General features: G+C 51.9%; 4 protein-coding genes and 1 long non-coding RNA gene across 7 annotated transcripts; 3 read left to right on the top strand and 2 right to left on the bottom strand.

The window, feature by feature from the left end:
• Positions 1–22,261: 22,261 nt before the first annotated feature.
• On the bottom strand, positions 22,262–47,238 carry LBP (lipopolysaccharide binding protein). Its single transcript, XM_086702174.1, has 15 exons — positions 47,061–47,238; positions 45,287–45,401; positions 44,040–44,168; positions 39,863–40,018; positions 38,963–39,026; positions 34,771–34,834; positions 34,045–34,136; positions 33,358–33,534; positions 31,723–31,782; positions 29,596–29,763; positions 28,245–28,312; positions 27,155–27,197; positions 25,096–25,159; positions 24,215–24,291; positions 22,262–22,631 (listed from the first exon to the last, which is right to left on the bottom strand). Exons 1-15 carry the CDS (start codon positions 47,182–47,184, stop codon positions 22,587–22,589), a joined length of 1,446 nt encoding a protein of 481 aa, XP_086558300.1. The 5' UTR covers positions 47,185–47,238; the 3' UTR covers positions 22,262–22,586.
• Positions 47,239–56,420: 9,182 nt separating this feature from the next.
• On the bottom strand, positions 56,421–82,952 carry BPI (bactericidal permeability increasing protein). Its single transcript, XM_086702173.1, has 15 exons — positions 82,785–82,952; positions 80,017–80,131; positions 78,617–78,745; positions 77,071–77,232; positions 75,814–75,877; positions 73,596–73,659; positions 72,102–72,193; positions 68,360–68,536; positions 67,429–67,488; positions 65,192–65,359; positions 64,129–64,196; positions 61,911–61,953; positions 59,421–59,484; positions 58,293–58,369; positions 56,421–56,716 (listed from the first exon to the last, which is right to left on the bottom strand). The coding sequence occupies exons 1-15, from the start codon at positions 82,912–82,914 to the stop codon at positions 56,678–56,680; spliced, it is 1,452 nt and encodes a 483-aa protein (XP_086558299.1). The 5' UTR covers positions 82,915–82,952; the 3' UTR covers positions 56,421–56,677.
• LOC147582725 (uncharacterized) lies at positions 79,532–94,550 on the top strand. 2 transcript variants are annotated; one of them, XR_015249457.1, is made up of 3 exons: positions 79,532–79,686; positions 85,132–85,352; positions 94,434–94,550. It is a non-coding gene; the product is annotated as an uncharacterized LOC147582725 (long non-coding RNA). The 2 variants fall into 2 exon arrangements; XR_015249456.1 differs by lacking the exon at positions 94,434–94,550 and adding an exon at positions 87,418–87,915.
• A 15,326-nt stretch (positions 94,551–109,876) lies between these two features.
• On the top strand, positions 109,877–151,546 carry KIAA1755 (KIAA1755 ortholog). Of its 2 annotated transcripts, XR_015249455.1 has the most exons (15): positions 109,877–110,329; positions 121,418–121,615; positions 126,517–127,846; positions 128,547–128,735; positions 133,670–133,793; positions 136,292–136,385; positions 137,225–137,311; positions 138,856–138,972; positions 140,696–140,794; positions 141,990–142,138; positions 144,132–144,270; positions 145,504–145,626; positions 146,314–146,517; positions 147,872–148,111; positions 150,329–150,427. XR_015249455.1 is itself a non-coding variant. In XM_086702171.1 (14 exons), exons 1-14 carry the CDS (start codon positions 110,327–110,329, stop codon positions 150,914–150,916), a joined length of 3,444 nt encoding a protein of 1,147 aa, XP_086558297.1. In that variant the 5' UTR covers positions 109,883–110,326; the 3' UTR covers positions 150,917–151,546. The 2 variants fall into 2 exon arrangements, 1 of the variants encoding a protein (XP_086558297.1); XM_086702171.1 differs by lacking the exon at positions 147,872–148,111 and having other exon boundaries at positions 109,883–110,329; positions 150,329–151,546.
• Positions 151,547–191,573: 40,027 nt separating this feature from the next.
• Positions 191,574–223,495, top strand: TGM2 (transglutaminase 2). The gene is made up of 13 exons (XM_086702170.1): positions 191,574–191,731; positions 195,217–195,396; positions 199,998–200,240; positions 203,714–203,832; positions 206,325–206,453; positions 207,517–207,694; positions 211,545–211,680; positions 212,377–212,480; positions 214,036–214,278; positions 216,322–216,594; positions 220,060–220,220; positions 220,816–220,952; positions 221,672–223,495. The coding sequence occupies exons 1-13, from the start codon at positions 191,722–191,724 to the stop codon at positions 221,820–221,822; spliced, it is 2,064 nt and encodes a 687-aa protein (XP_086558296.1). The 5' UTR covers positions 191,574–191,721; the 3' UTR covers positions 221,823–223,495.
• Positions 223,496–252,586: the final 29,091 nt, after the last annotated feature.

The raw sequence follows: 252,586 nt of genomic DNA, 5'->3' as shown, positions 1-252,586 counted from the left end.
CAGTAGAGATAGAGAATGAGAGAGATCTTTCCATGCCAATGTGAAAGGTAAGGATGTCCTTCCAGGTGAATGAAGTCAGGAGCAGAGAAGTAGGTAAAACATGATACCATTTTTTTGTTAAAGACTATATACTCAGAATGGGGTAGTAATCTTTTCATTTTGATGTGCTTTTCTCTTTTGCCCTTCCCAGCCATAATCTTTTCTCCATTACACCTCAGATATCTGTGTGGCCAGGGGGAAATACGAATCTGTTGCAGAGAGAAGGCCAAGAAAGACCACAGCCGTCAGTTTTTGCCATTCACACACTGGATTGGACAACAGGACAAACGCCTTGCAAATCGACTTCTCCAAATTCTTGTATCGATAAGCCAACTCGGAGAATCTGTCCCAGTAGAATTTTCAGGGATGTGGAGAGGCACTGCGGTCCACCATGAAGGCTTAGCTGGTGCAGGAAGACAGAAGATAAAATTAGGAGCCACAGAGGAAACGCCTATCGTCTTCTTGAGCTTGGGAGGTTGAGGAAGGAGAAGAACAGAGGAGCAGAGATGAAAGGCTAAGCTGGTGTCCCAGTTTCCCTGCCTGGGACTCAGGTTTGAAGCCGGGGGGAGGGGGTGTGGTGGCGGGATGTTGGTGGTGGATTAGAGAGAACACAGAAGACAAGGAGCAGGTCATTGGCCCTGTTTGCAGTTCAGCAGTCTGCAGGAGGCGTCCCCCGGGATGTTCCCGAGGCGTTCCCAGCGCTAACCTGTAGCACAGCCTGGACAACCGGACAGCTTCGTGTGGCTGGGCAGAGGGGGGTCTGAGTCTGCTTGGGCTGTTGTAATAATATACCATAGACTGGGTGGCTGAAACAACAGAGTTTCCTTTCTTTTCTTTTTAAAGTTTATTTATTTTGAGAGAGAGAGAGAGAGCGAGAGAGAAAGCACACGTGAGAGACAGGGAGGGCTGGAGAGAGAGAATCCCAAGCAGGCTCCACGCTGTCAGCGCAAACCCTGACGCGGGGCTTGATCTCACAAACCGTGAGATCATGATCTGAGCCGAGTCAAGAGTCAGAGGCTTAACGGACTGAGCCACCCAGGTGCCCCAACAGAATTTATTTCCTCGTGGTTCTGGAGACTGGGAAGTCGTGGTCAAGGTGGTAGACAGTTTGGGGTCTGGCAGGGGATCTCTTCCCGGCTGGCAGATGGCTACCTTCTCACTATGTCCTCACCTGGTAGACAGAGAGAGAGAGAGGGAAAGAGATCTTTCTGGGGTCTCTTCTTCTTTTTTTTTTTTTTTATTAATGTTTATTTATTTTTGAGACAGAGAGAGACAGAGTGCAAGCGGGAGAGGGGCAGAGAGAGAGGGAGACACAGAATCTGAAACAGGCTCCAGGCTCCGAGCTGTCAGCACAGAGCCCGACGCGGGGCTCGAACCCACGAACCGCGAGATCATGACCTGAGCCGAAGCCAGACATTCAACCGACTGAGCCACCCAGGCTCCCCTGGGGTCTCTTCTTATAAGGACTCTAATCCTACTGGATCAGGGCTCCACCCTGATGACCTCATTTTTACCTTCGTTACTTCCTTCCTCCAAATACAGTCACATTAGGGGTTAGGTTTCGACATACGAGTTTTGAAGGGACACAGTTAAGTCCACAGCAGGGGGCCTTGGAATTTAATTTCCCTGAGATACCCTGAGATCTTGAGGGGTCTGAGCAGACCCAACCATAGGAGGAGCTGGCTGCAGGGCTTGCCAGAAGGGACCAGATCTGCCCTCTGCATAAAATCCTGCCTGTGCCACGGTGAATTGTTGGCACTGGGCAAATGTTTATTGAAAGAATCCGTTGGAAGGTCTTTTTGCGTGCATGACGGTCTCCAGCTCTCCAGCCTTCAGGAGTCATTCTTTCCTCGAATAATCCACTGAATACCACCCCCCAGCTCTGCAGGAAATCCATTCGAGTCTTTAGAAAATGCTGGTATGTTTCACTAGGTTTGTCCTATAGCTGTGTGTTGGGTTTTTCCCTGAATGGCTCCAGTGCTCCAGGCTTCTCTGTGGTCACCCACGGCTTTCTCTTAACTTCTTCTGTGCTGTTCTTTGCCCAAGCCATTTTGCTCCAAACATCCTTGTGATGCTAAAGCTGACACCAGGACAGCACAGACTCCAGACCCTGGCCTGGTCTTGTTTCTGCCCCAGAAACGCATGGAGCCGTGGCCTCAGGTGGCCATCACAGCGTTTTCTAGGTCACCCGGGCAGGTTTGTTCTCCAACATTCAGCTGGGAGAACGTGAGAGTTTTCTGGGGCTTGGTAACCTTCCGTCTTCCTCGTGATCCGTGGGGTCTCACCGCCCAGATGGAGTGCTTCGATCGACCCCAGGGGCTTCTGAGAAGGTGTTGGTTTAGAGGGGAGGACAGGTGGGTGAAGACAGGAAAGAGGTGTGGGGAGTGGGAAGCGAGTAAAGATGGAAAGAAGAGAAGTCGTCGTAGCTGGACTCCACTCCAACGGGGACACGCAGCCCAGCTTGTTAAGACAGATATCTGGGCCCCACCCCCAGAGTGTTTGATTCGGTAGGTTTGGGGTGGGGAACCAAGAATTCTCCCTTCTAACAAGGTCCCGGTCAGGGGACCACGCTTTGAGGACCACCGACTTCATCCCAGACTAACTTGGAGACACGGCACCCCAGTCAGATAGAGTGCTTTGCTCTTTACAATGGATAGGTGGATCCGCTCCTTCCAAAACATCCTCGCAGCCAGGAGCCAAGTCCATTTGTTCGTTCGTACGGCAGCAAGATGTCCAACAAATCCCCAAAGAAGCTAATGAGCAACTTGGATCCAACTCTTTATTGTCTGTCAGAGGAAAGGCATCCGTGCTTGGTAACTAACGAGCCCTCGGTAGCTCTGTGGCCAGAATAAAGCACCTTGTCAGCTGGCTGGTAAAGGCCTCACCCGACGGTGGTGGACCAGAAAGCCTAACCCCGTCCCACTTTCCTGAACAGCACCTATTTAACACCCCCATTAAATCGGAGGAGCGGTGGGTAGTTTCTACTTGCAGAATCCCGTTTATTTCTACCTTGGTGGCATGGAGGGCAGCAGAGGGTATGCGTGCCACATTGCACGAAGGCCTGGGGCATGATGGCTGCTACCCCCATTCACCCACTCCACTGGCGTTTAGTAGCCGCCTGAACTGTCCGGCCTTGAACTGGGTGGGAGCATGCTCCATGGGCAGGGGGGGCAATGATGGGATGCGTCCAGGATCTGCTAACAGCACCTGCTGGGCCTGGGACGCAGCTCCAGGCTGGGCACATAGTAAGGCCGCAGGAAATGTCAGCCTTGATTATTGCGGGTGTGATTAAGAAGAAGGTGCCCCGTGGGGCGCCTAGGTGGCGCAGTCGGTTAAGCGTCCGACTTCAGCCAGGTCACGCTCTCGCGGTCCGTGAGTTCGAGCCCCGCGTCAGGCTCTGGGCTGATGGCTCAGAGCCTGGAGCCTGTTTCCGATTCTGTGTCTCCCTCTCTCTCTGCCCCTCCCCCGTTCATGCTCTGTCTCTCTCTGTCCCAAAAATAAATAAACGTTGAAAAAAAAATTTTTTTTAATTAAAAAAAAAAAAAAAAAAAAAGAAGAAGGTGCCCCAATCACGGTCTGGTGTAGAATTCTCTCGCTTGATGCAATACACAGTCCTTGTGGGAGGAAATTAGCATTCCTGATAAATGCTTAAGCAATTTTCTGATAAGCTTTAACACGATTAAAACCTCTTTGGGGAAATCGGCTACCCACACATCCAGCTGATTATTAGACATCCTTTGTCTTGTATCCAGTGTAATGGTGATGATCCAGCCACTCTCTTTTCCTGCAAAATGTCCTTAACAAAAGGGAACTGTGACGTGGCTGTGTGGCAAGATTGAAATAAAACTTCGACACGTGCCTATCACGAATTTAACCGAAAAAATGTAAAGCCGTCATGGTGGAGACAGAACACAGGAACAGGAGCTGGCGTCTATTAAGCACTCACTGCTTGCCAGACGTCACATGAAAGGGGCTGTAGGTATGGCTCGGCTGACTTTCTCTTCATAATGAGTTGGGTCACAATAGCTCTGCTCGACTTATAAGATGCTCAGAGAGGTGCAGTGACTTGTTCAAGATCACACAGCCAGGAAGTGGCAGGGTGGGTTTGGAATCCAGGCCTGAGTCCGTAGCCGGAGCGAGCAATACACTCTTCCGCCTCCGCCAAAGGAATGATGGCGGGAGATGGGAGAGTCGGAGAGTCTCGGAGGGAGGGCAGCTAGAGGATCCTAGGAGAGCAGAAGAGGTACAGCGTCCTCCCAGGGAGGGGGCACGGAAGGAACATAGGCGGCTCAGCGCAGAAGAGGAGGGAGGGGAGGGCTACTGGAGGCGGTGAGAAGGGCGGCCAAGGGCAGCGACGAGAGCAGAGACAGAGCCAAGGCCCAGGTGGGTTGGGCCGAGACTGTGGGGTCCAATGTGGCAGCCGCAGGAGCGGGCCCTGGTCCTTTCAATACCGAGGTGGACTGTAGTCGTCCGTGTTGTGGACCCTACCTGCTACTGGGTGGGTCTTGATGACTCCGAATCCCAGTTTCATCACTTACCAGCTGGGTGGCCTTGGCACACAGCTGTCCAAAGTGAAGGTTTCCTCGTCTGACAACTGAGGGGGAATAAGAGCATCTCTCCCATAGGATTGCTGTGAGGACCAACGAGATAAATCTCGAGAAGTACTTAGGACACGCCCGGCCCCACCGAGGGCTTCATAAAAAGGCGCGGTGTTCTTGTTTTATTTATTTGTTTGTTTTTCCACTGTACGGTGTTTTACTTATTTTATTTAATTAATTTATTTTCAAAATGTTTATTTATTTATTTTGAGAAGTGGGGGGAGGGGCACAGAGAGGGAGAGAGACTCTCAAGCCGGCGCTGCACTGTCAGCACGGGGCCCAACGCAGCGCTCCATCTCACAAACTGCAAGGTCATGACCTGAGCCGAAATCACGAGTGGGACGCTTGACCCACTGAGCCACCCAGGCGCCCCTGATTCATTATTATTTTTTTTTCTCAAAAGTATAGTTGACCCACAACATCATATTAGTTGCAGGTGCACAACGTGGTGATTGTGCGAGCCTATATGGGGTGCAACGCTCACCACAAGAGTAGCTACCATCTGTGAGGGGTTCCTGGTGTAATGAATGCGTAACTGAATGTATGCTGGCATTACTTCACTCTGTATTTTCTCAGGAGGGCTGTGAAAAAAAATTTAAACAGATTTCAGTACAATTTCAGACTGTTAGAAAAGTTGCAGCAACGGTGCAAAGAATTCCTGAACACCCTTCACTAAGACTACACGTGTGCATATATTTACCTTCTGAACTGTGGGCAAACTGGATGCAGACCTGGTGACCCTTTACCCCTAATGACCTCTGTGTGTGTTCCCCAAAGGCAAGGATGTTCTCTTGCAAAGTCACAGTACAGTGATCAAAATCGTGAAATTGACATTGATACAATATTGTCAGAAGAGCCGTTCGGATTTTGTCAATTGCCCATGACATCCTATACAGCAAAAGAAAAAAAAAATCTTAGATCGTATCTCGCAATTCAGTTGTCCTGTCTCTTTAGTCGGCTTGAGTTGGAAACAGTTCACTCGTTTTCTTTGTATTTCACGAGCTTGACATTTTTGAAGAGTACAGGCCACTCTATTTAGGTTTGTCTGATATGTCCTCCCAGTTAGTTTCAGGTTAGGTGTTTGGGGGCAGAAGTCCATCTCAGTTCATCACATCATTTTGAACACTTTTGTTCTCAACTTAACGGTGGGGTCCCCTTGTAGGAAGAGGAGGGGAGCACTGGACTGCCCGAAGGACTCAGTATAACATGCAGACACCCCCAGCACCCCGAGTGTGGGGGTCAGAAACCTGCCTGGTTAACCAGCATCCTAGGTGACCAGTTGTCTACGTTCCTTCAAGCCTACCTCTCCAAGACATGGCCAGCAGGTGGCGGTGTAGTCCGCACTTTGAATGCCGTTCTTGGGCTTCTGGAAAGATCTCACAGTACCAGGTTTCCTGCGAATTCAGGCTAACATCCATCCGAAGAGCTTGGTTCCTTAAGCTGCCTGCCTCCTGCTTTCCCTTTTTGTCCCTTCAGAGGGGCCTTTCTTGATGCGCAAGACCTCAAAGCAGCCAGAACTCACCTGGAGGCTCCTCAGCCAGAGATGACCCGCTCTTGGGGGGAGAGACCCCTCTTTCTGATAAGGTAACCAGGAACTCTTAAAAAATAGAAGGAATGATGCCTCTGACTAGCATTTACTGAGAGCTTACTCTGTGCTGGGCACGGTGACGAGCACGTGACTCATTCACTGTCTCCTGTACGCTCACAGCAAGCCCTGAGTAAGGACAGAGGAAATAACCTGCCCGAAGTCACGCAGGAAGCCGCTGTCACCGCCTCCAGTTTCCATGTCAGCTGGAACTTGTACTCGAGTCAGAGGAGCGGATGGAACAGTGTCTGCGCCGCAGGGACGTGCCCTAGAGCCCCGGGAGTGTTCTGAGAAAGGAGATGATACTCATCCCTGTCTGCGGGGGCCAGTGTGACCGGGCCAGGAGCTGCCTTGGACAGACACTGTGTCAGCCCCCCTGTGAAAGGGGCTCAAAGGGTCAGGGAGGCAGAACAACACGGGTCACAGCACACGGAGGGCCGACGGGACTGCTGTGGCTCGCGGACTCTGAAAGGCTGGAAGGGCTGGGGGCTTTCAAAGGCTGGAGGGACATTGTGAGACATTTGGTCTGCGTGATACCCATGACAGTGCAAATCGTACTTGTTACATTTGTTTCTATTTACTTAATCCTTTTCTAATAGACTACATTGAGGGGATCCATAGTGCCTGGGAGCATGAGCCTGGATATGGGGTCGGGGGGAGTTTTTACCTATGGGTGTGGTCAAGAGAAGTGTCCTAGAGAACAGAGAAGTCTGGAGGGGCACCGGGGTGGCCATCTTGGGCTCAGGTTATGACCTCGTGGTACCTGAGTTTTGAGCCCTACGTCAGGCTCTCTGCTGTCAGCGCAGAGCCCGCTTCAGATCCTCTGTCCCCCTCTATCTCTGCCCCTCCCCTGCTCACGTGCATGCACTCTATCTCTCTCTCTCTCAAAAAATAAAAGAAAGAAAGGAAGAAAGAAAGGAAGGAAGGAAGGAAGGAAGGAATTGGAGCTCTGGGCAATATCCTTATCGATATATTGCTATCGAAGCAAACACTGCCAATTGCTTACGCAAGACCTCAGGTCCCCTCTTCCTGATTAGCAGAAGCGGCTGCCTGTCCAGCTAAAGAGCCCTGAGCTAGTCTTGGCCAATGAGATGGGAGCCAGTAATGCTGGGTGGGTGCATTAATCTGAATTCGATCAGGAGAGAAAAAACATACGGTAATTGGAACAGGGAAAGTTTAATATAAAGAATGACAAACTATCACGGGGATTGCAGTCCTGAGGGAGGGGCTAGTGGGAAGTGAAGAGAACACAGGATAAGGAGCAGCCGCTACTCTCAGAGCTGAGCTAGAGCTCCCACCTCCCCCATTTTCTCCCCCTAAAGGTGAGATCTAGACTTTGTTAGTAGGGCACGGTTGTGGGTCACCGGATGGTAGACAAGTCACTGCGGTCTGTGTTAGTGGAACTTGCCAGAAAATTGTCTTCTATGGTGCTGGGGAAAGCTATTCACAGAAGGTATCCCAGTGGAGACACTGGGATATAAAATCGCCCTAGGTGGGGATGCTGGGGGAAGCTGCCGGCCCCTCAGTGCTGCTGGCTGTCACACACTGCAGAACTGGGTGCTGGAAGAGCTGCTCATGTCGTAGGAGGCTGCAGAATGAGTGCACACGAACGAGGAAGGGGTGGGCTCCTGGCAAAAGCCTTTAAAAGGGATTAGATCTGGCTGGCTCATCCCTTTTGCACTTTGATTTTCTCTTTCTTCCTGTAGACCGGATCTAGAAGGAGGAGAACTTGGAGCAGGACTTCAGCTGACATGTGATGTGAGTGAGAGATAAACCAGGGTGGGGATGAGCCACGAAGATCTGGGGATTGTTTGTTCCGCAGCACAACCTGGCGAAAACTGACCGAGACACGTAAAGAATGTTTTACATAATAATGGCCAGTTCGGGTAAATCAAAGATTACTCTGTTTCTTAAAAGACTGTGAGAAGGTAAGAATTATGGTTAAAGGAAGAGCTGATAAGCTCTTATTCAAAGGAAAAAGGAAAGGGTCATAAAAACACCTCCTGGGCATCAGAAATACTGGTGTTTAAAAATTTGTTACAGGATCAGGAGAAGGAATGAAAAGAACAAAATGGAAAGGAGAAAGAGAAAGGTAAAACGTTAAAGGAAAAACAAAGAAAGTTTGAGAGTACCGTGTTTCTATACCACTCAACGAACTCCCTGATGTCACCCAGGAAGATAAAAGGAATATTATTAAACCAGTAAAGCCTGGTTGGCCGCTTTACCTAAAGACCATGTGGAGTGGCCTGCGTGAGACACAATTCAGGGCATCTCCCTGTCCAAGAGACATGATTTGAGGCTACTGCGTTCTCTCCCAACAGCATCTTAACATGCCTCGTCTGTCCTCATCGGCGGGCACAAGGACTTCCCACTGAATTCCAGCTTCAGAGTGACCTTTGAGGTGTCCCCAGGGATCCACAAAGTTAATAGCTTTTATTTTGAGTCAGACACTTCAACACATAGTCTCTCAATTCCGTGAGGATCCAGCTACTGGCTTTCGTAGAATGTGGCAATAGACAGAAGCAATGCACTTGGATGGGTGTGAGGAGGAAAAGAGTGCTGAGTGAAAACCCCCTGGTGACCCTCTCCAGCAGCAGCAGCAGAGACAAAACGGAAGAGGGAGTCACAGAAGAACATGCTGTCTACGGTGAATTTGGCAGATGTGAGCAAATTGGCAAGAGCGTCTTCCAGACACAGGGATATCGGCCACACCTTTAAGGGTGATCTCGAGAGCCCCTGCCTATGTCCCAGATATTAAGGAGGTGCCAGTTTCCCAAAAGTAAGTGAGAGGACCTGGAAAGGTCAGGCCAACATCCTTCCTTGGAAAGATGATGACTCTGGGCACAGGTGGACTGAGTTAGGGAAGGTCACACCTTGGGCCTGTCTTCAAGCCCCAGGGTGGTGGGAACCCAAGCTGTAGGGAGACCCCAGTAACCTTACCAAGAGCAAGGAAAACTGAATCCGGCATTCAACCCAGGAAGATATAAAATGAGCAAGAAAATCGACCCAAGGGAAGAAGGACAGAATGGAGACAAGAAGAAATTACTGAGTCGGAAAACACAACAAAGGTAGACTCGGTAAGTTGAGGAGCTGGTTTGTTGCGGAAAAGAGCCCCACACGGGAAAACAGATAGGCCGCCGGCTAGCCTAATCAAAGGGGAAGACAGACAGAGAAGGCACAATGAGGAATGAGAAATGACAGATAAGCATGATAAGAGGACATTTTAATATGTATCTTTTAATTGCATAAATAATGCATGGATACGTGTGCTTTAGAAACAAGAGTCAAACAAGAAGAAAATATCAAGTCAACAGAGAAAGCCCTGTCTTAGCCCGCCAGGGCTGCCTGACAAAATACTCCGGACTGGGGGGCTTAAACGACAGAAACGTACTTGCTTATCATCATGGAGGCTGGAAGTCCAAGATCAAAGTGCCTGCATGGTTGGTTTCCTTTGAGTCCTCTCTTCCTGGGGTACGGGTGGTGGCCCTCTCACTGTCTCTTCACGTGGTTGTCTGGCTGTGCACGTGCCCCTGGTGTCCCTCTGTGTGTCCTAATGTCCTCTTCTTTGTAAGGTCACCAACCAGGGCACCTGGGTTGCTCAGTCGGGTGAGCGTCTGACTCTTGGTTTTCGCTCAGGTCATGATCTCATGGTTCATGAGTTGGAGTCTCACATCGGCCCCTGCGCTGACATTGCGGGGCCTGCTTGGGACTGTCTCTCTCTCCTCTCTCTGCCCCTCCTCCACTCGCTCTCTCTGTCTTTAAAAATAAATAAATAAACTTAAAAATATATATATAAGGTCACCAGCCAGCTTGGATGAGGGCCCACCCTAACAGCCTCGTTTTAACTTCATCCCTTCCTTAAAGGCCTTATCTCCAAACACAGTTACCTTCTGAGGTGCTGGGGGGTTAGGGCTTGAAAATGAATTTGACGGGGGACAGAATTTAGCCCATAACACCCTCATTCACCTTCTTCCCCGCAAGTCCTACCTCTTTCCCCAGAAGTAACATGACTAGGCCCTCACAGGACATTGGTGGAGCCTAGGACAAAAATTCAGCCAAGGCTCACATAGCAAACGTCTACATATTTTTTGGTAAATCCAGCGAATAAACCCTTAAATAAAAATGTCCTTGGGGCGCCTGGGTGGCGCAGTCGGTTAAGCGTCCGACTTCAGCCAGGTCACGATCTCGCGGTCCGTGAGTTCGAGCCCCGCGTCTGGCTCTGGGGCTGATGGCTCAGAGCCTGGAGCCAGTTTCCGATTCTGTGTCTCCCTCTCTCTCTGCCCCTCCCCCGTTCATGCTCTGTCTCTCTCTGTCCCAAAAATAAATAAACGTTGAAAAAAAAAAATTAAAAAAAAAATGTCCTATCCTCCTACCTCTAAACAAATATACCTTCATATAGACCTGGAAAACCGGGTTCAGATTTAGAATCTCTGGACTCTCCCGAGCTCCTTGCCAGAACGTGGCAGTGAGGCCACCCTGACCTTCCACACATGACTCTGTCTGCACCACGAGGGCCTGTGCATGCCTGTGTGTATGGGGACTCCAACCTGTACATCCGAGCTCCTCCCCCACCTCAATACTGGTTGGACCTGGCAGGGGTCATATCACCCTCAGGAGGAGAGGCCCTCAAGGACCCTGGAATGAATTTGAAGTTCCCAGGAGTAGGAAGCCTGGTCTAGAAGGAAGTCTCAGGCTCTAGAAGGGTGTGTCCCCTGTGGGGTGTGATACATCTGGAGGGAACTTGAGCAGGTGCCTCAAAAGTGGAAGCCCAAGGCAGAAGGTACCTCTCGCTCAGGTCTCAGAGTAATATAATACTGAGTAATATAATACTGAGTCTCGCTCAGGTCTCAGAGTAATATCATACTGTTACAACGAACTTTCATTTTGGCATTAGAGTCTCGTTTCAAAATAAAACATTGTTTTAAAAACTGGATTCTGTATTTTTACATCTTCTAGATTTTTCCTTGTCAACCTATATAGATCTACTTTATTCTCTTTAATTGTTGCATTTAGCAGAATGCAGTGGTAATCTGCTTGAAGATTAGGATGATCTCAAACCAACAGGAGTTAAAAAAAAAAAAAAAAACCCAAAACAAATGACCAAAAATGACTTAAGAAGAAACAGAACGGCTAAACAGACTCATAACTGTGCCAGTGGCTGAGAAAGTTATCCAAGTGAACTGCATAGTCCCTCCCAAATCTGCAAGTGACAGGTGATTCCAGAGCTCATCAAACTCTTCCAGAGCATAAAGAAATAAGGGACACTACCCCGTTATTTTTATGAAGGGTACTGACATTGCTGTGGGTTGTGCCCTCCCCCCACGGTCTTACGTTGAAACCCTGACTCCCAGTGTGATGTATTGGGAGGTGGGACCTTCAGGAGGTGGTTACGTGTGGACGATCTCTCATGACATCTCTCTGCCATATGAAGACACAGCAAGAAAATGGCCATCTGTAAGGCAGGATTTGGACCCTAGCTGGGAACTGAATTGAGCAGCACCTTGATTTCGGACTTCTCAGCCTCCAGAACTGTGAAACATAAATATCTGTGATGTAAGTCACCCAGTCTATGGTATTTTGTTACACAGCCTGAGCTGACTAAGACAAAGCAGCAAACAGAAATTCACAGACTAATTTCATCTGTGGATATTGAAGCAGAATATTTCTATGGAGGATTAAGAAGTAAAATCTAGTAATAAAAGACCTCAATAAATGGAGAGATAGACTGTGTTCATGGATTGGATGATTCAGCATAATGAAAATATTTCTCCCCAGATTTATTTGTAGGCTTAACATAATCTCTATCAAATTTCTAGTAAGAATTATTGTAAATACAGGGGCTCCTGGGTGGCTCAGTCAGTTAAGCGCCAACTTCGGCTCAGGTCATGATCTAGCCGTTGGTGAGTTTGAGCCCCGCTTTGGGCTCTGTGCTGACAGCTCAGAGCCTGGAGCCTGCTTTGGATTCTGTGTCTCCCTCTCTCTCTGCCCCTCCCCTGCTCACACTCTGTCTCTCTTTAAATAAACATTAAAAAAAAGCTTTTGTGAATACAGACAAGCCAATTCCAAAATGCATGCAGAGGCAAAAGAACCAGAATAGTTAAAACACTTAAAATGAAGAATGAAGTTGGGGGAATCACCCTACCTGACTTTACTACTTGTTGTGGAGCTACAGTAATCAAGCAAGTGGTGTTAGTGTAGGGAAAGACACGTAAACCAAGGGGAAAAAAAATAGAGTCCAGAAACAGACCCACACAAGTATGACCAACAGATTCTTGACAAAGGTGTGAAAGCAGTTCAATGGAGAAAGGATAGTCCTTCCAAAAAATAGCGTTGGCACGAATGGACTTACTTACAAAGGGAAACATAATGAGCCTTGACCTAAACTATACACTGTATGCAAAAATTAACTCAGAGTGAATCATAAATCTAAGCATAAAATGCAAAACTACCAAACCTTTAGAAGAAATTATGGGAGAAGATCTTCATGACCCGGGGCTTGGTGAACTCGAGTTCTTAGACGTTAGACCAAAGCACAAGCCATAGAAGAAAAATAATTGATAACTGGGACTTCATCAAAATGAAAACCATTTGATGTGTGGAAGATCCTACTAAAAAAGTGCAGAGACAAGCCACAATTTGGGAGAAAATAGGTACAAATCACATATCTGACAAAAGACTTGTATCCAGAATATGGAAAGAACTCTCTAGACTCAACTTTAAGATAATAATCAAATTCGAAAATATGTTAAAGACTTGAACTGATATTTCACCAAAGAAGATGTAAAGATGGCCGATGAGCACATGAGAAGGTATTCACACAGCTATTAGGAAAATGCAAGTTCAAGCCACAGTGAGATGCCATTACATGCTTCTTAGGATGGCTAAAATTAGAAATACTGACAATACCAAGGGCCGGCGACTACACCCTTCGGTATAGCCTTGACTCTCAGACCCGTATTTAGTGATAATTAGTGAGAGATACTTAGTGCCCAGATAGTGGCTTCTACGTACCATTTTCCTATTAAAAAAACCAAAGTTCTTTGAAGATATGGTTAATTCCGGAGCTTGCATAAAGATGAGCCTGAAACATATTATCGTGCTAGAGAGAAAGGAAGTGCACAGAAAAAGCTGGGGCCGTAGTGAAAAGACAGAAGTGAATTGCTCCGAATGGCTTAAGGCACGGACTATTTGAGCAACGAAGTAAAGACCGGATTATAACCCTGCTCTGTTTTCTCCCATAGCCATTATCATCTCTTAATTAACCACATAATTAACATATTATGTTTTTGTTTATTGCCTCTCTCTCCCCACTAGAATATAAGCTTCACAGAGGTGGGGATTTGGGGGTCTGTTTTGTTTACTGATATATGCCAAGTATCATAACAACACCTGGCGCATAATGCAGACTTAATAAATATTTGTAGAATGAGTAAACTTTCTCTCTTCCCCCATTGGCACGTAGATTGGGTAAACTGAATGTTCTCACGGAAACCAAAACTTTTTTCCCAAATAACTGAGCACCAAACAGCCACCATCATCTGCTTCTCTGCCTCAGTACATGTGCAACTCACTTGGGCAGGCAGCGATGGTCTTGAGGGAGCTGAGCAGACTGGGACACGGCCCTGAGAAAAGAACATGGCCACCTGGGAACCCCTCTCCCAGGGAACGCTTTGGAAGATTTTCCTCTCAAGAGGATCCCTGGGACACCTGTGGTTATTTCAGTGCGAAGACTTTTGTGTGGCGAATTTAAAGCCCATTGGTATGTTTATCTCAGCTGAAACCCTCCCACTCTTGTGAGGTTGACATTAGGAGCCCATTTTATGGATAAGGGAAAGGAAGCATGGAGAAGGTAAGTATATTCGTTTGGGAGGGCTGCTGTGAAAAAGGACCACAAATTGGGTGGCTCAAAGAACAGACATATATTGCCTTTCAGTGCTGGAGGACAGAAATCTGAAATCAAGGTGTCCACAGGGTCGTGCTCCCTCTGAGACTTTAGAGAGAATCCTTCCTTACCTCTTCCTAGCATCTGGGAGCCTCAAGCACTTTTTTTAGCTTGCTACTACATCAGTCCAAGCTCTGTCTCTGTCATCAGATCGCCGTCTTCACATCATCTTGCCTCTGTGTGTGTCTGTGTCTGCGTCCAAATTTCCCCCCCTTTTTTTAAGGACACCAGTCATATTGGATTAGGGCCCATCCTAATGACCCCATTATTGATTACGTCTATCAAGACCCTACTTCCTCATAAGGTCATAAGGTCACATTTTGAGGTTCTGGGGCTAAAGCTTCAGCACATCTTTTTTGGAGGACACGATTCAACCCATAGCAGTAAGGGACTTCAAATCAGGGAAGGTTAGAGCTAAGAGGGACTTTTTCTGTTGGAGCCACCCCACTCTGTACTTCCTCTACACGACTTTAACCATGAATAGGGTCCCCTAAAATGGAAAGTTGTTAAGGAAATTCACCAAAACATTAACTATGGCAAAGGTCATTTCAATCTACCTACCAGGTCTCCCATCCCTGCAGCCTTTGATCAGTCTCCAAAATGTAGGTCCTCTGGGTCCTCTCTTGTTTTCTGACGCCCCGGGTTTCCATCTTCTTAACTTAACATTTCATGGCTCATTCCCCCCACCGCCCAAGTACTCTCCGGAACCCCAACAGAGAGCTTAGGATCATCTGAAAGAGTGAGAAGACGGTGAGGAAATCTTTTGAGGAGCTCTGTGATCTGAACAGCAGTGCCATGAAAGTGAAAGGCAGGGGCAACTGGGCATGTGCAGCACAAGCAGAGGCTTGTGGAGATAATTAACAACGGACTGTAAGTTGGAAGAGCTATGTGGTAAGGGCCTAAGGCAGCCCGTAACTGGGGAAAAGGTTGGAGTATTAGGTTAAGTGATAAGAGACTTCAAATCAAATCACCAGGTACATGTTAAGTGCCCAACTCAGTATCGCAATGAGCCATGGGTGACACAAAGACACATAATATCTGTTTCCTGCCTTCAAGGAAATTATAATTTACTTAGGGAGGTTAGACGTAAAACTCGGGAGAAGTTACGTAACCAAATATTTAAATAGTAATCCACAATACTACAAGATCAGGTGCCAAATGAACTGTGGATCTGATGACAAGCTTTCAGAATTCTGAACAAGGAGATATCATTTGTTTGTTTATGATCTAGCTAGTGCATATTTTCTTGCTGGGGGGAAAGGAGGGGTTAACTGAGCAGGGACAACCAATGAAACTTAAGAGATGTTTTTTTAACAGTGATCAGAAAAATGGGTAAGCCTTTAGTTAGACGAAGAAAAAAAGAAGACTCAAATAGAATCAGAAATGAGAGAGGAGGCATTACAACCGATGACACAAATAAAAAGGATGATAAGTGACCACCATAAACAATTATATGCCAATACATTGGGTAAGCTAGAAGAAAAGGATACATTCCTAGAAACATACAACCGACCAAGATTGAATTAGGAAGAAACAGAAAGTCTGAGCAGACCCATAACTAGTAAGGAGATTAGATCTGTGATCAAAGATCTCCCAACAGAGAAAAGCCCAGGATCAGATAGCTTCACTGAGAATTCTACCACACGTTTAAAGAAGAATTAATACCAATCCTTATCAAATTCTTCCAAAATATTGAAGAGGAGGGAACACTTCTAAACTCAGCTTCTGAGGCCAGTGTTACCCTGATGCCAAAGCCAGACAAAGACAGCACGAGAAAAGAAAGCTGCAGGACCACGGGACGACTCGCTCCAGAGGATGACCACTCTGATGACTATAGATGCAAAAATCCTCAACAAAATAGTAGCAAATAAAATTCAGTCTCATCCTAAAATGACCAGACCCCCTGACCAAATGGGATGTATCCATGGGATGCAAGGATCCCTCAACACACACAAATCACAAGTGGGGGAGGGGCAGAGAGAAGGAGAGAGAATCCAAGCAGGCTCCGTGCTACCAGGGCAGAGTCTGATGCAGGGCTTGAACTCGGGTCGTGGACCCTGAGCCAAGGTCAAGAGTTGGATGCTTAATCAATTGAGCCACCCAGGCGCCCCTTTCATATTTCTCTTGAAATGATTCTCTGCAGGGGCATTTCTTGGAGAGCCGCTCCTTTTTTTTTTTTTCCTAATTTTTTTTTTTTTTTTAATTTTTAAGAGAGAGGGAGAGAGCAGGAGGGGCAGAGAGAGATGGAGACAGAGGATCTGAAGCGGGCTCTGTGCTGACAGCAGAGAGCCAGGTGTGGGGCTTGAACTCGCGAACCATGAGATCACGACCTGAGCCGAAGTCTGACGCTTAACTGACTGAGCCACCCAGGCGCCCCTTGGAGGACCATTCTTGATGGCGTGACAGGTTCTAGAAAGCTAGCTAGCAGCGGAGGGGTGGGGTTGGAGGAGACCCGGGCTTGATCGGGTCTGGGGGCTGAGGTGATGGGCCTACCCCTGTACCCCAACATGACATAGTAATGTCAAGAGCATCCTTTGAAACACAGCCTGCCTGTCCCTGGGATTTTTGCTGATAGGTCTGCTCTTAGGGCCCCACGAGATCACTTGAGGCGGGAGGAAAGCCTTCTCTAAGGGAAGTGGAGAACGGAGCCCTAGATTCTTTAGTGGCCTCGGGTGGGAAATCATTTTCTTCTGGCCCATAAAACAGTTGTCGGTTCTGCTGTGTTTTACTACCAATGTTCCCGTGCGGGCTGGGAGAAGCAGGCCCAGGCGGATGTGCCGGGCCGGGGGGTGGGATTTATGCACCAGACTCCAGTGGAAATCCTCAGGATGCTTTTACAGATCCCTTTGTCACACGGGCCATGTGCACCGCCCCTCCCCCCCCCCCAATTCCAGTTAGCTCAAGGGGGATGTCAAGTCTGTAGTTAGGGGATAGGCCAGAGTCTCAGGAGAGGTCTGGACTCGAGACATATACAGAAGGGTTGTTGCAACAGATGATCTTCAAAGCTCTGGAGGCTGAAACCCCCTTCCTGCCTATACTAACCAGAGTGGATTCTGGAGTTTGTAGTTGGGAAGTCTGACGAATACAGAGTTTGCAGTGGCCACAAGAGCAGAGCTCAGGATGAGTCAGCTGGCAGCGGGAGTGGGGGTCCCCCAGGCCCCTCCAAGCCAGAGAAAACAGATATCAAGTGTCTGAGGCCAGCAATGTGTCTCGTGGCCAAAGGAGCCAGAGAACAGAAGATCCCCTGTGAAGTTAGAGGTAGGCTACAGTCCCCAAGACCACCCTCATTTCTGACACCCATCGCAAGTTTGAGGGTCCCCAAGACCACCCGTAAGTTCCATGATTTGCTAGAAGAACTCCTAGAACTCACAGGAAGCTGTGCATCTCAAGGTGACAGTTTGTTAAAAACAAAAGATACCAGTTACAATCAGCCAAGGCAAGAGGTTCGGAAGGCAGAGCCCAGGAAAGTTCCAAACACAGTGCTTCCGGTCGACCTCTCCTTGCAAATTTGCGAAGGCCTTACTCCCCCTCCCCGCCCTCCCCCCCCAACCCCCGTCAATGTATAACAATGTGCACAGAGTGTTGCCAACCAGGAAGCTCACCCAAGCATTGTTGTCCAGAGCCCTGTTGTCCAGGGTTTCATCTGTGGGCACTGGTTGACCGCCCCGCCCCCCCGCCCCATGTCAATGACTGTAGTCTCCAGCCCCTTGGGGGCTCCAGATGATGCCACGGGACCCAAAGCCCCCAGCATAGATCACACTGGAAGACACGCCCAATGTCCCCAGATGGAGCAAGACTTCTGAAGGGCTTAGAGGTTACCTCTTGGCCTGAGGGCGAATATCAGACCTCCCTCTGAGCAAGGTTGAATCATTTACTACCAACGCCCCCCCCCCCCCCCCCCCCGCCATGATTCCATGGACGCTCAGGCCCCACCTCAGGAGAGGGGGAGAGTGTGTGAGAGGAGAGACCACGAGCAAATACTCAATTGCTGAATCATGGAAGAGTCTCTTCCAATTATCGGATCCCATTTCTGGATATTGATTTCACCGATGTACCTGCACATATACATGAGTGGATGTGTGAAGAGAAGTGATGGATGGCCCGAGCTCTTCACTGAAGCCCTATTTATTGTCAAGAGCTCGGCGGAGCTGGAGAGGGAGCTGGCCTGCCGTGTGCCTGGGTAGTGGATTAAAGCGACAACGAGCCCACATGAAAGTGACGGTGAAGTCTTCAGTCATTCACTCTGATCGTCGAAGCAAGAGGCTCACACCAGAGAAAGCACCGCCACCCGGGGCGCCTGGGTGGCGCAGTCGGTTGAGCGTCTGACTTCAGCCAGGTCACGATCTCGCGGTCCGTGAGTTCGAGCCCCGCGTCGGGCTCTGGGCTGATGGCTCAGAGCCTGGAGCCTGTTTCCGATTCTGTGTCTCCCTCTCTCTCTGCCCCTCCCCCGTTCATGCTCTGTCTCTCTCTGTCCCAAAAATAAATAAAAACGTTGAAAAAAAAAATAAAAAAAAAATAATAAAATAAAATAAAAAGAAAGCACCGCCACCCCCCTGTTCCCTTTCCACCGTGGGTTGGAATGCAGAGGGGTCAGTGTAGACGTGGGGACTGTCTCGCTGGAGAGGAACACCCACACTGAAGCCTCTGGTAGTTTTATGGACCCTGGGGCAGGGGAGAGAGGGCCAGGGGGGTGGGCTGGAGGTAGAAAGTCCTGAGTCCTGAGTCTTTAGTGGCCCCGGGGTTGGGGGGGGGGGAATCTTGTCTGCCAGGCATCCCCCTTCTCTCCCTATGTGGCAGGGGTGCAAAGGAAGAAGAAGGACATCTAGGGAAGCCCTCTGATGAAGGTCTTAGATGAAGACACTTAGGACCGCAGGCGGCTGGGCTAGGAACGCAGGTTATGTTAAGAGCGGGACGGGCTGCCACACGCGGGCTGTTCACCAGGTCTGGTGCGGGGAGGCCAGCCTTCCTCCCTGAGGCCTGTCAGGGAAACGCTTTCTAATTGCCCATGGTCCGGCCTCAGAAAGCACATGTATGTTTTTGGCGAAAATGCCAGAATTTGGTTACAATGAGGAGGTGGACGGACTCCTTACTGATAAAAGCAAAGTATTAGAAACGAACTAAGAACCCGTCAGTAGGGGATTGGTTAAAGATGTTGTGGTAGATCCCCGCCAGGAAATCCTATGTGTGTTTCAGAAACAGGAAGTCGTGGAGCACCTGAGTGTCTCCGTTGGTTAAACGGCCGATCCTTGATTTCAGCTCGGGTCGTGATCTCGCGGTTCATGGGTTCGAGCCCCACGTCAGGCTCCCCCGCCGGTGGCACGGAGCCTGCTCGGGATCTCTCTCTCCCTCTCTCTGTGCTCCTCCCTCCCTTGTGCTGTCTCTGTCTCTCTCACAAATAAAGACATAAACTTAAAAATAGAAAAGAAAGAGGAAGTTGTCTTGTACATTCGCAAGCACAGAACTCTGCGTAGCTGTAAGGAGGGTTGGTGGGGAAGTCAGGGGAGAGCAGAGGAGAAGCAAGAGCTCGTAGCCAAGAGGAGAGTCTCCAGGGTGCATCTTAGGTGTGCGGATGAGGTCCATGGTGCAATGAGACTGTGGTCTCGGGATGGTTCTTTGACAGCTCAGAGTTTTGATCGTTAATAGCACAATGTCCTGTCCCGAAACCAGCTCGTCTATGCAGGTCTGAGTTGAACAGTTATATGTCCACAGTCAGATTTCAGGGTGTTGGAACCCACTACGGGCCAGCTGTGGTTTGCCCTGCACCTATCCCAGCAAGGTGGGATGACACCCTGTTACAAAATGAATGTGTTCAGTCTCACTGGGCAAGAACAGCCTTTCCCTGCTTTGGGAATCACAAATATCTTGTTCTTTTACAAGTAAGTGTTCTTCCCCTGTCTCATAGCAAAACGGTTGCCCCACATTCATCAAGGACTTGCCTGGGCTTCCCTGAGTCTTTTCTTGGAGCCGTCCCCTGGGATGTGCTGGAATGTCCTAGAATGTTCAGAATGCAGGCTTGCTTGCAAACTAGGCTGAGTGTCTTAAACACGTGCATAGGAGAACAACCCACAACTTTTCCAGGCATGGTAGCAAACCGTTTTCTAGCATGTCCAGGATTTTAAAGCTGGTGAGCTCCTACCCCATTGTAGGACCATATCAGTGCCCCAACCCATCTTCCCACAGCCGTGGACACCGACCCCATTTCTGCTTGCTGGCACTTGTATTTCTTTGCCTGAGAGGTTCCTACGGCTGCCAGAACCTTCTCTGCCAAGACTAGAAGAACTAGGGGACTAATGTCCACCAGGAGCTCCCCTCAACCAGCGAGTGACGGGAGATGGTGTATAAATATTCACGCTCCCTTGGCCCTCGGGTGTATACTCTGAGGAGTGTTCTGTGCTGGCTTCCAGAGTTTCCCCGGTGGGATTACGCCGTGGTCACTGTTGGTTTGATCACATACCCTTTCTAGGCTGCTTTCCCTTCCCCATCCCATTTTCTCTCCTCCTGGAACTTCTTCCAAAGAAACTACTCGTACTCACGTGCTTGTGTCAGGGTCTGCTTCTGAGGAGCCCAAAGCAAGATGGCGGATAGTCACATTGGCCAATTACCAGGACCTAGTATGACCCCCGCACCCCCAAGGGCTTGACGTGAACTCATGGAGTCCCTCGTCACCCGGCAAGGAGGGATTCCCAGATGCAGTTGACAGGTGGGGAAACAGAGTCAGACAGGCTTTGCCCGGGGGGCCCAAAGCAAGTCAGGCTTCCACAGAACCCGGGGCAACACTCTTGCAAGTGGGGGCTGGAACTGGGTCAGTTGAGCCTGCGAGGAGGAGATGATTGGTAATCACGTCCAGCCAAGAAACGTCGAATCCCCACTACAGCTAAATAAATCCTTTTACGTGGGTTACCTAATACGACCATTATAACCACCCCAGGAAGTGGCTACTGTTATTATTATCCTTATTTGATTTATTGATTTATTTATTATCAAAAAAATTTTTTTAACATTTATTCATTTTTCAGAGACTTTCTCGAGAGAGACAGAGCATGAGCGGGGAAGGGGCAGAGAGAGAGGGAGACGCAGAATCTGAAACAGGCTCCAGGCTCCGAGCTGTCAGCACAGAGCCTGGCGTGGGGCTCGAACTCACAGACTGCGAGATCCGGACCTGAGCTGAGGTCGGACGCTCAGCCGACTGAGCCATCCAGGCGCCCCAATCCTTATTTTATAGATGAGGATCCCGAGGCAGGGGGAAGGGACCTGACCGAGGCCACGTGGCTAGGAATAGACGAAGCCCAGGTCTGTCACCTGTGCAGCATAGGGATGGGTGATGCAGGCAGACAAGTGAACAAAAGGAAAGAGGAGGGGGCACGTGAGACCATGGCCCACCCTGCCAGCAGCTGGGTGACAGAGCGTTGTCCCATCTCGGAATGCAGCTCTGTCACACACAGGGTAAATGGGTCTATTCCCTGTGAATTATCTCTTAGCCGGCAGCTCCATCCATCTGCTCATTAATCCAATAAAAAAAAAATATCAAACGAGCCTTCTGATTCCCAGTCCCCGGGGGCCCAACTACATAACTTGGAAATGACTCTTTAGTAAGTCTGATCAAGGGCTGGTTGTTCAGTGATTAGAAATCACGGCCTCTTCCTCCAGGCTGGGGGCTCGTAAACAACAGTTGGATGAGCTTTTTATTGGGGTCGGACCGAAAACCTAGAGGGATCCATTTCTTCCTAATTTACACCCATTTCAGTGGGGAGAACAGCGGGGGGCTGAGGGTTTGCTCTGGGAGACCCAGCGGCTCCCTCGGCTGCAGCAGGCAGGAAGTGAGGACGGCAGCACATATTGAGGTGCGCCCATGAGCTGCCCAAGCACGGTGATGGACAAAGTGCCTTACAGACCGGGCATCACTACCAGGTCCAGGGCTGAGTGGGGAGCAGAACCCCTTGTTTCCTCATTGAACTTCCCATAGTAGCAGCCAGTGAGAAAGGGGAATGTGGTCAGGGTTGAGCCTTGGAGAACATGGATGGGGCTGACCATCCAAAGACCCCTCAGTCAAAAGATGGTGGGTGGTAGGGAGGTTCAGCGAGAGTACCAAGTGGTTCCTTCATTGAACCATTCAATAAATATTTCTTGAGGACCTACTACATGCCAGGCACAGGGACCTGATGGTGTCTGCCCTTAAAGATAGTATAGGCCAGTGGGGGAAGATGGTCCAATCTTGGGGGGAAAGTGAAGTCCAGAGTCAGAGAAGGTGTGGGTGCACCTGCTGAAGAGGAGCGGTGTGGGGGCCGGGGCCAGGCAGACCTCTCCCCCCAGATCTGAGAACGGAAAAATCTTCGTCTTCTCAGAATCTCCGGGAATATGCTGCACATCTGGAAAAGCAACTTGCCGATTTAGCTGTGGCCTCCAAGCCCCCGTCTCCTTGCCCTCAAACTCTCATGTACTGGACATTGGCACCTAGGAACAGGAAGTCCTAGGAGAGACAAGACAGGACAAGATGGTAAAAGCCTCCTCTACTCCGAAAAGATGTATCTCCGCTTAAAGGGAGGCCCACGTCTGGGGAAACACAAGCTCTGGCAGAAACAGGTCAGTGCATAAATCGCGAACGTACCTCCATCCCCAAGGTCTCCATAAAGCACAGCTTTTGCCAGCCACCTTCTCTAAGGTGGCAATTTATCTGTCATTTCCCAAGCTGCTGCTTCCTGGCAGGCCTCATAAATGTCCTTTGTGTCACCTAAATTTTCTCTCCTTCGCGAATAACACAAAATTGTGCGCAGCTGGGATTTACTCTCCTACCTCCTGGTAACTTTATCACCCGAAGGGGCGGGAACTCTGAACTCCAGGAGAAGTCCAATTCTCTCCCACAGTGATCCATCCCATGCCTTTGGAGGTCAAACAAATGACCTCAAAATTCTAATGAGCATGATAGTGTAGAATAAATCTTCTGATGATTTCCCACGTGCCATCCTGAGGCCAGCTGTGTGAATTGTCAGTTTTGACTTAAATAACGAGCTGTCTGACTCCTTGTAATCACTCAGCAGGAGTTGGAGGTTGAGCATCTCTCGGCCCAAAAGGACTTTGGATATTGGTTTTTCCAAATATAGCAGTTGGTCAGTGTCTCAGTGTCCCTGACCACTCTGCTGCCCTTCACTCTCTTCAGTGACTGTTATTTGCTGGATATTGACGATGGACCAGATGCGATCTGGCATCTCCTTTGCTGCTCACAGGGCTGCCGACCCAGTCGTCCCACCTTGCAGATGCTATTCTAAAAAGATAGCCTGAACCGTGGGCACAGACAGACCAGAACATGCTTGGACAGCATAGTGAAGAGGAGAGTGAACAATCAAGACGTGTTCGTTGGTATCGAAATCGTTCAGTAGGTTATGGTCTCTGATGGATAGAACGGTATTTAACATGGGAGCGCCGAGGACTAGTTTGCAACAACAACAACAAAAAAGAGAAACAGCAAAGAAAGAAAAAGGGTCTGGGCACCAGGAGTGCAACTATCCCAAACAAACAAACGAACGCATTTTTGAAATACCTAGAGGGGCGCCTGGGTGGCTCAGTCGGTTAAGCGGCCGACTTCGGCTCAGGTCATGATCTCGCGGTCCGCGAGTAACTGTGGGGGGGTGGAGTATGGGGTGATGGTCTATGAGGGGGAGCACATCAAACCTATATTAATAATAACGTCCCTCCGCTTAAGAATTTAGAAGAAATGTTCAAAGCTTACAAATGGCTTTCATAACCTGGGCTGTTGCCATGGCAGTGTTTTCAAAATGAGCCGGTCTTGAAGTTCCCCATGGTGGGAGGGGGTGGGAGGCAGTGGGGACAACAGACCGTGTCAAATGCCTCTTGCCCCGGTAGGGGTACCACCTCTGAAGGACACGTCGATCACTGCACGGCATCTAGCCATGCCCGGGGCATCCCTCCCCAATCCAGGCCTTCTGAGCTGTAAGGCTGGGCTGGCTCCGACCCACTGAGCTATGGCCCCTGAACTTGGAAAACTAATCACCCCCCCTGCCCCAAAACCTCAAAAGCCCACCTGAGCCCACTGACCTTGTGGATCTCGAGAACAGGGTCATAGAGCTGAATGCGCTTCAGCAGAGGGAGGGGGAAGCCTTCTGCCAACTTCTCTGGAGGTTGAGGCATAACATTGAGAGAGATTTGTTAATAAACAACAATTGTAAGGTAAGTTCCTCTCTGCCAACTCTATACACGGTATGTTCCCATTTAATTATCACCAAAGATTATGAGGTAGATAAGACTATTATTTCCATTTCACCGATAAGGAAATTGAGGCACAGAGTGGCCAAGGAACCTGTGCGAGGTCAGAAACTGGCAGAGCTGGAATGTCAACCCAGGCAGGCTGCTATAGGAGCCTGAAATACCAGCCACGGTGCCGTATGGGAGGAGTGGCCGGGATGGGGCAGCACACGCTCATGCGAAGAAGCTAGTGGGCACCTGCTCTCTGCCCTCCGCCCCTGTCCTGCCCTCTGTCGCAGCCAAATGAAGCAGGTCCTTGTGGAAACAGTGTTTAGGGCTTTATGCCTTATTTTCTGATTAGGGAGTTGGCAACCGACTGGAAAATTCAGAGATGGGCCACCTCGTGCCCTCTGTATTAACTTGGTCCTCTGTCTTTTGCCAGCCATTTCGGGGTGTAGGGGGCACTTCTGTGGGCCCCTCCTTCTCTCTCAGGAGGAGGTTTCCTGTGCTCCAAAGAGCTGCCTCAGTGTCCAAATTTCGCTAGAGCCTTGGAGGGAGATGAGGCCACCTCCAATAGGCCCATCTCACAGACGGGCCGCTGAAGCTCAGAGGAGAAATGACTAGTCCAAGGTCACTCAACCTGCAGGAGAGCCCTGTTTCCCATCTCCAAGTCCAGCTCCTTTCCCCCCAAAGAGTATTGTCCTTGATTTGGAAAAATCCATAGTGATTCTTACCGTTGACCCGAGGGTAGAGGGTGTTGAGAATGTGGTAGTTGAGCAGCGCCTCCAACAGCTCCACCTGGTGGAGAACAGGAGAGATACAACTGTGACCACGCGCCATTTTGCCTGGGCTCAGCTAATTCTCTACGTGCTGCCATGGCAAAAAAGACGGAAAAAAAGCAAATTTCAGATAGATGGCTACATCATGCTACTATTTTATGAGATAAAACTATCTTGAGATGCACATTTACGTGCGTGCAGACGGATAGAAACATTTGAAAGATTACACACCCAACTGTCCTTCCTCAGAAAGAACATCAGGGTTTGGCTTAGCCTTATCTTTAGTATTAATTTTCTTTCTTTCTTTTTTTTTACAATTTAATTTTTCCTTCACCGAATGTTTTCCTGAATGAATTTTTTTTTTTTTGGAAAAAATTTCAAAACGAAAGTTATGAAACCCAACTTTTAACATTCACCGTGTGCCCGGTATAGGGCTCAGAGCATGACGTACACATCTGATTCAATCTTCACAATAACCCTTTGGAGTTGATATTACTGCCCCCATTTCACAGACAGGAAAACCGAGACCCACAGAATGAAAGTGACTTTCAGAAACTGAGCAGCAGGGGCCACATTTGAACCTGAATTTATCTGATTCTATCATTCTTGCTTTCTACATCCTCTGTTCTGGTAAGATGACTTTTTGTGAATCTTTACATTTGACGGTTCACTTCATAGAACATTTTTAATTTTTTTAATGTTTATTTATTTTTGAGAGAGAGGGAGAGGGAGAGAGAGAAACAGAGCATGAGCAGGGGAGGAGCAGAGAGTGAGGGAGACAGAATGAGAAGCAGGCTCCGGGCTCTGAGCTGTCAGCACAGAGCCCGACGCGGGGCTCCAACCCATGAACCATGAGATCATGACCTGAGCCAGAGTTGGTCGCTTAACTGACTGAATCACCCAGGCGCCCCACCTCATGGAACACTTTTTCATGCCACGCACAGAAGCAATATTAACATGTCATTATTCCCTTCCTCCTTTGTTATGGAAAGAGGTCATCGTTTGGGATCCTTGGGGGTAGCATCTCTCCCCACGGTTTATGTGCTTGTTTCTACTTGGTAAGTTCGTAAGGGAAGGTCTGGGCAGCAGAAGGCAGGGGGTGGCTGGCCAGAGGGGCCAGTGAGGGCGGGATGGTGTTTGCAAGTTAAAGTCTATCCATCTCCTGCTTGGCCTGAGGAGGAACTGCCGTCATCCTGTCTTCCCTCTTGTCACAGACTTTTCCCTGATTACTTCTTCCCATACTGATGTTCCCACGGTCTTTCTTCCTTCAATATGGGGCCATCTATTTCACTGTTTGTTCCTCCTTGTGGAATCACCTCTTGGGTTAGCCTGCCCCACAATCCATTCCTCTGGTTTTAATAATGGAGCTATTTTCCCCCGGGGACCCCTCCTTTCCAGGCTCAGTCCGTACGGTTTGAGACCCCACATCCTGGCCCCAGGAGTCCAGATGAAACCCCTGTTTGGTCAATCGGCCTTGTCCAGTTTTTAACCACAGTGAGTGTCTAAAGAACGGCCACGTGATTCAGATTAATCCAATGAGAGCTAGCACCCGATATCTTGTATTGGGATGTAACTGCTCCTTGGCCCTATGTTTCAAGTCTTCGAGAACTTCTACCCTTTTCTAGGGCAGAAAGCAGCTCTTCTAATTTTTCTATTTTATTTTTTTTTTATATTGAAAAAATTTTATTTATTTATTTATTTATTTATTTATTTATTTATTTTTGAGACAGAGAGAGACAGAGCATGAGCAGGAGAGGGGCAGAGAGAGAGGGAGACACAGAATCCGAAACAGGCTCCAGGCTCTGAGCCGTCAGCACAGAGCCCGACGCGGGGCTCGAACTCACGGACCGCGAGATCGTGACCTGAGCCGAAGTCGGACGCTCAACCGACTGAGCCCCCCAGGCGCCCCTAATTCTTCTATTTTCTACTAATGGGTGCCATAGCATTGCTTAGTAAATGCACGAAATTAACTGATACCTTAAACATTTCATCAATAAAAACAATAAGAACTTACATTGAATACTCCAACTTTAGATTCTTTCAGTTCCACTTGCACCCTGTAACAAATCCGAGAAGACTCAGAGATGTGGTCATTATGCCCATGGGAATTTCCACTCAAGTGATGTGGGGGTCCCCAGAAAGGAGGCACTAGCTTGAGAAGACAGAGAGCCAAGGATGGGGTAAGAATGGGACTGAAAAAGACAATTAAATAACAAAACCCCCTTATTGTGATACCCCCTTATTGTGAAGGCTTGCAGAGGGGAGATGGGTCGTGTAGAGGAACTCAATCTTCATCTGATATTAGAAAGTCAACAGAGCTGATGTTTAAAATTCACAGGCTAAACAAAAGCAGTATTAGTTAATTCTTTATTTACTATTACTTTTTTAACGTTTATTCAGTTTTGAGAGAGAGAGAGAGAGAGACGGAGTGTGAGCAGGGGAGGGGCGGAGAGAGATACACACAGAATCTGAAGCAGGCTTCCGGCTCTGAGCTGTCAGCACAGAGTTGGACGTGGGGCTCGAATGCACAAACCACAGATCATGACCTGAGTCGAAGCTGGGCACTCAACTGACTGAGCCACCCAGGCGCCCCATTTTTTTTTTTTTTTTTTTTAATTTTTTTTTTTTTCAGCGTTTATTTTTATTTTTGGGACAGAGAGAGACAGAGCATGAACGGGGGAGGGGCAGAGAGAGAGGGAGACACAGAATCGGAAACAGGCTCCAGGCTCTGAGCCATCAGCCCAGAGCCTGACGCGGGGCTCGAACTCCCGGACCACGAGATCGTGACCTGGCTGAAGTCGGACGCTTAACCGACTGCGCCACCCAGGCGCCCCTAGGCGCCCCATTTTTAAAAAAAAAATTTTTTTCAAAAATTGTTTAGAAATTTGGAAGTAATGGGGATTAGGTGGGAAGGAAGTTTATGGAGGCAGGACCCATGGGGCAACAACTCATGTAAAATTTAAGTTTCCTTCCACAGTCGTGGGCCCCAACGTTGAGCGGAGGCTCTGCTCACAGTCCCATCCCCAGCTACAGGGAATCAGCTAGAGGGTCCAGATGGACGAAGCCTAGTTGAGTGTCCCCATGTGGGCGGGAGGCTGACTTACTTTCCTGGCTTCAGGGCCCCAGTGATCTTGCTGGTGTTGAAGGTCAACATGGCAGACACATTGGTAGTCTGGGAATTCCAGTAGAAGAAAACAGGTTTTTATATGAGAAAGGTTGTCCCCTATGGGAAGGATACCTATTAGTACCAACTGTTTCCCATAAACAAACAGCTGAGCAAGTTAAAGCAGGAACTTGTCCACTAGACTGCAGGCTCCTAGAAGGCTCATCACAGGTACTCGATAAATGTTTGAACTTGGACTTGAACATTTTTTACTTGAAATTGCTGACTATGAACGCGTTTAAACTATGAACAGACTACCGCGAGAAGGTGTAGGGTGCCTGTCCCTGGATATCTCTAAAGGGATCGCTTTTAGCTATCTCAGGGCTAAGAATCAGCCCTAGTGGTGACAATAATAAAAAATAATAATGATAAAATTTTGTTTTAGTTTACAATATATACAACATATTAAATGTACAATCCATTAAACAACAAATTTGATAATTGTAACAATAATATCAAACTGCAGATACAGCATCTAGAAGCAATTACCCTTCCAGAAATCTGTGTGGTTGAGTTTCAGATCTAAAACAAGAGAGCAAAGTTCTCCATCCGGTGGGCAGGAACCCAAAAGGATTCAGAATCCCTTCTCTCTTGGACAGGAGAAAGGAGAGACCACTCTCAATATTTAACTCAGAGGGACTTTAATATAGGGAATTGGTTATGCAAGTGATGCAATTGACAAGAAGCCAAAAAAAAAAGTTAGAGGGGTGACTCAGAGACTAGCAAAGGCAGAAAGCTGCTTCTACCCCAGGACTAGAAGAACCGAAGGAGGAATTGGGGTTATGAAAGCCACCGCCAAGGAGAAACAGTCAATGCCTGAGTCTCTGTCCAGAATCAAAAGAGGAAGAAATATTCTGGCTTCTTCCTTCCTCCCACCTGTAGCCTCTTGATGGTACATTCCATTGGCTGACCTCGCCTGAAACCAGGGTTCAAGGGCGCCTGGGAAATGTCATCTTCAGGGGTCAGATATAGATGCAGAGTAAACAGGTCAAAGACCCCCTCCACCTTCCTTCTAACAATAGCCCAGTCTCAGTGGGAGACACATACATTAAACAAATAAACCTGCCAACAACTATATAAGTATCTTTATAATTGCTATGCAATTATAATAATAGGGTGTTTTAAGGAAAAAAAATGACAGGGGGCCTAAGGTGGGTCAAGGGTAAGGGGTAATCAAGAAAGGTCTCTCTGAAGAAGTGAGATTTGAGATCTGAAGGAATTAACCAGGTGGTGAGTAGGGGGAAGAGCATGCAGAAAAAGGGAACAGCATTTGCAAAGGCTTTGAACCTTACCACACCAAGCCTGAACACAGGCTCCCTGACGGAGCTGGGCAGGAGCACAAAGCCTTCAATCTCCATCTGGGGGGTCAAGGACAGATTCCCAGGGCTGAGGTTCAGGAATGGGGCTGAGGCCATTGTTCCCTGGAGCTCCAAGTTCATGTTGGGGTACATTCTGGCTAACTGGGGGGACAGAATGAGGAGATTATGCCAAGAGAAGGAAATATGCAAGTTTGCCAAGGGCGCCCCAAAGGGAGTCAGATAAAGCTGAGAATGCCTTTTGATTGATTTTATTTTCACAAAATAATGCTCTGTTCTTCTTTCTCTTAATGGGTCACCTGGAGATCTTTCCTGTCATCAGACATCTGGAGTCTGCATCATGTATCTTGTGGCTGTACTGGGTCCATTGTGCGTGGGTCTGTAACTGATCTAACCACAGTGAAAAGCAGGTGGTTTCCAAGGTTTCGCCATGATAACGATCACCCCTGTGTGTACCTTTGGCTATTTTGGGGAGGTGGGTGGAAGACGCTTCTAGAAGTGGAATTGCTGAGTCAAAGGGCAGGGATATTCTTCAAGCTCTTGACAAGTATTGTCAAACTGTCCTCCAGAAAGGTCGGGCCAATTTTCTCATGCCCCATCCCTCCTGGGGCGTGAGGTGAGAGACCTATTGCGTCTCGGGCCCTCCCTGCACTCGGGGAAACTGTGCACGCGGAGACCAGACCCCCGCCCCCCCTGCCCTCCGTTTTTGAAATATGACCAGACTAGATGGCACAGTTTCACCAGTGCTCACGGTTTTCTGTTTAACTGGAATTTAATTGGGGGGCAAGACTTGTTCCTTTTTAGGGGAAAGAACAACAGTCCCTGTGAGCCTTTTTTGTTATGCAAATATAAAACCTGCATCCTACAGTAAAAGGGAGATATTTAGAAGGTTGGGGAGGTAAAAGGCTTTACTGAGAAGCTGGGCTGAGTTGTCGAGGCTGATGTAAGCAGGAAGTGGGAGGGGAAGAGTTTGCTCCTCTTTCTAGGGCTAAAAGGATGTTGGAGCCACCGAGGGCTCTCCAAATCTGACAACTTGGTAGCCTGATAAGCGGTTCTGGAGCTCAAGGGAGAGAAGGAGCCTATGGGGGGGCACCTTATGGAAGGATGCGACCCAGGCACTGCAGTACCTTAAGTTTAAAAACTTTCCCATTATAACCCCCTCAGCCACCTGCAAGGCTTCTCCAAGGCCTGTTCAACACTCCTGCCTATCTGAGCTGTGTCTTGCGGGGGGGTTGGGAAGGTGGGGGAGAGGACAGGTGGATTGCTGTCGGGTTAGATGAGACGCCACGCACAGTGAGGTTTAGCCCCACGATGACAGAGTTGCGAGGATAGTCCCTGCAGCACTGATGTAACCATGAGTGCAAACAACCCCCGGGTCCCTCAGGGGAGATGGGTTAAGCTACAGAAGTCCACCGGATGGCAGGCTGGATACCCAATGGAAACAAGAGTGAGGAAGCTCCTTATCTATCTCGACGGAATGATCTCCCAGGCCAGTAAGGCAAAAAAGGAAGGTATAAAATCACGTGTGTGGTACGTTTCTGTTTGTGTAAAAAAATGGAAAAGACTCACGGCATTTGTTTGGATCCACACGGAACATCCCCAGAAGGATATATACTGGGGGTGGGCACGGGGGGGTTCGGGGCCAGGAGCAGATGGGAAAATTTTCCACTCTAGAACCTTTTATGTGTTTTGAATGTGGAGCTATGAGAATTTAGTGTGGTTATAAACAAATTTCTTATTTACTGTTAGGGTGCCTGGTCCCTCACGTGCCCGCTGTAATTATTAATGTTATTAATAATGATGTTATTATTAATGATGTTATTAATCAGGGTGCATTTGGCAGGACGTGTTGGCATTCTTTGGGATTCTCAGATACCATCGGTAAAAGACCGGGCCACCTGTGGCCCCACGAGACATGGGGCTCCGGCGTCTGTCGTTTGGGCTTTGGAGAGAAGCCCCCAAGCCTCCAGAACGAAGCACCGCCCCCGCTGGGGGGCTTCACTGCTGGCCTTGGTCAGCTGAGAGTAGCACCGAGGTTTTAGAGAAACCCCTGGAGGCTAGTGGGCCTGGCCTGCACCTGCCCAGGGCTGAGAGAAGGCTTACCCGGGGCGCGAAGGGGCGGAAGGACTTGGTGGTCAGCCGGATAGTAGAGCCAGAAGGAACCTGCAGCAAAGAGACACGGTTTTAGGGTCCTCCCGCTGGAGCTGAAGGTGTAAGAATAAGGAGGTGTGGCGGGGGGGGGGGAGATGTTCAAGACGGTAGTTTCTTGACTGCCTGTGTTACTATGGCAACAGTCGCCGGGGTCCCCGCTGCTCTCCTTGGGACACAGGTGACATGCGGTGTCCTGAGTGAGGGTGCGATCTGCCGTCACAAAGATGTTATAGGTATGGTTCCCGGCTTTGTTACTGTGTGGTCTCACGCCATTCCCTTCACCTCTCTGAGCCTCAACTTCCTCATCTGTAGCATGGGGATAATAGTAGTCCCTGCTTATCAGGTCATTGTGAGGGCTAAATGGGACAGTGTGAACAACGCACCTAGCCCAAGGCCCAGCATAACTATTATAAAACACAGCTATTCTGGGGCGCCTGGGTGGCGCAGTCGGTTAAGCGTCCGACTTCAGCCAGGTCACGATCTCGCGGTCCCTGAGTTCGAGCCCCGCGTCAGGCTCTGGGCTGATGGCTCGGAGCCTGGAGCCTGTTTCCGATTCTGTGTCTCCCTCTCTCTCCCCTACCTCCCCCGTTCATGCTCTGTCTCTCTCTGTCCCAAAAATAAATAAACGTTGAAAAAAAAAAAAAAACAAACACAGCTATTCTGATCCGATCCACTAAAAAAAAAGGGACCGCACCACAGGCAGGGTGGGTTACTCAAATGTGATAACAGAAGTAAAAGGCCTGTGTGCATGTGTGAGAAATCAATGAAAAGACAAAAAGCCACTCCCCCCACCCGCCACACGGCCCCCATCTACCATCAGAGCCGGCTGGACCTTCCAGGCCGGCCTGCACTCTGTGCTTCCCTCATCATCCCGACGCTGTTCACGAGGCCTCAGCTTTACAAAAAGCGACCAGGAATAATTTTCTGAGACCCAGAAATACTAAAGAAACTTGAGAATTATTAAAGATGTCATCCATGGTAAAATTTAAGATTCTTGACAAAAAGTCCCATTTAAGACAAGTGTTTTAAAGGTAAGTCCTAGGAAGACTTTGCCTTTCTTTCTACCATGAATCACTAGATCACAGACCTTTTTCACTTTGGCTACAAGGAAGCTCCCAGAGAGATTTTTTTATTAAAAAAAAATCAACTTAGGGGCACAGTGTTTTCTTTAATTGTACTTTACTTGTAACTTGGTCTTAATTTCCTATTCCATGTAATTATATGCATTTATCGGGGTATTTATTATCCTGCCTCATTTACAAAATTTTTTTCAGTTTTGTTTTTAAACCTCCGCAACCAAGCATGAGAGAAAATATGAATTAGAACAACAGGTCTAGACTGGGGCAAAAGTAAAACACAGACAAGGAAGCCACAGTCTTTCACAGTTCTAAGGGAGAAAGAATTTTGATTTGAGCTTTCTGGCGGCCAAAGAGAAAAGGGAAATTGTGCCAATTTGTATATTTCCTTGTCTTAATCTTTTTTCACGACAGCTTCCCATTTCACTGATGTAAATAGGGTAGAAAGGAAAGAAGGAAGAAGGACAGGTTACACTGTCACTCGTGAGTGCTATTCTGCCACCACCCTCACCATGTCATCTGTGATGGAGAAGTTCAGGTGCCCTGCCTCGTGATAAACCCGACTGGCTGTGTTGAAGACATAATCAGAGATGGCAAAGTAGACCATTCGGTTGTGGTCCTCAGGAAGACTCATGACAGGAGCAAGGAAGGTGACTGGGGAATAGCGATCGCGGTTAAAAATTTCACCCTGGAAAGAGAAACAGGATGCATTTGAACTTTTCAAAGTCCGTCTCAGAGCTGGACAGCTGAGCTAGGCAATCGCTCGCATAGACTGATGCGGGGGCACTGGCGAGAGTCACTGCCTGAAACTCTACCACGAAAGGCGTTTTCCTAAGGGTCCAGAATCCCTTAATGACAAGCTCCCCAGCTTTGGCATATTAACCCATAGTACCCTCTACGCCACCGTCTACACCACCTAGCCGGGGTCTGATTGACCTCACCTGCATGGTGGTCAAGATGAAGGAAGGGAAGAGCGTGGCTTTCAAGGTCTCAGGGTTGTAAGATGCCTGTTGGAACTCTGGCTCTTGAAACCCTCCCCATCACTCCATATCGCCCTGCCCTCAACACAGTGGGCACCGCTGGGGAGATGGGGCCAGATCCGAAGCCAGAGAGACAGGAGGCCCCGCGTGAGGGCCGGCCCTGAGGGCATGCCACCCTGGGGCCCAGCCCACCCCAGCCCCTCCTCTGGGCCTCTCACCTTAAACATCACGTCCAGCATTTGGGCTGTCGCCCGAGGGGCTTCCGTTAAACTGTAATCGATGCCAGCGAAACTGTCGATCTCTGTTGTGACTGTGAACCGGGAGAGGGGCGGAATCAGGAGCCAGGTGACGGGGGATCTGATTGACCCACACCCTTGTAACTTTCTTCATGGCTCCTTGCCCCTCTGCCCCCAGACCTTCTACCCAGCCCAGCCCCACAGCAAAGAGCTGCTTTTCCAAGAAAGAGATGACATGGTTCTATTGTCCCACTGGTGGATTAGCCATGAAGAGGGTAGTATGCTCAGCCTGGGGCCCGAATGGGTTCCAGGGTTACACACACACACACACACACACACACACACACATGCGCACGGGGGGGGGGGGGGGGGTGGGCAGAAGGAGAGAATCCCAAGCAGGCTCCACCCTCAGCACAGAGCCCGATGCGGGGCTCAATCCCATGGCCCTGAGATCATGACCTAAGCCGAAATCAAGAGTCAGACACTCAACCAACTGAGCCACCCAGGCGCCCCTGCATGTGTATATTTATATTTGCATATACAAAAGAAAATTTGCATATACAAAACCTAAACAGAGGTTACCTCTTGGGAGAAAACTGGGGGAGAAAAGGGGACTTAAAATGATTACTTTCCACGTTTCTGTCCCGTTTAATGTTTTACGAGGTATGTATATGCGCGAGTATCCCAGGGACGGGTGGGACGGCCTACCTGGCAGAGTTTGGAGATACGGCTGTAGGTCAGAGGCCACCGATTTCTGGATCCTTTCGCAAATCTGCAAAACACGGGAGGAGAAGCCTGAGCGGGTCCCCCGGCTTTGGTCTGCCATCGTGCTAATCGCTTTAGTCATGGCCTTTCACGTATTTGCTCATTGACCAACGATTCTACAAAAACGTATCAGTGCTTACCATGTGCCATGCGTCAGGGAACAGCAACGATCAAAAACATGTAGGTCCCATGTGGACCTCAATAGGGTCCAACTGGATCTTTCAAAGTAGTTCCCGGGGTTGGACACCTGAGCTGGGTGGTCCGTGACCCAGCCTGGTGAGGGGACGTCGGCCGGAGGCACTTCCTGAAATACTGCCGCGAAAGATACTTTCCTTTGGGAGGTGTTGGCCTCCCAGAATTTAGAATTGAATAGCAGAACTAGACCGTCGGGAATGTATGTTCCCAAACCAGTTTGCCATACGTGCTCTTGTAATCACTCAAATTATTTATTATGTAAACCCACGAAATGTGGCGGAGAAATCCAAAGATAAATGCCTTGGAAAGGTGAGCTGCTTAAAGAAAATGCTGAGAGAACCAAGACAACCAAGAGAGTTCTTGGTGTGAACAGGAAAAAGCTTAGGAGGAAAAAAAGTCATAAAAATCTAGAAGGATTCTGCACTGGGATTGCTTTGCAAAGGTCTTCGAATTCTCATTGTGGTTAGAGAAATCTGAGCCGGAACTTGGGGCAGATCAATGTTTTATGCAAGAAAGACGAAGTCCATTGTCAATCAGTCAAGAGACTATTTTCATTTTGTTTGTTTGTTTTAATGTTTTACTCAGTGTTTTGAGAGGGAGAAAACGTGAGCGGGGGAGAGGCAGAGAGAGAGGAGGACAGGGGATCTGAAGCGAGCTCTGTGCTGACAGCTCGGAGCCCGGAGCCTGTTTCGGATTCTGTGTCTCCCTCTCTCTGACCCTCCCCCGTTCATGCTCTGTCTCTCTCTGTCTCAAAGATAAATAAACGTTAAAAAAAATTAAAAAAAAAAAAAAAAAAAGAAGGATCCATGCATAGAGGAAGGAGAGGAACATGGCGGGGTGGGCTCTGAGAGCATGGGGTGGGGCCCTGGCCTTGTGTGGGGGTTGCAGGTGCCTTCCTTCAAGAGGTGACATTTTAAGGGCAGGCTAAAGGGTGAGCAGACATAAATCAGGCACAAGGTTGTGGGGAAGGAACTACGCTGGGGGCAGGGCAGGCAAGAGGTGAGATCGTAGCCTCCCTTTGTAGCTGGCTCAGTTTGGGGAGAGGAGCTTGGCATCAGGTTGCTGCTAAAAAGCAAAGAAAGATGTGGTGAACAATAGTCATGGTTGATTTCACGGGAACAAGGAAACACTGCTGGCCTCACTGGAGCCTGTGCCCTTCTTGTTTTTTCTTCAGACAAAGGCCCATCGGACCTTCCTAAAGGCCCCCCTGGATGCCCCACCCCCCGGAGGGGACCTGCACGATGGGGGGAGCAAAGGCCCTTGGGCCCTCAGGCCCAGACCTGTAGTAGGGCCTCCCAGGAAGGCGGGGTAAGGGTGTAGTACGTGAGCTGAGCAAACCTGGGTTCAAATCCTGTTCGGTCCCCCCGCTGGCTGTGTGACCTTTGAAGAATCTTTCCCTGCTTTCGAGTCCTCACACACAGGATCCAGTGACAAGGCCAATCCCTGTTTCCCAGGGATTTTGGGGGGACTAAGGAATGAGACAGTACGTATATACGGCCCAGAGAGCAAACATGTAGAAAGTGCTTATTCTTTGTTGTTGTTGTTGTTAATTTTTTTTTTTAGCGTTTATTTAATTTTGAGACAGAGAGAGACAGAGCATGAGCGGGGGAGGGTCAGAGAGAGGGAGACACAGAATCTGAAACAGGCTCCAGGCTCTGAGCCGTCAGCACAGGGCCCAACGCGGGGCTCGAACTCACGAGATCATGACCTGAGCCGAAGTCGGCCGCCTAACCGATTGAGCCACCCAGGCACCCCAGTAAGTGCTTATTCTTAACCCTGTTGGTCAGATACCATAACCCTTCCTGAGTGAGGAATTTGAAAGGTCCTGTATCAGGCTCTTAGTTTTCCTGGAAGAAGGAGATTTCTGAAGACCCATAAAGGTCAGGGGTCAGGTGAGATCTCCATCTTTCATGAGACACCCAGCCCCTGTGAGGCCTTTGGTACAAGATGCTCCATGTTCTAGGAAGTTCGAAACCCAACCTACCTCCTCACTAGCAAGGTGACCACCGGGCAAGTTATTCCACCTCTCAGAGCCTCTTCTTTTTTTAAAAAAAAAATTTTTTTTTTTCAACGTTTATTTATTTATTTTTGGGACAGAGAGAGACAGAGCATGAACGGGGGAGGGGCAGAGAGAGAGGGAGACACAGAATCGGAAACAGGCTCCAGGTTCTGAGCCATCAGCCCAGAGCCTGACGCGGGGCTCGAACTCACGGACCGCGAGATCGTGACCTGGCTGAAGTCGGACGCTTAACCGACTGCGCCACCCAGGCGCCCCGAGCCTCTTCTATCAAATGTAGAAAACAGCACCTTCTTCAAAGGTTGTGGTTGGGACTCAATGGCATATCAATGGTTCAGTGCTTAGCACACTACTTCTGGCCAAACCACAGGCTCAATAAATAGCTGCATTTGCTATAAATAAGAATAATTAGGGGCGCCTGTGTGGCTCAGTCAGTTAAGCGTCTTCAGCTCAGGTCATGATCTCACAGTTTGTGAGTTCGAGCCCCGCGTCGGGCTCTGTGCTGACAGCTTGGAGCGTGGATCCTGCTTCGGATTCTGTGTCTCCCTCTGTCTCTGCCCCTCCCCCACTCATGCTCTGTCTCTGTCTTTCCCTCTCTCAAAAATGAATAAATGTTTAAAAAAATTTAAAAAAAGAATAATTATACAGTGATATATTCGGTTCACATTATATTAACTGATCAAAACAACAATTAATAAATTACCATGACAATTATTATATCAATGCTACTTGTAATATATTACTATATTATATAATATTACTAGTCATTATTTGCACCCACACTGCGGAAGAATACTGTGTCCTATTCAGAAAGCCATGGCATCGTGGAAATGGGGCGCACAAGAAGGAGGTTAGCATATGTCCCCAGCTCACCTACACCCCAGGACTCCAGAAAAAGGAAAGGAACAGAATCCAGTTTGCCATTCCCATCTGTGGGGTCTGTCTGCTATTCCCGCTTCAACCACCAGGGGGCACTCAAAACAAGACCAGGGGCACCTGGATGGCTCAGTTGGTTAAGTGGCCAACTCTTGATTTCGGCTCAGGGCATGATCTCATAGTTCGTGGGTTCGAGCGTCGCATCGGGCTCCGCAATGACAATGCAGAACCTGCCTAGGATTCTCTCTGTCCCTCTCTCTCTCTGCCCCTCCTGTGCTCTCCTTCTTTCAAAATAAATAAATAAACTTATGAAACAAGACCAGACGTTGGACCAAGTGGAGTGTGAGTGTGTGTGTGTGTGTGTGTGTGTGTGTGTGTGTGTGTGTCTGTGTTTTCCTCTTTCCTCCTTCATTACTTTCTCCCTTCTCAAGCACAATCGTTGCTACAGACACAGCTCCACATTCATAACACCTCAGGAATTTTGGGGATAAATTAGTGTTTAACGTGAAACCTCTTTGTTTTAGCCAGAGGTTTCAAAATTTGGAGATTTCACGTAATTTTTTTTTTTTTTTTTTTTTTTTTTAATGGGAAAAACCGACACTCTGTGGCTGCCTTCCCGTCCAAGGCAGGGGCTCATGAACACCCGGTTCTCACGTTCCCCAAGTTTCCTGCCTGCTGTCTGCAGGCACCTAAATGTTAATTTCCTTTTTGGCCTTATGGAGTGCAGGGCAGTGAGGGTGGGGGGGAGCACGCTCTGAGCAAGGTCAAGCAGAGAGAAGGGGAGGAGTCTCTGTTTGGTCCCTGCTGTTTTACCATTGGCTGAACTTCTTACCATTCTCTGCCTGACCACACCCACTTGGAGTCCAGAGACCCACATTTTGCCCCAGCCTGACTGCACACTGGCTCCAAGTGATTTGTCCTTTCTGGGCCTTGGGCTTAAGTATGTCTGGGCCAGCCCTCCTGACCATCTAGGACCAGAAGTCGGTGAGGAATCACACCTCACCCTTGCATGGCACGGTGGGATACCAGCCGCGTGGACATTCCTACCTTGTTTTCCAACGCTTTGCGTAACTTGGACTCAATCTGGTTGTCGAAGAGATTCAACAGCCACCTGGGGAGAGGAGCACAAAGGATGGTCAGCTGTGTTCCGCCGAATGCAGGGGCAGTGAGGCAGCAGGGGGGCCAGGCCAGTCTCCAACAGAGCCCTCTCAACCCGTCTTGGTGCCCTGCTGTGTGACAGAATTCTGGACAGGATGAAAATCCAGAGTCCCCAGCTCCCAGTACGTTCACTGATTCAGCACATCTGGTCTCCCAGCCCCCTGCTGCACCCCGATCAGGTTCAGTAGATTTGGAGGAGAGGCTTGAGAATCCATATATTTCTTTTTTTTTTAAATTTTTTTTTTCAACGTTTTTTATTTATGTTTGGGACAGAGAGAGACAGAGCATGAACGGGGGAGGGGCAGAGAGAGAGAGGGAGACACAGAATCGGAAACAGGCTCCAGGCTCCGAGCCATCAGCCCAGAGCCTGACGCGGGGCTCGAACTCACGGACCGCGAGATCGTGACCTGGCTGAAGTCGGACACTTAACCGACTGCGCCACCCAGGCGCCCCGAGAATCCATATATTTCTAAACAAGGAAACTGAGACTCAAAGAGATGTACTCAAGCACTTGTATGTTGTCCGCACCCTCTCCTTTGGCCAAAGGCCCTTGTGTTCTTCCAATAATCAGATTTCACTCCCTTGATGGTGGTCCCCACCAGCATTCCTGGCTTGAAACTACCTCTGTTCATCTCAGCAGGGTCCTCCAAGGAATGACCTCTAAGTGCCTGTGATGTGCCCGTGCATGACGCCTGGACACTTATGCTTATCAGAGGCCAGGCTTCGGGCTGGGTGGATCTCGGGCTGCACCCAGGGATCAAGTTGGCCAGGGTCCCCATGGTGACCTACCCCAAATCTCCCGACACGTCCACCTCCACATCTTGAATGTGGCTGCTGCAGCTGGTGGCACTGACGGTGGGCCTCCCAGAGAGCTCTCTGCCCAAGAGAAGGTTGACTGAAATGGTAATGCCCTTGACCTCCACATCAAGGGAGCCGTGTAGTTTCCTGGAGGAAATGAGAGAAGCAGTCATTGATTCCTAGACGAAAATCAGCCACCATCTGGGGGGGAAATAGGAAGCCCAATTCTTTCAACGTTTATTTATTTTTGGGACAGAGAGAGACAGAGCATGAACGGGCGAGGGGCAGAGAGAGAGGGAGACACAGAATCGGAAACAGGCTCCAGGCTCTGAGCCATCAGCCCAGAGCCCGACGCGGGGCTTGAACTCACGGACCGCGAGATCGTGACCTGGCTGAAGCCGGACGCTCAACCGACTGCGCCACCCAGGCGCCCCATGGAAGCCCAATTCTTACCCCAAAATAAATGGAGCTGGATCAAAACTTTAATTACAAAAATTATTACAAAGTAAAGATTTATTACAAATAAGACCACAAATGATCAGGAAGAAAGACTGGGTCTAGTTATTTATGGGAAGGAGTGGGCAAAAGCCTTTCTAGGTAGGATCCAAGTCTCAAAAGCCATAAAGGAAATGGTTAATAAACTGGCCAGCATAGAAAATTAAAACTTCAGTGAACAAAAAAACCTTCCGTGTTCAAAGTAAAAAAAAAAAAAAAAAAAAAAATCGCATGGTGAGCCAGCCGAAGAGCTAATTTCCGTAACATATGAGCTAATTTCCTTAATCCGCAAAGAACAGGCTTATACAAATTAATAAGGAAAGGACAAAACAACCCAAGAGAAGAAAAAAGGGATCAAAGATATCAAACAGGAAGTTCAACTGCAAATAAGCATATGAAAAGTTATTAAAAATGAAAATAAAATGATGCCAGTTTTTACCTATCAGATTGGTGAACGTTTTTGAAGCTTGTGAAGGTAACGGGTAAACAGAAGTCCCAGACACCGTGGTTGGGAGAGCATATCTGGAATATAGACTGGTGGGATCCATCCTAACACACGCAATCTTTGGCCTAGAGATTTTGTTTCTAGAACTTTACTCTGTGGCTCTTCCTGCCAATTTATATGCGTGGGGCAGCTCACAGAAGCATCATGGGTAATAGCAGGAGGTGATGAACAATCTAAATGTCAACTGGTGGGGCACAGGTTCAACAAGCCGTGGGCATCTATGCCATGCGGCCTTTAAAAAGAATGAGGGCTAATGTGGTCTCTCTATACAATGAAATAGTACTCATCAATAAAAAGGAAGAAAGCACTGGGCTGCCTGGGGGGCTCAGTCGGTTGAGCGTCCAACTTCGGCTCAGATCATGATCTCGCGGTCCGTGGGTTGGAGCCCCGTGTCGGGCTCTGTGCTGACAGCTCAGAGCCTGGAGCCTGTTTCGGGTTCTGTGTCTCCCTCTCTCTCTGCCCCTCCACCTCGTGTGCTATCTCTCTCTCTCAAAAGTAAAAAAAACATTAAAAACATTTTAAAAAAGGAATAAAGGACTGACGCATGCTATGTTGTGGACAAACCTCAAAAACATGATGATAATATATGCCAGATACAAAATGTCCCATGTCGATATCATTCCAATTGTATGAAATGTCCCCAGTAGGCAAACCATAGAGATCTAGTTCAGATTGGTGGTTGCCTGGGGCCGGGGGAGGAGGCAATGGGCCGTGATTGCTTAATGGGTCTGGAGTTCATCTCGTGGGGGGATGAAAACGTTCTGGAACTAGATGGAGGTGGTGGTGGCACAACGTTGTGAATGTACCAAATGTCACTGGATTGTTCACTTTAAAATGGTTACTTGTACGCTATGCGAATTTCACCTCAAAAAATAGTACATTAGAAAAGGTAAAAAAAAAAAAAAAAAAAGAATGGGGTAGATTTTCATATGCTCATACAGAAAGATCTTTGAGATCTTTAACTGAACAAAGCCAGGACAGAAGAGCACGGCTCGATTCCTTTCATGGAAGTGAAGAAATGTGACTTGTCGACTGAGCGTCTTTCTAAAGCCCCGCTGCCCAATAGAAATATAATGTGAGTCCCGTAGGTAATTAAAACATTTCTTTTTTTTTTTTTTTTTTTTAATTTTTTTTTTCAACGTTTACTTATTTTTGGGACAGAGAGAGACAGAGCATGAACGGGGGAGGGGCAGAGAGAGAGGGAGACACAGAATCGGAAACAGGCTCCAGGCTCTGAGCCATCAGCCCAGAGCCCGACGCGGGGCTCGAACTCACGGACCGCGAAGATCGTGACCTGGCTGAAGTCGGACGCTCAACCGACTGCGCCACCCAGGCGCCCCTAATTAAAACATTTCTAGTAGCCACATTTAAAAAGGCAAAATGAAAGAGCTAAAATTAATTTTAACAGCATATATTATCATTTCAACATATGACAACATAAAAATCATTCATGGGATTTCTTATGTTCTTTCTTGTACCGAATCCTCAAATCTGGTGTTTCACACTTACAGCAGATCTCAACTGGTACCAGCCGCTTTTCTTTTCTTCTTCTTCTTTTTAAAATTTTTTTTTTCAACATTTATTTATTTTTCGGACAGAGAGAGACAGAGCATGAACGGGGGAGGGGCAGAGAGAGAGGGAGACACAGAATCCGAAACATGCTCCAGGCTCTGAACCATCAGCCCAGAGCCCGACGCGGGGCTCGAACTCACGGACCGCGAGATCGTGACCTGGCTGAAGTCGGACGCTCAACCGACTGCGCCACCCAGGCGCCCCTCTTCTTCTTTTTTAAAAGTTTACTTATTTATTTTGAGAGACAGAGACAGTGCGAGTGGGGGTGGGGCGGAGAGAGAGGGAGACAGAGAATCCCAAGCAGCCTCCTGGCCAGCGCAGAGCCCGGTGCGGGGCTCAAACTCACGAAACTGTGAGATCATGACCTGAGCCCAAACCAAGAGTCAGACGCCCAACCGACAGAACTACCCAGGCGCCCTTGGCTGTTTTTCAGGTACTCTGGAAAGACACGTGGCTAGAAGCTACCATATTGGACAGCGCAGGTCTAAAGTATCAATACAGTCAGGTCATCCAGAAGAGACTGGTCAACCTCCCTGTTATGGGCTGAATTGTGTGTCCCCACCCCAAATTCAAATGTTGAAGGCTTGAATCCCAGGACCTCGGAATGTGACTACATTTGAGACAGAGCCTTTGAAGAGGTGATGATATTAAAATGAAGCCATTAGGGGGATGCTTGACTGATTCAGTCCGTGGAGCGTGCAGCTCTGGATCTAAGGGTTGTGAGTTCCAGCCCCATGTTGGGTGTAGAGATTACTTAAAAAAAAATAAACTTAAAAAAAAAAAAAATGAGGCCATTAGGGTGGGCCCGAATCCGATGTGACTGGTGTGTTCATAGGAAAAGCACACACTGAAAAGAGGACACAGAGGGACACCCGGGGTGCCTGCACACAGAGGGACCACCATGTGAGGACACAGCCAGAGGGTCACCGTCTGCAAGCTAAGGAGAGAGGCCCCGGGAGAAAGTAGGCCTGCTGACACCTTGATCTTGGACTTCCGGCCTCCGGAAGGGTTGTTTAAGCCACCTAGTCTGTGCTATTTCATTACGGCAGCCCAAGTAGACTCATCCACCTTCCATCCAAGGACCTTGGAGGTCAGAGAACAGTTCAAAGAGCCAGAGATTTTGTGCCCCTGGGAGCTGCCCTTGATCAACAGCAAATAAGGAAGAAGGGGTCATAATGGCTGAGTTGGGGAAACTCAGAGGTTTGCTCTGCCTGCATGGCTTCCAGAAGTCCCCAGGAGGGCTGAACTCCCATCAGCTGCCAGGCTGACTTCCTTCCCTCCCTGCCTCCCTTCTCCACCCCCACGGACGGCTTCCTTTGGTCATTTCCCAGGTAAAGTTCTTGCACTTGAATTCTAGCCTTGGGGTCTGCTCCTGGGGAAAGCAAACCGAAAAGAAACAGCATTCTCTCATTCAGCTCGCCCATAACCCCACCAGGAAAGCTTAAGTCTTAACCAAGAGCCAGGGCTCAGGCCCCTGTGGGCTCCTTTCATCTACCGAGTGGCCTTTCTGATGAGCCGGGAATACCTTGGACCCAAGAAGGATGGGAGAAAGACCAAGGCCAAGGTCCCAAGAGCCTGGGAGCAGAGTCTACTTACACGAAAGATTTGCGCAACTTCCATTCGCTCTGGACTCTGATGAAGGAGTCAGAGATGGTGAAACTCAGGCCCTGGCCGGGAAGGGGTGTCAGAGTGGAGCCAGGCAGCTCACAGCTGTGAATCTGCAGGCTGAGGAAAGAGAGGCACGGAGTGCCATGTCAGCCCCAGCTTGGGTCCCTCCTCAGCAGGGCTCTTGCTCCGACCTCCACCACCCCCTACCCCCGCCCCACAGGGACTTGGCGGGCAGAGCCTGCTTCGGGCAGGCGTGTGGCTCCCCCTGACTGTGCGGCCATGCTAAGCGTGTTCCATCCCTTATGTCACTTAGGCCTCTCAAAGGGGACAGCACTGTCCTCGTTCCCTTGTTACAGAGGGGGAAATAGAACCTCTTGAAAGGGCCGCACTTGCCCAAAGTCACGCAGCTGGGATCAGAGCCCATGAATCTCATGGTCCTGGGTAGGATCTGGAATTGGGCCCACAGGCACACCCCTTTGCATTTTGCAGCTCCCTTGACAGATCCGGGTTGAGGGATCAGATCCAGGGAAGGCTGGGGCCAGCCTCAAGAAAAGACACAGAGTGCTGGGAGAAGCAAACCAAGAGGACACATATCGTGGGGCCGTCAGTGGGAAAACAATGGTCGTTTCATTTTATTTGTCCGGCATATAGTAGGTGCTCAATAAATGTTTGCTGATGGACTGAATAAAAGAAAGAAAGAATGAAGCCATCAGTGGTAGCGGGCAGGGAGGGGGTGATGAGCTGTGACTGGATTGCCCTCCTCCATTGGCTGTGCCTCAACAAGCATTTCATGCCCTTTTTTGGCATCAGCTGCTCATGTCTAACGATCCTCTGAAGGCTCAGCTCCAATGCCGGCTCCTCTGGGAAGCCTTCCTTGACTCCCCCGGATGTACAACCCTCAGCTCTAAGAGCTGGGCTAATGTCTTTAAAGTTTAAGGTCTATTTTCCCTTCCAGACTACATCCAGGGGCCAGACTGGAGCCTAGATTATCACAGTGTCATCCCCATTTTATAGATAAGGGAACTGAGGCTCAGGTCACACAGCTGGTGGGTCTTCTTTGATATTTATTGGATGAATGAATGAATGGAGGAACACAACTCCTCCCCAGGACCTCCCTCTGAATGCTGCAATGAACTCTCCCACTGCTGCCCCAGGGAGGTTCTGGGGTTCTCTTTCCCCTGCTGACCCCCACCCCTCCCCACCCTCTCAGGGCCCCTGCAGAAGGAAGGTCCCACCTATGGAACTCGTAGCGCCCACGGCCGAAGGGCTTGATCTTGAAGTCCCCGGTGAAGTCAGGCAGCGTGATTCCGAGCAGTTCCTCCCGCAGGGTCACCAATCCCTCGTGGGCCACTGTGGACAGGAAAAAGCTATGAGTCAGCCTGGCCTGCCTGCCTGCCTCCCCTCTAAACCCTTCAGTGGCTCCCACTTGCTCTAGGGAGACAGGCCGACTTCCTTGTAAGTATTAATGACAGTTACAGAATGTTGAGCCCCTGTTGCGTACCACGTGACTTCAGGAAACAGGAGCATCACCCCGTTTCACGTGGTGCTGTTACGTGGGTGCCCAGCTGATGGGTGAGGAAACAGTGTCTTTGTCAGCAACCCCACCAAGGGAGGAGTGCTGTGGGTGTGGGTGGGTGGTCCTCTGTCCTGTCCTTCCCGGCATCTAGCCTGTGCTAGATGTAAAGACTTAGGGACGGAATCCCGGCATTGATGTCTTTCTACCTGGCTGACCTTGAGCAAGCCTTCAGCCTTCACTTTCTCCACGGCAATGGTAACAGAACTCTCTTCTCGGAGCTGGCATGAGGATTACAGGAGATCCTTGCAGAGCAAAGAGGGGCCGGGGGCAGACAACAAGCACTCCTAGCTTGGGGTGTGGTGCACATAGCAGGTGCTCAGGAAAGGCCCCGGAGCAGCAAAGCAGGGTTTATGTTCTAAAAATATGGAAAGGACCAAAATGTCCAACTCTAGACGATTGGCCTAAGTAAACATGATACATTCACACAGCGGAAAGGAACCAAAGGCAAATTTTGCCTGACTTAGGGTTTCAAAACACACAGCATTTACCAGGCCCCTTTGCTCGGGTACACGAGGGACCCAGGGTTCTGTCCTCAAGGACGGCATGTGTGCACAGAGGACCAGTGGTCTTCCCTTTTTCCAGCTGCACCCCTGTCTCTAGTGAGTGCGTGTGCCGGGCCTTCTGCCAGAATGCTACCCCTCGTCCCTGGTTAATTCCCACTCACCTTTTGTGCCCCCCCCAACCTCCTCCAAGAAGCCTTCCCTGATTTCCTTTTCTCGTCTCCCGACAGCCCTGCCTGAGGGAACATTATCACCCCATTTAACAGAAAAGGCAATTGAGGCTCCATGGATGTGAGGACAGCCGTGCGGTGACTGTGGGGACTGGTGTATAAATACCTCAGCACCCTGGCCCTTGGATGGGTTAATTTTGACGCTTGGCTTCAGCAAAGCAGTCCTACTTCTCATTCTTTTAAGAGTGAGCTATGACATAGATGCAAGGCATTGCCGGGTAATTCTTCAATGTTCCTATACGCGTGTAACCACCACCCAGAGCACATTCCCAGCACCCGGCGGGCTCCCTCCCGTCCCCTCCGGGTCACTGTCTTTCTCTGGAGGCAACCGCCATTCTGACTTCTGGATTTCAGACAGAGGTTTCCAAGCTCTACCAAGAACCTTCCAGGGGACTTGTCCCAGTCACCTCTCCGGTCCCCCGGCTGCCTTTCCTCTCTCATCTCACGTTCCCACTCTCCTGTGCTGTTTCCTGGCATCCTCCCCCAAATCAACTGCTTGCTCTAAATCCTTATCCCTGTTGGCTAGTGGGGAGACCCCTGGCTCAGACAAATAACGCGCCCGAGTGGCACAGCAGGCGGGTGACAAGGCCTGACCTCGGCTCGCCGCCCCGAGGGAGAGCACCCCGTTGGTGTCCTCCACCGTTCCCAGAGCAGCCTGGTGCCCAGCGGGTCCCCAGTCCAGCCAACAGCCACAGCTTCTTACCGTACTCTAGTCCCTTGTCAGTGATCCTGGTGACCAGGCCGGGGTTGGCACCCAGGGCCTCAGGGGAGGATGTAAGCAGCAACCTCAGCAGTAGAGAGGGCAGGGCCCCGGCCAAGGCCCTCATCCTGGATTCCCAGTGGAGTGGCCCAGGCCGGGTCCGGCTCCCATATAGCAGGAGGGCTGGGGCAGGGGTGGCTCCCGAGTGGGGGCGGGTTCCTGGGATCCGGTTCGGGGCAACGGGAATGGGAGGTACAGAGACTGGAACTGGCTTGCAACATTGCTGGGGTCATGGGTCATGCTTAGAAGGTGGTTGCTGCTGTCCCGGGTCAGAGGGTGGGTTGGCCTGACCCTGGGTGACAATCTCCGTCCACCCTTCCCACAGAAAGACCCCACATGCATTGCTAGGAAGGCCCGATGTTACAGACTAGGAAACCGAGGCTCAGAGAGGCCACGTCCGTCCCTCAAGGTCACACACCTGACAGGTAGCGGAGCTGGGAGTCCGAGCCAGGTCGGGCACCACCCAAATTCTTTCCTCTCGTTTTAAATTTTTTTTTTTTCAACGTTTTATTTTTATTTTTGGGACAGAGAGAGACAGAGCATGAACGGGGGAGGGGCAGAGAGAGAGGGAGACACAGAATCGGAAACAGGCTCCAGGCTCTGAGCCATCAGCCCAGAGCCTGACGCGGGGCTCGAACTCACGGACCGCGAGATCGTGACCTGGCTGAAGTCGGACGCTTAACCGACTGCGCCACCCAGGCGCCCCATCCTCTCGTTTTAAATAAACAGGGTTGGGTATGAAGAAATCTTTCCCCCACGCCCCCACGGAAAAATGGGCTTTCTCAAACCTTGCTGGTGGTAAAATTTTCTGGAAGGCAACTTGGCAAATCTCTAAACGCTTGCATTCCTGGTAACCCGCAGTGCCACTTCCGGAACGTAAGTACATAATCAAAGTCAGCGTGACATATGTCACCGCAACAAAATGCTCATTGCTGTGCGGCATGAAACAGGCAAGGGGGCAGTGGACCCAAGCCGGAGTGTCCAACAAAAGGGGATTGGCCAAACTAGTTATCATACATTGAAAGTAATGCCTCCCTTGAATGTATCGTAAATGTATTTCTTGATTCCGTATATTTATTTCTTGATGCAGAAAGATGCTCAGGAGGGACAGTTTCCAATGACACCACAGAGTGAGGTTCTGTTCCCACGTTTGCCGGTCTGGAAAATGTTTAGCAAGGAGTTTTGAGGAATTGTCTCTGTTTGGGTGGGCAGGGTTTTGCGTGTTTTGAAAATCTTTTTGTTTGTGGATATTCAAAATTTTTATTGTCTTGGGGCTACATTGCATCTGCAGTAAGTAAAGATCATAACATTTCATTTTGGAGAACAAAATTTATAGTAGGGATTGTGCTTAATACATAAGGATCCTCCCCCCGCCCTCACTCCACGGATCCTATATTTGTGAGTTTTGTTCTGCTTCCACTTCCAGGAAGCCTTCCCTGATCAACCCCCCCCCCCCCGTTTCCCTGGATTAGAGAGAGGTCCTCCTCTGAGGTCCCAGAATATCTGCACCTCCTCCCTCATAGCATTAACCACTCTCTGCTTCTTGGTAATTGTGGTCCTTTAAAAATATGTCCACAAATTCTTTTATACACGCCATCAAAACGTGGAGTCTCTATATCCTCCCCTTGACCCTGGGCGGGTCTCTGTGACCGCCTCAACAGATCGAATGTGGTGGGAGGAACAGTTTCTTCCCAATGGGTCATAAAAGGCACTGGCATCGGGGTTCGGATCAGAATTTTCTGCGATGAGCACAGGGGAAGCCTCCGGCCCAGGCCTCTCGGCTCCTCTGTCCCCTGTGACCCAGCCTGGGTGCTCCTGAGGGCAGGGCCGAGGCTTCCGAATCCCTGAGCCCTGCAGCCTGGGGCAGGGCGGGGCAGGGACGAGAGGCTGCGAGCTCCTGCCCTGTGCGGGACACTGCGCGGGTCGTGTGCACCTGTCGGCCCTCTAACGCGGGTGTCTCAGTCTCACTTCAGTGGAAAGATCCGAGTCTCAGAGAGGTGAGGTGATTTTGGCCACAGTCAGCCGCCGGGGGTTCGAACCCAGATCTGTGGGCGCCATTCCAATACGATGGTCAAGGAAGGCTTCTCTGAGGTGACGTGTTGAGCTGAGCCCCCAAGGATGAGAGAGGGCCAGGCTCTGGAAGAGCCAGTTCAGGCTGAGCAGAGAGCGAAGAAGCAAGCAGCCTGCCAGCAAGGGCTCCCCGACGTGCCAGGGGGCCCTGCTTCCGGGACTCAGCCTGTGGTGGTGGGGAAGGGTCCTGGGCCGGGAGCTGGGAACCCGGGGTCTGACGTGGCTCAGCTCCTGCCTGGCATGACCCACGGCAAGCCTGAAGTCCGTGTCCTCCTGGTGCATCAGTTTGCCTCTGTAAAAGGACGGGGACAGAACGGGTGACTCCCATGTGGAGTAGGGGGGGACAGTCTGGAGAGTGGGGACCTCCTGGGGACACAGGTGTCACTCCTTCTATGGCAGGAGTCTGAGGATGTCCCTGGCTGGGGGCCGTCTGCAGAAGTGGGAATTCCCACAGCAGTGACCCTTGGACCTTAGACCTACCCAGCCAGCCACATGCCCCACGGTCCCGGGCCAGGCCTCCACCCCCATGGGTTCCCACCCCCCGCTCAAGGTCCCTGCTGGTGACCCAGAACCCATCAGAGGCTCCTGGGGCCAGCGTGATTCCAACACTGCTCAGATCCCCCGGGCCTTTCTTCTCCCAGGCTGTCCATCCGCTTCCGTGACAGTGATGGGTGCCACTGAGCTCCTGCCACTGCCAAGTCCCACAGCAGTGAGAGCGCCCTCCCTTCTCGTAAGGACAGGTTGAAAGAGTTTGGAAAACCCAGCATTTGGAAACCGCAGTGCCTGGAGACTGAGCAGCACATAGCGGGTCATTGTTGAAAGAGGGAACGAACGGGAAGCAGGAAGCAGCATAATGGTTAGGGGTGTGGACTCTGGCTCCAGACGGCCTGGGTTGAATCCTGACTTGCCCCCTGCGTGACCTTGGGCACTCTGTGACTCAGTTTCCTCCTTTGTAGCTGGGCTCAGCCAAAGGGCCGTATGGCAGGAAGTCAGAGGTCTGGAAGAGAGAGGGAATAGGGCACTTGTCCGCTCGCTCTTTGCTTTGGATCTCAGTCTGACAGTGGCTGTGTCCCTTCCACCCGAAAGTGGCTCTAGCCCTCCCTGGGCTTGGACACCGGACCCCTTTCTTTGCTGCTTTAAGCCAGGATCCAGGGATGCTAGCTCCTGGGGGCCTCAGCATCTTTTGCCGGTGTCCTTAAGCCTGTCCCTTACCTCTATAAATAGCCCCTTAATTCAAATCCCGAGAACCATCTGAGTCGGACTCTTTTTTCCTGCCTGGGCCCCGATGGGCACCATTACCACCCTGAGCATTTCTCCCGCATTTATTGATCTGTAGCAAATGCCTTTCTCTTGTGGAAAGCTTTGAATTCTTTTCCAAAGTCTGTACGGGCCTTTTGTGGGGAGACTCGGCTGCAAAAGACGGCACTAAAAATACACAGTGACCCGTGCTCTGCCCCCAAGGGAGTCTCGGCGGGCCACCGAGGAAGGCTTCTTAGAAAGGTAGCATCCTGCCGCGTCCTGCCGGTCACACTGAGGTTTTGCAGAGGAGAGAGCAGTAGGGCAGTCCGGGAGGAGGAAGCAGCGTGTGCTGGAGACATAGAGCCATAGGAACATGGGAAGGACTAGCAGCGAGGAAGCCTGGGTCCTCGTCTAGGCTCTGCTCCCGACAGGCTGTGTGACCTGGGACAAACCGTGCCCCTCTCTGATCCTCACTTTCCTCCGCAGCCAATCCAGATGAGGGCGTTGGACCAGGACAGCATTTCTCAAATCACCCAGGAATCTTGTTTATTTAATTTTAAATTTATCTTTATATGAATCTAAGATGTGCCGTGTGTCGATCTGATACGTTTATATTTTGCAATATGATGACCCCCGTAGAGTTAAGTGCCACCTCTACAAGGTGACGTAATTATCATTTCTTTTTTGCGGTGGGAACAATTAAGATCTTGTCTTTTAGCAACTTTGAAGTTTGTGAAGTCCTTTAAGAGGACTTATCTACTAGTTCCAAATGTGTCTCCTTAATTGACATCTCCCCAATTCCCCCACCCCCAGCCTCTCTGCTCTCTGCTTTTAGGAGTTTGGCTTTTTTATTTTTATTATTTTTTTAATGTTCATTTATTTATTTTGAGAGAGAGTGTGTGGGGAGAGGCAGAGGGAGAGGGAGAGAGAGAAAGACAGAGAGCAAGTGGGGGAGGGGCACAGAGAGAGGGAGACCCAGAATTGGAAGCAGGCTCCAGGCTCTGAGCTGTCAGCCCAGAGCCCAATGCAGGGCTCGAACCCACAGACTGTGAGATCATGACCTGAGTTTGGCTTTTTTAGACTCCACATATCAGTAATATCATATAGTATTTGTCTTTCTCTGTCTAATTACACCTAGCACAATGCCATTGTTGCGAATGGCAGGACCTCCTTCTCTCTCATGGATGAATAATATTCCATTGTGGGGTGTGCGTGCGTGTGTGTGTGTGTGTGTGTGTGTGTGTGTATGTGTGTGTACAACTTTTGGATGTGGAGATAAAGGAACCCCTGTGCACCGTTGGTAAGAATGCAAATTGCGACAGGTAACTTTTTCCAACTGTGGAAAATCAAAAAATTAAAAATAGAACTACCCTATGTACAGCGATCCCACTTTGGGGTGTATATTCAAAGGAGACGAAAATAGGATCTCAAAGAGATGTCTACACCCTCATGTTCACTGCAGCATTATTTACAACGGCCATGACACAGAAACGATCTAATCCTCTAACAGATGAATGGATTAAAAAGTTGTATATATATACCAGGGATCTCGTGAAATGCAATTCTGCTTCATCAGTTTCCTCTAGGGCCTGAGACTCTGCATTTCTTCTTCTGTTTTTATTTTTTATTCATTTTTAATTTTTTTTAAAGTAATCTCTACATGCAAGGTGGGGCTCGAACTCGCGACCTCCCAGATCAAGAGCTGCATGCTCTATAGACTGAGGCGGCCGGGCACCCCTGAGACTCCGCATTTCTAACAAGCTCCCTGGTGGTCCCACCTTAGACTGTGCTTTGAGAACAAGGGACTAAAACCAGCTCCGATTTCCCTCTAGGCTCGGCGATTCCATAACTCTGTTTGTTCCTATTTCATGCAGAGCTGTCTGTGGCAGGGCCCACACTCCTGAGAACGTCAGCTCTAGCTGGAAGAGACCGATGTTATAAAGGCCCATGGTTCTGGATCTCTGCGGGGTACTTTGGAGTGGAGAGTTTGATATTTATGGCGGCCTCCTCCCCAGCCCCATCATCTGCAGATCTGGGCGTTCAGATTTACAGAAGAGAATAGTACGGTCGGTGATGAGCCAGTGTGATTTGAAGATTGTGTCGCCTACTCGCGCTGCCGGGAGGCCCTCTGGAGCAGCAGCGTGTGGATTCGTAGCCCCTCACCCCAGGGGGACTCTAAGGAGCCTGAGGACCCTCCCATCTCTCCCTCCGCCCTCCCTTTGCCTCTGCAACTGTGGCGGCATCTAAAAATCCCAGCCGTAGCCTCGTTTCACTGGGTCTTGTTAGCTTTGGGGACCCTAAGGAGCTTCTGTTAAAATGAAAATTTCTCAGCAGGGAAAGGTTCTTTAGTATTTGCCAGAACCCACCTTAGTGGATTCCTTTCCTGGATTTCCAGAGGGCCCTGGCTTTTACAGATGGGGAAACTGAGGCCTAGAGAGGGAGAAGGACTGGCCATACCATGAGTTCGTCACTGCACCCAGATTTCTGGCCAGCTGATGGTTCTGATGCTTGGGGTTAAGCCTGTCGAAGCAGGCAGGCCCAGATCATACTTTGAAAATCATAACACGGTGGCTTTGAGTCACAAGGAGGTGGATTCAAATCCTAGATCATGAAAAAAAATTAGTAATAAGTCTTGAGCACCAACTGTCGGGCAGGCATTAGGAATTCAACTGTGGCACGTCAGATACAGCCCTTACAGTACAGAGAGAATTCCCGGGTTTATTAATCTTTACAGCTTATTTCGATTTCTTAAAAAAAAATGTTTTTAATGTTTATTTTTGAGAGAGAGAGAGAGCAGAGGAGGGGCAGAGAGAAAGGGGGACACAGAATCGGAAGCAGGCTCCAGGTTCTGAGCTGTCAGCACGGAGCCCGACATGGGGCTCGAACTCACAGACCGCGAGATCATGACCCGAACTGAAGTCGGATACTTAACTGCCTGAGCCACTCTGGCTCCCCTCAGTTTGCTTTGATTTCTATTCCTCAGGTCCCGTGCCACACGTATGTTTGATTCTCATAACAGCTTGGTGAGGTAGGGACTCCTGTGTCCTCATAGCCAGCTAATTGCCCAAGGTCACACAGCGGGAAGTGGCGGAACTGGGACTTGAAACCACCATGTCCGGGACCATAGCTCACGCTGTAAACCTCCATGCCGTGAACTTACTAATTGTACCACCGATTTCTCCCAACCGTCTCCCGCCAAAGAGGAGGGCAAGGTTTCATTGTTACTTTTCAGAGAAGGATCAGAGGGGTTAAGTAACATTTGGAAAGCTGCGCAACCCACGAGGGGCTGGGTTGATGTTTGAAACCAGGCGCTGAGCTCAGCGACCTCGAGAGGGCCACGTAGCCTGTCTAAACCTCGCACGCCCTCCGTCCTGCACCCGGCCGTCTACCTTTGGATGTGGCCATGAGGATTAAAGTTTGAGGACATTGGCTCAAGGCAGGGCCACCCGTGGCCACCAATGGGATGTGGCAAACGGTGAACATAGTGGTTAGTCTCCCTGGGACACCTTCCCATTCCCTCCCCCAGTAGGGTACCCTCCCTTCATATTTAACAACTCACCATTTCCAAAAGGAACCCCCAAAGGCAATGCTTAACCCAGAAGGGAAGCTGCTTGAATGGTGAGCTTTCAGGCAGTCTGGAGTGGCGATTTTTTTTTTTTTTGGCGGCTTTATTGACACATATTTCACCGTGACATTCGCCATTCAAGCGGACGGTTCAGCGGCTTGTAGCGTGTTCAAACAGTTGTGCAACCAGCACCGCTAACTAACTTTAGAACGTTTCCAACACCCCCCAAAGAAACCCTACACTTTAGCAATCATTTGGAGCGGGCAATGCTTAGCCTGCAGGGAGACGTTGATCAAACAGTGGTTTTGGGGGCAGCGCGGCGGATCATTTGGAGCGTGGTGGGGAATACCCTTCAAATCACGCCTCAGACAACTGCCTGTTTCCCCCATTCGAGAGCCGTCCGTGGGGCTCGGTGTGTTCCATTCACCGATCTTTAGGTCCAAGAAATAATGGCATTTTTTTTTTTTAATATATGAAGTTTATTGTCAAATTGGTTTCCATACAACACCCAGTGCTCATCCCAACAGGTGCCCTCCTCAACACCCATCACCCACCCCCCCCTCCCTCCCACCCCCCATCAACCCTCAGTTTGTTCTTAGTTTTTAAGAGTCTCTTAGGCTTTGGCTCTCTTCCACCCTAACCTCTTTTTTTTTTTTTCCAGCCTTTTTTTTTTTTTTTCCTGTAGAGAGTGGGGCAGGGGCTGCCTGAATGTCAGAAAGTAGAGGGTCAGTGTGTGTGTGTGTGTGTGTGGGGGGGGGAGCAACTATCCTCAGAGAGGTGGTGGGGGAGGATGTGAGGGTGGGGGAGGCAGGGCTCCCCGTCTTCAACAGCACTGTCCCCCCACCAAAGCCAGGTGGCTCTTCCGGAAATGTGAATTGGATTCTGTTGCTTTCCTGCTCAAACTCTCCAATGACCCCCCCCCCCTTACTTTCTTGGAAGGCAAGCCAGAGTCCCTAGTAGTCTGAAGGCCATCAGTTTCGTCCTGCTGCTACTCTCACTCATGGTCTTTCTTCCAGCCTCACAGGCTGCTTTTCTGTTCGTAGTCTGCCTCCATGGGAAAGAGAAAAAAATGTGGACCCTCTTGGTGGACAAATTAGAGGAAGGATTTTGTTCTCTCAGCCTGGTGCCTTTTTATAGTACGCAACGTATGCAACTGAACACAGCAGTCCTGCTTTAAATACGCCAAGCCCCCAACAGACAAGATTTTGACAGAGTGTGGGCTCCGAGGGCAGATGGTGGGGAATCCCAGCTCTGCCACTTGCCAGCTGTGTGATTCAGGGAGGGTGACTCAGTCTAAAAGGATTGAGTGATTCCCACCTTGGCGGATGAAAAGTGCCTTGAGGATTAAATGAAATCATTGGTGTGCTGTGCTTGATCAGTGTCCCTCCCTGCCCCTGTGCGGCCCCAGAATCCCCACCTCCATTTCACAGCGAATCAATGATGTTAGCAGAGCATACGCATTTTTCTTTAAAAACAAAAAATGTTTAAAGTCTTCTGTCCGCTTCTCCTCACTACAAATGCTCCTCTCCATTTTTACGAAACAGTCTGGATGAAGTCTGACTCCTAATTTGTGCCCACCTCCTTCCACTCTTGCCTGCCCCTCCAAATGCTTTCAGGAGTCACAAGCAAACATTTTAAAAACTAAATCTGCTTATGTCATCCCACACCCCACCGCCTGCTTCAAACTCATCTTTCTGGTCTCAGACCAGATGTCAACAGTGCAAGAGCCCTCCAGGACTGCTCGGTCAATGGTAGCAGGACCCGGCTAATGACCCGAGATGGCCACCGCTGGTATGCCACGAGGGGAAATGGCCCAGAGCCCCCAAGGAAACTCACCAAGGGCCCGAGGGTAGTCTGGGCTAGGGGTCTGGTGCCTGTGCCAGCCCTGAACGTCACGGGGGAGAGCTATTGCAGCTAAGGATGTGACTAACACCTCTAATGGCATCTGTGCCCTGGCCCCGTGTTCTGCTTTGGGGTCAACGGCTAAGCAGGAGAGCTTGGGAAAAGGGAGCCACATCAGAGCCAAAGGGTGGGGAAAGGAAACAGGCTGTGCAGGATAGCCGTTCAACAGCGACACCGTGTGGTGGTGACAGGAGCAACAGGCTCCGGAGGTTGTAGTCACGACGACAGGCTGCACAGGATAGCTGTTCAACAGCGGCACCGTGTGGCAGTGGCGGAAACAACAGCCCAGCAGGTGGATCCACTCGGCCTGACCTTACTTAGGAGGCAAGATGCGCTCCCTTTGGACTGAGTAAACTCTAAGTACTCGTGGGAAGTGTGGCATGAGGGGTGTCCCCAAAAAGGGAGAAGGAGACTTTCTACTGAGAAGGGCGTGTGGGGGCTGTGCTGTCAGCACCGCAGAGCATGCTGGGTACAGACGGTGAACAAAAGAATGGACATGTAACAAGAAACAACACCATCACACAGAATTCCACAGAGAAAGCAGTGCTTTTTGGGGGGCGGGGAGGGGGGACTCAGACCTCGCAGGACGCTCATAATCCCTGAAATACACATCCCACGCTTTCTCAAGGAGCACAGTTCCTGTATGGAGGTCATTTCCGAATCTGAGTTCTGAGAAATTTGCAAGGGCCTCTGGTGCAAGGGCTGGAGAAAGGCAGCCTCTGCCCCACGGGCACGTCAGGAGCAGGTGCGGACAACCTCTCCCCTCCTGGCGCCCGCGGCCACGTCAGCCGTAGCGAACATCTGCACCGAAGAGCAGGAAATTCTAGGGAGAGAGGAGAACGCTGCCATCAGCGGGACGTGCGCCCTGGTTTGTGAGCACGGGGCTGCTGGGGTTTCTGAAGGAAACCTTGGGAGCAGCCTGCCCGATGGGAAGGAGAGCAGAGCGGGGCCTGTCTGCTGACAGAAAGGCAGGAGTGAGGGGGGGGGTGGGCCCTCGGGATGTCGCCGCCGGGGTCTGCGTGTCAGCGCCGTGATCCTATCAGCAGCCGCCCTGGCAGCTGTCCCCTCCCAGACATGGGTGGGGGACCGCGGGCTGCAGCGGAGGCCTTCATTTGTCATCCCTGCCTCATGGTAGCTCAAGGGAGCCTCCTTCCCATCAAGGCTGCAAAACCACTTCTCTTTGCTCCTTCCTGCCCTTCGCTCAGCATTTTCAGAAATGAAGAAATTACATGGTACCATGGAGTCGTTTTTTTTTTTTTTTTTTTAAGGATGAACTTGGTAAAACGTGGGGAGCATGGGGGGATGTGCGGCCTCTGCTTTCTTGGCTACTGTTCTGTAGTCTCAGCCCCATTGGTAGCCTGCCTGAAGACCTGGGGACTGGGGGTGAGGGAGGGCGGGGAATCTGGACGATGTGGCCAGGCCCCACGAAGGCCACGAGGTTAACAGGAAAGCCACTGAGCAAGTTAAGGAACGCTATAGTGGGGTGGCAGTGTCATTACCCAGTGGGCATGCTGGGTTAAGGGGCCCCAGGGCCGAGACTCCAGGCACACCAGCGAATGCACAAGTTGGGAGCATGGAAGAATCTAGAAGTGCAGCTGGGTCACTGGGTGGCACAAAGGCGGCTGCTGGCTTGGGGCAAGTGGGCAGGGAAAGCCAACAGTGGGGGAGGGCAGAGGCCTGGGCAGGAACTCTGGAGAACTCCTGCTGGTAGGGTGAGGGCAGGGGGCGGAGGAGGGGAAGAGGGAGGGGGAGGGAAGGTGAAGGGAAGAAGGGGAGGGAGGGGGAGGGAGGAAGGAAGGGGAAGGAAAGGGAAGAAGGAGCCAGGAAAGAAGCCGGCACCGACCCCGTGAGAGGCAGCGGGGAAATCGGGAGAGGGAGGCTTTGAGGAGAAGAAAGCATCCCTAAGTAGTCTCAGATGCTGTTGTGGGTCTGGCTGGGGGACAGACAAAAGGAGGTCTCCATTCTGGGACTAAGTCCCCTCTTGGTACCTCACTTTTTACCACCACCCCCCTCCTCTCCCCCAGGCCTAGAATGTTGCCAGGCCGCCGAGGGAGTCATGCGATACCCACTTGCCAAGTATTTAAATACATCCACTTATAAAAGAGGCCCTGTGGCCACCAGGTGAGCTCCGTTTTTACCGAACACAGTGTGGGAACGCTTCCAAGCCAGTGGTTCAAAGCGGGGGCGGGGAGGGGGGACCTGGCTTTGAATTTGGACTCCATTGAATAGCCACGTGGCTTTTCTGAGCCTTCCTCTTCCCTGCGGGTGAACAGTCCCCCACCTCGCGGGGTGTTGTAAGGGCAGAGGGTGCTTGCTGCAGGGCTGGCCTGCGGGAAGCTTTGTGGCAACAGGTTGCTGGTGTTGAGGGACATTTGGCGGAAGGAGCCCTTCGGACCTACCTGGTGAGACTGAAGCACCAGATTGAAGAGCTGGACGTTGCTGGGCATCGGGAGAGGGAAGCCTTCTTGCAGCCGCTCTGCCGTGGAGGAGGAGGTCAGCAGGGGGGAGGGGAGGGGGCGGCCTCCCTGAACCAGCGTCCCCGGCTCTGGGTAGGGACTGGCACTACTTGTAGGCTGGACAAGTAGGCTGCCCCAGAGACACTCTTCACCACGCGCAGGGACCCGGAGCCTTGCCTTCTCGCCCCGTCAGCCCCCAGCCCACATTCAGGATGCGTGCAGACCTCTTCCCCAAGACCCCCCTCCCGAGGTTGATGGCAATGCTGGTGTACAAGGTCAGGGGCGGCTGCTTGCTGGGGGTGGGGGGGGGGGAGGGGTAGACAGCCCGTGGCATGCGACTGGGGGTATCTACCCGCGTGCACACGAAGCCCCTGGATGTTTAGGATGAAACTAGAGACGGGTGGTAGCCCGGGACCCCTCCCCCCCATACCACCATATTCTGATGAGAGCCTGGCCTCCCAGATCATTAGGAAGCTACATTTGCCAAGGTGGGAGATGTCGTAGCCTATATCATAACTTTTGTCTTAATTGACAATTTCTAACTATTCTAGTCCCATGGTATGTGGTCCTCTAAGAGAGGTATGTGCTCTCTTGTCCCTGGCTCTGCAAAGGTTAGGCTTTTATCAGGGCGATGAGCGGAAGCCGTTAGCCGAGGTTAGCCTTTCTTCCCTGGCCCTTCTCCCAGAGGTGGGCGGGGGCTGAGGGCTCTGGCTTCAGAGCTGGGATCAGATCCCAGCTTCATCTCTCACCCTCCCCCGGGACCTGCAACCAGCCCCCTGTGACTTCTCAGATCTCCCATTTCTTCCCACAAAAATTGGAGAGATTACTAATCCGCATGTCATGGGGCAGTCTTAAAGACTGGGTGAAATGGTGGGTGAGCACATGATAGGAGCTCAGCCCGTGGGGTCCCCTTTTTTCATCCCCTTTTCTGGGTCAGATGCCATGTGAGGTTCCTTTGAGTGACCACCCTCCAGCCTCCATAACTGGGGCCAGGTGTTAGGCGGCTGTAGGACTTAACGCCCTCCGCCTCCCCTAGGACTGAAAGTCAACCGTTTCTCCAAAGCGCCTTACCGTTAACCTTGGGAATCACAGCAATGGGTACAACATAGTTCATGACAGCCTGCAGCACTTCAACCTGCAAATCAGAAGGACGGAAGCCATGTCACGGCGCCCGGGCATCAGCCTCCCTCCCCGACAGGGCAACCTCCGAGCTGGGACCCAGGTGATGCCGGGCAGATTCCGCAGCCCAATCAGGTCACCCAAGTGATCTCTTTTGCACCCAAAGGTTCCAGATGTGAAGCGTGTTCTAGATGGAAGTTACCAGGCCGAGGAAAGGAAGGTCATCAGAGAGTATTTAACCACGAAAACCGTTGTGTAAGAAAATGCATCACCTCAGACACTGCGGCTATGGGGCAAACTGGTTCAACCCTTCTGAGGCTCTGTTTGGCAATGTTCAGCAAAAGCCTTAAAAATGTGTGTGCCCGCCCGGGTGGCTCCGCCGGTTGAGCATCCGACGTCGGCTCAGGTCATGATCTCGCAGTCCGTGAGTTCGAGCCCCGCATCGGGCTCGAAATGTCTAACAAATGGGGGAATTTCCTAGGGGGCCCGGGGGGGCTTTGATTCTAGGAAATACTATGCAACTGTTAAAAATAGTACCGTAGAAATGTAATTGTCCACACAGAGATATTCATGTTATATTTTTGAGTGAGGAAAAGCAGGCTATGGAAACCACACAATTCTGTTGTGTTGTTGGCTATGCATAGCAAAAGGTCAGGTAGGATATACTCCGAATGATTAAGTGGTAAGAATAGAAATGGCTTTTATTCTCTTTGGTTTGCACACCTGTAGGTTCTGATTATTCTATAACGTACATGTTTTGCTTTTGCGATAGTAAAACAATATTCAAAGGTAATGTGGCACCTCAAGATGATTGCCCGGTGACATTTACAGCTTGTAAATATGTACATTTTTGTTTGGGGAGCAACTGAGTTTCCTTCTCCAGCCTGTAAATCCCTGGGCTCATGAAATGTGGTGCCCTTCTTCCCATGAATCTGAGAACTTTAAATTTTGATCTTATGCAGAAGCAGACGTTGGTTACCGACTGAGTCAAGCCACCGTATATCTGGAATATTCCCAATATTCTGGGAATATTGGGAAGAAGCAGGCCCACAAAACCCTGGCACCAGTAAGTCTGTGAAAATACAATGAGGACACTTTGGGTCCTTCTGTTCGTTGTAGTCCTTTTGGGTGGAAATGGCTGGCTGGATTTCCATCCAATGGGGAGGGATGTTGGGATGGTCTGACGTCAGGGCCAGGTGGCTTCCAAGGTACCCACTTGGTGGGGCTCTTGGGGGGCATTTCAGGGATCCGAGAAAATGCTCTCCAGGGGTTCAACAGGATGCCCCCTGGGAGATTGGGCCGTGTGTAAGACAAAATCAGCATGCCGTGGCTTCTAATGGAAGTCACAAGGGCAACTGGAAGTCACAAGGGCGACGCTCATTCAAGGTGGCTGGTGAAGAGTGCAAAGCTGCTATTTACTTGGGCAACTCCCGTGCCCTAGAGGGAGTGAGGGGGGTGGGCAGGGGTGAGTCTGCTTAATGATGGTCAGTGATGGCAGGTAGTGGAATCATCCAGCAGGCTGGCGAGATACCTACTGTCTCCCCTCCCACCTGCCCTTCTCCACCTCTACATGACTCCGCCCTTCACCCAGCTGCTCAAACCGAAAAACGAGGACTCATTCTTCACCACCCCCTCCACCCACATCAAAGTTCTCACCACGCGGCCTCGCACACCACTTCCAAAGCGTGGCTCCAATCCACCATTTTTCTCCTTCTTCACCCACAAATGCACTCCGTCTCCCTGCTGATCCACCCGGGGTTAATTCTTGTCCTCCCAAATCCATGGCCCCCCCCCCCCAGCCAGGGGCATCTTTTATAAAGCTACAAACCAGAGCAGGCCGCCCCCTGTGTGGAACAGTCCACCGGCTTCTCACTGCCCTTTGAACACAATCTACTCCAGGCCAGAAGGCCCAGGATGAGCCAGCCCCACCTGCCTCTCAAGCCGCATCTCCTCCTGTACCCCCACGCCCAACTTGCTCCGCTCCAGCCACGCAGGCTTCCCTCCATTCCCCAAACATGTGGAACTTGTTCTCACCACAGGGCCTTGGCTCCCGCTGTTCCCTCTGCCTGCAGTAGCTCTTTACCTTGCTGGCTCTTTCAGCCCAGATATCACCTCCTCAGAGAGGCTTTCCCTGATCACATGGTTTAGCCTTCAGCCCTCGCCACGACTTGCTACCCCACCCTCATTTTGTTCTTCGCGTAATTAGGAAGGATTATCCTGGGTTTGGGGGAAGGTTGGAAGTTCGGAGAGGGGAAGTGTGGAGCAGTGATTGGAGCTTAGGTCTGTGGGCCCACAAAGCTCCACCCGCCGTGACGTCACATGCAAATTATATGCAAACGGACAGGTGGCCTCCACACCGGATGCCATGAGCCCTGGTGGCCCTGAGGACAGTTCTCTCCAAATCAGGGGGACGGAAGGAGCCACCAAGGGCCTCAGACTCACCGAGAAGGGGCCGATGTCTGAGTGCTTCAGTTCTAGGAGCAGCCTGTGAGAAGGGGAGGAAGAAACTGAGACCACCACTTGCCTGAGCTGTGTTAGAGCCCAGTTGCTGGGGAGAAGGGGCCCTCTCTGGTGGATGCCGTCTGGTTGTCCCACCCAGTATTCATTCCCCTTCCTCTGGTCACAGCCCCCTGATCGTTTCTTTAGGGTACTTAGGGTATCCTACGTTGTTAGCCCTGAGCTCTGGGGTAGTCTGGCGAAAGGGCAGAGTCCACCTTCCCTGCCATCGTGATTGTTGGAAGGAGGGACCTGTGACCCATGCTGGTGCAACGAGAGTTGGCCCTAGGACTTCTGGAAATATTGGGGAGGAGGTGTTTTCTTTCCTCCGGGAAAAGAGAGCTCCCAGTGGCCATTTTTGTGGCCCCTTGGTGACAGCCTGCTGTGAAATGGAGCGCGTGTAGGGGAGAGCAGAACCAAGAAATGGAGAGAGTCAGAATCCTCAGGATATCATTCGAGCACTGGGATCCACCCTTGCCTGAAATCCTTAGACTTCTCAATTACCAATAAACTGTCCCCTCTTTACAGTCTTTATGACATTTTAACCGTGATCAAAGAGGGGGGGGACCACGTGGCTCCTTGTTGAACCTCCATCCCTCACTATGTTGTGTGCTATCCTCCATGGGAAATCATAGAGCCCCCAGGAGGCAAGGGCCATCACACTCGCAGGTCACAGATAAGGAAACTGACGGAGCCACTAGGCAACTTACGAGGTCTCACAACTAACAATCAGCAAAGTGGGATTTCAATCCAATCTCTCTGATGCCCGAGCTCTTGTCTCGAATACCCTAGAAGGGGAGCTTGCAAACTCGCCTTTGTTCGGCGAGAGGTGGGAGCCCCGGGACCCCTGCCCTGTGGACTCTCGCACCCCAGCCCCGTGTGTTTGAGAGTCTGTTCAGCCCTCACCCAGCTGTATCCTCTCCGGCTCCCCTACTTGGGAGGCCCACGGGCGTTCAAGGAAAATTAAATCCACATGTATCTGAGGCAGTAACACCTGTCAGAATGACGCCCGGAGAAATAAGCCGCGCGTAAACCTCAGGAGCCAGTCTCAAGGTTAAGAAGGACAGCTCTGTGCTGGAGAGAGGGCGAATATGGGCAGGAATGTAGGTCAAGACTCAATCCGAGCAGCGCGAGCGTGATTAAGAGGCAGACAGCAGGTCTAGCGGTTGGGGCCATCACATCTGCTCTCTGAGGATCTCCCTCTCTGCTGTGTGTGTGTGTGTCCTTCTCTCTCTCTCCCCCCTTCTGTCTCTCTCTCTCTCTCTCGGTCTCTCTCTTATCATGCCTCTCCATCATCTGTCTGTCTGTCCCTCTCTGTCTCTCCCCCCCCCCACTTTGTGTGTATCTCTCTCTGAGAGTCTCTCCATGTGTCTCTGTTTCTGACTTTCTCTGTCTCTCCCCATTGCTGTCTTTCTCTTTTCCGCGTGTGCCTCTCTCTGTCTTGCTTACTGAGCACTTAGATTTCTTGTGTTCTCAATATCTCGACGCGTTTGAATACCTGATTTCATTCTCACCTACAGCGCTGCTGGCCAGGAACAATTATTGGGCTTACTTATTTGTTTCTTCTAAATCACTGGGCTTCTTCTGCAGCCAGGGCAACGGGACCTTGGTGAGTTCAGTGTTTGCAAGGTGAGCTGTGCTTTGAGGGCGGGTGGCCTCGACACCAGAGCCCGCGCTGAGCCACAGCCGCCTCTGTTGGGGTTCTTCCAACACGAGGCGGCTGACAAAGTCCCAAGGATGGGGTAGGAGGAAATCGCTGTGGGTTTTCCAAGCGCTAAGGCGGATCAGGGATGCGGGTGGCTGGGCGCTGCCGTGGCTCAGCGCGGGTTGGAGGCACCAGCTGGCATCGCCCAGCCACGCGTCTGCCCAGGACGGAGGGGCCGTCCAGGGTGCGGGACTTTCAGTGCTAACGGCGGGGGGCTGCGGGCAAACCAAGATGACCGGTCACCTACGTGTACGACCTTGGGCGGGGCCCTTCCCCTCTGCACACCAGTTTCACTGTCTGTAAAACAGGGCCATGGGGCCCGCTGTGCACCATTTGAGGCTTAATTGCCACCGATGAACAAGAAAGCAACGACACCGTGCTCGGGGTGTTGTGGGGCCACTGCTGGCCCACGGGCCCCGAGAACGGATGGGCAGCCACTCCTGTCGTCCCCACACTTACCTGTTCAAACTGACCTGTCCCACAAGCCTGTCAGGCGTGGCTCCGACCGTCACAGAAATGTTCATGCTCTGCAAAGCAGCAAGCCGAAGAGTGAGGTCCCCGAGCCCACGCAGAACCCGAGGGGGAGGGGCTCTTCCTTTTGCTCCGTGCCTGTCAGTGAGTCCTGGGTTGTCAACCACTTACCACTTACCACTCTTGGATTCCATTCCAGAGTTCCCAGGCCGTTCTCACAGGCTAGGTGAGACAGACCTTGGGGCTGGAGTCCAAGCCAGCCCTAATGTCAAGATATTCATTCATCCATTCATTCATTCATTCATCCATTCATTCAACAAATACGGACGAAGCCAGAAAACCGAGCTCCCCGCCTCAGCTTTCCTGCCCACTGTCTGTAAGACCCGGGACGACCCCCCCGGGAGCCCATTTGATTGGCAAAATGGGGAAATGGGTCTCGACTTGAGAGACGGCAGACCTGCCTGAGGCCTGTGAGCACCCCCCGGTGGGGAGAAGGTCTGGCCTTCGCCTCCATGGTCACAGCGGGTGCCACCGAATGCTCATGGGGAGACAGAGAGAGGATGAACCCGCACACCAGCAATAGAACCCAAACTTGAACGAGCAAGGGCTTACACACGCAGATGAAGGCATCGACAGAGATGTGCGTCGACAAATAAAAGATGAACGGATGAACAAATATACACATGAATGTTTAATTGAACAAAGGTTTAAGTAAATGAATAAATGAATAACGGATTAATGCATGTATGCACCAGAACAGGTCTAGCGCATTTCAAGTCAGCAATCTAGTGAATACTTGAATGAATGAGCAAATACACAAACGCATAACTGAATGACCAAAGATACGAGCGAATGAATCTGAAACGGTACACGTATTTCAAGGCAGCGGCAGAATGAAGAGTTGAATGTATGAATGCCCGCAGAAGCCAGAAACAGTTAGTACCGTGGCTCTGGTCTCAGACCCTGGAGCGTCTGAACCTGGGCAGGTGCACCCTGGTCCCCCAACTCCCAGGGCGCTGCCCTCGTCTGCCCACACCTGCGAACCGCTTACCAGGCGAAGCACGAACAGGGGGGCCAAGGAGGAGTTTGGGAGGACAGCAAAGGCCTGGGCATCCAGGGTAGGGGCGAGGACAAGGCCTTCGGGGTGCACGGTGAGGTGTGGCGGGGAGGAGGCCCAGAAGACGAGCTGCACCTTCATGTTGGGGAACATCTTGGCCACCTGCAGTCCCCAGTGGGGACAACAAACAAAATGACGATTTTATTAAACTGTTTCTAAATCCTATCTCGGTGTTGGCCCTGCATAAACGCCTCCAACGTATTCTCGTTGTTTTTTTTTTATTTTTTTTTATTTAAATTTTTTTTTTCAACGTTTTTATTTATTTTTTTGGGACAGAGAGAGACAGAGCATGAACGGGGGAGGGGCAGAGAGAGAGGGAGACACAGAATCGGAAACAGGCTCCAGGCTCCGAGCCATCAGCCCAGAGCCCGACGCGGGGCTCGAACTCACGGACCGCGAGATCGTGACCTGGCTGAAGTCGGACGCCCAACCGACTGCGCCACCCAGGCGCCCCTCGTTGTTTTTAATAAAAAAAAGTTTGTTTATTTATTTGTTCATTTATTTATTTATTTTTGAGAGAGAGAGAGCGAGAGAGCGAGAGAGGCAGAGAGCGAGAGGGAGGGAGAGAGAGAATCCCAAACAGCTCCACGCTCCGTGCACGGCCCGTCATGGGTCTCGATCCCACGACTCATGAGATCATGACCTGAGCCGAAATCAAGGGTTGGATGCATAGCCGACTGAGCCCCTCAGGTACCCCTTCCCATTGCTGTCGGAAAGATTGCACTCTCTGCACTTGGTGTCCACGACCTCACCCCATGGGCCCCAGTCCCTGCTCTCCAGCTCCAGCCATACAGGACTCCTTTCTGTTCCTCAAATATATGACCCACTCTGTTCCTGTCCAAGTTCCCCTGCTGAATGCTCATCCCCCCCCCCAAACCCCGTTCTTTCCCAGTCTGCCTCTTTCCCTTCCTTCAGGGGTCAGCTCAAATGTCACAGAGCAGTGGTGGCTTCCTGGGGGAACTGAGGAGGGCTTTGTGACACTGCCCCTGTCTCTCCTAGCTTCCAACCCTCCCCCAGGCAATTCACAGTTAGGCCATAAAGCTTCAAGGGGAGTCCCCTGGTCCCCCTACCAGTCACACTTCCCCACACCAGTACCTCCTGTATAGAAATTTCTGGAAGGGCCACCACTGGAGAGGCTGTTATGGATGGAATGTTTGTGTCCCCCGAAACTCATGCGTTGAAGCCCTAACCCCCTGTATGGCTGTAGCTGGAGATGAAGCCCTAAGGAAGAAATTAAGATTCAACGAGGTCGTAAGGGTGGGGCCCTAATCCAACAGGATTAGTGTCCTCGTAAGAAGAGACACCAGAGCTTGCTTGCTCAGAGGAAAGGCCATGTGAGGACACAGCAAGGAGGCAGCCATCTATTAAAAAATTTTTTTGATGTTTATTTATTTTAGAGAGAGACAGAGCGCAAGCAGGGGAGGGGCAGAGGGAGAGGGAGACACAGAACCGGAAGCAGGCTCCAGGCTCTGAGCTGTCGGCACCGAGCCCGACGCGGGGCTCGAACTCACGAGCTGTGAGATCATGACCTGAGCTGAAGTCGGACGCTCAACCGACTGAGCCACCCAGGCGCCCCAAGAAGGCAGCCATCTATTAGCCCAAAAGAGGCTCTCCCCCAAACCCAAATGTGTGGGTACCTTGATCTTAGACTTCTTGGCCTCCAGAACCATGAGAAATTTATTTCTGTTGTGTCAGCCACCAGTCCGTGGCACTTTGTTATAGCAGCCTGAGCAGGCTGAGACAGAGGTCCTCGTCTAAAGTGACCTCATCCATCTGTTGGCTTCATTTATCTTGGCGTGCATTTTCTTATTTGTTTTGGGTACCTGAATAAGAATTTTCTCTCTTCACTGGACTGGAGTTCCAGGAGGGCAGGGAGATGGTCTGCTTTGCTAGACACCAAGAACAGGGCCCTGGGCACACGGTGAGCCCCCAATAAATATTTGTTGCATGGAAAAGCCCCCAGTGTCTACCCTCGCGCCTGGTCACCTGGGTGCTCGGAGCCTTTCTCTGCATTGAGGACGGACTACACAAGGCTACTTCCACTCCCAGGCTGGGTTGTCTCTAGATCTGGAGAGGGGGGCTCTCATCAGGCCATTCGGCAAAGCTTAGTACTCCCCGGTACCCCCAGGATGCCTCATGAGTGGACCAAAGGGGAACAGACTCTTTCTTACCTGGGGTATGAAGATTCCAAAAACATCGGTTGTCAGTCGGAATTTGGATTCCTTTGGTATCTGTAGCAAGAAAAGAAGAGAAAAAGATCTTGTGGGATTATGTTACAGATTGGGGGGGGGGCCCGTAGGAGGGGTGAGAGACTGAATCCACAAACGCACAACAGCCAGTCTACACGTGACAATAGAATGGGGACCCCCAACTTCTGCAGCAATCAGCCTGGAACAGCCTGGGCTGCCAGCTTCCCCCCTTTTTTTTCCCCTGAAAAACTCGGATAGGCTCTCCAAACCAATCACATGGGATGCCCAGCTTCTCTCAGCTCACCTCCAGCTTCCCCATGCCAAAACTCTCTTAGGAGCACACTTGTAAAGGTATAAAGCCATCAAGTTCCCCCTCCTCTGCGTGTGTTTGAGTCTCTGCTAAATGCGGGTGTTGGTGGCTGACTCTCTCACCCGGAAGAGTTCGCATTCGGGAGGTGTTTATCTTCCCAGGGGACACATGGTTGGTGACCTGGTTGCACCTGGACTCTGGACAGGATGGTTATTTCCTCATTTTACAGATGAGTGAACTGAGGCCCAGAGCAGGACTCGGCTTTGAATATATCGGTAGAGACACTGAGGTTGATGATAATGGTGGTTTGAGGCTAAGACTGGATCAGGGCAAGGGCGAGGGCAAGGGCGGTGTTGGCTGTAACTTTTATCCTCGTCCAGGACTTCCTACGTGCTAAGCCCGTGCTGAGTGCTTTGAGAGGTTGACCTACTGCTCTGAGGTCACCCAGCTAGAAAAGAGGGGGCTGACATTCCAACTCAGGTCTGGCTGCCCCTAGAGGCTGGACTGTGATCTCCCCCGTGTAAACACAAGTTCAAGTCCAGACGGGCCTGCTGTGCTCCAAGCCCCGTGCTCTTCCCGCATCCACCCCCAGCCTGGCCTTACCACGTTGTCCGTGACGGTCAGGTTCAGGACCCCGGCCTGTTGGTACACGAATCCCGCTGTGTTGAAGAAGTAGTTGGAGATGCCCAGGTACACCATGCGGTCGTGGTCGCTGGGAAAGGCCAGTGGCGGAGGGGCAAAGGGAGGGGGACTGGGGTGGGCCCACCTGAAAAACTCCCCCTGGGGGCGGAGGCGACAGGGTGAGCCCGGGCTTCCTTCAGGAATTATAATTCAACGTCTTCATTCCAGGAGAAAATGGGCTGGGGGTACCAATCACGCACTCACAGAGGAGGAAGCCATGGCAGAAACTAACAAGAATGTCCTACGCCTCCTCGGTGCTAGTTTCTAGGGGCTCTTCCTGCCAGTCCTGCGAGGGGGATGTGATTATGCCCATTTTGCAGGAAAGCATACTGAGGCCCCGGGAGCCGAAGAGGCTTGCCTGAGGCCGCTCGTGCGACACTCCCAACCTCCCGGCCACTCCGTCGGCCCAGCTTCAACCTTGCCAACAAGCACGGAAATTCTACCAGAAGAACAGCGAGGTTCTGTTTGTTGGCTTTCATCTGTCAAATTAGCAAAATGTTAAAGGGAGAGGTAAACTGTTTTAAGTGTATGCATATTTCAAGCTCACACCATCCAGGTTTGGGGGAGAGTGTTCAGATGCTGTGGGGGAATATATGTTTATAAGTTTCTGAAGAGCGACTTGGCCACACGTTGCCAAAGCAGATCATTTATTTAGCTAAAAAAACCCAATGCTGAGTTATAAAAGAGTGAGTTGTAGATGGATACATATGGTAGAAAACCATTTATGTAAAATTTAAAGGCATATAAAACGTACTATTTAAGAATTATCGACACATAGGTAAGCAGTAAAAGTGTAAACACCACAGGTAAGAAGGATACACACGGGCGTCTTATCCGTGTGGGTTCCCTGCGGCGTACGGGTGCCCAAGGAAGCCTCAGTGTTTATTTTTCGAATGTTTCAAAGAAAAAATCAGAGGCAAATACAGCAAAATGGTAACATTTCTTTTTTTTCCTTTTTTCTTTCTCTCTCTCTCTTTTTTAATGTGTATTCATTTTTGAGAGAGACAGAGTGTGAACAGAGGACGTGCAGAGGGAGAGGGAGACACGGAATCCGAAGCAGGCTCCAGGCTCCGAGCTGTCAGCACAGAGGCCGACGTGGGGCCTGAACTCATGAACTGTGAGATCATGACCTGAGCCGAAGTCGGACGCTCAACCGACTGAGCCACCCAGGCGCCCCTTAATGGTAACATTTCTTAAAGCTCGGTGGTAGGTACGTCAGTGTGTAATCTTCTCTGTATCTTTGAATCATTTCGTCATAAAAAATTAACCACCCTTTCACCTATCTTACAGAATACCATGCAACTCTTTAAAATAATAAATAAGTGAGGGGCGCCTGGGTAGCTCAGTCGGTTAAGCATCCGACTCTTGATTTCGGCTCAGGTCATGATCTCATGGTTTGTGAGTTTGAGCCCCACATCAGGCTTTGCACTGACAGCGTTGAGCCTGCTTGGGATTCTCTCTCTCTCTCTCTCTCTGCCCCTCCCCTGCTCACATGCATGTGCTCACTTTCTCTCTCTCTCTCTCAAAATAAATAAATAAGTGGACCCATGTGCCAACTCTAATGCAGATTTTTAAGCGAGAAGAGCAAGTGAAAAGATGATATGTATCCATTCATGCAAACAGATTACCAGCAAAACCGGATGGGCTTGCATTTATGTGAATGTTTAGAACCAGGGAGCCCGGAGATTCACATATAACACACCCTGAGCCTCACAGCCATGACCTCTGGGCAGGAGCCTGGGGGAGGGGGGTCAATAAACAGGTTATTCTCAACCTTTATTCCATTGTACCACTTAGATTGTTTTTTTAAAGTATACTATTTGGTCCAGCAATGCCACTTCTAGGAGATAGCCAAGGATGGGCGGAGACCCAGATACAAGGATGTTCACGGCAGTTCTGGTTAGCGTATACAGTGAGCTCTTGGTTTCGGGGGCAGATTCCCATGATTCATCACTTACATACAACACCCAGTGCTCATCCCAACAAGTGCCCTTGTCCTCAATGCCCATCACCCGTTTTCCCCTCTCTCCCTGCCTCCCCCCATCAACCCTCAGTTTATTGTCTGTATTTAAGAGTCTCTTATTTATGGTTTGCCTCCCTCCCTCTCTGTAACTCTTTTTTCCCCTTCCCTTCCCCCATGGTCTTCTGGTAAGTTTCTCAAGTTCCACATATGAGAGAAAACATATGGTATCTGTCTTTCTCTGACTGACTTATTTCACTCAGCATAATACCCTCCAGTTCCATCCATGTTGTTGCAAATGGCAGGATTTCATTCTTTCTCATTGCCAAGGAGTATTCCATTGCATATATAAACCACATCTTCTTTATCCATTCATCAGTTGGTGGACATTTGGGCTCTTTCCATAATTTGGTTATTGTTAAGAGCACTGCTATAAATATCGGGGTACATGTGCCCCTTCGGATCAGCACTCCTGTGTCCTTTGGAAGAATTCCTAGGAGTGCTATTGCTGGGTTGTAGGGTAGTTCTATTTATAATTTTTTGAGAAACCTCCACACTGTTTTCTAGAGTGGCTACACCAGTTTGCATTCCCACCAACAGCGCAAGAGGGTTCCCATTTCTCCCCATCCTTGTCAACATCTGTTGTTTCCGGAGTTGTTAATTTTAGCCTCTGAGTTGTAATATTTGGGTAATCTCTCTCCCTCTCCTCCCTTCCTTCCTCCTTTCCTTCCTATTTATTTATTTCTCTGCTCTGCTTCTCTGTCGTTTCTAACTTTTCTTTTTTGTATCAAATGTATTTTAGAACAAACAAGTAGACAGTAAACAAGCCAATCACCAATCATGGAGGGACTGAATGAAGTACATCCAGAGGGAATTCAAGGGTGGGACCCACTCCAGCTGGGGTGGTCAGGGAAGGCTGCTTTGGGAGTGACATCCAAGCACAGACTCACCTGGAGTAGAAGAAGCCAGTGGGTAGAGGGGGGCATGCGAGGGAAGGCAGTTCAGGCAGAGGGGATGGGTAAGACAAAGGCTCTGAGGTGGGAACGAGCTTGGTGTGTTGAGAAAGTGCAAAGCCCATGTGCCTGGTTGGAGGGTGGTGAGTGGGGGGAAAGTAGCATGAAATGATACTCCATCTATCCACCATCCATCCATCCATCCATCCATCCATCCATCCATCCATCCATTTGTCTGTCCAAGCAGAATATTTACTGAGCAGCTAATAGATACCAAGCATGGTTCTGGGTGTGCACCCACAGTCAGGAACAAAGCAGCTATAGTTCCTCCTCTTTCATCATAGTGAGGGAGATAGACATGTGACTCTGTGTGTGTGTGTGTGTGTGTGTGTGTGTGTGTGTGTTGGGGGGTTGTTAATAATATGTGATGTTGAGAAAAATAAACCAGGATATGGGGGGGGGGAGAAGGAGCTATTTCAGTGGGAGTGGGCTTTAGTGGGAGGGATATTTAAGTGAAGACTTAAAAAGAAGGGAGAGTTTATGTGAATATCTGGGTGAGAGCATTCTGGGCAGAGAGGGAGCAGGTGCAAAGGCCCTAGGGAGCGAGCAGGGATAGAGTGGTTCAGGAATAGCGGGAGGCCAGCCAGTGTGACCAGAGCAGGGAGAAGATGCTGAGATTAGGATGCTGGGGAGCCCCAGGAGGGCCTGTGGCAAAGGCATGAGGGTATAAGTTCCCCAGTGTAAGTCTCACCTTCAGCTGCCCATCCAGGCTGTCAGTCGTGGCTGTTGGAGGTGCCACCAGTGAGTAATTGATCCCAGCGACATGATCTATTCGAGTTGTCACTAGACGGGAAGAAGATGAGCCATGAGCTGCCTCCCTTGGCAGCATCTTTAGGGCCTGAGATGCAGTGTTGGCATCTGCTAGAGTTGAACGGCAAAGAACTGCAGTGCAGGTTCCATTCCCACCTCCTCCACGGAGCCCTCCCTGGGCTCCCTTTAAGGGAAAATGAACCCCCACCCTACACAAACCGACATTATCTCTTCCCCTGCTTCCATAGCCCTGAGATGTAGCTAAAACACAGGGTCAAGAAGCAGAGAGACCTGGGCTTGAATTGAACTCTATCTGACCTTGGACAAGTTGCTTTCATTACTCTAAGCCACTTTTTGTCACGTGTAGAACGGGGCAGTACTGGTGACCCCACAGATGCCCTGGACATGGGAGGGGCTCAAACGCCAAAGGGACCATTACTAGCAGTGATAATATCCCAGGCTGAGCCCAGGTTGGTTCAGGTCTGAACAGTGTGTGTGGTTCCCAGCAGTCATGAATGAGAATTAAATAAATGCCGGTCCCTCCTTAAGCCCTTCCTTCCCACATCAGAGGGGAAGACATGGGGCTCGGAGATGTCACTCCTCCAAGATGGCACAGCTGGAGAGTGATGGAGCTGGGACTCAAACCAAAGTCATTTTCCTGACTGCTGAGGCCAAACCGTGGTCAGTGTCATTGCACTGAACATGCCCAGGTAGGGCCCATCCCTGGAGGGTCTGGGGCTGTGCCTGGGGAAGGAATCATCTTGAATGGGCTCGCACCATGGGCTGCCATGACTGCTCCACCGGGAGGGAGCCTGGCTAGCAGGTTGGGGTACAGGCTCTGGAGTAAGAAAACCCCAATTAGGATCCTGCTTCTGCTTCTTTCTGGCTTTGCGACCTCGGGCAAGTCACAGTTCCTTTCTGAGCCTCAGTTTCCTCGCGGTAAAGTTGGGAGACTACACCGACCTCCGTGAGGCGTTGGGAGGCTGAGAGGAGACAGTTCCTCTGGGTGCGAGGACATGGGAAGCACTCAGCCAGTGGGAGCCTGCCCGCCAACCTGCAGCTCTTCAGTTACTGGGAGGTATGGAGAATTGTCCCCATTTTAAAGATGTGAAAACCGGGGCCCAGAGAGACGAAATGACCAGCGTCAGATCTCAGGGCAGCTATGAGGGCCCGACCACAGAGAGCTGGGACTGTTTGTTATTTGGCCTTGGCACCGGTGGGGGAATGAATGGGCGTGGGCGGTTCTCGCACCTGACACGAGGGCCTGGCCCATTTGGGGTCCGATGCGAGCTGCCGGTTGAAAATCGTCCGTTCTACCCGTTTCCACCCGGACCCAAGCCCGTCTGGGAACCCTGGTGGCTCCGTCACACTCTCCTTGTTCTCCTGTGCCCCTCCCCCTTCTCTCCCCGTCTCCTTGACCTCGCCCAGCGCTCACCTGGCAGCGTCTCTAAATACCGTTGCAGCTTGGAGGACACGGAACTGGTCACCACCTTGCAGATCTGGAGAGAACCAAAGAAGTGGCCAGTGAGGGCTTCCCGTGGCGGAAAATGTCTTTCGGGAATGAGGATCCGGGCACGTTTTGCTTTCTTCGAATGCTTCTTCGAAGGAAGGGGGGAGGGTAGGACGGAGGAAAGTGGCGGAGGGAGAAAATTGGTTGCCCTGAGTGTTTCTATCACACACGCAAGACTCTGCACGCGCCTAGAATATCGTCCTCTGAGGGGCCTGTACCTCTGCCGCGAGCGGTCTGGGGAAGGGGGTGGGGCTGCCTGCCCCTGGGCTGCTGCCCTCCAGTGCCACTCCCCGACGAGGGCCACCAGATGGCTCCAAACCACAGCAAATCGCATCACAGCCTAGAGCCCAGCTTCCAGCGGCTGCTTGTGTCGTCCCCTGCTCTCCGCCCCCCACACACTTTGCGTAGACTGGGGCTCTTCCTTCCCTCAGATGCCCACCCTTCACTCTGTATTCCCGGGAGTTAACTGCCCAGCTCACTCCTCGTCATTTCCAGCCCTTGCTACGATCATGGACACCCTGGTACCTCGTTTATCCATCCATCCATCCATCCGTCCATCCATCCATCCATCCGTCCATCCGTCCATCCATCCATCCATCCGTCTGTCCACTCAAGCCAGTACTGTCTTCTAAAGAGTATCTTGCTATGATCAAGAGCTTCACCTCAGAGGGGGGGGATAGCCTGGGTTTGAACCCCAGTCCCATCACTTCCCCCTCTGAGCCTCAGTTTACCCATCGGTAAAATGGAGAAAACCATGACACCCCCTAGCATAAGGATTTTGTGCGGATTAAACGCTGGGATCCTTGTAGAGAGCTCGAGACACAGGGCCAATTTCACTGCAAGCACTCTGTGTATGCAGATATCCTCCCCCTCCCCTCCCCTCCCCCTCCCCTCCCCTCCCCCTCCCTCTCCTCCCCCTCCCCCTCCTCCTCCTCACCGTTGTTGTCTAACAACAGGTGCATCATTACTTTTTAACTTGGCTGCTCCTGAGGGCCACTCTGAAGGTGTCACCAAGAAATACTCTGTTTTAATAGTTCCAATGTGAAATGCTGCCATTGCCCTTGTACTATGACTTAATTACAAGGACAGTTGAACCACGGGTTAGTCAGGCTGGTGGGTGAGCGCACCGCCTGCATTGCCTGAGCAGCTGGGTGCAAGGAGGTACTGAGGTCCCCATTTTACAGATGGTCCAACCGAGGATCTGAAATTTGCTCAAAGTTGCAAAGCGAATTAGACCCGGGGGCCGGATTCTGCCGCTAAAACCCATTTTATAATCTGCTGTGGTACGCATTTTGACAACCACGCACTGCTTTTGTTTTGTTTTGTTTTACAACTTGGACAGAATGCCGTCAGACCAATGATCTGATCTGACTGATGTCTCCCTGTCCCCACTGTCAGTGCCTTTGACCGAGAACCCAGTGGCGGCCCTCTAGAAGACTGTACAGCTTCTTGGGCTCCCTGAGGTCCCCTGCCCCATCTTTTGGCTCCTCCAGTCATTCTCACAGCAGCCACAGAAACTCTTCCAAAGCACAGATCTGGCCGGGTCACCCCCTTGACTAAAATCTTCAGTGGCTCCCCGCTTTCCTCGGCTCACTTGGCCTGGGAGACAGGCGCAGGGCATTCCTGGCAGCTAATGGTTTATTCATGGAAAACCAGCCCGATGAATGGCCCCTTTTCTCAGCCGAAGAAGCTGGCCTGGGTGGATTTAGGGTGAGGGAGGGTTGGGGAACGCTAGCCAGTGGCCCTTTTCTGTTCCAGCCCCAGGGGATACTTTGCTGGCACGCTAGCCTAGCAGCTTCATCAATCGTGTGGTTTCCGGGTGGGGAGCACCAAGAGGGGGGATTGGGGAATGGCAGGGATGGGGGAGGAGGCCAGAGAGCTGGGAGAAGGAAGTTTGCCTGCAGGAGGAAGGCAGGGGGAAGAGCAGAGGAGGTCCAGGCAGGGCGTGGGGCGAGTGCACGCTCTGTGGGTGTGTGCTGTGACCCTCATTTTAGTCTCTTGCTGGACTCCTCACGACTGGTTTTTAGAGCCGAGCCGGAGGTCTCAAAGAGCTATGAGGACGGCTTCCAGTCCTCTGGTCCGAGAGCAGAAGGATCCAGCGACGCCTGCACTGAGGGCCCCGCCCACTCTGAGCCCGTCTTACCTCGCTGGTCATCCTGTTTCGGAGCGAAGACTCCATTTTTTCGTGGAAGAGGTTGATCAGCCACCTGGAGATTGACATGTGGGGACAGGCATGAGGCTTCCGAGGTGTCCCTGGGCTGCGTTGGAGGCTGCCTCATCTGGGACACCTTCCTCCCTCCTTCAAGTAACCTAGGCACCCTCGTGCCCGGGCTTTAACTGTGCACACCCCCATTAGATACTTGGCCCTCGGGGTGCAGTGACTTGTTCATGAGTTTGTTTCCTCAGCTGGTGCACGGCTGGGGCCCCACCCCGTCTCAGCCTCTTTCGTCGCTGCTGCTCTCCCCCTTGACACTCCAGCCGCACTGCTCTGCAGTATCCTCCTGTGTTCTATGCTGCCTCCCACCACAAGGCCTTTGCACATGCTGTTCCTGCCCCTGTCCCCCACATCTGCCTAATTAACTCCTACTTATTCTTTTCATTTCAATTCAAATGTCATTTCATCAAGGAAGAAGCAGCCAGCCCTCAGACTGGGTCAGACCCTTCCGTTCTATGTGCTCATAGCACTTTGTACCTCTTTTTCTTAATTCTTACATTCTTTTGTGATCCTTTGTGAATCATTCATTAATGCAATGATTTGATTAATGTCTATCTCCTCCAGTGGGTCGGAAGCTTCGAGAGAACAGGGGCTGAGTGGCTCGGAGTCTGGGGCCGGATAGCCGTGGGCTAAATCCCTCTTCAACACCCACGAGGTATGAAAACTTAGGCTCTTTTCTATCCCCTCTCTGCCTTGGTTTTCCCTTCTGAAAACGGGGGCCATAACGGACTAACTTCACCGTGCAGCTCGACTGAGACAATTCACAAGCTGAAAAGCACGCTTGGGTCACGGTAATGCTAGCTGACGTCCCGCTGATGTTCGCTATTGCTAAGTCTTTATCGGCCACTGCTGTTTCCTGGTGCACAGCAGATTCTCAGTGGACATTTGTTGAATGGGTGAATCAACGCCTACAGATCTGTGGTGAGGGTTGTGCGGCTCAACACACGTCAAGGGGTTAGCCAGAGCCCGGGGCATAGTCAGGGAAAGTCTGTTGAATGAATGTCGGGTGACCAAGTGACTCCTGGAGGTGGGGGCGGTCTCTGTGCTGTCTGCGGACCCTGCCCCTCCCTTACAACGGAGGCCTCTGAACAAGGCCTGGCAAGAGGTGCACTTGGGATGTTCTCTGAATGCAGGGCAGTGTTTCTTAAGGTCTCTCCTCCCACCCACGGCCCTAGGAGACCATACCCCAGGCTGCTGCCTGAGATGTGCACACGGACACTGTTGATGTGGTTGCTGCATCTGGAACAGGAGACGGTGCAGTGGCCGGAGGCGGGGTCAAAGCCCAGCTTCAGAACGGCCGAGATGGAGACGCCCTCCACGCTCAGGTCAAAGTTGCCGCTGGTTTTGCTGAAGGGAAACACAGATCAAAGAGTCAGAGCAAGCAGTTTCTTCCCTAGTGCCATTCAAACTTCAAGCCTGGGCCGGAAGGTAGGTTTTGCTGCTTGAGATGGGAATTCAGAGAGGGGAGGCCGCCCGCCCGAGGTCACACAGCACGGAGGGACGCGTGGATCTGTGTCTGCCTGGCAGAACGCTGCTCTCTCCCCTTGCCTCTGCCCTTGCTGAGTAGCTTTGGGTATGTTTCTCAACTGCTCTGATTTCCAGTTTCCTCGCCCAGACCCTTGACCGGCCATTGATCACCGGCTTTGTCCCTAAGAATCTGCATGTTTGGAGACTTTCACTAATTAATGTCCTCATTCATGAAATGGGGTCAATAGCTCCTCCTTCAGGGATGGAACAAGTTTGGGGTAAGACAGTGGACGTGAGGGTGTTTGCCAACTCTCCTTTAACATAATGAAGTACTGTTACCTTTTGTGCCATCAGCGAGTGAAATGATAGATGCAAAAGAGCCCACGCGAAGAACTAAGCGATATTTACTGTGGGGAAGGGACAGGAAGGCAGACTCACGTCCCTCTCCCCAAAGTGTCCTCTCCTCCGTGATCCCCCTGGAATCGCCACAAAGTCGCTCAAGTGATTGGTCGTTCTGAGTCGCCACCCCTAGAGGGCAGGCTCACGGTGGTGAGAACCCAGTATTTCGATTCAGAGTTGTGGTTTGGATGATTTGCCCCAATTTTCCATTCCTTTGCCTATCTTGGGGGGGAGGTGCATGCATTTCCAGGCTCTTGCCTTTGGGCTTGGCCACGTGACTTACTTTGGCCAATGGCGTAAGTGAGTAAAAGTGAGTAGAAGTGACCACGGGCTAATTCTAGACTTTAGAATGTTTCTGGTTGCCCTTTTCGCATGTCTGCCACCACCGAGGACATGCTTTGAGTAGCCCACAGGTCTAAGGAGGAGGACGAAGAGATACGTGTGGAGAAGGGCTGCCTCAGCTGAGCCCATCCCAGATCAGCGGAACCCCAGCTAACACACAGATACATAGTGATAATATATGACTATTGTTTTCAGCAGCTGAGTTGGGGTGTTTTGTTACACGGCCATAGCTAACTGATAAAGGGGTAAATTATAGGTCCCGCTTAGCCTTCCATCCTACGCTTCACGTACCAAACTCAATCTTGTCAATGTCTTGCGTTGTGACACGGACAAATGCTCAGCTATTAACCAGGGGCTATGTTGAATTTTCACACATGAAAAATCCCCCCCAGGAGCCCTGTGGGCACAAGTGGTGATGGGTAAGGCAAAAATTGAGTGTTCCTGAGGTCCTGGCCCTTACCCCTTCCAAGTATCACCTAAAGCTCACCCACACACTCAGTCAACACCAAGGTTGGAAACGCACATGAAGTTCTTTCGTGCCTTCCATTTTCCACTCATCTTGACATTGGCGTTTGCGATGGAGAGATCGAGGCCCTCACTGGGAGCTAGTTTTATCTGGGAACTGGGAAGCTGGAATCCACGGATAGCCATGCTGTGAAGAAGAAATGCTCAGTTAGCCTCCTGGGGGCCCACACAAGAACTCAGTTAATGGTTAGTGCAGACTCAACCCACCCCCAGCCCTTCACCACATCCACTGCAGAAGAACCTGGAAACTACGAAAGCCACCTTGGAAACTCTGTGGGCATTGGGCAGAGTGGCAGGCTTTAACGTCAGACAAATCTGCATTTGAACCCCGTTCCTCAGTGTACTGTTGTGTGACCCTGAGTATGTCACTTGATCATCCTGAGGCTCAGTTTTCTGGGCACAATAACCTCCATCTTGCGGGAAGTGTGACCATCAGCGAGGATAACAGATGTAATCTCGCCTGACTGCAAGTTCTATGAAAGGGTGGAATGTGTTTCTCTTGGTTCACTGTTGTAGCCAAGCCTGTTGTGTCAGACACATAGTAGGTGCTCAAAAATATCTGTTGAGTGAATAGGTGTATAAAATTCTGTAGTGGACATTTATGGGTTTTCTGCCCGGCACCCACACTCCCTTCTTGTGGTAACAGAACTTCCTTTTTCCTTTGGGGCTCCACACAGCTACTCCATGTCACTGCAAAGGAAGTTGACTTTCCATGTTCACAGGGTGGAGCTTTTGACTTGGGCGTGAGCTAGTTAGTGTAGGGTATCCCCTGGCCACAGTGATTGGTTCAGGGACGTGTACGTAACCTAAGGTGGGACGATCAGAGTGAGAGTCTTAGTGTTTTTGCTTGAGATTCAAGGGAAAAGTGCTCTCCTTCCACAGGATTCGGAGTGCTGAGGAGATGCCGGTCGCCATCTTGCATCTCTGAGGGGACACCCCACCTGAGAATTGGACCTCCTCAAGAGAAGCGATGCTGAGAAGTGGCAAGGAGAAAACAGGGGCCAATGTCATTTGGGGCTACCTCAAGCTGAACCTGAGGCCAGACTACTCCAGAGACTTCTCAGACACGTGAGCCAATAAATTCTGGTTTGAGCCATTTTAGATTAAGCTTTCTGCTCTTGAACCCCCTCCTCCAAATCCTGCTTGCTATATGGGCCTGGCACAGAGTTTTGGGGTTCGTGACACATTCCGCCTGCCTTGGGAGTCATGGTGAGCACCTTCTGTGGCCTCCTCTACACTCAGCTTGGGGGACTATATCCCCTCGGGGTGGGGTCAACGCTAGACTGGGAGTCTTAACCTCTCTGAGTTTAGGAGTTTGTGGCTCTGTGATTCTAGGTCTTGGTGGCCCCGGGACACTACAAGTTCTGTACACGGAGGGTTGAGTTCGACAGGCCTCACCTGTGGAAGCTATAATGCCCTTTCCCAAGATGCTTGATCTTGAAGCTTCCTGAGGAGGTGGGGATGGTGATCTTCTCCAGCTCCTTCTCCAGCACGGCCACTCCTTGCTGGCAGGCTGAGGGGCGAGAAAAGGGGTGACAGTCAGAGGCACAGCCTGTCCCTGTCCATATCAGGGGTCGGCTAGGGTTTTCTGTAAAGGTCAGATAGTAAATATTTTTGGGTTTGTGGCTCACGCGGTCTGTGTCACAACCACTCAGCTCTGCTGCGATTGCACCAAAGCAGCCACAGACGATAAGTAAGCGAATGGGTGTGGCTGTGTTCCAATAAAACTTTAAAACTTCATTTACGGACACTGAGATTTGAATTCCAGATAACTTCCACATATTATTCTTTGACTTTTTTTCAATCACTTAAAAATGTAAAATGTAAAAGCCATTGTTTGTTCACGGGCCATGCAAAAACATGTGGCCAGCCAAATTTGGCCCGAGGACTGTCGTTTGCCAATCCCTGGTCTAAAATATCACCCCAAGGGGCACCGGGGTGGCTCAGTCAGGTCATGATCTCATGGTTCATGGGTTCGAGTCCGGTGTGGGGCTCTGTGCTCACAGCCTGGAGCCTTGCTTTGGATTCGGTCTCCCTCTCTCTCTGCCTCTCCCCTGCTTACGCGCTGTCATTCTCTCTCTCTCAAAAATAATAAACGTTAAAAAACATTTTTAATAAAATAAAATATCACCCCAAACACCCAGTCATGCATTCTATGAGTATTCACGGAACACCTACTCTGCACCTCGCTCTGTGCTGTGCCCTCGCAAACACTCCATCTCTCTAACCTTTGGCCTCTCTCCACAGGACCTTTGCTTGTGCCATTTCTGCTGCTTAGGAAACCCTTCCCTCCCACCTTCACCTGGTTAACTTCTGGTCCGCTCGATCCTCACTTCCTCCGGGAACCTTCTCTGACCCAGGAGACGAAAGCAATCCTCCTTGTTATCATTCTCGTGATGCCACGGGCATGACTGTTTGTAATTGTACATCTATGCATGTGACGCTGTGGTTACCACCTCTCCCAACTGCTAGACAGGAACCCTTCAAGGCTCGCAGCGGCCACATCCGTTTTGTTGATGAATGTGGCCCCTCCATTTACCGTAGTGATCGGCACTTACTATTAGAAGGCACTTAATATTGGGTGAATAAATGAACGAATGCCCAAAGTCAGGAATCCTGCCATCAGTTAGGTGGCTAACGGCGTCCAAGGACCCGTCGAAAGGCAGACGTGTTACTTGAGAAGGAGGAAGTGGTAAGAAGAGGGATCCCAGGCTTTGTGTTTTCCAACAGCCAGTGGAAATGACGTCTCCCCCCACATTTACTCTTATTCTGTGCCAGGCACTGATCTGAGCTCTGTACACGTATTAAGCTATTGAATCTGAAAACCCCCGGGAGGAGGTCCTGTCACCACCCCCAAGTCACAGGTGAGGAGGAGGAAATTTGGGAAAGTGGCCACACAGCTGACAAGTGATGACCCTTCAAATCCTGACCCTTCCGGTCCCGGAGCCCGTGCACTGGGCCAGGTCTTAAAGGATCTCAAATGCCATGCTAAAGGATCAGGACATCTTCTGAAGGCAGGGACACGAGCAGATTTGCCGTATTTCAGGACACCCACTCTGGTTGCCACATGGGGAAACTGAGTCTGCTGTGACAGAACACGAAGACTTCTGGGTTTAAAAGCTGAGCCCAGGCCTCTGCTCCCAGGAAGCCTTCAAGGCCACCCCGTACTCTTGTCTCCGAGCTCACGTGGAGCCTTCTGCCTGCACCTGGGATTCAGAGATGTCCTGCCTGGGTTGGGGAAGGAATTCGGGGGTGGGGTGCCAGGTCCCCCTGAGTTCTGTCCCCGTTCCCTCAGCCGCAGGCCAGCCCATGAGGGTCTGCCTTCTCCTTGGTCTGACCTCTGCGCGCCTGGATCTCCCGCACTGTTCCACAGTTCATCTCTCTGCCACTGGGGGGCAGCGTCGAGCAGCCCCGCGCGGGGAAGGTGGGGGGCATGAGCCAAGACTGGTGGCGAGATCTAGGCGCGCACTTCCCTAGTGCCTCCTCCAAGCTTCAGTTTGCTCATCTGTGGATGTTGCTGGTGACGGGTATGTCCTACCCAGGGTTGAAATAAAGATGAAATGACCGGCACAGAGTGGAGCGGCAGGGGCTGTTTTATGCCACTCTTTCCTCTGTCTGGACCCGGATGAATGGCCTGGGGGGACCCTCTCTGGTACATCCAGATGGGTAATGTGCGCAGTGTGGCTGCCAAGCCCCTGCCCTGGGGGGAGACCGTGAAGAAGGGCCCTCCTCCCCCGTCCCCATCACTTAGCCTCCTCACAGGGCCTGGGCTCTGCCCACGCTGAAGATGGAGCCAGGAATCTCAAGGCAAAACTCAATCTCAAGACTGAGAATCAGCTTTGGGGGGAAGAGAAGGGCCTAGAAGCCTGAGCTGGCAGTTGGGTAGAGAGAGGGAGGAGACCATGAGGACCCTCAGGGGCCTGAGCACTGGACGTGGAGTCCTCCAGATCGGCACTCCAATCCCAACCCTGCCTGCCACCTTGCAGCTCTGTGACCTTGGGCCACTCACCTTGCCTCGGTTTCTTCATATACATGACAGGGGTCAGAGGGCCTCCTTTGAGGAGCTGTGAGCAGGCCATGCACTGGAGTTAAAGGACTGCACACAGGAGGTGCTCGATAAGTGCTCCTTAGGGGCAGGAGAGAAGGGAAGGAAGGCGTCTGATTACCGTAGTCCAGGCCTTTCTGGGTGATCCTGGCCACAACGCCGGGGTTCGTGGTCGCGATCACAGCTGTGCCCAGGGTGGCCAGCACCACCAGGGTCGCTCGTGTCAGTGCCTTGTCAGGTTCCCTGGCCATGTTCTGTCCTCCAGAGCCGCCAAAGCCTCGAGGCCTTGGAGGGGAGCCAGGCATCTATAAAGGATCTGGCGGGGGGGGGGGGGGCGGGGGGGGAATGCAAACCAGTAAAATGTAGAAAGGAGGAAGGAACCCAGGCAGGGGAGGGAGAGGGGGAAGCCACAGCCCCAGAGGTGGCCAGAGTGGAGCCTGAGAGCTGGGGGGGGAGGGGGGCGCGGGGGAGGGGGGCACTGTGTGTGTGTGTGTGTGTGTGTGCACACGCTTGTGTGTAACAGGATGAGACTTTTGGCTCTGGGCATCATCCCCTCCCTAAGTATCCCCACCCCCTTCTCTGAGCCCCCGCCCAAATCCCTCCACCTACAAACCTTCTTGAAGCTGTGGGGTAGGAACATCAGGATTCATTATATTTTCCTTCCCCGCCCCCCCCCATCCTTTTGAGGCATAATGGTCACACAAAATTGTATGCCTGTTTTTTAATGCTTATTTTTGAGAGACAGCATGAGCGGGGGAGGGGCAGAGACAGAGGGAGACACAGAATCCCAAGCAGGCTCCAGGCTCCGAGCTGTCGGCACAGAGCCCAAGGCGGGGCTCGAACCCGTGAACCGTGAGATCATGACCCGAGCTGCAGTTGGACGCACAACCGACTGAGCCACCCAGGCCCCTAAAACTGTATCCATTTAAAGTATACAGCGTGATGATTTGATATATGTATACATTGTGGAATAATTGCCACAGCCAAGCTGATTAACACAGGCATCACCTTATACAGCTATCCTTTCTTGATAGTGTGTGTGTGTGGGTGGGGGGGTGAGGGGAGACACTTAAAATCTCTTGGTTTAGCGAATTCCAAGTACACAATATAGTATTCTTAACTGTACTTTACCATGTTGTACGTTAGCTCCCCAGAATTCATTCACGTCATAACTGGAAGTTACATTTTTCTTTCCACTTTTGATATCCTTGATATTTCCCATAGTAAAACAGTTTCCAAAAACAGACTCTTTCGTATTTTCTTGTCCTAAGAAGCAGTAGGGGATAATGAAATGCTCGAACTTTGGAGTCCAGTAGCTTAGCTGTGGTTTTTTTTTTTTTTTTTTTTTTTGAATTTTTTTTTTTTCAACGTTTATTTATTTTGGGGACAGAGAGACAGAGCATGAACGGGGGAGGGGCAGAGAGAGAGGGAGACACAGAATCGGAAACAGGCTCCAGGCTCCGAGCCATCGGCCCAGAGCCCGACGCGGGGCTCGAACTCACGGAGCGCGAGATCGTGACCTGGCTGAAGTCGGACGCCCAACCGACTGCGCCACCCAGGCGCCCCTAGCTGTGGTTTTAAAATTTTTTTTTTTTTTAAAGTTTATTTATTTTTGGGACAGAGAGAGACAGAGCATGAACGGGGGAGGGGCAGAGAGAGAGGGAGACACAGAATCGGAAACAGGCTCCAGGCTCTGAGTCATCAGCCCAGAGCCCGACGCGGGGCTCGAACTCACGGACCGCGAGATCGTGACCTGGCTGAAGTCGGACGCTTAACCGACTGCGCCACCCAGGCGCCCCGCTTAGCTGTGGTTTTAAATTTTTTTTTTTTTCAACATTTATTTATTTTTGGGACAGAGAGAGACAGAGCATGAACGGGCGAGGGGCAGAGAGAGAGGGAGACACAGAATCGGAAACAGGCTCCAGGCTCTGAGCCATCAGCCCAGAGCCTGACGCGGGGCTCGAACTCACGGACCGCGAGATCGTGACCTGGCTGAAGTCGGACGCTCAACCGACTGCGCCACCCAGGCGCCCCTTAGCTGTGGTTTTAAATCGGAGCCCTGTCACTCTCTGGTGGTTTGACCTTGGTCAAGCCCCTTAACGCCTGTGAAACTCAATTTCCTCTTCGGTAAAGTGGGGATAATCAGAGTACCCTCACTTCTGGGATGGTTGTGAAGACAGAGAGGGCTTTAAACCATGCAAAGCAGTGGGCACAATGCCCCCGCATAATAAGCACAGAAATGGTAGCTATTAATGCCTCTCTGACTTTAAAAGTAATCCATGTTCATTGGCCAAAATTTGAGAAAGAACTAGGAGAAGAAAAATCGCATGCAATCCCCAAGTCTGGAGACACCAAGCAGAAGTGAGTTTTAGAGTACCCCTTCCGTGTTTTTTGAACAAAGCAAAATGGGATGACACTGGTCAGTTTTTTTTTAAAAAATTTTTCTAATGCTTATTTATTTTTTAAAGAGAGAGACAGAGCATGAGCAGGGGAGACGCAGAGAGAGAGGGAGACACAGAATCCCAAGCAGGCTCCAGGCTCTGAGCTGTCAGCACAGAGCCCGACGTGGGGCTCGAACTCACAGACCGCGAGATCATGACCTGAGCCGAAGTCGGACATTCGACTGACTGAGCCACCCAGGCGCCCCCACACTGGTCAGTTTTGTAAAGTTCCCTGTTTCCGATGAACGGTACGTAGTGAATGACCCCCCCCCCCAGCACTACGCGCACCATATGTCATTGTCATTGCTTCCACGCCCCACATGCTTCTACGCGCACCATATGTCGTTGCTTCCACGCCCCACAGTGTTCTGCACCAAGCTTTTTTTTGCTCCTTTTTCCCTCTTCCTTTGACAGATGTGGGACCTGAGGCTTGGACAGGGGAAGTGTTCTTCCCCCAGTCACACAGCTAGCTGCTGGCAGAGCTGGGACTCAAATGCAGGTTGTCAGGCATATCCCACATCAGCCTGAGTCCTTGAGCGCCTGCAGGGGGGTGGGGAGGTGGGGGAGGTGCAGCCACTCTCCACACCCCCACCCCAGCTTTCCAGACAGGTCTCCGTCTTCTTCGCCCCTGCCCCTGCCTTTGCCGCAGCCTCAGGCCCTGGGTGGGCGGGAACCCCACCGGGCAGCCGGTTCAGTCTCCATGGTGATGAGAGGAGGGGCGGGGCTGCTGAGGGGGAGGCCAGCTTCTCTCCTGCTGGGTCCCCATCAGCCCCCTGGTGCCCCGTCTCCTCGTCTCCTCCTCGTCTCCTCTAATTTTATGAAAGTCTAATGACGGAGGATGTGAGACCCGAGGTTTTTTGTTTTTGTTTTGTTTTGTTTCTCCTTCTCTTTGCCTGGTGCTAAAAGGCTCTCCCTTCCTGCCCCCATCCACAACAAGAATCCTTCTGGCTTGCTTGAGAATAAAAAATGGTGGCCACCCCTGGCATCTACTATGTGCCAGACGCTTTGCATATATTATCTCCAAGCCTAAAAACAGCCCTCGAGGGAGGGCTGAGAGGGAGGGGTGATTATTCTCCATTTTGGAGATGAGGAAACTGAGCGATCGTGTCCCTGGCAAGGTCACACCGCCTTTCATGGAGAGAAGACTTCTTCCGCTTACTTGGAGCCATTGCCAGGAGGACTCGTCACCCTGGGCCCTCACCCTGGCTCTACCTTCTTGGCCCCCCAGAGTCAGATGCCTGTGTCTGTACGAGGAAGAGAGCGCCGAGCAGCAGCCGAGACACCTAGACTGATGATTTGTCAAAAACTTAGATTTTGAAAAAAAATGATCTCATACAGATTTGAACACTTGCAGTTCTCACTGCCCCCAAATTCCCCGAGTCCCCTGGGCCCAGGCAGCTGTTGCATCTGTGAGGGTGTCAGACAGGAAAGGAGCGTTATGATGGAATTCATGTGACTGTGACTTACATTGCCACCAAAACGAAATCTTAAAGCCAACTGGCAGAGTTTCTGCACAAGCCACCCCCCCCCACTTCCACGCCCAGCCAAATCCTTTTCAGTGCTGCCACTGGCCATGGAGGTGCCTCACTGCTTCACATCTGACTCTCTACCGAGTCACAGAAATCCCCAGTTGACACTGGCTTCCACAATAGGCACATTATCTCAGAGGACTCCAAAGAGACAGGGCAGGTTTACGCTGATTCAGCAGCTAGCAGACATTTGCCATCTCTCCACCTCTCTGCTCTGGCGTCTCAGATCTACCTTCACCCTGGCTTCTTTCATGGCTGCAAGATGGCTGCAGCGGCTCCAGCCATTGCAGCTAAGCAAGCTTCTTCCAGTGTCTCCTCTTCCTCTGCTCCTCTTCCTCCTCTTCCTCCTCTTTGTTGGGTCTTATCGTTACTGTAAAATATTCCAAACATGTAGATAGGAATAGACTACCCAGGTTTATAAAATCTTCACATTATGCCATACTTACCTCCTATAGTTTCTTTCCGATCTGTGAATTTTAATACACGTGTAGCTATATGTAAGGATTAGAATTTGCCCACCGTCCTCTCAAACTCTCTCCTCCTGTCCCGACTCACCATTGCTGCAAGCGTAAGGAAAATACAGCATCCCTACAGGAATTCCAAGGTGGGGTGGATCCAAGATAGTTAATTCAGGTTTTGTCCATCTTTCTACTCTGTGGTCCTTGGGAAGCCGACTTTTCCCAGAGGCAAGCGCATCGGGTTTAGAGCAGGTGGGTCCGTCGTGGCCACCAGGCTACCCCACTCTCTGTGCGACCCTGATCACAGAATCCTTTCCGAAATCCAGGTTCCTTATTGAAAGATGGGGAGACAGCGCCAGTCGTGTGATGTGTTCTGAGGGCTGAGCTCATGTGTGAATCAGTCTGCACGGAGAAGGCGTTCGGTACGTAGTCTTAGTTCAGTCACTGGCTGGCTGGAGCGTCCCGAAACCGCCAGGAAAACATGGCAGGGGCGCTACAGACTGAGCTCTCCGTCCTCTGAGCCTTGGGTCTGGGCTTGACGTGTGCAAGAGAGAGGAGTCCGTGGCTCGCATCCCCTCTGGGAGCCGCCTGGTGCTGTGAGCAGTGGCCGGTTGCCACACAGCAGTCGAGAGTGTGGGCTGGGAACCTTACAGACCTGGGCCCACATCCCAGCTCGCCGCCTGCCCGCTGTGTGAGTTTCGGCTGGTAGCCTAACCTTGCTGAACCCCGCGTTCCCCCGTGGTCCCCACTTTATCCTCAAGCAAGAGTACTTCGTGGAGGTCTGACCGCAACGTGCACTATGTACAAGGCAATCAGACGCTGCACTGTGTGGATGACCCCTTGAGAGGGTGTCTCCCCGACCTTGTTATACTAAGGAAGTGCCTCCTTCTGAGCCTCTGTCTCATAAACGGGCCCTTTGGGATTCGCTGGTCGGGGAGGTGTGGGCAGATCTTCCTTATGGTATTATTATTATTATTCTTGTTGCCGCTGTTGTTGTTGTGGTTGTAATTGCTTCAAAGCCCAGAGTAGATCACAAGATATATTTAATGGTGAACAAATGAAAGGAGGGTCAGAACCCAGAGCATGAATTCCAGACGATGTGTGTTTGGAGCCTGAGAAGCTCAAGCGCAGCCTGACCTGACGATCCCCCAAGGCTTCCAGAAGGAGGCGACCTTGGCCCTGGAGTGCCAGCCCACCTGAGTGTGGTGCTGGCGGAAAGCCGGCCTCTGAGACTGAAGGCGCTGGCCGTGCACAGAGGTTAGTTTCTGCAAAGAGCTGAGTCGCCCTCCCAGGGGACGGCAGGGACAGAGCGTGGCTCTCACTTCTTTCTCTCCGAACAGCTTCACCTCTGTTACGACACGGGCTCTGGCAGGCTGGGCCTCTTCCAGCCCGAGGGAGGGTCACAGGAAGTAAGGCAACATGCAGTTGCCAAATGGCCAAGGGCCTCCAACAGCCAAGGCCAAGTCCCCTCGGCCACATGCGGAAATCGGCGCCTGTGCTCAGCCAGCCCCGGGGGCCGAGGATGGTGGTCCCAAGGAGAACTGTTGCTGGGAAAGAGCAAATGATCCCTGCCTGGCCCTACCCAGGGTGATAAGAGCACGGGGCCGGGGACACAGACAGGCGGGGATGAGAGGAAGCCAGTGACAGACAAGGGCCTGGCTTTGGCTTTGCCTCTACGTGGCCCTGCCTCTCTGGACTCCAGGGTCCCCGTCCATAAGAGCAGCCTCCATCTTTGGAGGGCTTAAACCGTGCCAGGAATGAAGCCAGGCCTTTGGCTAACGTTCCCTTTTAATCCTCCCCCATCTCTGAAAGTAGGTCTCCTTGGCTCCATTTCACAGATGAGAAGCTTGAGGCTCAGAACCGTGAACCAGCTTGCCCAGGGCCACACAGCTGAGAGGTGGCAAAGGGATGTTGAGGGCTTCTGAATGAGGGGACAGAGGACGTCCTGCCAGGTTGTGGGGTGACAGACCAGGTGGAGGGAACAGCTTGAGCCAAGGCACGGAGGGTGAAGATCCCCAGGGGCCGCAGTGTGGACTGCAAGGGGGAAGGTGCTGGGGGAGGGCCGTGGGGCCAGGCCGTGGTCTTGTTCTTGGGGACCAGGGACCACCCAAGTTTTTCAAGTACGAAGGTCGGCCCAAGACCCGTAGCTGGATTTGCAGCTGGTGGGCCGAGGAAAACCACAGCAAATTTAGCAACTCTTTTAAATGAATTTGCATTTTTCTGGCCCCCCCTTTGCAGGCATTTGACATGAGGAGCTGGGGGCGTGTTTTGATGATATTTGATGGTGTGGCGAAGGGACCTCTGAATGCCCAAAAGTTGCCCTGTCCGTTCCCTGCCCTCCCCCCCACCCCCCCACCCTGCCCGGCCCTCACTACACCTGGGAGCTGAACCCAGAGACCGTCCTGTTCAGAAACAAAGTATTGATTCATTGTCATCTGGGCCAGTGGCCAGTGGCCGGGCTGGGCAGGAGCCAGAAGGCAGTGGGACGGGCCTCTTCCCCCTGCCCAGCCCTTCTCGTCCCGGCCTTGGGCTGGCCTCTGTGCTGCGTGGGGGGAGGAATCCCAAGGATGGCTGGCTTGGCTGGTGGGGGAGAGAGGGAGAGAGTTTGCGATTACTAACCAGTCGCACAGTTTGAAGAACAGAGAAAGGGACCCTGGGCCTCCAGCCACAGAAGCTAGGACACCAAGGCCTAGCGGCGTCCTAAATCCGACTGATCGGAGCAGTAACTCCAAATTCCTAGGGGTCGGGGAAGGGCCAGAGATCAGAGAGGCAGGTGGGGTGAGGGTTTCTTCCCCCTGACTTGAGGACGTGTGCCAGGCCCCCAGACAATGCTTCATGGCCACGTGGGTTTGCAGACCCTTGGAAAGAAAGTCAGAGCCTCTATCCCCGTGCCCACTGCGAGTACCCACAGCCTAGAGGCCAAGGCTTCCTTGGTGACAGTTGGGACCATGGAAGGACTTGGAACCGAGATGTGCTTTCGTTATCGGGTAACATTTATGGGACACGAACTCGACACAAACGCACACAGTGGCCGCCTGAGCCGCTCAATTAATTTTTAAGAAGTTCACTCTGCCTTCGCGGTAGAGGCCTGGAGAACTTCCTACGATTCCACAAGTCAAACTCTAATCCTTGGCGCAATTCCTTTTCTGCTCCGATTAGCCACAGTTGCTCTCTGTTGCTTGCAGTTAGGAACAACACCCGCGTCTGTGCTGTGTACAAGGGCACACACGTGTGGCTCTAAGGAACTGAGGCGGCCACAGGGACAAGTACCACCACAGGCAGTGTCCTCGGGTCGGTTCCCAGGTGCCTGAGAGTCTGAAGGTGGTTTCTTTTTGGAGAGAAAAGGCAGACGAGCCTTCACAAAATGGCTCCATGTGCCACATCTCATTTAACTCTCTCCACGAAGGAAGGGGTTAGCATTCACGTTGGACAGATAAAGACACCGAAGGTCGGGAAGGTTGGCAGGTCTCAGAGCGACTAGGGGATGGGGCTGAGGAGAAGTCCACACCCTGGCCTCCTCCCACCACACCCTCTTCCTGCCCCATGACGTTGACGCACTGAGGGCTCAGTGGCCGGAGAGGTAGCTAGGTGGGTGTTGACGGAGACACAGCTCTGTGACGTCGCCCAGAGGAAACCCTGGCTGGGCCAGTGAGCGCCTCCCTTCCCCCGCCACCACACGTCTCCCAGCACATCAGTGGGTTCTGACGTGGGCCGTCCACGGGCTCCAAGAGAGATCAGTCCATGGGGTGCCCTGCCGGCCATCAAGAGCCTACTGTGTCCCTTGTCCTGTGGTATGCATTCCTCAAAGGGTGAACAACTTTGGGGCTCTGCCCGCAAGTTGCTGCCAGTCCAACTGGGGATGAGGTGACTGCTATAAACTGGGGCCACCCTTGCTGGGCCAGAGCTGGCGCTCTGCACGCGTAATGGGACACCGTTGTTGATGGCTGGAGATACTCAGTCTCTGCTCAAGCCCTGCCTGCTAAAAAGAGCCTGGCTTTGCCGACTCAGCTTCTTCCGTCCCCTGCCACCTGAGGAGGGGGCTGCAGGGTTTTCTGGAGTTCTGGATGAAGAGGGTGGGGAAGGACCAAGGTTCTAGGTTCTAGGGTCCCCTCTGGGGACAGATCTGGAATCTACATGTGAACAACAAAGATTCTTACCTGTTTCCTGATTTATCCTAAGTATGGCTCCTGGCATCCAGTAGGTGCTCAGTACATGCCTGTTGGCTGAACCAAGGGAGTTTGGAGCAGGAGGACCCCGAGAGACATGGCAGAGATGGAGGCGAGGGAAGCGGCTGGCTGAAGAGACGGAAAGATTAGAAAGTGTTTCTGTAGACTGTGAGTATTCCCTTCAGGATGCTCTAAATCACCATGAAGAACTTGACCCGTTTTAAATTCATCCGGGGGGTGTCGGGTCTGCGACCCTGAGACCGCCACATGCCCTGGGATGGGGCCAGTAGGCTCATACATCTATCGGCTAGATTCCCACAACAATCCCTTTATTTTTTAAATTTTTTAATGTTTATTATTTATTTTAGAGAGAGAGAGAGAGAGTGAGCGAGGGAGGGGCAGAGAGAGAGGGAGACACCGAATCTGGAGGCTCCAGGCTCTGAGCTGTCAGCACAGAGCCCGACGTGGGGCTCGAACCCACAAACTTTGAGATCATGACCTGAGCCGAAGTTGGAAGCTTGACCGACTGAGCCTCCCAGGCACCCGATGCAACAATCCTTCTAAACATTACTGACACTTAAATGAGCCAGGTATCCTTCTAAGCTATTTGTACGTGCACACCCGCACATATGCACACACAACATCCTGACGATGTCCACACCATCTTTATCCCCGTGTTACCGGGGAAGATACGGAGGCACAGAGAAGTTAGGTAACTGGCCCAGGGACACACAGCGGTAAGTAACGAAGTGGGAGTTGATCTGGCGGGTGCCAGAGGCCACCCTCTTGACCTTAACAGTTATCTACAAGAGCCTGGGGAGCGAGGGAGGGGTGAGCCGGCTCTGAGGGGCAGGCTGCCCTGAACGAGACTTCTGAGTCTGAATTTCTGTCCCTCCTTCCAGTCCCCGGCCTTGTCTGCCCAGGGAGGAAAAATAAACATTGACAGGACAAGACTCAGGGTTCATTCGGGGGCTGCTGTTTTCCCAGCTGCAGAGTGGCCGTCTCCTCCCAGCGTCCCCAAGCCAGCCCTGGACTCCAGCGGCTCCAAAGAGCCAGGACAAAGTGTGCTCATCATGGGAAAATGAGCAAACACAGGAGCAAAAGAAAATAAAGATGAGCTGTAACCCCTGCGCTCAGAGAGACTCCTGGACACCGTTTACGATGCTTATCTGGCAGTTTGACTTTCTACCAGTGTGTGCATATGGGCGCGCACACACACACACACACACGGAAGCTCATTTTACAGTTGTAGGACATGGATATTCATCTGACGATACTGTGGATGTTAATTCCATCTCATTGAATTGTTCTCGCACAGCAGGTGTTTTTTTAGCTCTCACATTGCTGGCTCATTTCATTTACAACATGCGGCACATCTTACAGTTTGCATTTTGTTATTGAGGCGTCATTCGCCTACAGGAAGAGCCACCCTTTCTAGCGTTTAGGTCTCAGTTTTGAGCCGACTCACGGCCGTGTGATCACCACCATAATCAACACCAATCGCCTTCCTCCCCGACAAGTTCCCTGTACCCCTGTGTAGTCAGCCCCGCCCAACTCCCCAGCCCCCGGCAACCCCTGGTGTTTTCTTTTCCCAGAAATTTGCCTGTTCTGGAAAGTCATGTAAAAGGGATCACAGAGTATGCAGCCTTTGAGTCTGGCTTCCGTCCCTTCACATAGTGCACTGAGGTTAACCATGGAGCTACAATCTATCAGCAGTGTTTCTTTTTATTTTTTTTTCAACGTTTTTTTTTTTTTTTTTTTTTTTTTTTTATTTTTGGGACAGAGAGAGACAGAGCATGAACGGGGGAGGGGCAGAGAGAGAGGGAGACACAGAATCGGAAACAGGCTCCAGGCTCTGAGCCATCAGCCCAGAGCCCGACGCGAGGCTCGAACTCACGGACCGCGAGATCGTGACCTGGCTGAAGTCGGACGCTTAACCGACTGCGCCACCCAGGCGCCCCAGCAGTGTTTCTTTTTAGAGCTGAGTAATAATCCACTGTATGGATATACCACAGTTTGTTTATCCATTCCCCAGGTGAAAGAATCTGGGTTGTTTCCGGCTTTGGGTGATTATGATTAGAGCTGCTGTAAACATTCATGTGCAGGCTTTGGTGTAAACTTATGCTTTTATTTCTCTTTTGGAAATTCCTTAGGTTGGGATTGCCAGATCCTATGGTATGAGCCTAAACACACATCACATTTTGGGGGGGGATATGTAAAAAAAAAAAAACGAATTGCATTTATTTGTGGTGTTTTTTTTAATTTTTAAATTTTTAAAAATGTTTATTTGTTTTTCAGAGAAAGAGAGACAGAGCACAGGCAAGGGAGGGTTAGAGAGAGAGGGAGACACAGAATCTGAGGCGGGCTTTAGTCTCTGAGCTGTCAGCACAGAGCCCGACGCAGGGCTCAAACCCACGAACCATGAGATCATGACCTGAGCCAAAGTCGGACGCTTAACCGACTGAGCCACCCAGGGGCTCTTTATTTGTGTTTTTTTCATATTGTTATAACAATTCAAATAATACAGAGGAACAACTAACAGCTTACTGCAAATCCTTTCTTCTTTTTTTTTTTTTTTAATTTTTTTTTCAACGTTTATTTATTTTTGGGACAGAGAGAGACAGAGCATGAACGGGGGAGGGGCAGAGAGAGGGAGACACAGAATCGGAAACAGGCTCCAGGCTCTGAGCCATCAGCCCAGAGCCTGACGCGGGGCTCGAACTCACGGACCGCGAGATCGTGACCTGGTTGAAGTCGGACGCTTAACCGACTGCGCCACCCAGGCGCCCCATCCTTTCTTCTTTGTAATGTGTGTATAGACATCTTCTGGAGTACACAAAGAAGATTATACTGTATATGTGGTCCTACCACCTGCTGTTTTCAGTACGTCTGTGTTACCACGTTAAAACCCACCACACCTTTTTGGGTTGCTGCACAACATGCCGTTGTACGGATACACAAAAATGTATTTAAACAATCCCCTCTTGTTGGACAGACAAGTTGGTGGTTTTTATTTTTCGGTTCTTACAAACAACATCCTGCAACTAAGTATTGTTTCACATTGACAGTTATTTCTTCAGGATAAATTCCTAGGTGTGGACTTGCCGACATTAAGAGTCACAGGCCAGTTTATTTCATTTCACTTTTTCTTTAATATTTTTCTTTCTCTTGCATAGACGAGCAGCTGATATTCAGCCCAACCTGCGTTGCCAATCTGGGAAGAAAAGATGGCCTGTCAAATAAACAGTGCCGGAATAATTGGCTATTCAGAAGGAAGAAAATGGAAGTGATCCCCTGACTCACGCCATACACTAAAAGTCTATACCAGATGGATTAAGGATTTAAATGTAAACAGTGAAACTTACAGCTTTAGAATGAAATATAGGACAGCCTCTTTACAGATAGGTCCTTGAGGAAAGCTTTTAAACATATTATTCCAAAAATTTAAACCATAAAGGAAATATTTGGTAAGTTTGGCCACCTTCAAGTTGAAAACTTCCATTCATCAAAAACCCCATTAAAAGAATAAAAAGACCAGTTCACGATCTGTAGTAAGATGTTTGCAACTCTCGTTACTAGACAAAGAGTAGCATCCATAATACATAAACAACATCTATGAATCAAAGAGACTAATAAATAACACAATAGAAAATGAACAAAAAAACGTGAACAGAAATTTCATAAAAGAAGGAACATTTGTCATTATTCTCCAAACTGCACACACATGCCTTTCTTTCTGTGGTACGTTCCACAATAAAAATGAAAAAAAAATCCATAATCATTTTTATTTCCTGTAAAAGCAACACATCATTGTACCAACATTAACTTCTTAGTTTTGACAAATGTGCTATGATTGTGCAAGATGTTATCATTAGGAGAATTGAGGTGAAGGATAAATCGGAATTCTTTATACTGTCTTTGCAACTGTTCTGCAAGCCTAAAATTATTTCAAAATAAAAAGATTCCTGTTCAAGTACTGCAGAAGTCAAGCCATGCAGAGACTTGGAGACTAACTCCTCTGAAGAACTTGGATTCTGTTCTGTGAGCCGTGGGGTCAACGGAGGGTTTCCAGAAGGTGGGGCAGAGTCCAATGGATGTGAAAAGACAAAACACAGCTTCTTAAGAGTCTCAAATACTGTCAGAGACGTGGAGGCAGAACTTCCCTTTGGCCAGATGGAGACTGCCTTGACCATGGTCCCTGTGAGTCCCTGTGACGGGGGGACGCGTGGAGGCGAGCCAGGGAGAACACAGCATCCATTGATCAGAGTGGACATCGGGTGGGGAGGGAGAGTCCCACAGCCGGTCGTCACAGGGTCCTGGGGGACACAGGGAGGAAACGGGGGCGGGGGGAGCCAGAGGCTGCGGGGGTTGGTGGGGTTGGGAGGGAAGCCTGGGAACTGAGCATACAACGCCCCCCCACCCCCAACTTCCTGTGTCCTGCAGTCAAACCCTGGAGCTGTCTGCTCCCCCCAGCCTCCAACCTCTGGTACTTCCACCCTCAACAAGTGGCCTCCTTCTCCTCCTTTCTCTCTCTTCTGATGCTCAGGCACACACACCTGCCTCTCCCCCCTCTGCCTCCCTCCCTTCTTCTCAGCTCCCAGGAGAGGCTCTTGCCTTTTCTGAATTTTTTTGTCTTCTCCATCAGAAAATCAGATAAACCTTCTCTTTGATCCCACGCCTCCCTCCTGCCACCCCTTCCTCCTCCTCTCCTTGGCCAAACCTCCTCAAAGCCCCCATTTGTCTGGGGGGGGGGGCTGACTTCTGCTTCTTGCCCTCAGGCCACACTCTCCACTCAACCGCTGGAACCTCCCATCCCATAGATGAGAGCAACACCTTTCCCTTGGCCAACTCACCCCTGCGCCCTGCTTTCTCTCTTTCCGTTACACCCCTCATCCCCCAGAGGTGTTGTGTTTCTTGTCTGTCTCCCTCACCCTGTTGAATTGTGTGTCCTCCCCCCTCCCCCAGCCCTGCTGCTGAATTCCTATGCTGTGGTCCTGACTTCCAGGACCACAGAATGTGTCCTTTTGAGATACGGTCTTTTTTTTTTTTATTTTTTTTTATTTTTTTTTTTTTCAACGTTTATTTATTTTTGGGACAGAGAGAGACAGAGCATGAACGGGGGAGGGGCAGAGAGAGAGGGAGACACAGAATCGGAAACAGGCTCCAGGCTCTGAGCCATCAGCCCAGAGCCTGACGCGGGGCTCGAACTCCCGGACCGCAAGATCGTGACCTGGCTGAAGTCGGACGCCTAACCGACTGCGCCACCCAGGCGCCCCTTGAGATACGGTCTTTACAGAGGTGATGAAGTCAAAATGAGGTCGTTACAGTGGGCCCTCATCCACTATGACTGGTGTCCTCATACAAAGTGGAAATTTGAGCCCGCGTATTCACAGGAACACGTCGCGTGAACATGAAGGTGGCCAATCACAAGCCAACGAGAGAGATCTAGAACAAATCATCCCGTTTCCTCCCTGCCGCCACCTTGATTTCAGACTCTTAGCTTCCAGAACGGGGAGAAAGTAAGTTTTTGTTGTTTAAACTATCCGGTCTATAGTACTTGGTTACCGCAGCCCTACAGACTGATCTAGATGGTGACAGCAGGGACCTCGCTCTGCTCACTCCAGTGTTTCTGGTGCCAATGACAATGCCTGGCACATAGCAGGAACTCAGTAAAAATATTTGTTGTGGGAGGGAATGAAAGGCCTTTTTCTAAACTCAATGGACACTCCTGTTGGTCACCTGGTAATTATTATTATTTTTTAATATATTTCTTAGACGGGGAGGAACCTGTAAGATTCAAAGGGACAAGCCACAAAGAGCATGTCCTCTCAGAGGTGTTCACTGAAACAGGCACCGTGTGCTTAGGTAGATGGGTGACCTTCTAAAGACTTCCACAAACCACTGTGCACCAAACATACGGTGTTCTTACTGTCTTCGTTGTGGAGGCTGGCCTCCACGGTGGCCCCCGGGGACCCCTGCCTCCGTGTAGAGTGCCCTCCCACACCGAATAGGACTGTGACATGGAGGAAATAACAAGGTGTGACTTCCGAGGTTAGGCCATAAGACACGGTGGCTTCCACACTCAGGTCACTGGCTCTGGGGAAAGCCAGCCGCCATGTTGTAAGGCCGCTCAGGCAGCGCCCGCGGGATGAGGAACTGAGGCCTCCTGCCAACAGCCAGCACCAGCCAGCAGCCGTGAGGACCAGGGGCCTCGGAAGCGGGTCTGCCAGCCCCAGTCAAGCCTTCGGGTGACCGCAGCCCTGGCCAACGGCCTTGTGAGAGACTCTGAGCCGCGACAGTGCAACTACACCATTCCTGAGTGCCTCATCCGCAGAAAACTGGGCAACAGTCAACGCTCCTTGTTGCTTTAAGCCGCCGAGTTGAGGAGCCATTTGCTACCCAGCAACATATAAGGAACATGACCTTGGAGACAGCTCCACATCAGTGCACCGAGAGCACTGTCGTTCGGCTCAACGCCTGGCCAAGTTCCCACCACGGATTTTAGCCCTCGATTGAATGGGTCTTTGAGCAGCCTGAACACTGCCTGCCTCTCTCTCCGCCTGGAGCATCCGTGCCTTCACCCAGCTCTCTCCTCACTCTCCTGGGGGCCCGGACACCTCCTGATCTGGCTTCTTGGGGGCTTTTATTCCACCCCTTAGGCCCCGGGGCTTCCTGAGGCTCCATCCTGGGCTCCCTTCCCTTCCCACTCAACAATCATGAGCCCACTCAAACCACCAGGGGGTCAAGGGTCTCCCCCACCCTTCATTGTGCTGCCAGCTCCCCAACCCCCTCTCCATCTCAGATCTCCCGGGAGCCCCAGGTCGTCATCCTCCTGGTCAGGGACATCCCCCACGAGGCTCGAGCCCAGAGTTGCGATCCAAAGGCACCTTCTCGTCAGTCTGGCTCATCCGGGTACGCCTCCATCACGAGTGGCATCCCACTAGGAACCTGATGCCATCCTGGGCCTCCTCTGCCCCCAGAGATAGCAACCACTCCAGCCCTGTGGGTTTGCCTCTCGTACTGGGATGTAAGGTCCGCGAGGGCGAACATTTTGTCTGCTTTGTTCAGTGTGCCCAAACTCAGTGCCTGAATGGGGTCTGGCATACAGTAAATGAATGAATGAATGAGCCTGGATCTAGCCATAAAACTTGCTCTGTAACCCTGAGCAAGTCTGTGTCCCTGTCTGGACCCTAGTTTTTCTCATCCGTGTAACCAAATGTCTCACCAACCAGCTGTGTTTATTAAAAATACAGTTTCTGGTCCTAGCCCTGGGGGTTCTGATCCTAGTGAAGGGGGGATATCTGCGTGAAGCGCCCCTCAAGGGCCACTCTGAGGTGGCAACAGCTTAGACACCATGGCTTTCCAGACCCCGTCTTGCCCTGCAGACCCGAGATGCCGCTTTGACAAGAAACCAGAAGGGGACGGTGGCGCCTGATGGCCCCTGGAGGGCTGGGGGTGGAGGTACGAGGGTGCGGGCACAAAGAAGGCGGCTGTCCCCTCTCCTATCAGGGCTGTGAGACTGAAAGGGGGAGAAAGACCAGCACAGCTGCACAAGACAATTTAGCTCTTTCATGACGAGCTAAGTTCTCGGGCAGGATGACCCTGCCCCCTCCCCGTTGCCGTCCCCACAGCACCATCTGCCCGGTTTTTTCACACTGTCCAGACCCCTTCACCCCAGGAAGAGGCCCAGGGCGTCCTTGGGCGGCCCCAGATTCCTGGAGTGGGGCCACAGAGGGAAGGGGCCACCGCCATGAGAAAGGACTCAGAGGGAGCTAGCACTTTGGGGGAGGAGACAGCACTGCTGGGACTCCCAGGGATGGGGGTAAATCAGGCTAAGGTGTGGCCTTGGAGGCAGGTGTGGCTTGGGGAGCCCCACTTCCTCCTTTTTGGCAGCTCTGACACTCCAAGGTGATGTGGGGACAGTCCACTAACCCTCTGAGCCCCCCTTGCCTTCTCTGTGCCAACTCTGGTGATGCTTTAAAGTAGCCTTCTGGTCCCTGCCATTCCCAACACTCAGATCTTGGGGTAGATCCCTGGGCTAGGGGTCAGAATGGTATATTCTTATCCTGACGCTGCCATGGACATGCTGTGTGGCCTTGGAGAAGACTGTTGCCGTCTCTGGGCCTCTTTGCAAGGCAGGTAGGGTCAGAATGGAGGGTGTCTGAGACAGTCTGTAACTTAATTACCCCGTTCTCACAGCATATCAGGAGTATCAACTATCAACATGACTCATCAGTGTTGATGTTGACCTTGATCCCCTGGTCAGGTTTATACCCTGTAAAGCTGTTGTTCCCTCCTTTCCATACATGCTCTTTGGAAGGAAGTCACCAAGTACGGTTCGCTTTAGGACTGGGGAGTTCTTCTCCATCTCCTCAAGGGCTAAGTATCTGCATAAATTCTTTGGAATTCTTGTGCATGGGAGATTTGTCTATTCTCTCCCATTTATTGATATCCATGTAATGCTTCCAGGTTTTTTTCTTCCTCAGATCATCCCAGCTTTGGTCATTAGGAGCCCTTCCAGTGGGTTCCTGGGTCTTTGTGCCATACTTCCATCATTGTGGGTTTTGTCTGTTTTTTTTAGCACCTCCTTACTTTTTCCAGGCTCACTGTGTATTTCCTACCTCAGTCCTAGAATCAGCGATTTCCCCCTCTGGTTTCTTTTATTGGAGAATGATATTAGAAACCAAGATGTGGGTGTTACGTGTGCTTGTTGCTGCTGGGGTATCATTAGCTTGTAAGCTCCTTCAGTTACTAGAGCAAGCAAATATATGTGTATATACTGAGTTCTGTATACACACATATCTGTAATTTTCTATATGTATCTATCAATCTCCCTTCATCTTTATCTATATTAAACTAAGCATGAGTTCGTACCATCTCTGGCTCTAACCTACTAGCTGCTTGTCTGTAAGCTCACACCATCCCTGCTTATCTGTAAGCTCTCACTCCAACAGGGAGAAACCACATCATTCTTCTTTTGATGGTCAAATGGTCCAAACTTTGGTTAGTGGGAGCCCTTTAAGTTGGACCCTTTCACTTGGCCTCGCCATTCTTGAGTGCTTCCTTGCTTTCGATGGGAGATCTCCCAGGTTCACCTTGTACTTTCCCTGTTCTATCCTGGGATCGGTCTCTTCTTTAAAGATGTGGGTTTTATTTAGTGGGGATTGGTATTTAGGAACCAAGATCTGGGCACTGGGTGTGCTAATTGCTAGGAGGGTATTTGCAATTCCCTAGTCCTGTCAGTGGGCAGAACTAGGGAGTGTGTGTGTGTGGGGGGGGGGGCGTTAATGGTATGTTTTTTGTTTGTTTGTTTGAGAGAGAGAGAGAGCACAAATGGTAGAGGGAGAAAGAGAGAATCTTAAGCAGATTCTATGCCCAGCACAGAGCTCCAGGTGGGGCTCTATCTCACAACCATGAGATCATGACCCAAGCTGAAATCAAGAGTCAGATTCTTTTTTTTTTTTTTCAACGTTTATTTATTTTTGGGACAGAGAGAGACAGAGCATGAACAGGGGAGGGGCAGAGAGAGAGGGAGACACAGAATCGGAAACAGGCTCCAGGCTCCGAGCCATCAGCCCAGAGCCCGACGCGGGGCTCGAACTCATGGACCGCGAGATCGTGACCTGGCTGAAGTCGGACGCTCAACCGACTGCGCCACCCAGGCGCCCCAAGAGTCAGATTCTTAATCCCTGTGCGTGTCTTTTAAAGCATGAGATAGGGGCGCCTGGGTGGCTCAGTCGGTTAAGCGTCTGACTTCGGCTCAGGTCATGATCTCGCAGCTTGTGAGTTTCAGACCAGCATCGGGCTCTGTGCTGACAGCTCAGAACCTGGAGCCTGCTTTGGATTCTGTCTCTGTCTCTGTCTCTGTCTCTGTCTCTGTCTCTGTCTCTCTGCCCCTCCCCTGCTCACGTTCTCTCTCTCACACACAAATAAACAAACGTTTAAAAAAGCATGATCTCATACTGACGTCTCCAGTTAAAACTCAGAGTCACAGATCTTTCCTCCATTCCATATTTTTAATTTCCTTTTCCCATAATGAGGGCTTGGGTTCCCAGGTCAACATATTTGCTCATTTCTTCAATCATGCAACACACACAGTAGCTTCAGAATTATAACACTGATACTCTGCCAACTTCTACATATTAAAGTTCAGGATTTCTTTTTACTTTTTTTTTTTTTTAAGTTTATCCATTTATTTTGAGGTTGGGGAAGGGCAGAGAGAGGGAGAGACAGAATCCCAAGAAGGCTCCATGCTGACAGTGCAGAGCCCTACGCAGGTCTCCAACTCATGAACCATGAGATCATGATCTGAGCCAAGGTCAAGAGTTGGATGTTTAAATAGACTGAGCCACCCAGGCGCCCCTAAAGTTTCGGATTTCTTTGTTGTTCTCTTTATCCATAAAGTCTATCCCACTAAGGGGTCAGGACTCAGTTACTTGGCCAAAAGTGACTTGAATGAATTCTTTTCTTTGTGTGGCTATACTATTTACTTGACATATGGTTAAGCTCATGTTTTCTCTTTGTTTTCAAGTTTAGAGTTTGGGTTTTCATATCTTTATTTAATTTTTGAAAATGTAAAGTGTTTACATCGTTAAAACGTCAAGATTGTATTATACAAATATATTCAGAAAAATCTCACTGCTAGTTAAATAAGTAAGCACACACATAGCACAAATACATGGTTTTTAAAAATTTTTTCTTACATGGAAAATAACACACCATATACAGTCTTTTATACTTTGCTTTTGTCTTTGGTTTTGCTTAACCATATGTGCTGTAAATCACCATATAGGTTCATAGAGACCTTCCTTCCTGCTTACATGACTGTGTGATATTCCTTGTTTGGTATCATAGTTCATTCACTCCGTTTCCTATACATGGATATGGCTATTCCAATATCTTGCTATTGCAGATAATGCCTCTGTGAATAAATTTGTGCACGAGGTCTTTTGTTGTTGTTGTTGCTTGGTATTTGTGGGATTGTATCTTCAGGATAAGTTCTGGGAATAAAAATCCTGGGTCGTAGGGTACAGCGTTTGTCATTCTGCGAGGTACCATCAAATTCCCTTCTACCAGTGAGCGTTCCTACCAGTGATGTGTGAAGGTGCCTGTTTGCTCAAAGCCCCGCCAGCATGTGTTGTCTAGCTTTTGAGCCTTTGCCAACTTGATAGACAAGAAATGGCATTTCAGCACCGGTGGATGAGTATTAAAGCTTTTCCTACGTGTCAGGCTCATTTGTAGATACGTTTCCCTGGGACACATGCTGGGCTATTTCAAATAATCCCAATGGACTGGATCTCAGGGTTGACCTAACCCGTGAGGGGCTGGTGGCTGTGGCTCCCCATCATGCCGGGGGCCAACGGGGTCCCCACAGAAGATTGAGCCAAGGGGGTAAGTGCTTCCTCCACACAAAGAAGACTCAGTGAGGAGGGTGACTTGCTCTCCGAGAAGTGCTCAAGTCTTGACCTCCTCCACAACCCAGAGGGCCAGTCGGGGCTGGGGAATGACAGGGCCAGAAACACGGGGTGCAAAGGATAGAGTCAGGCTGCTGCTGGGGGAAGCTGGGTCTGGAGACACGAGGCAGCCCGTCTCCCGGAATGACTGACACAGCCACTTGCTTGGCTCTCAGCCCCAAGGCTCGTCAATTCCATCGTCCCCTACCTTTCTGCCTGAATGGCCCACCTAAAACTTAGATATGACTGTGGCAGTCCCGGATTACAAATTTCTTTTGGCTTTCCAGGATCTGACCCCCCTCTTGCTTTCCCAGCAGACTCTCTGTCCCTACCTCACACACTCTTTATCCGTTCATTCTATCTGTCCCCCCCCCCCCCACCCATCCTGGGTTGGAGGGTCCACGTGCGGCTCGTTCCCACGGCCAGCAGGTTGGTACCGACCGCCGGTGGGAGGCTTTGGTTCCCCACCACATGGGTGTTTCTGCAGAGTCACTCGAGCGTCCCAACAACACGGAAGCCGCCTGTCTCTTACGACCTACTCCCGCCAGTCCCGTGCCATCACTTCCTCCACGGTTCTGATTCTTGCCAGGTGGGTGTCTAAATCCAGCCCACACTGAAGGGGGCCCCACCTGGGGAAGGCAGGGTGCTAAGATATTCGTGGACACGGTTGAGAATCACCCTATCCATCCAGCCGACCAGCATTTACTGATCACCTGCTGTGTGCCTGGTGCGGTTAGCAGCTTGCGTGGTTCAGGGCCTTGGGAAGCATCTCGTCCAGATCAGGGGCGCAAACTCGAATGTCTACAGGGCCCAGAAAGTGACTGAGGAAGTGTCAGTGAGTGAAGTGAGCCAGGAGGACACCAGGCACCCAAAGTGCACGAAGGGAGAGGCTGCTGCCCAGGTTAGGTAAAGCCTCCCTGTTGTTAGATGTTGACAACTAGTTCCGCTCTGGGTGTTTTTGTTTTGAACCCCGTGTTTGCCTGGTTCGGCCCATACATCACCACCTTTGCCAACGGATGCGGCCCTCCTGAACTTCTCCATGTTCTCCTCAAACCTTCCTTCATTAAGGGGCGCCTGGGTGGCTCGGTCGGTTGAGTGTCCGACTTCGGCTCAGGTCATGATCTCACGGTCCGTGGGCTCGAGCCCCGCGTCGGGCTCTGTGCCGACCGCTCGGAGCGTGGAGCCTGCTTCGGATGCTGTGTCCCCCTTTCTCTCTGCCCCTGCCCTGCTCATGCTCTGTCTCTCTCTGTCTCAAAAATGAATAAAAACATTAAAAAAAAAAAAAAGACGTTCCTTCATTAAAAAATGCATGGGGGCCCCTTTCGCACATTACAGAAACGACTCACAAACACAAACTGTGTCCTTGGCCCGGAAGGCCTTCTCCTCTTTCTTCCCAGCCTCCTCTGACCCTTCTCCTGGGGGTGTTGCTGGTTTCCTCCTGAAGCCTGTCACCATATTTGTGTCCCCAGTGCCATCTTTGTACTCCCCTGCCTCCCTCACCTTGAAGAGGGCTCCTGAGGGCTTCGTGGAGGGACGGGGTTGTTGAGCAGAGGGGGCGCGATCAGGGGTAGCGCGTGGGGAAGAGCTTCCCAAAGGAGGTGGTCCTGGGGGGGGCGGGCGATGCAGATGCAGACGGGGAATCCCCCCGCAGGAGGGAAGATGAACAAAATCAGAGGCAGGAAAGCGTGGGTGGCGCCTGAGCTGGCAAAGCCCCTACAATAATAAGAAAAGGGCTGGACTGGGAGGCAAAGAGAGACCTGGGGGGCTGGGGTGCAAGCCCAGAGGGGTGGGGTCTAAAGGATGGGCTGGGGGAGTGGGGTGGCCCTCGGTGGTCCCTGCCCTGGGGTCTTGGCTCTTGGTTTCCACCGTCCTTAGAGCTCTGCCTTTCTCCAGCTCTTCGTGTCAACCCCTTGCTGGTGGGTGTCCTGGCAGCCTCTGCCCCACCCCCCACCCCCAAGCAGCTAGAGGAATCTTTTGGGGAAAGAAGCCTGATCACATTACTCTCTTCTTTGTTCCCTCCCATGGCTTTTCGGGGCCCTAAGGCGAAAAACCTCCCCCACCTCTTCTTGTGTTCCTGTCCCTCCCACGGTGCCTCTTTTGTGCCTCCGACCTGTTCTCCTGCCCCAGGACTTTTGCACATGCTGTTCCTTCTGACTGTAATGCTCTTCTCTGACTTCTTTCACTAGTTCATTCTTTTCTGTCTTCAGGTCTCAGCTTAAGTTTTCAGAGGAGCCCTCCAAGACCCTTGGAATCTATTGGGTCCCTTTGATATGTGCCTTTCCATACCACAATCTGATGCTTCGTTATTACGACACGATTCCCTACTGCCCTGTGAACTACACGAGGGCAGGGCCCGTCTGCCACGTCCACCCTGCTACTCCCAGCACTCAGCACACTGTCCCTGGCATACAGGGGGTGATCAATAAATGCATCTCTGCCTCTTGTAGGACACAGCCAGTGCTCATGACTACTGCCTCACAGCAGACAAGGGACGGAAGCAAAGCAGAGATTCTTGGCTCCGTGGCACAGCTGAGAAAACTGAGATTTGGATGATTTAAGTAATCCCCCACGAACCCCCAGGGAGTTAGTTAGTGGGAGGGCAGGGACTTGAACTCAGGGCCCTGGATATATATCATGGGCTCCCCTACCAGGAAGCAATGTTAGCAATAGTCTAAGACCTGGTATCAGGAAGCTCATTTAAACATCACACTTTCACCTCCAAAAAGAGAAGGTCCTTGAGGGATAACACCAAGCCTTTTCCGTCTTTTCTCTTCCCACTGTTTACGAACTGGGCAACGATCCCCCAAGCTTTTGTTGGCTTAACCTGTGTTTCCATCCCCCTCCTTCTCATTTCTTTGAGGAACGTCTCCCCACACCGTGCAGTCCTAACAGAGGTACCATCATGTGCTCTCACGCAGGGGTGGGCATAGAATCTATTCCAATGAAGCAGAATATCCTCGCTCCCCTGACCATAGTGATTGGCTTAGGAATAGCCATGGGGCCCAGACAAGGCCAATCAGGGTCTCTTCTTTAGGATTAGTATATAGATGTGGCGGGGGGCGGGGCTGGTGCCAGGGGTGCTGAGTTGAGATCCTGCAGGCCTGGAGTTCCTATCGGCCATCTTCTATTGGACAGGAGAGAAACTACCAGAAGAATGATGGCAGATGTCTGGCACCCGTTCTCACTTTGAAGACCCTAAATTCCCCTTTTTTTTTTAAATTAGGTTGAGTTGAACTTCTGTCATTTACAACCAAGATATGGGCAAGGCCAATGTCACCGAGGGCGGGCCATAGGTTGTTTCTCTACTCGTCAGCTTCCCTGTTCTGGGTCTTTGCTTCCGGCCCTGACAATAATCTCTGTGCCCCCCCCTTAGTCCCAGCATCCCGGAGAGGAGCACACTCCCTCGTAACCCAGACTCAGGCAGCTCAGCGCTGTGTGAACCGCATCGTCTCCAACAGATGTCAGAGACAGAGTTAGAAGGGCAGACAATTTGTTGGGGGTGATGCCTCTGAGGATGAAGGGGAGTTGGGGGCAGGAAGAGCCCGGGAGAGCCTGCAGACCGTGCCACAGTCCTGGCATCTGCGAAAGGAAGAGGGGACGAGAGAAGGACGGCGGAGAAAGAATTTCAGACTGTGGGACAGCGCTGAGAAAGTCTCGGCCAGCCCGGTGGGGACCTCTGGCACAAAGATTGTTCGTAAGAGAGCCCACATCAGGCAGACACGGTGACCCCTTGAGCACACTGTGCTCAGCCGGACGCTACCCCAGAAGCCTGTATCCTAGGAGAATCCACGACTCATGGAACTTCCCGCCAGAGGATCCTTCTTGAAGGGATGTCTAAGTGGGACACTCCATGGCTGATACGGTGCCTCAGTCCCTACTCACTCTAATAACGGTCCACGGGGGATTTTCACGCAGGAGTCAGACCCAAGCCTTCTGCCTCCAGAGCCTGTGCTGTTTGCAGTGTCAATCTTCCTTGTACATCAGGGACCGTAAATAACAAATAAGCATTGTCTTAATGCCAACTCACATTGATTGGTAGTGGCTGCTTGGGCTCTGTGTTGAGGGGCGTTCCGAGGCTGCTTCTAAGTTCTGCAGGAAGTTCCATGATTAGTTAATGATGTCTACCATGGGTAGGGAAAGGGTGAAACGTGCAAATGTGTGCCAAGTATTTGCTATTCTTTTTTTTTTTTTATTTTTGGGACAGAGAGAGACAGAGCATGAACGGGGGAGGGGCAGAGAGAGAGGGAGACACAGAATCGGAAACAGGCTCCAGGCTCCGAGCCATCAGCCCAGAGCCTGACACGGGGCTCGAACTCACGGACCGCGAGATCGTGACCTGGTTGAAGTCGGACGCTTAACCGACTGCGCCACCCAGGCGCCCCCAAGTATTTGCTATTCTTATAGAAGGAACAGATAAATATGTATTGAAAATGAATGAATTCTGAAGTAGGCAACTCTCTTCCCCCAAGTGAGACCGTCTCCGGGTGAGGTGTCCCGGCACCCGGCCCTGGGGATCTCAGAATCATAGGGACAACTGGCATTTGCTGAGGACCTACTCTACGCCGGGCACCGAGCTCAGCTCTTTCAATCATTATCTCGCTGGGATTCTCCCAAGAGCCTCATGAAGAAATGATGAGAGCCTCCATTTTACGCGGAGGAAATTGTGGTCCCCAAAGAGGAAGGATCTGTGCAAAGCTACCCAGCGAATCAGTAGCAGAGACCCATTTCTACAGCGCTTCCCCTTATATGCCACACCAGCATGTGTAAGACCAATGATGGCTTTCATTATTTCTCTGAATCTGGTGTAGCAAGCGGAGCAGTATTCAGTGAATCGTTTGCCAAAGAGAGAGGAAATACTTTGAACAGTCCTTGGAAAGTCCTCTGGAAAGTCCCTGAGAAATACACCAAATCCAATCCAATAGTCAAGCCTGTGTAGCTGGAGACTGATTTCACAACCATTGGCCCCTAACATAAAAATACCATTTTTCCGGGTTCTGTATTGATTCTGCTGGGTACCAGAAACAGTGCAAAGCACTTTACAATCATTAGCTCGTTTGATGTCCAGCATGGTTTCGTGAGGACGGAAGTTACATGCTCTCTGTCTTACGAAGGATGGATCTGACGCTCAGAAAGGTGAACTTCCTTGAGGTCACACCCAGAACAGAGCCAAGCCATACAAGGCTGTAGGTAGGTGTGTGCACATTTTTGGCTGCGTGCGGAACAGCACCAGGTCAACAGGGAGTATTTTTGGAAGAGTGTGGATGGGAACAGAGGTGCAAGGATGTTGAGGGGCCCCCAAGGGCTGGACTGTTATGAGTACTGATATTTATCAGCCGTTTCAGATCCAATCCCACCTTCTCATGCAGCCTAAGTTCCCTTTAGGTGACCAGCTCTTCCCGATTATGTTCGGTGTTAGGGGACCTTGCGCACACGGCCCGATTAGAATCCCTCCGTTAAGTCTCTGAATCTGCCAGGGAGCGGCACGTGGCTTGGGATTCATTCAGGTAGCGCAGGAAGGTGGCTAACAACATGATTTCTGGGAATGGACAGCCTCGTTCAATTCCAGGCTCCACAGTCAGCACCTATCTCACACTGGGCAAGCTACATAACCTTTCTGTGCCCTGGTTTTTTCATCTGTAAAATAAGGACCATAATAGAATCAGCTTCATAAATGTTACACACGTAGAGAAGTACTTGACACAGAGAAGGTTCTCCTTTGGCGTGTTTTTCTGTCTTGTTGCATTGCCATCAGTCTTCAAGGGTTTGCAATTCATTCCCACAATGAGACCCCCGGCGCATCTCATTTGGTTCCTGTGCTTTCCAGAGGGCGGGTCCCTAAGCCTTTTCATTGGTTCTGTGAGCTCCCGAAATTCTGCTAATCCATTGTTTCTTTTTTTTTTTTTTTAATTTTTTTTTCAACGTTTATTTATTTTTGGGACAGAGAGAGACAGAGCATGAACGGGGGAGGGGCAGAGAGAGAGGGAGACACAGAATCGGAAACAGGCTCCAGGCTCTGAGCCATCAGCCCAGAGCCTGACGCGGGGCTCGAACTCACAGACCGCGAGATCGTGACCTGACTGAAGTCAGACGCTTAACCGACTGCGCCACCCAGGCGCCCCAATCCATTGTTTCTTGATAAACGAACTCAGTGTCAGTCTCTGTTGCCTGCGACCCCAGAACACTAGATGTAGATGTCATGTCAAATCTGTCTCCCTGCAAAGCTGGGACTCTGGTCCCTCCAAGCTGCGATCCCTCCAATTCCCAGTAAATTCTGCACCTGACATCAACAGGGCTGTTCTCTCCCAAGTTCATGTCTGGGGCAGTGTTACCAAAAGCAGACTGGCTCCTGAAGGTTGGAGATGCTTGTTTGATTGCTTGATACAGACTATCGGGGAATTCTCTGGGCTGAAGCTTAATGGTATCTCAGGGCCTTTGCACATGCTGTTCTTTCTGCCCGGAACTCTGTTTCTTTCCCCCAACCCTACCTCCACTCTTCACCTAATTCCTTACCCTCTTTCAGATCTCGGCTTCTCTGTCCCTTCCTAGACCACCAGCTCCAGGATGGTCCCCCACAGTTCCCAGAGCCAATATTTGCCTTTGCCTCGGTAGCTACCACACTCAATTATTATTTTTTTTCCTGTTTCTCTGTTTCCTTGTCCAACTAGATTATACATTACCTGAGGGCAGAGACTCTGACTTATTCTGGCTCAGGGCTTGGACCCTGTTTGGTCAATATATGGATGAATCCCAGATCATCCAACCAGAAATCATTTAGTTTCTAGTCTCCCTCCAAAGCGGAGGAACAATGGCTTGACCAAGGTCACAAAGCTGTCATTTTCTAGGAGAAGGAAGCCCAGAACTCGCCAACAGCCACTGTCACCTCTAAGTCTTGAATTGAGCCATCCTGATGGTGTGCAACGTGGGCTTCACAGGGGAAGGACGTTGGGACAGATGCCTACTCCTCGCCACCAACCCTAAGAGGCAGATACTATCACCATCATCACACTATCGCCAGCAGCATCACCCCCATGTTACAGATGAGGAAACTGAGGCTTACGACACTTCGTGACTTGCCCAAATCGCCCAACTGGGAAGTAGACGAGGAGGAGCCTCGAACCCAGGGCTGATGCCCAGGTCGGTGCGCGCCTCACCCGGCGGGGGGGCCTGGCCCGTCCGTGCAGCGGGAGCTGAGGGGTTGCGAGGACGGAGGGGAGCAGGGGAGCGGTCGGAAAGGCGGCGGGCGGCCCAGCTCCTCTTGGCAGCCGAGGCCCTGGCTGGGAGGGGGGCGCCTGCCTGTCATCCCGCGCGGCGGGCGGGGCGCGGGCGAGGCGCCGGCACAAAAGGGCTGCCGTCGCGCCGCCCCGTCCCACGCGGGGAGCATCGCTCCGACCCGCCCCTGCGGCCGCCGGCGGCCCCCGCTCGCCTCGCCCTGCCGCCAGTCTCCTCTGGCCCGCCGCCTCTCTCTGGCTCTCTCCCTGGGTCCCCGGCCTCCCCTTCCCCTCCCAGCCAGCCCGCTCCGCTCGCTCCAGGGCTAAGTGGGGGCTGCGGCTGCGCACCGGATAGACGGACCCGCGGACTGACTGACCCGGCACCAGCTACAGGAGAAGCCCGTCATCATGGTAACGCCTGCCAAGGCCTGGACCACCTGGCGCTGTCCCCTTTTGGTGGGGGTGTCAGGGCAGACCCCAACCTTTTATACTATGACCCTCAGCACCTCACCACCGGTCCGTGTTAACTGGTCGCGGGGCGGGGCAGGGGGGGGGGTTGGGAGGGAGGTGGGCTGGCGGTGCCGGGTACCCCCCTTCTGGCCAGGTCCTCTCTCCTCTCTGGGCCCCGTTGATCGAGGCGCGAAGTGGATGGATAAGATTGGATGACTTGGGAACTTGTGATGTTGCCCCATCGCAGGCACAGATCAGAGCTGAACTCCAGCCCTTGGGCCTTAGACGAAACGGGGGGGGGGGGGGGGTTGTTGCATTTTAGACTTGGGGTAGAGGGTTGGGTACGCCCAGTGTCCCCGCACAGGGTTTGGATGGAGAGGGGGGTTAAAGGCCCTTCCCAGTCCCACAGAGCTGGGCAAGGTGGGTTAAGGGTGCCCAGGGGAGAGGAGGGAGCTGCTCACCAAAATTTGGAGTGCTCTTGCCACTTGAGAGTCAGGGCAGGAAAGTCAGATGTGCACATAGTCCTGACATGAGGTGGCCCCATGGGAATCGGGTGGGGAGGTAGGCCTAGGAGGAGGGCAGGGGGAGGGCAATACCTCCACACTGCCGCTTCCTCAGCTGGCACCTCGATAAGATTGGGATGCTCTGGGAGGTGTGTGTGTGTGTGTGTGTGTGTGTGTGCACCTCACGCATGCCAGTATCTGGGAACAGGGGATGAAAGCAAAGTCTGTTTTCAGGGAATCCCAGCCCAGCCCCAAACAGGCCCCGGAGCCCCGGGCGGATTCATGGGAGCCGTGGGGATTTGGAAAAGTGCTCTGAAGACAGGCCAAGGCTTTAACCTCTTAGCTGTGATCGAGCGTGTCGAATTGGTGTGGGCTTTCACTGGGTGCACGTTCACACGCAGACTTCTATTTAGAGACATGTGTGCACCAGGCTGAGCACACCAAAACGCGTTCCACTGACCTACGTGGCCGAACCCACGCGCCCTCTCGCGCACACAAGCCTTACCCACCTGCTCTCTCTACCGCTGAAATATGGGCACACACCGGCGTGCGTGCCGCAGACCTATTGCAAAACCAGGCTGCTAAATCCACACGCCCGCAGGACAGGTGGATTCGCACATCGCTCTTGGAGCTGTTTGACGGTAACCTTCATACGCTAATGGGTATTCACCTCTCACCACAGGCAAGGTCCTGTGCTGTGGGATTTGTGTGCAGGAGCTCGCGTAGCTCACACCAGCTCTAAGAAGACACCTGCTGGTATCTGCACCCCCACAGATGGGGACCTGAAGCTCTGGGAGCTTCGTGGCTGCCCAAGGTCACCCAACCAGAAAGCAGGAGGTAGGATAGCCTGAATTCTGAACGTGGATTCAGCTGTCACGGCCACCCCGGAGCCACACCTGCACCAAGCAGTGTTTGCTAAGCTTTACCTAGTTTTGGACCTAACTCTGTGATTACTTTTTTAAAATCCAGAAATTCCTTGCTGAATGCCAGACTCTCAGATCAAGAGTCAGGCCTTGGGGTGGGGGGGGGGGGTGCTCCTTGAAAAGGTTTAGCAACTCCTTCCTGAATAGGAATGACGGACAGATTTTTCTCCCACCACCCACCTACCTCTCTGCTCTCACCTCTGTACTTCAGCTACTCTGACATTGGTTCAGAGCCTTGTATGTTTCAAGCTCCCTCCCGCCACAGGGCCTTTGCATATGCCGTGCCTGCCGGGTGTCACCCCTTCACCTAAAGAATTCTTATCCCTCCTATAAATCTCCACCCCAATATCGTGTCCTCAGGCAAGTCCCACTCTAGCATGCCATGTATCTTTCCTTCGTGGCCCCATCACAGTTGTCCTTTTCATGGGACGATTTGATTAAAGGCTATGTAGTGTTCTGAAGCAGCCCAGTGTCAGAGCACCTTATGGCAGAGGGGCTTCGGGCTTGTCCAGGTTCATGTTCCCGAAATTTTAGTATCATCGTGAAATTTTTTGCATCTTCTCTTACTGGATAAGGTATTATAAAGAAATAACACAATCTACTATTTATTCTTTGCTTACTATTTCTCTCTGAATCAACTCACTTTATAAACGTAAAGATATATTTAAACAAGACATTTTATATCAAGACCATGAAAAATCTGTATCCATTGTCATCAATACAAAGTCACTATAAAAATGTATACCATGAAGGCGAATTTGTATCCGGCAATTCTGGCCGGAAGAGGTCGGCTGTGGATGATTCCAAGCCAGGGGGCTGCTTTCTTTTTGTTAAAAGGAATAATCGCTCAGTGTCTGGGAGGTATTTTAAGATATACCGGCACTGAACTGAGACCGTCTCTTTGGTGTTACCGTGAGGACTGGATGAGACTTGGGGTAACTTTCTGTGGTTTCACATAGAGTTCAAGTCCTCCCCAACTCATCCTGTGGTTACCCGCCATCCTATCCCAAGCTTTGAGAAAAGCCGGTTGAATCCAATTGAATTCATTTAACATTGCCAAAGTACTTACCTCATGGCGATCCCCCGAGGTGCCGGGCCCTGTGTAAGGACCCGAATGAGAGAAGACGAAGCCCTGGGCCCTGGCCTGGGGTTACAGTGCCCACTCACTGAGATTTCCAGGCTGGGTGATGGGCGGCGGGAGTTCCTCTCTTTGCCTAGAAGCGTTAAGTGTCATAAAAGAGAGATGTGGGTTGCGTGGGTCTCTGAAGGGTGGGAAGGAGCTCACCCGATCCAGGGAGGGGCGCAACGCGAGTTCAGGCAGTGCTTTGAAAGTGGGGCACCCGCGGTCCGTGAGTTCGAGCCCCGCATCGGGCTCTGGGCTGATGGCTCAGAGCCTGGAGCCTGTTTCCGATTCTGTGTCTCCCTCTCTCTCTGCCCCTCCCCCGTTCATGCTCTGTCTCTCTCTGTCCCAAAAATAAATAAACGTTGAAAAAAAAAATTAAAAAAAAAAAAAAAGAAAGTGGGGCACCTGCCATGGGTCCCGGGGGGGGGGAGGGGGGAGGGGGAGACTTTGGCTACACATTTATTGTTCTGCAATTTTTCAGCTTAGTGTTAGGAAGATAATTTAAGCAGCACAAACCCGTGATAATAAATAAAAATCAGTGGATTTAAGTCGGAAACAAATTGGCCGAAAAGACAAACGTGAAGTAAGCAACAGTCCATATCAAGTAAAATAAATTGGGGTATGTAAACCGCAAACAAAACTCATGTGCGAGGCGCACGGGTGACTGGGAAACCCCGGGCCAGGGTGTCAGGTGTGTTAGGAGAAGCGGAAAAGGTGGGCTGGTGTGGACCGATGGCCGCTATTGGCAGGCTGAGTTGTTAAGACGGTGGGGAGCCACTCAAGACTGTTGAGCAGTGAGGGTCACAACCGGGTCTGTGTGTTAAAAGGCCATCGTAGTGGCCAAAGGAGAGCCTGGCCTGGTGGGAGGGAGCAGGGGAAGGGGCAGAGGAGCTGGTGGTGATGTGTGCGTGTCGATACCCCAGCTCTACTATTTGCTGGTGGTAGAGAGCCTTGGGCTCAGTTTCTTAACCTATGGAATGGGAATAATAATACGTATCCCACAGAACTATTGGGAAGAGGAAATCAAATAATGTTAACAAAAGGGGGCGCCTGCGTGGCTCAGTCAGCGAAGCATCCGACTCCGGCTTAGGTCATGCTCTCACGGTCCGTGAGTTCAAGCCCCGAGTCAGGCTCTGTGCTGACAGCTCGGAGCCCGGAGCCTGCTTGGGATTCTGTGTCTCCCTCTCTCTCTGCCCCTCCTCCGCTCTCACTCTGTGTGGCTCTGTCTCAAAAGAAATAAACATTAAAAAAAAAATTAATGTTAATAAGAGAATGGAAAACGCTTAGGATAAAACCCGATACAGAAGCTTGCTCAGTAAACAGCTCTAGTTATAAGTGCTATTATCATTATGTTTTCTGGGCGGCAGACGGTGAGCCCCAAGGCAAAGGCCAAGGGGACGGGGAGCGAAAAGAACAAACACAACACGAAGCCCCAGACAGGTGAAGGGACTTGCTCAAGGTTACCCACAAGACGACACATGACAGAACTGGATTTCTGAATGTGGGTCTTCTAACACCTACTTGCTTCTCAGTTCACTGCATCTGGGCTGTTTTTCCAGTTTCTGAAAGTTTTTTTTTGTTTTTTTTTAATGAGGAGCCAATTCTCACTCCCACCTCCACCCACACACAAATACAAGGGATTTAAAGCAGGAGAAGTTTTCGTTGGACATGATCAACCACTTCCTGGCAGCCAGGGCAGCAGAACCCTGGTTTCGGGACCTCCAGCCTGGAGAAGTTCAAGGGCAGAGTCCCCGATCGTTGAGCCTGGCGGCCACAAGCTGATACCCGCTGGGCTGTAGCTGAGTCACAGACGTATTTGGCTTGGCTAACCTTTAAAACATTGGGAGGCTTTACTAAAATATCAGCAGATCCGGCAACATTGGGCCAAGGCAAGGCTGGGCAGGAGCTGATGAGGTGGGGCATGTGTCCCAGCCCCATGACTCCCTACTGCTTCCCGGACACGGAGGTTGACTGTGAAGGGCCACTCACCAAGGGACCGGAGGGGTGATTTTCTCACACTTGGCCTACTTCTGTCTTCCCTGTCACCTGTCGGTCCCCTGTGGGCATTTGTGTCTGTGGCTGGTGGTGTAGACTCTTCCTGGGCTGAGTACAGAGATGGAGAAGGGTCTTTTCGAACTTTCCCACCAACTGAGGATTACGTGGGTCCCATTTAGAAACCACGTCCCAGCTCCAGACCTTCTGGAGTCCGATCACAGCTTGAATTCTAGAATGGCCCCGACTGGAAGGACCCTTAGAGATAGATAAGCCCAATGCCCCCATTTTACAGATGGGGGAATTGAGGCCATGGTCACCCCGTGAATCAGGGGTGGAATGTCACCTTCCCTAGATGTTTCTGCCACAGAGGGCAGTAGGTGATGACAGCAGCCCTGGGACACTGCCTGCCTCAGCTTTTCCCAGCCTTCTGTCTTCCCAAGCTAGGAGGTGCTGATGCTAAGTGATGCGAAAAAGCTTTGTATCTTGCGGTAGATGGGTAAATCTGGGCCTTTAAGAAGAGTTCACCACACATCTCAGAAAGCCCAGCTAACAACATCTGGTGAGACCATTTAAAAAGGGAACAGGCCTTAAAAACACACGCAATCGCACTTTAATTTTTCCCCCTTGATTATAAAAGCTACCCAGGCTGGTTGCAGAACGTTCGGAAAATCCAGCAAACTATGAAGAAAATTAAAACGGTGCCTTATGAGGCCCCTGCCCCTCACGGCGCTCAGGGGTGACTACAGTTAACACTTTATTTCATGGCCTCTTGGCTTACATGCGTTTTTACGCGACGGAGATCACACTGCATGGGAATTTTTCTTTTAAAAACTCCCAACAGTCAGAAGAGTAGTTACCTTTGGGGTGAGGGCCGTGCCGGGGAGGGAGCCGTTTTCTGGGCTGGTGAGATCCTGTGCGTTGACCTGGGTAGTGGTCACAGGGATATGCACGTAGGTAAAGATGCATCGACCTCGTTTATTTTACTGTAAAATAATAATGGAGGCTCCTTGCAAGAGGCTGACACAGAATTCTAGAAACCCCTTTCCTCCCCGCTCCTCTCATACCCAGAGGGAACCACTGGGGACAGACACTTTTCTATGTGGCCTTGAGCTCCATACCAGGTTCCCCGAATCCACCCAGAAGGCCCCTGCACGTCACACATAGTTCTGCGCCCCCGCCCCCCCACAGGGGGCTCCTTGTCTCCTGCCTGGGAGGGGCTGGAGGGCTGAGGACAGACGGCTCTGGCTTGTCTCACCTTCTCCCTTTCCAGCTTCACGCTGGCTCCTGCCGAGGAACAGTTAAAGGCCCAGCCTGGCTACACTCACTGGGAAGGAATGGAAACACATCGATTAAGTTTCACGGAAATCATTTTGAAGGGCCCACGTCTGGCCAACGGTGTTTGGGTTCCTGCGGTCCCGGGCAGGGCTGCCCGATTGATTCTGAGGGGAGAGTGGCCAGCTTTCCTTCCTGCAGGCTCCTGGGCTCGTTATCCCGTACTTGGACAGCTTATGACGCCCTGGGGTGCGGGCCCGTAGCAGGTAAAGCTCTGGCCAAGAGCTTGGAGCCCCATTAACTTGGAACATTCTTGTTTTTTACTGGCCGCCCCTTAAACGGTTAAAGCGTGTGGCCAGTGAGCCAATTTACGAAAGCCAAAGGCGTCCCATCTGTGCACTTCAGTGTGCGAGAAGCAAACAGCTTCTTCGGGCCCCGCTTGAAACACTGGAAGACAGGCAGCTGGGAAGGCCGCCCCAAAGGCTGGTGGCTGCTCGTGGCCCCAAGACAGGCAAGGCACTGGGGGCAGGGGAAGAGAGCGCACCGGACTGGCCAAGGCTGCGTTGGATGCTGGCTCTGTCTTTCCCCTCCTCTCTGCGACCTTGGACAAGATCACCTTTGGCTTCTTTATCTGCAAAGTGGGATGTTCCTTCCCTGCTCCAGTCCGATCATGTGCGGAAGCAAGAGAATGTGAGCACAGGGCCTGGTGCCCAGCAGGTGCCTGGAAGCTGTTGCTGTTCTTGGGGTAACGGTAGTGGGTTCAGGAAGGGATCAAGAGGGGGTCTTGTCTTCACACAGAGGCGGGGACTCTAGGCCGGTATGACAGGAGCAGTAAGAATAAAAAACAGGTGGTCGTACCTTTTCCTTTTCGTGGGACCCCTACATCCGTCATCGCCCCGGCACCTGCAGAACAATCATCGGAGCAAGATAGGATAATTCTAGAATCCCCATTTATAGATGGGGAAACTGAGGCATGTCATGGCAGAGATGGTTTAGTTTGCTGTTGCCCAGAGGTTGGCATGCAGGCCAAGGTTGGGCCACACGCTGTCACGGACTGGAGCGAAATAACGCGGGGGACCGTGTGCTGGGAGACTCGGTCCCTTTGAGCTTCCCTCTGATCTTCTGAGGACCCCCAGCGAAAACCCCCCTCTCACGATAAGATGTCTTTACCATTACCACCTTTCTAACGCAAAGAGAACCTTAATGAGCCTTCAGGAGGTGACCAGATGTCCTAGAAGTTCATTTGGAAAATGTATTTGTTCTCATGGCTTACTTGTTCTTCTAAAAAGTAATTTATTTTTGTAGAACGAGAACAGTAAAGATGGGATATATTTTACATAACAGATGTGTATTTGTTATATAGTTATAGAGTACATTATTGATGTAACTATATACTGACACAAGGTATATCCTATAGCTCTCTAGTAAGTATATATAATAAATACAAATGGAATAATGTAAAAACCACCCAAAGCCTCGTTGGCTTATTTTCGGAGTTCCATTCTATTTATGCCAGTTGATGCTGATTTTTTCCTTTTAACACGATGACAGCCCTGGTAATGGCCAGAAACATGGCAGCAATGGCTGTGGCTGAATGGGCACCTGCGAAGCGCTAGGCCTGTGCAGAGACCCTGCGTGTCCCAGCTCATTCTGTCCCCCTCAGCTCTTTAAGGCAGGTACGATCACAGGCTCCGATTTCCCGGAAGTTGAAGCAGAGAGGGCTCAGCAGCTTGCAAGGTCCCATCACCAGGAAGTGGCAAGAGCCGGGATTTGAACTTGGGCAGGCCGGCTGCATTCTCATAACCAGTATGGAGGCATTTAGAATGCAATTATGTAAGCTTTTAAAAAGTGAGTGGATTCGCAAACACAACACACAGACAAACCAGTAAGCGCCCATAATGCAAATGGTACTTGGAGATGCTGAAATTCGTGACGATGCCAGTGAATGATTGAATTTCCAAAACCAAGATGAAACAAACCTAGCCCAATGCAATGTGCACAGGAGAAAAGAGGCCCAGAGAGGGAAGGCATCTACTCAAGGCGGCACAGTGAAGGGGAACCCAGGAAAGGGAGTGCCCCGAGAGAGGCTGGGTCGAGTGGGAGGGCATGTGGCCGGGCTTACCTGACTTAGTGTGTGTGTGTGTTCACCGATGTCAGACGGGGTCCTCTAACTCTGGGTCCCCATTCCCACTGCCGTCCTCATGATTGCATGGGTGAGGGGGTAACTATTAGGGTTTGGCCTTGCTTTGGAGGGGAAGAGCATTAGGAGAGGTCGCCTGGCCAGAGGAGCCTTTCCTTACTCTGCCAAATCGAAGACGTCCCCCTCCCCCCTTACCTGGCCCCTCAGTGTGAAAATAGCCCTTCCGGGGCACGCGCAATTTTGTCATCAAGTGCCTGCCTGCAATACATCATCCCCGTTGGGTTTCTGCCACATCGGGGGCAAGACCCTCCTTCCTTCAGAATGGGGGTTGCAGACATTCATTCATTCCTCCTGCAGAGAGTAATGGGGGCCCTACGCTGTGTGGGTGCTGGGGACAGAACGGTGACAGGGACATTTGTCCAAACGCCATGGGCTAGCGTCCCTGTTTTACAGCCTCCTGGCATTGGACTCTTACTGAGGTAGAGTAGTGCCCTGTTCCTCCTCCTCAAAGTCCCTGTTTAATCTCCCCGATTCAAGGGACCTCATTTGTTAAAAAAAAAAAAAAAAAAAAAAAAAGTGATTTTTCTGTCTTAAATAAGCTCCTTTGTGCGGGAATCTTATTTACTCTCATCTTCCCTTACATCCCTCCGTGACAGATGGACCCAGAGCTTGCAGTCAGTCTGGGCCACCCAGCCTGGCTTTCATTAGGCTTTTTAAGACTTGAAAACCATAACCCATGGGTTCTATTACTACACTTGGTCAGAAACCTCTGGTCTTGTCCAAGCTGTTTTTACAGATGGAAAACGTTGTGGTTCAGAGAGGGACATTTTGTTTGTCCTTCCACAACATCGACTCAGCCCCTATGTTGGCCCAGGCCCTGTGCCAGGAATGGGAGACCCCAGATGAAGAGAAGCCAGTGCCTGCTCTGGTAGTTTCTGTCGCTGCTGAGGGTGGTCACAGACTCGGTAGCTTAAAGCAACACACAGTTATTGCCTGGCGGTTCTGTAGATCGGAAGTCCAACGCGGGGCTCGCTGGGCTTAAATCGAGGGGTGGGCAAGCTGCATTCTTTCCAGGAGACTCCAAAGGAGAGTCAGCTCGCCTTTCCCAGCATCTAGGGGCAGCCTGCATTCCTTGGCCCGTCCTCCGTTTTCAAAGCCAGAGACATCGCATCTCTCGGATCCTTCTTTCATCACATTCCCCCCTGACGCTCACCTCTCCGGTACCTCTCCCACTTTGGAGGACCCTTGCGATTGCGTGGGGCCCACCTGGAAAGCCCAGGAAACCGTCCCTATTTTAAGGCCAGTTGATTGGCAATGATGATTTTATCTGAAGCTTCAATTCCTCTTTGCCTTATGAGGTAGCATATGGACAGGTTTTGGAGATTAGGTCACGGGCACCTTTGGGGGGGGGGGCATTATTCTGCTTACCGTTCCCGTCCTCAGGGAGTCTAGAGTCCTTGAGCGGGATGGCAATCAGGGTGGAAACTGCTATGATAGGGGCACCATCGAAGCCCAGGAAAGGGGGCGCCTGACTCGGGTGGTGTGGGAGAAGGAAGTCAGAGAAAATCCCACGGAACAGATGAGGGCTGACCCAAATCTTGACGGGTGAGTTAGCCAGGTGGAGAGGGAGTGGAAGTGGAAGGCATCCCAGGAGGAAGGTACAGCATGTGCAAAGGCCCAGAGGTGAGTGAGAGAATGCACTGTGGCTGAAGCATGAGAGAGGCAGAGAGGCTGGCCGGGGAGGGGGTGGGGAGGCTGAGTATGGGATGCCAAGATCACAGGGGACCTGAATGCCTGGAGGCCAGTGCTTTCTTTTTTTTTTTTTTTTTTTTTTAACGTTTATTTATTTTTGGGACAGAGAGAGACAGAGCATGAACGGGGGAGGGGCAGAGAGAGAGGGAGACACAGAATCAGAAACAGGCTCCAGGCTCTGAGCCATCAGCCCAGAGCCCGATGCGGGGCTCGAACTCACGGACCGCGAGATCGTGACCTGGCTGAAGTCGGACGCTTAACCGACTGCGCCACCCAGGCGCCCCAGGCCAGTGCTTTCCTAAAGGCCGTGGGGAGGGAGCCTTTGAGGGTTTTGAGCATGATACATCCGTGATCAGCTTTGCATTTGAGGAAGTCACTGTGGGGTCCTGGTCTAGCATGGTTGGAAGTGAGGCAGCCTAGAGATTGGACGACAATGAGGAGGGGATTGAGTGGGAGAGCCAGAGGCCTGAGTCAGGGCGGGCACAGGGCAACAGGGTTGAGTGGGCAAGTTGGTGAACTCTGGAGGTGAGACAGTTATAGGACATGGCTGAGGATTGTGTGTGAATAGAGGAGGCAAGAGGAGGGGCGGGATGATGAGCAGAGTTCTGGGAGTCTGAGTGGACCGTGGGGCCATCACTGAGGTAGGGACATGGGGGAAGGGTAGGTATAGGGAGGTACTGAGTTGGGTTTGACGTGTTGATGATCTGTGCCCGATGGACATCTGGGGAGGCATCCAGGAGGCACCTGGTTATGTGAGTCTGGATATAGGAACTCACGAGGCAGCTACAGTAACTTCCATTCATCAGTTACCGCTGTGTAACAAACCACCCCCGACACTCAGTGGTAAAAAGCGACAATTATTTATTATCACTCACGCACCCGCATGCTGATGCACCTGCGTGTCGACTGCAGGTTGGGCTTCACTGGCCGCTCGGCTTCAGACAAGGTCTGCAGGTCTGTCAGGTGGTGGGACTTACGGACGCTGAGCTCCCCTTTCCTTCGGGCCCTGACCTGAATCCCCCCTTACTCTTCCTCCACTCTGCCTTGAGCCTGTGGGTGACATTTGAGCAAAGACCTGCAGGAGGTGAGGGAGTGAGGATGTCTCGAGGAAGAGTGTTCTAGGCAGGGGGAGCAGCCGGTGCAAAGGCCCTGCGGTGGAACGGTGCCCGCTGTGTTTGAGGAACAGGAAGGAAGGCCAGTGTGGCTGGAGGGCATGATTGAGGGGTGCAGGGGAGGTCAGGGGCCTCGGTCATATGGGGCCCGGAAGGCCATGGCAAGTGGCCACTACCCTTGTTATTGCTGCCACTGTCACTTTTCACACTCTCCTCCTATCCCCTACAGGACCCCCCGTCCCTGGACACAGCCATTCAGCACGCCCTGGCAGGCCTCTATCCCCCTTTTGAGGCCACAGCGCCCACCATCCTGGGGCAGGTATTCCGTCTCCTGGATTCTGACTTCCAGGGGGATGGGCTGAGCTTCCTCCTGGATTTCCTCATTCCTGCCAAGCGCCTGTGTGAGCAAGTGCGTGAAGCAGCCTGTGTAAGTTGGAAGGGACAGTGGGGCCGGGGGACAAGCTCTCCCAGAACCGCGGGGCTGGCGCTGAGCAGAGAAGGAAGCGGGCCGGTGCGTGGCTTGTCTCAGAGCGAGAACTGAGGACACGGGATGGTTCTCCGGGTATCACCGCTCGCCCAAGGGAGACTTCAGCCCCCCAGTGGAACGGGAGGTTCATTTGACCCTCTGCTCTCTGGCAGCTAGGAGCCAATCACGCCTATGCTTTTATCCAGGAGGAAGTCCTGGATAAAACATCCCTGCGTGATGGCCCCTCGGAGCCTGTCCTGGGGCTGGCATTGTGGGCAACACCAGGCTGCCTTGGCCGAAGCGGGTCAGCTTCAGTGGAAATAGAGAATGTTCCAGATCTTTCCTGGAGGCCTTGAGGCCTCAGGACTCACTTTCTTCCCAGCAGACCCCTTTGAACCCAGATCTCAGGGAGGCCTCTCTAAGGCAAAGTGGAAAGAAAAGTGTTTTAGGTAGGGCTCATTGGCTGCAAATAACCCGTTCTTTACTCAGACCGGGACAAGGTAATCGGTCTCAGCCCCGAGTTGATGCACCAATCAAATGCCTTAAGGGGTTTCTGTCTCTTGTCTCTGCTTCTCCTTGCTTGCCAACATCATTCTTTTTTTTTTTTTTTTAATGTTTTTTATTTATTTTTGAGACAGAGAGAGTCAGAGCATGAACGGGGGAGGGGCAGAGAGAGAGGGAGACACAGAATCAGAAGCAGGCTCCAGGCTCTGAGCCATCAGCCCAGAGCCCGACGCGGGGCTCGAACTCACGGACCGCGAGATCGTGACCTGAGCCGAAGTCGGACGCTTAACCGACTGAGCCACTCAGGCGCCCGCTTTTTTTTTTTTTTAATGTTTATTATTTATTTTTTAGAGGAAGAGAGAGAGACAGCATACAAGCAGGGGAGGGGCAGAGAGAGGGGGAGACACAGAATCCGAAACAGGCTCCAGGCTCCGAGCTGTCAGCACAGAGTCCGACGCGGGGCTCGAACCCACGAACTGCGAGATCATGACCTGAGCCGAAGTCGGACGCTTAACTGACTGAGTCACCCAGGCGGCCTTGCCAACATCATTCTTATAGGCTGTCTCCACACGCCTGGAGCCCAGGGCAGCCCTGGGTTCAAATCTTGTCCTGGGGAGGAGAGAGAACTTTTCCCCAACAACAGCAGATAGAAAAGTTGCAAGGAAGGATCCTGATTGGCCAGGCTTGGGTTCTATGTCCATCCCTGGGCCAATCACTGCAGCCAGAGAAATGGGATAGCAGGATTGGCCGGGCTTGAATCATACCCCTACATCTATGGCCAGACATGGTGACTGTTGTAAGGGTGGGGACAGGCTGTTGGAGACCACACGCAGGAACTTATGCACACCCTTCATGGGATTGCTCGGTCCCCTGCGGCTCCTGCCTCAGGAATCACTAAGAGGGTCCCAGAGGGTCCCAAAAGGTCCTGCTGGCTGATGTGCGTCAGGGACACGATACCTCAGGCACAAAAAGTAAGAGCAGAGGCTGTGTGCATCATTGCAGTGGTAGAAAGAAACGGAATGTGGCAGTAGCTAAAAACTCGGGTTTTGGAGCCAGAACTAGAGATGTTGGACCTGGAAGGAGACGGAGGCCATTCATCTCACGTGCTCAGGATGGTTCCTGGCACAGAGAAACAGTGACGTACAGTCATGGTTACTGCAGAGGGAAGGCTCACACTGAGCTTATGCTGCCGACTCCCACATATCCACCCCGACACTATTTCACGTACGTCCTTCCCCTCCTGACGCCTTCCCTGTGGCAAGCTTTAGAAACTCCCGCTTCCCTTTTCTGGTCATTAAAACTGCATTTTCACCATCTCCTTCCCTGTTTCTCCCGGGAACAAGGGTCACAACGTTTTAATTTCTCTATTTTTAACGACAGGCGACTTTAATTATAATTATAGGTGACTCCCTATCACCTCGGAGCCAGGGGTGGGATCAATAGTTTGGTTTCAGGAGTCAGGTGCCCCAGGTTCAAATCCAGCCTCCGTCACTGTGGAGCTGGGGGGGAGGGGGTCCGTGTCGCCTGTCTGAGCTTCACTTTCCTTAATGGGAAAGTGGGAATGTTAATAACACAGTCCCTACCTCACAGAGATGATGCGCGCATCTTAGCACAGAGCCTGGCGTGCAGTGAGTGCTTAGTAGCTGTTGGCCGTTTACTATCACACTCTCGCCTCTCTCCCTTGGAAGTAATGCGCCAGCTTCAGTCTGTCCTTGTAACCGCCAGCACCCAGAGGCAGCCAGCACCCTCAGATGAAGTCCCCTGGGGGTTAGGGACAGACACAGGTGTCCGAGCCTCACGCCCCCTGAGCCTCAGTTTCCTCGTCTCTAAAGTGAGGACAGTGATGCCTCAACTCCCTGCCCCACTGAGTTACTGCGACGTTCAGATAAGACGATCATCACCATCATCTCTATGGTGCGTTGCCGTTTGCAAACTACGGCCGGGTTGTCCGGCCTCGTTCAATGGGACAGTGAGGGACAGCACGTTGTCAACAACAGAGCACTAAACGAAAGTGGTGGAGGAACTCACGGACTCATGGGGTTGATGGATGTGAAGTTTCCCCGAGGCAGCTGAACTTAACAGGGTCACTGACGTGAACCGGCGTATCAACTTGGGGTACAGATACGGTCGGTTCTTGATATTTCCCCCAGTTCATAGTCCCAGGAAGCACCTGCTTCATTAGCAGGAACGTCAGCGTCATCGTGTGGAGGTCTCCCCGCCCCGACACATCCAGATTACATAAGATTATCCGGGTTCTACTCAATCCGCAGGAATCCGACCCTTTTCCAAAAGCCAGGTAGCGAGAGACCTGTTGTCAGTCTGGCGGGGCTGTTGTTGCCACGTGGGGTCACTGCTGGACGCGGGTCCCGCACCACCCAGTGGAGCGGTCCCACCAAGAGGGATCGTTGTGTTCAGAAGGGCTCCTGGATGCCCTGCTGTGTCTCTGCAGCGAATTGCTGGCACCTTCTGTGTAAACAAAGCTTTTTTTCAGTTTTGCCTCACCTGCCACGTTGTTGCCCAGGAAAGGGACATAAACAAGGAAGTAAGTCGATCATAAACCAGGAAACAATACACATTCAGGCCCAGAGTAATGGAATGATTTTTTTTCACGGTCATCCAGCAAGTTAGTGGCAGGGTCAGATTTCCTGATCTTTCTCTCAGTATTGTTTTGACCTCTCTGTAATCTCTTTACCTAAAAATTAGAGAATGCTGGTGGTGCCCGGAGCGCCTGGGTGGCTCAGCCAGTTAAGCGTCTGACTTTGGCTCAGGTCACGATCTCACAGTTCGTGGGTTTGAGCCCAGCATCTGGCTCTCTGCTGTCATTGCAAAGCCCACTTTGGATTCTCTGTCCCCCTCTCTCTCTGCCCCTCCCCTACTTGCACGCTCTCTCTCTCTCTCTGTCTCTCTTCCTCAAAAAGAACATTAAAAAAATTACAGAATGGTATAAATGCAGTAAGTGGCCATTTTATTTTATTTTTTTCAAGTTTTGTTTGAGTGGGGGAAGGGCAGAGGGTGAGGGAGAGACGGAATCCCAAGCAAGCTCCGGGCTGTCAACACAGAGCCTGACACGGGGCTCAATCTCACGAACTGTGAGATCATAACCTGAGCCAAAATCAAGAGTTGGACGCTTCACTGACTGAGCCACCCGGGGCGCCCCTGGACTGTTTTATTTTATTTTATTTATTTTATTTTCTAAAAATGTTTTTATTTACTTTTGAGAGAGAGGGAGAGACCAAGGGGGGGGGAGGGGCAGAGAAGGAGGGAGACACAGAATCCGAGGCAGGCTCCAGGCTCTGAGCTGTCAGCACAGAGCCCGACGTGGGACTTGAACCCACCAACCCATGAGATCATGACCTGAGCCAAAATCGAGTGTTGGACGCTTCACCGACTGAGCCACCCAGGTGCCCTTAGACTTTTTTATTATTTTTTTTAAATTTTTTAATGTTTTTATTTATTTTTAAGACAGAAAGAGACAGAACATAGCAGGGGAGGGGCAGAGAGAGAGGGAGACACAGAATCCGAAGCAGGCTCCAGGCTCTGAGCTGTCAGCACGGAGCCTGACGCGGGGCTCGAACTCATCAACCATGAGATCATGACCTGAACTGAAGTCGGACGCTTAACCAACTGAGCCACCCAGGCGCCCCCAGACTGTTTTATTTTTTAATTGAAAATTCCCACAATCTTTCAAAGGGCAAATGTCGAGAGGAGAGGAAATGAATGTTTGTTGAACATCCACTTAAGTAGTGTATGCCAGGCATAGGGTTGTGGATTTTTGTTTTCACACACACGCGCGCGCACACACACACACACACACACACACATATAATCTCACTTAATCCTCCTGCCAACCCAATCATATGATACATATTGTTATTCCTATTTGCAGATAGGAAAATTGAGGCTGGAAGCAGTTATATCATCTGTACAAAGTAGTGATTCAGACCTTGGAACGCACGTCTCCTGGCTCCAAAATGGAGGGCTCAGACTTGAGCGAGGTTGAGAGAGGTTTCAAATAGGTGGGGAGAAGGGACTGTGACCCGAGCAGAACGGTCTTCATGGGAAAGGCACCTGCTAATTGGTGCCTGCCACGCAGAGCTTTTTCTCCCTTGGGCTAGTAGGCTAGCAAACGTTTTCAAGGTCACGGCCGGGACTAGGGCGAGGCAAGAGAAGGCACCCACTCTCAGGTTTGTGTGACTTGCAAGAGACGGGCTGTCCTTAGGTGCTGCGCCTCTTAGAGGCCAGGCACCTCTCTTGCCCGACCTGCTCGAGTCCATCTGGGAGAGGGAAGGGAGCAGACCCGCGGGCAGGGGCAAGGTCTTTCAGGGCGGGGCTCTCTGACATCGCCCTTCTGTCCGCAGGCCCCGTACTCACACTGCCTCTTCCTGCATGAGGGCTGGCCACTGTGCCTGCGAGATGAGGTCGTGGTGCACCTGGCCCCCCTCAACCCCCTCTTACTGCGCCAGGGAGACTTCTACCTCCAAGTGGAGCCCCAGGAGGAGCAGTCCGTCTGCATCATGGTCAAGTGCCTCTCCTTGGACCTCCGCACAGTGGACGCAAAGCCTGTTCCCGCGTCATCCTACCCTACGCTCTTCACCCAAACGTGGCTGGAGGCCATCAACAGTGACTTTGAGGGAAGCCCTCTGCACAGCTGCCTGGTAGCTTCCGAAGATGGGATTGCCCCTGTGCCCTGGACCAAGATAGCCAGCCCAGAGTTTGTGGATGACAGACCCCAAGCAGTGAACGTCCTCTCCCGGGCCTGGGGGTCCCTCGAGTTAGAGGCCCTCGATTTGAGCAGCCCTCCAGAGCCTCATCAGCCCAGGCCCTCCGGCAGCCAGGGGCTGCTTGCCCGGAGCTTGGCCAAGGGTAAGGGCAGGACATATGGGAACAAGTACCCAGGACTCATCAAGGTGGAACAAGCCAGGCCGGGGGAGGTGGCCTTTAGGATGGACGATGTGGCCAGCCAGGACTTAGAAGGAGACTATGTGGCCCTCCTGGAGAGCAGAGGAGGGCCTCCCAGTAGGGAAGTGGAGACGTCCAGTGGGTGTCCTTTGGGGGCGCTGGAGGAGCCATCCAGAACTAAGGAAATCCTTCTCTCTCAAAGGATGCTGCCCCTCTCAGGGGCCAGGGGGGGACCTTCCTTGGAAGAATGGGCTTGGGAGAAGCCAGCAAGCTCAGAAGAGGAGCCCCGCAGGTTGGGCTCGAGGAGAAAGGTCAACTATAAAGTTAACGCATCCACCCAGGACTCAGAACCCCAGCCCCAGGAGCCCTACCTCCGCGTCCTTGAGGAGCCACCGCCCTGTGCCTCTGGCCTTGAGGCAGGTGGTTCCTCCAAGATGCAGGAACCTCTGGGAAGCCCAGAAAACATGGCGCAACTCAGGCCTGCACCAGAACGAGCGTCCTCCCTGCACCTGTGCTCGGCTTCCCCTCCTGCTGCTCCAGCCCCTGAAACCAAGTTGGAAGAGAGGGCCAAACAGGGGCACGGGAGACTTCCCAAGCCTGAGACTGGCCCCAGTCAGAATACCTCCTCTTCTACATCCCCTACTTCTGGGCTCAGATTCTCCCTCTTGAAAGGGCAGAGGCAAGCCCCTGGGCCCCCAGAGAAAGCCTCCCTCCAGCCCGACAGGCCCTGGAAAGTCTTGCATTCGCCCTCGTCTCCCACGACCAACCGAGCCAAGAGCGTGGGGAAAGGTAAGGTGTCCGCTCGCTCAGCCGGACGGGGGTGCTGTTCTCTGGATGTGACCAGGCGACAAGGTGGCGCGGGTCGCCAGGGACGGAGCCCCTCTGAACTGGCTCAGTCTCGGGGATTTGGTGCACAGGTGGCATGTCGAGAGGCTCGAGGTCTCATGGGTCTGGAACTGGCTTGGGTTGAGTGGGCCTGAGTCCATGCCCAGCTGGGTCTGGGTGACCTTGATCAAGGGCTCCTTCTCTGTGCAGTGGGGGCCTCACCTGCCTCCCAGAGTCGTTTTGAGGTTCAAAGACACGCCAGAGGGGCGCCTGGGTGGCTCAGTTGGTTAAGCGGCTGACTTCGGCTCAGGTCACGATCTCGCGGTCCGTGAGTTCGAGCCCCGTGTCGGGCTCTGTGCTGACAGCTCAGAGCCTGGAGCCTGTTTCAGATTCTGTGTCTCCCTCTCTCTGACCCTCCCCTGTTCATGCTCTGTCTCTCCCTGTCTCAAAAATAAATAAAAAAAAAAGTTAAAAAAATTAAAAAAAAAAAAACAAAAAAAAACAAAGACACGCCAGAGGTAAGGAGCTTAGCACAACGCCGGCCACCCAGTAGGAGATCAACAGCCGGAAGCTTCATCATCAGTCAGAAGGTGAAAGAGAAGACATTTCCTTTGGGAAAACCCAGAGGATTAATACCCTTTTCTTTGTTGTCGTTCATCCCCAGCTGGAAAGACTCAGACCGAAACATCTGGCCCGGCTGCTGACTCAGGCCCACGGACTGGGGAAAAGGCCGGCTTCCCAGAAGTCCCTCCAGAAAGAGACCCCCCTCTGGATGAGGAGCCCCCAGGGCCTGAGCCTAGGATAGGGGCTCTGAGTGTGGAGATCCTCCAGTCGAGGATGGCATGCCTGCCAGGTCTCGGGGGTCGCAGGGCAGCTGGAGGTGAAGGGGAGGGTGCTGGTGGGGGGGGAGTGGGGGGGGGTGTTAGGGCGGCCTCTGAGCATCCTGGTGCTGGTGGGTGTGGAGGAGACAGGGAAAGTCCTAGAGGCTTGTGTTCTGGGCCAAGCCTCTCTGAGACTCAGGTTCTTCATTTTTCCAGCGAAGGAGTTGGATTCTATGAAGCAATTTCTAGATACCCGTCCATCCAGCCAGCCAGCCAGCCATCCTACTTTCAGTGAGGCAGCCAGGTGTCTTAGGTCAGTTCCGTGGAAGCAGGGCCTGAGACAGAGCTCCTTGGGAAAGCGATTTGTTGAAGGTTGCTCTCAGGAGAAGGGAAGTGAGCGAAGCAGGACAGGGCGGGGGGGGGGGGGAGCTAAGCAAGGTTGTAGCTCGACCCCGTGAGGAGCATCAATTCATACCACGGAGCCGGTTCCATTTTAAGGTGTAGGGGGCTGGGCTTTTGTAGGCTTGGGTCCGTTGGTCACCACCCCAGGCTGATCCTGGGATGGGGGTGCATGATCCAGGATGCATGAATGATGCCTGAGCCCATGATCCAGTTCAGTTGGGGGCAATTCTCCAGAGAAAGGAACATCCGTGAGCCAGTACAGCCAACGGCCAACCGCCTCTGGGGGATGGGTAGTCTGGTCTGGCAAAGGGATCGGAGTGGGGTGTTACCAGCATCCAATACAGACGGTGTTATCACTCCTGTTTAATATTTATGCATCTTTGCAATAAATATTTTTTTAGTACCTGCCGTGTACAGCTAGGCTCTGGGCTTAGCACTGAGGACTCAGCAGGGAACGAGTCTGATGTGGGCTCTGCTCTCAAGAAGGCTATATTCTAGTGGTAGAGAAAATTCGACAGGTTTTTACAGCAGGTTATTACAACCCCGTGTAAACATATCGCAGCTGTGGGGCAGCACAGGGCTCTGTGGGAGGACAGATGCGCACCGTGGCCCAGGCTTGGGGTGGAGGAGAGGTCAGGGAGGAAGGAGGAAGCAATATAGAGCTCGGTCCTATGGTATGAGTAGGTGTTATCCAGGTGAAGGGGTGGGAACAGTGTTCCAGACAAAAGGAGCAGGATGTGCAAATGTCTGGGGTTAAGAGAGACCACAGTGGTCTTCGGGACCTACTGTCTTGAAATTCTATTTTACCTTATAGACTTCGGCATCTCCGCAGGATCCGGGACAGAGCTGTGTCTTTTCGAAGCTCCTAGGGGAGCACTGTCTGTCTTCTTCCCGGTCATCTTTGTTGAAGCTCATGCTGTTTTTTTCCCCATATTAATTGCACACAAGGGATCTCACAGTCCTTTTAGGGCTGTCACATTCCAAGCGCTCAGATTGTATCCGTCGAAGGGCCCTGCTCTGAGAGGTGGGAGACCATTCTAATTTCGGATCTGTCAGCTTCCTGTGTGACCTTGGAGGAGTCACTTGCCTTCCCTGAGCCTCAGGCTCCTCCTTGTGTAAAAGGAGAAGCAGCAGACACGACCTGGCTCACCGTCACTCTTTCCACAACGACTCTTGTTGTAATTTTGGGACTTGCAACATACACTGATGGGTCCCAAGTGCCCGGAGCAGGGTCTGGTACATAGTAGGTGCTCAAAAGGCATATGCTGAGTGAATGAATATTCTCCATGTAGGACCTCCTCGTCTTCGGTGATCTTGTCCTCGCTCCCCCAGGGACTCCTGCCACAGCCACCTCCGTAATTACACCATACTGCCCCTCTTCCCTGCTCCCCCACGGGCCCAATTTTAACCCTCTTTTGGTCCCCCAGGCCCTCAACCTGTCGGTCCGACCGCCTTCTCATTGTCCCTCCTCACCTCCACCCTGTGCTCACTCCTTCCCAGCGTAGATCCCAGGCTCATGACAATCTCTCCCTTTCGCTCACAGGCCCCTAGCCTCTCCCTGCCACCTGCCAGCTTCCCTGGATACATCCCGGCCCTCCATTAAGTCCAGCTCCCTGCCTGTCCCCGACCCGCACCCTCATAGCTGGACAAAGCCCGGGATTCACACAACGGCGCTGACCGATGGCCCGTCAGACTGGTGACCGCTGACCGGCCATGGGGCCCTGTGGTGCTGTGGATCCCCTCACCTCCCGAGTCCTGAGTGCATTCCCCCACCGGCCTCATCGATGACTTTGCACTCCACTTCTCTGACCTTCCCCCCTGCCTCCCTCAGCTTTCCTCTCAGCCCAGAACCTTCCTCTGTCTCTCAATGAGCAAGGAGAAGCAACCCAAAGGAGGCTACAAACTCCTGCTGCCCCACGTAGCTACCTTCTGGCCTCTGCACAGCCAGCGTGAGCCCTCGCCCCGTGCTCCGCTGCTGCTCACCTACTTAGAGACATCCCTCCAGCAAGATTCTCCTCTCTTCCTTACGTGTTCACCTTCCTCTTCTCTCTCGGACCAGTCACACCAGCATAAGATGTGCTGGTACATTACCCATCTGTCTTCCTACCTTTCTCTGACCGCCTGAAGCCAGGGAAGGCGTTCGGCTTTTAAGGATCCCATGGTTAGATTAGAGTATGTGACTAGAGTGCGTGACCCAGGCTAATCTTCCAACTGGAGGTCCTGCTTTAATCATATCTGCAGAGTCTCTTTGTCCGGTAAGCTGGCGTTACTCACAGGCTGTGGGATTAGGACGTGGGCATCTCTGGAGCCATAACTCTGCCGACCGCAGGCCCAGGCCTTTGGAGAGGGCTTCTCAGAGTTGTTGCAGAGAAACCCCGGATGCAGAAGAAAGTGAACAGGGTCCCAGGGGTTGAGACCTCACCCCCAGCTCTCAGTTGCTCTGCACATATCTTTGAAATCTTTTCCGTCTTTAAAATTTCTGTCCATTTTGTATGCTACTTAAGAATACATGTGTTTCAGTATTAGAAAAAAATGCTCTAAATTGCTTGCCAGTTAGATCACGTACCATTTCCCCCTGAACTGGGAGTGAATAATGCTGCAGAAAAGTGAAACAGTTTTTTCTTAACGTTTATTTATTTATTTATTTATTTATTTATTTTTAAAAAAATTTTTTTTTCAACGTTTTTATTTATTTTTGGGACAGAGAGAGACAGAGCATGAACGGGGGAGGGGCAGAGAGAGAGAGGGAGACACAGAATCAGAAACAGGTTCCAGGCTCCGAGCCATCAGCCCAGAGCCTGATGCGGGGCTCGAACTCACGGACCGCGAGATCGTGACCTGGCTGAAGTCGGATGCCCAACCGACTGCACCACCCAGGCGCCCCAACGTTTATTTATTTTTGAGAGAGAGAGAGAGAGCTCAAGCCGGCGAGGAGCAGAGGGAGAGGGAGGGAGAGAATCTTAAGCAGACTCCATGCTCTGTGTAGAGGCTGATACAGGGCTCGATCCCACAACCGTGAGATCATGACCTGAGCCAAAATCAAGGGTCAGACGCCCAACTGACTGAGCCACCCAGGTGCCCTGCAACAGGTTTTTGGTGGCTTTCGGTACCCCGCCCCCCTCCAGCAAGGCCTCCCAGCAAGGCCAACTTTCCACCCGAGACTCCGAACCCAATGTGAACAGCGCAGCTTTGAGCCAGGTCTCCGAGGCGCGAGTGAAGGCCTCCCTGGCTCCAGCTGTCAGCCGAGGGAGGCATCTGGGGGCAGAAGGGCCTCCCAGCTGAAGGCACATCAGGGGACAGCTGCCCATGGCTCGAGTGGACCCAGCCAGCATCTGGGTGCTCAGCTAGCCCTGGTGGTGTGCAGGCCCTACCCCAGGCAGGGCTTCGTGGGGGACCAGATACATGAACAGATAGCCGTGTCCCCGTGGGTAATGTTCCGAGTACTTGAGCTCTCTGCTACTCAAAGTGTGGTCTGGGGACCAACCATGTCGGCATTTCCTTGGAGCTACGGAGAGATGCAGACTCCCGGGCCCGGTGAGTCAGAATCTGCGTTCTAGCGGGATCCTCAGGCACATGGAAGTTTGAGAGACACCCCTCAAAGTTTGGGGTGCAAAGTTCGAGGTCTGCACCCCTGTGTATGACAGCACTTGTGAAGGTAGTTAAGTCTGTGTCTGAGACTCCACGAGCCACAAAGGGTCTTACACACTTACACACTGTAGAGGGTTGTGCCCACGTGGAGTGGGGGGTGACCATTGCAGGAAAGTTCTGTGTGAGGCGACTCGGGGGGGGGGGGGGCAGGGCTCTGAGCCCTGAGTGTGAGACAGGCCCCGTTTCCACGGGTCTGAGCCTCTTATTCCCATCGTCCTTCTCCCTCGCCCCGGTGCGACCGGGCCGTGCTGGTTCCTCGGACCCCGGACTCTCAACCCCCGTGGGGAGAGTGGGTCACACAGCCCCAATTCCTGGAACAGGAAATAGTCTGTGGACAAGCCGTGGGTAAAAGTCTGCAACAGTAAATAGTCAGCTGGCGGCCGTGGCTGCATACCAACCATGCGGGGGGCAGAGACGAAGACAGGATGATGATCCTTAAAACAACCGCTGTCACCGAGCCCTCGGCTCAGCGTCCTTCTCAGGAGCTGTCTCCTTTAGTCCTCGAAATCACCTAACAAGCTCAGCATTTTATTCTCCCCATTTAGCAGATGGGGAAACAGGCTCAGAGGCACATGGACTAGCCCAAGGACACACAGTGAGTCAGTGCAGAGCTGAGACTTGAACCCATCCACGTGGCCGCAGTCTGTTCTGCAACCTGTGCCTCCCAGGGTGCCCTGTGCAGGGTCCACAGAGGGGGAGGCTAATTCTGCATGCGGGGGGGGGGGGCATTCAGGGACGGCTTTTCTGATGAAGTGGCGTTCAAGCTGGGTCTTAGAGGCTGACTAAGAGGTCAGACTTCATGGGGGACGAGAGAAAGGGTATCCCAGGTGGAGAGACCCGGAGGCCCCAGAGCAGATTCCTGGAGTGAGGGCTCCACCAAAGTTCTTGCTGCTCACGTGTGTCCTGTCTCCTCCAGGTGGTCGGGACAGGGCCGGGAGGCGCCTGCTTCTGGTGTCAACCACCGAGGGGGCCTGGGAGGCACCGTGGTGCACGGCCTCGGAAGTCACCAAGCTGCTCTCCTACCTGTGCACTGTCCCCAGGTAAGGAGTCGGGCCAGCTGGTCGCTCTGTCCCCCGTCAATTTCTTGGTCCAGAGCCCAGGACCGGGGACTGAAGGGAGAGACCCCAGGAACTTCTGTTCCCAGAGCCAGTCCCAAGCCAGATGCTGGGGTGACGGGGGGGGGGTGGGGTAAAGCAGGACAAACTTAGTTCCTGCCATCAGGGGGTTCCCAGGTTGATGGGGGAGGTGGATGGTGTGCAAGAAACAGCATGGACAAGAAGCACTCAGGGGGGTCTGTGTGGTGAAGAAAACGGGGGGGATGTTGTAGATCAGTGGCTCGCAAACCCGAGCATTGCACGAGTCACCCTGAGCGCTGTTAAAAACACATCACCGGGTCACACCCCAAGTTTCTGAGCCGCTAGGTCTTGGGCCTGAGAATTTGCATTTCTAACAAATGTCCTGATTCTATTCATGCTGCTTGGCCAGGGACCCATTTGGAGAACCACGGTTGTAGAGTGGGAAGGGTGGGTGACGAATTTCAATTGGGAAATCAAGGAGGGCATCTCCGAAGAGGTCATAACTGAGCTGGCAGGTGATAATCATAAATACTGTTGAACAAATAGAGGGCGAATGGGTGTGAATGCGTGGATGAGTAAGAGAGTGAAAGAAAGAAGTTGTGAGTAATGGGCGATCCAGGCTGATGCTAATACCTCTCCTCCCCCACCGCTCAGACTTCACATTGGACCGGCTGGGGAAAGTCACCATCTTTCCTCGCGAGTCCCAGCCCCCGGCTAGGAGGGTCTCAGAAGTGGTGTCTGCTCAGGACCGTGGCGATAGACCCCAACCCAACCTAGAGGTTGTGCAGCTAGGGGTAGGGGGTGGAGGGACTCGTGGAACCCTTTGGAACCTTCTCCCCGTGCTCCATCTCATGGGAGCAATCACTGCCACCTGCTGGCCATTGAGATTTTTCTTCCTCGTCTCCAAAGTGGTGTGGCTTCTCTGGCCTGAGGGGGGAGATGGGACCCCCTCTTCCGTGCTGAGAAGTGGCCAGTGTGGTAAACAGAGCCCTGGAATCCCACCAACTTGCCGTGTGACCTTGGGGCGGTAACCTCCCCCTCTGAGACTCACCCGATCAAAAGGAAACACCAAGCGGACTCCGATGAGCAGTGTAAACTGCGGGGTGCTGGGCCCAGCTTCACGCTGGGACATGCCAGAGACTCTGACTCCTCACATCAGCCGCTGCCCTCCAGGGGCCTCCAGGCTGGTGGCAAGGCAGGGGTGGAAACAGACCGCTCTCCCAGCACGAACACAGCCAGAGGCAGGTGAGGTGTGGGACATGAACACAGGGGCTTCATCTCCAAGAGCCTCTTCTCACTGTCTGCTACGTTGCTGCTCTGTGCCTCACTTTTCCTTCTAGGGGAATAGCAACGGAAGACATTTATATTCCTCTTACTCTACAGCAGTCACTGAGTGCCTTACGCTCATGAATTCATCGGTCCTCACCGCAGCCCCACAGGGCCGAAACTACCATTCTCCCCATTTACAGATGGGAAAATTGTCTCTCGGCAAGATGAAACAACTTACCTGGGTGACCAGATACTATGGCAGTGCTGAAACCCCACCTCCACACTGGCGATCTCTGGTTTTACCTATGAACTGGCTGGACATAAAGGCTGGAAGGCCCTGGGGGTTATTTTCCCAACCTGCCTGATCATCAGGATGGCCAAGGGCACTTGGAACCACACAGACGCCCTGCCCCACCCTGTACGTGCTGGGCCAGACGTCTGGGGGCTCGGGGTAGGGGCGGAGGTGAGGAATCGATATTTTTAACAACTCCTGACCACTGAGCCAGTTTGGGAAATCCTAACGTAATCGCTGAAAAGTACAGAGTGAACCAGTGACAGCGTTTTGGCTGCAAGTAACAAATTCCAATTCAAAATGTCTTTACTCATAAGGAAATTTATTTCTCTTGGTCTCTGCTTTAGAGCTCTTAGTAAGAGCCTCTTCAAGGAGAGCCTGTCTTTCCCAGAAGTCCCCTGGCAAACGTCTCCTCACTCCTCATTGGACAGAAACATGTCACGTGACCCCTACGTAAAGCAACCATTGGCCAGAGGAATTGGCTCGCTACTCTCGGCCTCAACCAATCAGAAACCAGCGCCTGGGGGACCCGCTCTATGGAGGGAATTGGATTCTTGAACGAAACCAGAATTCTGCCCATGGGAAGGGGGTGGGGTAAATGCTGGGCGACTCACCCACCGCAACTGGGATGGTGGCTTATAGCATATGATTGTTAGGGTGTGAGAGAGGGCTGTGTGAGGTATTGTGGGAACACCACAGAAGAAGCAATGGACTCTGCCTGGAGAAAGATCGTGGAGGGCTTCCTGGAGTGGGGTGGCCATGGGCAGTCGGTCTTGCGAGATGAAGAGCTCACCAGTACATCAAGGCTCTGGCAGCCAGCCCCCTCCCCTTCCACGAGGTCCTTCCCCCTAGAAAGTCCCATCCATCCAGCAAGACTGCCGATTCCGTTTACCACCCACAGGCCTGAAGATAAAACCAAGGGGCTGGCAGTTATGATTGATTCCAGGAAACAGCCTCCACACCCTGGTCTGGTCAGTGCCCTGCAGGCCACCCAGGTGAGTGGGAGGCGGACAGCCTCAGCCTAGCAAGGAGCTTGGGAGCTCCAGGGGACTTTTGACACTCATGGGCCCCAAGGGGCACAGACCTGGGACCGGAAACCCCAGGCAGGAACTCTTCGTTGCAGATACAGAAATCCCAGCCCAGTCTTGAAGACAGAGTGAGCTCACTGGTCCATGTGACTTGATAATCCAGAAGTGAAATGCCTGGATTCAGGGGCTCAGATATTGTCACCAAGACTTGGTTCCTGTCTCCATTTCTGGCCGAGTTCTCCTGGGAGGGCGCTATTCTCAGCCAGGCTTCCCGCCCTGGTGGCAGTCTGGTTCTCACTTCCCATGGTTTTTCACTGAAGCCCACCCAGTAGGAAAGAGTCAGAGATTCGCTTCCCAGAGGTCCCAGGAGGTTTCTTTCTGTCTCCTTAGCTCAGGTGTTCATCCACCAACCGATCTCTGTGGCCACCCCGATGGGCTTAGACTTAGGTCCCATGAGCCTCATGAACAGAGGAGCAAGGAAGAGGTTTGTAAGTTGCTGGCTTAGGCAGCGGAGAAAGTGGAAGGTTGGCATACACTTACTTTATGGTCTGATCCCCTCCTCTTCCTTCCCCTCCTCACTTTATACATGGGGAAACTGAGGCTCAGAGGGGACTGGTCACCTAGGAAGCTTGCAACTCGGCTTGGACCTGGTGCTCTATTGACTTCCAACCATTCATCTTCCAAACATACCACATAAACGTCCCAGCCGAGCCCCCCCCACCCCGCCCCAGCTGTTTGCCTGAGTCTTAGCAGGGGGCTCAGTGAAGGTCTAGACAGAGCACCTCTGAAACGGTTCTCTCTGACAGGCCCTGGCCCCAGCCTCCATCCGTGCTGTGTTCTACCTGGGAGAGAAGGAGGCTGCCCTCCAGCTGGAAACATTGCCTGACGTCCAGGTGAGGGGGAGGCTGAGCTGAGCCGGGGTGCAGAATTCACCAGCTGGGACCCGCCTGGAGTGACCTAGTGGAGGTCAACAAATACAAGGCTGGGCGTTACAATTGTCAGCCCTGCCTCCGTGGCAGGTGTGGCCAAATCAATCATCTAGGGCTCGCTCTCTGGCAATCCCAGAAGCTCCTGGTGGGCTCTACCACGTGACCGAGAGGTGCCTGTGGCATGAAACCGATTTTTAAAGTTTCAGCTCCTCGACCCCTCCCTCCTTTTCAGATGGGGAAACTGAGGCCCAAGGCCACCGAGTAAGCTAGAGGCAGAGACGCCTTTTCCATATTGCGGCCTTGATCTTCCCGCCTTTCTCTCCCTGGTTTCTCTCTCACCATCGCCAGCTCAGAGGCTGAGATGACTTGGGACTTTACAGCAAAGAGCCCTGCAGTTTTCTTTAATTAGCGCCGTGTACCGCAATCATGAGCGTGGGCCCCCTGCCCTCTGCCCTGCTTCGGGAAAGGATTTTCAAGGCCTCCTTCCTCCTCCTCATTGGTGCAGAGTCGCATTGGGAGCTAGAGATGTGCTTTAAAAAAAAAAAAATTTAATGTTGATTTATTTTTGAGACAGAGCATGAACGGGGGAGGGGCAGAGAGAGAGGGAGACACAGAATCTGAAACAGGCTCCAGGCTCCGGGCTGTCAGCACAGAGCCCGATGCAGGGCTAGAATTCACGGACTCTGAGATCATGACCTGAGGCAAAGTTGGATGCTTAACCGACTGAGCCACCCAGGCGCCCCTAGAGATGTGCTTTTTAAGGGTTTATGTGCCAGTGAATCCCTTGGGGACCTTGTCAAAGCGCAGGTTCTAATGGAGTAGCCCTGGATGGGGCCTGGGATTCTGCATCTCTAACATGCTCCTAGGTGATGTTGATGCAGCTGGTCCGTGGACCACACTTTGAGTACCGAGGATAACAGATGGGCCCAAACAGACAGAATCCGCCCAATCCCAAGCTTAGGTATCTGGAGCTGTTCCTAGCATAAACCTCCAACTTCACCGTCCGGGAGAAGCAGGCACCTCGTCCCTCCTCCATGTCTTAGAGGATACGGTCAGGATTTGGTGACCTTTCTCAGCCCCAAGAAGGAGACGGCACCTTGGTGGGTCACTGGAGAACAGAGCAAGGATTACAACAAAGAAGTTACGTGACCAGGGTCAGCTTTCATCCATTTGTGTGATTTCCCGGAGATCTGTGTTGGGAAAGAGCCCAGCTTAGAGGGAGTCAGTGCGGTGATTGATTAATGATGTCTGCCTCGGGCACGTGCTGGGGAAGGGGCAGTAGGAGTGCTGTTTACTTACCATTCCTTAGCCAGGGTCTCATTCTGAATTTTGATTTGTCAGACTTTCCAGAGAAGATCCTTGCCCGGAAAAGCAACTCTTAACGCCAGGGCCAGCCTTACCTGTGGCAGATGGAGTGGTGTTGGGGCAGGGATCTGGCAGGCCCTTCTCAAACAGGTGTGCCCACGCTGAGTCCCCTGGTCATCTTGACTGTCTTCTTTCACCTGCAGGTAGAGGTGGTGACCTCACTGAGAGCTCTCAGCCACCATGTGGACCCCGGGCAGCTGCCCACAGCCCTGGAAGGCCCCTTCCCCTACTGCCACAGCGAGTGGGTGCAGTTCTTCCAGGTGCCTACCCTCGAAGCCTTTACCGCCCACCCTAACTCCTTCTCTTCCTCCTTCACTCTCCTGCCCCCTGGATCTAGTGACCCCGTCAGGCCCAGAGACAGTCGTCCAACATACATTTATGATGAGGGTGCAGAGTCCAGTAACGAGGAGCTCAAGCTCTGCACCCAGACTGCCTGGGTTCCAGTCCCAGGACTTGGGGAAGTCACATAGCTTCTCTGAGCCCTTTTCCTCCACTACAAAATGGGGGTAATGGCAGTACCTCTCGAGGGGGCCGTTGTGAGGTTTAATTGAGTTCATGTGGGCGAAGAGCTTAGAAGAGTGTCGGGCGCATGCTAAGAGCTGTGTCTACGCTTAAGTGCCGATGAAATTGACGGACATTCGTTCTGTGGACCCACGCAGCTCGGAGAGCTCAGGGTCTGGTGAGGGAGGCAGACTCGTTCCCCCCTGAAAGAGGGAGGGAATAAGGAAACTCCTTCTCCCTATGATCTCAGGCTCTTCTCCGCACAACCCTGGAGGGGGCATTTCATGCCCACTTTAGTACATGAGGACACACAGGACGGGGGTGGCTGGCACAAGAACACACGAGATTCCTGGCTTAACTCGCACAGAAAGCAGTGCCCATAAGTGCTGCCCTGGACTTTCCCTAGACCAGGGCTGCTCACCTTCGGCACCAGTCACGTTTGGGACTGGCTGCTTCTTTGTTGTTGGGGGCGATCCTGTGCACTGCAGCGTGCTTAGCACCGTCCCTGGCCACTACCCACTCTGACAGGAGCACCTCACAAATGATGACAAGCAAAAACATCTCCAGACATTGCCTGTTGTCCCCTGGGGATCGAAATCACCCCTCCCCACCCCCCCCCACCCCCCCCAGTGAGAGCCACGCGTCTCCACTAACAATCTAATGTGGTGCTTTGTTTATTTGTTTTTGGCCCCGGTGCTCTCCCGCTTATCATGTGTCTGTTTTTGAACAGGCAGTATGTGAAAGCTTCAAATGGTACTAAAGGGTATATATTGAGTGGTCTCCTTTCCTACTCATCCCACAGTCGCCCCCCGGTTCCCCTCTGGTGAATCCAGTGGCCTTTGAACTGTATTTTCACTTTAAAACCTTCCCTCGAAATGACATCTAACCTGTAGACCCAGAATGTGAAACTGATAATGATGTTGGCTGATAGGATACACTGAGCACCTCACACAAATGCACACGTTTCATCCTCACGCTAGCCTCTAAGGTAGGAACGACTGCGATCCCATTTTACAGAGGAGGATGCCGAGGCACAAAGAGGTTAGGCGATTGGCCCAAGGCCTCACAGCTAGTCGGCAGGGAAGCTGGGCCGAAGTGGGACTCAGCAGAAGACGCCCCCTAACTCTGCCCTCCCCCATCTGCTCCTTCCCCTTCCCCAAAGTATCCCCTTGGGGGCCTTCTTTCTCCTCCTCCTTTCATTCCCAGCACCAGTGGTTCTCAAAGTATGGTCCCTGGACCAGCAGCATCGGCATCACTTGGGAACTTGTTAGGTGTACATTCTCAGGCCCCACCCAAAAGGAATGAAACCGGGGACTCGGGAGTGGGGCTCAGCAGTCCGGATTTTCTCCAGACCTCCAGGTGATTCTGATGCAGCTGAAGTTTGAGAACCACTGCCTAATGCCCTCCCTGTGTCCTCCTGGAGTGGGCAGGTGGCCTCGCTGGCCCGGGCTGACACTCCCACTCTGGCTTTCCATCACGCAGAAGCTGGACCCCTTCCTTGCTGACCTGCACCAGGTCTCCGCCTTGCTAAAGGCTTCCATCAAGCAGTTTGAGAAGAGTGACCTCCCTGGAGGGGTGCAGGTGAGCCAGGAGCATGGGGTGGGGAAGCCTCACTATACCCCAGATTCCGTGGACCAAGGGCTCAGCGAGGGGGGCAGCCGGGGTGGGCGTCATCATCCCGTTTTTTTTTTTTTTTTAATCCGCTCACTTGACTGATATTTACTGGACACTCACTATATGTCATATCCTGGAGACCCAGCACACTGTCCTGTCCCTGCCCTCATAGGGTTTAGGGTGCAGAGGTGAGAGTAGTCATTAAGAAAATAAGCAAAGAGGGGCGCCTGGGTGGCGCAGTCGGTTAAGCGTCCGACTTCAGCCAGGTCACGATCTCGCGGTCCGTGAGTTCGAGCCCCGCGTCGGGCTCTGGGCTGATGGCTCAGAGCCTGGAGCCTGTTTCCGATTCTGTGTCTCCCTCTCTCTCTGCCCCTCCCCCGTTCATGCTCTGTCTCTCTCTGTCCCAAAAATAAATAAAAAACGTTGAAAAAATTAAAAAAAAAAGAAAGAAAATAAGCAAAGAAACGGGTGCGTAGTTCCAAATTGTGCCAAATGCCATGAAAATAAGATTGAGAACAATGGGGAAGGAGGGAGGGCCTCCCTAAAGAGATGGCATTTCGGTTGAAGATGAGAAGGAGCTGGCCATGGGAACAGAGGGGGACTGCTCCACCTGGAGAACAAATACGTGCCAAGGTGCTGAGGTGGGGTGGTTCTGGTATGTTCGAGAATAGCATGGAGGCCAATGTAGAACAGAGCGGTGGGAGCGGGGCAAGAGAAGAGAAGAACTAGAAGAGAAGAAACCAGAAGAGGCTGTATCAAGGACTTGGGTTGGGATTCGACTCTAAGCCGGCAGGAAAGGTCCTGGAGAATTTTAAGCAGCAGGGCGAACACATAGCCCCTTTGAGATCCTGCCAGCTGCCGTGTGGGGAACAGACTGCAGGGGGAGCCAGAGAGCAGCAGGGAGACCAGTGAAGAGGCAGGGGTGAGTGTCCTAACAGGAGGTGTAGACCCTGGGTTGGTGGGGGTTGCTCCCGTGAGGTTGCCATGGTGACAAGAGGAGGCGTGGCTCGAGGAGATGTTTTAGCGATAGGAAGGATAGACTTGGTGCAGGACCTTGAATGCCGAACTGGGGGAGTCAGGCATGATCCGGGTGTGGGGAGCCCTGGAAGGCTGTAGAAGGAGAGTGGGGATGGGGCCTCAGGCCACCTTCCTACACTGGCAGGAAGCCTCCAGGTGTCTGAGCAAGTCCAAGGAGCTGATGGAGACCGTGCTGAGGGACCCAGGGCTGCTGGGCCTCCAGCGGGAAGGGGGAGCCACTCTGGCCAGGCTACGGCAGGAAGCCAGTAGGCTGGACTTCAACCCTGACGTCAGGTATGAACAGCCAGGTTTTTCCTCCCCAAGTTTTGTCCACTGGCCGGGGAGCTGGGAGCGCACAGGGTGGGCCCTAAGGATGCCTAGCATGGGGGGCATTTGCAGGGTCCGTATCCTGGGCTGAGCCTTTGGTAAGGTCCCTTCTCTGCTGCCCCTCCTTCAGCCGCGGCCATCTTCAGCCCAAAGTGGGCATCAGAGGACAGCCCCTGCTCGTTTCCAGTCACCCCCAAGCACTTTCTCTGACTTTCTAAGACACTGGGCTGAATCCCTTCAAGGGTCCATCTCGTTGATTCCTCAAAAGAACCTTGTGAGGGCCACATCGTCCTCATTTTGCTGATGGGTAACCGAGGCTCAGCGAAATGATAGATGAGCCAGGACATCTGAGCAGTAACCCCTGCACCGCCCGGCCTTCCCTGGTGGGTTTCTCAGCCTGGCGGAGAGAACCGTCAGCCGTGGCCGTGGTCTCAGAGCCACAAAACACAAAAAAATACACATTCCTGGAAATTACGGGTTTTCTTAAGTTTGGGGGGGGGGTGCCAATCAGTAATTAAATCAGTCAGTAATTGGAGATATTTTGTCTCTGTTAGAACAAACACAATTATGAAGTTCGCCTAAGCTTCCAAGAACAACTTGTTTATTTAACTAACGCCTAAATAGCGCTTAGTATGAGCATAGCCTTGTGCTAAGGGCTTTGCAAATATTAACACGTCTAATTCCCACTAGGTGGAGTCTCGTATTATCCTCATTTTACAGTGGAGGGGTCTGAGGCTCAGAGAGAGGTCAAGTGACTTTCCCAGGGTCACACAGCTGAGATGTGTGGGGGTCAGGACTTAACCCAGGCAGCCTGGCCCAGAATATCGAACACACCGCCCTGAGCTGCGTCCACAGACAGATTCGCACTGATGTGGGTCCTGGTGCTTGTCACACAGCCTGGCACTGTCTTTCCCAGCGTGACCCCGCCTCACTGTCCCTGTCGGCCATAGGCCTCCCCAGACTGTTGGCCACCAGCAGCTCCACCAGGGGGCGGTGTGGTCCCACATGAGCCGCTGAGCTTGTTCTGCAGAGGGGTCCCTGCAGCTCCCGCCTGCCCACCCCTTCCTCCCAGTGTCCGCCAGGCTGGCTGGCATTTTCCATGCACTGACCCTGGGCCTTCACCCCTTCCTGGAGAGGCAGTGATCTGCGGGAAGCTGCAGTCAGATGGGGGAGGCCCAGAGCAAAGATGGCAGGCTTTCCTTCCGTGTCCTTTTTTCCCTTTTCCATCTGAAATAAGACCCTGTAGGGCAGAGGAGGGTGGGGTGGGATTCCGGAGAGTCCTCCCCTCACCGGAGTATCACCGTGCCTGACTCCCGTCTGCTCCCTTTCATTTATGTCTTGCTGGCTTTGACTATTTTTTTAAATTATGTGCAAAAAAAGCTGTAGACTGGATTCCAATTCAGAATGCGATGCGTGAGAGTCAGTTCCTCTCTCTGGACCTCAGTTTTCTCATCTGTAAAATGGAGGCTGTGGTGGAAAGGCGGGTTACGGCCACTCACCATCATTACAATAGGAATAACAAGCACTAACAGTGGGTGTTGGGTACTGTTAAGAGTTTTGAATGTGTGAGGGCTGGTTCTCAGCCCTTGCTGCCCCCCTGAAACCATCTAAGAAGCTTTAGAAAGTGCTAATGTCCAGGCTGCACTCAGAGCCTGACTCAACTGGCTTAGGGTGGGTGTTGAGATTTGAACCCAGATCTGTCCAACTCGGATTCCCAGGGCATCTCCCAGGGAAGGGGAGGGTCTTTCGGTTTCCCACTGTGTCCTCTGGCCTTCTCCGTCCCAGGAAAGGCCAAGTCTGAGGCCCAGAGAGGTATAGGGACCTGCCCTAGGTCACCCAGCAAGTCGGCAGCTGGAATACCCAGGCTGGACCCACGGAACCGGTGGGGGTCGGGGGGGGGGGCAGGCGTACTGGTGGGGAGGGCATCTTGGGCCCTCTTGCACCCTCTTCCACCTCCCAGGAGCCATCTGGCCGAAGCTGTCGCCTGGTACGGCCTCGTGGACGAACAGCTGCATGTCCTGGTCACTGCCTCTAACCACCTCCTGGGGGCGCTGGAGCTCCGCGTCCGCCTCGGCCGCCTGGAGGCTGCCATCCACCAGGTGAAAGGGGAGGCTGGCCTCTGGGTGGGGGAAGGCCCTGCTCCAGACCCTGCCCCAGCCAGGCACTCTGCTCTGGTGTAAGGACACGAGGCTGGCCGTTCTTCAAGAGCCAGGCGGGCGGCCTGTGACGCGGCGTATGACACGGCACTACGGAAGTGCTGCGCGGGTGAAGACGTAACCCAAAAAGCTGTTCTCATCCTGCCGAGCCCCAGGCCAGAGCCTTTGCGTATACAATGATTTTCCAACCTTACCGCCTACCAGGGATGGGGGAAGATGCTAGGATTGCTCCCACTCATCGATGAGGAAACTGAGGCCGGAAGACATTACGTCACCTGCCTGTGGTCACACACCTGGGAATCTGATCTTGGAGCCCACCCCCGGCATCACCTCACCCGACTGCCGGCGTCTAGAACCAGTGCAGCCCTTCGTGCTGGGGGCTGGGGGGCACATGGATGGCCTGGGTTCTAGTCCTGGCTCCAGCACTGACCCGGACCCCAGACAAGTTATTTAACTATTCATTGCCTCAGTCTTCTCATCTGTCAAATGGGGAGATAATAGGAGTGCCTGCCACGAATGGGCTTTTCGAGGGTAAAGGGAGTGAGTACATACTCTTTAAGGCATCCCAGGGTAAGAAGGGGACTTCTGCTCCTGGGTTCGAGGGCCGTTTTATCCCCTCTGTCCCTCATCGAATCCTCACGCCTACCCCACTTTGCCACTGAATAAACTAAGGCCCAGAAAGGGGACGCGACTTGCCCAGTTCGCACAGTGAGTTAGTTCACAGCGGGCCCGCGCACCTTGCTCTACAGAAGGCAGCATTTCCTGTTTGCATAGCCCCGGGGATGAGGAGCTCATTACTCTCAAGGCTGCCTCTTTTCTGATTAGCAGCGCTGAGTGGTTAGAGTAAGCTCAAATTTGCCACCGTGAGACTTCATTCAGACAAGCGCGCACGGACGGCCTACTTCGGGCATGGCACCGGCCGGGCCAGATGCCCCCTGGGGTCCCACTCAGAGAGTCCTGCCCCCTTCAGCTACTTGAAGAACATGACAATGCACCCACCCTCCCCAAACTGTCCCTTCTGCCCAGAACCGGGAGGGTCTCGGTCCAGGCCAACGGGCGCAGGCCCGGCCACCGAATCAGTGAGGACACGATCCCCACTTCCAAGGGAGCGGGGAGCTGGCCGAGGGACGTCTCCCCAGGCACCCCTCATGTCCGCACCTCCCTCCCCTGCCCCAGGTCAGCAACTGGATGGAGCAGGAGGGGAGCCGGTGCCTGCAAATGCTGACCCCCAAAGACAGAAGCTTGGAGACTGTGGAGAAAGCCCACGCGGAGTTTGAGGACTTCTTTCTCCAGGCTGCAGTGCGTTCCTAAAGACGGAGGAGCAGGATCGGAGCAAATGGAGAGGGCCGTGGTGGGGGGGGGGGGGCACTGCTAGGGCAAAGGTGTGCAGGTGGGAAAGTGCAAGGAAACGTCCGGAGACAGTGAGGAGACCGGCATGGATCAGAAAGGGTTCCGCTTAGATGCTGTCTCCTCCAGGAAGCCTTCCTGGATCACCACATCCAAAAGAAGACCTATCTCAGGATCCCTGGAAGATTTTATAAAATGCAGACTCCAGGGTCCCACCAGAGACCTATTAAGTCAGCCTCACAGGTCAGGGGCAAGGAATTTGCACCCTTGATGTACGGGAGCCTAGGACACGGGTGATTCAGCCCCTCTCAGCCCTCAGGGAGCTCCCAGGCCAGTGGGGGCTAGGGAATGCCAGAAAAACAGGGCAACAAACAGAAAGGGAGACATGTGGGGACACATGGCAGGAGTCCCTAACCCAGACCCTGGGTCAGGGAAGTTTCCCCGAAGGAGGTGACAGCGAGCAGAGTCCCAGCTAGGCATGGACTGCTGAGGCGGAGGCCCGGTGCCCATTTTGTAGATGACACAACAGAGGTCTGGGAAGCCCGACAACTCAGCAGTGGGGCGGCAGAGGTTCCTGGCCTCTGAGGGACGCCTCAGCTAAGATGGCACCCGAATGGACACCTCTCCTCTCCCGCTCAGGCCCAGTACCGCCGGGGCCTGGAGCTGTCCAAGCAGGCAGCTCAGCTGGGAGCTGCGGCCGGAGGAGCAGAGCTCCCGGAACTGGTGGCCTTCACCTCCACCCAGCGGGCCTTCCAGGCCAAGCTGACCCACTTCTACATGGCGGCCGAGCGGCAGCGCACGGACCTGGAGACGCTGCTCCGTCTACACCACTTCTGCAAGAAGGTGAGCCTGTGGCCGCCCGCACAGACCCTCCCCGCCCCGTCCAGCTCGGAGGTGAGGGGGGAGGGGGCAGGGAGCAGCCCACACACAGCACGAGGCTCTCTGGAGGATTCATTCTATTGTCACCTGCATTTTCCAGAAGAGAAGCAAGGTTGGAGAGGATAGGCGACCCCTTAAGTCAGTCCCAGCCGATCTCGGACCCCAGCTTGTCCCATTACACCAGGCAGCCTCCCAGCAGCCTAGAAGTCAGCTCTCAAAGGACACTCAGATATCATCTGCCTCTTAAACGTTGGGATTAGGGGAAGGGGACCTGGTATTTCCGAGAATCCAGTCAAAGCCATAGACTTCCTCTCTACGCATAGCTCTCTGCAGACAACTTCAGGCGGTCAGACCAGCCTAAGAAACTTCCGTTGCAGAGCTGGGGAAACAGGATCAGAGAAGGACTGACACCTAGCCAGTGTCACACGGGAAGCCCATGGCACCATCGTAGTGCTCTTTTCCATGCCTCGCCTTGCCTTACACAGTGGGTGGGAGCTGGGGAAGGAGGGGACAGTTGGCGGAGGGTGGGCCCGGAGTCTTTTCTGAGCACCCCCAGAACAGAGGCCTTAGTCCTGGCCAGGAGCCCAGAGTTTGGCCAGCAGTGGGGAGGAAAAGACAGGGCTCCTCCGGGGGAGGGGATCGGGGGCGGTGCTGGGGTCGGAGGCAAGACGAACTCCGCTGCTTTGCATCGGTCGTCTCTGGGCAATCCAGTGTGGCAAGGCAGAGTGGTCCCATTTTACAGATGAGGATGCTGAGGCCCTAAGAAGAGAAGGGCCTTGCCCAAGGCCACACAGCTGCAGAAAAGAAGAGCTGGAATTTGAACACAGATGCGTTCCTGCTCTGTGTTCTTCTCCAAAGGTGGGGGTGTGGATGGTAACAGGTTCCCATGTTCAATCAGGTGTGATGATGATAGGATTATTATGAGAGTAGCCCGCATTCGTGACTGTGGACTCCCTGTTGGACACTCTTCTAAGTGCTTCACAAACCTTATCTGATTTGATCTCACCATATCTTTCTCTTTTTTTCAATTCTTTTTTTTTTAAGTAGGCTCTATGCCCACCGTGGAACTCAAACTCGCAACCCTGACATCAGGAGTCACATGCCCTACTGACTAAACCAGTCAGGCCCCCCTAATCTCACCATATCTTTATGGGGGAGGGGCGCGAACATTGTTTCCATTCTGCAGATGAGGAAACTGAGGAATGTGCCTTGCACAAGGTTCCCCAGAGGGCCGATGGTCAAGCAGGATTTGACTTAAGAGACCCCACCCCCCAATCCATTTGACCAAATCTCTCACTTTTCTCCTGGGGGCACTGAGGCCTAGGGGGACCAGCAGCAGCCTGGGAGAGCTGTACCCTAGATGGGACAAGAACCCACAGCTCTGGTCCAGGCCCAGCACCCCCAGACTCGCCCCTGAGGACAGAGCGGGGGAAGAGCCTGACCCCAGCCTCCCAGCTGTCAGGCTGGCTCAGCACACAAAGGATGGAGAAGTCAGGATGCTTCAGAGGGGAAGCGAGAGGGACTCTGCTCAAGTCCCCCTGCGGTGCTGGGAGGACAGGTCATTTTCTCTGTCTCTGAGGCGCAGCGGGCAAGGGATAGGGACGGTGGCAGCCAGGGGATCCCGCTCCCAGCTGACAGAAGAGAGCCAGGCAGTGGCAGAACCTGAGGCTTAGAGCCAGGGGCGGCTCCTGCCCCCGGAAGGCTGTGTGACCGCAGCCACGGTCTTCACTGCCCTGGGCCTCAGCTCCTCGTCAATAATAACGATCAAAATAGTAATAATAACCAAAGCTTCTGTAGCTCTTACTATGTGGCAGGCCCTGTCTTGTCATTTCACATGCCATTTTATTGCCACACCCATCCTCTGAGGCAGGTGCTGTTATTATGCCCAATTTACACACAAGGAAACACAGAGAGGTCAAATAACGCATCCAGGGTCACACAGCTGGGAAATGGCCGAGCTGAGATTCAAACGCAGATCATCTGGCTCTTGCTGGATAGTGAGAGAATTAAACTCAATGTAAGTAACCCCCACCCCAGGCTTTACTCAAATTTGGGATGGTTATTATTAACGCCAACATTATGATCATTAGCAGCAGTAGGAGTGGTAGCAATGCCCCGAGCGTCAAGGGCAGCTGGCCCCTTCTCTCCTCGCGTGCTGATTCCGGCTGATCTCAGCCCCATAAAACACACTTGCTGCACCTCTGGGCCTTCTCACTTGCCCTTCCCTCAGTTGGGAACACTTTTCCTTAAGACTGGCTGGTTTCTTAACTTTCTTCAGTGCTCAGCTCACATGTCCCCTCCCCGCCGAGGCCCCTCCTGGCCCCCTGGCCCCCATTCCCTCTGGCCCCCCCGTTTTTCTCACTTCACGGTGCTCACCGTGATCTGGAATTTTCCTGTTGCCTCCTCACCTGCTTGTCTGTTGTCAGTGACCAAGTGGATGGAGGAAGAGTGAGGAGGGAGGAGGGAGCAGGAAGGTTGGGGGCATGTGGGAAGATAGAGCCCCACCCAGGCCTGGGAATCCTACAGGAGGTGGCACCCTGACCTTGAATCCCACTGCGCGTGGCCCTCTCGCTGTTTGACCCGGTTCCTCTCCGGCCCCGGATCTTCATCCGCACAACGAAGGGTTCGGCAGGCTGCCCCCATCCCTGTCCAGCTCAGCCTGGAAGATCAAGTGCCAGACAGACAGACAGGACAGCCCTGTGCTGGGCCCAGCCCCGGGCAGAGAGCGCGCGTGCGGCGGCTTTGGCACTAAATAATAATAACACAATCGCGCCGCTAACAGAGATTTATGGAGCCCTTTCCCAGCCATGAGCTCCGTGTGCTTCCGCGAATATGAAGCCATTTATCTAAAGACAAGTTCCCTTAATCCGCGGAAAGATGGTTTCCTTGGAGAAAACGGTTCTCCAATCCCCACAGCTAACAGCTCGCTGTCGGTTCTAAATTAATGGAGAGAAAGATTATGTTTTTCACGAGCTGCTGGGAAACGTGTTGGCTCCTTTGCAGCCTGCAGACATTTTGTGGGTGAAAGAGGGACACGCAGAATCCCACAGTGGGGCAGAGGCCGGGCTGAGGGAGGAGGGCCCCCCCCCCCCCCCCCCCGACGCCGGGCCGGGTTGGCTGATGGTCTCTCCAGCGACTGCTCGGGGACGCAGCCCTGCCTGGGCCGGTGTCGCCCGGGCAGGGAGGTGCTTGCAAGATACTCTGTCAAAGACTGGATACATCTGAGTTCAGATCCCACACTAAACTGCAGTGTGACCCGGGGCAAGTGATTTCCTGTCTCTGAGCCTCGGATTCGTCCTCCGTAAAACGGGCTGCGGGGTGCGGTTCAGTGGGATCGCGCGTGAGATGCACAGAGCCTGGCCAGCCGAAGGTGCTCGATAAACATCAGCACGACGCCTCCCTCTGCGCCAGTCGTGAGGGGTGAATGCAGTCGTTAGGACAACCAGAGGAGCCGGATGCCCCGCTCTGGATCGCCCCCCGAGAGGGGTGAGGCTTGGCTGGCCCCCAGGTCATGCCTGAGGATCCCCAGGGGGCCGGGGGCTGTTTGCTGGTCGCAGGTGTGTTGACCTCAGGGGCGAGAGCGAAACCGTGGCCTTGGCTGGCGGCAGAGACTCTCATGACCCCACAGAGGAGGCCGAGGCATCGACTGGGCAACGTCTTAAGAATTCAACCCGGCAGTCCGTGTTTTCTGCTTGGAGATGCACATGCCGTCCTCATGGAGCCCCACGGCCCCGCTCCCAGCCTGAACCCCACATCCCTCTCTTCTCGCCCCCAGATAACCTGGTTTCACGTGGACTGTCAGGACCTGATGAGGCAGCTCAGGCTGGGCAAGACCCAAAGGGCCAGCCCCGGAGACCAGCGCCTCGTCCACCGCTACCTGCGGCGACTGGCATCCGAGTTCCCTGCCGAGAAGCTCACGGCCATGGGGCTGCAGGTGGCCTCTCTGAGCCAGGAGGGCCCCGGCCAGGCCCTGTGGGAGGAGGCCCGGGTGAGACACGAGGAGATCCGGACCCTCCTGAAGAGGGCACTGGCCCACTGTCCGTGCCCAGCGGGGCCCGCCGCCCACTCGGCACACCCAGAACTAAGAAAGGCAGCGGCCGAGGGTCGGGGTCTGAATGCAGCGGTCGCTTCTAGGGGAAGGGGAAGGCGGGGCCTGCCCCTCGGGGACTCCCTGGGCCTGGATCGACCGCCAAATTCCTATTGGCCTCGGGCCCCCCGAGAGGGGCAGAATGGAAGTTTCCAGGCAGGCCTTCTGGCCCAGGAAGCTGGCCAGACTGTAGAGGCTGATGAAGGCAAAGGTCCCCGTGAGCCCTTTGATCCTGCCCCGGAGCCTCTCCTTGCCCCTCTCGTCTCCTGGCAGTGACTCCCCAGGCAGAGTCACACCCCCCACCCCGCTGGAGGCAGCTTCTCCTCAGAGGGGACAGACTCACAGACATCTCTGGAGGACTCATCCCAGACAAGTCCCCTGCATCTCTCTAGCTAAGAACCCCACCACTCACACCAGGCTCCAGGGGGTGGCTGGGGAGGGGCCCAGTGACAAGAGGCAGTTCGGGAGCCCTGGCTGAGCCCCTCTGGACCTGGCTCCTGACCCTTGCTGTATGTGTCGCCAGGAGAGGGCAGGAGCCTGAACCCGCTCTGAGCTCCAGGAAACTCCAGGAAGACCCGACTCACATAAAGTAGGGAGGGCAGGGCAGGACAGAGTAGAGCCCGGGACCCCGGGACCGACTGCATAACCCCCGGTCCCGTCGTGGAAAGAGTAACTGGTACAGACCCTTCCAGAAGTCTCAGAGGCAACCACCTGGAGTTCAGGGGTGCACAAGCTTCCCCGTGGGGCCCGCGGGGCACCCTTGTCATGAGCGGGGGGACTCGGGAGTGGCTTCTTATCTGAGACACGGATTCCAGTGCCTGTTTATCTGGTGGTGAACTCAGGATCCTCTGGTGGAGGAGTAGAGGGGAGTCTGGGAAGGGAATAAAGGGTGTGTTGTCAGGCAAATCCCTGCACAGCCGGCTGTTTGTTCTCTGGGCCGTTGGCCTCCGCGAAGAGAATCATCTCCTAGAAGCCAGTTAGCGCACCCCAAAGGAGTGAGAATGCACTCTCCGCTCTGCTCCTCCCACCGGCGAGGGCCCTCTGTCTCACCTTCCAGGAACCCCACTTGTCCTGGTCCTCCAGAAAGAACCCGCTTCCCCTCCCCACATGTCTTCTCAGACTCTAGGGGGTCCACTCCCCCGACCCCAGGACGCTCCTTAGGCACAGCGTCATGGGGTTCTGCTGGTGTTGGGACTGGGTGAGAGTGGGGAGCCACATCCCCGTCCAGCCTTCACACCTCTGATCTCAGAGTATCTAGAAGACAGCCGGCCTTTCACATGGCCCAGAGTAACCCCTGCTAGCACCTCCCCGGAATGTCCTGATGCTGAGAAACTGTGAACCCCTGTCTCCACCTCCGGTGCGTTACCAAGGTGGCCCCTGGCAGCCCGGCCCTGGAATTTCCCTGGCTCCGGACAGAGGGTGGGGCCCTTAGCTCATCTGTGGAAGGAGAGGGAGGCGGCACTGGTGTGGAGGACAAGGCGAGTTTTTCCGGAGACAGCTCAGCAGGGAAAGCAACACAAATCTCAGTGCCCAAGTTGGCTTTCAGGAATCTTCTAGGACTTAAGATTTTGGCAAGTGTGGTCTGTGGCCTGCCTGCCTCAGGACCGTGAGCAGAGCTGATCAAAGGCAGCCTCCTAGGGGGTCCCGCCCAGATAATTAAAACCAGGCCCTTGGGGCCAGGGCATGGCTGGAATCTGCATTTATAATCAACCGCTCAGGTGTTTCCCATGTGACACAGCGAGGTGGGGTGCTGCTGGGCAACACTTGGGGCTGGGGTCTGAGCTGGCCCCCCACCCCAGGCTAGCTCTGTTTCTTGCATTCCACTCTCCTGCCTTGCAGTCCAGACGGGCCTGAGGATACAGGAGGCATTTGATAAGCCCCCCTCCCTCCATCCATGCCTGTCGCCTCAGACAGGGGGCCGAAGGCTCTTAAAATGCTGTTGCTATAGCAACAGCATCCAACCAGTGGGGACCACAGGCAGGGAGCCAGGGCACCTGGGGTGCAAGGATGGAAACTAACTTCTGAGAGAACACAGACACTGTGAGGGTTGAGGGGGGCTGAGGAAGGGGACGGATGGTCCTGGAATTCTTGGAAGGGAGGGCTCCCCAAAGCCATCTTGCACATCCCTCTGCTCTCTAAAAAGAGCCAAATCCCATCACAGTAGCCCATGGAGAGGGGAGGCCGAAACGAAATATAATAACGAATAAAATAATACATAATGTAATAGCTGACGTTTACTCTGCATTTTCTTCCTGCCTAGCTCGGTGCTAAACACCTGAAAAGCTGTACAGGGCTCACTGAATCTTTCACGACAGTCATGTGAGGCCAATACCAATTTCACTCCGTTTTACTGAGGAGGAAACAGACTCCGAGAAGTGCCACGCAGAGAGTGGCAGAGCCAGGACCTGATCCCACGCCGATGCTTTGGACTCACCTCGGGACAAGCCCGGGCCGCTCGCTGCTTCCGCGGGGGTCGCAGCTTTGTCCCCTCGGAAGTCCTGCGGAGCTTGGCCGCTGCTGTGTGCCCAGCTGTGTGCCTAGGCTGGACCAGGCTTGGTCCTTTGGGCCCTTCACACCTGGTCTCCGGTAGTGCGCGAGCCAGTGTGGCAGTGTGGTCAGTCACGTGGCTCTGGAGTTGGACAGACTGGATTTTTGCCCAGGCTCCGTGGCTCACGAACTGTGAGTCCTTGGCCAAGTTGTGTGGTCTTTCCGTGCCGTGGTTTCCTTTCTCGAGAGAATAATCAGATCTCAGAGGCTTGCTGCGTTACGTGAGTTAGTATGTGGAAAGTCCTTAGAAAGGTGCTTGGAGCATAGTAAGTGCTCATTAAATGGGTATCTTGTATTATACTTTGGCCCTGGCCCGGCCAGCCCCTGCTTTCATTATCTAGCAAGCCAAGGGAGACATTTCTCCAGAGGCCACCAGTAGATTCCCAAAGAATTTTTTGGTCTTTGAATCGTGTGGATCTCTTAATTAATTTTCTGATTAACTGACTTCTGCCCTGACCCACCCGTGGAGTGGGCGTGGCGTGGCCTCCCCCTAGAGATGTCGCTCTAGCGACAACAGAGCTTTGTGTCAGCAAAGCCTCAGCTCCAAGAGGCTGCTGTGCAGAGGCGAAGGTGCGGTCCCTCTGTGCCGGTGGGAGGAAGGTGGACCGTTAAGGAACCCCGAGTCCTCCAGTGACATGACGGTGACAGGAGCCCCTTTTTCGTGCTTGAGGGGTTGCAGGAGGAGCACGGCCTGGGAGGCAGGGGCCTCAGGTGACGCACCGTGTTGCAGACCGCCTGCAGGACCCCAGGCGGGTTGCTTTCCCCTCTGGCCCTCAGTTTGCCCTATCCGTCCATCAGATCACTAAATGGATAAGGATTTTTCTCGTCTTTGGACTCAGAGAGCCCTGCCTTTGAATCCAGGCTTAACCGCCTGGCGGCTGTGAGCAGGGCAGCCTCTCAGTTTTCCCCACCTTCCAATGGGTTTATCAAGCCTCCCGGGCCAGCACGATAAGATCTCCGGATCCCCGAGCTCCATACCAAGCGTTTTTCTTCTCCAGAGGGGTGACTGTCGTGTCAAGGAGCAAAGCCTTAGGAATCCACTGGGCCGTGGCAAGAAGCAGGATGAGCCCAGATTGAAGTTGAGGCACTTCACAGTTTACAAAGTATTTTTTTTTTGTCCGTCTGTTTTTTCCTCTGAGAGTCACTGCAACCCCGAAGGCACCAAAGTCATACTCTGGGATGTCCCCGTGTTGCAGTTGAGAAGACTCAATGAAGACCGGAGAGGGGAGGTGACGTCCCCAAGGTCAAACTGCAAGGAAAGGGGTCGCAGGGCAAGAAGGGGAAAGCCCAGAATCTTGTCCCGCTTCTGGTCAGTGCCAAATCTGGGGGCGCAGATAAGCCTCCAGTTGTCAGCCACTCGGAAGGGGGTGCCCCACACCCTCCTGCCGTCAAGTTACCCACACCAGACCCAGACAGGGCAGCCGGTTGGAGTCAGGGCACAGGCAGCCGTCATAAAACAGAGATATTCTGTTCTCTGGGGGCTGTGAACTGGCTTCCAGCCCAGGACAAACCCGTCTGGCTCAAACCCCCGCCCTCTCCTAGCTGACAAATTAGCTTTCTGAGGCTGGAGCCAGTGGGTCCCCCAGAGAGTGAGTCTTCTGTCTGGGCAACAGGATTCCTGAAGTCCTGTCCCTTCTGTTTGCGGCATTGTGGGGGGGCCCCGGGGGAACCACTGCACCCCTCAGGCCTCACTTCCTCCATCTGTGAAACGAGGGGGTTGGGCCCGAAACGGATGGCAAGCTGGGGTCGTCTTGCATATGGAACTCTGCTCTACTGTCCCAATGCCGCCGCCTCCTCTGTGCACTGCCCACGCATTCAGGTGCTCAGGCTGGAAGTCTGCAGCTTGTCCTTGAACTTCCCCACAGCCCTGAAATCCGCCTGCCTATCCTTCTCTGATGTTCCATTTCTCTCTCCCTCGGCATCCCCACCGGCCTCCCAGCCTCCATCCTCTCTCCCCTGGACGGCTGTAACTGTAGCCTCCGCGGTCCTCCCGAGCCACAGAACCTAGAGGAACCTTTACAAAATGTAAGATAACGTCAATGTCACTGCCCAGTGGCATCCCATGGCTCTCCGGATGTAAACCCAGCCCTCGCTGTGCTGCACGAAGCTGTGTGTGGTCAGGCTTCTGCCTATCACTCTAGCCTCGCCATGTGCCCCAATCTCCACATTCTCTCTGAATTGTGGCAACCCTGACGTCCTTTGAGTTCCTCAGCCACTCCAAGCTCTTTCTGAGGTCAAGTTCCCCTAAAAGCAGAACCTGGAGATGAGGCTCCGGTGCGGGTGATTTGTCGAAAAGGCGATCAGGACAGAAAGGCAAGGAGGCCAAGGTGTAATTGCAGAGCAGCGTCAGCCTCTGGCTGGTAACACGGAGACGCTGGAGGGCATTTTACACCTGCAAGGCACACGGGCTGTGTGCAAAATGTGCCGCGCTAAGCAGGGTCCAGGAGCCCGAGGGCAGTCTTTGGAAGTCTTTGCAGGTGTGGGTCCATCCGTAGAAGATACTATTCTGTATAAAGAATATGCAGGAAGCTCTCACAACTACATAATAATAGTGAACAATTTAAAAATGGGCAAAGGATCTGAATAGGCCTTTCTCCGAAGAAGAGACACAACATGCCAATGTTGGAAAGCAGTTTTCCAGGTCCTCATGTGGTTACCATATGACCCAGCAATTCCAGTATGAGGAATATACCCAAGAGGAAACGTGTGCCCACACAAAAATTTGTACGTGGATGTTTACAGCAGAATTATTTATAGTAACCAAAAAGTAGAACCTACCCAAATATTGATCAACTAATGAATGGATAAACAAAATGTGGCATATTCAAACAATGGGACATTATTCAGCCATTAAAAGGAATGAAGTCACTTCCTCACTTATTCTACAAAGGCACCATTATCCTAACGCCAGAGCCAGACAAAGATATTGCAAGAAAAGAAAATTATAGACCGACGTAACTTATGAATGAATATACATACCAAAATCCTCAACAAAATATTAGCAAAGTAAATATAACAGCATATTAAAGAGATTATACAGTGTAACCAATTGAGATTTATCCCAGGAACGCAAGGGTAGTTAAGCATATGAAAATCCATCAATGTAACATACCATAGTAGTAGAAAGAATGGTTCAAAAACCCACGTGACCATCTTGATGCAGAAAAGACATTTGTCAAAATCCAACACCTCTTTGTGGAAAAAAAAAATAGTCAGAAAACTAGGCATAGAGAGGAACTTACTCAACATTCTAAAGGACACTTAAGAAAAACCCACAACTCATCCTCAAAGGCAAGGGAATTAAAAGCAAAAATGAATTACTGGGACCTTATGAAGATAAAAAGCTTCTGCACAGCAAAGGAAACAACCAACAAAACTAAAAGGCAACCAACGGAATGGGAAAAGATATTTGCAAATGACACATCGGACAAAGGGCTAGTATCCAAAATCTATAAAGAGCTCACCAAACTCCACACCTGAAAAACAAATAACCCAGTGAAGAAATGGGCAGAAAACATGAATAGACACTTCTCTAAAGAAGACATCCGGATGGCCAACAGGCACATGAAAAGATGCTCAACGTCACTCCTCATCAGGGAAATACAAATCAAAACCACACTCAGATATCACCTCACGCCAGTCAGAGTGGCCAAAATGAACAAATCAGGAGACTATAGATGCTGGAGAGGATGTGGAGAAACGGGAACCCTCTTGCACTGTTGGTGGGAATGCAAACTGGTACAGCCACTCTGGAAAACAGTGTGGAGGTTTCCCAGAAAATTAAAAATAGACCTACCCTATGACCCAGCAATAGCACTGCTAGGAATTTACCCAAGGGATACAGGAGTACTGATGCATCGGGGCACTTGTACCCCAATGTTTATAGCAGCACTCTCAACAATAGCCAAATTGTGGAAAGAGCCTAAATGTCCATCAACTGATGAATGGATAAAGAAATTGTGGTTTCCATACACAATGGAGTACTACGTGGCAATGAGAAAGAACGAAATATGGCCCTTTGTAGCAATGTGGATAGAACTGGAGAGTGTGATGCTAAGTGAAATAAGCCATACAGAGAAAGACAGATACCATATGTTTTCACTCTTATGTGGATCCTGAGAAACTTAACAGAAACCCATGGGGGAGGGGAAGGAAAAAAAAAAAAGAGGTTAGAGTGGGAGAGAGCCAAAGCATAAGAGACTCTTAAAAACTGAGAACAAACTGAGGGTTGATGGGGGGTGGGAGGGAGGGGAGGGTGGGTGATGGGTGTTGAGGAGGGCACCTTTTGGGATGAGCACTGGGTGTGGTATGGAAACCAATTTGACAATAAATTTCATATGTTGAAAAAACAAAAAAACAAAAAAAAATAAAATGCCATTGATGATTAGAGAAAATAAAAAAAAAAAAGAAAAAAAAGAAAAACCCACAACTAACATCACACTCATAGGTGCAAGACCTATGATCTTTCCCCCGAAGCTTTCCCCCTAAGATCAGGAAAAAGGCAAGGAGGCCTGCTTTCACCCTTGCTATTCAACATTGTACTGGAAGTTCTAGCCAGAGCAATTAGACAAGAAAAACAAATAAAAGGCATGAACAGTAAAACTGCCTCTATTCACAGATGACATAACCCTGTGTATAGGAAATCCTAAGTAACCCGCAAGAAAGCTACTAGAGCCAATAGTTGCAGGGTACAAGATCAACACACAAAAATAGTTGTGTTTTTATGCACCAACAATGGATAATCTGAAAAGAAAATGAAGAAATCAGTTCCATTTACAATAGCATCTAAAAGAATAAAAGCTAGGAATAAATTTAACCAAGGAGGTGAAAGATTTATATGCTGCAAACTGTAAAACATTGCTGGAAGGGCACCTGGGTGGCTCAGTCAGTTAAGTGACCCACTCTTGATTTCGGCTCAGGTCGTGATCTCATTGTTGGTGGGTTCGAGCCCTGCATCCCCACTATCGGTGCGGAACCTGTTTGGGATTCTCTATCTCCCTCTCTCTCTGCCTCTCCCCTGCTTGTGTTCTCTCTCTCTCTCTCTCTCTCTCTCAAAAGTAAATAAACTTGAAAAAAATTGCTGGAAAAAACTAAAGAAGACCTAAAAAAATGGGAAGACATCTTAGGCACATAGGTAGGAAGACTTAACATTATTAAAATATCAATACTACCCCAAAGCGATCAACAAATTCAATGTAACCCATATCAAAATTCCAACAGCCTTTTTTGCAGATATGGAAAAGCCAATCTTCAAATTCCCATAGAATTTCAAGAGGCCCCAAACAGCCAGAACAACTTGAAAAAGAAGGACAAAATTGGAGGACGTACAGTTCCCAGTTTCAAAACTTACTACGAGATTACAGTAATCCAAATAGTGTGGCATTGCCATAAAGACAGACATCCAGACAAATGGAATAAAACTGAGAGTCCAGAAATAAACCCATATATCTACAGCCAATTGATTTTCAACAAGGGTGCCAGGTCCATTCAACAAACCATGCTGAGGCAGCTGGATTTCCACATGTCAGAGAAGGAAGCCGGACTCCTACTTCACACCATATACAAAATTAACTCAAAATGGATCAACGACCTAGATGTAAGAGCTGAAACTATAAAACTCTCAGCAGAAAATATAGAACTAAATCTTCATGACCTTGGATTTGGCAGTGGACTCTTAGATATGACGCCAAAAGCATGAGCAACAAAAGGAAAAATTGATACATTTGAGGGGCGCCTGAGTGGCTCAGTCGGTGGGGCGCCCGACTTCGGCTCAGGTCATGATCTTGCAGCTCGTGAGTTCGAGCCCCACGTCGGGCTCTGTGCTGACAACTCAGAGCCTGGAACCTGCTTCGGATTCTGGGTCTCCCTCTCTGCTCCTCCCCCTCTCGTGCTCTGTCTCTCTCTCTCTATCAAAAATAAATAAACATTAGAGAAAGTTGATACATTTCACTTTATCAACATGAAACCTTTTGTGCATCAAAGGACCTTATTCAGGAAAGTGAAAAAGACAACCTAGAAAATATGTCGAAATCATATATATATTAAGGTTTAATAGTTAAAATCTATAAAGAACGCTTATAAGTCAACAAAAGGATGCAACGCAATGTAAAAATGGGTAAAGAACAGGTATTTCTCCAAAGATACACGGATGGCCAACAAGCATGTGAAAAGATGCTCAACATACTTAGTCATTAGGGAAATGTAAATCAAAACCACAGTGAGATGCCACTGCATACCTGCAACAAGGGCTATAATCAAGAAGGCAGAAAATCACAAATATTGGTAAGAGGGCAGCGACGTTGAAACTCTTGCCTTGCTGACAGAAGCGTAAAATGATGCAGCTACTGTGGAAAAATGTGAGGATTCCTCCGAAAGATCAGCATAAGATGATCCAGCAATTCCACTCCTAGAAGCATACCCCAAGGAATTGAAAATGGGGACTCAAACAGACATTTGTGTGCCTATGTTCATTGCAGCATTATTCACGACGGCTAAACGGTGGAGACAGCTGAAGCGTCCATCAACAGATAAATGGGCAAACGAAATGTGGAATGTACGTGAAATGGGAAATTATCCATCCATAAAAAGGAATGTTCTGGTGCATGCCACGATACAGGTGATCCTCGAAAACAACATGCTGAGTGACATAAGCCGGGCAAAAAGGACCAATAGCGTATGATTCTGTCATACGGAATATCTAACGCAGGCAAATTCATAGAACTATAAGGCAAGTTGGAAGTCACCAGGGCTCGGGAGGAGGAAGGAATGGGGAATTATTGTTCAATGGGCACAGCGTTTCTGTTAAGGTGATGAAAATATTTTGGAAATCGTGGTGATGATTGCACATTTCAAATGTAAATGAAGGCCACTGAGTTGCACACTTAAAAATAGTTAAAATGGCAAATTTTATGTTATATATATTTTATCAAAATACAAATTTTTTAAGGAAAAAGTACTGATAAGTGCTACAACATGCATGAACCTTATCAAGTTTAGGTTAAGTAAAAGAAGCCAGTCTTATATATGTTAATATATGATAAGAGATTATATATAATATGATTCCATTTACATGAAATGTCCAGAAAGGTAAATGTGTAGAGACAGAAAGTAAATTAGTGGTTGCTTAGGGCTGGGGGTGTGGGGTGGGAGAGTATGAATCCTTAAAGGGTAAAGGGTTTCTTTTGGAGGTCATGAAAATGTTCCAAAATTGACTGTGGTGGTTACATATATCTGTGAATACACTGAAATACTATTAAATCATACACTTTGCATGAATTGTATGGTATGTGAACTCTACCTCAATAAAGGTGTGTGTTTGTTCTTTCTTTCTTTATTTATTTATTTATTCTTTTTTTTTAATTTTTTTTTTAATGTTTATTTATTTTTGAGACAGAGAGAGACAGACCATGAACAGGGGAGGGTCAGAGAGAGAGGGAGACACAGAATCGGAAGCAGGCTCCAGGCTCTGAGCTGTCAGCACAGAGCCCGACATGGGGCTCGAAGTCACGGACTGTGAGATCATGACCTGAGCCGAAGTCGGACGCTCAACCGACTGAGCCACCCAGGCGCCCCTATTTATTCTTTTTTTAAAGCCACCAGAAGGATGCAGAGCAACAAAAAGTGATCACAGGGAATGTGGGTGTAGCAGTGACAATGTCTGCTTACAAGCTCTTCCTTGTCTCAAGGCCTGGAACGTTCTTCCCCCACCTTTTCAACATTAATGCTCACGCCCTCTTCTAAACTGTGAGTTTCGTGAGAGCAGGAACTGAAAGTCTCTGTTCAATATATCCTTGGCAACCGGGGAAGAAACTCAACCAAAAATCATCAGATGAATGGATGAATGAATGCCAACTTTGATCAATTAGTAGGGACTGCCTAGAGTGCACGTTGGGCTCAGTAAAAAGAAGTCTATGATTGATTAATGATGTCTGCCATGGATGCCAGTATAGACAGAAGTAATAGATGTGTCCCAAATTTGCCATCCCTGATAGGGCCATCACTAGATAGGGCCATGCCTCAGGGTCCCCCATCAGAGGGCGCTCTAGAAACAATCTCATCTCCGCCCAGCTCCCAGGAGGGGAGTGCAGTTGTCATCCCAGCTGGCCTTGATAATCAATCACACAGCCATGCGGTGCCCGTTAGGATTTGTCACCGACCACATCCAGGTGCGCCAGGCAAGAGCAGGCAGGTTCATTTGCATCTCATCTGCATGGACATTTGCATACGCCTCCACAGCCCCGTCTCCTTGCAATTTTCAAGTTAAAATGTCATTATGGCTCCTGTGAAGCCTGTTATTTCTTGATTTCCTTCTCCCTGCTTCTCTACCCCCACTCACCCCACCCCTCAGACACTCAAGTCAGCAGGGCTGGGAGAAGGACCCGGCTTTGAGCGCTGGTTCAGCTGCTAATTCACTTTCGACTTCCCTTTTCTCAGCCACATGTGGGCCACTGGGCACAGAGGCAGGGCTGTGGCTGCAGCAACCACCCTTCAAGCCGCCACAGCGGGGTTGACACGAACTCAGCCATTGGGTGCCCTTCACGCAAAGCCTCCACTTCCCCACCTCTATGTTTTTGCCCCAGCGGCGCCCCCCTCCTGCAAAAGCGACCTCCCTTTTCTGAGAGTGGCGGTCCAACACCCTCAGCCAGGAGTCCTCTGGAATCCCAGGTCCAGGGTCGCTGCAGCCGGTTGGATGAGGAGGAGACATGTGACCCAAGTTCACCAGTAAGATTCTTTCCCCAGGATTTGAATTTGGGAATCGGCGATGCCAGGCAGTTTCTGACTATGACTATGACTTCTGACTCTTACAGAAGGGCCTGGACCAGGGCCCTGCCCAGGGGCTACCTCTTTCAGGAAGCCCACCCTGATGCTCCCAGCCAACTCTGGCCCTCCTACATCTCTGAACTCCACAGCCCTGGGTCTGTCTTTCAAGACTTCATGCCCACCAGAGTGTGCCTACGGGAGGACAGGGCCCTACCCGAGACCTCAGAGGTCTGCCCCTTTCAGTGCCTGGAATCATTCATTAATAACAATAAAATTAATACAAAATAACAATGGCCTCTTATTCTCTGAGCCTTTAATCTGTGCCAAAACTGTTGTGATGATTCCCCTGCCTTATCTCAGCTCCCCTTCACCTCAGTCCTTTGCGGGTGGGTCGGTTTTATGGATGAGAAAACTGAGGGTCAGAGAGGTTAGGTAAGAGACCTGAGCTCACACAGCCCTCTCTTGAGGGCTGATTCTACTTCTTCGTAGAATCAGGAGGTGAACCCAGACAGTCTCATTTCAGAGTATGTGTTTCTGAAGCTCTGCACATAGATTTGAATCCCCCTAGCCATGTCCTAGGACTTGAGGGGTTCTCAAAAATATATCTTCCAAAGAACTCTTTTGCCCTAGTTTGTGGCCGGAGCCTTGGTGTCAGACATTTGTGCTTTTTGCACTTTGAGCTGAGCAATTAGCCCAGCAGTACAGTGATCAGACTTCCCTGTTTGCCTTAGAAAGCCTAGGTTAATGCCTCCTGTCCCCACATAATTATTAATAGCTCCCCAAAGCATTCTGCTTTGGACAGTAAATTACATGGTCACCCTACCCATCTGGTGCCTTTCATTGGAGGACAACGCTTCCCCAGGAACGGGGAAGGTCTGGTGCCTTCCTCGCTGCTGAGGAAGGAGGCTGGGGTAAGGAGGCTGAAGCTAGAGCAGCCTCGGGGCAATGGGGATGTGGGGATGAGTCATGGGGACTATCTGATCAGTTGATGTCTGCAGGGAAGGAGCTTCTGGCTCATTCCTGTTATTCCATCATTCCTACACATCCTAGTCACCCTGGAGAAGCAGCCGTGTGGGCAAGATATTAGGTGGGATCCAGCTGCGGCTTGTGCTCCCCGCCCTCCCTCCCCCCGCCCCAACTCAACTCCTCCAGAAGAGGAATAATCTGATTTTTCCTCTGGGCCTCAGTTTGCCTATCTGTTAAAATGGGGACAATCATCCTGACTCTGGTTGCCGGGAGGCCGGGATACAATGGCTGGGAGCGGGATGTCTGTAGGGACCACCTGCTTCCACAACCCCCCATCCCCACCCCGAGGAACTCCTGTTGACATAGCCACATCTGGCTGGGGTTCTTGGGAGGTCTAGTCGCCAATGATCCAGGGCAGGAAGTGCCAACACGCTTGAGCAAGGACTGGGAATATGCCAGCATGCCCGGCCCTCTCAGAGCACGACGCTTCCCTCTCTCGGAGTGAGTGAGTGCCAGGCTCAGGGTCTCATCCCTGCTCAACCCACCTATTTGCTGTGTCAGTAACAGCCCCCACCCTCCCGCCCTGCCCTACCCTACTGTAGGGCTGGGTGAGGAAAGGCATGTAACGCTCAGCCTAGGGGCTCCACGAATGGAAGGTCACATTGTTATTAACATTTGGATCCATTTACAAGAGACTTTGAACCCTAAGAGGACTCTGCCGGGCCACCTCAGCAGAAGAAGGCAGAACCCTGGGTTCAAGTCCCAGCCTGGCCACTGGTTTACTGTGAGCCCTTCCCCTTCCCCAGGCTCTTCTCGCTCTGCTGGGGAGAGTAGAAGTCGGGAATCAGCTGGATGTGATTCTAGGGACCTGTCGTTAATCTAACTAGGGGGCTGGCCCGCCCCTCACATCTGCCCCCAGAACCTCAGCAACCCCAATCTCAATGGCTCTTTCCACTCAGACATCTGCTCACAGCCAGGTGACCCTCGTGTGCTCCTGGCCTCTTTCAGAGGCCCCATTTTGACAGCCGGCTCTCTGAGAGTCTCCCCGCTTTGGGCCAGGCCAGGACCCCAGCTCCGCCCTCCAGCCCTTGCGCAATTGCGTCCTCTGTCTGGCTTGAGGAGGCGTTTCCCAGCTGGTTTTGTCTCGACATTTCCCCATCTGTTTGGCCAGCCCTCCTGCAAATGCTGGGGTCACAGGGCTGATGTGTGTGTGTGGGGGGGGGGGATGGGGTTTGCTTGTGTTTCCTTCACTGTTTGTAAGAAAAAGACTTCACCACTCTTCCCTCTGCAGGAAAGGTCCGAGGATCAGCTCTGCGTGGAGAACTGGGATTGAGCATGGGCTGAGTTGGACCAGAAAAGTCTTGACTGGGTCTGAGGGAGGGGTCTGAGCAGAATGGGCTCCCAGCGACAGCGCTGGTGCTGCCTGGAACGGGCAAAGGAGATCCCGGGTCCAGACGCCTCTCGGGGGCTCTCCTACCATGCATATGGGACAGACTGTGTTTCCCAAAGATGGGCATGACATCTCCCACGTCCTCCATTTTTCTTATGATGTGACCCTGACTTTCCTTTCATAAGGTGGGGGGGGGGGGCGGGCGGGGTGTCTATATTCCCTCCCCTTTGTGACTGACCAAAAGAGCCCGGCCAAAGTGACGCCATGTGGCTCTCAAAGCTAAGTCCTAAAACCGCTCATCTACTTTGCTCACTTGGAACCCAGCCACGATGCTATAAGGAAACCCACACTAGCCCACAGAGAGACCCCGCTGGGAAGGGTCCCGTGGAGGTGTTCTGGCCAGAGCCTCCCCGAGCCCCCAGCTGACAGCCAGCGTCGGTCGCCAGATCTGCAAGTGAGGACGCTTCTGGATAGTTCCAGACCCTCGCCATTGAATCATCATGCAAGTGTTCCCAGCTGACATCATGGATCGGGACAAACTGTCCCTAATCGGGCTGGGTCTGAATTCCTGACCCACGGGACCTAGGAGCGTCATGGAATGGTCATTTTACCCCATGGAGTGTTGAGTGGTCTGTGATGCAGAGAAAGTACTGGAACAGCGTGCCTTGCTGAGGGTTTCCCACCCGAGGTTCTCAGGTCTCCCCACCATGGCTGCTCTCCTTCCCTCTCGTTACCCAGCCTCCCCTAGAGCATCCCCTCACTGCTCGGGTGAAGAAACAGATTCAGAGGGACCAGGGACTGGTCCAGGGTGGTCACACAGCCTTGGGCGGCTAAACGCTCTGAGGCAGGGGAAGCTCTGATCAAACCAGATGCCTTAGAGCACTCGGCCCAGGACAGCTTTCAGGTTGGGCCACCGCCTGTTTTTGTAAGCGGGTTTATTGTAACATAACCACACCGGCTCACTTACAGAACTCCCGTGGCTGCTTACGCTACGAGGGCACAGTCCAGGATGGTCCACAAAGCCTAGAACATTTATTTCCTGGCCCTTTCCAGAAAGTTTGCCTTCCTTAAAGGCCCGGAGAAACCGCAGCCCCTTCTAGAAGTGCAAACCTCCCCAGAGACACATTGGAAACCTCTCGGCAAAAAAAAAAAAAAAAAAGACCTCTAAGTTTGTCCCCAGGAGGCCTGGGTTCTAACCTCCTTCTCTCCAGGCCTCGATTTCCTCTTCTGTGAAATAGGGCAATAATTCGCTGCTTCTGACAGGTGCTAGATGCGCTAAAGAAGTGATGAAGATAAAACCACACTGTGCCCAGGCATGTGGCAAGACTTCGCTTCTCTTCCCTTTTCTACCCAGAGAAGTTTCTGGCATGCAGGGAGGGGCAAGAATGGAGCTGGAGCCCCCAGAGAAATTAGTTCCTTGGCCTGGGTGGCTTCACCTCATTTGTGATGTTAATCGCATAGATTTGCATAATGTGCTCACTGAGGTGTTATTTTAGTCACACATTTAAATCATTTAATCATCTGTGTTTTTCCCCTCTTAATCTTGATGAGGCCAAGAGGGGGAGGGGGAGGAAGAAGAAAGAAAGGAGACAGTCTCTAGGTTTCTCTCTGTCTCTGTGTCTCTGACTCTCTCTCTCTCTCTCTCTCACATACACACACACACACACACACACACACACACACACACTGACAAAACACACTCCTGAATGCAACTCCGATGCTCAACACACTCTCCCTCTCCCTCACTGGACTCCAGTCAAGCCACACAGGCCTTTTGACATTCCTCACACATTAAGCACATGGCTGCCTCAGGATCTTTGCACTGTCTTCCCCCCCCCCCCCCGCCCCCACCTTTTTCCTGCTTGTATGATAAGGAAAGATAGGATAAATAGGCAGAGAGGCAAAGGTTAGAACCTGAGGGCCCTGGGTGGGGAAAAACACATATTTTGGAACAATGCTGTTAGCGGTTGACCACAGCAAACCCCATAGGGTGTAAGGGCCCTCTTCGGAATGTGACAGACATCACCTACTCCCCCTCAGTTTCCTCTCAGGAATTTGACAATCCAAATACTTAACTAAAAAAGGTAAACCATAAAACTTGTGTCATACAAGGGACAGTATGACCAGTCTGACGCCTCACGCAATGGAGCGGAGCCAATCAGGAATGGACCACCCAGCACCCAGTGATCCAGCCAGTAAGGACAGAGCCTGAGAAGGAACAAGGGGGAAGGGAAAGTAGGGGGGGGGGTGGTGCTGACCAGAACCTTATAAAGCAAGGACCCTTGTCCTTGACCCTTGACCCTTGACCCTTGAAGGCCAGGGGGCATTCACCTTTGAAAGCCCCCTCTCTGTAAAGAGAGCTCTCCTGCTATTCTTACTTTCTGATCTTCTGATCAGCTTCCGCCTGCTGCTCATTTTGTGTCCCACCTCTTCACTCTTGGAAGCAGTGGGACAACGAACCCCGGGTATTGAGGTAAAAAATCCTCCAGCGCCCGGTGTATCTTTTCTCCACGTAGTCCCCTCTCTTACCTCCTTCAGGTCTATCCTCAAACATCACTTCTTCAGAGAAGATTACTACCTTGACACCCCTGTCTTGTTTGCCGGCTCCTAGCCTGGATTTTTCTGCAAAGCGCTTGTCACCGCTGGCGCTGTGGTACGTTTGTCTGTTTGTCCCTCGTTCACCCCCTTAGTCGAACGGAAGCTCCGCGAGGACAGGGTTCTCGGTTTGGTTTTGCTCTGCTTGGTTTTTGTTGGCTACGATCTCTCTTAGTGCCCAGGAGAGTGCCCGGCACGTAGTAGAAAGTCAGTAAATATTTGTCAATAATGGACACCCACTGGAAGCTCAAAGACCCCCCCAGGATACGATGTGATAGCTATGCAGTCATGGATGGCCCAAGGACATACGCCGAGGCACTCGTGGCTCTGTGAGCCCAGGACCCAGCTTTGCTGCCACCGAAGGCAGACTTTCTCCAGAAATGGAGCTGTTTCTGCAAGGGCCCTCAAAGCACTGACCCCAGGTCAGTTTCCCCTGGGGACTGACATTTCCCAGGCAGGCAAGAACAGCGGTCTGGGCCAAGCGGGTCTGGACCGGCCGTCTTCTGGGGAAGTAGGCGGTTTTTTTGCAACCCGTATGTGACATCATATGTGGGGGTAATCGGAGGTCAGGCTGATAAGGCCGGAGGTCACTCGCTATCTGACCACGGAGGACGCAAAGGAAGCATCTGTGGGTCACAGGGACAGAGGTCACTGAGAGCCCTTAGATGGCTGCCATTGCCACTTGTTGGTGGATATTGTGAGGCAGCAGTCAGGTGGAAGTCCAAATTTCGTTGTACACGTGAGGAAACCGAGGCTCAGCCTGGAGGATCTGCTTGTTCAAGTGTCCCGAAAAGGACCCGCCTCACCCAGGACGTCCCGGTCAGAGAAGCATCGGGCATCTGTTCCCTCTAACTGTGCTGTACCTCTCACTCCTCCAGGTCTCGGCTCAGATGTCACTTCCTCAGGGAAGCCCTACCTGATACCCCTGACTTAGGTCAAGTTTCTTTGCTCTCCAAGAATCGCATTCTTTCCCTCCAGAGCCCGCATCTCTTTGCAGTGACCATCTAGCTAATCTGGCACCCGTGTCCCCAGCCAGGCTCCAAGCTCGAGGCGGGCAGGGACCACGCAAAGCTGTTTCGGTCACCTCCCTGTCCCGAGAGCCTAGCACACGGTGGGTGCGTTGCGGGTCTTGCTGGCTACGGGTTGAGTGGCTGCACACAGCAGGAGCAAACGTGTGGAGGCGGGACAGTGTGGAAGCATTTTGCAGATGACAAGGCGGCCGCAGGCACTGGCCCGGGGACAGGGATGGTGCTCAGCTCCTCTGAGCACGGGTAGCAGAAGCTCGTGGGCTTTACTCGGCCCAGGCCCTTAGCTCTCTTTCCCATTTTCCACACACCAACTCTGGATGTGCACGCACTCCCAGCAGCCTGCACCTGTGTCTCTGTCGTGGGCGGCCTCAGGCCATCGGGAGCCCCTTTGCCTGTGGCCAGGGGGCACTGGAAGTGCCTGGGCTTTGATGCCCCCTGCCCACTCAGGGCCTGCCCGGACAAGGTAATAGAGACCCCAGCTCTTTGCACCATCTGCCCGGCAGGGGGACTTACCTGGCACACCTTTGCTTGACCGCCTGCCCTGCCTTGTCCCGCCCCCCCACTGGGCTTCTGGTGCTCCTGGAGACAGGCCCCGATGAACCACATTTGCACAGATCCTCTCTCAGGGTCTGCTTCAGAGGCCCCACCTAGACAGTCCATCCCACCCAGGAGCCCTTGCCCAGCTGGCTGAAGTAGGAGTCAGACACACCTCGGCCCAACCCCCACTCAGCTTCTGACCGGCCGTGCAGCCCTGGGCGACTTCATCGACCTCTCTGGCCACCACTGTGACACAGTGTGGCAAGAATCAGAAACGGTATTTAAGAGGTGCCTCTCCAGGCCAAGCCCACAGGGCAGGGAAGGGGGGGGTGGGCTCAGTGAAGGACGCGTGCTCGTCACTATCACCAGCAGTGATGAGTGAGATTCTAACTCTGAACATCCTCCCACGTGTTGGAAGCCTCAGATGGGAAATACAGACTCAGGAAGGCAGCCGCCCTGCCCCCGAATACGCATGTGCCAAGAGCTCAGGGGTCTGTTCTAGAAAGTTCCAGAGAAATTGCCAGGCCTTCAGCTTCCCTGTCTTTGCTGATCGTCCTTGGCGCCGTCCCCAGCACCCCTGCAGCATCTCCTGACCCTAGTCTGGGTCACAGCAGGTCCTCGGGGAGCTCAGAAACGTCAGCATCAGGACTTGGGTGGCCAGTGGAAGATCTGGGCTAACTCCTACATACCCTTCAAAGCCCGCCTCCCACACCACCTCCTCCTGGAAGCCCTCCCTGATCATGCTCTTCCCCAGGTTGGGTTTAGCACCTCTTCTGGGTACGCCCATCTCCTGTTCCTGGACCACCACAGAGCTGGCCGTATTTATACATTTTTGTAACTGCCTCTGGACTTGTTTGTCTCCACGAGAATCGGGACGGGTATGCTTATAACTGAATCCCAAACAGCCAGCATAGGGCCTGGAACACAGTAGGTCGTCAAATGTGCGGTGCATGAATGAATGAATGAATGAAGACAGAGTCCGAGGTGGGGGTGGGTACAATTCCTTGTGGCTTTGTTTTGGTTTCATTTCATTGTGTTTTTTTTCCGTTTCTAAGAAATGGCTTCAGTCTGGAGAGGCCCTTTCTTTTTTTTTTTTTTTTTAATTTTTTTTTTAACGTTTCTTTATTTTTAAGACAGAGAGAGACACAGCATGAATGGGGGAGGGGCAGAGAGAGAGGGAGACACAGAATCGGAAGCAGGCTCTAGGCTCTGAGCCATCAGCCCAGAGCCCGACGCGGGGCTCGAACTCGCAGACCACGAGATCGTGACCTGAGCTGAAGTCGGACGCTTAACTGACTGAGCCACCCAGGCGCCCCTGGAGAGGGCCTTTCTTAACCATCTCTTTATCAGGAAAGTGTGGGCTCTGACATCACAGGGGCATCCAGCAGGGGCTGGGGAACCACTGACACCTGCTCGCCCCCAGCCTGCCCCACCTTCTCCCGAGCCCCTGCAGCGTTGTGGAGAGAGCTGGACCGAAGAGTCGCACCGTCTGGGCTTGGCCTGTCCCTCACTAGATGATGGACCTTGGCTGACTCCCTTCCTCGCTCACTGCCTCGGTCCCCCCAGCTGTTAAGTGAACAGCTTAAAAGTCCCTGCAGGCATTCTGAGGTTCCTCTGCCTGTCTCTTGCTACTGGGGGAAATAAAGGACCAAAACACGTGTTCAGGGACAGAACGAAGATCTCGTCTCAGGAGAGAGGGCTGGAGCTTGGGGTAGGACTGGGGGGCCTCATGCTCTTAGGGCTGAACATCCTACTAGCCCAACCTCAGCTCTCAGGACAGCTGTGCCACTGAGGTGTCTAGCAGGGCGGGGCAGGCTGAGTCGGCAGAAGGAGGAGGCTTCTCTGGGGGAAGCCCTTTCTTGGCCTGCGGGGCTTGCCCCAGCCCCTGGCACAGCCAGGCCTCAGCTGGGGGTGGGAGATACTAATGGGTGACCCTGGCTTGGTCCCAGTCTCCTGCTCTGACTCTGACCTGGTCCCACTTTGGCCTTCCCTGATTTTTAGCCTGGGCATACATTCCCTGGAGGCCACCCCCCACCCCCTCCCCGATGTTGGTGGTGGTGATGCGGGTTTTTGTTTTGTTTTGTTTTGTTTTTTTACTTCTTCATTCCGAGAGAGACAGAGAGAGTGAGCGGGGGAAGGGCAGAGAGAAAGGGAAAGAGAGGGAGAGAGAGAATTCCAAGGGGCTCTGCACTGTCAGTGAGGAGCCCGATGCGGGGCTCAAACTCGTGAACCGCGAGATGGTGACCCGAGCCGAAACCCAAGAGTCAGACGCCTAACCGACTGAGCCACCCAGGCGCCCCATGGTGACCGCCCTTTTGAATCCCGGCTCTGTCTTTTAACTTTTCTGGGCCCCAGTCTACTCATCTGTAAAATGGAACTAATAATAGCGTCTGTGTACCTCTTGGGGTAGCTGGGAGGGTTGGCTAAGTGATTGTTGGCTCGTAGCAGCGTATGGCACCCAGTCAACGCTCTGTAATAAGTTTGTACTTAGCTCCGTGGATGTGTGGGCCACCGCACGTTCAGACCCTTCTCTGAACGTCTGGTCCCCGGAGGCCTGAGCAATCCCAAGAAGATGGGCAGCAGGACAGACAGGGACAGTGTCCAGGGAGCGAGGAAGGAGGAGAGAAGGAGAGTCTCGGGGAAAGGAAAACATGGAGTGGGAAGAGGGAATTTTTCTTTGGGAGGATGGACTGCTTTATGTCCAGAGATCCCCAGCGTGTGTGCACGCGGAAGAGACAGAGCAGGGGGTGGGAGCCACGCCCCGGGCTGGGTCCCAGCCTCGGCTCAGACCTGCATTGATGTGTGACACAAGAGAGGCACTGCCCATTTGGAGGCCCTTGATTTCTTGGAGGCCCGAACCGTCTGGTCTCAGGGGGTTGCTTCCAGCACAGTCGATGGTTGGACCCAGCTCATCACACTCTGAGCCACTTAAATAAACCGTGTGTCTCCAAAGAACAACGGAGTGTATGTTTACGCACGATGGGGGTCGTGTTTGGGGTGACCTGAGCTTAAATATAGGCCGCCTCTGGTTATAGAGCTCGCCTTGGTGCTCCCAGGTCTAGCCAGAGCATCTCGGGGAGAAAGCAGCTACCATTTAGTGGAACCAAGCTACCATCAGAAGGTCAAGTGCATGTTGTTGCAGTCATGTGTCCCGTGGCAAAAGACAACAGGGCTTACGTGTCTCGTGATGATCGACATTCCCGCTCGGCTGTTGGAGGCAACTCAAACCTCACATGTCCCGGACTGAGCCCTCGTTCTCGTCCACCAAACCAGCCGTCCCATCCCAGACACTGGCGACTGCCTCCTTCCTTCGGTCAGAACCCCTGGAATCATCTTCGGTGTCTGTCTCTCGTGCTCAATCTGTCAGCAGATCCTACGGGCTCTCCCATCAAGATATGCCCAGAACCTGACTGTTTCTTACCACCTGCCCCACGGCCCCCACCCTCTCTTGCCTGGGTTATTGCAGTAGCCCCTCACTCAACCTTCTGCTTCAGACCATCTCTCCAGGGCGATCTATTCCTCCACACAGCATCCTGTTAACATCCTATTAGAACCTAAATCGGATGGTTTGTCTCCTCTGCTCAAACTCCTTCAAGGGCTCCCATCTCACCGTGAGTAAAAAATGATGTCTTTGGAATGTTCTAGAAGGCCTAAACAGTCTAGTTTTCTTTGTTGGCTCCTTATAATACTTCTGGGAGGTAAGCAAGGGAGGAGGGAGTGGTCCCGCTTTATAGACAGGGAAACAGAGGCCTAGAGATTATGTGCGTGTATCTGAAGCACAGGTCACCCATTTGGAGGCTCTGTCCACCCCTCTGTCCCAGATGCTTGAGCAGGCAGCTGCTGGTATCTCTAATCTGATGGGCTGCTCACCCTACCCTCTCCACAGAGCACTGGCTCCCTGCCCATTCTCCAGAGACAAGCCAGATTTCGAAATAGGCTTGTAAGACACTGGGTGCTTGGCTGGGACAGGCCCCTGGATTCCACCCCTTTTTAGGCCAGATCAGAGCAGTGCATGGTCCACTCTGGGCTGCTGATTCGCCACCAGAGGAATTTCAATCCCCCAGGGCCTGAAGCGGGTCAGCCCTGGGGCAGCCCGCTGTACCCTGGCTCTTATTCTTATTTGCCAAGTGACCCTGGGCAAGTCACTTCCCTGTTCTGAATTGCGCACTTTCCACCCCAAGGGGGTCTAACACATAAGCATTCAAACAACAAGCTGATGAAACGTGGGCTGCGTTCTATGAGGTTGAAAAATAACCAGGAGCCAGAAGATGTCAAATATAAGCTCACTGCCGATCTGAGGAGAGGTCTAGGGTGAAATGTCACTGGCTTTGGTGCCCAGCCCCATTCTGTTCAACAGGTCCATTGATCACTTTAAGACAGGAAGGTGGCCCATTACAGTGTGGTTGGGGAGGCAAGAAGACATTGGACATCTTTGACCTGCAAGACCAATGGGCTGGTTATAAGAACACAAAAATCTATTAAGAGTGAATATCTACCACTGTACTTGGGCCCAAACACCAACAATTGAGTCTGGGGTGAGGAGGTCATGATGGAGACAAAGCAGGTTTAAATCAGTAGTTCTTGGGGGGGGGTAGTTTCCTCCATTTCTACAAGTGGGGGCCTCTAACGACATTTAGGGGGCAAGAGCCAGGTTTGCTGGGCACCCCACGTTGCACAGAACAGTCTCACCCTGTTGAAAATTGCCCTACGTGCTTCACCCCTTACAAATGTCCATAAGATGAAAACACAAGAAATACAAACAGGTCAGGTTGTAGTGCACCCGCATACTGAAAGGTTCTTACAAGAAGTCATGTGGAAAACTCAGTCACTTAGGAGAAGGTTGTTATCAACAGGGAAGCATACATAGAATAAGGACAGTAATTCAATTATTGAATCATTTCCTTTCTGCAATCTGTGAGGTCAATGCATTAGACCATCACCAGCTACATATTTGGAGGAAAGGCGTTCCAGAGCATGAATGCCGTTCCTGCAAAAACAGTGCGACCAACCATAAATATTCAATAGGGATGTGTAACTCCTTTTTTATGGGCTTAGAGCCAAATACAGTAAGACCTTGGTGTATGAGCATTATTTGTTCCAGAAACGTGCTTGTAATCCAAAGCACTTGTATATCAAAGCATGTGTCAAGAACCATTGGCTCAGTTGTGATCATGTGACATTCGGCATCACGTATTACTCGTATAGCAAGACATCGCTCGTTTATCAAGTTAAAATCGATTCGAAATGCTTGCTCGTCTTGCGGAACACTCACAGAACAAGTTACTCGCAACCCAAGGTTTTGCTTGTATTCGTAAATTAGAGATGCAAACAATCTCATTGGATTTTTTTCAAGGGAAGTTGGTTTGGGTTTCTTTGAGGATAGTTGTTTTGAATCTATGTGGTGAAAATTACATGTTGAGATGAAAACCCGGTTGTTATTCTGTCTTCCTCAGAAATTATCCCCATAGATGCCCCGCGGGGTTTTCAACGGCATCGGAAGGAGAGGTTCCTTTTGTGATCCCTTCATTTATCACCTCTGCCTAATGAGGAATATGATCACAACGTGCATTTTTAAAAAATGTTTATTTATCTTTGAGAGAGAGAGAGAGAGAGAGAGAGAGAGGCAGAGAGGCAGAGCACGAGTGGTGGAGGGTGCAGAGAGAGAGGGAGACACAGAATCCGAAGCAGGCTCCGGGCTCTGAGCTGTCAGCACAGAGCCCGACGCGGGGCTCGAACTCCCAAACTGTGAGATCACGACCTGAGCCGAAGTCGGACGCTAAATCGACAGAACCACCCAGGCGCCCCCAAAGTGCATTCTTTTAAAGATCTGAAGACAGAGTGCACCCCTGTCGAGGAATGGGTCTCTAAGGAAGAAGTGTTTTCTGTGTGACCCTGCCACCCTGTCCTGTGTCACAAAACGGGAGATCTGTGTCACTGCATTCAAGGCTCACCTTCCTCATTCTCTCCATTGAACAGGCTACGCTGTGTCTTGGCATTTCTCCTTCCTGCAGTTAGGGTTATTTCTCTCTTTCTCTTATCCTACACAAAGAAGTCGGGTCTGTTGCATCTTGCCCTAACAACAGTTTTTACCTTAACTTCCACCTGTGCCTCCTGGCCTGTCATTTACCTGTGCTTCTCGTGTATAATGGTGTCTGATCTGCCTACACCTCCGGAATCCGAACGTATTCATTATGTGTAGATACGGGTTGCTGCGGCTTGTTGGGTAGCTGTGCCCAAGAACGCAGGGAAACACACATGATTTTATTATAAATCACTTCCCTTTTTATACCCCGTTTATATTACGGACTGGGCATCGTGTTGGCACATATGTGTGTCAGGAGATTATCGTCCGTGAGTTTCATTTCAGAAAATTAAAATGAAAGGAAGCATCAAATTGCTATAAAAAGGGAACTTCGGCAATTACGCTCGTGGGTTTATGCCCGACTAGAACGTTCTACGTGTTCACCCAAAGGCACGTGGAAGAACGTTGGCAGCAACAGCATTTGTAAGAATCCCGAACCGGGAACAACGGGCTATCCATCAAAGCTGAATGAATACCTAGACCGAGGTGAGCCGCGCAGCGGGGTGCCCCACAGTGGGGAGGATGGACCATTCACGGCGACGCAGGGCACTGCGGATGAATCTCACGCGAACAAACCGTTGAGTGACAGAAGCCAGGCCCCAAAGAGTATGTGCCGAAGGATGCCTTGTACAGGAAGGTCTAAAACCAGCACAGCGAATCTATGCTGTTAGAAAGGAGAAACAGTGACATTTGGGCGGGGGGCGGGGAGGTGGTGATTGGATGAAACACAAGGGAACTTCTGGGGTGATGGGCAGGCCCCATGTCTGGATCTGATGTGTTGGTTTTGTGAAAATCCATCAAGTGGTACAATTATGTGCACTTCCTCTGTGTGTGTGTGTGTGTGTGTGTGTGTATACACATACATATACATATACAAATACACACACACCATACATATATCCATAGATAGAAAGAGATATCTATATCTGTATCTATATCTGTCTATATAGAGAGGGGTGTTTGGGGTTTCTTTGCTTGTTCTGAAGTAATTGGCTCACACAATTGTGGATCCTGGCAAGTTGTGGATCCTGGCAAGTCCAAAAATCTGCAGGGTCGACCAGCAGGCTGGACCCCCAGGGAAGAGCTGATATTGCAGTTTGAATCTGAAGGCAGTCCGCTGCTAGCATTGTCCTTTCTGGCAGGGGATAGGGAGTGGGGAGCAGGAAGGTCAGTCATCTTCTATTAAGGCCTTCGACTGATTAAACGCAGCCCACCTACATTACGGAGGGTACTTTGCTTTACTCAAAGTCTACTGATTTAGATGTTAATAATATCCTCACACAAACAGCTAGAATAATGTTTGACCAAATATCTGGGTACTGTGGCCCAGCCAAATTGACACATAACAACACTTTACTTCAATGAAGTTTTTAAAGGGAGGGGCTTTTGCACTGACAGGTTGAGAGCCACTAATTAGTTGAAGCTCATAAAAGAATCCACATTATGACTGTGGTCGCCAAATATCATAACTTGATCAAGGAAGGTGACTCTCTCTTTCTCTGCTGATTAGTCATCAGTTGGAGAGTTTTGGTCATTTCTGGAGGCTACACCTTCATAGTCGCCCGGCTCATCCCTGGAATGATGTGGTCAAGGGAGTGACCAAGGAGAACGATTGGCATGTCAAGGAGTGTGATCCAGATGACAAGGCAAAAGCCTTCAAGAAAGGAGTGAGCTCTGAACCTGCTAAAGGCCATCTGTGAAAAACCCAAAGCTAACATCATACTTACTGGCAAAAGGCTAGATGTTTCTTCCCCTGAGATCAGGAGCAAGACAGACAATGAGGCTCACTCTTGCCACTTTTATTCAACATTATAGTGGGGGTTCAGGCCAGAGCAGTCAGTTAAGAAAATAAAAGGCATCGAGATTGGAAAGAAGTAACACTCTCTTTATTTGTAGATGACATTATCTTATATACAGAAAATCCTAAGGAACCAACTAGGAAATTATTAGAACTAATGAACCTATTCAGCAGGGTTGCAGAATACAAGTTTAATATGCAAAAATCAACTGTGTTTTTATACAACAGCAAAGAATAATCTGAAAGGACATTCAGAAAAAAATTCAATTTGTAATAGTATCAAAAGAATAAAATATTGAGGAGTAAATTTAACAAAGATGTACAAGATATATACTTAAGATTACAGAACACTGAAGAAAGAAGTAGAAGATCTAGGGGCGCCTGGGTGGCTCAGTTGGTTAAGCGTCTGACTTCGGCTCAGGTCACGATCTCACAGCTCGTGAGTTCGAGCCCCGCGTCGGGCTCTGTGCTGACAGCTCAGAGCCTGAAGCCTGTTTCAGATTCTGTGTCTCCCTCTCTCTGACCCTCCCCCGTTCATGCTCTGTCTCTCTCTGTCTCAAAAATAAATAAACGTTAAAAAAAAAAAGAAGTAGAAGATCTAAATAAATGGAGACGTTCCATGTTTATGGATCAAAAGACTTAATATTGTTGAGATGGTAACACTTAGAAGAAAACATAGGAGTAAATCTTCATGAGCTCAGGTTAGGCAAAGCCTTCTTAGATATGACATCGAAAGTGCAAATGGCAAACAGAAAAATAGAGAAGTTAGATTTCATCACAATTAAAAACTTTTGTGCTGCCGCACGTTATCATCGAGAAGAGGAAAAGTCAACCAAGAATGGGAGAAAATATCTGCAAATCTCTCTCTCTCTCTCTTTTTCTCTCTCTGCCCCTCCCCTACTCATGCTCTGTCTCTCTCTAAAATAAGTAAACATTCAAAACATTAAAAAGAGACAATAGTATGTGCTGGAAAGGATGTGGAGAAAATGGTAATCTATACGTTGCTAATGGGCACGTAAAATGGCCCAACAACTATGGAAGACAGTCTGGCAATCTCTCAAAAGGTTTAACATAGAGTTATCATATACTTCAGCAATTCTGCTTCTAGGTATATACCCAAGAGAATTAAAAATACATCCACACAAAAACATGTACACAAACATTCACAGCTGCATTATTCACAATAACTTAATAGGAGGAACAACCCAGATGTCCCTCAACTGATGAGTGGATGAATAAAATGGGGAATATCCATAAAATGCAATATTGTCTGGCATTGAACAGAAATGAAATTCTGATACGTGCTACGACATGGAATGAAAGCATTATGCCCAGTGGAAGACGTGTGTCGCAAAGACTATGTATTGTGTGATTCTGTTTATATGAAATTTCCCGAATAGGCAAATCCAGAAAGACAGAAAGAAGATTAGTGGTTGCATCAGTTGGGAAACGGTGTGGATGGTGACTGCTAATGGGTATGGAATTTCTTTTTGGGGTGAAGGAAATATTCCAAAATTAGATTGTGGTGAGGGTAAACAACTGAATATATTAAAAGCTATTACACTGTGCACTTTGAGTGATTGAATTTCATGACATGTTAATTATATCTCAATAAAGCTAAGCAAACAACAGGCGAATCCTGGATTCCACGGTTAGAAATTTTCCCTGAGGCAATAATTTGTCAACAGGCTCAAAGATGTGGTTTATACCCGTCGGAATACCAGAAAGCAGAGATTACATTTATCACTTTAAACAGAAAGAGATTTAATACAGGAAGCTGGGTTCTTGCAAAATTGTGGGAAGATCTGGAGAGTGGGCTGGGCCTCCAGGAATGACTCAGAACATCCCCCACCATGCCACCCACCGTGGGAGCTGCTGCTTCCGTCACAACCCAGGGGCCTGGGACAGCCGTCTTCAGGAATTTGTCACTTTGGCTTTAATGTAGGGATCAGATGTCGATGACGTCTTCACCGCCACCCCAGGGCCCCCACAGGCTGGTGACTGGACACAGACCACGGCTGCAGAGAATCCTAATGGCTTTACAACGGGCAGGATACAGCCAACGCTGAGGAAGAGACCTCCACCTCACTTTTGTCTTCCAGGTCGTGCACGGGTGCATTTAATGGGCACGACCTCACTGGTCTCCAGACCGTAGCTGCAAGGGAGTCTGCGAAACGCGGTCTTCACGCTTCCCCAGCCCCTGAAGTACAGGAAGGCGCACAGTGCGAGGTTGAAATGGACATTGAATGAACCGACCTGCCATCACCGGTTTAGCAACACTGAAAGAAATACGACAAAATGCCAACAATGGCTCTCTCTGCTGATGACATTTGAAGTGACTTTCATTTCACTCTTTCGGCTCTTTTGTATTTTATAAATGTGGAACAGTGACCACACATTAATATCAAGTAGGAGAAAACCACAGATGTTCTGTTAAAGCCCCAGAAAGGAAGCATGTCTGCCTCATTTCTCTGTCTCCTTCAGGACTTGGCACAAAACTGGGCCCAGAGGGGGGGCCCCAATCCAGGCCAAGCGAGTGCCCCCCAGTTGGCTGCCTGAGGGATTTCTGGGTCCTTCTCAAGACCCAACACTCCAACCTGAGGGTGGAGTTGAGCTTCTGAGATAATCCTGACTCTGACAGGGTGGTGCTTCTCCTTAGCTAAAACTGGCCAAGTGCCAAAGCCGTGTGACCCTTCCCAAGTGCCAGTCTTGAGCGCTTGTGGAGGCTGTGCCGGGGGTGAGGTCATGTTCAGCTAGATCAACGACTCAGTCCTGCCTCTCCCGTGCACCCGTCAGGCCCTGGGGCCATTGCTGCTTTGGTCTGCTACCAGTTGGGCTCGGCCATGCAAAGGCCCTGTGGGGACTGGAAAAGAGAGTCTGTCCTCCAGGGCTGCCCCTTGGTATTGTGAGGAGTTCCTCAGTGGGGGAGTTGTACCATTTTCACTAACACAGCTGTTAGGTCTCAGGTCATATTAAGAGAAGCACAGGGACCAGAATGAGAAAAGTGAACGTCTCGATTGAGCCACCCACAGCCACATCCGGGCTAGTGAAGCAGATTATCTGCCTCTGTTTTCCCATCCCACCCAGAGCCAGCTTCTGCCTCACACTTCCTGCCAGTGGACAAGAAATGTGTTAATAGCTGGTCTTCTTCCTCCTTGGGGCTTTAGCAAGGGTTGGGAGAGACCCCAGAAGGCCTGATAGTCATCAGAAAGCCATCCCCTCATTTACCCCATCCACTAACCAGAGGAGAAAACTGAAGTCAGAAAGGGGAAGGGACACGGTCAGGGTCACAGGGCCAGATGAGGAGCTTGTAGGGAGAGGGCTCCTGTATCAGTCATGGCTTTCAGAGACTCCAAGGCAGGACTGATGGGGAGAAACAGAGAGAGGAATGTCACCGAGGGGTGGGAACTAGTCCTCTTGGGGACAGTTTACTCCACAGGATCTGCACACATATCCCAGCCTCAGGGCTCTGCCCACCTAGAGAGACCAGGTTGGAGAAAACACTTCTGCCCTTGACCAGCGATGGGCATCATTTCCGTCTTTGGCCTCAATTTGTTTATCTTGAAACTCCAGCCCAGGGATCCAGGTAACCACTCAATTCAAGCTCCAAAATTCCATGGTTAATAATTACCCCATCATCTTCCCCAAACTCAGCCCTAACTGCACCACTCAGTCCCCTGCTTAAAAGCCTTCCCATGGCTCCCTATGGTTTCACCTGAGTCTGGCGTACGAGGCCCTTTGTGGTCTGGTTCCTACTAAGCTCTCCAGCCTCGACATTCCTTCTGTGTCCCCCCAGACTCCAGCCATTCCGGTTGCCCACCTCCCGCCACCCCCCCCCCCCCCCGCCCCGTGGATTCTGCACACTCTTCCTCGCCTCTGTGACTCTGCCCCTGAATGCCTACCTAGGTCCCTTTGCATGAAATGCTCCTCTTTGCCTTAATCTGCCTGACAAATCCCAGCTCATCCTGCAAAGCCCAGATTCAGGGTCACCTCTCCCGTGAAGCCTGCCCTGATTTACGACACAGAAAGAATCCCTCTCCCGTCTCAGGTCCCTCAGGCCCCAAGCCTTCCTCCACCACAACCCCGAACATCGTTTATGGGAATTACTGTTTACCCGGTGAGTGGATTATAACCTATTTCCTCCACCGACCCGACAATTCCTTGCCGTTAACAGGAACCGTGTCTTGTTCATGGATCACCCACAGGAGGTGTTCAACAAATGAATGATCCGGTAAATAAAGTAATCCCTAAAACACAAAAACCAGAGCAAAAACAACTCCTCAGCCCCACTTCTAACTTTTTGTGGGTCTCTGGGCAATCTGAGCCCTCTCTGGGCCTTGGTGTCCCCACCTAGAAAATTGCAAGGCTGAACTCTCTGGCTTCCGAGGGCATGACCTATGACCTATGTCTCCCCACAAGCTGCGATAACTCAAACCCCAGGGATGCTATCAGCTCACTTAAGAACTAGTTAGCCACTGAGGAAATTGAGCCACAGACAAGTGAAGCCATCTCGAAGATCATCGCACAGCATCTAATGTGTGTTGGCCAAATCTTCACCTCTTCATGACTGAATTTCCTTCTGAGCTTACGATAGCCGGCCATTCAGACGCAAAATACACCTCTCAGGCTGTGCCTGAGAGCACCCTTGCCGTGCCCAGGTCACCACATCAGGGAAGAGCATCTCGGGCAGAGGGGACAGCCAGTGCAGAAGCTCCGAGCTGGGAGCCTGCCTGGTGTCTACAGGACTGTCAGGGGGGTCGGCACGGCGAGAGCTGAGGGAGCAGGGAGAGCACGGGGGGAGAGGAGGTCAAAGAACAGTGGGGTCAGACTGTGGAGGTCTTGGGGGCTTGACGAGAGTGAGCCGGGGAGCTATCGCAGGTTCTTGAGCGGAGGCGTGGCGTGATCCGACCGATGTTTTAGAGGGATCCCTCCGCCTGCTGTGCGGCTGCGGGGACAGGGGAAGGGACAAGAGAAGAAGCAGGGAGGCTTAGTCCAGCTGAAACACACTAGTGGCTTGGACCCGAGGGATGCCAGCAGAGGTCGTGAGAGAGGGTCAGATTCCGGAGATAATTTCAAGGCAGACGCACAGGATTTGCTGACATACGGGGGGTGGGGTCTGAGCAGGTGACACGGGGAGAGTCAAGACTGACTCCAAGGTTTGAGGCCTGTGCAAATGGAGTGGTGGCGTTGCCATCCACCGAGAAGGAGGGGCTCGGGAGGAGCAGGTCAGGGCTCAATCCGGAGGGTGGAGGAGGCGGTCAGAAACCCGGGTCAGGATTTAGGGGTGGGGACAGGGCTGAAGATGCACCTGTGGGAGTCATCAGTACACAGCGTCTAAAGTCACGGGGCTGGCTGAGCCGCTCACGGGAGTGGCAGGTGGTTGAAGATGGATGGCATAGGCCCCGGCCTACGGTCAGTGCTGAGCGAATGACGGCCATGCAGCTGTTGATGTGGACACGAAGGGACACGTAGTCCTGGAGTCAGCCAAGCTGTGAAGGACAGACAAGCGCAAGGAACAGAATGGGCAAAGGCACAGAGGTGTGAACAGGGCCCCACCCCCCTCCCTGGCCCCGGGCTCCACCCTCTCCAGCCTGGATACTAACACCAGCCCCCGCCCAGCTCCCCCCCCCCCCCGGGTCCCTGCACCCACCCCAGGGAACATGCATTCTGCAAAAGCATAGTTTTGGAGCCAGGCAGGCCCGGTCCTGGGCAAGTGCGTCAGTTTCTCCACCTGTAAAACGACAGGCCCTTGAAAGGCTTTTAACAAAAGCCACTGGAGGTGGCTGGGCTGGTGCCTGCTGCTCCCTGTGGACCTGCGTGGGAAGGTTCATGAAGGCCAAAGTCCCGCCGGCCTCTGCCTCTCAGGACACTCCAGCGGATGGCCTATCTGAACACGAGCAAGGTGATTCCAATGCCTTTCTCGGGGCTGCTGCTCTCGAAAGATACACTTTTCCCAGGACTACTTATGGCGGGGGTGGGGGGTGGGGGCGGGGGGTGGAGCGGGCCCTTGTGCTCAGTTGGCAGAATGTGTCAGAACGCAGGACCAGGGGCTGCAGGAAAGGGACAGGTGGGACGTGTGCCCGCCCTGGCGGACCCCAGGGCCCATCCTGGCTCCTGAAGTCCCCCCCATGACTGTAGGCAAGCCACTTGATCTCTCCGACCCTCAGCCTTCTCATCTGGAAATCGGGGGATAGAGCCATTCATCAGGCCGACAGAGAACCGCTGGAGAGAATGACAACGTAGGGTCCTTGTGCAGCCGGCTAGGGCTGGAAACAAACCAATAAAAAGCAATAACGCGCATAAATGTCCTCCACACAGAGCTGGCACAGTTGGGGCTGGATGATGCTGGCATTCCTCTCACATGCCCAAGGGAGAAAGTGGAATTGAGGTCCTCTAAGCCCTCGGGAATCATAAGAGTCATAAAAATAGCCAATATTTATGCAGCTTTTCCTGGGCCCAGTGCTATCCCAGACACTACTAACTCATGTATTCCTGAGTCTGGGAGGTTGGTACTCTCATTATGCCCATTTTTTGGGTGAGAAAACTGAGGTGCAGAAACGGGAAGTCACCTGCATAAGGTCATGCAGCAGAGAGCTAACTAACTTTGAAGCCCTCCATCGGCTCCGCCTCTGGTCCCCCCTGATAAGCCTGGGTACTGCCCTGAGCACCCAGGGAGGGTGGGGGCATGGGATGAAGGTAGGTCCTGATGCAGGATTTGTTCTGACCTGAGACGGGGCATCAATCACTTCCGTCTTTCCACTTCTCCATTCCCCAGCAAGCCAACAGCCAACCGCCACTGGGAAAGGGCAGGGTTAATCTCCCAAGCTGTCAGGTCTTGTTTAGAAACCTGAACATTCCGAACATATTGACAAAGCAAGGGGGCTGCATCGGGGAGAAGGTTCTTAGCAAAAGAGGCGATGCTAATCCAATGTGACAGAGGTATTTTTGTCTTAGGCCAGAAAAGCAGAGTGAAAATTGCTCCTGGGGAAGGGGGAGGTCAACCAGCTGGGTGCCGGCTCAGGAAGCCCTGGGTGGGGGCTGCCGTGGGGTGAGCGCGGGGCTCCATTTCCCTGGAATTGTCTATGAGAAGGCAAGGCCTTGATGTCTCTGCTCTTACAGTCACAGCATGTGGAAAGCATGGACTAGGAGCATGAGAAGCTCATTATTTGGTCCAACCTTGTCATTTCTCAAGTGGGAAAACTGAGGCTGGAGCAAGGGAGTGAAGCCTTGATTCTATCAACTATCCATCAAAGAGCATTAGTTAGAAGCGGTTCCCCTCCCACCATGGCAATGAGGGATTTAGAAGAGCAGCTGTGGCTCCCTTCATGACTTTGATTTGGATTCAAGTCCCTGCTGTGTGGTGCAGGGCAAACTATTTAGGCTCTCTCAGTCTGTTTCCTTGGTAAAATGAGGACAATAATCCCGAAACCCCAGAGAGCTGTGGGGAGAATTACACGAAGGAAATGTAGGTGCACCCATCCTGCCCTTTGGTCGCATGAACAGGCACAGACTCGGGGCAGCTAAACATCCAAAAACTCAATTGGAAGGACAGGGGCTCGCAGATATTTACTCAGAAGAAAAATCCAAAGTCCCAGGAGAGGTTCTGATTGGCTGAGCTTGGGTCCCAGGCCTGCCCTTAACTACAGTTGGGCAGGGCTGTTGATTGACAGTCCACTAAGCCTATAGAGAAAGGAAGTTACTCAGAAGCAAAACAATGGACAAACTGACTGTACTGAAAGGGCTCCCATCAAGTTGCAGAGACCTGTGTGCATTGGAGTTTATTCTTCTGGTCACTAAGGTCAGTGCTTTCAGGAATGAGGTCAAATTTCCCGCCTCCTGTGACACTGAGACATGGTGACTGCCAGCCCCCCGCGGAGGGGAAGATCGGGTTTCAGGCAAACTGGGTCAAGCCGGGTGTTGCTTCAGACCTCCAAGCGTTCAGTTCAGGCAGACAGTCACTGGACTGGCTCATCTAACAGGCGGGGGAAACAAGTAGTCAATTCAGGCGAACAAGTGTTCGATTTAGTCAACAAGCTCAGCCACTGCCCTAGAGGGTCATTTGTTTTCATGAAAGAAAGTGTGTTTGATTCATATTGACCGAACTGGGTGCGTCAGGCAGACACAACCAATGACTCAGACTAAGTGGGGGGAGCAGAGATGCTGGGGAACACTGCGGAATCTGGCGGTTCATCCCCCATGCCTCCAGCAGCCCAAATGGGAGCTTAGCAGGCACACATCCCACGGTGTAACTCCCCTTGCTTGAAATGCTAACAGGATTGCTTATAGCATGGACTTCAGGACACCCATTCCGCCCCTTCCGAGCTGTGCAACTTTGGGCAAGTCCCTTTGTCTCTCTGATCCTCTTAACAAAGTAAAAGATTTTTCAACACTTTCTTGGAGAGTGTGTGTGTGCGTGTGTGTGTGTGTGCGCGCGCGCCCGCGTGTGTGTAGAGTGCCCCAGAAGCAGTCTGAGATATAAATAGGGCTGTGGCGTAAAAGGAAATCCAGTGTGCAGTCCTCGAAATTCTGAATTTCAGATGTGGGAACTCGGATCGTAAAGCTCCCCTTCATTCATGTGTTGCGTTTGTGGGTTTGATTTTGATTTTGAAACTTGTGCCAATACTGACAAAAATATTTTGTGGGCTGGTGGTGGACTTTTTTTTTTTTTCTCTTTTATCTCTGTCTATATTTTTGGTATCTACTTTGCCAGAATTTCTTTGTTTTAGAATATTTCCCTTTGTATAAAAACTTGATTCTTAATCTAAAATGGGGTATTCTTTCCTTTTGAAAAATTAACCTTTAATGACATAATGGATCCATGAAAACATCTCCCCCTGTAAAAGTGTCCTCCACTTTCAGGGAATACTGAAACCACTTTAAGTCACTGGTACCCACCCTCCGAATCATGGCCCCAACACCCCTCCTGCCATCATCAGCAATTTGGAGTGGATTTTTTCAAACTTTCTGTATAACTTACATTTACGTACTCTACGTATATTTCCTTATCTGTTCTCAAGAAAATGAACAATCATGTGGAAGTCATACCCCACATAATATCCTGCCATTTCCTTTTTTTTGCTCAACATTATGACTTGGAATCATAATGGCTGTATGCTGAGATTACCTCTTTTTTTTTTTTTTTCAACTGCTGCTTAATATTGCCATGCATGGCATATTTAGTCATCCCCCTTTGGTGGGCACTTAGGTTGTGGCCAGTTTTTGCCATAACAAATAATACTGTAAAGACCTTCCCTGTACATTTCCCTTGGGTACACATGCAAGTGTTTCTGTTAGGGTTTTGATTTGAGAATCCTATGTGTAAAGGATTTCAGAGCTTTTTCTTGGCTTTTGGTTTGTTTTTAACTCAACCAGTATTGGGGCGCCTGGGTGGCTCCGTCGGTTGAGCATCTGAGATACTTCAGCTCGGGTCGTGATCTCGCGGTCCGTGAGTTCGAGCCCCACATCCAGCTCTGTGCTGACAGCTCAGAGCCTGGAGCCTGCTTCGGGTTCTGTGTCTCCCTCTCTCTCTGCCCTTCCCCCGCTCGTACTCTCTCTCGAAAATAAACAAACATTAAAAAATTAAAAATAAACAAGCAAAAATAAATAAATCAGCCAGTATTTTTTACAAACCATGCTATTGAGATACACTTCATACCCAACAGGATGCATCCATTTAAAGTACGCAGGTCACTGGGTTTTACTATATTCCCAGATTTGTACAGCCATCACCAAATCTGATTTTAAGATATTTTCTTCACCCCCCCCCTCAAAGAAATCCCATACCCATCAGCAGTGGCTTCTTAATCCCCTCCCTTCAGCTCCTGACAACCATAATCTACCATTTGTCTCTATGGATTTGTCTCTTCTGGGCATTTCACATACACGGAGTCACACAATATGAGGTCTTCTGTGACTGGCTTCCTTCACCGAGCATAAAGAAATTCGTGCACGTTGTGGCATGTAGCAACATATCGTGCCTTTTTATTGTCAAATGATCAACCCCCTCTTTTGACGGCTTACTTTCTACCACGCAGGGTGTCAGTTCCCACAGACTACCCATCAAGCATTGCTCCTGTGATCATCCCCCTTTTACAGATGAGGAAACCAGGGCTCGGCGAGGTGCTGTGACTTACCCACGATCACGCAGGAAAGTGAGCGGCAGAGCTGGAGATGAACCACGGCGCCACTGCAGGAAGCAAGAAGGGAGTGGAGAGCGTCTCGTGAGCCCAATGCGCAGATCACAAAGTCCTTTTTGCTCACATGATGCCTCTGGGTCGCTGTCATGATTGCTGACGATTGCCCTGTGAGGCTGAACGGAGTGCGAGGGATGTCTTACCCAAGGCTAACACGACCAAGGTCAGAGCTCCCACGCTGCTTGCTTGCACAGCTTTTCAGCATGTCTCCCTCTCTCGCACCTCCCTCGTCTAGTGCTTTTTCTCTCTGATCCTAATTTCTCAGCTTCTGATCTTCGGGGGCTATTACATCAGGCTGGTATGTTACCTCTTTTTTAGGGCTGGATGCCAAGAAAGCGATAATGGGTTTGTAAGTAGGGTCGAAGTGGGTTTTCCCATGAGTAGGGCAAATCTCGCTGCCTGAAACGGTCAAGACTCCACTCTCGAAAAGTCCTGCAACTCTCCATCCGACTGTAACCACCTAGCGGGGACAACAATAATAGAAGTGACTTTCTCCTTGGGAGAGGCTTTCGCCTCCTCTTTGGATCTCCTCCTCTGAGCCCAGTGGGCTGGGGGTTTAGAGTCTCTTTTCATAGGAGACTAAAGCTTGAGGCCACACATCCGGTAGGAGGGGGCCGGGGTTGGAGCCTGGGACTGCGGGACCCGAGTCAGCCGCTGCCACACCAGCTCACCACTGGTTCCGTCAGGCATGCCTCGTGTCCCACCCTGCTCCCTGGTACGATGCAGTACCCAATTGCAAGTTGAATAAAAGCAGCTTCCTACATTTTTAAAATTGGGAATAGAGGTACCAGGCCAATATTTGCTTTTGTGTAGTGTTTGAAGGCTCAAGGGCAACTCTGCTGTTACTTGCTGTGTGGCCCAGGGAACGTTGTTCACCTTCTCCGGCACCTGGCTGGCACCATAAATCCTGCCAGTCAAGGCTCTGGGTTTATCCCAGGCTTGAACAAGTCTCTTTCACTCTCTCTTTCTCTCTCTCTCTCTTGCTCTCGCTACCACAGGTCACTTATTCACGCAACAAACATCTATTGAGCAGGTGAGTGGAGAGAGATAGATGCACACACTGGTCCTGATTCAAGGCGGGCTGCGACCGTGCCCTTCGGGCGCTGCATATGAGGGAAAGGAAGTCCTGCTCTGGACGGGCTCCAGGAGCAGGTGGCCTTTGGGAGGGGGGCAGAGCCCGGGTGCAAGTGACAGGTAAGAGGGGAGGGCATCCCAGGCAGAGGGCGCAGCTCGAGCAAAGGCCCAGAGGTAGATAACCCTGGGGTGTGTCTGGGGCCAAGCGGTGTGCCTGGTGAGGCCGGAGGGTGCAGATGTGGGCGGTGCAATTGGAGGGTATGTTGGGCCAGACCTGCGAGGCCTCGAAGGCCAGGTGAAGAGCTCGACTTGGCCCTGAGGTGTTTCAGCAGGGAGGGGGCTCACACAGACCTCTGAAGGCTCCCCTTGGCCCCGCAGCTCCCCACACGGTCAGAGCAGCCCCGTGAGGTCTGCGGTGTGATTGCTGCTTTCACAGAAACGGAAACCGAAGCCCCACCAAGGTGAATTAAAGTGCCCACAGTCACAGAGCCGAAGGGGCATTGCGAGGACAGAACTGCAGACAAGATGGCCAGGTCAGTTTTTCCATCTGTAAAATGGACATATTGGGAGGGCCCTTCCCAGTCAGGCGCTCTGCTCTCTGGTCCCCACCCCCGCCAGCCACCCAGATCCCAGTCCCAGACAGGACACCCGTTGAAAGGTCACGCCTATGCCTTGACATTTTCCGTGCGTCTCGCCCCCCCCTCGTCTTAACACCCCTACCTCATCCCACCTCAAGGGAGTCTGGCCCTGCCCTCTCTGGGCTCTCTCATGCCAGACACTGCTCATCTGCCATTAGTCACCAGTTGGTAGAGAAGTTGAGGCCTTCAAATGCCCTATCATGGTCCCACCCACTACTCCCCTGCCCTGCCCTCTCCCGCTCCTCCCAACTCAGGCCATCTCTGGCCTGGGAGTTCCTTGTCCTTGGAGAACAGCAAAGCCCAGCCAGGCCCTGGGATCCCAGTCGTGCTGTGTGACCTCAGGCAGTTTCCCCGACCTCTCTGAACCTTATTCTTTTCTTCCTTTCCTTCCTTCTTTCCGTTCTTCCTTCAACTCTCTCTGACTCATGCCTCCATCTCTTACACCACAAACGTTTATTGAAACTACCAGGCACCATGGCTCAGAAGCATTGACAACTGCCCTCGGAAGCCTCACTTACAGAGAGCTGTAGGACTGAACCTGACCCAGGCCCCTGAGGCCCTACCCCTGGGAGGGAGGGGGTGGGGAGCAGGTGGAATAGGACTGACCTCTGAACCATGGAAGAGTCAGCACAGGCTTTTGAATCAACCCGGGTTCCAAGCTCCCACTTCGTGGGAGCTGTGTGACTTTGGGCAAGTCACTTCACTGCTCTGAGCCCCAGTTTCCTTATTTAACAAATGACGAGCATCGTATTGTGAGATTTAAAAGGCACGTCTGGCTGGTACGAGGTTATTCAAAAGTTCTAAGAATTCACTTCTGTCAGGGTTCCTGGGTGGCTCAAGTCGGTTCAGCATCTGACTCTTGGTCGCGGCTCAGGTCATGATCTCACGCTCTGCCCTGGCAGTGTGGAGCTTGGAATTCTCTCTCCCTCTCTCTCTCTGCCCCTACCCCACTCATATTCTCTCTCTCTCTCTTTTTCTCTCTCTCAGATAAATAAATAAGCTTTAAAAAACTTTAAAAACCCTCACTTTTGAGGCCTGGAACCTTAGAGAGGTGAAGGACTGATCTCCCTAACGGTGGAGTTTAGGGAGTGACTCGACTTCATCAGTCAGTGACCCCGGGTACAAGACTTATTTGGGAGGCGGAGACTTCTTCTGAGCACCTCTAGACAATAGACAATATTCTCCGTTGTCTGCAATTTGTTTTACTCACACATATTAAAACTATTAAAATGGTATTCTTAGTATACCCGTTTTATATAGGAGGAAACTGAGGCTCAGAGAAGTCTAGTAACTTGCCCAGGGTCACACAGCCAAGAGTGAGCCCAGATGCTCCCCTCTGACCATTGCACTGCACTCCTCCCGCGTGGAGGTGAAGGACCCCTGCCTATGCTCTCTGAGGACCTTAAGCCCATTGCCACCCTCGTTGGGTCTGCCTTTCCTTTAGTAAAATGGAGTTTTGAATCTTTACTTGTCCAATAAAGTAAGACAAGGCAGGATTTCCCAGCCCCTCTGAACAGATGGGAAAGAGTGGGGCGAGGGTCCCCTGGTCCCCAGGCCTGGAATCAAGTCTTTAAGCCCAGCCTGGGCTCTGGCCACCGCTTGTCACTTCTTGGAAGCCGGTCCCGACCTTTGATTGCTCAAGTCACTGTGTCACTAAGGTGGCCGCGGTTCTATGGAAAGGGCAGAGGAAGGAACAGAAGGCAGCTGTCTGGGTCGCGTACAGGCCCGGGGCTCTGGGCCAGGTCCCCTACCAGGAACAACCCGCTGGGTATTCTAAAGAGAGTCGAGTGGGTTCCTGTCCTGGAGGGAGCTCCCAGACGGGTTACAAAAGAAAATTAGTAACAAATAGAGGAGAAGGTATTATTTCCAAGTGGAAAAGAATGGACAGAAGCAAAACGCACCCTTTCGCCTGGGACAGGGCTGACATTTGTAGAAACATACAGCCTGCAGTACCCCTCCTACCAAGCCTGACGGTCCCCAGCCCTCCTGTTTCTCCTTGAGGTCCCTGTCCCTCACGGCCAAGTGTTTTGGGACACTTGGCTATTTTGCTCCAAAACTCAGGGACCCCCAGTTATTAAGTGCTAGTTACCTATTAGGTGCTCAACCTCAGTCTTTTTGGTAGTCGTAACTCCAGGCCTACAAGAAAGGAATTCTTGTCACCATTTTGCAGAGGGGAGACTGAGGCCCGGAGAGTCAACCTACCTGCCTGTGGTCACACAACTGGTCGGGGTCGGAGCAGGAACTCCAAACCTGGTTTCTCGGTTGCTGTCACTCACCCTGCTTCTTCCTCCGAGCTCTTGCCAGCTGCAGGAAACAGTTTTTGTTACCATATCTGTAAAAGGGGGCAATTACAAGGTTCACTCACGGGGTTATATTTTACAGGTCAGCAGGACCCATCACTGTGTCGCGAGTTTGCTCCCCTAAAACCCCCGACAGGGCCCATTTGACCCAGGGACAAATAGCCACTAAAGCCACGTGGATGTATTCCCTGCACTAGGTCACACAGGAATGGAAACTAAGGCCAGTTTGGTAGCCCAGATCCATCAATACGTATGGAACTTGTTCCAGAAAAAAAAAATTGGGGAAGGCCCACAGGCTCCAGTCTCTCCGGGGACCCTCCCTGCTCAGGCTTCCTGGTGGGTAGGAAGCATAGGAGCCTGGAGAACCAGAGAGACCAGGATGAGTTCGGCCAAGGTGCTGGGTTCCAGGGGTCAGAGGCTGAGTCCCTGGAAGTTTGGCTTTGTTTCTTTCTGGCACACAGTGGATCCGCAGGGAAACTCAGTGGAGGGAGCGGAGGGGAAGAGAGGGAGAGATGGGTGGGGGAGCAGACGGGTTGCTGGATGGACGACGGATGATGAGATGGGCTGAGGGGTGGACGGGAGAGGCAGATTATCAGTTTTGCCGCAGGAAGTGGTGTGGGTGTGCCTATCTTTGTGGGACGTGTGCATGTCTGCACACGAGCCCACGTCTGCGTGGGGGTGTATCTCAGAGTTTCTGCAGTTTTGTGTGTCTGTGGGCGCCCCGCTCTGCTTGTGTCCACACCTGATGATGTGTGTGTGTGTGTGTGTGTGTGTGTGTGTGTGTGTGTACTTCTGTGCCCAGGTGCCTCTATCACCCAGAGTCTGATGATGTGTCCAGGTGTCTCTGTGTGTCCTGATCTAATTCTGTGTCTCTGTCCATTGCCATCGCAGCCTTGAGTGCTGTCCGCTCCCCCAGGGGGCGCCCTTGCCCAGCTGCCACTCCTCTCCTCTCAGGCTCCTGCCCCCGGTGCACCCGAACTGCCTGAGAGCAGGGCCCAGAATGGGCAAAGGTGGCCCCGCCGTGGCCCCGCCTTCTGGCGCGGCCCCGCCCCCTGCCCGCCCAAAGCGGGCTATAAGTTCTCTGTCCCTCTCAGCTTCGGCAGTGCTCGCCTTCAGTGGTCGCACTTGGAGGGTCCTGCCACCCGTCAGAGGAGCCACCGCCACCACCTGACCATGGCCGAGGGTGAGTATCAGGGTCAGCGCTGCCGCCAACTCACGGGCCGGCGCCTGGCCACCCCTCCCTGTCTCAGGGGTCCCCCCTGTGCCATGGTCGGCCTGGCCCCGCTGGGGCCTTTCCATCCCCAGGGCAAAATCATTAACCCCTGCCTCCCCGAATCAGACAAAGCAGTGGAACATGCAGGCGTGTTGTCAACTGCAGAGCACTGGACTAACGGGCCACTGTCACTTGTCCTAGGTCAGTTAGCGGGGTTGGGTCCCTGCCGTGGGCCGGCCGGCCCGAAGCTGTGCAGCGGGGTCTGGCCTGGCCTCAGGACACTTAGCTTTGTTTGGTCCCTGCCAGCCGCGGGGAGGAGGCCTGCATGTCGTACCTAGAGGTGTGCAAGTCATGCCTGGCTGACTCCTTGGCCCTGGGGCCAGAGAAGAGGTTCTAGCACCCTCTGGGCTGAGAGCACACATGTTCTCTAAGGTCCCCTCCGGCCCCCAAGTTCTGCAACCCCAGTCTTTGGCCACTTGTCGATTCTCAGTTTCCCCTCCCATAAAACATGGATGGGTCGCCCTCGGTACATCCGTGAGGGCCAAGGGGAGTGGAGTCGGGGTCCGATTAATTTCCTACCTGCTCCCCCACTCCACACACACACACACACACACACACACACACACGGTCGCAGCGGTGGCAGCACTCCCGTCCCAGGGGAGGGGTTTCTGCAATGCAGGGTGTCCGTGGACTAAAGCGGCTGGACCCTGTGACCCGGCTAACTCTCGGCTCGAGTCCATGTGGAGAGGGCCTCCACACCACACTGCAGCCCGGGAAGGAGGCGCTGGGAGAGGGGCTCTGAAGAGGGACATGGGGCATGTGGAGCAGGGACGGGAGGAGGGAAGCTGACCTACCGTGTGACCTCGGGCTCCCCTTGTCCCTAGCTGGGATCTGGCTCCCCAACACGTGAGATCAAAAACCAGCTCAGGGCTGGCTGTGATGGGTCCTCTAGGTGGCATCTGGGATGCAGTTTCCCATCCCTGGCCCCGAGGGAGGCTCAGTGGGGCTGGGGGACCCTGGAGGTGCCAGCTGTGGATGACCTACCTGCCCCATTACCACAGTGGCCGTCTCCTACAGGGGTCCCGCTGGCCTGGGAGACCTGGGGTCCTTTACTCAGTGCAGAAATCCTGTGATCCTGGAGCTCGGTGCTTCTGCACCTTGGGAGCTGGGCATGACTTCTGGAAATTCTTCTTTAGATAATAGCCCAAGAAAGCACCCCACCTGTCCCAGCCCAGGAACTGACAATCTCTCTATGGTCTTCCAGGGGGACGATGGTGGTCTCTTCCTGCTTAAGCTCTCTGGAGTAGAAGTTTTCAAAAAACAGTGTTTCCTCACCCTAGCGGGCCAGCCAGAAGCCCTCCCTGGCGGTGGGGGAGGTCTCTCCTGCTGTGAGCCCCAGGGGGCAGCTCCCTCGGGTCTCTTCCCAGGCTCAGAACAACACGGGAGTGTTAGGGAAGGGAAGGAAGGGGTGGGGGAGATGGGGAGCAAACCATGAGCTGTGGAGCGAGGGGCTTCCAGTGCAGGCTCCAGAATTCACAGCCCGGGTTCAAATCCCAATGCCGCAGCTTGCCTCGGAATATTTCCTCCCAGTGGTGATAGTATCTGCATAGGTGGAGTCTTTGTTGTGAGGTTTTGGGGGAGAAAAGCCGTGTCAAAGCCCTCTCTCAGCAGTCACCGGGCACTTGGGGATCTTCCATGGCAGAAGCAGGACACCCGAGTCAATGGCCCAGTGGAAGGACCCACTTGCTGGGTGACTTTGGGCAGATCCCTGCCCCTGGGTCTCAGCTGGACCGCATACTCTCCAAGGGCCCCACGGCTCTGAGAGTCCACCTTGCCCACTCTCCCCACGCTGCGGTCTTCTTAATCTTAACTTTGAGCTTGCCAGGATTTCTGAGGTGTGTGCTTCCCTCGGACTCCCCACCCCCACCCATGACCTGTACCCCTGCCTTGGCCTTTAGCTCCCTCTGAAACTACAAATAGAGCTTTCACATAACACACTTCTGCCCTGGGCTAGGCCCAGCTTCCTCTTCTCGTCCTCTCAGCAGCCTTTTGAGACTTCAGAGGAGGCACAGAGAGGGAGAGAGACCCGTCCAGGATCACACAGCAGCACTGCAGGACTGAAAAGCGTAGGTCCGGAAGTCTCCAAACCCTCTGTCATTTTCAAACCTTTTTTTATCATGGAGAATATTGAAGACACATCAAAGTAAAGAGAAGAATATAATACATGCCTGTGTTCTCATCACCCAGCCTCCTGTGGCCGCTCCTGCCGCCCGGTACCCCTCACCTCCCCACCCCTGCCCCTGTTATTTGGAAGCAAATCTCAGACATCACCATTTCACCTGCCAATATTTCAGTAAAACATAAGGGCTCTCTCTCTTTAAGACATGAATAAATTAACCAAAAGTCCTTAATATCGCCACGATTCCACGGGCATTCAAATCTGTGATTGTCTCATGAGTGTAATAAACATTTTAGAATAGTTTTTAAAAGACCAGGATCCAGATGAGGCCCACATAACACGATGGGTCGAAATGTGTCTTCCGTTTCTCTTAATCTATAGTTTCTCCCTTCAATGAATTTTTTTCTTTTTTTTCCTTGCAGTCTTTTTTTTTAAGTTTATTTATTGATTTTGAGAGAGAGAAACAGAACGTGCCTGCAAGCGAGGGAGGGACAGAGAGAGAGGGAGAGGGAGAAAGAGAGTCCCAGGCAGGCTCTTTGCTCTCAGTGTGGAGCCAGACGCAGGGCTCGGTCTCAGGAACCGGGAGACGGTGACCTGAGCTGAAATGCAGAGTCGGACGCTTAATGGACTGAGTCACCCAGACGCCCCACCTTGCGGTTTAGTTGTTGAGACAACCAACTCCTCTGCCTTTTGTCTCCCAGAGGGTGAATTTTGTCGATCGCATCCTGGTTCTGTGTTTAACATGGTCCTCAGTCCTCTGTATGCCCTGTAAATTGAAAGCCGAACCTAAAAGGCAAAGTCGAACCTCCGCCCAATACTGCCCCACCTCACTTTTAACAAAAGAACCCTTTAATCTTGACCGAATAGCTCCTGTTGAGTGAGCATTTGTTATGTGCCAGGCACTGTACTAAGTGGTTCACAGCAGTCCCGTGACAGGTGAGGAACGGGAGTCCAGAAAGTGGACTTGCCTGAGGTCACGATGCTGGAAGGCGGCCAGGACTTCTCCCACCATGCCACAGTGAGCACGACATTGTGACTATGACAGTGAGCACGGCGTCGTGACTATGAGGAAGAGAAGAGTCGTCGGGGAGATTCGGCCCCGGCTGACCCCAGGGTGACAGGGCGGGGTGGGGGCTGGGGAGGGGGCAGGGCGGATAGCCATTATCCAGAGAGGCCTGGCTCCCGGGGATCCCCACATTCACGGAGCCCCGAGGGCACAACTGGCTGAGGGAGGCCACCCCGGCTCAGGCTCACGCCCCTCCTGCTGTCTCCGCAGAACTGGTTCTGGAGAGATGTGACCTGGAGCTGGAGGCCAATGGCCGTGACCACCACACAGCCGACCTGTGCTGGGAGAAGCTGGTGGTGCGGCGGGGCCAGGCCTTCCGGCTGACTCTGCATTTCGAGGGCCGAAACTACAAAGCCAGTGTGGACAGCCTCACCTTCAGTGTCACGACCGGTGAGTACCACCCCGTCGCCCCGACCTGCTCTGTTCTGTGATCTCCTGGCCCCCTGACGATGAGGCAGGTGGCTCCGTTCCTCTTTGCCACCCCCCCCCCCCCCGAGAAGGTCCTAGCGGCCACTAGCCCCATTGTACAGATGAGGCAACTGAGGCCCAGAAAGTGGAAAGGGGACGCCCCAGGCCACCCAGCCTCGTAAACAAGTTTGTTGGACACCCGGTTCCAGAAAACCTATTATCGCCCTGGATAACAGCTTCCTACCACAAAGGTCATCAAGATCCTGCCCAAATCAAAACAGCTTTCCAACTCTTATCAACAGCTACTTCCCCCAATCCACATAACCTGAAGGCCTCTGGGATCAGGCTTACGTTGGCTCTGGGTAGCAGAGAGAACCCAGCTGCCATCTCCCTGAGGGGACAATTTTGTGTTCCCATAGTTCCTTCTCCAGGCCTCAGGAGGGCTGCCTCAGGCTCAGGGGGTGGCAGACCTGGGCTCTGGTGCGGACTGGACTGCCTACCCGCTGTGTGACCTTGGACAAGTTGCTTAGCCTCTCTGGGCTTGAGTTTTATCTTGTGAAAAGCACTCCTGGTAGAAGGTGTTAGGTGAGAAGGGCCAGACGTGGCGGGGTGCCTTGTAGACGTTAGTAGCCGCTGCTGCTTTTGCTCTGGGGGGCCCAGTGACGGGTGGCCCCAGCCACCTCATCCCCACATGCCCAGTTCCCAATCTTCTTTGCTTGCCATTCCTGGGAAAGTGGCCTCGAATGCCGAATCTCTGGATTTGGCTCCTGGTGGGAACCACTCCCTTGAGGTCAGCTAGGGGCCACCTGGCTGGGACTCTGCCCAAGGGTGAGAAAGGCCAGTTCTTTCTGAGACCACCGAGGGCAGAGAGAGCAGCAAACAGGCTGCGGCCCATATTTACCTGGGTGGCCGTTTGATAAGGCTTATCATGGTGCTTGCAGACCGGCCATGGATATCTTCCCTATGCCTTTCCTTCCTCCCTCTCTGCTTCTGGCACAGATACACCTACTACCCAGGGGCAGCACCCCCCCCCCCAACACACACACAACCAGTCCCCTTGGGGCCCTTTCTAACTGAACTGAGGAGCATCCAGGAGCCTCTGATCTTTCTAACTCAGTTTCCCTCTCTGTAAAGTAGAAGGTTGTAGTATATGACAGTTATGTGCTGGGTAGGATACCCTGAGAAGAGTCAAGGTCAGGGTCAGGCTTGGGATGATGAGAATCACAGCAACCTACTGCATGCATGCTCGTTCTCGATCTGCCCATCTGGGAAACATACTGAGACCCCATTTTACGGATGAAAATACTGAGGCTCAGACAGGTCAAGTTACCTGCCCAGGTCACACAGTAAGTTAAGGACAAAGCAGGGTTCAAACCCTGCCCCCAGAATTGAGGCTTTTCACTGGTGAGCTGACAGCAGACATATCTACCTAATCACCATAAGGGCCTGCTGGGCCTCGGTTTGTTCTTCTGTGAAATGGAACAGTAGAGAAACTGCCAGAGGAGGCTACCACTGACTTCCCACCTTCTTTCTCTTCTTTCAAGGCATCTCCTTTCTTGCTTCTTCTCCATTTGTCTAGGCGGCCTGGTGCCAGGTAATTAGGCCTCGAGTTCAGGGTTGGGGGAGGGGGTGGATACAGCTGACCTTCCCATCCCAGCAGCTAATCTCTGTTCTCCAGTCTCTACCAATTTATCTCAAACCATAGCCGGTCTGTGCTGGTCACCTCAGCCCTCGAGCAGACACGGAGGGCACTCTATCTCTGGATGCACACAGCTTCCCTGTCTGGGCCACCAAGACCCTCCCATGGGCTGAGGAAGCCTGAGGGACAATACCAGGAAGCCAGGCCTTTCACCTCAAGGCCTGGTTTGGATCAGCACCCAGCCCCGGGCCTGGCCTGAGCACCTTGCTCTTGTGCTGGAACATTCTAGCTTGTGATCAGCCTGTCCTGCCTCCTAAGGGAAACTGAGGCCCAGAGAGAGGAGAGAGCTGGCGAAGGTCACTCAGTGAATGGAGTATGTGGCCTGATCCTACACATACCCGGATGCTGTGTATTTCACCCAGACAGTTGGAGACCTGACAGGCTCTGTTACGGGACACAGACCGCAATAGACAAACACTTTATCATGGGAATAAAGCTGTTTCCTTCCAAGAGGGGACCAAGCTTTGGAGGGTGAGTGGGGTGGGAGTGAGGCCAGCCTGAGGGAGTGAAAAGAACCTTTATGAGGTTAATAGAGGGCTTTCCTCTGGAAGGTTGCCCTCGTCCACCCCCCTACTCCACCCAGTCATGGTCTGGGATAGTCCCCAGGACTCCTCAGGTCTCCAGGTCATTTAGGCCCACAGGGATTCCCTGAAGCATCTCTGGCCCCACAAAGATGTGAAACCAAAGCCGATGACTTTTCGAAGCCAGCTTATGTGAGCAGTGGTGGCGGGGGTGGGGGGGGGGTGTGGGGAACAACCTGTTCTCTCCCTGACCCCCCCCATTCGGGGACCCTTGGAAGAAAGCAGTGTGTGTGTGTGTGTGTGTGTGTGTGCACGGCTGCCCCGGGACGGGGAGAAAGGGAAATGTTTCCTGACCTGTCCTTGAGGGTGGTATGTCAATAGAGACAGTGGCTATGGGACCTGGCCCAGGCTATTCCCATGGTGACCAGATCACTGGATGTCCAAACAGGGACATTTCTGAGAATGAAAGGACACCATTAAGAATTATGCTGGGGCCGCAGGTATAAACTGGGGCTGTCCCAGACAAACTGGTCTCCCCGCCTTTGTCCCTCTCAGCCTCAGTTTCCATATCTGTAAAGTGATTCAGTTGAACAAGACAATTTCTACATTCCGCCCCAGTCCTCAAAATCTGTTGTTTGGCCTGGGGATTCTGACTTTTAATAACACTGAGGAATGCTCACATTTACTGCACAATTACCGCACTGGTCACTGTTTTGAACGCTTCCTGAGAAGTCCTTTGCCGGTCCTCCAAACCGGGCCAGGAAGTGATAGTGACAATAATAAACCAGAGCTATCATTTATTGAGCACTTACTGTGTGCCAGGCACCATGCGATGTACCTCAACTGCTTTAGGCTTTACAATGACCTTACGAGGAGCTAGGTATACTGTAATTGACCCCATTTTACAGATGAGGACACTGAGGCCCAAAGAAGCTAAGTAGCTTGTCCGAGGTCACAGAGCCAGTTTCAGACACAGGATCGACCCTCCTCAGGCATGTGGTCCAAGCCTGTTTTCTTCCTGGATGAGAAAATTGCAGATCAGAAAGGCCTGGTGACTTAGCCCCAGCTCACGGAGCACTCAGAACCTGAGAAGGGGGACCAGACAGACCCAGGCTGGCTCTTGGGGCCCTGTGCTGCCTGACTTCTCAGGCTTATAGCTGACTCCCGGCACCCAGTCAGGGCCTCGGAGGCCTGTGTCATGCCTGTTAGCTCATGGTTATATTTGGGCTCGGGTGTGGCCGGGGCTGTCGGGTGGGTAGGAGGAGGCAGGGTGCTGGGAGGGAGCCCCTCAGTGAACAAGCCCCCATATTGTTAGCAGCAGGTGGGCAGAGCTACAGGGAGGGAGATGAAAGGATAAAAATAAACTTTCCCGGGCAGCCGCCCAACCAGGCAGAGAAGGTTCTGTTTCTCCTCTCGGCCACCCAAGTCCAGAAAAGATGACCAGCCCCTCCTCGCCCTCCCATGACTCAAACCTGCCTGCCCAGGCAGGGCCCTCCCCGCACCAGGAAAAGCAGGCTCCCTATCTCGCTGAAGCTTCCAGACCCCTCACAAGAGACCACAGGAATGAGAGGCGCCCTGGAGGACAGCCCAGAGCCTAGAGATCTGGGCTCAGATGCTGACGTTGCCCCAGACCCCTACGATATCCTCGGGAGACCCCCTCCTCTCTGAGCCTCAGTTTTCCCATCTGTACAAGAGGTCTCAGGGAAAGCAGGAGGTGGGGGGCGGTGGTTATAACTACCTCCTTGGAACTGCCTTTGAAGATACAGAGGCCAAAAGCCGGAGGGGGCCCTGGGGAGACAGACACCTAGAGGCTGGATGGGCCAGCACCTACCAGCAAGGGGCCTCCCAGACGGGTTCCTGTGGGGCATCAGAGGACCAAGGTCTTATCCTACTCAAAGTCTGGGCTTCTTCTTCTGAAAGGAAGAGCTGGACCCTTTCAGGTAAAGGATTTAGGAGGAAATGGAGCATCCATTGGTGCTACAGAGGGACAAACTGAGCCCAGAGAAAGGGCGTGCAAAGTCACGCCAGCCCAGGCAGCGCGACGGAGGCCCTGCCCCAGGTTGAGCGGTCCCCTCCCCCGGGAGACATCTGTCCGGTTGGGAACCTGCTGTGGGCGCGAGACCTGTCGCATGCTCTCGCAAAAGCGCCCTGCGAGGTCGGGGTCTGACCCTCGCTTTACAGACGAGGAAACCCAGGCTCAGGGAGGTGAAACCTCTCGCCAAAGTTCCCTCGACGGTCGGCAGCGCACCTCGGCCTCCGACCCAGGCCCGTGGGACCCCCGGCGTGTGCCGGCCCCCCGCCGGGTCTGCCGCCGTCCCTCCCTGCCCACGTCCGGCTCACGGCCACTGCTTCTCCTCTGTCAGGCCCAGCCCCCAGCGAGGAGGCCGGCACCCGGGCCCGCTTCCCACTGTCCGATGCCGTGGAGGAAGGTGCCTGGACGGCCGAGGTGGTGGGCCAGCAGGACAGTGCCCTCTCGCTGCAGCTCAGCACCCCGCCTAACGCCCCCATCGGCCTGTACCGCCTCAGCCTGGAGGCCTCCACCGGCTACCAGGGCTCCAGCTTCGTGCTGGGCCACTTCATCCTGCTCTTCAACCCCTGGTGCCCAGGTGAGCCATACGATCCGTCGGCAGGGTGCGGAGACGGGCAGGGCCGGACCCACCCACGGGGGCCACTGAGGGTGGGGGCAGTGGGGCAGAAGACACATCAAAGCAGGTTGAGCGAAACCCCCTCAGCGCCGTGCCGAGCTCCGGCCTCGCCAAAACCTTGCGATGTGAGTACTCTTATTATTATCCCTACTTATGGAGGAGGAGACAGGCACTCGGACACAAAATGACTTGCCCAAGGCCACACAGCTACCAAGGGATCTCACCCTGTGCCGGAGCTCATGTGTTCCCACGGCACTGTGCCGGGGCACAGACGCGTCTCGGGTTCAGAGCCCCATTCGGGAATGCGGTGCCCAGGGGAGGCCCAGGGCCATGGCTCCGCGTCTGGTGGTGTTTCGTGGGGCTCTGCTTGAAATCTCCCCAGACCGGCCTGGGGAGGGGAACCTGAGGGAGGTGGAGGGGTAGGGTAGCCAGGAGAGGCGGGCGGGAGCAATTCGGTTACCTACGCGCCTCTTTGTACGCTCCCTCAATTCCTCCTCTCAATGATCCCACGGGGGAGATTGTTAGTGTCCTCGATTCCCAGACAGGAAGCAGGCTCAGAGAGGTCAAATGGCTTTTGAAGGGTCCTCTAAGTAAGTAAGTGGGCAATGCTGGACAAAACTAGCAAGTTGCAGGGGACAGCTCAGAAGAAAGGAGGCTGGCTCGAGGAGGAAGCGGGAGGTGGGGGCTGCCACATCCCTTCCCGGGCCTCAGTTTCCCCATCTGACCGACAGGGCAGTCAGATCCATTTCTTTCTTGCTCCTGCACAACACGGCTGAGAGAGATGCCTTGTGGGCAGGCCTGGGAATGGGGAGTCCCTCCTCGACGCTGGGGTCCAGCCACACATTCCAGCCTCTCCAGCATCAGACGACCAGTTTCTTATTGGATCACTGCTTTTATCTTTTTCTTCACCATTTTGGGACATTTTATAACACATTTGAGGGGAAAGGTTTTTTATTTTCTCTTTTACAAATCTTGGCTTTCATTTTTTTTTTTTTTTAAGCTTATTTACTTGGAGAGAGAGGGGGCGAGCAGGGGAGGGACAGAGAGAAAGGGAGACGGAGAATTCCAAGCAGGCTCCGCGCTGTGAGCGCGGACCCCAATGCGGGGCTCAAACCCATGAACCGTGAGATCATGACGTGAACTGAAATCAAAAGTCAGGCGCTCAACCTACTGAGCCACCCAGGGACTCCGGCTTTTATTTTTAGGTATAACAGTAAGACAGGAGAACATCCTCTTCATATAAGCTTTAAGCATTACAGGGAAACGGCCCCCGTGTTGACTCTCCTCCTTGGGGAGCACCATTATTAGCTGTCTTGGGGGGCTCCTCTCCTTAGATTCGAGTGCATGTGCCTGGAGACATTGCTGCATTAATGGGTTTCTCTTAAACATAAAAGGATCCCACAGTATACATCAACCTATAACTTATTCCATTTTTCCCCTCTACCGTACATCCTGAGGATTTTTCCCCATCAGTGTGCATCCATCTGCTTTTTCTTCTTAAGAGCTCAGAATGTTCCACATCTTGCCAGTGAGGACAGTGTATTGATCTGGCCCTCCACCCAGGGACATGAGGTCGTCCCAGGGAGGTCCTCACAGGGAAGATCGCTCATCCTTGCTCACATGCCCTGGGGCCACATGACATGGTGCCTTGGGACAGAAGTGGCTTCCCTGGACCACACTGGAGATGTGTTTTGATCTCACCAATCTGCAAAGCTTATGGCTAGTTGCCAGCCCTGCCCGTGGAGCAGGAAGACGCCAGTGTCCCCCACTCGTCGACACTGCAGGGTCTCAAAAAGTTCAGGGAACAGGGAGCGGAGTTCTGGGGATGTCCCCTTCCTTTGGCCTTTCCTCCAGCCCCGCCCCATCCCCGCCCCGCCGATTGGGGTGGCTGTCAGCCAAGCAGCACAGTGACTAAAGTGACCCACATCCCAGGGCGGGAGCCCGGAGGGGACAGTTGGAGCTGATGATGCTGAGGCAGGAAGTTGGGCTCAGTGGAGGTGTGGGTGTGGGTGGGATAGGAAAATTGCTGTCCCTCTGGGGCCTGCCTCTGGAACCCGAGCCTCCTATCCCCGAGGGGGGTGGGAGGAAGGTTGGGGAGGTGGGGGGCGGGGGTGGGGTTCTCATCCCCACCTTGACCAGCAGAGCTGCGAGGAGGGCACGGTCCCTGCCTGCTGAGCCAGGGTGGGGCCGAGCTGACATGTACTGACACTCTCCCCACAGTGACGAAACACCCTGGGTTTTTCTTTCTCTTTCGTTCTCCCAACCTATCTGCTGACTTACCACTACCTAGTTCATTTACTGTAAGGCTATTTTTGTTGCAGTCCCGGGAGCCAACAGTGCAGGATATACAAGGCAAAAAATACTTGGCCACTTTCACATTTGCTTTCCTCCGTGCAATAAGAGAGGGTTTGCGGGTGGGCCAGACAGTGCCCGGGGACCCAAGGGGCCTGAGCCCCTGCATTCCGGGCCAGGGCCTCCATATTTTTAGGGACCCTTACAAATATTTTTTTTTTTTTTTTTAACGTTTATTTATTTTTGAGACAGGGAGAGACAGAGCATGAACGGGGGAGGGTCAGAGAGAGAGAGGAAGACACAGAATCCGAAACAGGCTCCAGGCTCCGAGCGGTCAGCACAGAGCCCGACGCGGGACTCGAACTCACGGACCGTGAGATCGTGACCTGAGCTGAAGTCGGATGCTTAACCGACTGAGCCACCCAGGCGCCCCCAAAATATTTTAATTTCTTTTAAAATCATGAGAAAAAAAAATGAATGTTTAGGTCAGAGGATGTGTTTTGACATGTGATATTAATGTATTTGTCATTGTACAAATGCAGTCATAAAGTATATTTAAAATTTTTTTTTTTTTATGGAGGAAGGGGCCCACAGAAGCAAAGATGCCCAGGGCCCACCAAAGTCATGACGTGGCCCTGGATTTCCTCTCCCCAGCCTCAGCTTCTTCACCTGTGAAGTGGCGAAGGTAAAGGCCAACTTGACCTTTACGGCTCCTGCCCTCTGGCCCCGACTGCCGCAGCCCTCCTTTCTGCGGTCATCAGCCACAGGCCACTGAGTTCCAGGCATTTCCTGGCAGCCGCACCTTTGCTGTCTCTGGTCCTCTGCTTAGAATGTCATCCCGCCAGGCTCCAAGTATCTAAATCTTAGTCCTTCATCAAGGCGGCATTCAGAGGTCACCTGTTCCAGATGGCCCTCCCGGACCCCCTCGAGGCGGACAGGATCCCGACTCCCCTGAGCCTCGGTGACCCTAGTGGGCTTTCTCTCTGCCTTGAATTACGCTCCTGCTCACACCGGCTGAGGGCTTTAGCTTGCAAAACACCTCCCAGATCTGCATTCCATGTTATGGCGCCTGGCTGCCCTATCTGTGGTGACCCTGTGCCCTGCCAGACCCAGAGCTGAGGCCCCTTCTTTCCCATCCCCAGGGGATGCTGTATACCTGGACTCGGATGAGGAGCGGCAAGAGTACATCCTCACCCAGCATGGCTTCATCTACCAGGGCTCGGCCAAGTTCATCAAGAACATACCCTGGAACTTTGGGCAGGTAGGGCCGCACGCTGCCTTTTCCACCGCTACAGGCCCACTGTGTGCTGGGCCCTGGGTCTGAGGCGCTGAAAGCTTCAGAGGTGGGAGCTGGTCTCGGGGATGTGACCGCAGGCTGTCAGGGATTCAAGGGCCCCGAAATGGCTGGAGGCTCAGAGAGGGCCCAGGCCAAGCCCGAGATCATACGGCAAAGGGTTGCCCTACCCACCGTGGGAATGGCAGCCCCAGATTCAAGGTGGGGAAAGAATCAGGAGAGCCTTTGGGAATTGTGGGGCCGGTCGGTGCTCCAGGAGGGAGAAAGGGAACATTTAAGGCCATATAACTAAGTAATAAAAATGCTCACTATGTGCTAAGTAAGTCCCGAGAGGAGGCTTTAAACCATCATCTCGATCAGTGGTTTTCAAACTTGAGCGTACATTAGAAATCACCAGAAAAATGTGTTAAAGCACAGATCACTGAGTCCCCACCTTTAGTTTCTGATTCAGTAGGGCTGGGTGCGGGCTGAGAATTCGAATTTCCAACTAGATCGCAGATGATGCTGATGCTGCTGACCAGTGGTCATACTTTGCGAACCACTGGTTGTATCAGTCAGCTGCTGCTGAATAACAAACAAGCCTGAAATGTACACACTTAACAACACGTTTACAACTTAACAACAACCATTTATTATTTCTTACAAATTCATGGGTCAACCAGAGCCTAGCTATCTAGGCTGGGCTGGGCTGACCTCAGCTAGATGGCTCATCCCTGTTCCATGTGGTTCCTCACCTTCCAGCAGGTCATCCTAGGCTGGTGGTTCAAACTAGTCATCTTATTTCCTCTGCCATCCAGCCTCCCATGAAAGTTCTTGAGACATTGCTGAGAAAACTCATGAAGCAAGAGTCCTCCCACTCCTGGCCCTTCAACCTCCTGGTGTGTTAGGGGCTGTTGACCTTCTGACATGGGATTCACCTTTAGACTTTTTCCAACAGCCCCTGGGGTGGGGTTTCCATATTCGGGCCTCCAGAGTCCTGCCCTGGGGCCACAGAGAAGTCTTCTCTGTGTGCTCTGGAGCTCTGACCTCAGTTTCCCCATCTGAATATTGGGGATAATGGTTGTAAGCATATCTGCCCAGGAACCTGTAGCCTGCTGTGAGATGTACATGAAATGGTGGTATGACCGGGATACATAACATGCATCAAGAAGTAAATTGGCTTTTCTTTCCCAGGGCTCTGTATTTTACCCTGACCAACAGAACAAAGCCAAGTCCTTCCTTTAATCCCCTGAGTTCCTGTTTTGGGTCCAGGCTTGTGTTGAGCCACTGGACACAGCCCTTGTGGATCTTCGGGAAGCCATCACAATCCGGGATGATAAGACCTAGAGAAAGGAAGTGAATAAATTGTCTGTGGGGATCAGGGAGATTCCTGAAATAGGGCAAGGTCTGAGCTGGGCTTTGGAGGAGGCGGAAATGCGGTCTACTAAGCAAGGGGAAGTGCCTGAGCAAAAGCTCAGAAGAGTCATGCTTAAGAAGAATTTTGTAGCCTTGGGGAGCACTGTATGTGCGAAGGAGCCCCAAGAGATGAAGAGAGAAAAGTCAGCAGTGTCCGGGTTGTGAATGTCAGGCTGATGGCACTAGGGAGCCACAAAAGGGCTCAGAGCCATGGGGAAGCTGTTCTGCAGCATGGAGGGAGGCCTGAGATAAAGTCTGCTTTGGGGCAAGACCACAGAGATGGGGAGGAGGGGCCAGGTTGCCTTTGGACTTGTCAGACTAGGTGGTGCGGTGTAATGAGACAAGGAGGGAGGATCCTACTTTTCATAATGACAATGAGGATGAGAAGGTGTGAGCCATACAGAGAGTAGCAGGAAGAACATTCCAAGCAAAGGAAAAATAGTAAGTGCAAAGGCCCTGGGGCCATGAGTGTGGGTGAGAGTGGTGATAAGAGGTCAGAGATGGGGTGTGGCCCGGATTGTGAAGGGCCTTGCAGCTCACAGGGAAAGTCTAAATTTTATCCTGGGTGCAGTGGAAACGGGCGTCATAAGACTAGATTTATATATACAATTGACCTCAGTTCCAATCAGAGCAGTGTGTGGGGGTGGGGTGGGGGCAGGAGAGGAATCTCATCAGCTCTGCAGGGTGAGTCAGGCCTTAGGGGAAGTGGGATATTTGGCAGAGCAGAGATGGGAAAGGGGCGGTGGCAGGGCCTGAGGTGACTCTGAGGAGAGGGACGCTCCAGGGACACTGTAGTTTCTACTCCAAATCCCCAGGACCCCCCTAGCCAGGCTCTGAACGCAGGCACATCCCCTTCCTCTTTCTCACACTTTGTCACTGTCCCACCCCACCCCGTCCCGGGCCAGACAAAGCCGGCATCGCAGAGATGTGGCAGACCCAGCCTGGACCTCCCTAGTGCGAGAGGTGGACCAGAGAGGACGTAGAGCTGCAGAGCTTCAAGGCAGGCTTCCCGGAGGAGGTGACTTCTCATTTCCCTCATCCTCCTCTTGTTTCCTACAACACAGTTTGAAGACGGGATCCTGGACATTTGCTTGACGCTCCTGGACATGAACCCCAAGTTCCTGAGGGATGCCGGCCGCGACTGCTCCCGCCGCAGCAGTCCCGTCTACGTGGGCCGGGTGGTGAGCGGCATGGTGAGTGAGTGGCTGGCCCGCCCCGGGGTCGAGGCCCACGACGGGCCCCAGCGGACTCCTCCCTTCCTGTGATATGGAGGCTGTGCTCCACACTGGGCTCGGTAGGGGGACTCTCAGCTAAGAGTGCGTGTATTTGGAAAGGCAGGATTTACACCAAAAAGGGTAATGTCGTGTGGTCCCTAACTCACTCATTCATTCATTCATTCATTCACTCATTCGGCAAATAGTTACCAAGTGCCACCTGTGTCCTAGGCACTGGGGAAACAGCCGGGTATAAGCCATGTATGGTCTCTAAGTTCATGGAGCTTATGTTCTAGTGGGTGGGTGGGAGGAGACAGAAATGTCATTAACAGAGACATTAACAGAAATGTCAAGTGAACGAGGGCACAATCGTAGGCGATAACGCACGTACTGAAGGAAGCCAGAGGGTGTGAGGGGGTCTAACTGCGGAGTCCAACTTCGGGGAGGAGCTGTGGGGGCCTCCCTAAGTGGTGATCCTTCAGCTGATATAGGAACTCGGAGACGAACATCCCAGGCAGGGGGCAGTTTGTGCCAAGGCCCTGAGGAGGGAAAAACTTCGGCAGGTTCGAGGAGCAAAAAGGAGGCTGGTGCTGCCGGAGTGGAGTGAGCAAGGGGGTGCGGGGTGCCCGACGTGGGCAGGGATTAGACCACGCAGACCTCATGGACCCCGGTCGGGAAGCTGGATGTTATTCCCAAGGCAACGGAGTTTGGGAGGAATGACACAATCCGGGCAGGGGCCAGAGAGGGTCTTCGTAAAACTCAGATCACCTCTTATCACCCTCCTGCCGCCCCATGGACAAGTTCACATCTCCAGCGTCACCTTCGTAACCTCGACCCCTCTCCACCTCCTCCCTCCCCCTTTTCTCTCTTCCACCTGGGGCTCCGGCCCCAACCGTCTCCCACATACCGGCCTGTCATACCTTGGTATCTTTGCATGGGCTGTTCCCTCATCCTAAACTCCCTTCCCTGCCTTTCCCCACGCACTGAACTCACAGCACCTGCTTCCCAGGCTCAGTCCCTCCGATGCCCCCGCTGGTTGTAGGTCAACTGCAACGATGACCAGGGCGTGCTGCTGGGGCGCTGGGACAACAACTACGGGGACGGCATCAGCCCCATGTTCTGGATCGGCAGTGTGGACATTCTGCGGCGCTGGAAGAGCTCCGGCTGCCAGCGTGTCAAGTACGGCCAGTGCTGGGTCTTCGCGGCTGTGGCCTGCACGGGTGAGCTGCACGCTGGATGGGCGGAGGGCCTGGAACCGGCGCCGGGAGGGGGGCAGGGAGAGCTCTCCAGTGGGAATCAGCAGCCCCCGGTTCCGGTCCTGCTTCTGCCTCCAACACCACCCATGTGCCGTGTGGCCTGGAGTCAGCAGCTGCCCCTCTCCGGTCCTTTGTCCAACAACTAGCCCTCAGGTGGTCATTGGGACCAAGGGATGTCATTTGGGAGGCAGCGTGGGCTCAGGGTTGACGATGCGGGCTTTGGAGCACACCCGAATTAAATATCCCCAGTGACAGTCGCCTGCTCTGTGACCTTGAGCAAATGACTTCTTTCTGAACCTCAGTGTCCTCATCTGTAAAATGGGGGTAAAAGGACCTATCTCCTACGGGGGGTTGATATAAAGCTGCTCAGCAGAGAATTCGGCCTAGGGCAGCTCTCAGTAAATATTAGCTATTAGTAGCTTGACAATAACAGCAATATCAATGTCAAGACAGGGAAGGCACTTTGTAAAACGCAGACGAGGAAAGACAAAGCGACGTAAACCCAAGAAGTAAAATGAATCTTTAAGTAATCTTAAAAATTCGAGCCCAGGGGCGCCTGGGTGGCGCAGTCGGTTAAGCGTCCGACTTCAGCCAGGTCGCGATCTCGCGGTCCGTGAGTTCGAGCCCCGCGTCGGGCTCTGGGCTGATGGCTCAGAGCCTGGAGCCTGTTTCCGATTCTGTGTCTCCCTCTCTCTCTGCCCCTCCCCCGTTCATGCTCTGTCTCTCTCTGTCCCAAAAATAAATAAACGTTGAAAAAAAAAAAAAAAATTAAAAAAAAAAAATTCGAGCCCAGAAAATGCTGAAGGTGGTTCTGGGTTGATGATGGTCCGTATGGCAGTGGATGAGTGGCCTGAACCAGTTAGAAACACAGACGCTGGATCCATGGCCTGAATTCAGATCCCAGCTCCGCCCTACCCGCTGTGTCCCCGGACAATCACGACCTTCTCTGAGCCTCAGCTCTGCCACACGGGACGTAACAACAGCGCCTTTAGCCTGGGGCCACTGCGAGGATTGAAAGAGTTAACATGTGCAAAGCGCGTGAAATGATTTCGGATGCATAACAGTAATTATTTATCTCCTGCTGTATTGTTCTCACTACAATTACTGTAGCTGTCATTTCTTAGGCTCAGGAAATCTAAGAGGCGGGTCCTGGTTCCCAGCTTCTCTGACTCCGGGACCAGGCCCCAGGCCCAGAGAAGGGCCTGCGGGAGCCCCAGCGCTGTCCTCCACACCAGCGGTCTGGAGGCCGTGTGGCCCGGGCTCCCAGCTGGGCTGTCCCTGCTCCCCCTTCTCCACGGCCACACCACCCGTGACTGCCAGCTCCTGGGACCTATGCGTTCCCTTTTCTTGTGCAATCCCAGACCCCTTCCTCTGAGGGGCCCACGGGTTTTCTGGAGACACATCACCAGCCATGTCCTGGGTCCCCCAAGCTCACCTTGCAGACACCTCCCTCCCCTGGGCTGTGACCTCCGGAGGGCTTAGCTGTGGATCTTGCGCTCGACCCCTCTCTCCCCAAGGCGAGGGCTGAGTCTGGGTCCCTGCAGCCTTCTCCCAGGCCTGGCCTGTGACAGAACCGGGGAAAGCCGGTTGTGGCTTACGTTTGTGCACAGGCCCTGGGGCCTCTGCCGGGAGCTGCAGGCGGGTGGGGGGTGGACGAGGCCCAGGGACTCCCCTGGGGTCGGGCTGCCTGTTTGGAATCCCAGCTCTGCCTCCGGCCCCTGGAGGGGTCCTGGGAGGACTTGGGCAAGACAGCTGGTGTCTCCAAGCCTGTTTCCTCACCTAGAAAAGGGACACAATGGTGACTGACCAAATTCACAGAGAGCTCTTAGGACCCGGGCAGATGTCACTGGTTCAGGTCAGGCTCGGGTTTGTGGAGGAAGGTGGGATTCCTCAGCTGGATCCTGGAGCATTTCTGGAATGTCCACGAGTCAGCCAACAGTGACTGGCTGGGCGTTTGCAGGGACGGGCACCACTGTGCTCTTACGCCCTGGGCACCGGGGCAGACGATACTGCCCACACCCACCGTCTCTCTGAATCACCACAGCGTTCCCCCAAAGCTGCTATTTATTAGCTCCCCGTAGAGGAGGAAATGGAGTCCCGGAGACCGGAAGTGGCTGCCCAAGGTCACACAGCTGGTGAGCAGCACAGCCAGGCTTGAAACCAGGGGTCCTCGGTTCTGGGGCAGCCTCGCGGCCTGAGACTGATGGTGAGACCTCTTGGGACACTATCTTTTGGACACCGGTGGCGCCGTGCTCCTCAGGGACAGGCCTCCCCCCACGTCTGGTCTATATTCTGAGGCCTGTGATGTGGTGACGGGGCAAGGTCCGGGGTTGGGACACCAGCCTCTGCCAAAGGGCAGCAAAGAGCCTACTGCCCAGGTCCCAGGACAAGCAACCAGGCTGGAGGCAGAGGATGAGCACTGTCCTTCCTCTGTCCCCTCCCAGGGGCCCTCGTGTCTCCTGGCCGGCGTCCAGGGCCGTCCCAGAAGCTCTTGTCCGGCTTGATGGAGGGCCAAGGGCGACAGAGCTAAGGTCACACATCCTGCCCCCTCACCCCCACCCTCTATCTCAGAGACTCGGTCTCAATCAAGACTAAAAGACAAAAGTCCCCCAGGTTACATTTAGTAAGGCTTTCCTCACTTTTTAAAAGAGATATTTACTTTCTTTATCCCACCCCGAGAATATGTTACTTTCACAAAACACATAAAAAACACGGGAAAAAATGAGAGAGTGAGAAGACACCCAAAATGCCGTGTGTCAGGAGCACCCCACCGCTCAGGCACGAATCGTGCCCCCGGCTTCCCTCCTGGCCAGCGGCTGTCCTGTCACCGCAACCTGGCCCCTCCCCCGCCACTACGACCTCTGTAAACCGTGCCTGGGCGTGAGCACAGGGCCCTCTTCTTCCCCGATGGTGTCCCAACGCGACTGCCGGCCCTGTGTGCATACCCCAACCCCGTGTCGTAGAGGAGGACACAAGGCCCGGAGAGGTGGGGGGACTGGCCTCGGCTCACGCAGCCCACAGCAGCCGGGGCTTGAATGGAAGCCTCTCCCTGCTCCCCACCCCCACCCCACCCCGACCCTTGTTCCCTCCTCTGCCTGCTTCACTATTTGCTCCCTGCCCTGAATTTCCACGGTTCCTTTGCTCCTTCCCTTACCCCCTTCCTCCTCTCCTCTCTCCACTTCATCCACTTGACAAAATTGTCTGTGCCAGGCCTGTCCTGGGTCTGGGCACCTAAAGGAAGACAGATCCCTCGCTGCCCTCAGAGGACTAGTTACATAATCCCTCCCGTGTCCTTACATTGAGAATGATGATAAATCCCCAGTCTTGCTACGAATGCAAATGAAACAATCTAAACCTGGCGGGTGGCCTTCCCGGCTGAGGGAACAGCAAATGCCAATGCCCTGTGGCTGGCGGGAGTGTAGAGAGTGCCGGAGGGACAGCAAGTGTGACTGGAGGGAAGTGTGCAGGAGGCGGTCAGGGGCCAAACCTTGTACGGCCAAAGGCCACAGCCCGAAGTCTGGCCTTGACCTCAGCGGCCATAGGGAGATACCGAAGGCTTAGCAGGGGAGTGTTGATGTCAGACTTGCATTTTGGGGTCTTCTTCTGTTAGCTGTGATGTGAAGAGTCAGAGCGGACATGGGGTGACCGGCGAAGTGGGCACCACCATCCAGCTGAGGGGATGACGCCTGCTCTCACTACCTAGACAATGGGTGCAATGCTGCCTGGGATACAGATGGGCATGTGGAGGCCCAAAGCAGGGCAGATGTCTCCAGAGCCTAATCCCTCTCTCCATCACGTCCTCCTCCCACCCTAGTGCTGCGGTGCCTCGGCATCCCCACCCGAGTGGTGACCAACTATAACTCGGCCCACGACCAGAACAGCAACCTGCTCATCGAGTACTTCCGCAACGAGTTTGGGGAGATCCAGGGTGACAAGAGCGAGATGATCTGGTGAGCTGGGGCCCAGGGTCAGGGGTAGAGCCCACTGGGGAGGGTCCCGCGGAATGGAAAGCCGGGAAGACTTCTCGGAGGAGGTCACATTTGAATTGGGTTTCAAAGTTGAACAGTATTTGGACAAGGGGGAACAGGACTTGGGGAGGGCTCTCCAGGTAGGGCCCCAGCGGGAGCAAAGGCCAAGAGGAGGGAAAGTCATGAAGTGCATGAAAAGGTGTCAGGGGATTGGATTTTCAGGAGTCTGGAATGCCAGGTTAGGGGGTCTGGGCTTGCCTCCCAAGGCAACAGGTGCAACAGGTTGTCACCAAAGTCTTCATACTTGGAGAGGGACACAGATGACACCGGAGAAGCTGACAGAAGGAGGCTGGGGTGTGTTCCAGGTGCACAGGGATGAGGCCTGAACCGGGGCAGAGCCCTTGGGCTGGAAAAGAAGGGACAGCAGAGAAGTGAGGAGGTCCCATCGGCTGGACTAGAGGAGCCACCGAAAGCGGAGGATTGTGGGAGGGGGCGATGACAGTGACTCCGGGGTAGCAGCGAGCGCCTGGCTAGGGCCCAGGGGAGGAAAAGCAAAGAAGGGTGTCGGGGACACCCTGGGTTCAGCTTGGGACAGGCAAGTGTGGACTGCCCGTGGGAGGTGACAGTGAAAGTCTTGAGTTTGAGTCCTGGCCAACGTTCGCCTCGTTTCCCCAACAGGAACTTCCACTGCTGGGTGGAGTCATGGATGAGCAGGCCAGACCTGCAGCCGGGCTACGAGGGGTGGCAGGCCCTCGACCCCACACCCCAGGAGAAGAGCGAAGGTGGGTGGGTGTGGCCCTCTTCCCCAGGCGGGGAAACTGAGTCTTGGAGAGGACTCCCCCACAGTCACTTGGCCGGTTCTAACCCCAGTGTGGCTGATTCCAGAGACCCCTGACTAGCCCGCACGAGGGTGGGAGCCCTCCGTTGACCGTGTATGTAATTCACACGCGTTGTGGCAAACAGAGATTATGAAAAAGCACAAAGGAAAAAAAATCAAATCGCATCTCTGTCCTCTTCCCCCGCAGAGGAAGTATCATTCACGTTCACACACAGCTTCTAGTAATTTCCTATTACATACTCGTGTGTATGTGTGTGTGTGAGAGAGAGACAGAGACAGAGACAGGGAAAGAAAGAGGGAGAGAGAGACAGAACGCCACAGCAAAATCGGGTGAAACCAAATGGATCCTTTCTCAGAAGCATATTTTTAAATGCATAGAATATATTACCCAGGGTAACAAAGAAAAGCAATTACACCGAGACAGAGTTATCAACGTTTTTTAAAAATAAATTTATGATATAATAATATATGCCTTACATAACAAGATCTAGGGGTGGAGATAGTAAGTTCCATTATGTACTCATAGAGATGCATAGAAGTGATATTTCCAGTTATCTATGACAACTATAAAGCGATATAGAAATATCTGTGGTCCTTATGGCTGACAAGTCATAAGTGCATCTAAGACGATGGTTTGTCTGCTTTCACAATCGAAGGAAGTGTCATCAGAATTCAGTGAAGATAAAGATGTGATTTTTTCCCATCCAAGTTCACGGGCCTCTGAATTCTGTTTGCAGCGCTTTGGGGGTCCTTTGGTCCCTGCATTAAGATCTCGGGCTGCACATGGCCTTTTGTCTTGGTTCCATCACTTCTCCGTATATCGCCGGCCTTTCTCGATCAGAGAGTTTTGGGTGATTTTAGATTTAAATTAATATTGCTGCGTTCCATCGAGTGGATATACTGTAGTGTAGCTACCCAGCCTCTAGCCCTCAACCTTGAACTGTGTTGAGCGGTCAGAAGCAGTTGTAAACCCCACGGAGATAAACACCCGGCTCTCCTGTTCATTCGGTCAACGTGCCCTCCCCGAGAATGTTGTTGGTCCCTGGCTACAGGTCTCTGCGCGGGCAGGAAGCAAGACAGACACACTGCCTTCTGCCCTGTGGCTCCCTCATCGCCTCGGGATGCCTGGCGACACGCTTCTATTTTATTTATCAGACCCTTACATGGCATTTAGCATATGCAAATCCTCATTAGCTGGGTACAAATATCCGCACATAAAACAGGCTTAGGGAAGGGAAGTAACTTGCCCAAGGTCACACAGCTAACAAGAGACCAGCTGAGATTTGAACCCCAGAGGCCGGTCCGGCTCCGGAGTCTCCACTCTTCATTCTTAGTCTCTGCCGCCTTCCCAGAAATGGAGTCCCTGAGTCAAAGGGCTGGATGGTGTTGGGATTCTTTGCTACATGTGGTTGAAATGGGGGAGGTTTGAGAGGGTGCCACTCCCCCCCGCCTCCCCTCCCCCCACTCAGCCCACCGTCTCCCCTCCTCCCCCCAAACAGGGACATACTGCTGTGGGCCCGTTCCGGTCCGTGCCATCAAGGAGGGCGACCTGAGCACCAAGTACGACGCGCCTTTTGTCTTTGCTGAGGTCAATGCCGACGTGGTGGACTGGATCCGGCAGGACGATGGGTCCATGCACAAGTCCATCAACCACTCCCTGGTCGTGGGGCTGAAGATCAGCACTAAGAGCGTGGGCCATGACGAGCGGCAGGACATCACCCACACCTACAAGTACCCGGAGGGTAGGTGCCCCGCTCCTCGGAGCCTTCAGCACCGCCTTGCACACAAGCAGCTCATTTCACCAAAGCCAGCGGGCTTGCGTGGGCACGCGCACACGTGCGTGCACCTGCGCTTTCTTTGGCAGCCTGTGTACGATAATGACCTGTGGGTTACTCTCCATTTTATTTTCTTAAAAAAAAAAAAAAAAAGCACACCGGGGAGGGGCGCCTGGGTGGCTGAGTCGGTTGAGCCTCCGACTTCGGCTCAGGTCGCGATCTTGTGGTTCACGGGTTTGAGCCCCGCGTCAAGCTCACTGCTCTCAGCGCAGAGCCCCCTTCGGATCCTCTGTCCCCCTCTGTCTCTGCCCCTCCCCTCCTACCCCCTCTCTCTCAAAAATCAATAAAAATTAAAAAAAAAACTTTAAAAAGAAAAAAGCACCCTGGGAGACAGTGGTAGACGATTATTCATTTAGGAAAAGAATTCTGTATTCCATAATAGGATTCCATTTGGTTTTTGAAGCCTGGCTTTTTTGGCTGGTTTGACTCAAATAAATCTGAAGGGATGACAGTTATGTAGGAGAGGCATGCATCTGAACAGCAAAATTAATGACGTCTGTGCTGTTCATTAACAGTATTTATCGTAGTGGCATCTACAACTGAAAATGGGCAAATCCCACTTTTTTTTTGTAATTGCAACATATCTGGCCTAGAGAGGCTCGAAAGTCCAGAGGGCCAAGGAAGAGAGATGCCAGGAGCTCTGTAGTGTTTATTCATGCAGTATTTCACACACGGCTGGGGAGGTGAGTGTGACGATAGGTGGGTAAGGAGAGAGAAATGGAGCGAGAGAAACTTAGCTTCCGTCAGAGACAAAGATGAAACTGCTTTCTGCATCTCATGTTAAATCAGTAGCGGCAAAAAAAGAACACAGCTTATGTTGAAAATTGCTTTTGAGCACATCCAACAGCCAGTTCAACACAGTAGATGTTCTCTAAGCATCTACTGTGTGCCAAGCACAGGGTGTATTCACAGAGGTCACAGACACCATTGCCCCTGCCTCCATCTGACTCCCACGGACTTCCCAGCGCTGGCTGGGGGGTGTGGGTGATAAATGGCCATGCCTTAGCCGGAAGGGACAAAACAGAAGGAAAAGGTGCTTTCCGTGGTCTCTGAAAGGTCTAGAGCTGATGGTTGGGTGGGAGACATAGATACGCACCCAGCGACACTGGGGACAAATCTAAAAGGAACGGGGCGGGGGGAGGGGGGAGTAAATAGCGCACCAAAAAGGGGAGCTCCGCAGGTAGGGAAAGGGAGGGAAAAGATCTCAGGCAGAAGTAATCCCTGTGCCAACACTTGGAGGGGAGAAAGTTTGCATTGTATTACTGTTTAGTACCCACCGAGCACTGTCATAGGCTTTGGGTACGGCAAAAAGATAAGTAAAATACACTCTTAGTCTTTGAGCAGCTCAAGAGGGCAAGTACATAAAGAGAAAGCAACTTGGTTAAATAAAAAGCATGATAGGGGCGCCTGGGTGGCTCCATCGGTTGAGCGCCTGACTCTGGCTCGGGTCATGATCTCACGGTTTGTGAGTTCAAGCCCCGCGTCGGGCTCTGTGCTGACAGCTCAGAGCCTGGAGCCTGCTTCGGATTCTGTGTCTCCCTCTCTCTGCCCCTTCCCTGCTCACGCTCTGTCTCTCAAAGATGAAGAAACGTTAAAAAAAAAATTTTTTTTTTTTTAAAAAGCATGATAGGCAATAGGTACCCGTGAGACTCCAGAAGGCGTTGTGATTCATTCACCCTGCGGAAAGAGCGGTCGGAGAAGGCTTCCTGGAGGAGGAGGTGGGGGGTGGGGATAAGGATTTGGGGCTGGGTCTTGAGGGATGTATAGGAGTTTACTTGTGGGAAGTAAATAAAATACTCTTTCATCCTCCTGGCGCAGAAATGTAGACAAGGGGCTCCTTGTGGCTGCCCTGAGTCCCCGGGACCCTGAACGTCGGCCTGCCCTGTGCCAGCCTCCTTATCCTTGGTCCCTATTTCAGCTCTAATGGAGCTCTCTCCTCCCTCCTCACAGGGTCCCCAGAGGAGAGAGAGGCCTTCAAGAGGGCCAACCACCTGAACAAGCTGACTGATAAAGAGAACACCGGGATGGCCATGCGGATCCGCGTGAGCCAGAGCATGAGTATGGGCAGCGACTTCGACGTCTTCGCCTACATCACCAACAACACCTCCGAGGAGCACACCTGCCGCCTCCTGCTCTGTGCCCGCACCGTCAGCTACAACGGGATCCTGGGGCCCGAGTGCGGCGCCAAGGACCTGCTCAACCTTTCCCTGGCGCCTTTCTCCGGTAAGGCCCCATGTTCCTGGAGCACTTACTGACCACCAACCCCCAAGGCACGAGGTCGCATCCTGAGCGCTGGGCATGTGCAGTTTTCTTCCCCTGGGTCAGGCCCTGCCCAAGTACTTTGTAACTAGCAACCCATTTCATTCTTCATCGGAGGTGGCTTCTCGCCTTGCCGCATTTTTCGGGTGAGGAGACTGAGCACGGAGAGGTGACGCAGCTTTCCCGAGGCCACACGGTTAGGGAGTGACAGGACTGGGGCTTGAACCCGTGCTCTTAGCAACTGTACTGTTTTGTCCCGTCTCATCTTCACGTGACCTTCGACTGCTTTCCCGGACTCTCTACTGCCTGCTTCCAGCTAATTCCTTCCCTCGGCCTCCAGTACTGCCCGTGCCACGGCCCCTGAGAGCACCTCCCAGTCTCCTCTTTATCAGCCAGCTTGTTCAGGGGGTTGGCCCTCCACACAGTGCCACCTCCTGGTTTCTCTATCTTGGGTCCCCCATAGGCACTCCTGGAGACTCACGCCCAGAGCAGACCGTCTATCAGGGTCCCTAAGAATGGGTGAAGCCCTCAGGGGCAGAGCCAATGGCACCGGAGCTGGGCCCCAACACTCACGGCTGCCCAAGCACATGTTCCGAGGCCAGCCGGACCTGGCTTTGCCCCTGGCCTCCCCCACCTTCTAGATGTACAAGCTTGGACAGGGTGAGCCTGCTCCCTGAGCCTCCAGTCATACTCATCAGTCAGGGGGTCAGTAACACGTCCCTCCCGATGGGCCACTGTGAGGACCGAAGGAGACCCCGTGCTCAGGAAATACCTGGAAAGTGTAAAACTGATCGTGGGGAGGCAGAGAGGCCGTGTGGGTCTGTCCCGAACACCTGCCGTGCCAGACGACGGCCTCAGTGCCGGGCTCCGCGGGTCCTGAGCCCCTGCCAGCCTTGATGGCATGCAAAGGACCCAGCCCTCACCTCTGCATCCGGGCCCCGAGTGTCGGGGGCAGGGGTCCATCCCTGTGCCGTGGCCAGGACCCCCGAGTTCTGGTCCCCACCACTCTGTCAATGGGCCATGGGCTCCTGGGTATTTGTCTTCTCCGTTCCAGGCATCAAGTCCCCCACTCGCACAAAGGCTGGCTGGTGTTTGAAGAGTCGCGCCAGCCCCTCTGTGTGAACGTACACCCGTCAGGTTCTTCTCATGCTCAGAACCACTTGAAAGGCAGGAAGTGTCTTTCCTGGAATGTATGGCACGAGATGAACTGCAGCCCGGGCCAGGGATGCTAGAATAACTTCCTTCCTATTGAGTCACCCTTTGCCTCCCAGTTACCATCTGGGCCCCTGGAGCATTGTTCTTCCAGAGCTCAGCCAAGCCTGTCGGTGTTTCTCATCATCCTGGGGATGTGGTCACAACAGAGCGGTCCATCCCGCCTCGGAGACCCTCCCGTTCCGTGAGGGGCACAGCCTGCAGCGGGGAGGGGAAGAGGTCCTGTGTGTTGCCCTCAGGCTGCAGGCCCAGTCTAGGGTGCCTGACCGAGGCCTCCAATGCCAAGCTCAGCCCGAGATAGCCGCTTTGGTGACCCCACACTTTGGCCGCCTTGCTTGTTATTCTTTGATGATAAGATCTGGGGACTTTCCATGTGCTAATTAATGGACAGGAAACCAGATGCAGGACAGGGAACAGAATCCAGTCATCCCCACCCTTGCCTCCTTGCATTGCTTCTCTCCCTTCCCCTTCCTGCCCCCACCCGCCCTCTCTCTCCTCCCCTCTCCCCTCCAGGTGGGTCACTGGGAGTGCAGCCACTGTGGCCTCTGTGACCACGCCCAAGGTACCTTCTAGAACAGGGCAAGTCATGTAAGGAATGACTGAGACTGACCACACAGGTTTTCTTCTCTCAGCCATCATCTGGCCCAAGGCCAAGGCCCTGGTCCCTGGTCCCACCCTAGCTTCAGCCTTCTGGAAAAGTCAACAGTTGGGACCACGTCCTCTAAGTTCCTGGAGGGCAGTGTTTTCCTTCTTTCCCGTATACCTTTCCAGAATTTCCAGTCAGTTCCACCAGGCCCTGACCCAGGGATTTTCACTCCTTTCTGTCTTTTTTGGCAGAAGGTTGGGGTTTCTTCCCCCACGTCATCCGCTCAGAGGTTGGGGCCGATTCACCCTGGGATTGAGCAGCTGGGGCGCGGGGCACGCTGGAGCCTAGACCTTAACTGGCAGGAAGAAGGTGGTTGTCTGTCGGGCCCTCACAGTCCTACGGATGCCCTGCAGGGAATGTCTCAGCGGCGCTCCTGGGCCCAGCGCCCCCCCACCTTCGCCCATCTCGGGTCTCCGCCAGAGCCGTCAGTAGAAAGAATACCTAGCCGGAACCGAACAAGCATGACTTGGCTTGTATTCATTTTTGCCAGTTACCTTCTATTTATAGTACATGACCCTGGTTTGCCGCACAGAACGTAAAGTGCCCCTAAGCAAGAAAGGTTGAGAAGTATTAAGCGAGTGGATGGAGAGAAAAACACTGTGCAATTGATGAGGCAATACTCAGATGTATAAAAAGTTCCGAGACTGGCTGGAGCCTAGTGGGGGAGGGAGGGGACAGATGGCGGGAACAGAGACAGCGGCATCTCCCATCGTGGCCCTGCGACAGCCAGCGAGGAGAGGTTGGCTGGGCTCCCCTGAGCCCCAAGCCCCAAGCCCGGCCCTCCAGCGCTGCCCTTTCACAGGGGGAGTGGAAAAGGATGGCCACGGTTCTCTGCGAGGAAAAGACAAGCATTCGGTGGACCAGCCTGTGGATTCTCAGCCCTGTGCTCCTCACACTGTTCTTGTCTGCCTCCCGCAAGCCGACCCCTAGTGCCCTGGTGCCTCAGTGGCGTCAGAGAAATGGGGCTAGAAACTACACTTCACCTCGCTGCTGCCGTGGGAGGCGTCGGCCCAGCTGGCTTCTTTCTCATCTCGTCATCACTGGGTGGTTTTTGCTCTGCAATGACTTTTGCCCTTAGCTCCTCCCAGCCGCTGTCCCAGGGAACAGAAGAGGACCAGAGAGGGGAAGTCACCTCCCCGGGCTCACACAGCCAGTCAGCGGCCGAGCTGAGCCGGGGCTTCCTTACTGGCACAAGTGTTTCTTCATCTGTAAAATGGGTGCAATCCCACCAACTTCATGGAGGGAAACTGAGGTCCCGAGAGGTGAAGCGACTTGCCCGGCATCGCCAGTTAGCAAAGGCGCAGAGGCGAGATTAGAACCCAGGCCCGTTGGAGCTCCAACACTTTCCCTACCGGAAGTTCTGCCTGCACCGCCCACCCCCCCCCCCAGCTCCTCCCTGGGAACCCCACAGCCCGGGCAGGTGGGGGAAGGGGGGGATCTGCCCATTCGTTCACTAGTTATGTGGCCTCAAGCACATTCTTTCCATTCTCTGTGCCTTGTGGAGATGCTGTCGGAGAGGTGGGGGCCGTGATTCAGCGGTCACGAGTGCTCTCCCCTGTCCCCTCCTGCAGAGAAGAGCATTCCCCTTCGAATCCTCTACGAGAAATACTGTGACTGCCTGACCGGGTCAAACCTCATCAAGGTGCGGGGACTCCTCACTGAGCCGGCTGTCAACAGCTACCTGCTAGCTGAGAGGGACATCTACCTGGAGAATCCAGAAATCAAGATCCGGGTAAGGGCTTGGCTGGGCAGGGTGTGGGGGGCTGGGCGGGGCCCCAGGACAGGCCGCCCACGCATGCACGTGCCACATCCCTGCCATCTCAAGATCTCTGATGCCCCGGGCTTCCTCAAATCCTAACTTCGTCAAAGGAAAGCATCGTGAGGCCAAAAGAGTTTGGGACTCAGACTTCTAGAAATGAATCCTAGAATCTCAGAGTGGTAGGGTGGTGGGATTTAGGGATCTCAGAACCGTGGACCCTTGAAAGCTAAACTCCTAAGGTAAGATCCCCAGGCCCCGGGGCCCTGGTGGGGCAGGGAAAAGCACAGACCGTAGAACAAGGGAGACACTTTACATATCCCCCCAAGTCGTGTGGAGCCTCGCTGCCGGTCTGTGAAGGAGACCTGGGCAGGTACCAATATCCAGGTTTCCTAGATGAAGAAACTGAGGCACAGAGGCGGGGAGTGATCATGCCAGAGCTCAATCAAACAAGGAGCCAAATTGCAGCGAATGCAGAGATGGCCCAGCCGGGACTCTGCCTGCCCTGGAGGGGCGCTGGGCCCCTCTCCCTCGGTGCTGCCCCTGACACCTGTCCTGTACCCTCTTCCAGATCCTGGGCGAGCCCAAGCAGAAACGCAAGCTGGTGGCTGAGGTGTCCCTGCGGAACCCGCTCACCACGCCCCTGTCAGACTGCATCTTCACCGTGGAGGGGGCCGGCCTGACCGAGGAGCAGAAGGTCGTGGAGATGTAAGGACCGGTCACTCCAGCTTGGGGGCCTGGGAGCACGGGGCAGGTGCTAATGGAGGGGGGGGCCGCCCTGCCCTATAGCTCCCTCCTCTCATCTCCCACACACCCGCGTGTCCACTCCCAACCCCCTTAGGGACACTTGCCACCCCTGCACCCTCTCTGAGCACCCACACCCCTCTAGCTGCTTTCCAGGCCCGCGTCTTCACAAACCTCAACCGGTAACACATTCAGTCACTAAGCGCCCGCCTCTGGACACACGGGTCCTCCATTTACCTTGAATGTGTACCCGTGTGCCCTTGTGGGTGAATCCTCATAGGGACATATTTGCATATGTGCACGTGAGCGTAGACACTGTATTTTTACTTTTCTGGTGCAACGTAACTGACACGCAGTGAATAACACAAATCACGTACGTACAGCTCAGTGCATTTTCACACGTGTGGCCCGCCGAGCATACCCACTCTTACCCCCAAGCACACACACACACACACACACACACACACACACACGGGCCCCTCTTCACGCGAGAGGCAGATGGCCCAGGCTCTTAGAGAGAGGAGAGTGGGGCCTGTTTTATTCTCATCAGCATGAAGCTGTACGTGCACGGAGGCTCCGTGCGAAGTTCTCAGTAGACACATGTCATCCCTGGCCTGACCCCGCCACGGGGACCAGCCCGGGCCCTCCCCCCGTCCTCACCCTCTTGCTCCTTCCCTCCACAGCCCGGACCCCGTGGAGGCGGGGGAGGACGCCAAGGTGAGGGTGGACCTGCTGCCACTCCACGTGGGCCGCCACAAGCTCGTGGTGAACTTTGAGAGCGACAAGCTGAAGGCCGTGAAAGGCTTCAGGAATGTCATCGTTGGTCCCGCCTAGGGGCCGGGTGCCCGGCCCCACCTCAGCCAGCTGAGAGCCCCCAGCTTGACCCCGATTTTTGTTCCAAGCTAATGAGCAAAATTTGCCCCTTCTTGGGCCCCGGGCCCCGGGCCCCAGACCCCAGAGTCTGCGGGGACTCTTTGGAATGGAATGTATTCCTGCCTCCTCTTGTGGTTCCCCACCTCCCTTTACCTGTGAAGATTGTTCTGTGACTCCACAGTGGGAGCCAAGACTGGCTGCCTGGGCCTGGGGTGGGGGAGGAGCGGGGACCCATGCCTCCCTATGCAGCCCAGATGCCACTGAAAAGCCACTGACTACCCATCCTATTGTTTGATTTACTCCGGCGCCCCTTGGAGCAGGCGAAAGAGAGACCGTGCCCACTGACCAGATCCCAAACGATGCACAGGCCCCAGGAGCCCTCGGGGAGACCCAGAGCAGGCACAGGTGGAGTCCCAGGAAAGGCCAGCCCTGAGTTCCCTCCACATCCCAGCAGGCCTGGCCCAAAAGTCCCCCCACCGCCATCGTGAGGCGCCTACTATGTGCCGGGCACGCCCCGTCTGGCTGATGCTCACGCAGCTCCCAACCCATTTAATCACCACGGGAAATCACCGAGTGGGAGCTGCTTTCTTGACCAAGAGACTGGGGCCCAGAGAAGGGAGGAGGCCCACGCTGCACCAGCGAGGTATTTGCAAGCCTGGGGAGTAGGAAGACGCTGGGACAGAGCCCAGGACTTCTGACTCTGAGTCCGGCCTCCCGTTCACGGTGCCGGCGCTGACCTGAGAATATCAAAGGGACCATTTGGGACCTGATCCAAAAGGGTGCAGTTGGGGTGAGGTGGGGAGGAGAATTGGAGGGGTCTGAGTCTCAGGTTTGAGCCCCAAGTTCAGCCAGCTGCTGCCTTCCCTCTCTGGGCCTCAGGCTCCTCCCTGGGCGATGGAGTGGCTGCACCAGCTCCTGTGCAAGATTCCGGAGCCTTACAAGACCGAGCCTTACAAATGATAGCAAGCCCTACTCCCTGGCTCCCCGGAGCCCGAGGCCACCAGATGTCTCGGAGTGTGAAACCCTGACCATGACCGCCTCCCCGCCCCCAGCCCTGCCTGGGGGTCCCCCATCTGTGCCCAGGCACCTTCCTTCAGACCACGGTTTTGGGGAAAAGAGCCCCAGGGGCCCCTGTCCTACCCACGAGCCTGCACACTGCAATGCGTAGACTTCACGAGAGACTTAGCTGCCCATGCTGGTCACTAACCGACAAGGTTGGCATCTCAGTTGCCACCTTTTGGCAGGGCTAGGGCCCAGGAGTACAGCCCCTGCCCTGAGGAAGCTCCAAGAGCCCCTGAGCTGTCATCTCTGACTTTATCCCCCGCTCTCTCCACGTGACTGGGCAGGAAGAGGAACGAGGGAGAATTCTCTATCTGGGGCGCGGTCACAGCCTCCAGGGCCCGGAAAATCCCAGCGAGGGACATGGAGAAAGTCATGCTGTTGCACACGGAACTTTCTGCTTTGCATAGGAAAGAAACACAAAATGAGCCGACATATCTATGTTCTCACAAATGTGCCTCTAATTCTCTGTGGCTTTATAAACACTTTAGGGTTCCAGGCAGGCAGTAGATATGCTTTTGAGCCACAAAGACTGAGCACTGAAATAAAATAGTTTACTTTGCACATTCAAACAAGGTCTGGTCTGGTTCTTTTACACTTTTGAGGAGGGGAGGTAGGTGAAGTCACTCGCATTGCGACCAGCCACCTCCTGCCTAGGAACCTTTCCTCGGCCTCGGCCCCTCCCCCAGGTCTAAACTTGACAGGCATTCGACGTTCTACCCAGTTTGGCTCTGTCTCTAGCTTCTTCTCCCAACAAATCATGTTTGGGTCACGATAAACTTCCCAAAGCCCTCAAAAGACCCTGTGCACCTCTTAGCTTTGGCATGGGTATTCCCTGAGCCTGGGGTGCCCTTCTTCCTTAGCCATCTGGCAAACTCCTACTCATCCTACAGCGCTCAACACCAAAGTCACTTCTTCTATGAAGCCTTCTTAGATTTCTTCTCAGCCTCCCAGAACCCTGGAACATGAACCAATTCAAACATTCATCACAGTGAATTTTGGTTCCATGTTGGTCTATCTGTCCCCCTCCCCATCCTATCTGAAGTTTCTCTCTCTCTTTTTTAATGTTTATTTTTGAGAGAGAGACAGAGTGAGAGTGGGAAAGGGGCAGAGAGAGAGGGAGACACAGAATCTAAAGCACAGAGCCCCATGCGGGGCTCGAACTCACAAACCGCGAGATCATGCCCTGAGCTGAAGTCAGCCGCTTAACCGAACGAGCCACCCAGGCGCCCCTGAAGTCAATCTCTTAAATGGACTCCGGTGAATGCTGAATTGATGAACCGATGTATTTCAACTCAGCTCCCGTAGGACCAGTGCTTATTTCCAAGAGAAACGTCATGTGGGCCACAAACGCAAGCCATGTATGTAACGTAAATTTTTCTAGTGGCCACGTTAAAAAGAGTGAAAACAATCAGGTAAAATCTGTCTCAATAGTGTATTTTATTTAACCTAGTATGTCTGAAATATTGTGCCAACATGTAATCAATCTGAAAAATATTCGTGAGATATTTTACCTTCTTATTTGCACAGTAAGTCTTTGAAATGTGGTTTCTATTTTACATGGACAGCCCAGCTCAGTTTGGACTGGCTGCGCTTCAGGTTCTTGAGAGCCACAGGTGGCTTCTGGACTGTGATTCCGAGAGTACGGGAACTTGGTCACCCATCTCACTCCCCACTGACCAGCCGCTAATAAATGTTTGTTGATTGAAGAAGCGATAGACGACGGTCTCTGCCCCCAGGGGACGCGTGTTGAAACGCACAGGAAGCGCCTAGAAGAGAAATCGGAATGAAAACATGACATCACACGTTCTGGGTACTGACTCCTTCTGTCCCTTGAAAACTATAACTTGTTCCGGCCTAGACGGCCTGAACGTTTTGTCAATTAGTGACCAGCTAGAACACAGAAAACTGCTGGGCTATTTCGGGCTGAGGGGATGAGGGAAATCGGTTCCAAAGGCATCCGAAGTGCAGGAAGAGTAGAAGGGAGACGGACTGTTACAAGGCAGCTGCCATCCAGAACAGTCCGAAGCCCCCAAGCCAAGCGGGCGCTCACCACCTACTTTCTGGAGGCGCTCTCACCGCGGCCCTGGAACCAGTAGAACTGATGGGAGTCTGTGAAGTCCGCTCAAGTCGGCCTGGCCGTGGCGGGAGGTAGAGGCAGGCTGGCATCTCTCGTACTCCTGCTTTCTCCCCGCTGGCAGATCCCATCCAGAAACTTGCTGGCAAGGGACTCTGGAGAATATCACGTTCAGGCTTCCAGCCCCCACCGGATAACAGATGGCCAAGCAAGGGGGTGGGGGGGTGGGGGGTGGGGATGGTGTGGAGCCGCTGATGCCTATCAGCTGTTCCCTCTGCTAAGAAGAGCTTTACCATCATCTCTGCCTAAGGAACTCTTAATCAGCCTGCAGAACCCTGCTCCAAGGAGGCCTCCTCTGTGAAGTCCTCCTGGACTGTGGCCAATGGCCTCAACCTCTGGTTCCCCGGGGTGTATCATAGGTAGCTTTTGCAATACTCGGCAGCCCGGGTTAGGAACAGCCGTTCGAGTGCCCGGCCCAAGTTCTGGAGCACCCCAAGAGCAGAGTCAGGGCACGCTCCCTACAAGGGGGCCACCGAGTGGACTCGGGACTGTCGACTGGGCCTCCCTCCTGAAAAGCAAAGGCAAGGTGCCTCGGCAAAGCCGGCCGGTGCTGAACAGATTCAGAGGCCTCTCCCGACCAGGCCCCCGTGCCTGTCCCACCCCTGAGAGCTCACTAGCCACGAACCCAGGAAGAAGAAAGGCCCTGCTGTTCGTGTAGGCCCATTTAACAGACAAAGCAGATGATCCTGAGATCCGGCTCCCCAAACCAGGGGAGGCATGAGTCTGGGTCCCTACAGTCCAATGCTGTGCACCGTGCCACGGCAGCTCATAGCCCTGGGGTCGGAGAGCTGGGCTCTGGAGTCAGACGGACGCGGCATCAAAGCCTGACTCTGCCACAGATGTCACGGTGTGGTTTCAGGCAGGTTCTCGGCCTCTACGTGTCTCCACTTTCTTATCTGCTGAATGGGGACGAGAGGGGGTATGCTCTCCCGAGCAGTATGCAGGCTCAGTAAAATTGTGCCCATAAAACAGCTGGCTCCCAGCACATTATAATCCTGACAGCCAGCTCTACTCCAGGGTCGGGAACCTTCACGTGCACGGAGTTATTTCCTCCTCAAACAGCCCCAACCGGATGCTGCCCCCATTCTACAGGTTTTATGGTCACAGAGATGGGACTTGAACCCGGGCAGCCTGCCTTCCCCAGGACACAGCCTGGCCCAGAGGAGGGCCTCATGTGTACCCAAACCCTCCCTTCCCACGGTGTTCCAGGACGAATGCAGCAGAGCCCTTCACACGAGCCCCGACGGTCCTCAGCGGGGATCTGATTGGGTTCATCTTCCCACCCCGAAAAGTCCCTCTCCTCTCCAGCTGCTCTTGCTTACCTTGGATGCCTGCCAGCTCACCCCTCAGGCCTCAAGCTGAGCCGAGAATAACAGAACTTTGAGAGAGTCCAAAAGGGAGGAGCCTCGGGAGGAGGGCCAGGCGGGTGCCTCCTAGAATCACACGCACCTTGGGGCCAGGACGGGTCAGCACATACCCTCTCCCGGCCTCCCCGCTTCCCTCCCCCACAGGCCTGGGCAGATACACAGACACACACGCCCGGGAGACTGTGAAGCTTGGAATTCTGTTTCAAGAAGAAAAGCCCAAAGAGGCTCATTAAAAGCAGAAGCGATGAAAAAAAAATGACGGTTCGCCCAGCCTTGAGGACAGGGGATCTATAACGACACCCAACAATACAATGAATCTCACAGACCTCAGGTTGAGCAAAAGAAGTGACCACAAAAGACCGTGAGCTACGTAGCTGCGCTCACATGAAGCTCATGAACGGGCGGAACTCTTTTCCCTGGTGGGGCAGACTGGACTAGAGCTCAAGCGCGATGGGGGCGGGGGTGCGCGTGAGGATGGGGTTTCGATTTCCTTCATCCGGGCGCCGCATACACAGGTACGTTCACCTATGCACACGCACCGGTGGTCTTTTTGCATGTAGGGCTTACTTCGATAAAAGTTCAAAAAAACACAGTGCTCAAAGATTCTAAAATTAAGTCCAAAGGGGGATGGAGAAAAGGGACTTAGCCTCCTGAGTTCTCTCTTTTTCTTCTTCCAGGTGACGAGATTGCGAGGCTTAAGCAAGATGCTTCGTGTGTAAATACAAGACTGTCGGGGCGGGGATCTTGTGTGTCTCCTTTGCTATGAACAGTGCGTGGCCCCTCAGCCACCAAGGGGAGTATTGAATGCGTGGACGTAAGCTGTGCTTTTATGATCTCAGCTAATCCTCAGGATGGACCATAGAGATTACCGTCCGATTTCCCAGAGGGGGAAACTGATTGAGAGATGTAAAATAGCTTATTCGGTGACCTAGCAAGTTGATGGCAGAGCAGGAGTTAGAATCCAGTTGGCTCTCCCGTGCATCCTACGGAAGACTCTGAAAAGTGAAAGGGAGGACTTGGTCCCCAGACCCCGGACACTGGAAGTGGCAAGCCTCCCCGCCGTCACCACCCCCACCCCCACCCCAAGGTCTGAGACAGCCAGAGCCAGAAGCCTGAGCTCATAACCACAGAGTTACCACAGGACCCAGCAATTCCCCTCCTTGGTATATACCCAAGAGAGCTGAAAACATGTCTACGCAAGAAGATGTGCATGAATGTTTACAGCTGCATTGTTCACAATAGCCAGAAAGTGGAAAGAACCCAAATGCCCATCAACTGATCAATGGATAAATAAAATGTGGTATCCCCACACGGTGGACTGTTGTTCGACCATAGAAAGGAACCGAGTCCCCATAACATGCTACAACACGGATGAAACTTGAACAAACACTGGGCTCAGTGCAAGAGGCGAGTCACAAAGACCACAGGTCGTATGTACGACGTGCAGAATAGGCAAACATATGGAGACGGAAAATGGATTGGTGGTTGCCCGGGGCCGAGGGCATGGAGGGAGTGTGGGGGCTGGGGGAGGGGGAGGGGGTTGACCCCTACAGGGTTTCCTTTTTGGAGTAATTATAGTTTGAAAAATTGATTGTGGTGATGGGTGGACAAGTCTGTACTAAAAGCCACTGAATTATATACTTTAACAAAAAGTGAATTGCAAGATGTGTGAATTATCCCTTCATCAAGCTATTTTTAAAAATAACGAACAATGAGGGGCACCCGGGCGGCTCAGTCGGTTGAGCGTCTGACTTCGGCTCAGGTCATGATCTCACGGTTTGTGAGCTGGAGCCCCACGTCGGGCTCTGTGCTCACAGCTCAGAGCCTGGAGCCTGATTCGGATTCTGTCTCCCTCTCTCTGCCCTTCCCCTGCTCGCATTTGTTCTCTCTCTCGTTCTCTCTGTCACATATAAAATATAAAAAAAAATAATAAAGAGCAGGGGGAAAAAAATAGAGAAGGCTGAGACCCAGAACCGTAGACATGATTCTGATTCGGGAGGTCTGCCTGGATGAACTTGGGTAAATCTCTTCCCTCTCTGGGCCTTAGTTGCTCCTGCTATCACTGGGGAGAGGAGGGAGTTGGAGCGGAGTTGTGCAGTGCCATTGATTCGGGCATGTTATCACACTTTTCACAACAGTTGTCCAAGATTATGGCTGCTCGAGTTCGGGGTCTTCCAGAGGCTGGTAAACCCCTTAACTGTTCACTGGGGTCTTTGCAGATCATCTGAGCTCACCAGCGGCAGGCCACACTTCATCAATAGCCTTTATTTTATTTTATTTACTCATTTTGAGAGAGAGAGGGAGAGTCAGTCAGCAGGGGAGGGGCAGAGAAAGAGAATCTCAAGCAGACTTCACGCTGTCGGTGCAGAGCCTGATGCGGGGCTTGAACCTACAAACCGTGTGATCGTGACCTGAGCCCAAACCAAGAGCTAGAGGCTTAACCGACCGAGCCACCCAGACGCCCCCCATCAATATCCTTTAAAGATGACAGAGGAGATGCTTCTCCAAACATTGGTCCGGGCCACTGCTCTGTGTCAAGAAGGATACCGGAGGCTCTGGGGGGACATCCCAGGTTCCCTCCATGCCACTAGTCAGTTCTAACTCCACACCAGCTCCTTCCAAAGCCATCCTGGAGTAGACAGACAGACAGAAGGACCAAAGGGAAATATCACTCAAGCCGGTTGAGAGAGATCTGCCTGCACTCAGTAAGTTAACTCCACTTACAGATGGGGAAACTGAGGCACGGGTAGGTCATGCCCACGGTCCCAGAGCCAGTGACGGAACTGCCGTCTGTCCTCCTTCCACTCCTTTTGAACAAGCCTGAGTGCCTAGTGTGTGCTCAGCCTGCAGTGCTCACTGGACGGGATGAGAGATGCCCTGGGACCGACGCTGAGCAGCTCACCCCAGAGTCCTGGCTGCGTGGCCCATCTCCCCCCTCTCTCTTGCTGTGTGACTTTGAGGGAGCCACTCTTTCCAGACCTCTCTGTCACCCTGGGGCTCCCAATCGATGCCTAACCCAGAGATGTGGTTATGGAAGGGAACGGGTCTTGTAGACTGTAAGAGGCCATGGACGCAAAAGCCAACGGGAACTCTGGCCTCGTGCCTGAGAAAGGCGAGATCCAGGGTAGGCGGTCGAGGCTCATTTATTCGATCAGTGCCTGCTGCAGGTGAGCAGGGGCGGCTGCTGCCTGCAGGGAAGGGGTGAAGAGAAAACTGGATGCGGCTGTGGCCTGGAGACACCTGGATGGCTGTGAGACACAGAGGAGAGACAGTCACTCAACATCTTCGTCGCCCCTAATACGTGCCAGGTACCCCATTGGGACTAGAGACAGAGCAGATCGATGTGTCCTGTGAGCACTCAAGCCGATCGGCAGTGTGAGGTGAGATGTGCCGGAAGGAGAGAACTAAGGCTCATGATGATGGGGCCATCCTGACGATCCTAGAACAAGGGTGCCGAGCGGCCTTTCGAGTGCATTACTCGTATTAACTTGCCGGGTCCCACAGGTGGGAGCTCGCGTGGCCTGCCCCGCTCTGCAGGTGAGGAGACTGAAGCCCAGAGAGGTTGTGTGACGTGTCCAAGGTCATACAGCTAGATAATGGTGGAGTTAAGGTCAACCACGCAGGCCAGGGCCACAGCGATTGCTGCTAGCCTCCCTCTCTGTTGTCCTCAGTCTCATCATGTGGACCCACCAAATGAAGGCAGAGAAGGCCCCCTGAGAAGCTAACGTGATCCTGAGGAGATCCTAAGTCTAGATCCTAACGAGGAGTCAGGCTGGGAAAGGGTAGGAGAGGGGCAGGGCTCAGAGGCCATTTCCCAGGAAGCGGGTGACGCCTAAGCTCCGGGACCCTTGTTCACAAAAAGTTCTTGTGCAGCTGTTGTTCACTCCAGGCAGGGAGGGGATCCAGGTTGCTATCAGGAAGCACTTGAATCTAAGCATTTCTGGGAAACGGCCTCAAAAAAAATCTCAGAAGAAAGGAATTTGAAGCTTGAAAGCCTCCAGAAATTTGTTATGATTTCTTTTCCCATTCTTAATAAATGTTCACTTTGGTACCCAATTTTATGTCCAAAATTCTATTTTATGTTCTTTTTCTTAAAGACCATCCCCTCAAGTTAAAATGAAAACTACGATGTGATAACACAGCCTACTCACCAGAATGGCTCAAGTGAAAAAGGCTATATGTGTATATAATATCTCTATTTATACATTACACTACACACACACACACACACACACACACACACACATGCAGTGTCCGTGAAGATATGGAACAAGAACTTTCCTATGTAACTGGGAGAGCAGTGGAAATTGGTATGACCACTTTGGAAAAGTATTTGCAGTATCTTCTCTCTTTCTTTCTTTCTTTAAAAAATTTTTTTTATGTTTATTTATTTTTGAGATAGAGACAGAGCATGAGCAGGGGAGGGGCAGAGAGAGAGCGAGACACAGAATCTGAAGCAGGCTCCAGGCTCTGAGCTGTCAGCACGGAGCCCGACGCGGGGCTCGAACTCACAGATCGTGAGATCATGACCCGAGCCGAAGTCGGACGCTCAACCGACTGAGCCACCCAGGCACCACCCCCCCCCCTTTTTTTAATGTTTATTTGCTTTTGAGAGAGAAAGACAGAGAGACAGAGCACAAACCGGGGAGAGGCAGAGAAAGAGGGAACCACAGAATCCGAAGCAGGCTCCAGGCTCTGAGCTGTCAACACAGAGCCCGACGCGGGGTTCGAACTCACGAACTGCGCCATCATGACCTGAACCGAAGTTGGACGCTCAACCGATGGAGCCACCCCGGTGCCCCTCTTTGCAGTATCTTCTAAGCTGAACGCTTGTTTTTCCCGATGAGGCAGTAATTCCTCTCCCGGACGTTTACCTAATGGAAATGAGCCTGTGTGCCCTCCAAAAGACATGTGCGAGAACATTTTAATTGTTTTTCATAATATCTCAATGCTGGAAACAACCTCAAAGCCCCACATGAATGCGACATACATAAATGGGGGTGTAGTGGCTCTAAGGAGTAGCATAGGGGTGAGAAGACACGAAGTACGGCCCCATGTCACGGCTCACTTGAATCTCACAGACGTGTGAAGCAAAAGATGCCAGACACGAGATACACACCGAATGATTTCATTCATGTGAAGTTCAACACCAGGCAAAACTCCTCTATCACGTGAGAAGTGCTTAGCATTAAGGGATGGGTAATAACTAGAAGGGACACAGGGGGTGGGTGTCTGCTTTCAGTAATGGTCTGATTCTGGAGTTTGGTGCCATTTTACGTGGGCGTGTTCAGTCTGGGGAAATTCATTGTACTGTACGCTGATCATGGGTGACTTTTTTTAACGTTTATTTTTGAAAGAGAGAGAGAGAGCTAGCACAAGTGGGGAGGGGCAGAGAGAGAGGGAGACACAGAATCAAAGCAGGCTCCAAGCTCAGAGCTGTCAGCACAGAACCCTATGCGGGGCTCGAACTCACAAACCGTGGGATCATGACCTGAGCCGAAGTCGGACGCTTAACCGACTGAGCCACCCAGGTGCCCTTATGCATGACTTTTCTTTTTCTTTTTTTTTTTTTTTCAACGTTTATTTATTTTTGGGACAGAGAGAGACAGAGCATGAACGGGAGAGGGGCAGAGAGAGGGAGACACAGAATCGGAAACAGGCTCCAGGCTCTGAGCCATCAGCCCAGAGCCCGACGCGGGGCTCGAACTCACGGACCGCGAGATCGTGACCTGGCTGAAGTCGGACGCTTAACCGACTGCGCCACCCAGGCGCCCCATATGCATGACTTTTCTATATGCGTGTTATATTTAATGACCCTCCCCTCTCCTACACACATAAATGTAAAGGCTTCAAGCTCTTTAAAACTTGCACCTGCCCTTGAGACCAGAGAAGGATTTATCCTCCAGCAGCCATTGCTCCCGGAGAGGTGTGAGCCATGGGTGGTAATGACTTCCTTGATGCTTTAGAAAAGCTCCCTCCAGCCTCCCAGGCGGTTGGAGATGGGATGGGGGGGGGGCGGGGAGTGGTCCAGTGAAGGGTGAAGGGCAGAGAAGTCTTCCTTGGTGGGGACCTGAAGGGCAAGGCAAGCATAGGGGAAGTGGAGGTGGGTGGAGAGATGGTTTGGGCACAGAAGAGACGGACTCAAACAGGGGCAACCACTGTGAGGGGCTGAGGGGTAACGGGAGGGCTGGTCTCTGATCACTCCCCAAAGAGCCAGGCACCCTGGCAACACCAGGCCAAGCTCCACCCTTCATTCCTTCCCAGGCCTGGTCATCCCCGCTCTGGCAAACTCTGAGGGGCCCACGGCCGGCTCCTGGTGGCCACTCAGACCCTCACGGTGCTGACGGTTTGTCTCTCTTTGGCCATGACTCTGGTTGTTCTTTTTCCTTGTCCCTGTTTTATTGATCCAAGCCTTCATGAGGCAAACTCCTCGGGGCAAACTTCAAGCTGGGCGATGTTATATCCTGCATCTCGAGGCCCCTGATGGCCCTGGTGAGGTGGGTGGCACTAACCCACGTGATGGGTGAGGAAAGTGGGGCTTGATGAGCTGAGGCAACTTGGGGCCAAGATCACCCACCGAATGAGGAGCAGAGCTAGATTTGACAATAACCTACGTATGCCAAGCACAGTGCATGCATTCAGTCATCCAGTCCTCACGATGACACAGTGGAGGAAGCTGCAGTTATTATCAGCCCCTTACAAAGCCTGTTTACGGAAGACTTGCATCCATGTGCAGAAAAGTGTACCAATCATAACCGCCCGGTGAGTTACCACAAGCACCCACCCGTGGGACCAGCACCTAGGTTAACAAAATAGAATGACGGATACAGCACCAAAGCCACAAGTGATAAAAGAGAAAACGGAGGGACTGGGCTTCATACACATTTAACACTTTAGTGTTTCCAAGGACACCAGCAAGAGGGTGAAAAGACACCACGTAAGTTGGGGGACCTTTTGAAGTCATAGATCTCACGAGGGTCCATTATCCAGAATGTATAAAGAACCCTCACAACTCAACCTTAAAAAAATCAAATGACCCACTTTACAAATAGGCAAAGGATTTAAATAGGTCTCGGAAGAAGATCTATAAATGGTTAGTAAGCGCATGAAAAGATGCTCAACATCATTAGCCGTTGGGAATTGAAAATCAAAATCACAGAGATGCTAATTCACACCCACAGATGGCTATGACCAACAAGACAGATAATGACAAGTGTGACGACGATGTAGCGCGATCAGAGCCCTCCCAGGCTGCTGCTGGAAGCATAAAATGGTGCAGCTAGCTTTGGAAAACAGTTTGACAGTTCCTCAAAAGGTTAAACATAGTCAACATTTGACTTATCAATTCCCCTCCTACTGGAGTCAGAAAATAAAAACTTACGTCCACGCAAAAGCGGAACACAGATATAGCAGCGTTATTCCGGTGGCTAAACAGTAGAAATAACCTAAATGTCCATCAGCTCACGAATGGACAATGTGGGACATTCATATAATGGAATATTATTCAGCAACCAAGAGGGATATGGTGCTGATACATGATACGGCACGGATAAACCTTGTACCCTTTAGGCTAAGTGAAAGAAGCCAGTCATAAGAGATTATGTACTGTATGATTCCATCTATATAAAATGTCTAGAATAGACAAATAAACAGAAAGTGGTTGCCTAGGCCCAGGGCGTGAGTGGGGGAAGAAGAGGGGTCAAGAGTATAGGGAGTCACTGCTAAATGAGTACTTTTTTGAGGAGGATGAAAATGTTCTCAAATTAGATTACGGTGATGGCTGCACAACTCTTAAATATGCTTTAAAACCATTGAATTGTACACTTTAAGTGGATGAACTTTATGGTGTATAAATTATATCTCGATAAAGCTGTTTAAATCTAAAAAGATACTCTATGCCTTTATTCACGCTGCTCCCATGCCTGGATTGCCCTTACCTTCTCCTAGTTCTCTGAATGTCCAAAAATAGCTGGTTCCCAAGGCCCAACTCAAATGCCGTTACAAAGATTGTCTGGACCCGTTCCCATCGGACGTAATTTGCCTTTCCTCTGAACTCTCGCGGCGATTCCCATCATTCACTCAGAGATGATTTATAAGACACATATCAAGTATCTGGCACTTACTACGTTTCAAGTGATTGTTTAAGTACCCATCTCATCTCTGCTACTATACTGTAACCTTTTGGAGAGAGGAAATTGTATCTTGTTCCCTTCTGTGAACTCAGAACCCAGCCATGTGACTGGCACACAGAGGCACTCAAGGAAGTTATGTGGAATTCATTCTAAATTGCCTTTTCCTCACATCACCCCTCCCACCAGGAAGCATCAGGACATAAAATGGTTGAAAGTAAAAGGGTGGAATAAAAGATAGCTGGGGCGCCTGGGTGGCGCAGTCGGTTAAGCGTCCGGCTTCAGCCAGGTCACGATCTCGCGGTCCGTGAGTTCGAGCCCCGCGTCGGGCTCTGGGCTGATGGCTCAGAGCCTGGAGCCTGTTTCCGATTCTGTGTCTCCCTCTCTCTCTGCCCCTCCCCCGTTCATGCTCTGTCTCTCTCTGTCCCAAAAATAAGTAAAAAACGTTAAAAAAAAAAAAAAAAAAAAAAAAAGATAGCTTGCAAAAGAATTGTTCCATGACTATATTAATATCAAATAAAAGAGGCTTTGTTGCTAAAAGTATTACCAGAGATGAGAAGGACGCTGTACAATTATAAATGTTTTAAGAAGCTATTTTAGGGGCGCCTGGGTGGCGCAGTCGGTTAAGCGTCCGACTTCAGCCAGGTCACGATCTCGCGGTCCGTGAGTTCGAGCCCCGCGTCGGGCTCTGGGCTGATGGCTCAGAGCCTGGAGCCTGTCTCCGATTCTGTGTCTCCCTCTCTCTCTGCCCCTCCCCCGTTCATGCTCTGTCTCTCTCTGTCCCAAAAATAAGTAAAAAACGTTAAAAAAAAAAAAAAAAAAAAAAAAAGATAGCTTGCAAAAGAATTGTTCCATGACTATATTAATATCAAATAAAAGAGGCTTTGTTGCTAAAAGTATTACCAGAGATGAGAAGGACGCTGTACAATTATAAATGTTTTAAGAAGCTATTTTAGGGGCGCCTGGGTGGCGCAGTCGGTTAAGCGTCCGACTTCAGCCAGGTCACGATCTCGAGGTCCGTGAGTTCGAGCCCCGCGTCAGGCTCTGGGCTGATGGCTCAGAGCCTGGAGCCTGTTTCCGATTCTGTGTCTCCCTCTCTCTCTGCCCCTCCCCCGTTCATGCTCTGTCTCTCTCTGTCCCAAAAATGAATAAATGTTGAAAAAAAAAAAAAAAAAAAAAAAAGAAGCTATTTTAATTTTATAAGCACCTAATGACAGTTTCAGAATGTGCAAAACAGAAATTGGCAGAACTATTAGAAATAATCTAATCCAAGTCATAATGGAAGATTCGTTATACCTCTCTCAGAGTTTGATTCTCAGAACACGGAAGCAAAAAGTCAGTGTGGATATAGAAGATGTATATATCAGATAGGAATAGGTTATGCAGCAGTAACCAAAAAACAACAAAGAATTATTTCTTACTCACACAAAGTGCAGCCATCAGGCAATTCTTTGGGCAGATCTCCTCTGTGCGGCGACCCAGGGATCCAGGCATCTCTCAACCCATGCCTCTGTCATCTCAATGTGTGGTTTCCACAGATGATTTTAAAGAAGAAAAAACATGGAGGTAGCACACTGGCTTTTCAATGCCTTAGCCCGGAAGTTAAACATATCACTTCCATTCACAGCGCTTAAGCTCGAGCTGGTCGCATGGCCTCTCTTATCTCTAAAGGTATAGAAAAGCGTAGTCTCCCTATATCCACCCCAAAGGAGAAGAATCATATAGGAGTGAGCATTTATAGTCTTTACTCAAAGGGTTTAACTAACATGATGAGCAGACTTGACCTAATGGATGTGTATAAATAACTGCATCCAACACCTTATTTTCAAACACATAAGACAATTTACAAAATTTGACTATAACCTGAGCTATAAAGCTAGTCTCACCAAATTTCAAAGACCCAAAACCACATAGAGCATATTATCTAAACAGTTATTCCTTATAACTGTTTAGAAATCAATAACAAGATAATTAGAAATTCTCCATATGCCAGGACATTTAAATATACTTCTAAATAACCCATGGGTTAAAAGAAGAACTGATAAAGGAAGCCAGAAAGTATTTTTAATCAATTGATAATGAAGAAAAGTCATGCCAAAATTTGTGGGTGTGGGTAAATCAGTATGTAGAGGGAAATTTAAAGTCTAACATGCATATGTCAGAGAAGAAAAGAATCTGAAAACTGATAAACATCCCCCCAAGATGTTGGAAAAAGAATATCAAAACAAATCCAATAAAAGTAGGAAGAAGTAAATGGTAAAGGCAAAAACAGAAATTGATAAGATAAGAAGGCAAAGATTAAAACAGAGCTAATCCAACAAAGTCAAAGTTGGTTCTTTGAAAAAGACAGTCAAATTGACAAAATCCTGAATGAAACTTGTCTAGAGAAAAACACAAATGGTCCCCCCAAGCTCCCCAATTTTAGGAATAAAAAGTGAGACATCACTACAGATACTGCCAACATTGAAGAAAAAAAGAGGATGTTTTGAGCAACTTTGAGTCAATACGTTTGAAAATTTAAATGAAACAGACAACATCCTAGAAAGACATGCCAGGTTTGACTCAAGACAAAATAGAAAAGCTACATAATTCTCTAACAATTAAGGACATTGAACCAGTTGTTAAAATCCTTTTCCATATAGAAAACTTCTGCTCTGGGTGGCTCCATTGACAAGTCCTATCCAACATTCAAAGAAGAAACTATTTTCACTTTTGACAATCTCTTCCAGAGACTAGAAAAAGAGTGAATAATCTCCAGTTCATTTTATTGGGTTAACATAACCTGCATACCCAAACAGGACAAAGTATGGCAAGAAAGAAAAATTTTACTCATATATAGAAATGAAAACTCACCGGTAAAGTGTTCGCCACAAAAACTCATCAACTCACAAAAGGATACCACAACTGAAATGGACTAATCCCAGCCATACAAGGTTGATTTAACATTAGAAAATCCAGTAAGGTAATTCAGCACATAAACTGATTCAAGGATGAAAACCTACATGCAGAAAACAACTTGATAAAAATTTAACTTCTTCGTGACTTAAAACTAATTTAAAAAGGGTGGGGGCACCTGGGTGGCTCAGCCGGTTGAGCATCTGACTCTTGATTTCAGCTCAGGTCATGATCTCGCGGTTCACGGGATCAAGCTCTGTGTTAGGTTCCATGCTGACAGCGTGGAGCCTGCTTGGGATTCTCTCTCTCCCTCTCTCTCTGCCCCTCCCCTGCTTGTGTGCACTCTCTCTCTCTCTCTCTCTCTGTCTCTCTCTCAAAATAAATAAATAAACAAACATTTTTTTTTAAACTAATAACAAATGGGAAATTGTGAACAGAAGGGAACTTCCATAATTTGGTAAAGATTATGTCTGCAGCTAACATCGTAAAATATTGCAAGTTTTCCCTTTGGAGATCAGAGGCAAGGCAAGGATGCTTGTTGTGCCCGTTTACTCAACAACCACTGGCAGTCTTAGCCAGTGTGGTAAGGCAAGAAAAAGAAATAAAAGATGTAAGACTTGGAGAAGAAACAAAACAGTCATCTTTTCAAAGTAACGCCATTATGTATGGAGAAACTTCCAAATAACCCGCAACTATGTTGTTTACATTGACCACCAAGTTTGGTATTTTCATTGGATACAAAGAAGAGTATGTATCTATACAACAAGCTACTGAATTCTTGAATGAAGCTGCTGGTGGGAAGGTTTGTAGAAGTTCTTCTGAGCATCGAGAGATGAACCTATGGGAACAGGCAACTTACTCCATGTGGGAGTGAGCTCCGCATTTCCAGAAGGGTGGTTCAAGCAGGAACAGGATGGTGTTGGGAAAAGAATTTAGGCTCATTGTGAGAGGTTTGAGAGGTCCCTCAGCAGACCGGGCTGGGCCTCAGTTCTTTGCACAGTCAGTCCTGGAAGGTGGCTTGTCTTCTTTCTCTCCGACTCCTCGCTCTGTCAGCTTAATCCCTTTGGTACACTGGGTAAAACGAGCCAGGATTTACGGCTCCGGGAAACGTGTGTAACAGTCCGTAATCTTATTACTGTCCACTCCCCCCTCCTAGGCTCTGCTTTCGGAGAAAACCCACAACAGTTACTTCTCTTTCTCTTCCCCCTGCTCCTGCCCCACCGGACGTCTCTTCCTAGTTCAAGTTCTCTGGCAGAGGGCACAGGTCTCCTGAGGCTGGCGAGTGTTGGGCTAGGAGCTTCTCCACAAGCACAAACTCAAGGGAGGTCATTCTGTTCAAAGCCTTTAAAGGCTCCCTACTACCTAAAGTCATGGGTTTTTTCCCGAACACCACAGACCCCATTTGTAAAGTCAAATCCTTCCTTGCCGACCCCACCACACAGAGCTACGCGCCCAGCATTGAGCTAAGGGTTTTGCCTGTTCGACTTCGCGGAGTCCTCCATGGATCCCCACGAGGCAGGGCCTATTATTAGCGCCCCAGGTCACGCGGTAAGTGGGGACTTGGGACCGGAACATTCTCAGTTCAGACCACCCATTCTGAAACACCGTGCTACCTGGTTGGTTTGCTTTGGTTTCTGTAACTGGTTTTCAAATGAAATTTTGCATGGTCCTTCCATGGCACAACCTGGGAGAGGATTGTTTTTGCTGGAATCAGGGTGGGGCCCTGCCTCTTCGGCTCCCCCACCTCAGCCCCTGAAGCAGCTCCCCTAACCACTAAGGCGACAAATCCCTCTTCCTCAGGACGGGGCCACCAAGGAGGCAGAGTGGATATACACACACTCTGGAGACAGACCGGCAGGTGCTTTCCCCCTCCAGCTACCTCGGACCTTGGTTTCCTCACCTGCAGGGGAGGGGCTCGTAGGCATTCCCACTTGGGCAGGGTTCGCGGGAGGGTGAAACAAGATGGTGAATACAAGGGCCCATCACCCAGGAGGGGCTCCATACACGTTGTGTGTGGTTACTGGCCGTCCCTGGGGCTTGGGGTAGCCTCCTCGGCACCTCTCTCTGGACCCAACACAGCAGACCCCGGGGCCACGGGCTCTGGAAGATGCCGCAATGCAGGAGCTGAGGCAGCACTGACCCCTATTGGGGATGTGCAGCTGGCGCATCACGGGCAGATGTAGGGAAGCCAGGCGGTGAATGAATCCGTTTCCGGGCTGCCCCGGCCCCTCCGGGGCCCCTGCTCTGACAGGCACCACAGGAGAGCTGAGGCCCAGCCGGCAGCAGACCCAAATGTTGGCTGGGCCACTAGATAACTCCGTGATGAACCGTCCCTCAAGCTGGAGACATTGACCTTGCTCCCAGCCTGGAGGCCCCGGGCTCTGCGGTTAACCCCTCCCTCCCCAGCTCCGGGGACGGGGAGCGTGTTGCCCGTGTCGGGGAGGGCTGTGTCCATTATCCGTGGCTGCCTGACAAATCACCCTGAAATCCGGCACCCGGAAATAACAAATGATGATTAACTCTCAGTTTCTGTGGGTCAGGAATCTGCCAGTGGCTTCACTGGCTTGTTCTAACTGAAGGTTTTCCATGAGGCGGCAATCAAGGCGTCGGCCTTGGTGGGGGTCAGCTCAAGGCTTGACTGGGGGGGCTGAGCGGATTCCAGAGTCACTTACCCAGCTGTCGGCAGGCCTCCAAAGACCCACTTCCAAGTGCACCCACTTGGGCGTCTCGCGAAGGCCGCCTCACACCCAGGCAGCTGGCTTCCCCAGCGGGAGGAATGGAGAGAGCACCGGACAGGAGTCACAGTCCTTCTGTAACCCAACCTTTTCCCCCATCGCTGCCGACATATTCTTTCTGCTGCAAGTCATTAAGTGGGCCCCGCAGCCGAAAGGGAAAAACACAAGGCTGTGAGAGCCCAGAAGGAGGGGATCGCTGGGAGCTGTGTCAGAGGCCACCTACGTCAGGGGCCACTGCTGGGACAGACGTGGAGCTGAGGCCGGCTCACCTTTGGGAGCACCTGCTCCGATGGCAAGGAGGGGGCCCCAACTCCTCCCTCCATTTTTCACCAAGTCCTGGGGACTCGAAATCCCAAAGAGCTCTCAAGTCTGACCTCTCGCTCTCTCTCGGCTGTCATGGCTCCAGCCAGGCCCCCCGTCGTGTCCCACCAGGATGTTGTCACTCCGTCACCACCTCCTCACTGGCTCCCCCACGTCTATTCTGCTCCCCTGAATCCCCGCTTGTCCCTTCCACCATCCCCTTATCTCTTCCCAGCAGTACTCAGAGAAGCCTTTTCAAAACGCAGGTGTCACCCCGTCTGTCCTTGCTTCTCACATGCTCAGAGTGAAGACCCAAGTCTTCCCCGAGGGTGACAAGACTCTGCGGGGTCTGGCTCACCCCAAATCTCAACAGCCTCTGTTCACAGCAGCACTGGCTCCTATCAGTGCCTGGAATATGCCTCTGCCCTCTGGCCACTGGCTTTGTACCTTCTGTTCCTCTTGCAGGAATGTTTTCTTGTCGCTTCCCCTAGTGAGCGCCTCATCACCCTGTGGACCCCGGCTCGAGTTCCTTCCCTGAAGAAGTTGTCCCCATCCCGCCCTGACGACGTCGAAGTCCCCCCACTGAAAACTTGTTCTCTTCTCACTGCTCCCTGCCAGGCACGCCGTTCCTTTACCTGGCTGCTTGCTGCCTCCTCCAGGATGGTGCGAGCCATGACGGCAGGTTTCGCTAGAAGTATCTGTTGAGGCCTGGCTGGGTGGCTCAGGTGGTTAAACATCCGACTCTTGATTTCGGCTCAGGCCACGATCTCGCGGTTTGTGGGTTCAAGCCCCAAATCGGGCTCTGTGCCGACAGCGAGGATCCTGCTTGGGATTCTCTCTCTGCCTCTCTCTGCCCCTCCCTCCCCCCGCCAAATAAATAAATAAACTTAAAAAAATTATCTGTTGAACTAAAAAAAAAAATTAAAGCCTTTGTGCAGATAACAAAACTATAACTCTGTGACATAATTCGTTGGAATCCTAGATCTCCAGGGCTCAAAGGGGGCTCAGAAACCAGCCAGCCAACCTCCTTCCTCATTCTGAAGGAGGAAACTGAGGTCCAGAGACAGGGAAGGTCTTCTTGGGCTCAGGATGAGTGAGAGCAGAGAGCTGAGAAGCTAGGCCACTGGTGTGACCGTCCACCTGCCACTCTCCGTCTGTCATAAAAGCCCCACCTGCCTTCTATCACCATCTAAACTTCCCCACTGGTACTTTATGAATGTCAGCAGATCACTTCCATCAGCCCCAAGCCCTTGGCACAAAGACTCTGGAAGGCGCTGGGAAGGCCTCTTCTCTGGTAACTTCTTTTCTTAGCTTTGGAACTCCTTAGAGATGCACAGCCAGTCCTGAGGACAGCCATTTCACCCCAAATGAACCACATGTCCTGCTCTTAAAGACTCTCCCTCTGGGTTCCTCCCGGGAAAACCGAGACCATTTGAACCATCCAGGACCTGAGATGTTCTGGGCCAATTCCAGAAGGGGAAACGGAGGCCAGAGTAGACCCGAGACTTTCCCAAGGTCACACAGGGAAGCAGTGGCAGGGCTGGGACCAGACCTCGGGCCTCCTCACTCTCCGGCCCATGCTCCCGTCTCCACAGCGAGCTACAAGTAGCCAGACAGGATTAACTTGAAGTCACCTGCAGGCTCTGAACTCAGGCCTACACATGCTTCTTGGAACAAGGGTTCCTTTTCAGACCGTGGTTGGCTTTGCAGAGTCCTGTCACAGGTCCTCAGCAGAGAAGAACTCTCTGCTTGCCAAAGTGGCCAACTGGCATTCTAAAACCAACAGACACTCTAAAACAAGATGCTATTGCAAACGCGCTGGTATGGCAGAAACCAAACGCACCGCTACCGAAAGAGATTTCCGACCGGTATTCAAATTAGCTGCCACCCTTCAAAAAAATGGGGAGATTTTTACGTGCAAATCCAGGGTTCCACCTTTTCTTAGAAAAATCAGACAATCTGGCCGTACTGGCTCTGCCTCCCGGCATGTTGACACTTAGCTGAACGGCGCATTGCCGAGTGCCTGCCCACAGCTGGCCAAATTGCTTCAGTTCCACTGCATCCCCGGCCTGGAAAGCATTTGAGTTTACAGCCTTTATGCTACTGGGTTTGAGAACCCTCTCTCCACATATTGCCCACGTTAAGTGGTCACATAGGCACCGTTTGTTGCCTTCAGGGACAGACGGTGCACTACCAGTCCGTTCCATGGCTGGTCAAAGAGCTCTGGGGAGGAGGGAGAGCTTGATTTGAACCATGGTTTATCTGAATCCGTGTATAACAGGCCATGATATAATTTAATACCACAGCCTAATAAACGTGTGCGTGCCTCATAACCAGGATTCTCCATGCTTGTTTTGGCTGGGGCAGACAAGAAAGCCACTCCTAGGAATAACTTCACAGACTTCCGGCCATTGAAAGGAAGCCCAGATGCCATCGGATTATGGGCAAACTAGGGGCCGGGTCTGGATGTCCCTTTTGAAGTTTCAAGGGCAGCCACAGGCAATATCAAAAGAGGGTTTGGAGGTCCACCTTTGGGCTCCTGAGCAATGACAGCTCTTAGACAAACTGACTTTCTATGACCTTGCCAAGAGCTGTCACCACCACCCATGTTTCACAATCCTTGGGAAGGTGGGGGGGGGCTGGTTCAGCAATGGCAGGCTGCTGAGCATTTCATTAGGAAGCGGCCCAGGGAATCTGGGCAGACGCTCTTTATAGAGTTCTTGGCAAGCTTCACGTTTTGGAACTTTACAATAGCAATGTCTTTTTGTTCCTACCACACTTATCAGTGTGTTAGATCTCAAAACCAACAGAAATTCTAGAGTCCAGGACCATGAGATCTGGGAGGGGCCGTGTATGTTTCACATCGTCCAATTCTCTACCCTCATTGAGAATCTCCCTACAGAGCCCCAGACAAGATGGGTCAGCCAACCTTGGTGGGGCAACCAGTCTTCCTGAGGATGGGTCAGAAGTCGTCTCCACTGAAACTTCCGCCTCTTGTCCTCAGTTTTACCCTCAAAGTAAGAGCCATTTTTTTTTATTTATTTAAATTTTTTTTTCAACTTTTTATTTATTTTTTTGGGGACAGAGAGAGACAGAGCATGAATGGGGGAGGGGCAGAGAGAGACGGAGACACAGAATCGGAAACAGGCTCCAGGCTCTGAGCCATCAGCCCAGAGCCCGACGCGGGGCTCGAACTCACGGAACGCGAGATCGTGACCCGGCTGAAGTCGGACGCTTAACCGACTGCGCCACCCAGGCGCCCCAATAAGAGCCATTTTTATGCCTATATTCATCTACGGCCTCCAAGTCCCACCATACTTGCCCTCTCCTTGTCCACAAGCCCTCTCCTTGACCCATTCCTTCCTGGGAGGCCTTGATGTTGAGGCCTGTCCACCCTCCTACCATTGGCCAGAGTCCCCCCCGCCCCCGCCTTAGCATCTTTTCACAACAGCTGTGACTTTAAGAGGGCACAGTTCCTGTTCCAGGACCTCCAGAGAAGAAAGGCTGGGTCCAGCTGTGCCACATCCCTGGCTCACATGCCCAGAGTTTGGACAGACTGTTTCATATCAGCAAACGGGTTTTATTTATTTAACACGCGTGTAGCTCAGTTTACTCTAGCAATATTGATTCATTAAATCCCCATAAATTTCTGAGACCGAGTCTGTGACCATCCATAGTACGCAGATGATGAAATCAAGATGCAGAGAAGTGAAATCACTTGGCCAAAGTGCCAGTTAAGTGGGGATACTGGGCCTCGAACTCAGACCACTGGGGTCTGGAGCTGGTCCTCACAGCCATCCCGTGCTGCCTTCCACACAGTTGTTCGTGTTGAACATGGGAATGAAGGCCTCCGGGGAGAACCGAAAATAGCGTCTTCCTAATAAGTCAGACTCCCCCTGAGATGTGAAGTGACGTGTCTAAAGTCACTCCATTCTGCAGTGATGGAGTTGGGATTCCAACTGGGTTCCAAATTCAGGGCTTTGCTCTAGCCCAGAGCATGCTGAGTGGACAAATCGGGTTGAACTGAAGTGGAATCTGCCGAGGTAGCAATACTACATAGAACCTAGTGAGGGAGGTCAAATGCATTCTAACCCGGGTTTGAGTCCACATACATATCCGAGAGGCCACAATTACTCAGTGAGCCCCTGGGCCGGGGAGAGGAGAAATACCCACCGTAGGTATCCGGCATTTTGAAGAATTACATGTTAGGAAATATAGGGAGACCTCATTAATTCATAACCCAACAATCCAGAAGTCATCATGGTCTAGGGCAGACTGAAGTATGCATTACATTAGTCCAGAGATGGGATAAGGACCTTTCACAGGCTGTGCTGGGCATAATCACCTTGTTTGGAAATATCCTTCCCTCCCCAAAGGGCTTGCTGCATACATCTTTATTCTGCTCAAGCATGTGCATCGTAGGGCAGGCACCGGGCTGCTATCTGTTCCCCGTGGTAGGACACAGGGTCCTCTGCCTAGGAGGGAGCATAAGAGGGATACATACAGACCATTCCCGTGTTGGCTGTGGGATGAGGGGTGTGGGCCATGAGGGACTGATGCTCACTGTTGAAGCTGATCTTGTCTGTGTCTTCCCTCTCTGAGTAAATGAGTCATTCCATCCAGTACCTGTGTGAGTTGCGTCTCTCTTGGTGACCTTGATACCTGAAACCATGAACTTTAAATATCTCACTCTCTGCCTTTTGGGGTGTTTAGGCTATTTACAGTGTGTGATTACTGGTAAAATTACTGATAATTGAATAATTAAAAAAAATTTTGTAATGTTTATTTTTGAGAGAGAGAGAGAGACAGAATGTGAGTGGGGGAGGAGCAGAGAGAGAAGGAGACACAGAATCTGAAGCAGGCTCCAGGCTCTGAGCTGTCAGCACAGAGCTCCACGTGGGGCTCGAACTCACGGATGGTGAGATCACGACCTGAGCCAAAGTTGGACACTTAACCGACTGAGCCACCCAGGCGTCCCTCATAATTAAATAATTTTTACGATTGCATCGCGTCTCCTTTGTTGCCTTATTAGCTACCACTCTTTTCGTTATTTTGGTCGTTGATTTAGACTTTTCAGTGTACAACTTTACCTATCACATTCTACCTTCAAGTGACATTATAACACTTCACAAATACAATAAGATCCTTATAATAATATACTTCCGTTTCTCCCCCTGCTGATCTTCTGCCAGTGTCGTCATACATTTTGCTTTTTTGCATGTTATAAGCCCCAAATACACTATTATTTCTGTTTAGACAATTATCTTTTAACAATATTTAGATAATAAGAAAAAATGATACACTTCCTCATGTAGTATCCAGTGTTCTTTCCTTTCTGGAGATCCAGATTTCCATCTGATATCATTTTTCTTCTGTCTGAAGTTGTCCAGTTCTTTGGTGATTAATTCTTTCAGTTTTTGTTGCTTGGAAAAAGTTTTCGTTTCACCTTTATTATTTTATTTATTTATCTATTTATTGTTATTTATTTTTTTTAAACTTTTTAAATGTTTATTTATTTTGAAAGAGAAACCAGGGGAGGGGCAGACAGGGGGAGTAAGAGAATCCCAAGCAGGCTCAGAACTCTCAGTGCAGAGCCCAACATGGGGCTCCCAGACTCCTGAACTGTGAGATCATGACCTGAGCTGAAATCAACAGTCGGGCACTTAACCGACTGAGCCACCCAGGTGCCCCAAATGTTTATTCATTTTTGAGAGAGAGAGAGAATGTGAGCAGGAGAGGGGCAGAGAGAGAGAGAGAGAGAGAGAGGGAGACACAGAATCTGAAGCAGGCTCCAGGCTCTGAGCTGTCAGCACAGAGCCCAACTCAAGGCTCAAACTTCTGAAGCAGGAGATCGTGACCTGAGCCAAAGTCGGACGCTTAACTGACTGAGCCACCCAGGCGCCCCTCACCTTTATTTTTCAAAGACATTTTTGCTAAATACAGAATTCTAGATTGATAGGAGCTTCCCACACCACTCCCTTCTCCTCCAGCACTTTATTTTTTAAAAAAATTTTTTTTTTCAACGTTTATTTATTTTTGGGACAGAGAGAGACAGAGCATGAATGGGGGAGGGGCAGAGAGAGCGGGAGACACAGAATCGGAAACGGGCTCCAGGCTCCGAGCCATCAGCCCAGAGCCTGACGCGGGGCTCGAACTCACGGACCGCGAGATCGTGACCTGGCTGAAGTCGGACGCTCAACCGACTGCGCCACCCAGGCGCCCCTCCTCCAGCACTTTAAAAATGTCATGGCCATTCTTTTCTGGCTTGCATGGTGTCTGATGAGAAGTCCGCCGTCATCCTGATGTTTGTGACTCTATGTGTTTCTTTTTACTCATTATCACTGGTTCAGCAACTTGATTATGATGTGTGTTACCATGTGCAGCTCTTTCAGGGTTATTTTTCTTGAGGTACTGAGCTCCTTGGATCTATGGTTTTATAGATTTCATCATATTTGAGGAATGGCCATCATTCCTTCAAGTATATTTCTCTTTCCCTTTTTCCTTTCCTACCGGTATGTATTTTTGACAGTTGGTGTTGTCCCACAGGCTGCTCTGTTCATTTCTTTTCTGGCATTTTCTCTCCGTGCTTCGTTTTGAATAATTTCTAGTTCTGTGCCTTCAATTTCACTCATCTTTTCTTTCTTTTTTTTTTTTTAATTTTTTTTTTCAACGTTTATTTATTTTTGGGACAGAGAGAGACAGAGCATGAACGGGGGAGGGGCAGAGAGAGAGGGAGACACAGAATCGGAAACAGGCTCCAGGCTCCGAGCCATCAGGCCAGAGCCTGACGCGGGGCTCGAACTCCCGGACCGTGAGATCGTGACCTGGCTGAAGTCGGACACTTAACCGACTGCGCCACCCAGGCGCCCCGACTCATCTTTTCTTCTGCAGTGTCCACTCTGCTGTTAGATCCCATTCCATTTATTTTAGTTTCAGATATCGTATTTTTCATCTCTCGAAATTTGATTTGGATTTTAGGAATATGTATTCTATTTTTTTCCTCATTATGTTCATATTTTCCTTTATATCCTTGAGTAGTTACCATACTAATAGCAGCTATTTAAGGTCTTTGTAAACTAATTCCATCACCTGTGCCATTCTGGATCTATTGACTTATTTTTCTTCCAACTCTGGTCATCTTTTTTTCTACTTCTTTACAGGTCTGATCATTTTTCTTTTTCTTTTCTTCCTTGCTTCCTTCCTTCCTCCCTCCCTTTTTCTTTCTTTCTTTCTTTCTTTCTTTCTTTCTTTCTTTCTTTCTTTCTTTCTTTCTTTCTTTCTTTCTGTCTCTGTCTCTCTTTCTCTCCCTCTCTCTCTCTTCTTTCTTTTTTGGAAGCCAAAGATTAAACTTTACTCTGTTGAGTGCTAGGGTTTGTTCTATTTCTTTAAATATAGCTGGACTTTGTTTGGCCAAGCAGTTAAGTTACAGACCAGTTTGAAGTTTACTACCAAGCTTTACTTATGGCTGGCTGAAAGCAACCTTTACTCTAGTAATAATTTAGCCCAACTACAAAGGCATGACCTTTCTGAGGATTCTATCCATTGCTCTGTGTATTACAAGGCCTCTCTACTTTGGCTAGCAGAAACTTCACCTATCCGCAGACCTGTGTGAACCTCAGGAATTATTGGGGCTACTGCTTTCTGTTTGTTCTTTCCTTGGTCTCACTGAGTTTCATCCCACACATGTCCTCTGCAGATTTTCTGCACTCAGTCTCCGTGCAGCTGCCCCGTTAGCTCTCCGTGCAAATTGTAGCCGCCTCAACCTTCCTGAACTCTGATGTCTATCTCCTCAAGTCAGTGATACAGTGGGCCTCTGGCTCCCCATCTGTGCACTGCAGATTGGAAGCACCCTCAGTGAGTAAGATGTGGCAGTCTCCTCTCCCTATCTGTTCCCTTTCTCCAGGGACTCGTAGTCCTGTGCTTCCTGATGTCCAGTGTTTGAAAACACTTGTTTTACATATCTACTTTTCCAGTTGTTTAGGGTGGAGGGAAATTCCCATAGCACTTAATCCTTCATAGGTGGAACTGAAAATCTCTACTCGAGTTGTTTTCACTATTGGGTTAAACCTCAAAATATCATTTATCGTCTCATAGATGGTGACTTCACTGAAGGCTGTTAGAGACCTTTAAGAAAATTGTACTTGGGGGCGCCTGGGTGGCGCAGTCGGTTAAGCGTCCGACTTCAGCCAGGTCACGATCTCGCGGTCCGTGAGTTCGAGCCCCGCGTCGGGCTCTGGGCTGATGGCTCAGAGCCTGGAGCCTGTTTCCGATTCTGTGTCTCCCTCTCTCTCTGCCCCTCCCCCGTTCATGCTCTGTCTTTCTCTGTCCCAAAAATAAATAAACGTTGAAAAAAAAAGAAAATTGTACTTGGAGTAAATTCATGAGTATTCTTGAGCTTTACAACTCTATCAGAATGCCAGGTCTGTCAAGATTTTATGAAAAGCTGAGCTGGGAACCTGATCTTTGAGGTTAAGGCGAATTGATCGAGATACAACCCATTACTGAAGTTAACTCAAAACGGATCAAAGACCTATATATAAGAGCTAAAAGTATAAAATCCTAGAAGGAAATACAGCAGTAAATCTTCATGACCTTAGATTTATCAACGTTTACTTAGATGTGACATCAAAAGAAAATGGAATTCACCAAAATTTAAAACTTTTGTATATTAAAGGACACTATCAAGAGAGCAAAAAGACACCTATGGGAGAAAATATTTGTGCATCATGTATCTGATAAGGGTCTGATATCTAGAATATGTAAAGAACTCTTCAACCCAACAACAGAGACAAGCCAATTCAAAAAATGGGCAAAGGGGCAACAGGCACGTGGAAAGATGCTCACTGCCATTAGCCGGTAGGAAAACGCAAGTCACTTCATACCCACTAAGATGGCTACTACTATGGGTTGAATTGTGTCCCCTCTCAAAAAAAGATAAGTTGAAATTCTGAGCTCCAGTATCTGGGAATGTGACCTTATTTAAAAATTAGGTCTTTGCAGGTTTAATCAAGTTAAGATGAGGTCATCAGGGTGGGCCCTAAAAAGAGGTATATTTGGACAAAGATATAGGGGGAGGATAGCCATGTGAAGACAGAGGCAGAGATAAAGGTTAGTTGCCACAAGCTAAGGAATGCTTGGGGCTACCAGAAGCTGGAAGAGGCAAGGAAGGAGCCTCTCTTAGGGGATTTGGATGGAGCATGGCCCTGCAAACATCTTGATTTTGGGTTTCTAGCTTCCACAATTGTGAGACAATGCATTTGTTGTTTTAAGCCACCTGGTTTGTGGTACACCCAGGACTCAAATACAGCTATGATTTTTTAAAATGGAAAGTAGTGTTGGCGAGCGTAATGATTAATTTTATGTGTCAACTGGGCGAGGCCACAAAGCCCAGATATTTGGTCAAGCATTATTCTGGATATTTCTTTAAAGGTGTTTTAAGGATGAGATTCAACATTTAAATCGATGGACTTTTGAGTAGATCAGGTAACCCTTTATGTAGGTGGGCCTCATCCAACCAGTAAATAAATAATATTTAATAAATGAAACACACTGACATCCCCCTTGAGCAAGAAATGCTGTCAGCAGACTGTCTTTGGATGCCGGTGCCACTCTTTCTTGGGTCCCCAACTGCTGGCCTATCCTACAGATTTTGGACTTACTAAGCCCCCACAGTTGCATGAACCCACTCCTTAAAATTTCTCTCCCTCTATACACACACCTCCAGCTCTTTGCTTTCTCCTCCTCAGCACTACACCTGCTTGGGGCCACCCCTTGCCTCTTGGCCAGGATCTGAGATGACCCCATGCCAGTTCACTTACATACAGCCCACGTCTGGTCCTTGGGAGACAGACACGCATCCCTCGCCCTGACAAACTCTAGGAGTAGAGGCTGCACTCAACTCAGCCACCTCTCCCTGGCTCCATCATCAAAGCACTTTGCTTCTAGCATCCCATCCTTTAGGTTTTTTCCAGGTAGGGGTCTGTCCTGGGTACTGGATTGTCACCCCAGAGGGGACATGTGTTAAGCTCCACAGAAGCCCAGCTCCCTAGCCTGAAGGCAAGGAGCAGGTGGCATCCACTAACTCTCCCTTGGGGGACTCAAAACACACCAATGACCCTCTTCAAAGAAATCTGTACCCCACATTGTCTTCCTTCAACTCTGAACTCCTGACTCTCTTATACCCTCCACGAGGGTGAGAAAGTTTAAGTGGGCTACCATCTCCGTTGTAAATAGAGCGTATGGTCCAGGCATGTGGTATCTATTGCTGCCTCCCCCGAAACACCTGAACATCTTGTTACATGTGCACTGAAATACCTACATTCATTATTGAATATAGTAACACCTACCATCGAGTCCCTAGTTTATTCCAGACATGGCCCTAGGCCCTTTTAAAAAACACCTCCTTCAAAGTTATTCATTGGTATGTTTGTAACCACTTTACCACTTTTATAACTAAGACTTCATACGGATAACTGGCACTTAAAAACCAAACGAGTGTATGGTGTGGGTGTTTTAGTAAGATTCTCGGTAGAAAGAAAGACTCTGAAAGCTTGGGCATATGGAACTTCAGATCGGGAAAGGACTTCAGCGGTTCGTCAACCTCATTCATTTCCTTTGAGAAGCAGCCGAGGCACCTAAAGGCTGAGGGACTTGCCCAAGGTCATCACAGCGAGGGGAGGTGAGAGGTAGGCCATCACTTACAGTAGCTGCCTCTTATTTGTGAAAAATACTGAATCCTGATCCATACTGCTAATTTTAGTGTTTATCCAACCAGTGGCAGAAATGAAATTTTAATGCCAAATAACTATTTCAGAGTCAAAAAAACTGAACCAACTGGGCTTTCAACACTACATAAAGCTATATGAATCCCAATCTACTGTACAGGAGAATAATGGGTTCTTAATTGAATCTGTGCCTTAAAGTGGAAGAATGATTTTTAAATGAAAAACCCCATGGAGGTGGCGAGGAGAAATGAGTTTAGCCAGATGAATGATTCTAGCAAAAAGTAAGACGGCAAACCAGGCTGGAAAATAGCCTTTTTTTTTTTTTTAAGACCTCAACTATACAAAATGCAGATTATTTGTGCCCGGTGAACAGTGTACTCCCATCTTCTTGGTCTTGGCACTGTTTCTCGTGTTCTGTTCCTTACAGATTCCCGGGGTTTTGTATATTCTCCTCCTTTTTTTAGAGTAACTGTATACAACACAACGGTGGTATTATTATCTTATCTAACGCATATTTCTGGGAACCTAGGACTTGCCATATTCAGCATTCTCAGACTTTGGTCCCGCCTTTTTCTCCTGCGGTAAAATCACCATAAGCTTTTAGGGCTGGCAGAGAACCTAGAGATAATTTAGTCCAAGACCACATTTCAGAGATAAGAAAACTGAGGCCCGGGGAGGGAAGTACCTGGCCCAGGAAGGTCACACAGAGAGCTAATGACTCTAATCACAAAAGTGAAGCATTTTGACAGATTCATGAACTCTTGGGCAGTCCCATCTTCAGCTTTGAGGACCTCACAGTCATATTTTGTAGCCTGGGGTGCTAATTAAACCCGAGGAATTATGGACTTACTATTTATGGGTAGGAGTGAAGGCATTAACTAGGCCATGAAACCTGGGGACACAGAAGGAGATTCTGTTCTCCTGAGATTCACGTATCACATTCACCTTTTATATTTTAGGCCTGAACTCCAGCAATGCATACGTTCAACTCCCCTGATTCTGGACTCGGCCTCGAGCTGCATTTAATCTTGAAGGACCACAGGTGCTGCAGCATTCTTGTGGCTTAAAACAGCCAACCCTGCTTTTTCTGACAAAGGTTGCCTTCACCCAGTGGAAAGGGTTCAAATCAGCCTTCCAAGCCCATCAGTTACTTCAAAATGCTGTATTTCAAACTGTTTTTCCATTATTTCAAGTTCTCATTAACAGCACTCAGCCAATAGGCTTTCATTGCATTCACAAGTGAAAACAAAGGAGAAAGGAAACGCGCAGAAATGTTTTTAAAAGACATACCACTTGGATTTACAACGATCTCACATTTTGCTCTTTTAAACAGTTCAGAGTGGCTCTCGCTGGATTGCCAAAATCAAATCTCTCTCCGG

The sequence above is a fragment of the Puma concolor genome, chromosome A3 (genome assembly GCF_028749965.1).
Source record: "Puma concolor isolate L17-30 chromosome A3, mPumCon1.1.hap2, whole genome shotgun sequence".
Lineage (NCBI taxonomy): Eukaryota > Metazoa > Chordata > Mammalia > Carnivora > Felidae > Puma > Puma concolor.
This window is presented reverse-complemented; position numbering and strand designations above follow the sequence as displayed.

What these genes read in the sequence shown, in the direction of transcription:
- LBP (XM_086702174.1), bottom strand. Translation starts at nt 47,184, where the DNA reads ATGAGGGCCTTGGCCGGGGCCCTGCCCTCTCTACTGCTGAGGTTGCTG. An exon ending in GGGCGCTACGAGTTCCATAG is followed by an intron (nt 44,169 to 45,286) that starts GTGGGACCTTCC and finishes CTCTTTCCTCAG; the next exon opens with CCTGCAGATTCACAGCTGTG. An exon ending in TCCGCCCCTTCGCGCCCCGG is followed by an intron (nt 29,764 to 31,722) that starts GTAAGCCTTCTC and finishes CTGTCCCCCCAG; the next exon opens with TTAGCCAGAATGTACCCCAA.
- BPI (XM_086702173.1), bottom strand. Translation starts at nt 82,914, where the DNA reads ATGGCCAGGGAACCTGACAAGGCACTGACACGAGCGACCCTGGTGGTG. An exon ending in TTGGAATCTTCATACCCCAG is followed by an intron (nt 65,360 to 67,428) that starts GTAAGAAAGAGT and finishes TGGGGACTGCAG; the next exon opens with GTGGCCAAGATGTTCCCCAA. An exon ending in CAGACATCGGCCCCTTCTCG is followed by an intron (nt 59,485 to 61,910) that starts GTGAGTCTGAGG and finishes TCTGATTTGCAG; the next exon opens with GTTGAAGTGCTGCAGGCTGT.
- KIAA1755 (XM_086702171.1), top strand. An exon ending in AGTGGGTGCAGTTCTTCCAG is followed by an intron (nt 138,973 to 140,695) that starts GTGCCTACCCTC and finishes TCCATCACGCAG; the next exon opens with AAGCTGGACCCCTTCCTTGC. An exon ending in GACTTCAACCCTGACGTCAG is followed by an intron (nt 142,139 to 144,131) that starts GTATGAACAGCC and finishes TCCACCTCCCAG; the next exon opens with GAGCCATCTGGCCGAAGCTG.
- TGM2 (XM_086702170.1), top strand. An exon ending in CGCGGCTGTGGCCTGCACGG is followed by an intron (nt 207,695 to 211,544) that starts GTGAGCTGCACG and finishes CTCCCACCCTAG; the next exon opens with TGCTGCGGTGCCTCGGCATC. An exon ending in GAGCAGAAGGTCGTGGAGAT is followed by an intron (nt 220,953 to 221,671) that starts GTAAGGACCGGT and finishes TTCCCTCCACAG; the next exon opens with CCCGGACCCCGTGGAGGCGG.